Source organism: Symphalangus syndactylus, chromosome 18 (assembly GCF_028878055.3).
Source record: "Symphalangus syndactylus isolate Jambi chromosome 18, NHGRI_mSymSyn1-v2.1_pri, whole genome shotgun sequence".
NCBI classification, from domain to species: domain Eukaryota; kingdom Metazoa; phylum Chordata; class Mammalia; order Primates; family Hylobatidae; genus Symphalangus; species Symphalangus syndactylus.
The window spans coordinates 75,014,026-75,281,289 of NC_072440.2; the positions used below are offsets into that span (position 1 = coordinate 75,014,026).

The 267,264-nt window shown below is 46.6% G+C and overlaps 7 protein-coding genes, 2 long non-coding RNA genes and 2 pseudogenes across 39 annotated transcripts; 5 read left to right on the forward strand and 6 right to left on the reverse strand.

Moving 5' to 3' along the window:
* Positions 1–8,485: 8,485 nt before the first annotated feature.
* LOC129468213 (uncharacterized) lies at positions 8,486–14,189 on the reverse strand. The gene is made up of 3 exons (XR_008652563.2): positions 14,143–14,189; positions 8,644–8,769; positions 8,486–8,551 (listed from the first exon to the last, which is right to left on the reverse strand). It is a non-coding gene; the product is annotated as an uncharacterized lncRNA (long non-coding RNA).
* A 1,555-nt stretch (positions 14,190–15,744) lies between these two features.
* On the reverse strand, positions 15,745–18,023 carry LOC129468203 (ATP-binding cassette sub-family C member 6-like). The gene is made up of 2 exons (XM_055253440.2): positions 17,955–18,023; positions 15,745–16,380 (listed from the first exon to the last, which is right to left on the reverse strand). Exons 1-2 carry the CDS (start codon positions 17,988–17,990, stop codon positions 16,126–16,128), a joined length of 291 nt encoding a protein of 96 aa, XP_055109415.1. The 5' UTR covers positions 17,991–18,023; the 3' UTR covers positions 15,745–16,125.
* An 11,029-nt stretch (positions 18,024–29,052) lies between these two features.
* LOC129467540 (BOS complex subunit NOMO3-like) lies at positions 29,053–75,677 on the forward strand. Its single transcript, XM_063622378.1, is given in 24 exon segments — positions 29,053–29,337; positions 33,476–33,565; positions 36,413–36,458; positions 39,386–39,390; positions 40,455–40,607; positions 41,502–41,639; positions 41,973–42,062; positions 45,252–45,357; positions 45,536–45,686; positions 51,282–51,359; positions 51,361–51,451; positions 52,846–53,005; positions 53,583–53,714; positions 55,256–55,392; positions 57,263–57,350; positions 60,317–60,380; positions 60,928–61,023; positions 64,270–64,488; positions 64,574–64,656; positions 65,571–65,690; positions 65,693–65,729; positions 65,875–66,001; positions 67,926–68,039; positions 75,251–75,677. Coding segments are annotated over 24 exon segments (2,622 nt in total). The 5' UTR covers positions 29,053–29,172; the 3' UTR covers positions 75,383–75,677.
* Positions 75,678–80,762: 5,085 nt separating this feature from the next.
* On the forward strand, positions 80,763–116,831 carry LOC129468204 (multidrug resistance-associated protein 1-like). 14 transcript variants are annotated; one of them, XR_010117204.1, is made up of 8 exons: positions 80,763–80,795; positions 83,409–83,515; positions 95,174–95,350; positions 97,138–97,263; positions 101,913–102,050; positions 103,945–104,070; positions 110,164–110,347; positions 116,742–116,831. XR_010117204.1 is itself a non-coding variant. In XM_063623803.1 (7 exons), the coding sequence occupies exons 1-7, from the start codon at positions 80,768–80,770 to the stop codon at positions 116,772–116,774; spliced, it is 735 nt and encodes a 244-aa protein (XP_063479873.1). In that variant the 5' UTR covers positions 80,763–80,767. The 14 variants fall into 14 exon arrangements, 12 of the variants coding, with proteins under 12 accessions (XP_063479873.1, XP_063479875.1, XP_063479869.1 ...); XR_010117205.1 differs by lacking the exon at positions 116,742–116,831 and adding an exon at positions 114,122–114,219; XM_063623803.1 differs by lacking the exon at positions 110,164–110,347 and having other exon boundaries at positions 116,742–116,774.
* On the forward strand, positions 112,125–151,347 carry LOC129468189 (nuclear pore complex-interacting protein family member A2-like). Of its 5 annotated transcripts, none has more exons than XM_063623763.1 (9): positions 112,125–112,168; positions 116,753–116,841; positions 117,042–117,161; positions 143,828–143,927; positions 144,040–144,229; positions 147,183–147,284; positions 148,102–148,162; positions 148,272–148,307; positions 150,489–151,347. In XM_063623763.1, the coding sequence occupies exons 2-9, from the start codon at positions 116,785–116,787 to the stop codon at positions 151,227–151,229; spliced, it is 1,407 nt and encodes a 468-aa protein (XP_063479833.1). In that variant the 5' UTR covers positions 112,125–112,168; positions 116,753–116,784; the 3' UTR covers positions 151,230–151,347. The 5 variants fall into 5 exon arrangements, with proteins under 5 accessions (XP_063479833.1, XP_063479830.1, XP_063479831.1 ...); XM_063623764.1 differs by lacking the exons at positions 112,125–112,168; positions 116,753–116,841; positions 117,042–117,161 and adding exons at positions 142,640–142,727; positions 148,383–148,444; positions 148,562–148,656; XM_063623760.1 differs by lacking the exons at positions 143,828–143,927; positions 144,040–144,229; positions 147,183–147,284; ... (1 more) ...; positions 148,272–148,307; positions 150,489–151,347 and adding exons at positions 118,891–119,010; positions 119,172–119,271; positions 119,384–119,571; positions 124,898–126,229.
* LOC129468188 (nuclear pore complex-interacting protein family member B4-like) lies at positions 127,511–131,524 on the forward strand. Its single transcript, XM_063623793.1, has one exon. The coding sequence runs from the start codon at positions 129,262–129,264 to the stop codon at positions 130,306–130,308; it is 1,047 nt and encodes a 348-aa protein (XP_063479863.1). The 5' UTR covers positions 127,511–129,261; the 3' UTR covers positions 130,309–131,524.
* Positions 151,348–152,363: 1,016 nt separating the features above from the next.
* Positions 152,364–162,384, reverse strand: LOC129468198 (mpv17-like protein; annotated as a pseudogene).
* LOC129468193 (protein SET-like) lies at positions 154,844–157,115 on the reverse strand (annotated as a pseudogene).
* A 17,120-nt stretch (positions 162,385–179,504) lies between the features above and the next one.
* Positions 179,505–183,187, reverse strand: LOC134733589 (uncharacterized). Its single transcript, XR_010117217.1, has 2 exons — positions 182,946–183,187; positions 179,505–180,352 (listed from the first exon to the last, which is right to left on the reverse strand). It is a non-coding gene; the product is annotated as an uncharacterized lncRNA (long non-coding RNA).
* A 246-nt stretch (positions 183,188–183,433) lies between these two features.
* On the forward strand, positions 183,434–250,264 carry PDXDC1 (pyridoxal dependent decarboxylase domain containing 1). 12 transcript variants are annotated; one of them, XR_010117195.1, is made up of 26 exons: positions 183,853–184,095; positions 204,429–204,502; positions 205,016–205,078; positions 208,451–208,531; positions 210,867–211,013; positions 213,064–213,253; positions 215,451–215,519; positions 216,353–216,431; positions 224,863–224,947; positions 225,852–225,900; positions 226,053–226,154; positions 227,572–227,697; positions 231,414–231,464; positions 235,481–235,544; positions 237,703–237,791; positions 238,790–238,895; positions 240,556–240,727; positions 241,716–241,834; positions 242,133–242,254; positions 243,136–243,228; positions 243,307–243,403; positions 244,604–244,708; positions 245,154–245,386; positions 247,639–248,901; positions 249,052–249,377; positions 249,984–250,264. XR_010117195.1 is itself a non-coding variant. In XM_055252452.2 (24 exons), the coding sequence occupies exons 1-24, from the start codon at positions 183,663–183,665 to the stop codon at positions 247,696–247,698; spliced, it is 2,397 nt and encodes a 798-aa protein (XP_055108427.2). In that variant the 5' UTR covers positions 183,434–183,662; the 3' UTR covers positions 247,699–249,066. The 12 variants fall into 12 exon arrangements, 10 of the variants coding, with proteins under 10 accessions (XP_055108427.2, XP_055108428.2, XP_063479808.1 ...); XR_008652454.2 differs by having other exon boundaries at positions 249,052–250,264; XM_055252452.2 differs by lacking the exons at positions 183,853–184,095; positions 249,984–250,264 and adding an exon at positions 183,434–183,683 and having other exon boundaries at positions 247,639–249,066.
* On the reverse strand, positions 246,994–265,135 carry NTAN1 (N-terminal asparagine amidase). 3 transcript variants are annotated; one of them, XM_055252473.2, is made up of 10 exons: positions 264,911–265,105; positions 257,297–257,399; positions 257,155–257,220; positions 256,745–256,853; positions 253,723–253,796; positions 250,738–250,791; positions 250,171–250,224; positions 249,068–249,165; positions 247,693–247,806; positions 246,994–247,328 (listed from the first exon to the last, which is right to left on the reverse strand). In XM_055252473.2, exons 1-10 carry the CDS (start codon positions 264,989–264,991, stop codon positions 247,140–247,142), a joined length of 942 nt encoding a protein of 313 aa, XP_055108448.2. In that variant the 5' UTR covers positions 264,992–265,105; the 3' UTR covers positions 246,994–247,139. The 3 variants fall into 3 exon arrangements, with proteins under 3 accessions (XP_055108448.2, XP_055108450.2, XP_055108451.2); XM_055252475.2 differs by lacking the exon at positions 257,297–257,399 and having other exon boundaries at positions 264,911–265,093; XM_055252476.2 differs by lacking the exons at positions 257,155–257,220; positions 257,297–257,399 and having other exon boundaries at positions 264,911–265,135.
* Positions 265,136–267,264: the final 2,129 nt, after the last annotated feature.

Here is a 267,264-nt window from a genome sequence, read left to right on the forward strand (position 1 = left end):
TCACCGTGTTAGCCAGGATGGTCTGGATCTCCTGACCTCGTGATCCGCCCGCCTCGGCCTCCCAAAGTGCTGGGATTACAGGCGTGAGCCACCGCGCCCGGCCGCCTTTTCTCTATTAATCTGCCTTTGTCAGTTGATTTTTCAGCAGGGCCACTTGGTAGAGAAAGGAGGAATAACAAGAGGCGGTGATGGGTATCTGCTTCACAACTTTGCATGAAACTATAGTCATTTTCAGAGTGTGGTGATCATACTTATTAGAACAAAAAGTTGCATGGCTTGGCAAGGAGTGTTCAGTAGATCTAGTCAGGATAACAGAAAACTTAAAATCATGACTGTGCAGAAAATCTGAGCTATGTAGGGATCACATGGGCACTTTTGTTCCTGCACATAGTGGCTGTGTGGCATTGGGCAAATTACCACCTCAGTTTCCTTGTTGATGAAATAAAGCCAAAAACACACTGGGGGTAGTGGCTCACGCCTGAAATCCCAGTGCTTTGGGAAGCCTAGCCAGTCGTGTAACCACCCAAGGAATTCACCTTGCCCGCTGCCTAGACAGAGCCAATTCATCAAGACGGGAATTGCAACAGAGAAAGAGTAATTCATGCAGAGCCAGCTGTCTGGAAGACCAGAGTTTTATTATTACTCAAATCAGTCTCCTGGAGCATTCGGGGAGCAGAGTTTTTAAGGATAACCTGGTGGCGGCGGTCGGGGGGAAGCCAGTGAGCCAGGAGTGCTGATTGTTTGGTCAGAGATGAAATCCTAGGGAATCGGGGCTGTCTTCTTTTGCTGAGTCAGTTCCTGGGTGAGGGCCACAAGATCAGATGAGCCAGTTTATTGATCTGGGTGGTGCTAGCTGATCTATCAAGTGTAGGGTCTGAAAAATATCTCAAGCACTGATCTTTTTTTTCATTTTTTCACCAAGGCTGGAGTGCAATGGCGCTATCTCAGCTCACTGCAACCTCCGTCTCCCGGTTTCAAGCAATTCTCATGCCTCATCCTCTCGAGTAGCTGGGACTACAGGTGCCCGCCACCACGCCTGGCTAATTTTTGTATTATTATTGTTTTTTTCCAAGACGGAGTCCCACTTTGTTACCCAGGCTGGAGTGCAGTGGCGCAATCTTGGCTCACTGCAACCTCCGCCTCCCTGGCTCAAGCGATTCTTATGCCTCAGCCTCCTGAGTAGTTGAAATTACAAGCGTCCACCATCACGTCTGGCTGATTTTTGTGTTTTTAGTTGGGGTATCACCATGTTGGCCAGGCTGGTCTCGACGTACTGGCCTCAAGCAATTGTCCCACCTCAGCCTCCCAAAGTGCTAGGACTACAGGCGTAAGCCACCACACCTGGCTAATTTTTTTGTTTATAGTAGAGACGGGAGTTTGCCATGTTGGCCAGGCCAGTCTCGAACTCCTGGCTTCAAGTGATTGGTCGGGGTTGGCCTTCCAACGTGTTGGGATTATGGGTGTGAGCCACTGCACCTGGCCTCAGGTCTCTTTAATCTTTCTGATGACACCAGCCAGAAGGTCTTGCCTGGTTCTGGTCTCTGACTCTTCTCTAAGCCTTACCAAGTTCCCTTTTCTTTTTTATTTTTATTCTTTTTATTTTTATTTATTTTTTTTTAATATTTTACATAATTTTCTTTTTTTTTTTATTAATTTTTGCATACAAAAACAATAAACATTTTCTAAAAATACATACAAACAAAAAGATGCGTATCAAACATATTAGGAAAGTTGCACATGGGAAGTCGGGGAATAGAAATGGGGGGTGGGAGTTAAAATAAATGAGAGAGGGACTTTATATGGATCAGTGATAATAACTCAATCCTCTATTTCACAAAGAAGAGGGAGAAGGAAGAGGAAGAAAAAGAAAGTGGGATAAAGGATCAGAAAGGGAAGAAAATAGAAAAAATTAGAGTATGACTCCAGGGTAGACCTGTTTTGTTGTCACTGAGTTGGTTGGTTGGTTTGTCTGTTGTATTCTTCATGTTTCGCCAAGTTGGCCAGACTGGTCTCGAACTCCTAGCCCGAAGTGATCAACCCGCCTCGCCCCCAAGAGTGCCGGGACCACAGGCGTGAGCCACCACGTCCAGCCCCCACATTGCTTCTGGCCTCCGTGGTAGACCTCCCATACGGAGCGGCCAGGCAGAGGAGCTCCTCACTTCTACCCAGACACAGGGAGGCCGGGCAGAGGAGCTCCTCACTTCCCAGACGAAGCGGCCAGGCAGAGACGCTCCTCACTTCTTCCCAGACGATAGGTGGCCGGGCAGAGGCGCTCCTCACTTCCCAGACGATGGGTGGCCGGGCAGAGGCGCTCCTCACCTCCCAGACGATGGGTGGCCGGGCAGAGGCGCTCCTCACCTCCCAGACGATGGGTGGCCGGGCAGAGGCGCTCCTCACCTCCCAGACGATGGGTGGCCGGGCAGAGGCGCTCCTCACTTCTTCGCGGACGGGGCGCCCGGGCAGAGGCGCTCCTCACTTCTTCCCGGACGGGGCGGCCGGGCAGAGGCGCTCCTCACTTCTTCCCGGACGGGGCGGCCGGGCAGAGGCGCTCCTCACTTCTTCCCGGACGGGGCGGCCGGGCAGAGGCGCTCCTCACTTCTTCCCGGACGGGGCGGCCGGGCAGAGGCGCTCCTCACTTCTTCCCGGACGGGGCGGCCGGGCAGAGGCGCTCCTCACTTCTTCCCGGACGGGGCGGCCGGGCAGAGGCGCTCCTCACTTCTTCCCGGACGGGGCGGCCGGGCAGAGGCGCTCCTCACTTCTTCCCGGACGGGGTGGCCAGGCAGAGGCGCTCCTCACCTCCCAGACGATGGGTGGCCGGGCAGAGGCGCTGCTCACTTCCCAGATGATGGGTGGCCGGACAGAGGCACTCCTCACTTCCCAGACGGGGCGGCCGGGCAGAGGCGCTCCTCACTTCCCAGACGGGGCGGCCGGGCAGAGGCGCTCCTCACTTCCCAGACGGTGGGAGGCCGGGCAGAGGCGCTCCTCACTTCCCAGACGATGGGTGGCCGGGCAGAGGCGCTCCTCACCTCCCAGACAGGGCGGCCGGGCAGAGGCGCTCATTTCCCAGACGGGGTGGCCGGGCAGAGGCGCTCCTCACTTCCCAGACGATGGGTGGCCGGGCAGAGGCGCTCCTCACTTCCCAGACGATGGGTGGCCGGGCAGAGGCGCTCCTCACTTCCCAGACGGGGCGGCCGGGCAGAGGCGCTCCTCACTTCCCAGACGGGGCGGCCGGGCAGAGGCGCTCCTCACTTCCCAGACGGTGGGTGGCCGGGCAGAGGCGCTCCTCACTTCCCAGACGGGGCGGCCGGGCAGAGGCGCTCCTCACTTCTTCCCGGACGGGGCGCCCGGGCAGAGGCGCTCCTCATTTCTTCCCGGACGGGGCGGCCGGGCAGAGGCGCTCCTCACTTCCCAGACGGGGCAGCCGGGCAGAGGCGCTCCTCACTTCTTCCCGGACGGGGCGGCCGGGCAGAGGCGCTCCTCACTTCTTCCCGGACGGGGCGGCCGGGCAGAGGCGCTCCTCACTTCCTCCCGGACGGGGCGGCCGGGCAGAGGCGCTCCTCACCTCCCAGACGATGGGAGGCCGGGCAGAGGCGCTCCTCACTTCCCAGACGATGGGTGGCCGGGCAGAGGCGCTCCTCACCTCCCAGACGGGGCGGCTGGGCAGAGGCGCTCCTCAGTTCCCAGACAGGGTGGCCGGGCAGAGGCGCTCCTCACTTCCCAGACGATGGGTGGCCGGGCAGAGGCGCTCCTCACTTCCCAGACGGGGCGGCCGGGCAGAGGCGCTCCTCACTTCCCAGACGGTGGGTGGCCGGGCAGAGGCGCTCCTCACTTCCCAGACGGTGGGTGGCCGGGCAGAGGCGCTCCTCACTTCCCAGACGGTGGGTGGCCGGGCAGAGGCGCTCCTCACTTCCCAGACGGTGGGTGGCCGGGCAGAGGCGCTCCTCACTTCCCAGACGGTGGGTGGCCGGGCAGAGGCGCTCCTCACTTCCCAGACGGTGGGTGGCCGGGAAGAGGCGCTCCTCACTTCCCAGACGGGGCGGCCGGGCAGAGGCGCTCCCCCCCTCCCAGATGGGGCGGCGGCCGGTCAGGGGCTGCAATCCCAGCACCCTGGTAGGCCAAGGCAGGCGGCTGGGGGGCGGAGGCTGCCGCGAGGCCAGACCACGCCACCGCACTCCAGCCCGGGCAACACCGAGCACTGGGTGAGCGAGACTCCGTCTGTAGTTCCAGTAGCTCGGGAGGCTGAGGCGGGCAGAGCACTCGGCGTGAGGAGCTGGCGACCAGCGTGGCCAAGATGGCGAACGCGTGCCTGCAGTGAAAGGAGAAAAGGCAGGCAGCGGTGGCGCGCGCCGGCAGACCCAGGCAGTCCGCGGCGCGGGCAGCAGCAAGCCGAGTAGATTGCAGCGTAGGCCCGAGAGGGAAAAGAAGAAAGAAAGAAAGAAAGGAAGGAAGGAAGGAAGTAAGCTATTCTTTTTATTTTTTTGAGATGGAGTCTCACTCTGTTGCCCAGGCTGGATTGCACTGATGTGATCTTGGCTCACTGCAACCTCCACCTCCTGGGTTCAAGTGATTCTCCTGCCTCAGCCTCCCGAGTGGCTGGGATTACAGGCTCCCACCATCACACCTGGCTAATTTTTATATTTTTAGTAGAGATGAGGTTTCACCATTTGGTCAGGCTGGTCTCGAACTCCTGACCTTGGGTGATCCACCTGCCTCAGCCTTCCAAGGTGTTGGGACTATAGGCGTGAGCCACTGTGCCAGGCCACCAAGTTCCCTTTTCTAATGCAGAGCCAACTTGGGGAAGCAACTCTTCTGACATAGAAATTATTAACGTGGCTTGATTTTCTCTGAAATTATTTTTGGAGTTCTCTTATATGGCAAGTAATGCTATAGATTTTTCCTATTTTAGCAGTGATAGAGAGTTTCTTTTTAAAAACAGTTTATTAGAGTAAAAAAAGTGACTCAATTTAGTTTTTGCCCCAATAGGACAAAAAAGCATCAAGAGTGGTCCACAAATGCTTACGTTTGGGAAGCAGGGTCTGGACCCCCCAGTAGAGCCGTTTAGAAAACCTCTAAGCTCTTTCTACCAATTCCACACATTCAAAGCCCGGTATTTTTCATTTATTTAATAGCCATTTAGGCCGGGTGCGGTGGCTTATGCCTGTAATCCCACCACTTTGGGAGGTCGAGGGGGGTAGATCACTTGAGGTCAGGAGTTTGAGACCAGCCTGGCCAACATGGTGAAATCCGGTCTCTACAAAAAACTACAAAAATTAGCTGGGCATGATGGCAGGCACCTGTAATCCCAGCTACTTGGGAGGCTGAGGCAGGAGAATTGCTTGAACCTGGGAGGTGGAGGTTGCAGTGAGCTGAGATCGTGTCATTCATTGCACTGCAGCCTGGGCAACAAGAGTGAAACTCTGTCTCAAAAAAAAAAAAAAAAAAAGAAAAAGAATAGCCCGGGCACAGTGGCTCATGCCTGTAATCCCAGCACTTTGGGAGGCCGAGGCGGGCAGATCACCTGAGGTCGGGAGTTTGAGATCAGCCTCACCAACATGGAGAAACACTGTCTCTACTAAAAATACAAAATTGGCCGAGCGTAATGGTGCATGCCTGTAATCTCAGCTACTTGGGAGGCTGAGGCAGGAGAATTGCCTGAACCCGAGAGGCAGAGGTTGCAGTGAGCCGAGATCGTGCTATTGTACTCCAGCCTCGGCAACAAGAGTGGAACTCCATCTCAAAAGAAAAGAAAAATAATTACCACTTACACTCATTATTTGCCAGGCCCTGTTCTAAGTGCTTTACAGATCTGATCTTATTTAAACTTCCAACCCTATGAGGTAGGTGCTATTATTAATCCCATTTTGAAGGAGTGGAGATTGAGGCACAGAGAGGTTAAGTAACTTGTCCAAAGCTACACAGCTAGGAAGTGGTAGGGCCAGGATTCAAATCCACATGTCAGGTGCTACTGAGATCTGAATGCAGTGTGGTCAGGAGGGAGCACATCCTCAAGTGCCTTGTGAGCTGGCCCTGGAGAAGCAGCTGTTTTCTCAATCTGTCTGGAACCTTCTAGAAAGTAGACACTTGCTCCTTTATCTCCTCACCCCTGGGGCTTAGCACATAGAAGGTGCCTATTAAATGTTGGTGGAATGACTGAAATCAAGTATTGGAGACAATTCTATTACTATTAAGCACCTGCTGTGTGCAAGCAGTAAGCACTTTCTGTCTCATGCAGGTTGAGTCATCCCCATTTTACAGAGGGAAAACTGAGACTCCGGGGGTTTGTGACATGGCCTGCTAACAGGCAGAGGCAGGATTCAAATCCAGATCTCACTCCAGTGAGTGAATGGGAACAGGATGCAGATGGTGGACACTGAACACGAAGAAGAAAGCACTGAAGCTGGGATGGAGAAAGACTTGCTGGCCTTTGTAAGCATACTGGAAGGGCCACGGGTGGGAATCAGAGCAGCAAATGCAGGTGGGTGAGGTACCACCCCAACCCTTCCCTGCGACTTTACTTACCCAGAAACCCACCAGAACATGGCTTTGGAGGGGAAGGAGGCCCCAGCCTCTGGACAGGGGTTCTGCAACAGACAAAAATGGAGAAGGGAAATATGTGGCAAGGTAGGAAGACAGGACGAACTGTGTATTTTTTTTTTGAGACAGGGTTTCGCTCTGTTGCCCAGGCTAGAGTACAGTGGTGTGATCTTGGCTCACTACTACCTCTGCCTCCTGGGTTCAAGCGATTCTCCTGCCTCAGCCTTCCAAAGAGCTGGGATGACAGGTGTGTGCCACCACACACAGCTAATTTTTTGTATTTTTAGTAGAGACAGGGTTTCACCATGTTGGCCAGGCTGGTCTCAAACTCCTAACCTCAAGTGATCTGCCTATCTCGGCCTCCCAAAGTGCTGGGATTATAGGCATGAGCCACTACACCCAGCCCTGACGGTGTATTTTCTACTGAAAGTACACATCGAGGTGCCCAGCCTCCTTGCCAGAGGTGCACACCAGTGAGCTTGGTGCTTCCCAGCAGGCAAGGTAAAAAGAGGTTGGGCCACAGGCCTACAATGTCCACAACGTAAGAGCTAACAGTGGCTCAGAAGAATAACTATGATTATACTGAAACCAAAGCCTTGCCTTGCTTCTCAAAAGCAAGGACCCCGCATAACGAAGACAATGAGATCCTGGACAATATCCCTCGGCAAATGTTGTGAAGAGAGACCTGTCATGCGATTTTGTCAGGTGCGCCAGGAAGATTACAACAGTCTGTACTCTTTACCAATAAGGCGTGAAGGTGCCCATTTCACCACGTTTCTGCCATCACAGCTTATCAATTTTTAAATTTTGTTGCTACTCTGGTAGGTGCAAAAAAGATTCCTATGTTAGTTTTAACTATTCTCAAGCCTTCGAGCAATTTTTTTTTTTTTTTTTTTGAAAACAGGGTCTCGCTCTGTCACCCAGGCTGGAGTGCAATGGTGCAATCATAGCTCACTGTAGCCTTTATCTCTTGGATTCAAGCAATCCTCCTGCTTCAGTCTCCACAGAGCTACCCTGTAGTGGGACTACAGGCATGCACCACCACACTTGGCTATTTTTAAAAACCTTTTTGTAGAGATGGGGTCTCACTACATTGCCTAGTTTGATCTAGAACACTTGGGCACAAACAATCCTCCTTCCTCGGTCTCCCCAAGTGTTGAGATTACAGGCATGATCCACTGCATCTGGCCCCATTTGAACATCTATTTATATGATGTCAGATCAGTCTCTTCCACAAAAGAATTGTTTCTTGATTTCACAGACTGCTTCAGTGTTACCTATTGTAAATCTCTCAGTCTCTCATGAGCTTCCCCTGAGGAGCACTTACTCAGGGGTAATTTTCTTTTTCCTTCTTCTTTTTTTTTTTGGTGGAGTTTCGCTCTTGTTGCTCAGGCTGGAGTGCAATGGCACAGTCTCGGCTCCTTGCAACCTCCACATCCCGGATTCAAGCAATCTCCTGCCTCAACCTCCCGAGTAGCTGGGATTACAGGTGTGTACCACCATGCCTGGCTAATTTTTGTAATTTTAGAAGAGATGAGGCCTTACCATGTTGGCCCAGGCTGGCTTTGAACTCTCGACCTCAAGTGATCCACCTGCCTCGGCCTCCCAGAGTGTTGGGATTACAGGCATGAGCCACTGTGACCATCCAGTTTTCAACATATTTGTTTAATTATGTGACCAACGTCTGGTTCCCCTGCTTGACCAGTAGCTACATGAGAACGGAAACTGTGTCTGCTTGTTCACCATAGATCCTTATGCCCTTGCTAGGGCATGGCGGGGGGTTGGCAAGCTATGACCAAATCTGGCCCACTGCCTGTTTCTGCAAATAGTTTTATTGCAACACAGCCATGAAATTTGTTGACATATTCTGCTTTTGTGTTCAATGGCAGAGTTGAGTAGTTGCCACTGAGATCACTGTGTGGTTCACAGAGTCCAAAATATTTTCTCTTGGCCCATATAGAAAAAGTCTGCCAACTGTGGCGTCGAGTAGAAATGCAATGCACTTTTTGCTGAATGGCTAAATGAATAAAAAATTAAAGACTTTGGTCACCTGGGGGAGACTGAGACCTCAAAGTGGAACAGGAATGAGGTTGGAACTTGGTGACTTACAGACTGCTGGGGGTCTTCAGGGAAGAAGGGGGGTTGATCCGCCAGGCAGGACAGCACAAATTGTGCCACCACCAGAGACAGGCATAGGTAGGTGGACAGGTGGCGGACAGGGTCGCTCTGGAAGCCCTGTGGGAGGGAAAGCAGAAGGTAAGGAATGGAGGCAGAGGAGGGTGCTCAGAGGAGAGAAAGGTTTCTGATCTGGGGTCAGTGCCCATGCTGGGGACCAGGGCAAGAGTATTTGAAAGCCAGAGCCCTGGCTTTCCTAGTGGTTCTAATTTTCTTTTTTTTTTTTTTTTTTAAGACAAAGTCTCACTCTGTCAGCCATGCTGAAGTGCAGTGGCATGATCTCGGCTCCCTGCAACCTCTGCCTCTTGGGTTCAAGTGATTCTCCTGCTTCCACCTCCTGAGTAGTTGGGATTACAGGTGCCCACCACCATGCCTGGCTAATTTTTTTTATATATATATATTTTTTTTTTTTATTTTTTTTTTTATTTTTATTTATTTTTTTTTTTTTGAGACGGAGTCTCGCTCTGTCGCCCAGGCTGGAGTGCAGTGGCGCAATCTCGGCTCACTGCAAGCTCCGCCTCCCGGGTTCACGCCATTCTCCTGCCTCAGCCTCTCCGAGTAGCTGGGATTACAGGCGCCCGCCACCGCGCCCGGCTAATTTTTTGTATTTTTAGTAGAGACGGGGTTTCACCGTGGTCTCGATCTCCTGACCTCGTGATCCGCCCGCCTCGGCCTCCCAAAGTGCTGGGATTACAAGCGTGAGCCACCGCGCCCGGCCTTTTTTTTATATTTTTAGTAGAGATGGGGTTTTGCCATGTTGGCCAGGCTGGCCTCAAACTCCTGACCTAAAGTGATCTGCCTGCCTTGGCCTCCCAAAGTGTTGGGATTACAGGCATGAGCCACCACGCCCAGCAGGTCCTAATTTTCAAATACCCAATTTATAATATTATGTCTATACAAATGGTGGGCCAGGGCTGTGTCTGGGGTTTGTCCTTAGCCCCGTGATGATTGGCCACAGCTGCTGGGACAATGAGATGAAGAAACACTTTACCTTCTTCTTTGTGCCACAAAAGAAATCCTTTCTCCATTCCACCCTCTACCCCAATCTTCAACCCTGCTCCCCCTTGGCCAGGGTTCTCTGGTTTCCAGAGATGAGAGCTGGTTTTATTGAGCCCTGGCCCTGCCCTGGGCACATGCGGCATTCTTGCCATACACAGTCTCATCAGCTGGAGTTTACTTCCTTCCTTTGACTCATGGGGAAATCATGGCTCAGAGAAGTGACAGCACCTTGTTCAAGGACACGCAGATGATCTGGTCCAAATTGTGATGCTCCTGCTGCCACACCACGATGATTTTTGCATCTGCTGCCCTGTCATCTGGTCAGAAACACCCTAATTTTCTTTCTTTTTTTAATTTAAAAATTTTTTTATTTTTTAATTTTAGGGGTGTGTGTGTGTGTGTGTATAAGTATATATATACTTGGTTTGTTTTTTTTTTTTGAGACAGAGTCTTGCTTTGTCACCCAGGCTGGTGTGCAATGGTATGATCTCGGCTCACTGCACCTTCCGCCTCCTGGGTTCAAGCGATTCTTCTGCCTCAGCCTCCTGAGTAGCTGGGATTACAGGCATGTGCCATGACCCCTGGCTAATTTTTGTATTTTTAGAAGAGATGGAGTTTTATCATGTAGGCCAGGCTGGTCTTGAACTCCTGACCTCAGGTGATCCACCTGCCTTGGCCTCCCAAAGTGCTGGGATTACAAGCACGAGCCACCGCGCCCGGCCTGATATATATATTTCTGGGTGACGTGAGATATTTTGATACAGGCATGCAAAGCATAATAATCACATCAAGGTAAATGAGGTCTCCATCCCCTCCATCATTTATCATTTCTGTTACAAATGATCTATTTTATTCTTTTAGTTATTTTATTTTTTAGTTTATTATTGAGTTGGAGTCTCACTCTGTTGCTCAGGCTGGAGTGCAATGGCTTGATTTTGGCTCACTGCAACCTCCGTCTCCTGGGTTCAAGTGATTCTCCTGCCTCAGCCTCCTGAGTATCTGAGATTACAGGCGTGCACCACCATGCCTGGCTAATTTTTTTGTATTTTTAGTAGAGACGGGGTTTCACCATGTTGCCCAGGCTGGTCTTGAACTCCTGACCTCAGATGATCCTCCCGCCTTGGCCTCCCAAAGTGCTGGAATTACAGGTGTGAGCCACTGTGTCCAGCCTCTTTTAGTTATTTTAAAATGTACAATTGAATTATTATTGCCTATAGTCACCCTGTTGTGCTATCAAATAAGTATTATTCTTTCTATTTTTTTGTACCCATTAACCATCCCCATTTCCCCCATCCACTATCCTTCCTAGCCTCTAGTAACCTTCTGTCTACTCTGTATGTTCATAGGTTAAATTGTTTTAATTTTTAGCTTTCACAAATAAATGAGAACATGTAAAGTTTGTCTTTCTGTGCCTGGCTTATTTCACTTAACATCCATGTTGTTGAAAATGACAGTACCTCATTCTTTTTTATGGCTGCATTGTACTCCATTGTGTATATATACCACATTTTCTTTATCAGTTCATCTGTTGATGGACACTTAGGTTGCTTCCAAATCTTGTTTATTGTGAACAGTGCTGTAATAATCATGGGAGTGCAGAGATCTCTTCCATGTACTGATTTTCTTTCTTCCTAAGTCTTTTTGCTTGTGTTCAGGCATGTGATTTGTGTAGAACTGACTCTACTCCAAGGCTGGGTGGGTGATTGAGGCCTGGCCAATGAATATGTTCTCGTCTTTTGGCTACCATGGCAGGGTTAGGAATGCACATAGCACCCCATGCTGGGTACTTGAGAGCTGGAACCATCGGGAGATTCTGCTGGGTTTGCTACATGGTAGAACGTAAGTCTGAAGGTATTGGTGGCTCTTCTTGCCACTCCGTTGGAGAATCAAGCTAACATGGCAGAGCCAAGAGGCAGAAGTGGAGATCTGGTGATGGTACCTGGTCCCAGGCCTGGATCAGTCATGCCTGGGAGATCCCATGGGTGTGAGCTAATAAATGCATGAGCTAATGAACCCCCCTGACCTTCCCTTTTCCTTAAGCTAGTGTGAACTGAGTTTTTGTGGCTTTAAACCAGAGCCCTAGTTTTAAATCATGATTCCTCTACTGGATTTTATACTCTTCTAGTTTTGGGTTTTGTTTTTTTTTTTTTTTTTGGCAGATAGCAGACAATTGGATATTCCAATGACAATATGGCCCATCTTCCCTAAACTCCCACTGTTTTCACCACTGTTTCTCTCAGAAAGTTTGTTCTGAATTTTCCTGAGATGAACTCAGGCTCTGCACTCCCAAGCTCTGTGGCCCCGAGGCCGTCATTCCCTTCTCCTAGCCTTAGTCTCCCTCATCTTTAAAATGGGACATCTAGAATCCATCACTGGCTGAGCACATTGGCTCAAGCCTGTAATCCCAGCACTTTGGGAGGCTTAGGTGGAAAGATCACTTGAGCCCAGGAGTTTGAGACCAGCTTTGGGAACATAATGAGGCTTTGTTTCTATTTCTATTCAAAAAAATAAAAAAGAATCCATCACTGTGAACTCTTGTGAAAATCCAATGAGGAGAGGTGTGTGAGTGCCTGCCACAGTGCCTGGCACATGGTTGGAACCCCAGAGTGTATATGGTCCCAGTATTATTGTTTCTATGCTGTGTCCCAAAAAGCTGACTTGTGTCAACTGCGGGAGCCCACCATTTCAGAAATTACTGAATAACCTGTGGAATTTCCCCTTAGTTACAAAGGTTACTCTTTTAAAAACTCTGTCCTTGGTCAGGCGCTGTGGCTCACGCCTGTAATCCCAGCACTTTGGGAGGCCAAGGCAGGAGAGTCACTTGAGGTCACGCATTTGAGACGAGCCTGGCTAACATGTTGAAACCCTGTCTCTACTAAAAATACAAAAATTAGCTGGGCATGGTGGCACATGCCTGTAATCCCAGCTACTTGGGAGGCTGAGGTATGGGAATCGATTGAACCTGGGAGGTGGAGGTTGTAGTGAGCCCAGATCGTGCCACTGCACTCCAGCCTGGGCAATAGAGCAAGACTCTGTCTCAGAATGAACAAACAAAAAATAAAAACTCTGTCCTTAAGGACAGGGTGATGCTTCTCTACCTTCTCCTTTAGGGGCAGGATGGAGTAACTACTGGACTCAAGAAATGATCTGTGAGTCCAGACATGGTGGCTCATGCCTCTAATCCCAGCATTTTAGGAGGCTGAGGTCAGAGAATTGCTCAAGCCCAGGAGTTCAAGATCAGCCTGGGCAACAAAGCATGATGTTGTCTCCACAAAAATAAAATAATGAAGTAAAATATCTGAAATCTGCTGCAGCCTGTTCACTGGTGTTAAGATAACTCCCTCTCCCAGAAGCCTTGGCTAAGCACTCTGTCGAGGCCAGTGCCTCTCAGTAGGTGGGTGACTTTGTCCTCCTCACCCCCAGGGACACTTGGTGATATCTGGAGACATTTTGGGTTACTGCAATTGGATGGTATGCTACTGGCATCTATGGGCGGAAGCCAGCGATGCTGTTTCATACCCTATAGCAAACAGGACAGCCCTGTCCGCCCAACAAAGAATTATCTGGCCACAATGTTGCTAAAGCTGAGGCTGAGAGAAGTTGGTCTAGACTACATGTTTTTCTCTTTACCGAGAAAATGACTCATCACATCTCCTAGTATAGAAACCCTGCTTCCGGCCGGACGCAGTGGCTCATGCCTGTAATCCAACACTTTGGGAGGCCAAGACGGGCGGATCACTTGAGGTCAGGAGCTCGAGACCAGCCTGGCCAACATGGTGAAACCTCGTCTCTACTAAAAATACAAAAACTAGCCAGGTGTAGTGGCATGCACCTGTAATCGCAGCTACACAGGAAGCAGAGGCAGGAGAATCGCTTGAACCCGAGAGGCAGAAATTGCAGTGAGCCGAGATTGTGCCACTTCATTCCAGTCTGGGTGACAGAGCAAGCCTCTTAAAAAAAAAAAAAAAAAAGCTGCTTCCCAGATTGAGCAACAGAAATATGAGTGGGTGTGCAGAATGAATGTGTAAATATAGGTGCATAGGAACATGGGGAGGGTGAATCCATGAGATGAGGGGAGATGTGCACGTAGGGGTATGTGTGCACACAGGTGTGTCTGTGCCAGGTTGTGTGTGCATGCATGCATGTGCTTGTGTGATGTATGAATCAGTGCCTGTAAGTGTGTGCATCATGTGCAAGTGGCACGTGTGATGTGAGCATGTAAGACAGGAAATTGTGTTGATAAGAAATGTATGGGATGATGGGTACTTACAGGTGCGGGAGTGGATTTTGTGTCTCTAGAGTGTAAGTGACTGGCTTGTTGTGTGTGTCACTGTATAGAGAATAAGTCGTATGTGGAAACGGGAGGAGAAAGGAAGGGACCCAAGGCATGAGCCACCATTTTGGTATCCTGGGATGGCCCACGCCCCGACTTACCCCTCCGGAGGCTTGCTGGGCAGCGTTGGTAGCTGGCAAGACAAAGCAGAGAGGCCAGTAACCAAACAGCACTCCAGATGACTGGACTCCCTTTTTCCTCTCGGTGTGAATCAGGAACACTGCGAAGCTCTGGACAGGAAAGTCAGGGAGGCCCCTTAGGGGAGGGTGGGAGGCTGCAGGGAGCCTCTTCTCTTCCCCTTGTTCTCCACTGTGGCAGGCAAAGCAGCAGCTGGGAGGCAGCCAGGCTCATCGTGGTGAGCCACACGGTAGGATGAATGAGGAATTCTGGGGCCTCAGGCGTTCCCTGTTGGATTTTCCAAAGAGCGACAGCCACGCTAGAGGTACACAGGACTATGAGGGCGAATCCAAGCACCTGAGGATACAGGCTTAGATAAGCTTGGGGGGCAATAAGAGAGGTCACAGCAAACTGGTGGGCGACCCCATGTCCAACTGGGAGCTGGTTCTGCAACCTTCCGGCTGATACTGAGTATACCAGGGTCACCAGCTAGCAACGTGCCAAGGTGAACAATGTGTAAAGGGCATTGCAGATCAGCCCTGACCTGTAACTGTCATATAAATAATGCACAGCAAGGGCTGGAGCCAACCGAGTGTTTTCCAAAATGCAGGAAGTGCTCCAATCGTGCACATGTGAGATGACTTTGGCTGTGAAGAAACAGCAGGAAATGAAATGTACTCACCAGGTAAAAAACTGTCCTCTCTCCAAGTCATTTTTCAGTCCCTGCTATGAAATCAAGGAGCAACTCTCTGTTGGGCCAGTAAGTTTCTAGGGTCTCTCTAATATATATTGGTTTCTCTATTGAATAAAAGGAAGGAAGAAAATGAGAGAACATGGACACACCAGAGGGAAGGCCAGAGATAAGGCACATTGGAGGAACTGCTCAAAGAACCTCAGTTTAAAGCAGAAGTTGGCAAACTATCAATCATCAAAGAAAAATAAAAAGCGTATGTCACGACAGGTGAAAATTACACGAAATCCAAATTTCAGTGACTACAAATAAAGTTTTATTGAAACACAGTCAGCCGGGGGTGGTGGCTCACACCTGTAATCCCAGCGCTTTGGCAGGCCGAGGCAGGCAGATCACCTGAGGTCAGGAGTTGGAGACCAGCCTGGCCAACATGGCGAAACACCGTTTCTACTAAAAATACAAAAAAATAGTGAGGTGTGGTGGCGGGCACCTGTAATCCCAGCTACTGGGGAGACTGAGACAGGAGAACCACTTGAACCCAGGAGGCAGAGGTTGCAGAGAGCCGAGATTGCACCATTGCACTCCAGTACAAGAGCAAAACTGCATCTCAAAAAAGAAAAAAAAGTAACACAGTCATGACTGTTGTCTAGGGTTGTGACTATTGCGTTCATTCTGGAATGGCAGAGTTCAGTGTTCGGAAGGAAGATTACCTGGCTCACAAAGTCTCAAATACTATGTACTATTTGGCTCTTTAAGTTTGTCAACCTCTGGGATGGTGGTGGGTGATAATGCAAAAATTAACACAATGGCAGAAGAATGAATGAACTCTGAAGAACATTCTTTGGAAGCCTACAAGAATGGAGTAGAAGAGGATGGATGGGCAGAAAGGCTCACGCTTGGAATGCCAGTGTTTATTTAACACGCTAAAGTAAATATATATCACATATAAAAATTGTCCTATAATACAGCCAGTGGGGGAACATAAAAATAAATGCATAACTTTTTAAAAGGTTCATCCTAATATGGCCCTGAAATTACCTTGTGTATCCAAGAGTCTACATGGTATGTTTTGGAAAATGCCAGGTTATGGTAGCTATAACCTGTCCAGGAACATGGGAGTGTATGTGTGTGTTTGTGCATGCATGGATTTTCGGAATTACAAAATCTGTTTGGGAGAACCGTGTTCCATTGAATTGACCTCTGTAGCCTCTCTAATATTGCTCTGTTTGATTAACGGATTCCCTTTTACACCCTGATAGGAGTCTAATTTAAGACTTCACCAGGTTCCAGCCTGTCCCCTGCCTCCCCCACCATTGCCTGGTTCCAGGCTCCCAGGGATGGCAGCTACCATCTTGGCTTTGAAGAGTGGGGACATCCGGAGGTAGCCCCGGCCATGGTGGTGGATGAAGAGGAGGTAGATGGGACCAAGGACCCAGAGGTACATGGGGGGCACCCAGACCCCTGCTGTTCTCAGGAAGCACAGGCTCAGCAGGCTGGTGGCAGCAGGTTCAGGCTCTGTCTGGTTCCAGACCTGAGGGAACACCAGGAGGACCCTTAGGATGGTATAAGGCAGGGGTACCCAGCTCACCTGTCCCGGGGGGCCAGGCAACTTTTTGGATCTTTAACATTTACACAAAAATGTGCCAAGTACTCTTTGGAATACCTACTAATTCTCAACTCCTTTCATCCTGACATTAAGCCTAGGTAGATGCAATTATATTGATTTGCAGATGAAGAAGCCGAGGACCAGAGAGATTGAGTAACTTGGCTGACTTTACCCAGCAGAGGAGTGGAAGGGCTGGGATTTGAACCCAGGGAGCTGGGCCATGTGGTCTAGGAGACCTGGGCTCCATAATCATTGCTAGGCACAGACTGTCAGTTAATCCTTGTAACAACTCCAGGACATAGGCAGTACTGTCCCCATTTCAGAGACCAGCAGACTGAGGTACCGATTGGAGAACTGCCTCCCTCAGGGCCACACAAATGGGAAGTGGCAAAGCTGACTCTGACCCAGGCTTATCTGACCCCAGACCTTGTTCGACTGGTGGTCTTGATGTATGATTTATTTTTATTTTTTATTATTAATTAATTTATGTTTTAGAGACAGGGTCTCACTCTGTTGCCCAGGCTGAAGTGGCACAATCAAAGCTCACCAAAGCTTCAAATTTTCTGGGCTCAAGCAATCCTCCCACCTCAGCCTCTCAGAGTGCTGGGATTACAGGCATAAGCTGCCTCACCAGGCCTGGCTAATTTTTTTTTTCATGTTTTGTAGAGATGGGGGTCTCTCTGTGTTGCCCATGCTGGTCTCGAACTCCTGGCCTCAAGCAATCCTCCTGCCTCAGCCTCCTAGGTACTGGGATTACAGGCAAGAGCCACCGGCCCAGCTTGATCTGTTATTTTCATCTCGGCAGGTCTGCTGGTCCTATCTTACCCTAGAAGAAATCTGAAGTTTAGTGGATGTCGCCTCTTCAATTCTCTCTCCGCTGTCTTTTTACTCCCCCTGGTTTCACAACTCGCTGGCTGTGCAAACTTTAACCTCTCTGTGTCTCAGTTTCCTTCCCGGCAAAAGGGGGATAATGAGACTCTACCTCTATGAGTTGTATTAAATGGATTAATAGCAGCAAAGTTCATAGCCGCATGGCACAAGGTTGGGCACAAGGCTAGGCACAGAGGAAGCCCTCAGTTCATACCAGCTTATTGCTTCACCTCCCTGGCCCTCGAAATGCTGGCAGTTTGCAACCCCCACCTCCACCCCATGAACTCCATTCCCTGGAGTCCTTTGCTAAGAGCAATGGAAAAAGAAACCAGAGAGGTAAGGGCTCTCCAGGGTAGGAGGGCTTGGGGGACCCACTAGCTTTATGCAAATAAGGGTCAAAGCTCCTAGCAGCTGGGAGGTCTGGTGGCCCCTTAAACAGAGCTGGGCTCTCGGGGGCTGGCTTGGTGAAAGGAGTCCAGCCGGCTGCAGTGAGGGGGCCGGAGTAAGTCTCTTCGCTTCCTGGGTCCAGGAATTTGGGGGTCTCTCCTCTCCCCAGTATCGCAGCCCGAGCGATCTGCAGCCAAACCAAGCCTGGAAGAGGAGAGTGGGGCGCGATGGGGGGCACTCACCCCCTGCCCCGCGCAGGGCTCAGCAGGCGCGGCCATGGGCGCCTTCTGTCGTCGTGGATCCCAGCGTCTGTCTGTCGCTAAGTCTCTGGGCAGACTGCTGGGCTGCGATCCTGCCAGGGAAGAGGCGGGGCTGGTCTGGTCGGCCTGGGCTGGTCCGGCTGGGATTCGAGCTCCGGGATCGGGAGGCCCCGGGCAAGGTCCAGCTGCGCGGCAGGGGTGAGGCCACGGGAGGTGAAAACAGGCGAGGTGGGGGAGGGGGGAAGAGAGGCTCTCGGGGAGCTGGGACAGGCACCGGGTTGGGGGGTCCCGGAACCCCTGAAAGTTCAGTGACACCTCCATAGTTCCCTCTTCCCCCCGCAACAAGAATCACTCCAAACTTCCCAAACACTTTGGACCCAGCAATTTCCAGGAGTTCATCCTGATGAGAGAACTGAAAGGTGTGCACACGTTAGTAACAAGGAGGCCTGGTGACCGCCTAAGCGTCCAATCTCGGGGACCACCGGGTCAAGGCCGAGAGGATGGAGACCGCGTCACAGGCACCTCGCTGCTGAAATGGAGGGTGGTGGGGAGAATTTAGAAGATTATGCAATGGGCTGGCAGGGCTGTACCCAGCCGCCCTGGTAAGCAGAGACTCAAGAAACCTCTGGGGTCCTATTTTCTGGTCGTATGATCCCAGGAGTGCACATGGGCCCGTCGGGTATCTGAACAGAAGGGCACGGGAGGGAGGGCCGCACCCCTGCAGTCTTACTCTGCTGGTGTAGCGGTCACCTGCCAACTCCCACCCCAGCCTGCACCGCGGGCTCCTGAGTCGGCAGATTAAGCATTTGATAAATTCTATTTTAAATACATGTTTTAAACTTGTCAGATCTTTGTCTTCATTTCAGTCCCTGCGCCTCTACCTCCTGCTGTGGCCGCTTATTTAACACTGGGGGGTTACACTCTGCTAAGCCCCAGGGAGAGACTGTGCCTAATATCTGAGGGAGATATTATTCCTGATATCACGCTGGGTGAACACCACGTGTGTACAGCCTCTGATATGATTCGTAATAGCCAAGGGAGATATTATCCTAACATCCCAGTGGGCGAATACCATTCGAAATATCCGAGGGAGATATTACTCCTAATATCACAGTGGGTGTACATCCTGTGATATTATTCGCAATATCCGAAGGAGATTTTACTCCTAATATCACAGTGGGTGTACAGCCTGTGATATTATTCATAATATGCTAGAGATATATTACTCCAAATCTCACGGTGGGTGTACACTCTGCCATATAATTTGTAATATCCTAGGGAGTTATTACTGCTAATATCACAGTGAGAGTACACACTGTGATATTATTCACAATATCCTAGAAAGATATTACTTTTCATATCACAGAGGGTGTACACCCTGTGATATTATTCATAATATTCTATGAAGATATAACTCCTAATACAACAGTAGGTGTATACCCTGTGATATTATTTGTTACATCTTAGGGAGATACTACACCTAATACCACAGTGGGTGTACACCCTGTGATATAATTTGTAATATCCTAGGGAGATATAATTCCTAATATCACGGAGGGAGTACATCCTGTAATATTATTCGTGATATCCTAGAAAGATAATACTTTTAATATCACAGTGGGTGTACACCCTGTGATAATATTCGTAATTTCCTAGGGAGATACTACTCCCAATATCACCTTGAGTGTACACCACATGATATTATTCATAATATCGTAGGGAGCTATTACTTTTGATTTCACAGTGGGTGTATACCCTATGATATTATTCTTAATATCTTAAGAAGGTATTACTACTAAAATCACAGTGGCTGTACACACTGTGATATTATTCATAATATTCTAGGGAGATATTACTCCTAATCTCATAGTGGGTGTACACCTTGTGATACTATTTGTAATGTTCTAGAAAGATATTCGTTTTAATATCACAGTGGGTGTACACCCTGTGATATGATTCGAAATATCCTAGGGAGATATTACTCATAATATCACTGTGAGTGTATCCCTGTGATATGATTTATAATATTCTAGGGGAAAAAAAATCTCCATATATCACAGTAGGTGTAAACCCTGTGATATTATTTGTAATATCCAAGGGAGATATTACTCCTAAAATCACAGTGGGTGTATACCCTGTGATATTATTCCTTATATCCCAAGAAGATATTATTTTAACTAATATCACATTGATATTATTTGTTATATACTGGGGGGATATTATTATCCTTAATATCCCAGTAAACCTTGTATTATTATTCCTTGTTTCCTCAGGAGATATTGTTACTTCTAATATCAAAATGGATGTACACCCTGTGATATCACTCGTTATATTCTGGGGAGGTGTTATTAACCCTAATGTCACAGATGGTGTACACCCTGTGATATTATTCATAATATCCTGGGGGAGATATTATCCTTATTGTCACAGTGGGTGTAAACCCTGTGATATTATTTGATATATTAGGGGGGATATTATCCCTAATGTCACAGTGGGTGTACACACTTTGATATTATTAGTAATATCCTGGGTCAGATATTACCAACAACGTCAAAGTGTGTGTACACCCTGTGATATCGTTCCTAATATCCTGGGGTGACATTACCCCTAATGTCACAGTGTGTGTACAACCTGTGATATTTTTTATTATATCCTGGGGAGAAATTACCCCTAATATTACAGTAGGTGTACACACTGTGATATTATTTGTCATATCCTGGGAAGATATTATTACCCTGAGTGTCACCCTGTCATAGTATTCGTTATATCCTGGGGAGATATTATTACTTCTAACATCACAGTGGGGGTACTCCCTGTGATATTATTCATCATATCCTGGAAAGAAATAATTACCCGTGATATCACAGTCGGTGTACATCTTGTGATATTATTTGTTATATCCTGGGGAGGTATTATTACCTCTGATATCACACTGGGTGTACACCATGTGATATTGTCTGTTATATACTGGAAAGATATTATTACTTCTAATATCACAGTGGTGTACATCCTCTGATATTATTTGTTATATTGTGAAGAGATATTACTTCTGACATCACAGTCAGAGTACACCCTGTGATATTATTTCTAATATCCTTGGAAGATATTACCCCAATGTCACAGTGGGTGTACACCCTGTGAGATATTTCATAATATCCTAGAAAGATATTGCTCCTAATATTAGTGCATGTACACCCTGTGATGGTATTCCTAATATCCTAGAAAGACATTACTCTTAGTATCAGAGTATGTGTGCACCCTGTGATATTATTCCTAATACTTTAGGGAGATATTACCCCTAATATCACAGTGGGTGTACACCCTGTTACATTATTTCTAATATCCTAGGGAGCTATTACTCCTAATATCACGGTGAGTGTACACCCTGTGATATTATTACTAATATCCTAGGCCGATAGTACTTCTAATATCACAGTGGGTGTACACATTGTAATATTATTTGTAATATCCTAGGGAGACATTACTTTTAATATCACAGTGAGCATATACCCTCTGATGTTATTCTTAATATCCTAGGGGGCTATTACTTCTAATATCACAGTGGGTGTACACCCTGTGATATTATTTATAACATCTTAGGGAAATATTACTCCTAATATCACAGTGGGTGTACACTTTGTGATATTATTCTTAATATCCCAGGGAGATATTACTTCTAATATCACAGCAGGTGTATAACCTATGATATTTTTCTTAATATCCTAGGGAAATATTACCCCTAATAGGACAGTTGGTGTACACCATGTGTGTACTTCCTGTGATATTATTCATAATACCCCAGGGAGATATTGGTCCTAATATCCCAGTGAATTTACACCATGCATGTACACGCTGTTACCTCCCAGAAGGATATTACTCCTAATATCACAGTGGGGGTACACCCTGTGATATTATTTGTAATACCCTATGGATATCATAATATCACAATGAACGTACACCATTTTGTACATACTGTGATATTATTTGTAATATTTTTGGGTGATATTACCCCTAATGTCACAATGCGTGTACATCTTGTGATATTATTTGTAATATTCTGTGGAGATATTGCCCCTAATATCACAGTGGGTGTATACTCTTTGATACTATTCATAACATCCTGGAAGATATTATCCATATTGTCACGGTGGGTGTACACCCTGTGATATTTACTCGTTATATTCTAGGGATATAATATTACCCCTAATATACTGTGGGTGTACCCCCTGTGATATTATTCACTATATCTTGGAGATATAATATTACCCCTAATATCACAGTGGGTGTATACTTTGTGATATTATTCATTATATCCTGAAGAGATATTATTTCTTTTAATATCACAGTGCATGTACACCTTGTGATATTATTTGTTATATCCTGGGGAGATACTGTATTACTCCTAGTATCACAGTGGCTGTACACCTTGTGATACTATTCATTATATCCTGGGGAGATAGTATTACTCCTAATATCACAGTAAGTGTATACCCTGTGATATTATTCATAATGTCGTCGGAGATATTACCTGTATTGTCACAGTGGGTGTACATCCCGTAATATTATTTGTAATATCCTGGGGAGATATTATTGCTCCTAGTGTCACAGTGGGTGTACATCCTGCAATATTATTCATTATATCCTGGGGAGGTATTATTATTCCTAATATCACAGTGGGTGAACATTCTGTAATATTATTCATTACATTTTGGGGAGATATTATTTCCTCTAATATCACAGTGGGTGTACACCCTGTGATATTATTCATTATATCCTGGGAAGATATTATTACCTCTAATATCACAGTGGGTGTGCACCCTGTGATAATGTTATATCCTGGGGAGATATTATTACGTCTAATATCACAATGGGTGAACACCCTGTGATATTATTCGTTATATTTGGGGAAGATGTTATTACCCCTAATATCACAGTGGTGTACAATCTGTGATATTACTCGTTATGTAGTGGGGAGATATTATTACCTAAAATATCACAGTGGATATACACCCTGTCATATTATTTGTTATATCCCTGAGAAATATTATTATTCCTATTATCACAGTGGGTGTACACCCTGTGATATTATTCATTACATCCTAGGGAGATATTGTTACCCATAATATCACAGTGGATGTACACCCTGTCATATTATTTGTTATATCCTTGAGAGATGTTATTACCCCTAATATCACAGTGGGTGTACACCCTGTGATATTATTCGTCAAATTTTCTGGAGATATTATTACCCATAATATCAGTGTGTGTACCCACTGTGACAGTATTGATTACATCTTGGGGTGATATTACTCCTAATTTCATAGTGGCTGTATCCCTGTGTTTACACCCTGTGATGTTATTCATAATATTTTAGGGAGATATTACTCCTAATATCACAGTCGGTGTACACCATATTTGTAAAACCTATGATATTATTTGTAATATTTTAGGGAGATACTACTCCTAATATCATTGTGGGTGTACAGCATGTTTGTAAACACTGTGATATTATTCATAATATCTGAGGGAGATATTACTGCCAATAGCACAGTGGGTGTACACCCTGTACACCATGTAATACTATTCGTAATATCCAAGGGAGATATTACTCCCAGTATCACAGTGGGTTTACACCCTGTGGTATTATTCATAATATTCGAGGGAGATATTACTCTCAATATCACAGTGGATGTACACCCTGTGATATTATTTGCAATATCTGAGGGAGACATTACTGCTAATATCACAGTGGGAGTACACCCTGTGATATTGTTTTATCCTGGAGACATATTATTCCTATTATCACAATGAGTGTACACCCTGTGATATTATTCGTTATATTCATGGAAGATGTTATTACCCCTGATATCACAGTTGGTGTACACCCTGTGATATTATTCATTATATCCTGGGGAGATATTATTACCCCTAGTATCACAGTGGGTGTACTCCCTGTCATATTATTCATTACATCATGGGAAGATATTATTACATCAAATATCACTGTGGGTGTACACCCTGTGATATTATTTATTATATCCTGGTGAGATGTTATTACTGCTAATATCACACAGTGTGTCAAATTTTCTGGAGATATTATTACCCTTAATATCACCCTGTGTGTACACCCTGTAATATTATTCATAATAATTTAGGGAGATATTACTCCTAATATCACAGTGGGTGTACACCCTGTGGTATTATTCCTTATATCCCAAGAAGATATTACTATAACTAATATCACAGTGGGTGTACACCCTATGATATTATCTGTTATATACTGGGGAGATATTATTTGTAATATTTTAGGGAGATATGACTCCTAATATCATAGTGGGTGTACACCATGTTTGTAAACACTAGGATATTATTCATAATATCCGAGGGAGACATTACTCCCAACATCACAGTGGGTTTACATACTATGATATTATTTGTAATATCTGAGGGAGGTATTACTCTCCATATCACAGTGAGTGTACACCCTTCTGTATTATTCATAACATCTGTGCTAGATATTACTTCCAATATCAAAGTGGGTGTGATAATATCTGAGGGAGATATTATTCATAATATCCGTGGGAGATATTATTCCTAATATCTCAGTGGGTGTACCGCGTCACAGTGGGTATACCGTGTCACAGTGGGTGTACACTGTGTGATATTATTCATAATATCCGAGGGAGTTCTTACTCCTAATATCACAGTGAGTGTACACCCTGTGATATTATTCTAATACCTGAGGGAGAGCTTTCTCCTAATATCACAGTGGGTGCACACCCTGTGATATTATTCTAATACCCGAGGGAGAGCTTTCTCCTAATATCACAGTGGGTGTACACCCTGTGATATTATTCTAATACCCGAGGGAGAGCTTTCTCCTAATATCACAGTGGGTGTACACTCTGTGATATTTTTCATAATATCCGAGGGAGATAGGATGGAGACCACGTCACAGTCCCCTCACTGCTGGAATGGACACTGTCTACCTGTCGAGTGGTGGGGAGAACTTAGTGAGATTATGCAAGCGATTAGCACACTGCCAGATATGCATTACATGCTCAGAAGACTTAGCTTTTATTATTACTGTTATAATTTGGGCCATGGGTTACTAACCAGTGGTTTAAAATGCCATTGCAGCCGGGCACGGTGGCTCATGCCTGTAATCCCAGCACTTTGGGAGGCTGATGAGGGCGGATCACTTGAGGTCAGGAGATTGTGACCAGCCTGGCAAACATAGTGAAACCCTGTTTCTACTAAAAATACAAAAATTAGCTGGGTGTTTTGGCACGTGCCTGTAGTTTCAGCTTCTCAGGAGGTTGAGGCAGGAGAATCGCTTGAACCTGGGAGGCGAAGGTTGGAGTGAGCCAAGATTGTGCCACTGCACTCCAGCCTGGGTGACAGAGGGAGACTCTGTCTCAAAACAAACAAACAAAATGCCATTGAAGACATATATTAATATGAAAAGGTGGTTGCTAAATGATGATTGAATAAAAGAGATTATAATATAAAACAGGCTTTGGTTTTTTTAAAGAAAAAAGAAAAGGATATGCCCAAATTAGGGAACACGGAGAAGGCCAAGCATTTACCTTCCTCTCTTGAGTCTTTTTTTCTCTCTCTTTTTTTGAGTCAGGGTCTTGCTCTGTTACCCAGGCTGGAATGCAGTAGTGCCATCATGGCTCACTGCAGCCTTGACCTCCCGGGCTCAAGCGACCTTCCACCTCAGCCTCTCCCGAGTAGCTGGGATTACAGGCACACACCACCAATGCCTGGCTAGTTCTTAAATTTTATGTGGAGGCTGGTCTCACATTGTTGCCCAAGCTGCTTTGGAACTCCTGGCCTCAAGCCGTCCTCTTGCCTGGGCCTCCCAAAGTGCCGCAATTACAGGTGTGAGCCGCCATGCCCAGCCCTCTCTTGGGTCTTAAAGCAAAGTGTCAAAGACCCAGCCACCACTTCTTAGAAATGACTCGATGTCATACTAGCATAAATGCATTGATAAAAAGATGGAAATGTGGTAACGCAGTGATCTTGGGGAATCCTAGTTTTCTTTTCTAATTTCTTTGTTGTTGCAGTGAGCAAGTATTCATTTCAAGATAGGAATGAAATATTCAGCTCTTTTAGACAGACAAGCACAGGTGCTCAGTTTGGGAGAAGAATTAAAATCCTCTGCACTCTCCGTGCTGCCTTGCTAATTCTCAGGGTCCTGTCCTCATCTTCTACTCTTGCCTTCTGCAGGCACCCCACAGCGTGTTTTCCTCGATCTTTTTGTGTCTCTCTAAATCCAGTATTGGGCCCAGGGAGCACCCCCTCCCCTGCCCCCTTCAGCTGTCCTCCTGCCTGAGTCTTCTGGAAGCTTCAGGACAGAAAGAACCCAAGGATTTGTCATGAAGCTCAGTGTGGCAGGTCTACTGTTTCCATGTAAATCATGTCTGCTTATCTGAGCTGGTTTTGGTGGAAACTGATGGAAATTATGGGGAAGCTAAATCCCTGTCTCTCTGCAAGCCACTCCCCAATCCCACCCCCATGAATTGGCATTGTCACAGTCCTGGTGCTTCATTTCTTTCTATATTTGAAGATGAATTTGAGGGAAATAGAAAGTCAGGAACACAGCAGAAATCATTTGGGGTGAGTCCAGAACAAAACTTGGGGATCCCACTTCCTGCTCTTTTTTTGGTTTTTTTGAGACAGAGTCTCACTCTGTCGCCCAGGCTGGAGTGCAGTGGCAAGACCTCGGCTCACCGCAACCTGTGGCTCCCTGGTTCAAGTGATTCTCCTTCCTCAGCCTCCTGAGTAGCTGGGATTAGAGGCGTGCGCCACCACGTCTAGCTAATTTTTGTATTTTTAGTAGACATGGGGTTTCGCCATGTTGGCCAAGCTGGTCTCAAACTCCTGACCTCAAATGATCTGCCCACCTCGGACTCCCAACATGTTCATATTACAGTCGTGAGCCACGGCTCCCGGCCCCAATTCCTGCTCTCTAGCTCCTGGAAAACCTGTGGCTGCATGTAGAGAGTCTTAGACAACTTCCTTTTCCTCTCTGGGCCTCTGTTTCCCATTCTGTAAGATGAGAGGTTTCCATAGGCCAACACTTTCTAATTGGTGGTTTTCAATCCTCTGGTGATTTGCATAAAAGGCATCTATTTCAATTGTGATTATAAATAACAAACCCCAATAAATAGATGAATTATTTAAATGGTTTCTCATTATCACTAAATAGTTGAGAGTCTACTGTATTTGAATGAAAATGCAGCATGAGAAACTGAAATCAGATGCACTCATGATTATGACCCTGAGGTCAATGTGTCATTCCCTTCATTCCCTCCTTGCCCCCATGAAGGTTTGACTACTGTATAGTTCGAACCTGTGCTTCTTAGTTGTTTATTGCTTAAGTTTTAGCCACAATGGCAAATTGCAGCGGGAAATCCAGTCCTACTTTGTCATTTAGAAACAAAATACAAAACCTATCAAAATAAAAGCACTAGCTTTTTTTTTTTTTTGAGGCAAAATGGAAGAATTCCTAATATTAGGTTAGAAAAGCATTTTTTTTTTTTTTTTTTGAGACGGAGTCTTGCTCTGTCGCCCAGGCTGGAGTGCAGTGGCAGGATCTCGGCTCACTGCAAGCTCCGCCTCCTGGGTTCACGCCATTCTCCTGCCTCAGCCTCCCAAGTAGCTGGGACTACATGCGCCCGTCACCACGCCCGGCTAACTTTTTATATTTTTAGTAGAGACGGGGTTTCACTGTGTTAGCCAGGATGGTCTCGATCTCCTGACCTCATGATCTGCCCGCCTCGGCCTCCCAAAGTGCTGGGATTACAGGCGTGAGCCACCGTGCCTGGCCTCTGTTGTGTGTTTTGATATGGTGACTGCTAGTTAAATTCAGTGTACATATGAATTCACTCTTGGGACAAAATATGCCGTATTTGAACTTATTTTCAGGCAAATCATGTTTCATCTTGCAGAGCTAATTCAAAGTATACTGACCGCATGCACTTCTTGCTTAGGGGAAGAAAACTCATCAAAATTTGTTTTTAGGCATATGTTATTAGAGCTAGGATTAAAATGAATCTTACATACTTTCTTTTTTTTTTTTTTCGAGACGGAGTCTCGCTCTGTCGCCCAGGCTGGAGTGCAGTGGCGCGATCTCGGCTCACTGCAAGCTCCGCCTCCCGGTTTCACGCCATTCTCCTGCCTCAGCCTCCCGAGTAGCTGAGATTACAGGCGCCCGCCACGGCGCCCGGCTAATTTTTTGCATTTTTAGTAGAGACGGGGTTTCACCGTGTTAGCCAGGAGGGTCTCGATCTCCTGACCTCGTGATCCACCCGCCTCGGCCTCCCAAAGTACATACTTTCTTCAATATGCTAACATTAACATGTTTCGCTTAAAAAAGTATCGATCATTTATCATGGAAAAATACACCAGCTTACACAAATTCCTAAAGCGTTTTTCGTGTGTGTGTGTGTGTGTGTGTGTGTGTAGAGATGGGGTTTCGCCATATTGCCCAGGCTGGTCTCGAACTCCTGGGGTGAAGCGATCCACCCACCTCAGCCTCCCACAGAGCTGGGATTACAGGCGTGAGCCACACACCCGGCCCTAAAGCTTTTGGTGAGATTATATATTTTACCTGCGAAATATATGGGTCAGAAAGGTTTGAGAAAGTTGTTAGATAATTCTGCCAACAAAATCTCCCGTCCTTTCCAGCTGTGATGGTGAATTCTAAAGTAGCATTCATCTTTGGAGCTTCTCCCTGTAGGCATGCAGCTTGCGTTGCACCTGCCAGATGTTGCGCGGAGTCCTCCACGCCTCTAGAGGGCAGAGATGGCCTTGTTTCCTTGCCGAGCATCGCCTTAGTTCTCTCTTCTGGGGCTGTGAGCGTGGGGTCGAAGCGCGCATGCGCGGCGTCGGCTGGCGGTTGGCGGCGGCAGGCGGTTGGCGGTTGGCGGCGGTTGGCGGTTGGCGGCGGTTGGCGGCGGCGGGCGGCGGCGGGCGGCGGCGGGCGGCGGCGGGCGGCGGCGGGCGGCGGCGGCGGGCGGCGGGCGGCGGGCGGCGGGCGGCGGCGGCGGGCGGCGGGCGGCGGCGGCGGGCGGCGGGCGGCGGGGCCTGGGCTGTCGGCCGGCCTGAGAGGAGGAAAGAGTCTGCAGCGTGCGGTGTGAGGGGCGGGACCCGGCTGCCTGCGGAGGGTCTAGCTGGAGAAGGTCGGGCCATGCTGGTGGGCCAGGGCGCGGGGCCGCCGGGGCGCGCGGTGGTCGCCGCCGCGGTGGTGCTGCTGCTGAGCGGCGTGAGGCAGGCGCACGGCCCGGAGGACATCGTGGTGGACTGCGGTGGCTTCGTCAAGTCGGACGTTTAGATCAACTACTCGCTCATCGAGGTGAGTGCCCGCCCCACGGCCCCGGCGCCGAGTCGCCAGGCCAGTGGTTCAGCCTCTCTGGGCCGCGCTGGCCTCGTCTCTGACCCCGGGCGGTGTGGCGTCCTTGGAGCCCTTACCTCTTCCGAGGCTATGCTGTCCGCGGGCTCCCTGCAGTCCCTCCCAAGTCGCGCTGGAGGGGAGATTCTTATCATGGGGTCGTCTAAGGACTGAGGGGTGCCAGATCTCAGGTTCTTCAAAACCTAGACTCCAGATCCCCGGAACACAGACCCCAGATCCTCAAAACCCCGATCCCAAATTCCCTGGAGCCCAGACCCCATTTCTTTAAAACAGACCTGAGATTTCCTGGAATCAGACCCCCTGAAACTCCGATTTTCCCAAACCCATATTCCAGAACCTAGAGACCACGTCTTATCCCCCAAGCTCCACAGTCCAGAACCCCCCGAAGTTCTAATCCACTGCTCCTCCAAACCCCGCGGCATGATTTTAAAGAGCATCAATTCCCATCCCATAGATTCTGACCTAGTAGATCAGTATTGGAAACCCTGGGGCTTTCTGGAAAGCTATTTTTATTTCTCCCGCTCCCCTCTACCTCTGAAAATGGAGAGTTGTCAGCTGCCCTGATGGCCTTAATGAGTAGTTACTGGAATTACCCGAGAGATTTGTGCTGAAGGATTTTTTTTTTTTTTTCAATTGAGTTGTAAAGTCCTGTTAAATGTTTTTCAGCCCGGTGGGATTATGACCCAGAAAGGTTCCCGTGAAGAGGAAAGGGATGGATGGAGGTAGGGGCAGGATGTCATTTGTCGGGGTAGATGGGAGGGGACCAGAGCAAGGCTTGGGCCTCATTTTTGGGAGGGGATTTATGGTGGGGTAGGACAAGGAAGAGGAAAAGAGCAGGTGCCTTCGAGGTAATTTAGGAGAAAACGAAGGAAGAGGCTGAGAAATGCCAAATAAGACCCCAAAGGTCGTCTGAAAGCACCTTTGAGCTGTTCCAGGGCTGGCAGTGAAGGGTGAAGCACTGTGTTCGGCTGAGGATTGGGGGAGGGGTAGGGAGTCAGTTCCACACCCCACCAGCTCTGCGACCTGCCCTTGCTCTATGTCTCAGTTTTTGTACCTATAGGATGGTGTTGGGAGAGAAACAGTGGAACCCAGCAGATATATTTCGTTAAACAAGCGGATCCGTGATCTTCTGCAAGGCCCCTTTGTTTGCTGCTTTTTCAGTCTGAAGAGGTCAGAGGTCAGGCATTGAATGAATCTACCCACTGGCAGCGGCAGGGCTCCTAGGATTTCCTGGGTACATGTTTCTGGGTGCCCATGCCACCTCCTAGGTTTGCGTTGGGCACAGGGCACGTTCAGGGTGGTATGGTTGTAGACGGCACAGGGCATTTCAGAAGCTGCCCGGTAAGGCCTCTTGCAACTTGTAGTTTCCAGGGATTCTGGAAGGAAGGAAAAGACAAGCACCCCCTCCACCCTCAGCCTCATACTAATAGTGACCTTGAGAGCAGAGAGCAGGTTTTGTGACCCCTTATGAAGTGTGTTCCTTAAGCCCAAGGGCTGCCTGTCCAGATGGTCTGGGACACTCACTCTTTCGTAATTCCGATTCTGAAATCAGACATTTCATACTGGCCATCTTGATGTAGATTACATTGCCATCCTGTGTCTTGATTGTACTTTATGAAAGACGTAGAAATAATCAAGATACTTCATGGTCATGGTCATTTCTTGATGGTGTTTTTTGTGTTCCTATGCAACTGCCTTCATTCTTCTTCAGCTTTCTCCTATCCTGGGTGTTTTTACATCATGTTCATTGAGTCAACAACTATTTATTGAGCCCCAGCACATACTGAAGCCTTGTGCCCGGTGTGGATATAGCAGTACAGTGAAAAGAACAGACAAAACTCCATACTCTCATGAGACTGACATTTTGTTCTCTAACAGGGACCTTACTGTAAAAAAAAAAAAAAAAAAAAAATTATACTGGCTGGTAATACTTTAACAATCAGGAGGTTTCATAGTAAAGAGTGGGTTCTTTATTTCTCTGGAAAACCAGCGGATCTTTGGGCTGCCACACTTGGCTTGGGTTGTGTAGTGATCCGAATCCCTTTGGATGAATGTCCCTTGATGTTGCCTCCCTAACCCTTCTAGGCTGGTGAATTTCCAGTCCCTGCCTTAAATGCATGCATCTGAATCTCTTTGTCACCTGTAGCAAATTCACTGAGTACCTACAGTAAGCAAGACACTGTCTCAGGCACTGGGGAATGAAGTTGTGGTCACTGCCCTCAGAGACCTTTACATACAGGCTTAACCTTATTTCACATGACTCCTTTCCCAAATGTTCAAATGTTCCTGTTATGAGTTAGTCACTTTGTATATCTTAGCTGGTAAGATTCGACTGCTTCATTGCAGCTCGTGTCGTGGTTTGTTTCGTGGTCATAGAGCATTAGCATTTTGGAGGTGAGGCTTTTAGATGCATCAGACCCAACTGCTTCCTTTTACAGACATGGAAACTGAGCCTCAGAGTGGTTGAGCTGTGCAGGTACATTTAGGAAATTTTCCTTGAGCCCAGTATGTTCCCTACGTATTACACTGTGTTGCCTTTTTCTTCAGAGAGAGATATTAAATAGTAATACAAACTGCTTTTTCCATTTTATTTATTTTATTTTATTTTATTTTGAGGCAGGGTCTCACGCTGTTGCTCAGGCTGGAGTACAGTGGCACCATCATAGCTCACCAAAGCCTCTGACTCCTGGCCTCAAGCAATCCTCCTGCCCCAGCCTCCTGAGTAGCTGAGACTACAGGCACATGCCATCATGCCTAGCTAATTCTTTTTCTAGTAGGAATGAGGTCTGGCTATGTTGTCCAGGCTGGTCTTGAACTCCTGGGCTCAAGTGATCTTCCTTCTTTGGCCTCCTAAAGTGCTGGGATTACAGGCATGAGCCACCATGCCTGGCCGCAAACTGATTTTTCTTTGAATCCATATTCTGTAGCAAGAGCTTAATATGCGTTGATGTGAATCTGTACAACCACATGACAAGGAGTGGCTCTCTGTCTACACCTGAAGAAACCGAACATGAGCTTGCCCAAGGCCACGCAACACGTGCAAGACTCAGATGGTATTTGGGCATCTTACTGGGTTAACACTTTGTGTCTGGTAATGCTCAGAATGTAAGAGTTTGAGAGAGTCCTTGAAGAGAGGACAGATATTAAGTGTCTTTTTTTTTTTATTATTATACTTTAGGTTTTAGGGTACATGTGCACAATGTGCAGGTTTGTTACATATGTATCCATGTGCCATGTTGTTTTGCTGCACCCATTAACTCGTCATTCTGGGAATGAAAGTAATGAGAAAATTAAGTTTCTAAATGAATGTTGCTCCAGGTGTTTGAAATTATTCAGAGTTAGTAAGGAAGATTTCTGGCCCTCATTCCACACCTTTAGTTGAGAAATAGAGGTGGGCCCCAGGAATTTGCATTTTATTTTACTTTATTTTATTTTTTTATTATTATTTTTGAGACGGAGTCTTACTTTGTCTCCCAGGCTGGAGTGCTGTGGCATGATCTTGGCTCACTGCAACCTCCGCCTCCCCGGTTCAAACAATTTTCTTGCCTCAGCCTCCCAAGTAGCTGGGATTACCGGTGCCTGCCACCATGCCTGGGTAACTTTTTTTGTATTTTTAGTAGAGACAGCCTTTTACCTTGTTGGCCAGGCTGGTCTCAAATTCCTGACCTCAAGTGATCCGCCCACCTCAGCCTCCTGAAGTGCTGGGATTACAGGCATGAGCCACCATGCCCAGCCAGGAATTTGCATGTTAATAAGCACCTTACTAATGGCAAAGTTTGCAAATGTGTTTGAGACCCAGAAACTTACAGGAGCAACCTAGAGACAGCCACTAAAACAGAAAAGCATTGAAAAACAAGGCATTGTAATAGGCTGTAGGTGGTTTCTAATCTGAAAAACATTGAGTCACATGATTTGAGGAGAGTTTGTTGATTTCCCTCTGTCCCCAGTAATGCCCCGTGTTGAAAGCTGGCATACAGTAGGTCCTCAGTGAATGCATACTGACTGAGTGCATTCAGGTGCAACATGTAGTTAATTCCCAAAGGCAATGTTATGATTTCTGTTTTCCTTCCTTCCTTTCCAGATAAAGCTGTACACCAAGCATGGGACTTTGAAATACCAGACAGACTGTGCCCCTAATAATGGTTACTTTATGATCCCTTTGTATGATAAGGTAAGAGGGGACTGCTTGTCACTTCTGATGGGAAGTCACTAGTGTGCCTCACTAGGCTGCACTAACCATGCCCTTTCCTACACTAGCAAATGCTCATCTGTTTTGTAAATTATTAGTGCAATATGGTAATCCTAGCCACATTCGGAGGGAGACGACTTACAAACTGCCTTGACGAATACAGTGGCTCTCTGTGTCTTTAGGGCCATTTGGCAATGTCTAGAGACGTTTTTGTTGTGACATCCGTGGCTGTGCGCTACAGTTACCCAGTGAGTAGTGGCCAGGCGTGGAGCTAAATGTGCTACAGTGCTGCCCACGACAGCCTAGATGTCAGTAGTGCCAGGGTTGAGAAACTCTGATTTCATGGAACCCGTTACTTGCAAGCAGCTTAAAGTGTTGTTAAAACAATTGTACAAGTAATACATAAATTCATGAACTTTGTGAAAAAAAAGTCAAGGTCTTTAGAAGTATGGGAAATAAATTTGTATCCTTTTCCCTCCAATTTTACCTCCCTCTGTAGTGATAACGTCTGATACTCTGATAAAGGTTGTTTTTTTTTTTCTTCTTTTGAGATGGAGTCTCACTCTGTCGCCCAGGCTGGAGTGCAGTGGTGGGATCTTGGCTCACTCCACCCTCCACCTCCCAGGTTCAAGCCATTTTCCTTCCTCAGCCTCCCGAGTAGCTGGGATTACAGGCACCCGCCACCACGCCCAGCTAATGTTTTGTATTTTTAGTAGTGACAGGGTTTTGCCATGTTGGCCAGGATGGTCTCGAACTCCTGACCTCAGGTGAACCACCTGCCTCAGCCTCCCAAAGTGCTGGAATTACAGGTGTGAGCCACTGTTTCTGGCCCTCTTATAAAATTTTGATGTGCATCCTAACAGATTGCTTTCTATTTATAGTTATTCAGATATCCACGGATACACATGCATATGCATATATGCAAATACACACAAGCACACATGCACATAGATGCGTATCCACAAACACCTCTATCTATACAATCCCATCCTCCCACATACAAACCTTTTATTTGGAAATACAGATTCATAGGAAGTTGCAAAAATAGTCAGTATACATAGTTTTGATTTTGATATATTTTTTAATACAAATGGAATCAAACAATAGGATTTATTCTGCAGTTTCATTTTCTGCCCTGTGTTAATGCTTTCAATACCAGAGGAACATTTGGTTTTTTCCTCTTGCATGCTTTCAACATTAGCATGGATAGATCTACTGCCTTTTTTTTTTTTTAAGACAGAGTCTCACTCTGTCGCCAGGCTGGAGTGCAGTGGCGCGATCTCGGCTCACTGCAACCTCTGCCTCCTGGGTTCCAGTGATTCTTCTGCCTCAGCCTCCCAAGTAGCTGGGATTACAGGCACCCACCACCACGCCCAGCTAATTTTTTTTGTATTTTTAATAGAGATGGGGTTTCACCATGTTGCCCAGGCTGATTTTGAACTCCTGACCTCAGGTGATCTGCCCACCTCAGTCTCCCAGAGTGCTGGGATTACAGGCATGAGCCACCATGCTCGGCCTACTGCCTTCTTTTTAATCGCTGCGTAGTGTGTCAGAGTCAAACCCAAACTAATTTATTTAACTATTTGGACATATAGACTTTCCCCAATTTTAAAATAATGGTAATTTTAAAATAACACACCAGGAAATATTCTTGAACTTAACTCTTCATCCAGAATGCATAGGAGTGATTTCTAGAGATGGACTAGCTGGGTCTGTCCTGAAATCTATTTAATTAATTTTTAAGTAGTATCAGTGTCAGTCTCAAGAAACCAGGAGGCCGGATGTAGTAGCTCATGCCTGTAATCCTAGCACTTTGGGAGGTTGAGGCAGGTGGATCGCCTGAGCTCAGGAGTGCGAGACCACCCTGGGCAACATGGTGCAACCTCATCTCTACTAAAATACAAAAAAATTGGCCGGGTGTCATGTGCATGCCTGTAGTTCCAGCTACTCGGGAGGCTGAGTCAGGAGAATCGCTTGAACCTAGGAGACGGAGGTTGCAGTGAGCCAAGATTTCACCACTTCCCTCCAGCCTGGGCAACAGAGTGAGACTCCATCTCAAAAAAAAAAAAAGAAAAAAAAAGAAACCGGGGTTGATAAGTAAAATCCAGTTTTATTTATTGAATTAATGAGGTAGTGTATTGTTTAGAGACAGGATCTCCTTCTGCTGCACATGCTGGAGTGCGGTGGCATGATTATGGTTCACTGCAGCATTGACCTCCCGGGCTCAGGTGATCCTCCTGCCTCTGCCTCCTGAGTAGCTAAGACTGTAGGCGCCTGCCACCACACCCAGCTAATTTTTTAAGAACATTTTTTGTACAGATGGGGTCTTGCTATGTTGCTTAGGCTGGTCTTGAACTCCTGGCCTCGAGTGACCCTCCTGCCTTGGCCTCCCACAATGTTGGGATTATAGGTGTGAGGTACTATGCCTGGCCAAATCTAGTTGTAAGAGGTGACTATAGTTCCTGAAGATACATGCTAACTTGTGCAACTGCGGGCATGTGAGGGCTTAATGGGAGACTCAATTAATAGAATTATAGTATGTTTAGTATTAAAAGACAGTGAGTCTTTTAGAACCTAGTGTCTTTAGAACTCACGAATGGGCTTCAGCACTGTCTTCTGATTGCTTAGATGAAAACTTCTGGTGTTCAGCTTCAGCTTGTAGCATCTGAAGAGAATCACAGTGCTCAGTACCATTTAGAAGAACAAGGCTTACTCTTAGAATTTCATTTCTGTTGTAAAAATTTTAGATTAAATGATAACACTAAACTAAATTAAGCCAGAGTCACAATTCTCATTTCTTGAAATTACATTTTCTTTTTTTCCTTTTAGGGGGATTTCATTCTGAAGATTGAGCCTCCCCTAGGGTGGAGTTTTGGTAAGTTAACTGAATCACTAGACATTTTTTGTAAAAGGTTAGATGATACGCCGAATATTAATTTAGGCTAGCAGAGTGCATAAACTATTAAAATATTAAGTTTCAGTTTTAGGTGACAGTGTTGTCTTCCTTCTGTGAAATAGATCTGTCTTATTAACTAAAGCTATTTTAAACTAAATCAACAACAGAAGGCCCTGATGAGATTTATTTGTCGTTCTTTTTTCAGCCTGAAACAGAAATCTGTAAATATACTAAACATTCTAGAAACTGTGGTATGTGTGCCCAAGGAGAATGTATAAGAATGTTTATTGCAGCTTTGTTTGTAATAGCAAAATATTGTAAACAACCTAAATGCTTTTCAAGAGAAGAATGGATTGGTGTTCCTTCATACAATAGGCTGCTGTATGTCAGCAGTAATGAATGAACCAGAGCTACATATATCAATGTGACTACATTTAAAAACAGAGTTGAAGGAAATATGATTTTAAATACTTGTGATAACATCATTTATGGATACAGTCTTTTTTTTTTTTTTTTTTTTTTTTAAGACGGAGTCTCGCTCTGTTGCCAAGACTGGAGTGCAGTGGCGTGATCTTGGCTCATTGCAACCTCGGCCTCCTGTGTCCAAGCGAGTCTCCTGCTTCAGTCTCCTGAGCAGCTGAATTACAGGGATGCACCACCACGCCCAGCTAATTTTTGTATTTTTAGTATATATGGGATTTTGCCATGTTGGCCAGGCTGGTCTCGAACTCCTGGCCTCAAATGATCCACCAGCCTCAGGCTCTCAAAGTGGTGGGATTACAGGTGTAAACCAGTGCACTCAGCCAGATACAGTCTTTTTTTTTTTTTTTTTTTGCAACAGGGTCTTGCTCTGTTGCCAAGGCTAGAGTACAGTGACATATTCATGGCTCATTGTAGCATCTGGTTCCTGGCCTTAAGTGATCCTTCCGCCTTGGCCTCCCGAGGATCTGAAACTGCAGGCATGTGCCACTGCACCTAGCTAAGGATACAGTCTTTTTTTTTTTTTTTTTTTCTGAGATGAAGTCTTGCCCTTGTTGCCCAGGCTGGAGTGCAATGGCACGATCTTGGCTCATTGCAACCTCCGCCTCTTGGGTTCAAGCGATTCTCCTGCCTCAGCCTCCTGAGTAGCTGGGGTTACAGGCGCCTGCCACCAAGCCCAGTTAATTTTTGTATTTTTATTAGAGACAGGGAGGATATAGTCTTTTTTTTTTTTTTTTTTTTTTGAGACGGAGTCTCGCTCTGTCGCCCAGGCTGGAGTGCAGTGGCGCAGTCTCGGCTCACTGCAAGCTCCGCCTCCCGGGTTCATGCCATTCTCCCGTCTCAGCCTCTCCGAGTAGCTGGGACTACAGGCGCCCGCCACCACGCCCGGCTAATTTTTTGTAGTTTTAGTAGAGACGGGGTTTCACCGTGGTCTCGATCTCCTGACCTCATGATCCGCCCGCCTCGGCCTCCCAAAGTGCTGGGATTACAAGCGTGAGCCACCGCGCCCGGCCGGATATAGTCTTATGTAGAAAAATTATGAAGACATACATGGGAATAGCAGACACTGTTCAAAATGATACTGACTTCTAGAGAAAGGGAGGAGGGGGACTTGGGGGTATGCCAGCATCTTGAATTGTGTTTTTTAAAATTTCTTTAGTGGCCGGGTGCGGTGGCTCAAGCCTGTAATCCCAGCACTTTGGGAGGCCGAGGCGGGCGGATCACGAGGTCAGGAGATCGAGACCATCCTGGCTAACATGGTGAAACCCCGTCTCTACTAAAAATACAAAAAATTAGCTGGGCGTGTTGGCGGGCGCCTGTAGTCCCAGCTACTCGGTAGGCTGAGGCAGGAGAATGGCGTAAACCCGGGAGGCGGAGCTTGCAGTGAGCCGAGATCGCGCCACTGCACTCCAGCCTGGGGGACAGAGCAAGACTCCGTCTCAAAAAAAGAAAAAAAAAAAATTTCTTTAGCTGGTTAGAAGGTATGTAAGTGTTCTTTAGCGTATCTTTTTTCGTTTGACTGAAATAGTTTATAGTCAAAGATCAAAAAAGGAACTCCACCTAGTAGGTGAGGTTCTGTAATAGCCGTGAAAGACCAAATTAAAGTAAGACTTAAGGGACATCTTGACATGTTAGCTTCTGTGTTAGTATTGAAGCTGTATCTCATTTGTGCTAAAGAAGCTTTGGAATCAGTATCTCAGCTTCTACTCTATAGGTTTTGTTACTTTTTTTACTCTGTGGGTTTTATGCATTTATAATTGATGATAGTTTCACACCTAGATGTCTCACTGTTTATGACTTTTGGTTTTGGGGGTTTTTCTCTTCTGCAGCAACATTTAAAAATATTTTATTCGAGGCTGGGTGCAGTTGCTCATGCCTGTAATTCCAGCACTTTGGGAGGCTGAGGTGGGCGGATCACTTGAGGTCAGGAGTTGGAGACCAGCCTGGCCAACATGGTGAAACCGCATCTCTACTAAAAATACAAAAAAATTAGCCGGGAATGGTGGCATGCACCTGTAATCCCAGCTACTCGGGAGGCTGAGGCAGGAGAATCGCTTGAACCTGGGAGGTGGAGGTAGCAGTGAGCCAAGATTGCACCACTGCACTTCAGCTTGGGTGACAGAGTGAGACTCCGTCTCAAAAAAAAAAAAAAAAAAAAATTTATTGGAAATGAAACAGCTTACACATTTATAAATAGAAGAGATTTTAAGGTTTACATTATATGTTGTCTGCATAGAAGAATCTGAGTTTATTAATATGAGATTGGGATTTTCAAGTAAAGCATGTTGTTAGAAGTCAGGATAATGTTTATCCTCCTGAGGGGTTAGTGACCAGAAGCAAGTGTGAGGGGCGCTTCTGGCTTACTGGTGCTATTCTGTTGAGTAACCAGTACCCAATTTGTGACAAGCCCTGTGCTGTATGCTTAGAATATGTATACTTTTCTCTGTGTTTATTGTACCTTAACAAAAATGTTTAAAAATATACACATATTATGAAAAGAACAACTTAAGACAAATTAAACAGAGTTTAATTGAGCATAGAACAATTTGTCAGTTGGGCAGCCCCCTGAGCCAGAATAGGTTTACAGCGACTGTGGCACTGTTGTTGTGTGATTGGAAAGGGTTTATGGACAGAGAAAGAAAGTGATGGACAGAATGCAGAAGTGAGGTACAGAAACAGTTGGATCGGGTACAGCTGGACATTTGTCTTATTTGCACATTGTTTGAACAGTTGGCCGCCTGTGAGTAGTTGAAGGATGGCTGCTTGAATTGGCTGAGACTTGGGAATATGCACAGAGAAACCTTTAGGCCAAGCTTAAAATATGTAAGGAGGCAGCTTTAGGCTAATCTTCAGTTAACAGTATATATCATTAAAAATAGAAAAAAAAGCAAAATATGCTCATTAAAAAAATTGAAACATACAGAGGAATATAAAGCAGTGGAAAGAGAAATTTTGGAAGTTGGAAAAGTATACAAGTAAAATAGCACCGTAGAGACAAAATCACTATTATTTACATTTTGCCACATTTCCTTTCACTTCATTTTGGGCATTAAAAAATAATGATCAGCCAGGCGTGGTGGCTCATGCCTGTAATCCCAGCACTTTGGGAGGCTGAGGCGGGTGGATCACCTGAGGTCAGGGGTTCCAGACCAGCCTAGCCAACATGGTGAAACCCCATCTCTACTAAAAATACAAAAATTAGCCGGGCGTGGTGGCAAGCGCTTGTAATCCCCGCTACTTGGGAGGCTGAGGCAGGAGAATCTCTTGAACCCAGGAGGCAGAGGTTGGAGTGAGCCGAGGTTGTGCCATTGCACTCAAGCCTGTGTGACACAGTGAGGCTGTGTCTCAAAAAAAGAAAAAAAAGTGATCATACTGAATAAGCAGTTTTATAGATTACGTTTCCCAGTTAATATCTTAGCTTCAGCCTGTCCTCATGTTGTTAGACACTTTGCAAGTATTTATTTTTTCGCAAGTTAAAATCTTTTTCTGTTACAGGCAAGCACGACAGTGCGTGTAACCAACTCCAATGCCAATGCAGCCAGTCTCCTCATAGTTGCTGGCTACAATGTGTCTGGCTCTGTCTGAAGTGATGGGGAGCCCATGAAAAGGGTGAAGTTTCTTCTCTGTTCTTCTTTAGTAACTAAAGAGGTAAGCAAAGAAAAGAACAAAAGAGATGGTGTGAAGGGTAGGAGGGTGGGGGATTATAGACCAGAATGGACTGTTTTAAAAAATGCAGGTCTGGTTTGATTTATCATTTTAACACTTAAGAATATTGTGTGTCTCAGGCTGGGTGTGGTGGCTCATGCCTGTAATCCCGGCACTTTTGGAGGCCAAGGTGGGCGGATCACTTGAGGTCAGGAGTTTTAGACCAGCCTGGCCAACATTATGAAACCCCCGTCTCTACTAAAAATACAAAAAAATTAGCCAGTCGTGTTGGCACATGCCTGTAGTCCCAGCTGCGTGGGAGGCTGAGGCAGTAGAATTGCTTGAACCCGGGAGGTGGAGGTTGCAGTGAGCCGAGATCACGCCACTGCACTCCAGCCTGGGTGACAGAGTGAGACTGTCTCAAAAAAACAAAACAAAACAAAAAAATTCAAGAATATCATGTGTCTCTATTGACTCACAAGACATTGCACATCTACACTGGGAGGCAGTGGTATGTGATGGAAAGTACACGGGCTTTGAAATCAGACCTGGGTTTAAACAAATCTCAGGTTTAAACAAGTGCCTCTTCCTAGCTGTGCGACCCCGGGCCGGTCACATTACCTTCCTGAGCCTCCGTTTCCTTATTTGGAGAATGGTGGCCTATCATAAGGAAGGACAGTCATGTCATTTTTCCCGAGAAGACTGTGCCAGTTTTTAACTTTACAGCTTGAATGTCAGGATTTTTGTTCCTTTTATCTGTATTAATGTGTCTTAGATTTCAGAAATACGTATATTGACAGGAAACTTAGAAAAATTTTCCTATGATGTGGCTAATTGATGGTATTCAGAACATGTAAATGGAAAAGGAAGTCTTGTCTTTTTTCCCCTCTGGCATAGGATGTCCTGGGCTGCAATGTCTCACCAGTGCCTGGGTTCCAGCCCCAAGACGAGAGTCTGGTGTATTTGTGCTACACGGTCTCCAGAGAAGATGGCTCATTCTCCTTCTGTTCATTGCCAAGTGGGAGCTACACTGTGGTGAGTGAAGCAGATTTCCCTTCTGTTTATGTCTGGGACTCTCATGACACAGTAAAAGCCGATGCTGTTTGCGTGTTAAAGGAAAAGATGGTTGGCCTGCAGTTCTCTGAACACGCTGTTAAGCAGTAACTTACTTAAGATGAGACACTCACCCCTTAGTAATAGCTACAAAAAGGGCAAGGCTTTCTCTTTTCAAATCTGCAACAGTTATGATGAATGTTTCTCTTGGTCTGTCTTGAATCCCTTGTCATTTGTGGGCTGCTAGATCGATTATTAATATTGCTGATTGATCATGTTAGTGGTTCTTAGTGATTAACAGACTCTTCCTTCCAGATTCCGTTCTATCGAGGGGGGAGGATTACCTTTGATGTGGCACCTTCCAGACTTGACTTCACAGTGGAGCATGACAGCCTGAAAATCGAGGTAAGGCTTTCCTGTCTTCTGGAGGGACAAGTGTTTGAGTGCCCATCCCTAGGCACAGGTGTTGCAAACATGTTTAAAAAAAAATCAATTATTTTGTCTAGAAGGGCTGTTGGAAAAAGTGCAATCTGGTATTGTATTCTTACACATGATGTCCTTATTGTAGAGAGGTGGATTCCTAGTTAAATCTACTCATTCAGTGAAATATATTGAGTGCCAGTGACATACATTACAGGCACCATTCCAGGACTGGGGATACAGCAGTGACCAAAAGAGGCAAAAATTCTTGTCCCTGTGGACCTCTTTTTTTTTGTTTTTTTTTTTTTTTTTTAAGATAGGGTCTCACTGTGTGGCTCAGGCTGGAGTGCAGTGGTATGATCTCATTTCATTGCAACCATTGCCTCCAGGGCTGAAGTGATCCTCCCACCTCAGCCTCTTGAGTAGCTGGGACCACAGGCGCATGCCACCATGCCCAGCTAATTTTTGTATTTTTCGTAGAGATGGGGTTTCACCATGTTGCCCAGGCTGTTCTCTAACTCCTGGGTTCAAGTGATCTGCCTGTCTGAGCTTCCCAAAGTGTTGGGAGTACAGGTGTGAGCCACCGCACCTGGCTAGACCTCATGTTCTAATGACAGGAAGGGTCAACACGTGTATAGATGCATAAGTTAGAAAGTACAGTAGAAGGTGATAAGTGTTCTCTAGAAAAATAAAGGAAGAAATGAGATTGTACAGTATCAGGGTGGAGACAGGGGTTGCAGTTGTACATAGGGTATTTTTGGGAAGTCCTCCCTGTGAAGGTGAAGGTGACATTTGAGCAACAACCCGAAGGCAAAGAACGAGAGAACCATACCTCACTCCTGCAGGAAGAGTGTGTAAGACTGAGGGAATGGCACGTGCAAAAGTCCTGAGGCAGGAGTGTGCTGAAGGGTTTGGGGCACCCAAGGAGGCCAGGGTGGCTGGAGTGGAGGGAATGAGCAAGGAAGGAGGAGGCAGAAAGAGGTTCAGGGAGGTGACAGGACAGATTGTGCAGGGCCTGGTGGGCCACTTTGCCTATAACTCTGGGTGAGAATTAGTGCCCCTGGAGGGTTCCTAACAGAGGAGCAGTGTGATCCTTCTGGCAGCTGCGTTGAGGAGAGTTTTCAGGCTGTCAGGGTGGAAGTGGGAGACCAATTGGGATGCCATGGCCGTCACCCAGGTGAGAACTGGCAGAGCTTGGACCGCGGTGGTAGGAATGGGCAGTGTGATACGTGGCTTGATAAACTGCCTAGACCCTCACATAGATGGTAAATGTATTTTTCATCTCACTTATGTCTCCTCTAATTACAGAAGTAGAAAATGGTTACTGTAGAAAATTGGCTAGCTAGAGCAAATCCCAAAAGAAAATAACAGCCTCTCCTAAGTGGACCACCCAATGTTAGAGTTATTGAAGCAATTATACTTTAATCATTTTCTTTTAATACTACATTTGAAAGTACTGTGTTAAAATGGCTTAAACTGGCAGAAGCGGGCTTTTAGGTCATATGCACAGTGGGGTGCAGACTCTGCATTTTAAGATTCAGTGGAGTGTTTGACCGTTCTGCTGTACACTGGAGGGGAAAGAGGAGGGTAAGAAGATGAAGCCTTTACTTTGCTTCCTGTAGCTTGCAGAGAAGGATGGGGGCAGGTGAGCAGAGACAGCTATTCCCAGATTACAGCCAAATACATATTTTGAAAATGATGAATGGAATTTCAGGGAATGGGGTCCTATAAGTTCCCTGAGGTCAGGAACCGTGAGTGTCTTATTCTTTACTGTTTTCCTAACATGTGATTTAGTGCCTAGCACATAGTAGGTGCCCAGCAAAAATATTTGTTGAGTACATATGTGAATTAATAAGTAGGTAATGCATGGAATGAAACATGTCTTTTTGGAAAGATCAAGAAGGACTACCTGTCATGTGAGACCATCACTAAGAAACCATTTGCTGAAAAAAGTAAAAAAATAAAAAAGAAGGGCTACCTGCATAAAAAGGAAGTCATTTAATTATTTAAAGCTTCATCTCAAATGCTGTTGCACACATGCGTGCACACATTCAGGAGTCAGTTATTGAGTGCCTGCTGTGCACCAGGTGACTAAGACAGAAAAGGTCCCTGTCTTCATGAGGTAACATGCTAGTGGGAGGGAGACAACTAAGAAATCGAGCAAGGACATTTCAGATACTGGTAAGTTTGATGAAGATATTAAAATAGGTTAGCAGTGGTGACCTTGGGGATACACAGATCAGGGCTGGAACTCAGTAACTGCAGAGAAAGCACAGGTGTGCTGCTCACAGGCGAGTGGGGCAGAGACACATGGAGCATGGGACCACGTGTGAGTCAGTGATGGGAGTGGAGGAGGGTGGTCTAGGTGGATTTCTTTTTTTTTTTTTTTTTTGAGACAGACAGAGTCTTGCTGTGTCGCACAGGCTGGCACGATCTTGGCTCACTGCAACTTCCGCATCCCGAGTTCAGGCGATTCTCCTGCCTCAGCCTCCCGAGTAGCTGGGATTACAGGTGCCTGCCACCACACCTGGCTAATTTTTGTATTTTTAGTGGAGATAGGGCTTCACCATGTTGGCCAGGCTGGTCTTGAATTCCTGACCTCAAGTGATCCACCTGCCTTGGCCTCCCAAAGTGCTGGGATTACAGGCGTGAACCACTGCGCCCGGCCTAGGTGGATTTCATAAGGACCTGTGTTCAGGCCATGGTGGAAAGACAGGAGGGGGCACGTGAGACCTTGCAGAGGTGGAATCCACAGGACTGATCTATGCTGGAGGAGCAGGAGGGGGCGTCCAAAGTGATGCCGGGGTGTGCATGGGAGACTGGAGGAAGACGTGGTTCACCAAAATGGGGGCATCTGGAGGGGAGGAGATGGCACAGGGGTAAGGGTGGGGGGCTTTTAGAAGCTTGAGTCAGAGACCTTTTAACTAGGGAAGTAAGTCTCTAGACCTTTTCTGTTGTTTGACACTCAGTAGTGTGTTGGGAACACAACAGAGAAGACAGATGTGGGTAAGGTGAGAGGGAGCCCGACTGGCACACAGGACCGGGGCACTGAGTGTTGCGAGGTGGGCGGCAGGAGCAGAGATGGTAGGTGACGGCTGGCGCAGCAGAAGGAGGCTTTGTGACTCTGGCACAGGAGCACCTTTGAGCACCTTCTTCTTCTTCTTTGTTTTCTAGCCCGTGTTCCACGTCATGGGATTCTCCGTCACCGGGAGGGTCTTGAACGGACCCAAAGGAGATGGTGTTCCAGAAGCAGTAGTCACCCTGAATAACCAAATCAAAGGTGGGCTGACACAGCAGCCCCGGGCTGATGGCCAGTGCTCTTTTTGGATCACAGAGAGAAATGGAGAGGAACTGATGACTATATGAAAACATGGCAGCTTTTGGTCTCAAGTATTCTGGTGTACATGTAAGGATACACTGTTGTTTTTGGCTTATCTCCTGTTTGTGTGTTTTTGTTTTACAGTTAAAAGCTGATGGCTCATTCCGCCTTGAGAACATAACCACAGGGACATGCACCATCCATGCTCAGAAAGAGCACCTCTACTTTGAAACGGTCACCATCAAAATTGCACCGAACACACCTCAGCTGGCTGACATTATTGCAACAGGGTAAGCTTATGGTGTGGATTTGGAAGCGCCAGTGTTTATGCTGGCAGCCAGTGTAGAACAAAATGACCTGTGATCTGTGTGTCTTTGCTGAGCTTAAGAACTTAAGAAAGATTAGTACTTTTTTTTTTTTTTTGAGAGACAGAGTCTTGCCCTGTTGCCCAGGCCGTAGTGCAGTGGTGCCATCTCGACTCACTGCAACCTTTGCCTCCCAGGTTCAAGCGATTCTCCTGCCTCAGCTTCCCAAGTAGCTGGGACTACAGGCATGCCCCACCACACCTAGCTAATTTTTGTATTTTTTAATAGAGATGGGGTTTCACTATATGTTGGCCAGGCTAGTCTCAAACTCCTAACCTCAGGCTGTCTGCCTGCTTTGGCCTCCCAAAGTGCTGGGATTACAGGTGTGAGACACTGCACCCGGCCAAGAAAGATTAGTTCTAAATCTTACAAACTGAAGGTACCGACATGTCGGATGCTTAATGAAAAGTCCCTTGCTTCGAGTTAAAATGGGCTTGTGTAATTCAAAAATCCTTCATGTCTGACTTTCACGATCTTTCACAGGACGCCTCTTTGCTTAATCTTTGAGGGTTTTTGGAAGATGGTATCGTTGGTTGAGAAAGCTTATTGGAAGATGCTTCAGGTCATTGGCGTAGTTCTTCCTGCTTGTAGTTACTCATTATACTATAAGTACAGGCAGGGACATCTTGTGGTTGAATTCATGTGGTTTTACCATCATCTGAAGCAAGATTGTGTAGTGCCAAGAACTCAGGCTTTGGAGTCAGATCCCAGATCCACCTGCATGTAACCTGCAGGACAGCTTTAGACCTAACAGATGCTCACAAAACAGTAGCTTAGAAGGAGAGTGCAGGGTCTGCTTGGGAGAAGCACGGCATGAACAAAGTCAGGCAGTCTCATAGCAGCATGAGGTGGCTGCGGGTGTAAAGCTGGGTGCTACTGGAGCAGAATATACTGGCAGATGAAGGTGGTGATGAGGCCAACCCCAAAGCACCTCCTCACACCCCACTGGGGCATAGGGGCCTTCTCCCACTGGGGCCAACGGGCTATGAGTGGTTTTGAGTATTAAGATAACAAGCTTTGATCATTGTTTTCAATAGGGCATTCTGAAAACAATGGCATGGAGGAGAGTGGCTTTGAAGGGGACAGGAGTTGGGCACAGGAGGTCTGAAAGCAGAGATGACAAGGGCTTGCCTTGTAGGGAAGTCAGGGACAGACTGGTAAGATATTTAGGGTGCCCAGCTTGAGAGGTGTGATGGCTGGGGACAGAAAGAGAAGCCAGTTAGGTGATGAGGGTTCAGATTTGGCCACGTTGGTCTGTAGGACCACTAGGTGGAGCTCTTCAATAGGTGCTTTTGGATGGATGGTAAATCCTGAAGATTCGGCTGCAGGTGGTAGCCAGGACCTCAAATATGTATGTACAGGTAGAATTAGAAGACCAGTAGGCCAAAAACAGAGTGCCAGGTGGCCCAAGGGGGACCTAGGGAGCATGAGGTCTTAGGAGCTAAGAAAGTAAGTTTGGGGTAGGAGGTAGTGCCCAACAGGGAGGTCCAGGGAGCTGAGCCCTGGTGAACACAGTCCTCTGGCTTGATCACTGAGGAGGCCACAGTGACTCTTTTCTGTAGACAGATGTAGGTCGAGGTCAAGGAGTCCAGTGGTGAATGGAAGACAAGGAAGCAAATTACCCTCAGAAAGTAATTCTTGAATTTAAGTCTTTCCCACCTTCCATAAACACTTTGTGCAATTACTCTAGATGAGGCACTGAGAAATGTTTCATACCTAATAATTAATCAAACTAGTGTTCCAGAGATGGGGCTTTCACCCTACCAGGGAGACAGACTGAAGACAAATACATCTGTGGCCAGGCTTGATGCCTCATGCCTATAATCCATCCCAGCACTTTGGGAGGCGGAGGCGGGTGGATCGCTCGAGCCCAGGAGTTTGAGACCAGCCTGGGCAACTTGGCAAAACCCCATCTCTACCAAAAATGCAAAAATTAGCTAGTCTCATAAGCTGGTCTAAAAATAAATAGATAAAAGTTAAAAAATAAAATAAGATTTTAAAAAAAGACAAATACATTTATGCTGCTAAATTATGGCAAGTGTTGTGCAGGGAAGAGACCATGGTGCTGCAAGAAGAGCTAATTGAGATTGGGAGCTCTGCAAGGCTCTCTGGGTTGCAGAGACCTTAGTAAAGACTAAAAGTTAGCTAAAGAAAGATCTTCCCTAGTAGAGGAGCAGCATGCCCAGAGGCCTGCACAGGACAGGAAGGACCTGAAAGGCAGTCTGCATAGCTGGAGGAGGTGGCTAAGGTCAGGGAGCTCTGGGGCCTTGTAGCCTTGCTTTGGGATTGGGCTTTGCTCCCTAATGCAGTGGAAACCCGTTAGGAGTTGTCTGTTGGTTGACTGGGCACGGTGGCTCACGCCTGTGATCTCAGCACTTTGGGAGGCTGAGGCAGGCGGATCATGAGGTCAGGAGGTCAAGCCCAGCCTGGCCAGCATGGTGAAACCCGGTCTCTACTAAAGATACAAAAGGTTGGCGGGGCATGGTGGTGCGCACCTATAATCCCAGCAACTCGGGAGGCTGAGGCAGGAGAATCGCTTGAACCCGGGAGGCAGGGGTTGCAGTGAGCTGAGATTGCACCATTGCACTCCAGCCTGGGCGACAGGGTGAGATTCCATCTCAAAAAAAGAAAAGAGTTATCAGTTGGCAAGGGAGTGCAAGGGATCATGGTATTTAAAAAGTTTGTTTTTCTTCCTGGCTCCTGTGTGGAGAATGGATTGGAGGAAAGCCATGGTGTGAATGGAGGGGCCAGATATGAGGCGGTGGTGGTTGTCCAGAGGAGATATGGTGGTGGCTGGGCCCAGGCGGCTGGCAGGCGAGGGAGTGAGGAGTAGATGGATTTGGTAGGTCACATGGAGAACATACCCACAGGCCTGTGCTGTTGAGGTTTCAGGTTTCTTATTTGAGCCACTGGGTAGATGGAAGAGGCGCTATTCACAGAGATGGAGGAAATATATTTATTTTCTCCTTTAAAGTAGAGTATTTGGGTCAAAGAAAGAAAAATAGCATTTGTTGAACATTTTTGGAAAATCTCTTTTTTTTTGGCCAACATAGTACATTTGCCTCTTTAGCACACTGATACTTCTTACTATTTCTTTTCCTTTTTATTTATTTTATTTATTTATTTATTTATTTTTGAGACGGAGTCTTGCTCTTTCGCCCAGGCTGGAGTGCAGTGGCGCAATCTCGGCTCACTGCAAGCTCCGCCTCCCGGGTTCACGCCATTCTCCTGCCTCAGCCTCTCCGAGTAGCTGGGACTACAGGCGCCCGCCACCATGCCCGGCTAATTTTTTGTATTTTTTAGTAGAGACGGGGTTTCACCGTGGTCTCGATCTCCTGACCTTGTGATCCGCCCGCCTCGGCCTCCCAAAGTGCTGGGATTACAAGCGTGAGCCACCGCGCCCGGCCTATTTTTTTTTTTTGAGACAGGGTCTTACTCTGTTGCCCAGGCTGGAGTACAGTGGCGCCATCTTGGCTCACTGCAGCCTTCGCCTCTCGGGTTCGAGCAATTCTCCTGCCCCAGCCTCCTGAGTAGCTGGGATTACAGGCTAATTTTTATATTTTTTAGTAGAGATGGGGTTTTGCCGTGTTGGCTAGGCTGGTCTCGAACTCCTGACCTCAAGTGACCCACCCGCCTCAGCTTCCCAAAGTGCTGGGTATTACAGGCTGAGCCATGGTGCCTAGTCTTTCTTTAAAGTAAAATAAAAAAAATTACTCAATGTATTGTAAAAACAAACTCTTTGGCTTCTGTCCAAATGACTGTGAAAATAGAGTTATCTCAATATCCACCAGTATTACCTGTTTCTGTCTGTATGTATATTTAAGCCCTGTTGAAAGAATTTATTGATACAAATCAATTTTTAAGGGCTTCAGTATAACGGAACCTTTTTCTACCACCTTTTTGGTTTATTTTTCCAAACTAAGCCAGTATAGATTTGAGGTTTAGGGAAAATTGGCGCTTCTTTTTAATAAGAATATGAGCTAAAACAGATCTTATGGTTCAAATGTTTACAACTTAAGGAGGCAAAGAGATTTGATAGGAAATAGACAAGGTGATGTGTCCCCTGACAGGTACACAAATCAAGAGAATATGAAAGGTCCTTGGGAATGATTGCGTCAGTGTTCACTTCCCATCCTTTTATTCTGAAAGTTCACAGTAGGGGAATGTGAGAACCAAAATGCATATGCTAGGTCAGGGATTGGGACACTTTCTCTGTGGAGAGCCAGAGAATAACTATTTTAGGCTTCGTGAGCCATACGGTCTCTAGGACAACAGTTGAGATAGACAATTTGTAAATAAATGGGCAGGGTGCAACACAACTACATTTTTGGACATCACAATTTGCATTTCATATAGTTTTTACATGTCATGAAATATTATCTTCTTTTTTTTTTTTTTTTAATTTTAACCACTTAAGAGTGTAAAACCCTTTTTCTCGGCCTGCAGTTCATACACAAACAGGAAGGGGGCCCTGACTTGGTCCTTGGGTCGTAGTTTGTTGATCCATGCTGGAGATAGTGAGCTCATATAGCTGAGCAGTCCCTTCACTCTGAAGAAATGACTGTGTTTTTCATGGTTCCTAGATTTCACATACACAGTCTTCCACCATTTCCTTGTGTTTTCCACTGTTTTTTTATTTGAGGCAGAGCGGTGGTTCCAACATTTAATGTATCCCTAATTGTCAGAATCCAACATTCTTGATTATGTCAAAAGTAACTAATTTTTCATCTAAAATGATTCTTGAAGATTCTTTAAAATGAACAGTTGAAAAGACAACTGTGACCCCCAGCTAGGATGTACTATTACACTTTAACACACCAACTGCTTCAGAAATGAAGACTAGCACTCTTTGTAGAGGGGCCTTTCATGTGTTTTTCGAGGGATGCCTTGCAACACCTTACTCCTTATTTAGAATCTCAAATCGGAATCATTACCTTAATAGGGCTTTTCAGTTATAAGTTACGTTTGTGGCTCCTACCTCCCAAGGAGTTCAATTTTAGCTTTGCATTTTTTAACTTAATTACCTTTTCTGTTCCAATCTCCCAGTTTGCTGTATTATATATAATCACAAGCAAGGAAGGCGTCTTTGATAATCCTGACTTATTTGATGGCCTGGTTAATGCCACAGTTTCTTAGGCAGCTTAGAGCTCTTGCTTTTAAGGGCTAGCCCACATTCTTAGTCCAAGGCCGCTCCACTGTCAATGATCCAATTACCTGAAATGTTTTTATTATCTGCAGATTTTCTTAAAATTGCCTCTGCAGTAGGGGATTGCCAGATGTCACCCAGAACACACAAACAGCCCCACTACGGGCCCCTGTTCTGTAGAAAGAGGCCCAGTCTTCCTTCTGAAGGTTGCTTTTTAAAACCAGAATCATCTGGACTGCATTCTGTCTCTTCATTAAGATTAAACTATTCTCAAGAACAAGGGCTGGGAGAGGGCTGCGTCTTTTTTGGTGGGTAAGAACCTTTCCTGTTATAATTGAGTCCTCGTGCTGGAATGAATGGTGTTCTCTTTGCAGGTTCAGTGTCTGTGGTCAGATATCAATCATTCGCTTCCCCGACACCGTCAAGCAGATGAGTAAATACAAAGTTGTCCTGTCAAGACAAGGACAAGTCTTTGGTCACCGTGGAGACGGATGCTCATGGATCATTTTGTTTTAAAGCAAAACCAGGGACTTACAAAGTTCAGGTGCGATGCATTGTTTTAAATTTATAATGTTTTGAGAAAAAGCAGTGATTTTTAGAAGGGTTATTAGCTCGAATGGGGTTAGAAAAGGAGCATTCCAGTTTCCAACTTCTTGTTTCTAAGTCTTTACAATCCTGCACCAGTAGAGTAGAGCCAGATAGGCATCCAGCTAAAAAATAATGCCATCTGCCTCTTTTTTCTCCAGTCTTGGTGTTTGTTAGTATCAGGCCGCCAGTCACTCCTCTACCTTCAGGCTTCTGGCTGCCATAGAATATCGATGAGTCCAAGAGGACACCAAAAATGAACTCTACTAATGGCAGCTCAAAAATGGTCACAGTGCGTGGCTTCTGGGACCCCAGGCCAAAACGGAGCTTCCCATTTCCTGCTTTGCCCTGACTTCAAGATGGCTGGCAGGGACCATGCGACTTATCCATTTAAGCAGGCCGAGAAGGGGGAGACGCTCTGGTCTGTGGTCTCATCACCATGGTGAAGGCCCAAGCCACAGCTGGCCCAAGCAAGCAAGAGACAGGACAGAGCAGAGGTCAGCCCACCATGCCTTTCAGTGCAGTGGCCCTGCCCTTGGGGAGAGACAGTTTCCATGGGCTCTCACCCATCAAATCAGCAGCTGCCCTTCCTCCCTGTGGAAGAGCAAATAACACAAAGGGAGAGGGCCGGGAAGGTTCCCTGTTACACTCTGCTCTCCACTAGGGCAAAGTGGGGTCCCTCCTTCTGTGGGAAACAGGGTAGGAGATTGCGTTCTTGCTTCCACAGAACAGCGTGGTGTGTGGGTTGACAGCTGCCGTTATTAGATGGTAGCTGGCTTCCTGCGAAGATGTCCACATTGACAAGCCTTTGGAAGAAGCCCTTTCGGAAGCGTGATGGACTTTTCCAAGGAAGGGCAGTGTCATCTTTACAAGGGATGAAAACGTTGACCACTGCTACCTTCACCTGTTCCTCTTCTTAGCCCAAGAAAGGCACGCGGAACAACAGGAAGAAGAAAATGACAGTTCCACCAAAGTGTCATCCACATAGTGTTGACAGGTTCAGAGCTTATGCTACAAGTGATCCGAAGCTGGGAAACGGGACTGGGATGTAGTATGGTTTCTAGTATGTAAGTGAGGCATGTCTGCTTTGTATGCCTGCCGGGAATTAGGCCAGATAGACTTTTGTTCATACACATGGGTCTGTTGAGGCTAATTTTTCATCTGGGTAGAACTGTGTTTACTTCACACAAGTTATTCGTGGATTTGTTGTGATTGTAAAATCGGCCTGGAAATGAACCTTTGGCCTTCAAAATCTCTTTAGCCTTGGTCTCAGATGAATGTTCTAGTGCCTGGTAGGTCAGGGGAAAGATCTTCTCGAATGCAGCCTCTAACGTTCCATCCACGTTTCTGCAGGTGATGGTTCGTGAGGCAGAGACCAGAGCAGGGCTGACGTTGAAACCCCAGATGTTTCCTCTTACTGTGACCGACAGGCCCGTGATGGATGTGGCCTTTGTACAGTTCTTGGCATCAGTTTCTGGGAGAGTCTCTTGTTTGGATAAGATATCACTGGACAGTAAGAACACATAGTTTCAAAGAAGTCAGCTGGTAGGAGTGGGATTTGGGAAACTTTTCATTTTGCCTTTGTTGTTTGCTACTGATCACCTGCGTGCGAGGGAGGCTTCTTGGAGTCAAGTGGACGCATGTTTTTTTTTTTTTGAGACGGAGTCTTTGCTCTTTCACCCACGCTGGAGTGCAGTGGCGCAATCTCGGCTCACTGCAAGCTCCGCTTCCCGGGTTCACGCCATTCTCCTGCCTCAGCCTCTCCGAGTAGCTGGGACTACAGGCGCCTGCCACCACGCCCGGCTAATTTTTTGTATTTTTTAGTAGAGACGGGGTTTCACCGTGGTCTCGATCTCCTGACCTTGTGATCCGCCCGCCTCGGCCTCCCAAAGTGCTGGGATTACAAGCGTGAGCCACCGCGCCCAGCCAAGTGGACGCATGTTAGCTTGAAAGAAGCACCCCCTCCGCCTCTGGCCGCTGCCTCTTAGGAGCTCAGCAGTAGCAAGAAGCTATTACATAGGGCTAGGATTCGAACCTGTGCTGAAGCCTTGTGAGGGGTCACATGGGGCCCTCCCTTCTTTTTCCTGCAGACACCTGCGGTGACTTGCTGGTGACTCTACAGTCCCTGAGCCGCCAGGGTGAGAAGCGGAGCCTCCAGCTCTCCGGCAAGGTCAGCTCCATGACTTTCACCTTTGACAACGTGCTCCCTGGAAAATACAAAAGTAAGAATTGGAATGCAACATCCTGTGGCCCTCACACACTTCCTGTCTTTGTAAACTTTCTAAAACCCAGGTCTCAAATTGTATCACGACCATGTACCTTTCCTTGTTTTAAGTCGTTTTTGCCTCGTGACCTTGACTGCATTATTTAGCATTGGACAAGCATGGAGGAGTCCAGGCCCTGAGGTGACTGCCACCTTGTCCGCACAGCCCACTGGCTGCTTCTGTTAAGGGAGGGTGCCCCGACGTACGACATTTTATTTCTAAAGTCCAGAAAAAGGAGTGTGAAATAGTTCCACTGATGTGTTCTGCTAACTTAGCAGTACTGGTGCTGAGTACCGACCATGGCAAGGTACTTGACCTCCCCGAAACTCAGTTTTCCCATCTGTAAAATAGATGTAATAGAACCTTTCTGCAGAATATAAGACTAAAAGAAAGAAAGTTCCACTGATGTGTTCTACTAACTTAGCAGTACTGGTGCTGAGTACTGACTATGGCAAGGTACTTGACCTCCCCGAAACTCAGTTTTCCCATCTGTAAAATAGATGTAATAGAACCTTTCTGCAGAATATAGGACTAAAAGAAGTAAAGTTTATAAAGCCAGCTAAGTAGCTGGTGCCCACCAATGTTACTTCCCTTTTCCTTGCCCTTCTCAAGAAGCCACTTCTTGCCTGTATTTCTGCTTTTTCAGAAATCAGCTTGGAGCTGCTATCTGTGGATAGCTTATAAAACAGATGGCTTTTTCTGGAATTATATTAATATTTTCTGTTATGGCAGGGCTTGGCAGACTAAAAAACTGCCTATTTTTATAAGCATAGTTTCCTTTGAACACAGCCTTGCCCATTTGTTTATGGATTCTCTATGGCTGCTCATGTGTAACAGCGGCCAAGTCGAGTGGTTGAGACCGACAAAGCATGTGGGCTGCAAAGCAGAAAAGACTTACAGAAAAAGTTTGTGGATCCCCGAATACCTTACTTGCAGCCTGATCTTACAGGCCCCATTGGATTTGTTTCTTGATGTAATGGCGTTGGTTCCAGTTTTTCTTTCTGTTTTTTTTTTTTTTTTGAAATTTAGCCTTGCTCTGTCACCCAGGCTGGAGTACAGTGGCGTGACCTTGGCTCACTGCAACCTCTCCGCTTTCCGGGTGCAGGAGATTCTCTTACCTCAGCCTCCCAAGTAGCTGGGATTACAGGCATGCACCACCATGCCTGGATAACTTTTGTATTTTTAGTAGAGATGGGGTTTTGCTATGTTGGTCAGGCTGGTCTTTAACTCCTGGCCTCAAGCCATCCACCTGCCTCAGCCTCCCAAAGTGCTGGGATTATAGGCGTGAGCCACCATGCTCGGCTCCAGGTTTTCTTTAGCAGTAATTTATTCCAAATACTGCTAGTTATAAATATTTGTATGTGTATATTTCTATCTTTATGTCCACATACACACCTGCTTTTTAAAATTAGTTAATTCATGATTATTGTTTCTGGTCGTGTGCAGGGAGGTGGTGTGCTCCACGCCCATGTATCCGTTTTTGGTGTTTGCTTTTGCAGTAAGCATCATGCATGAGGATTGGTGCTGGAAGAACAAGAGTCTGGAGGTGGAAGTGCTAGAGGATGACGTGTCTGCAGTTGAGTTCAGGCAGACGGGCTACATGCTGAGATGTTCCCTGTCTCACGCCATCACTCTGGTATGTGCGGCTTACGGAGTCTCTTATTTGGAAAAACCCTCATCTTGTGGATATCAAGAAAGACTAACATGCCAGGAATCTTGTAAACGTAGTCAAGTCAGATTTCCTTTTCTGCCTCTCCACTCGCCCACCTGTTACGCAGCGCATAATCAGGAAGCATTTATAGTCTCTCAGTGGAAGGACCCCTGTATTTAGGAGGTTTCCTTGTCCTGGCTCTACACTAAATCTGACTGGTGATTCGGGGTGGCCTTTGGTACAGTGCAGAGCACACTGGCTTTATATTATTAGTAATAATAGCTTTGGGTAAATTCATTTACTGCTTCTCAGCCTCAGTTTTCACTGAAAATTGAGATCTTAATACCTACTTCTCAGGGTTATGGCAGGGCTTAAGTGAACCTCTTAGGTATCAAAGTGTCCTTGGTGTACCCCGCTCTTGTTTATTAAGATACTGCCAAGTGAGTTTCTCTGATATATATATATATTTATATATATATATATATATATGTGTTTTTTTTTTTTTTTTTTTTTTGAGATGGAGTCTTGCTCTGTTGACCAGGCTGGAGTGCAGTGGCGCAATCTCGGCTCACTGAAACCTCTGCCTCCTGGGTTCAAGTGATTCTCCTGCCTCAGCCTCCCGAGTAGCTGGGACTAGAGGTGCGTGCCACCATGCTCAGCTAATTTTTTTTTTTTGTATTTTCAGTAGAGACAGAGTTCCACCATGTTGGCCAGGCTGGTCTTAAACTCCTGACCTCAGGGGATCCACCCGCCTTGGCCTCCCAGAGTGCTAGAATTACAGGCGTGAGCCACTGTGCCCTACCTTCTCTGGTATATTTATTCCAGCGCAGACGACGAAGCTGTAAACAGGATCTTAGCTTCTTGTTGACTGTGGTCTCTGTGGCCTGAAAGGCAGTGTGAAATGGGTTTCAGGAGCACCTCTGTAGATCCCTTCGTGAATTTTCTATAATGTTTTGATGTCGTGCGGCAGCAGATGTCATTGTCAGGTCTTAGTTTCTCTGCAGAGAAACTAGAAGAATTCAAACTGGTGTTTCACGTGCCAGCTTACTCCCCTAACTGCTTAATTACAAAAACTCGACAGGCTGATTTGTTATAGGAGATCGATTAATATCCGGTTCATAATAAGTGATAGATACTTAGGAAACCTTTCCCTTCCAGCAGTGGAGTGGATTCCAGCTCCCTTGTAATAAGATCCTTTTTTTTTTTTTTTTTTTTGACACTTCCTTAACCCCTTCTTTATCTCCTCCCACTCTCCCCTCACTCGCCGGGCCCCAGCCGCAGTGGTCCTCTCCAGTCCCACACCAAGCTCACTCCCTCCTCGGGGCCTTTGCACATACTCTCCCCTCTGCCTGGAGTGCTGTGTCTTCTCCAGAAACACGTGTCGTTGGTTTTTCCCTCCTCATTCAGGCTGCAGCCCTATTGTTCAGGAGAGATGTGCCCTGGGACCAGCAAGCTAAAGACCCCTAGGTGGGGATTGTTCTTCTCTTGCTTTCCTGTTTGTTTTCATGGCTTTGTTACTGAGCAGTTGAGATCACTGATTGATTTGTTGACGCATTGATTTTGTCTTCCCGTATTAGAACATAAGCCCTGTGAGAGCAGGAGCCGTGGTCGTGACTCCCAAGGCCTAGCCTTGTGTCTGTCACATAGCAGGTGCTCAATAAATACTAGTTGATTGAATGAAAAATAGCACACTTTTGTTGGAAGTTTTGGGAGGTTTTTAATTTTCCTGTGGCACCCAACTGCTCCGATGATAAATGGGCAAAACAGATGACTGGTTTGGAAAGAGAAATATTATTAATCATCTTGCTGTCTCCATCTCTCCTAGTAAGTCATTGTATTGGCTTTGCTCCCTTAGGAATTTTATCAGGATGGAAGTGGACGTGAGAATGTGGGGATTTACAACCTCTCCAAAGGAGTCAACCGATTCTGCCTGTCCAAGCCTGGTAAGTTTGGAAGGATTGATGTGCCATGAATTAGAAGAATGGAAAGGCACCAGAGGATGGTTTTGAAGGCATTTTTTTCTACCTTGGTTCTGTTTGCACATCAAGCTTTCAATTTCAGTGTGTTCAACCTGCTCTTATTTTTCTGTCTCTGTTGGGTTTGAGTTGGGTAGAGACCACTGGGCCCTTTCACCTCCAAAAATATACCATTGGCCAATGACCTCTCTTTATAGTGCTGTTTTTAAATTGGAATCATTTCCCACTTTGCTTAAAATCTTTGAGTGGCTTCTCCCTCTTTCTCATTTTTTTTTCTCTCTTTTTTTTGAGATGGAGTCTTGCTCTGTCACCCAGGCTGGAGTGCAGTGGCTTGATCTTGGCTAACTGCAGCCTGCGCCTCCTGGGTTCAAGCGATTCTCCTGCCTCAGCCTCTCGAGTAGCTGGGATTACAGGCGCCTGCCACCACATCGGGCTAATTTTTGTATTTTTAGTAGGGATAGGTTTCACCACATTGCTCAGGCTGGTCTCAAACTCCTGACCTCAAGTGATCCGCCCACCTCAGCCTCCCAAAGTGCTGGGATTACAGGTGTGAGCCACTGCACCCAACCCTCTGTCTCTTTTATAATGGCTTTTTTTGGAGACAGAATTTGCATATCATAAAACTCACCTATTTAAGATGTACAATAAAATGATTTGTAGTAAATTTATCAAGTTGCACAACCATGGCCGGAATCCAGTTTTAGACCTGTTCATCACTCACAGGGTAAGATCCTCTGTGCCTGTTGACAGTTAATCCCTGTTTCCAGCCACTGATCTATTTTTTGTCCCCATGGATTGGCTTTTTTTGGACGTTTATCATACGATGCTGGTATTTTGTTTGGCTTCTTTGATTTAACATGTTTTTGTAGTTTATCTGTGTCATAGCACATATCAGTAGTTTGTTCTGTTACATTGCTGTGTAGTATTCTGGTGTGTGGTTAGATCATATTTTGTGTATCCATTTACCAGTTGGTGGATATTTGACTGGTTTCCAGTTTGGTGCTGTTATGACTAATGTTACGGATGTTCTGGTACAAGTCTTTTTGTGTCCATATGTTTTCATTTTTCTTGTTTCAATACCTAGGAATGGAATTGCTGCATTGTGTGATAAATTTATGTTTAACCTTTTAAGAAACTGTCAAATTGTTTTCCACAGAGGCTGTGTCATTTGATACTCCCACCAGCAATGCGCGAGGGTTCCTGTTTCTTCACCTCCTTCGCCAACATTTGTTATTGTCTGTTTTATTATAGTCATCTTGGTAGATGTGAAGTCGTGTCTCATTGTGGTTTTGTTTTGCATTTTCCTAATGAATAATTCAGTGGCTCCTCCTTTTGGTTCCCAAGAAAAATACAAACTCCTTAACCTGACCTTAGCTCCTGTGTAACCCAGCCCTGTCTGCCACTCCTTCTACTCCAGCCACTCTGTCCTTCCGGGTGTCAGTTCAGCTGCCTTTGGCTACATGTAACAAAATCCATACAGCAGTGCCGTCAGCAAGTGGTAGTTTATTTGGCTCAATAAAGAAGTGTGGCAGTGTGTGGCGGCCAGCATGGGTTCAGCAGCTGGTAGATGTTAGGGGTGGTGTCTTTGTGATTCTTTAGGCCTTTCCCTTGTATTTTTTGCCTTATATTTTCTAGATGGCTGTGGTTAGAAAACTTAGGTTTAAAGGAGGAAGTCAAGGAGGGGGCAGGCAAACATTTCCTTGTGCCCTCTCCTCCAGTAAGCTACTTGTCTGTATTATTGGTCAGAACCCTGTCACATGGTTACTTCTAGCTGCAAGGGAGGCTGGGACAGTTGGGTATGCTGCCTGAGGCTGAGCATGTTGCCACCCTCAACATAACCAGGGTTTGTTCTCAAGGCAGGAAGGATGCCTGTTGAGGAAACAATGAGCCAGCTGTGTGGCAGATGCTGTTCTCTGTGGACATGTCCTCCTGCCCCTCCTAGCTGGGGCCTTCTTACCCATCAGTTCAGTATTGCTTCCCTGGGGAAGGATGGCCTCCAGGGCCACTTAGGCCTGCCTCCTATGCTGTTGCCCTCAGCACTCACTTCTGTCCCCTTCTTGCATGTGCCACAATTGATATGTTTGTGGCTGTCAAATGCTTCCCCCTCTGTGGATGGTAAACTCCATGAAGACAGGGACCACTGCTCTGTCACTCCCCACTGTGTACTAGTACCTTGCACAATACCTGGCCAGGAAGAGGTGCTCTGTTGATATTTGTTGAATGAAAGACCAAACAAAACGAACAGAGAAACCTGATTTTTTTTTTGATGGTAACTACTCTGGGGCTTGTTGAGTGCAATGAAAACAGCAGGGTGGTTTTAACTAATTTCAGGTTTTTGTAGGAAGTGTGGCCAAAATATTGGTTAATGATGATTTGGGGGAAATACATTGTTATTCCTTGTATCTTCCTGAAATTGACTGTGTTCCTCTGGCAAGTGATGAAATGTACCCCTACTCAGAGTGTCCTCCCACACAGACTCACACTTTTCTGGGGCTTCCCTTACTCACCTCCTTTTTAGGAATATCTATAGGAAGAAATTGAGGCTGTGGTTATCTCTTGGATCCTTAATAGAATCTTTTAAGTAGAAAATTATCCTCAGCCCAATTTGCAGTAGAAATGTACTTTTCTGTTCCTTCTCGTGCATGGGTCTGTTCACTTGGTCTGTGCAGATTTAACTAGTGTGAGTTGCTACATTATGGAAAATGGTAACCGTGTGCCTGCGATTGGGCCGTTGCACGGATCGGGTCATTGGTAAGAAGCCTTCATAGGCAGTGAAAACGATGCCTGCCCAGTATTTCTGATCCCATTATTGCAGATCTGCAATACGTTTGAGTTTTCACATGCAAAGAGCTGCCACTCGATTTCAGATGTCGGAATTGCTCAGTGTAATAGGTGCCATTCTCTGAAAATTACTTTTGATTTCCTGTCTGTAGGTGTGTACAAAGTGACCCCTCGCTCCTGCCACCGGTTTGAGCAAGCGTTCTACACCTATGACACGTAAGCCTGGGAATTGAATGCTTTGTGGTGTTTGTGTGCATTCCATGGAGGATTCTTCATTTACTTCAGAGAACAAAAGGAGTTTTTCTATTTTTTTCTGAAAGAGGCAAGGTTAGGCCTTCAACCGCATTTCTAGATAAGGCTTTTAAGACCCTTGGATTAGTTACTGAGGAACCGAAGATAGGATCCCTTTCCCAAGAATTCTGTAACCCCAGGATAGAGGGCTGTGTTTTTGAAGTGCCTTAAAGAGAAGCTTTGTCAGATCTCCCAGCCCTCACCGATGGGCATCTGTCAAGCTCAAGTCTGCCATTTTTATATTTTTACAGACGTATGTGGGTTTCACTGGGAATTGAAAGCGTAAAGTTGTGGAGTGGAGAATTAGTTTACTCTTTAAAATACTTCTCTGGATCTCCAGAGTTATTTTACCCCAGACTAAGAGCAATTTTCTGTAGTGTATTTAGGGTGAGGAAGGATGCCCAAAAAGGGTATTGCTGATGATCTTCTGAGAATGAGTAGGTTCGAGTGTTTCCTCTCCTGTGATTTGTAGGTCTTCACCTAGTATCTTGACATTGACAGCCATTCGCCACCGTGTCGTTGGAACTATCACCACCGACAAAATGATGGATGTCACTGTGACTATCAAGTAAGATGAGCGATCTGCGGTGGGCTGAGAGTGGCGGGGGAGGGTGTGGATGAGGCCTGGGGAGTCTCTAATAGGCTCTCTGGAAATTAGTTTTGATTTCTTATCTCTAGATGTATATACAAATGGCCTTCCCTCTCTTATAGGACATCGCCATTGCCGTCAATTCCCAGCAGCCTTGATCCTTTCCTTTTCTGATTCAGAAAGTACCTGTGGGTGAGGAAGAGCATTGCGACAGCTTGTTTCAGGATCTTCAATTTCTGTTTGAACTCTTTGTACTTCTCATCTTTGCTAAGGAAAAAAAAATCTCTGGGGTTTGTGCGTTGTATTTCAAGTGTTTTAGCAAATTCAAATTGCCTGTTTTTCTTCAGACTTCTGCTTGAAGGCTTGGGACATAGAGATGGCACCTGGTATAAGAGAAGAGTCGTGAGAGAGGAAGTATTTGAAAGGCAAGTCCCTCACCGAAAGTCACGTTCATGTGAATGTCGCCTTTCAGGGAATTTTTGCAGTGTAGTGAGGTACCTGTGACACCCCAATTTTCTTGAGAAATGAAAGAGTTTTGGCAACATGACCGTCTTTGTCAAGTAGAATGAGAATCGCAGTCACTGTCTCCCTCCTGCGCGTGGTTGAAGTCACCTTTCCAGCTATGTTTCCATCTTTCTGTCCACCGTCTGTTTATCTATCCATCATCCCTGCAGAGTACATGATGACTGAATAACTGAGAGTCTTCAGTGTTTAGGCACTGGGCTTATGAGGCCACAGCCCCTATACTCATGGGATTGACAGTCTCATGGGGGGAACAGTGGTCAGAGACTCCCATGCAGAACTGTAAAATGATAACTGTTCTGAGTGTTTTGAGCTTGACCTTGGGGGCATGCAGGACAGGTAGGCTGCGGGGGGCCAGGCCATGTTAAGGTCCATAGTCTTTGTCCCATGACGCAATTGACGTGTTTTACATGGAGGAATGACTGTTTTCTTCCTGAAAGGCCCCCCTGTCGGCTGAGTGGAGAACAGACAGAAGAAGCCTGAGAGTGGGAGGTGGTGGAGGCAGCGGGAGGCAATGGGGGCCGCAGACTAGTGGCTGCGGAGATGGAGAGCGACGGACCAGTCAGAGTCGTTGAGGGACTGAGTTGATGAGACATGGCACTAAAGTGACCACTGGGTTAGGGCGGGAGAAACGTCAGGGCTGGCCCTGGTTTCTGGTGATGGGGAGCCAGGTTTTTAGCTGGGGGTGGATTTGCTGAAGGTCTGTTGCTGTCTTTTACTATCATTTACTGTCTCCCTGCTTGGAAAGTATGAATTACTGATAGGACTAGCAATCTACCTTCTTACCAGTAGTAACTGTGTATTACCTCCTTTCAGCTTGATTACATTCATTTTTGTAACTTCACAAGGGTGTTTGTGTTGCTTGCTTGTGCCGGAGGTTATATGGAATGCATCTTCCAGCTAGACAGAGCCACTCGGATCCCCCCTGGGGATCTTGTACTTAGCAGACCCAAAACCCGACTGCTGACAGTTGCCCTCCACGAGCCCCTGTGGTCTTTTCTGATTCAGATATGGCAGCTCCCGCTTTCTCCTTGTTTCTTGATTCTTCTTTCCCTTGCACCCTAGGCCCAGCCAATTCCCCAACAAAGCCTTGGCTTTCCCGTCAAACTACACCCGTCACCTAGTCCCTTCTTACCACGTGGCCCTCAGCCTTGGTCTGACCCCGCTCTGGGGTCACTGCAGCAGCTTCCCAGCTGGCCTTCCCTTCTTACCACGTGGCCCTCAGCCTTGGTCTGACCCCCCTCTGGGGTCACTGCAGCAGCTTCCCAGCTGGCCTTCCCTTCTTACCACGTGGCCCTCAGCCTTGGTCTGACCCCCCTCTGGGGTCACTGCAGCAGCTTCCCAGCTGGCCTTCCCTTCTTACCACGTGGCCCTCAGCCTTGGTCTGACCCCCCTCTGGGGTCATTGCAGCAGCTTCCCAGCTGGCCTTCCCTTCTTACCACGTGGCCCTCAGCCTTGGTCTGACCCCCCTCTGGGGTCCTTGCAGCAGCTTCCCAGCTGGCCTTCCCTTCTTACCACGTGGCCCTCAGCCTTGGTCTGACCCCCCTCTGGGGTCATTGCAGCAGCTTCCCAGCTGGCCTTCCCTTCTTACCACGTGGCCCTCAGCCTTGGTCTGACCCCCCTCTGGGGTCATTGCAGCAGCTTCCCAGCTGGCCTTCCCTTCTTACCACGTGGCCCTCAGCCTTGGTCTGACCCCCCTCTGGGGTCATTGCAGCAGCTTCCCAGCTGGCCTTCCCTTCTTACCACGTGGCCCTCAGCCTTGGTCTGACCCCCCTCTGAGATCATTGCAGCAGCTTCCCAGCTGGCCTTCCTGTTTCCGCCATTGCTTTGTGTGTTTTCCATGAAGCAGCGAGCGATTTCTTTTATCATACCATTCCTCGACTGAAAACTCCAGTGGCTCCAGGTTGGCACCAAGCCTGCAAAGCCTCAGTCTGACACCTGCTGCCCCATGGACCTCTCTGATGGATATGACTCTTCCTTGGGCCCCTGTGCCCCAGGCTGGTCTGGTCTTGCCATTGCTCGAACATCTGAGTGAGCTTTCTCTCCAAGGACTTTGCACTTGGCATCACTTCGCCCGAGCTACTGTTTACCCAGAGAGCTGCATGGCGCATTCTCTCCCTTCCTTCAGACCTTTTCTCAATGTCACCTTATCAGAAAGGCCTTGACTGTCCCTTTAAAGTAAAACAGTGCTCTGGGCTGTCTGTCTTCCCACACTGCTTTATTTTTCTTTATTGCACTTTTCCTCTGGTATTATTTTTCTCTTTTATTTCAGCCACTTCCCACTGAAATGTGGATTCCACAGGGATAGAAAGTGTGGTCTGTTTTGTCGATGCGGTATCCCTGGTGCCTAGTTCTCTATCATAGCAGTTCTCAGTGCAAGTAGAATGAAGGAACAGAGGATGGTGGCGTGGAGAAAACTCCATGTCCTACATGGAAACTGACAAGCTTATATCCAGTCACCATAAAATCAACCATATTTCATTCCAGCCCAGATCTACCAGATACTGCCACCATCACTGCGAAGCTCAGTTGTTATTTTTTGTGAAACTACTAGTTTATTTAAAACAGAAGACTCCGCCACTGTGGTGTCATGTAAGATGTCCAGTTTTTAACTTGCAAGTCCATACTTGTAGAAAGGTCAAATTCCCACTGACCACAAGGATACGCAACCACGTCCTAGGGGCTGCCATTTCTTTCTTCCAGGTCGTCCATCGACAGTGAACCCGCCTTGGTCTTAGGCCCTCTGAAGTCTGTGCAGGAGCTGCGGAGGGAGCAGCAGCTGGCGGAGATCGAGGCCCGCAGGCAGGAGAGGGAGAAGAACGGCAAAGAGGAAGACGAAGAAAGAATGACCAAGCCTCCCGTGCCGGAGATGGTAGATGAGTTACAAGGCCCCTTCTCATATGATTTCTCTTACTGGGCACGGTAAGCTCTCTTGTGCATTTCCCTACAGTGTCCTCTGTTCTGTGGGGACAGGACCCGCCAAACTGAAGTATATTAATTATTTTAGGTCTGGAGAGAAAATCACTGTTACACCATCATCTAAAGAGCTGCTCTTTTATCCCCCTTCAATGGAAGCCGTTGTCAGTGGAGGTAAATGTCAGCTCAGCGAGCAAATGTCACACACACCTTTGCAATTGTTCGCTTGCCTGCATTTACGAGTAGACTTGTGATGTTATAGTGAAGCCATCTTTGTAAGCCACCTTACATCCTCTCTGGCACACAGATGTTGGTTGGTTGGATGGATGGATGGATGGGTTGGTTGGTTGGATGGATGGATGGATGGATGGATGAATAAATGAATGATTTAGATAAATAAAAGTAACTTTTGCTGTTAGAATTGAGTTGATCTTTTTGGAAGAGGACTTGGTTTTCTTTGACATTATCAGGTCGACACCAGAAGGCAGATGAGGCGCAAAGCTGCCAGTGATGATCTTTGATGATGTTTCTGTTGTTTGGCAGAGCATGATGGGAGGGTCCTTTTTTGGGGAATGGATGACTGAAGTGATCACTTGTGGAGTATTTGTCTTTTGCTACTTATTATTTTTTTCCCAGCATTGTGGCTTCATTAAGTTGTGGGTGTTACGTGGTTCGTGTTTGGAAGTAGAGGGTGTTGAAGCCTGTGACTTCTAGCAGGCAGGCTGTTTGGGGCGGTCTTTCTCAGTGGGTCCTCTGGAGGTTGAGCAGCATGGCCTCCTGTCTGCTGTAAAGTGTTCCCTCCTGATCTGTGGCCTCCTGAGAACCTAGGAAGAGTAGTAGGAAAAACCCAGCCTTCAGCGTTTTCTGATTCTCTTGCTAAAGTCCTTCACACTGAGAAAGGCCTTTCAGGGATGGAAAGAGGCTTGGGCTGAATCTGATTATTGAGCTCCCTGGGGTATTAAATAACTGCATTTGGAACTAGCTTCTAAGGTCTGTTTTAGCCACTTTTGTCGTGGGAAACCCCCAACCAAGAAGCTCCTGTCTCTGCAGCCAAGCCCCATCCTTGTGTTTATTTCTTCCCCTCTTAGAAAGCTGCCCAGGGAAGCTGATCAAGATCCATGGGAAGGCAGGCCTGTTTTTAGAAGGCCAGATCCACCCCGAGTTGGAAGGAGTCGAGATTGTCATCAGTGAAAAGGGGGCAAGTTCACCCCGATCGCAGTCTTTACTGATGACAAAGGTGCCTACAGGTGAGCCCGGGATAGAGACACATTTGCCTGGGATCAGCGTGGGAGTCCTCTGAAGAAACTGGGGCCCACATTTCCTTGGGCTCGGTAAGGCTTCCTGTAGGGTGTGAACAAAGCCATTGGTAGCATTCTGCTTTCTTCTCTTCAGTGTCGGCCCCCTGCACAGTGACCTGGAGTACACGGTGACCTCACAGAAGGAGGGCTATGTTCTGACTGTGGTGGAAGGAACCATCGGAGACTTCAAGGCCTATGCCCTGGCAGGCGTAAGCTTTGAGGTAACTAACACTGTATTTTCAAAAGGCAGTTATATTGAGGCGTAATTAACATACAATAAACTGCACAAAAAGGGTACAGTGTGGTAGTCTGGACCTATGAATACACCCATGAAAACACCTCCACAATCAAAATAGTGAGCATATCTGTGGCCCTCAAGGTTTCCTCCTGCCCCTTGGTAATCCCTCCCTCCCACCCTTCCGCTGAGCTGAGGATCTGCTTTTCATCACCATTGGTTAGTTTGCATTTTCGAGTTTCATAGGTTGGTGCAAAAGTGATTGTGGTTTTTGCCATTGAGAATAATGGCAGAAACCGCAATCACTTCTGCACCAACTTGTATATAAATGGAGTCAAACGGGATATACTGTTTTTTTTTTTTTTTTTCAGTCTGACTTCTTTCACGCAGCATAATTTGGAGAGCTGTTGACTTTAGCATGTTTGTGTACCTTCTGGGAAGTAGTTAAAGCTATCATCCATAACTGTTCCATATTGAAGGACACAGAATGTTCTTACTGAGGCGTTTGCTACGTAGCTCCCTTCCACCAGTCCTTCCTGGGAAGAGGCGTGCTGCGATTGTACAGAGTGGGTCTGGAGATCGTTGAGAACGAACATTTATAAACTATAGGCCAAAGGAAAAGAGTGACAGATTACATCGTATAAAAATTTAAAATCTATATTGCTGAATACATTTGGAACCAAACTGAAAGATATTCAAACTCGAAAGAAATGTTTGTATCGTAAATAATATCCCCATTTTACAAGGAGCTCCTAAAATCGGTAAGAAAAAGACAACCCACTAGAAAAAAAATGAAGAAAGATTATGAAAAGGAAATGCATGGAAGTAACGCAGGTGATTAATAAACACGGAAACACAAAGCCTCCGTAGTTACTGAGGAAATGTGCTAAGGAAGTTACGGTTGAAACACTGTTTTGCGGGGATTAGATTTGCTGTAATTAAGACAATCTCTTATTTTTTGGTAAGCGTGGGTTTTCCCAAACATAAATAATTTATGGGACTGTAAGTGGTTACAGCCACTTTGGAATGCAATGTGATAGTATCTTTCTGAATTTAAAGTGCATGTATCCAACAATTCTACTTCTAGGAATTGATTGTTCAGGAAAAAAAAATAAAACTAAGTGCCTAGAGATATATATTTGGGGATATTCCGATTGTCTCTTGTGTACCACAAAAGTAGGTGCTGTGGTTTGTCAACCCCTGCCTTAGAATGCTATGCAGTAGTTAAGAAACAGGCAGATTTCTATTGGCTGGCAGAAGAGAACCCGGATAAATTGTTGAGGAAGAGAGCAAGTTGCAGAACTGTATACATAACATGCCATTTTTATTTCACCTCCTCCACCCACTCAATGAACTTGCCAGTCTGTGAACAATAATATGTAGTGTTTATAAAATTTGTGTGGGCATAGAAAGAGTTCTGGGCTGGGCACGTGGCTCATGCCTCTAATCCCAGCACGTTGGGAGGCCCAGGCATGTGGATTGCTTGAGCCCAGTAGTTTGACATCAGCCTGGGCAACATGGCAAGACCCGTCTCTATAAAAAATACAGAAATGTAGCTGGGCATGGTGGTGTGCGCCTATAGTCCCATCTCCTCAGGAGGTTAAAGCTGGAGGGTTGCTTGAGCTTGGGAGGCAAAGGTTGTAGTGAGCCCAGATTGTGCCACTGCACTCCAGCCTGGGTGACAGAGCAAGACCCTGTCTCAAAAAAAAAAAAAAGTTCTAGAAGGCTACACAGCAAACTTACAAAACTTACAACATTAATTACCTGTGGGGAGAAAGATTAGGTCCCCTGTCCTCCTTTGAGTAACAATAAAAGAAAAAAACCTTAAAGGAATGACCTCTTGACTTGTGGAATTGTAATATTCATAGTAGGAGTTTAACCTTGCTCTGGTCTCACCTTCTCATCCCCAGATAAAAGCTGAGGATGACCAGCCCCTCCCGGGAGTCCTCTTATCCCTGAGCGGTGGCCTGTTTCGTTCCAGCCTCTTGACCCAGGACAACGGCATTCTGACATTCTCAAACCTGGTAACGTGTTCTGCAATTTGCCGCCTGCCTGTCTTCCCTGAGAGAGAGCCAGGATGCAGCATGCGAGACTTACGTGTTGCTTGACAACGTGAGAAGAGAAAGCCAATGTGGAGTGGTTTCAGTTTCTTGGGGGCCCACAGTCATTAGAGTATTGCTCTTACTCGAACTTAATGCTGCTGATTCATGTTCCCTTCCACAGGCGCCTCTTGTTTTCTGATCACCCGCTTGTCACTAAGAGAGTGTAATTAATTTCCCTGGCCACAACGGCTGCTCTCTCAGGCGTCTTGTTTTGCCACGGAATCATGTTTATGATGCTGAGTCTTGTTTGGTGGTTAGCTTGCATTTCTTCTGAGAAGCACATTCCACTTGGTGGGAAGAGAGCAGCAGTTTTTCTTTGAAGATGCAGTCGGAGGCCCTGACTGGTGGGGATTCGGGAAGTGTGTGTTAGTTGGTCATCTTGTCAGTCACGGTAACAAAGTGTCTGTGGTGGGGCTGTTGGAGACTGGGCAGCGGGGGCATCTGAAGACACCACTTTTCAGTGATGCAGACTGCTCCTTACTTGCTGTGTCCTATCAGGCAAGTTACTTTGCCTCTCTGAGCCTCAGTTTCTTTATTCATTAAATTCAAATATGGGCCAGGTATGGGAGAAAGGGTGTGATACTGGAATCTAGTGGATAGAGGCCATGGATGCTGCTACAATTTTTATAGTGGGCTGGGCGTGGTGGCTCATGCCTGTAATCCCAATATTTTGGGAGGCGAAGGTGGGTGGATCACCTGAGGTCAGGAGTTTGAGACCACCCTGGCCAACATGGTGAAACCCTGTTTCTACTAAAAATACAAAAATTAGCCAGGCGTGGTGTTTGGTACCTGTAATCCCAGCTACTCGGGAGGCTGAGGCAGGAGAATCACTTGAACCCGGGAGACGGAGCTTGCAGTGAGCTGAGATAGTTCCACTACGCTCCAGCCTGGGCAACAGAGCGAGACTGTGTCTCAAAAAAAAAAAAAAATCATGGTACATAGGACAGCCCCACAACAAAGAATTATTCAGCCCACAATGGTGCCAAAGTTGAGAAACCCTATATACTACAACAAGCTCATGGAGGGCAGGGATCATGCTACCTTGTTCAATTCTGAATCCTCTATACCCTGCCTGTCCTGGCACATTGTAAGTGCTCAGTAAGTAATGACTGAGCAACTGAACAGATGTGCTACACCAGATTCCAGAGTCAAATAATCATAGACTTGGAGAAGTGTAGGGTTATGGGGGCTGCAGTATAACACTCTACCTCCCAGTGGGTGCATCCAAGCCACCAGCTTCCCCTGGATGCAGAAGGCCTGTTAGAGACATGTCTTGCATTTGCACTTGGTCCAACACAGCCCATGCCTCCCACTTGTGAAAAGAGGCTGACTGATTTGTGGTGATCAGGGTTGGCTGCCTTTTCATTTTTGAGATCATGGGAACAGAGAGACCAGATGAAGAAATGCTTTCTCTGAATCTACCCATTTCTAAATGGATGAATCACCAAGGAGGAAACTCAAAAGATTAATTTCTCACTGCCCTTTTTCCCTTGCTGTGCTCTTTGTAGACAGTTGCTGGTGCTCCAGGGCAAAAGATAATGAAAGTTCTAACTTGCATCAAACTATTTTCTTCAGGAGATAGAGCCAGCATTAGCCAAAGAGACGGTCTGGGCTCTGGGAGCTTGGCTTGGAGGCCCAGGACATCCAAACAGTCCTTCCCGGAGAACAGGCTGAACCTGCAGTGATGAATAATTATTTTGCAATTGACAGTTCAGTACTCACCAGATTCTTCATTGTATGTTTCTGTATCATGTCAAGTTATGAGAAAATGCAATATTCTTTAACAGCTAGGCAAGAACAGTGGTTTTTGCTCGTTTGTTTGTTTTCCACCCCCCAGAGGTCAGTTTTTGCAGTAAGAAAAGTCTCATTCTTTTTTATTTTATTTTTATTTTGGGACAGAGTCTCTCTCTGTCGCCCAGGCTAGCTGGACTGCAGCGATTGCAGCCTCCACCTCCCAGGTTCTAGCTGGGACTACAGGCATGCCACGCCCTGCTAATTTATTGTATTTTTAGTAGAGATAAGGTTTCAACATGTTGTCCAGGCTGGTCTTGAACTCCTGACCTCAAGTGATCCACCTGCCTCAACCTCCCAAAGTGCTGGGATTACAGGCATGGGCCACCATGCTCGTGACTCTTCAAGAAAAGAGTCTTGAATTTACTCTGAATGTGTCCTTGGGTTGGCACAGCCACAGGCAGAATATACATCCTGTCTATCCTCACAAACACTGGGTTTATTATCCCTAATTTGCATTTGAGGAAATGGAGGCTCAGAGAGGTTAAATAACTTGCTCAAGATCACATGGGCAATGAGTGGTGGAGTGGGGATTTGAACCCAGGACTGTCTGTGACCCTCCCAGCCCTGCAGTCTCCAAGTCTCCAGTACTATCTGGCTCTAAAATCCATACTATTCCCTCTGCTATTTTCTTGTGGTGACTTGAACTCTTCCTTCAAAGTCTTGGCTGCTGCTATGAAGTGAACATGTATGTACCTTGTGAAGTTGTCTTTTTTCCATATTGTAATTCCATCCTTCAAAAGTAAGTCTTGTTACTGCAAGATGGTGTTTCACCTGTCCTGGGGTAGCAGTGGCTAACAGGTTGGCTTGGGTCCCACAGTGAAATCTGTTCTGAGCCAGACCCTCCTGAGGGGACAGGGGACAAGCAGGAGAGATTGTAGCTGAAGTAGACATCTCCTGGGTTCCCAGAAATGTGAAAGAACCTGGTGCAAAAACAGTTTCCTGCAGAGCTGCAAGATGGGATCCAGGTTATTGGTATTTGAGCACCGTGTTTAGGGGCTATGAGAGAAACCTAACATGAACCAGCTGAGGGAAAAAAGTGGAGGATTTCATGAAAATGAATTCAGGGAGCTTGCAGGTGTACTAAAGGGAAGTGTGAACTCTAAAAGCTGGAAAAGGTCTCAACGTGTAGATTACAATAATACTGCAGCTTAGCATGGCAATGACGGATAAAGCATCAGATACGTGTTTGTCTTCCAGTTATCTATGCCTGTGCAACAAACCACCCTACATGTAGTAGCTTAAAACATGACAGTCATTCATTTTGCTCACACATCCACAATTTGGGCAGGATGTTGAGGGAACAGTTTGTTCCTGCTCCACGTGGCATCAGCTGGAGCTCAGCAGGGGGCTGCAGAATTCATTTCTGAGATGGCTCCACTAGCGGTTGCTAAGTTGGTGCTTTCTGGTTGGCTGGGAGCTCAGCTAGGCTGTGGTCCAGGGCCTTGGTTCCTTTGTTTGGGTCTGTCCTCTCTTCAGCTACTTGGGCTTCCTCACAGTATGGTGGCTGGGCTCTAAGACAAGGATAACCCAGTGGAAGCTCTGTCACATTTTATGATGTAGCCTTGGATGTCGCACAACGTCTCTTCTATATTCTGTTGGTCAAGCAGTCACGCAGTCTGGATTCAACGGTAGATGACATAGGTTCTACGTTTTGATGTATCAAAAAATTCTGGGATCATGGTTTGAAACTACCAAAAAGTAGCGTCTGTATTGTTTGTTATTATTAGAAAGTAGGCTGTGTGCAGTGGCTCACACCTGTAATCCTAGCACTTTGGGAGGCCAAGGTGAGAGGATCGCTTGATCCCAGGAGTTTGAGACCAGCCTGGGCAACAAATGAGACCCGGTCTCTTAAAAAAAAAAAAAAAAAAAAGGAGAGATTAGTGAAGTGTGGTGGTGTGTGCCTGTAGTCCCAGCTACGTGGGAGGCTGAGGTGGGAGGATCACTTAAGCCCAGGGGATCGAGGTGGCAGTGAGCCATGATCACACTAGGCTGGGAGACAGAGTGAGACCTTATCTCAAAAAAAATTAATGACAATTACTACAAAGCAAGACCAATAATACAAAAACAGTGATCTTTCACAGTCTATGATATAGCAGGACAGTGCTAGATGTTTCCCATCTGCTATGCCATTTATTCCTCCCCAAACCCTGGGAAGCTCAGGGAGGCATATAAACTGCCTAAACAGGGCCGTGAAGCTAGGAAGTGCTAAAGCCAGGATTTAAACCCAGGAGTCAAATGCTAAAGACTCTGCTAGACTGACCGCCTGATTCTAGAGGCTGGGGTGTGTGCTAGGTATCTGGGAGATTGGAGAGAAGCAGACAGAAATGTGTGAATGTGAGTGTGCGAATTTGCACAAGGCCGGTAGCACCTAAGGGGGCCCATGCGGGAGATGGGGAGGGGTCCCTGCCATCTGTTTCCTTCTCCTCATCCATTTCACCCTGGTCTTCTCAGCCCTCCTGTCTCCTCCATGCCCCTCCTTGGTCTCTTCCCACGGACCCTGTGAGAGCCCCTCTCCAGCTGTTTATGGGAGATGTTGAAGGAGAAGCAAGGGCTCCGCACGACCCTGTCTCTGCCTCTTTCCTGTGCTCTGGGACATCTGAACTGTCACATAGCCAGCTGGCAGGGAAGCCCAGTTTTCCTCTGGCTCTCCGAAGGGCCTGATTCATGGGTTAGGCTGAGATCAGATAGAGCCCTTGGGTCAGGTGGGTGGGATTCTGGCTCCCAGGGCTGCTGGCAGGCGCCATCTGGTGGTTCTGGAGGGAGCTGAGGGGAATGGTTCCCACCTGGACAGTGTCTGAGGGACGAGCTGGTGAAGCACTGGGTGGGTGGGGAGCTGGCAGGGACGGGACAGTTACAGAGAGTGCCAGGGAGGCGTAGACAGCTGCTCGCAGGGCTCTTGGTGACTTTGCCAGGAAACTATCTAGACAGCTTCTGTACCTATGGCATGGCATGCATCTGTATACGTGAAATTCCAGAATAAGCAAGCTAACCTATGATAAGAAAGAGACTGGCTGGGAAGAGTGAGAGTTCACTTTCTGGGATTTCATAATAGTGTAGATCTTGGCCGGGCACAGTGGTTTACGCCTGTAATCCCAACGCTTTGGGAGGCCGAGGCGGGCAGATCACCTGAGGTCGAGAGTTCAAAACCAGCCTGACCAACATGCAGAAACCCTATCTCTACTAAAAATACAAAATTAGCTGGGCGTGGTGGCACATGTCTGTAATCCCAGCTACTCGGGAGGCTCAGGCAGGAGAATCGCTTGAACCTGGGAAGCAGAGGCTGCGGTGAGCTGATGTTGTGCCATTGCACTCCAGCCTGGGCAACAAGGGAGAAACTGTCTCAAAAAAATAATAATAAAAATAAAATAATGTAGATCTTGAAAGGGGGTTGGGTTATGCTGGTGTATGTACTTTCCAAAGTTAGTAAACTTACACGTAAGTTTATATATTTTGGCCGGGCGTGGTGGCTCATGCCTGTAATCCCAGCACTTTGGGAGGCTGAGGCAGGAGAATCAGTTGAACTCGGGAGGCGGAGATTGCAGTGAGCCATGATCGTGCCATTGCACTTCAGCCTGGGTGACAGAAAGAAAGAAAGAGAAAGAGAAAGAAAGGAAGGAAGGAAGGAAAGGAGGGAGGGAGGGAGGGAGGAGAAAGAGAAAAAGAAAGAAAGCTGCTAACCCAAGCAGAACAAAAAATTAATTGAATACCAAAAAAATACTTTGCTAAATTTTCATGTTAAAACAGCCGATACCGAAATTGTTTAGATAAACAGTTTGGTTTTTGTTGTTGTTTGTTTTTGTTTTTGTTTTTTGCTTTTTGCTTTTCTGAGACGGAGTCTCAATCTGTCACCCAGGCTGGAGTGCAATGGCATGATTTTGGCTCACTGCAACCTCTGCCTCCCGGGTTCAAGTGATTCTCGTACCTCAGCCTTCAGAGTACTGGGATTACAGGCGCCCACTACTATGCCTGGCTAATTTTTTTGAATTTTTAGTAGAGACAGGGTTTCACCATGTTGGTCAGGCTGGTCTTGAACTCCCAACCTTGGGTGATCCACCCCCCTAGGCCTCCCAAAGCGCTGGGATTACAGGCATGAGCCACCACTCCCAGCTAATTTTGTATTTTTTAGTAGAGACAGGGTTTCTCCATGTTGGTCAGGCTGGTCTGGAAATCCCTACCTCAGGTGATCTGCCAGCCTCGGCCTCCCAAAGTGCTGGGATTACAGGCATGAGCCACCATGCCTTTTTTGTTGTTTTTGAAACAGGGTCTCACTCTGTCACCCAGGCTGGAGTGCAGTGGAGCAATCCCCCCTCATCGCAACCTCCTCCTCCTGGGTTCAAGGGATTCTCCCATATCCTCCCAAGTAGCTGGGATTACAGGCTTGTGCCACCATGCCCAGCTAATTTTTTGTGGGCTCGCCCAGCGTGGATATACAATTTGAATGAACTCCAAGGACTAAGTCAAATTATCTATGATAACCCATTAGGTATCAGTGCTATGCACGTAAACTGGAGAAACAACTGATATTCAAGAACATGTAAGTGTGATGTTAACCATGGACTCATGGGGAATCAAGATGGTCACCTTGGCCGGGCGCGGTGGCTCACGCTTGTAATCCCAGCACTTTGGGAGGCCGAGGCGGGTGGATCACGAGGTCAGGAGATCGAGACCACGGTGAAACCCCGTCTCTACTAAAAATACAAAAAAAATTAGCCGGGCGTGGTGGCGGGCGCCTGTAGTCCCAGCTACTCGGAGAGGCTGAGGCAGGAGAATGGCGTGAACCCGGGAGGCGGAGCTTGCAGTGAGCCGAGATAGAGCCACTGCACTCCAGCCTGGGCGACAGCGAGACTCTGTCTCAAAAAAAAAAAAAAGATGGTCACCTTGTCCTTCCCGACTCCTTAAAGCGTTGGTTATTAAAGGTTCTGCAGTTGGGTGCGGTGGCTCACACCTGTAATCCCAGCACTTTGGGAGGCCAAGGCGGGCAAATCGCCTGAGGTCCGGAGTTCCATATCAGCCTCACCAACATGGAGAAACCCCATCTCTACTAAAAATACAAAAAATTAGCCAGGCGTGGTGGCGCAAGCCTGTAATCCCAGCTACTCGGGAGGCTGAGGCAGGAGAGTCGCTTGAACCCAGGAGGCAGAGGTTGCGGTGAGCCGAGATAGCACCATTACACTCCAACCTGGGCAACAAGAACGAAACTCTGTCTAAAAACGAAAAATAAAAGGCTCTGCATTCCATGACTCATCATGGAAAAGATAAAATGATCTAAATTAAATATGTGTTTCTATGCTGACTTATAAATTGCTAAAATAGTTCATAACCAGTGTTTCATTTGTCAGATCCATGTTCCTGGGAAGACAATCAAAGCTTCAGGTGCATTTGGCTACCTCATGGGCCGTTTGAACATTTCAGTTGTCAATTGTCATTTTCAATGCATGTTTTCTGGTTGCTTTCCCATTCAAGAGGGCTGACATCACAACAGTAGATCATTATGGTACAGTGTATTTTCACCAGGTACTGAAAGCTTTTTATGGCTCACTGACTGGGGACAGTCAATTCGTTCACAATCTAGAACCTGAAGATTGGATCTTCTGAGAACATCAGAGAAAGAATGTCCTTGGCATCCACACTACAGCAAAACTTCAGGACCTTGAACTTTGGGTTCATAATCTCACAAGAGGGAAGTTGTTTGCTGGAAGAAGATGGCATCCTTGATGTGAACAGCTTTTCCCAAGATCACAGATCAAGACTTCTCTCTTTTTTTTTTTTTCAGACAGAGTCTTGGTCTTGTCGCTCAGGTTAGAGTGGAATAGCGCGATCTTGACTCACTGCAACCTCCGCCTCCTGGGTTCAAGTAATTCTCCTGACTCAGCCTCCCGAGTAGCTGGGATTACAGGCGCCCACCACCATGCCCGGCTAATTTTTTTGTATTTTTAGTGGAGACAGGGTTTCACCATGTTGGCCAGGCTGGTCTCGAACTCCTGACCTCAGGTGATCGCCAGCCTCGGCCTTCCAAAGTGCTGGGATTACAGGCGTGAGCCACCTCGCTCCTGGCCAAATGAAATAAAATGTTAAAGTAAATTTAGGACTACCCCTCCTCCACGTCTTCTGTCCCCTTTGGGTGCCCAGGTGAGCGGGAGAGGGGCTGGGGGAATAATAACATCAAAAGAGCCCCTTTTGCTCCCTTATTCTGAGGAGACTTCCCTGGGCCTGACTCCCGGTTCTGTCCCCAGCGCACCGCGGCCCCTCGAGCCCCTTCAGTGACCAAGATGCAGAAATCAGGACGCCATTGCACTGCCCCAGGTGCCCGCCCCTAGCTGGCTCTGCCTGGGCCCGAGGGAAGGTGAGGTCGGGGGCCGGGCCGGGGCGTGGCAGGGGGGTGTGTGTCCGCCTGGCTTGGTGCCTCCGGTGGCCTGGCAGCACCGTCCCACCTCTGCCACCCTCCGATGGGGCCGCTACCTGTGTGCCTGCCAGTCATGCTTCTGCTGCTGCCGTCGCTGCTGCTTCTGCTGCTGCCGTCGCTGCTGCTGCTGCTGCTGCTTGGACCTGGCCCCGGGTCCGGTGAGGGTGAGTGAGAAAGGGGCTTTCCCGGAACTCAGGCCTTCTGGGATTCCTCCAGCCCTTCCTAGGGACCCAGCAGCCCTGCCTCCCATCCCTCTCCAAGTTCCTAGTTGCCCTAGAGCCCCCAGCTCGCTCTTCTAATGCTCACCCACACTCTGGGTCCCAGCCCTCTGCAGGGCCCCCCCACTCACTCCTCCCAGGGACCCAGAACTAGCCCAGCGCTTCCCCAGAGGCGCAGAGTCCTCTCCTGGCTCCCTCCCCTAACCGGCTGTGACCCTCTCCCGCAGCCCGGGAAGCCTCCCGGTTGTCCTGATCTGGGGTCCTCGAACTTATCCTTCATTCCACCTGTCCCTGAGATGTGAGACACCAGAGGGTGGGAGGAGCAGGGGCAGAAAGGGCCCGGCTTGGGGGTGGGAGAAGAATATATTGTGCCCCTGTACAACAAACCCCTGTGACCGAAAAAAAAAAAAAAAAAGCATACTGTCCCTATCTCACTATCCATCCTTTGGGGTCACTGTAGAGAGGTCCCCTGGGTGACTGCCCATTTCTGGGGTACACAGACACATGTAGCCACAGAGTACTATGCAGACACCGCCAGCACACAGATGCGGAGGCACAGGACCAGCCACAGACTCACCTGGCCCTCAGGTGTGCAGCTCACAGTGTGAGGCTCCCACAGGCAAAAATACTGAGATACCGCTAGGGGGACACACGCACACCCAGCTCAAGGATACCCGAGACAGCACTCAGGACAATTCAGATGCGCCGTGTACACACACACACACACACACACGCGCAGAGAGCAGCACAGACACACACGTGCACATAGACCCTGGGGCTCACAGGATGCACAGACAACCCTGGCCCTCCCCGAGGAGGCTGCGGCGGGCAGACAGGGCAAACAGACCCCAACGTGACCTGCCCCGCCTATGCTGGCACAGAAGGAGTGTTTTGCTTGGTTATAAGCACAGTGCTCCATGCCCGCCCCATCCTAGAACCCTCCCTCTATAGGGCTGTTGCTAGGGCTCTGAGATACCAGAGAGTGGTCAGGGAGGGTGGCAGGGGAAACTTTCGGGACAGATTCAGGGTACCATGTTGGGACTGGGACATTGTCAGGGTGCTCAGAGAGGGCGTGTTCCCTGGGTCTTGATGGATTTAGAGGTCAAGGGACCATTTCTGGAAGCTCACGGTGTGCCAGGGCACCTTATATGAGAGCTCAGCTCTTTTTTTTTTTTTTTTTTGGAGACAGAGTCTCACTGTTGCCCAGGCTGGAGTGCAGTGGCACGATTTCGGCTCACTGCAACCTCCACCTCTCGGGTCCAAGAGATTCTTGTGCCTCAGCCTCTTGAGTAGCTGGGACTACAGGCGCGCACCACCACCACACCTGGCTAATTTTTGTATTTTTAGTAGAGACGGGGTTTCACCATGTTAGCAAGGCTGGTCTCGAACTCCTGACCTCAGGTGATCCATCTGCCTTGGCCTCCAAAAGTGCTGAGATTACAGGCATGAGCCACTGCGCTTGGCCAGAGATCTGCTCTGGAAGACCCCCCAGGCCGGAGGGCACTGCCACAAGCAGACAGTATGGCGAGGGTCCCTATGGCCACCTGGCAGGCAAGGTGGATTCTGGAGAGAGGTGGCCTGGGAGCAGGGTGAGGATGGGGTGAGGGCATTTGAGCAGCAGAGTGTCTGCGTGACTGGGTATAACTGGAGGGACAGTAAATGACTCTTGTGTGAGAGGATGAGGGCAGGGTGAGAGGAGCTGACTATCCCCAGGACTTGGGGTGCAGTGAGACTCCTTAGCTTTATCCAGACTCGTGGGAGCCATGGAGGTTTGAGGCAGAGGTGTGGGCTGCTGGGAGAGTGAGGACTCACCATCCAGAGAGGAAGACGAAGCTTTCAACTCTAAATGCGGTTTTATTTTCGTGTGTGTGTGTTTTTTTTTTTTTTTGAGACGGAGTTTCACTCTTGTTGCCCAGGCTGGAGTGCAATAGCATGATCTCGGCTCACTGCAACCTCTGCCTCCCGGGTTCAAGCGATTCTGCTGCCTCACCCTCCCAAGTAGCTGGGATTGCAGGCATGTGCCACCATGCGTGACTAATTTTGTATTTTTAGTAGAAACAGAGTTTATCCATGTTGGTCAGGCTAGTCTGGAACTCCTGACTTCAGATGATCTGCCCACCTTGGCCTCCCAAAGTGCTGGGATTACAGGCATGAGCCACTGTGCCCGGCCCCAAATGTGTTTTACATTTTCTTCCTATTTGATTCATCTTTGTCCTGCAACATAAATATGCTACTTTTCCACTGATAAAAAGAAAAAATGGAATTTAAATTTGGCTTGGACTTCTCAAAAAAGTTAGTGTGATTAAAACATGTTCTAGATAAAACAGAAATGAGACTGGGCATGGCGGCTCATGCCTGGAATCCCAGCACATTGGGAGGCCAAGGCAGGAGAATCACTTGAGGCCAGGAGTTTGTGACCAGCCTGGGCAACATAGTGAGACCCCAGATCTACTAAAAATTTAAAAATTAGCTGGGCATGGTGGTGCATGCCCGTATGTCTGGAGGCTGAGGCAGGAGGATCGCTTGAGGCCAGGATTTGGAGGCTGCAGTGAGCTATGATTGTGCCACTGCACTCCAGTGTGGGTGACAGAGTGAGACCCTGTCTCTAAAAAAAAAAAAGACAAGATGATCAGGATGAGCGCAGTGGCTCACGCCTATAATCCCAGCACTTTGGGAGGCCAAAGAAGGTGGATCATATGAGGTCAGGAGTTTGAGACCGGCCTGGCCTAGATGGTGAAACCCCGTTTGTACTAAAAATACAAAAATCAGCTGGGTGTGGTGGCGCACGCCTGTGATCCCAGCTACTAGGGAGGCTAAGGCTGGAGAATTGCTTGAACCTGGGAGGCAGAGGTTGCTGTGAGCAAGATTACACCACTGTGCTCCAGCCTGGGCAACAGGAATGAGACTCTGTCTCAAAAAAAAAAAGAGGGGTATGATCAAACACAATGCATCAACCTCCCAGAGCTGTATAAACCCTAACCCTAACCCAGGAAGCAGGCAAGCCTGTGTGTGTGTTTCCACTCTATTGCTGGTACCACTCGGCTCTGGCAACCCCGAAGGCCACCTTCCCCTGTTGTTACTGCGTAAGGAGGAAAGAGCACTGGTCTGCAAGTCAGAAGCCTGGGTTGAAGCCTCTGCTTGAGTTCCTGCTGGCTGTGGGAATGTGGGGTTACCTTTCCCAGCTGGCCTCCTTTCCTACATGTCCAATGCAGGGGTTCCAGTCACATGCATTGGGCACCATTACATGTCCAAGCTGTGGCAGGATCTAGAAAAATGGCTGGGCTCAGGCCAAGGGGCCTTCCTGTCTGGCAGTGAAAATAAGAGGAGATACCAAGGGCCCTGAGCCTGAGTCTGGAGGAAAAGTCATGAGCACAGGGCAGTGCCAGGGCCCGGGAGCTGCCACAGAGGAGCCCACCTTGGTGACAGACACCTGTAGGCTCATCCGTGATGCCCAGTGCCCAACACAGGGAACTGGACAAACGTTTCTTGAATGACTCTTTTCCCTTCTTGGCTACCTTGAGGACCCTGATTATAATAGTTAGCCGGTTTTTTTTTTTTTCTTTTTTTGAGTCTTGCTCTGTCGCCCAGATTGGAATGCAGTGGCAAAATCTTGGCTCACTGCAATCTTCGCCTCTCAGGTTCAAGTGACTCTCCTTCCTCAGCCTCCCTAGTAGCTGGGGTTACAGGCGTGCACTACTATGCTCGGCTAATTTTTGTATTTTTACTACAGACGGTGTTTCACCATGTTGGCCAGGCTGATCTTGAACTCCTGACCTAAGGTGACCTGCCCGCCTGGGCCTCCCAAAATGTTGGGATTACAGGTGTGAGCCACTGAGCCCAGCCGGATTATAATAGCCTTTTCATGCACCAGGGGCTTTATACTCATTATCTCATTTCATTCATATGAGTTGAAGTCAGCTTGTCTCCCATTTCACAGATGAGGAAACCAAGGCCCAGAGAGGTTAGGAATTTGTCCAAGGTCACACAGCTAGGAAGTAGGATTCAAACCTTGACAGCTAGGCTGTAACACCTAGGCTCTTCTCAGGCTAATGCCCTTCTCAGGGGTCTGGGAAGCCCTGACCTGCAGCCTGTCAACTTTGTTTACCCCCTAGCCTCCAGGACATTACATGTGCACTGGCGTGGGATCCTGGAACTGGCAGGAACTGTGGGTTGTGTTGGTCCCCGAACCCCCATCGCCTGTATGAAATATGGTTGCTTTTGTGGCTTGGGAGGCCATGGCCAGCCCCGCGATGCCATTGACTGGTGAGTGCATGCCTGGGACCAGGCTACAAAATCCCTCACACTGTGGGGTAGTCAAGGCTTATGAGGAAGTACCCAAAACCGAAGCTGGGGTTTGGTCCCAGGAGATCCCAGTGTGCAGCACTACTTTGCAGGGAGGCAGAGGCCTCTTGGATAACATGGCCAATGAGGCCAGATCTTGGTACCAGCTGCCCCTTACCCTGGCCGTGGGCTGATTACGTTGCCTTAAAAAATTGGCCAGGAGCGGTGGCTCACTCCTGTAATCCCAGCACTTTGGGAGGCCGAGGCGGGCAGATCACTTGAGGTCAGGAGTTCAAGACCAGCCTGGCCAATATGTTGAAACTCCATCTCTACTAAAAATGCGAAAATTAGCTGTGTGTGGTAGCAGGCATCTGTAATCCCAGCTACTTGGGAGACCGAGGCAGGAGAATTGCTTGAACCCGGGAGGCAGGGTTTGCAGTGAGTTGAGATTGCACCACTGCACTCCAACCTGGGCGACAGTGCGAGACCCTGTCTCAAAAGAAAAAAATAATAATAATATAAAGTGACTAGGTGTGGTGACTCACACCTGTAATCTCACCACTTTGGGTCGAAGCAGGAGGATCACTGGAGCCCAGGAGTTTGAAACCAGCCTGGGCAACGTAGTGAGACCCTGTCTCTGTATTAAACACGCACGCACACACGCACGCAGCCAGACTATGCACTAGGAGCTGCCCTGGGAATCCCTTTGCGTTCTCACAACAATCCCATTTCACAGATGAAGAAACCAAGGCACAGAAATATTAAGTAACGTGTCCCGGTGCGGTGGCTCACGCCTGTAATCCCAGTACTTTGGGAGGCTGAGGCAGGCAGATCATGAGGTCAGGAGTTCGAGACCATCCTGGCCAACATGGTGAAACCCTGTCTCTACTAAAAATACAAAAATTAGCTGGGTGTGGTGGCAGGCGCCTGTAGTCCCAGCTACTCAGGAAGCTGAGGCAGGAGAATCGCTTGAACCTGGGAGGCGGAGGTTGCAGTGACCCGAAACCATGCCATTGCACTCTAGCCTGGGGTCTCGCTTTTGCCCAGGTTAGAGTGTAGTGGCACAATCATAGTGGCTCACTGCAGCCTGAAATTCTTGGGCTGAAGGGAATCCTCCCACCTCAGCCTCCCAATTAGCTAGGACTATAGGCATGTGCCATCATGGCGAGATAATTTTTTGTGTGTTTTTATTTTCTGGAGACAGAGTCTTGCTCTGTTGCTCAGGCTGGAGTGCAATAGCGTGATCTTGGCTCACTGCAACCTCCACCTCCTGGGTTCAAGTGATTCTCCTGCCTCAGCCTCCCGAGTAGCTGGGATTACAGGCATGCACCACCACACCTGGCTAATTTTGTCTTTTTAGTAGAGACAGGGTTTCGCCGTGTTGGCCAGGCTGGTCTCGAACTCCTGACCTCGTGATCCACCTGCCTTGGCCTCTCAAAGTGTTGGGATTACAGGCATGAGCCACTGAGCCTGGCCTGGTGAGCTAGTTTTTAAATTTGTTATAGGGACAAGAGAGACAAGAGTCTCCTTATGTTGCCCAGGCCGGTCTCGACCCCCTGGCCTCAAGTGATTCTCCCAACTCAGCCTCCCAAAGTGGTGGGATTACAGATGGGTGCCACCGCACCTGCCCTCTAAGGAGGGTTTCATTATAAACCTACCCTGAAGGGAGGGAATCCGATTTTACGAGAGGGTGTAGCCTGGTGAGGCCTGGATGACCTCTGGAGGCAGGGGCTTGTGCCTGGTCTGAGACCTAAGGGACAAAGGGCAGACGTGAAGTTGCCCTACCCAGGCAGAGGGTACAGTGTGGGCAAAGTCAGGAAGTGGCAGGGCTTGGATCACTCCAGGAAGAGAGAGGAGTCGTGTCACAGGAGCTCGAGACCCAGAGAGTGAGGCAGGCAGGCAGGGACCAAGCTTGGGCACAGCCAGGGAGGCAGGACAGGGCATGGTGGGGCCAATGGAATCATTACCCAAGACGGGCATTTTTAGGGAAACAGCTTAGATAAGGTCAGGCGTACAGTAGCTCCCACCTGTAATCCTAGCATTTGGGGAGGCTGAGGTGGGAGGACTGCTTGAGCCTGGGAGTTCGAGACCCAGCCTAGGCAACATAGTGAGACCCCATATCCACAAAAAATTTAAAAAAGGAGTTTGTGTTCCTGTAGTAGCATACTTGGGAGGTTGAGGTGGCAGTATCATTTGAGCCCGAGAGTTCAAGACTAAAGTGAGCTGATTGAGCCATTGCACTCCAGCTGAGCGACAGAGAGATACGCTGTCTCAAAGGAAATACAAATTAAAAATCCAGCCGGGCAGGCTGGCATGTGCCTGTAGTCTCAGCTATTTGGGACACTGAGGTGGGAGGATCGCTTGAGCCCAGGAGTTCAAGGCTGCCGTGAGCTATGATTGTGCCACTGCACTCCAGCCTGGGTGGCAGAGAAAGACTCTGTCTCTTAAAAAAAAAAAAAAAAAAAAAAAAAAAAAACTTAGATAAGAGGATGTTGTGCCTCCCTGGGGGTCTTCAGTCACCCATGGTCCTGGCAAGAGAAGAGGGCCAGGAGAGAGCTTCACCCACCTGATGTCTTGCCCATGTGACATCTGCAGGTGCTGGCATCGCCACGACTGTTGTTACACTCGAGCTGAGGAGGCTGGCTGCAGCCCCAAGACAGAGCGCTACTCCTGGCAGTGCGTCAATCAGAGCTTCCTGTGCGGTGAGTCCCCAGCACCACTATGCCACCCACCCCGAGTATCCCCTGGGCATCCTGGCACAGCCAGATGACTTCCGTGCCCCTGTTGCAATAACCACTGCTTCCAACTCTCTGTAGACCACCCCTTGGGTATATCTAATGTAAGTGGTATTTATTTATTTTTTGAATCAGAGTCTCGCTGTGTCACCCAGGTTAGAGTGTGGTGGTGTGATCTTGGCTCACTACAACCTCTGCCCACTGTGTTCAAGCGATTCTCATGCCTCGGCCTCCCAAGTGGCTGGGACTACAGGCACGCACCACCACACCCAGCTAATTTTTGTATTATTTTCAGTTGAGGTGGGGTTTCACCAAGTTGGCCAGGCTGGTCTCAAACTCCCCACCTCAAGGGATCTGCCCGTCTCGGCCTCCCAAAGTGCTGGGATTACAGGCGTGAGGCATGGTGTCCAGCCCTAATGTGAGTGATCTTTTTTTTTTTTTTTGAGACAGAGTCTTTCTCTGTCCCTGAGGCTGGAGTGCAGTGGTGCGATCTCGGCTCACTGCAAGCTCCGCCTCCCGGGTTCATGCCATTCTCCTGCCTCAGCCTCCCAAGTAGCTGGGACTCAGGCCTGTGCCACCACGCCCGGCGAATTTTTTTGTATGTTTAGTAGAGACGAGGTTTCACCATGTTAGCCAGGATGGTCTTGATCTCCTGGCCTCGTGATCCACCTGCCTTGGCCTCCGAAAGTGCTGTGATTATAGGCGTGAGCCACTGCGCCCGGCCGACATGCCCTTTCTCTGTAAAGATTTCTGTGGGCAAGGTTCCCCAAAGGGCAGGGCCTGGGCCAGTGCAGTGACCGGTGACCACAGGACTCATCTCTTGTGGCTGAATTGCGTGTCTGGACAGTTGTGTCGTTCTGATTCTGCTCAGAGGGTGGTGGGCCTGACTGGATTTCCCTAGATGAGGAAGCAGCCTCGGGTAGCTGTGATTCTTTGAGTTGGGAACAGCAAGTGGCCTGCAGACTCCCAGGGAATCGTCCCTTCCTTGAGCCTTTAGGTATTGCCCAGTATTCACCGTTTTTCCCAGAAGCATCCAGTAGTGAGAGTCACAGTTCTTACCTCCTGGAGTTGTTAAAGTAAAGAAGGACACATTAGGGTCCCTGCCTGTAAGGAACACCCAGGAGGCCTCGATACTTTTTTTTTTTTTTTTTTTTGAAGACAGAGTCTTGCTCTTTCACCCAGGCTGGAGGACAATGACCTGATCTCGGCTCACTGCAACCTCCACCTCCTGGGTTCAAGCAATTCTTGGCCTCAGCCTCCCGACTAGCTGGGATTACAGACATTTGCCACCATGGCCGGCTAATTTTTTTGTATTTTTTAGTAGAGATGGAGTTTCACTATGTTGGCCAGGCTGGTCTTGAACTCCTGGCCTCAAGTGATCTGCCCTCCTCAGCCTCTCAAAGTGCTGGGATTTCAGGTGTGACCCTCTGCGCCCGGCCCTGATACTTTTTTTTTTTCTTTGAGACAGTCTCTTACTCTGTCACCCAGGCTGGAATGCAGTGGGACGATCAAAGCTCACTGCAGCCTCAACCCCCTAGGCTCAAAAGATCCTCCCACTTCAGCCTTCTGAGTAGGTGGGACTACAGGCCTGCACTACCATGCCTGGATAATTTTTAAATGGTCTTGAGATGTCTTCTCGTTAAGGAGATGGGCCGTTTGGAGGTAAAGGATAAAATGAATGAGTTCTGTCATGATTCACTGTTCTAGAACTTGCATGACCTTTACTGTGTTAGCTCTTTGAATGTTCTTGAAATTTTAGACTTTCTTTGTAAACAAATGATATGTCCTTAGCATTGTATAAAAGCTGTTATGTGCAACAATGTGGAGATTCCTTATCTGATTTAATAAAATACTTAAACACTGAAAAAAAATTTTTTGTGTGTGAAGACAGGGTCTTACTGTGTTGCCCAGGCTTTTCTTGAACTCCTGAGCTCAAGCAATCCTCCCGCCTCAGCTTCCCAAAGTGCTGGGTTTACAGGCGTGAGCCACTGTGCCCGGTCCCCAGATGATCTTAGCTTTGTGACCTGTGCTGTTGGCTGCTGTAGGGGCCGTGACGGAGGTGATGTGGGGGTGGATGGCCGGGGTGACCCGTGTTGGCTGCTTTCTGCAACAGTCAAAGTTCATGGTCAGACTCAGATTTCCTCTTGTCATGCCTTCCTTCCCTTCCTTCCGCTGCCTCCCACAGCCGCCCTTTGGGTCTGGGCTGGCCATCTGGCTCTGAGCAGGAAGCTAGCGTGTGCTCTTCAATTTGCTTTCTGCAGAGGAAACACCTTCCTTTGCTCAGCGTTTCCTGACCTCTCCTTCCCTGGAGTTCCGGTGTCCTTAAATGCTCTCTGGTTTCTTCTGTAGCTTACTTTCTTGCTTGAAAGGGCAACGTTTCTTTGTCCTTTAAGCTTCTTATTTCTGGGCAATACAGTGGTGGTGGCAGTGGTGATTATTATTAACTATTAGTATCTGCTACTACTGTTTATTGTCTCTAGACTGTATCAGCACTTGTCACACATTGTCCTGTTGAATCCTCTCCAGAACTCTTCCAAATGATGTGTTTTCCTGACTTTTAAACAAATTAAAAAAAATTTTTTTTTTTTTGAGACGGAGTCTCGCTCTGTCTCCCAGGCTGGAGTGCAGTGGCACGATCTCGGCTCACTGCAAGCCCCGCCTTCCGGGTTCATGCCATTCTCCTGCCTCAACCTCCTGAGCAGCTGGGACTACAGGCGTCTGCCACCACACCCGGCTAATATTTTTTTAAATATTTTTAGTAGAGATAGGTTTTCACCATGTTAGCCAGGATGGTCTCGATCTCCTGACCTCATGATCTGCATGCCTTGGCCTCCCAAAGTGCTGGGATTACAGGCGTGAGCCTCAGCGCCCGGCCAAAAATTTTTTTTTAAAGAAATGGGGTCTCGCTCGGTGCGATCGCTCATGCCTGTAATCCCAGCACTTTGGGAGGCTGAGGTAGGCGGATCACCTGAGGTTGGGAGATTCCAGGACAGCCTGACCAACATGGAGAAACCCCATCTCTACTAAAAATACAAGATTAGCCAGGCGTGGTGGCAGGTGCCTGTAGTCCCAGCTACTCGGGAAGCTGAGGCAGGAGAATCGTTTGAACCCTGGACGCAGAGGTTGCGGTGAGCTGAGATCTCTCCATTGCACTCCAGCCTGGGCAACAAGAGCGAAACTCAGTCTCAAAAAAAAAAAAAAAAAAGAAAAAGAAATGGGGTCTCACTGTGTTGCCCAGGCTGGTCTAGAATTCCTGGGCTCCAGCAGTCCTCCCATTTCAGTCTCCCAAATTGCTGGGATTAAATGTGTGAGCCTCTGTTCCCAGGCTTTTTCTTTCTTTCTTTCTTTCTTTCTTTGAGCCTGAGTCTCGCTTTGTCGCCAGGCTGGAGTGCAGTGGTACGATCTGGGCTCACTGCAACCTCCACTTCCCAGGTTCAAGTGATTCTTCTGCCTCAGCCTCCCAAGTAGCTGGGACTACAGGTGCATGCCACCATGCCTGTTTAATTTTTGAATTTTTAGTACAGACGGGGTTTCACCATATTGGCCAGGATGGTCTTGAACTCCTGATCTCGTGATCGGCCTGCCTCGGCCTCCCAAAGTGTTGGGATTACAGGCGTGAGCCACCGCGCCTGGCCTTCCTTTTTTTTTGAAACAGGTTCTCACTCTGTTGCCCAGGTTGGAGTGCAGTGGTGTGATTGTATCTCACTGCAGTGTCTACCTTCCAAGGCTCACGTGATCTCCTGCTTCAGCCCACTGAGTAGCTGGGATTATAGGCGAGTGTCACCATGCCTGGCTAATTTTTGCGTTTTTAGTAGCGACGGGCGTCGCCATATTGTCCAGGCCGGTTTTGAACTCCTGGGCTCAAGCGATCCACCCGCGTCGGCCTCCGAAAGTGCCGGGATTACAGGCGTGAGCCACCGTGCCCAGCTTTTCTGACTCTTTTTACTGATCAGGAGACTGAAGCTTGGAGAAATTAAGTGACTTGCCCAAGTTCACATGGGGTCAAGGCCTGAATTTGAATTTACATCTGCTCGATTAGGAAGTGAGTGGTCATAGCTCTACCTGGATGGATTGTTATTTAATTGTTAAAATTTTTCAAAATAATTTTAAATTATTTTATTAAAAAAGAGACAGGGTATCATTATGTTTCCCAGGCTGGTGTTGAACTCCTGGGCTCAAGTGATCCTCCTGCCTTGGCCTCCCAAAGTGCTGAGATTACAAGTGCAAACTACTGTGCCCAGCCAGATTATTACTTAATAACCAAAACAACAATAACAAAACCAAAACAAAGGAGGAAGTTGATGGTGGACAAGGAAGAAGATCATTGCAAAGGTTGGGGGCAGGTTGTTTGGGGAGTGTGGAGGAAGCTTTTTAAATGAGGTACCTGAGTTGGATTTTGAAGGATGAATAGGAGTTTATTAGGACAGAAAGACATTGCAGAGAGAGGATCTAGCAAGAGGTGACTGAAGAAACCATTTTTTTGACCAGCAGCTGGGGAATGCCTTGAAGGCAGGAACCACAGCCTTCCTGAATCTCCAGTGCCTGGAACACTGTCTGGAACATTATCTGACAACAAGCTTGGTATACTTCTTTAAGTAAATGCCTGAGTTGGCACATCTGGGGAACAGGGTGGGAGAAATTGTAGGAGAAGTAGATAGGACTTGAATGTAGAAGGAAGGCCTCATGGGTCACTGCAAGGGTTGGTTCTTTTTTTGTTTGTTTGTTTTTTGAGATGGAGTCTCGCTTTGTCGCCCAGGCTGGAGTGCAGTGGCGCGATCTCGGCTCACTGCAAGCTGCGCCTCCCGGGTGCACGCCCTTCTCCTGCCTCAGCCTCTCCGAGTAGCTGGGACTACAGGCGACCGCCACCACGCCCGGCTAATTTTTTGTATTTTTAGTAGAGATGGGGTTTCACCGTGGTCTCGATCTGCTGACCTCGTGATCCACTCGCCTCGGCCTCCCAAAGTGCTGGGATTACAAGTGTGAGCCACCGCGCCCAGCCAGGGTTGGTTCTTAAAAGCAATAGGGAGCCATGGGAAGTTGTTTGCCAGCAGAAGAGAGAAGGCCATTAGATCTGCCCTATTTATTAATGCAAATATCTAAGTCTGTGAATCTTCCTCTGAGCAGGAAAACGTGATTGCTTTTAAATCCATATGGAAAGACCCTCAGTTTTACTCATGATAAAGAGAAAAGGAACTTAAACTACAGAGAGATATTTTTCACCTCAGATTGGCAGAGGTCAGAAACTTGTTATCTGCTGTGCTTTGTGAAGTAATTGCCTTTGTACCTTATCAGCTGGACTATGAATTGATGTTCCCCATTTGGAGGGCAGTGTCTGTCTAAATGTTGCTGTAGGCACCCTTTGACCTGGCAGGTTCCTTTTTTGAAAATTTATATATATGTGAGACAGAGTCTCATTATGTTGCCCAGGGTGGTGTCAAACTCCTGGGCTCATGGGATCCTCCCACCTGGGCCTCCCAAAGTGCTGGAGTTACAGATGGGAGCCACCACACCTGGCCGAGAAAGTGATCTTATCAACACTCTCGCTTGAGTGTGAAATCAGGCTCCTACCAAGCTGTTTATTCAATGCTGCATTGTTTGTAAGAGCAACACCAATGCCAAGTCCCCAGGAGACCGATGGAAGTCAAGTTCGTCCCTACAATAGAACACAAAGCAGCCATAACAAAGAGTGAGGAAAGTGTTCATGTATAATGCGGGATGATCTTTAAAATCTGTGATTAAGAGAAAAAAGCAAAGTACAGAACATTATGTAATGTATGCTTCCTTCCATTTGATAACAGAAGATACATATTTACTTTTGTTATTTTTGTATAAAATATTTTCTGAAAGAAGACATAAGAAACCCATGATCATTGCCTCTAGAGAGAGGAACTGAGGGGAAGGGCTTAGGGAATGGAATGAGAAGACTTGTCCCTTTTACCTCTGTGTTCAAAAGGAGTATCAAGAATAAAACACATCTACGTTACTGATAAAGATCAGTTTCCAAAGGCTGTGTGCGGTGGTTCACACCTGTGATCCCGGCACTTTGGGAGGCCAAGGCGAGTGGATTGCTTGAGCTCAGGACTTTGAGACCAGCCTGGGCAACGTGGCAAAACCTCATTTCTACTAAAAATACAAAATTAGCTGGGCATGGTGGTGTGCGCCTGTGGTCCTAGCTACTCAGGAGGCTGAGGTGGGAGGATTGCTGGAGCCTGAGAGGTTGAGGCTGCAGTGAGCTATGATTGCGCCACTGCGTTCCAGCCTGGGCAAAAGAGACCTTGTCTCAAAAAAAAAAAAAAAAAAAAAGTTCAGTTTTTAATATTAGCTAAGTAAAAAAAAGCAAGGTATAGAATAGAGTATCGTGGTGGCTTTTGCGGCAACAAAATACGTCGTATTTGGAATATATCTGGAAGAACGTAGGATGTTAGCATTGGTAGCTTTCCTGTAGGATGGGATTGGGGGGCTGTTAGTTTGGGGAGAAAGACATTTTTCACTGTATACCTTTTTGAGTAATTTGGAAGAGTTTTAAGCACACAACTATATTACCTATTAAAAATAATTACAAAGAGGGAGACATGGGTGGATGCATGGATGGATGGTTGGGTGGGTAGATGGATTGATGGGTGAATGAATTGGTAGGTGGCTAGGGTGGATGGATGAATTGGTGGATGGGTAGGTGGAGGGATGAATGAATTGGTGGGTAGGTGGATGGATGAATGAATTGGTGGGTTGGTGGATGGGTGGATGAATTGGTAGGTGGGTGGATGGATGGATTGATGGGTGAATGAATTGGTAGGTGGGTAGGGTGGATGGGTGAATTGGTGGATGGGTAGGTGGATGGATGAATGAATTGGTGGGTAGGTGGATGGATGAATGAATTGGTGGGTTGGTGGATGGGTGGATGAATTGGTAGGTGGGTGGATGGATGGATTGATGGGTGAATGAATTGGTAGGTGGGTAGGGTGGATGGATGAATTGGTGGATGGGTAGGTGGATGGATGAATGAATTGGTGGGTTGGTGGATGGGTGGATGAATTGGTAGGTGGGTGGATGGATGGATTGATGGGTGAATGAATTGGTAGGTGGGTAGGGTGGATGGGTGAATTGGTAGATGGGTAGGTGGATGGATAAATTAATTGGTGGGTGGGTGGATGGATGGATGAACTGGTGGGTAGGTGGATGGATGGATGGGTGGGTGAATGAATTGGTAGGTGGGTAGGGTGGATGGGTGAATTGGATGGGTAGGTGGATGGATGAATGAATTGGTGGGTGGGTGGATGCATGGATGAACTGGCGGGTGGGTGGATGGATGGATTGATGGGTGAATGAATTGGTAGGTGGGTAGGGTGGATGGATGAATTGGTGGATGAGTAGGTGGATGGATGAATGAATTGGTGGGCTGGTGGATGGGTGGATGAATTGGTAGGTGGGTAGCTGAATGGATGAAGTGGTTGGGGGGTGGATGGATGAGTTGGTGAGTGAGTGGGTGGGTGGATGGATGGATGGATGGGTTCATGGTTGGGTGATAAATATATCCATGGGTATACATATGGATGTGTACATAGATAATTCTCTGGCTATGGTGGGGAGGACTGGCTGTGGTGGGGAGCACTGACTGTAGCGGGGAGGACTCAGTGGGACAAGGAGAGGCTGGAGGCAGGGAAGACTTAGGAAGCAATTGCAATAGTCCTGGCAAGGAATAATTTGGGGCTAGGATCAGGTCAATTCAATGTTTAACATTGGAACTATGTCTCTTGTGTACATAACTGCCTATGTCAAGTCTTGGTATTGTTTTCTTTCTAGCAGGGCACATTCCTTTGGAATGAGCTTTTACTGGCAACTGCTCAGAAGCTGTTCTGTATGTAATGACCACCAACAGTTTAATCCTTTTTTTAGCCATCACCTTAGGAATTAACAGTAGTATGAAATCCATTAAAATAATCAGTCTTTGAGATGTCATGCCTTCTCAACGATCAACTTCTTCTTTACAAGGCTGTATTCCCAATGTGCCAGGCCAAAAAGACGTGAACTTTGTCCTTTTTAGGGTTTGCGTCTTGATGTTTCCTAGCTAAATCTCTTTGTATGTGTTGGCCTTGTAAGGTTTACTTTTTTTTTTTTTTTTTGAGATGGAGACTCACTGTGTTGCCTAGGCTGGAGTGCAGTGGTGCAATCTCGGCTCCCTGCAACCTCTGCCTCCCGGGTTCAGGTGATTCTCCTGCCTGAGCCTCCCGAGTAGCTGGGATTACAGATGTGCACTAGCATGCCGGGCTAGTTTTTGTGTTTTTAGTAGAGATGGGAGTTTCGCCATGTTGGCCAGGCTTATCTCAGACTCCTGACTGCTTGCCTAGGCCTCCCAAAGTGCTAGGATTACAGGCATGAGCCACCGCGCCCAACCTAATAACTAGATCTCTTTAGTTATTGGAACATGTATGTTTTGATCAGATTGACACATTTTTTTTTGAAGTGAAGTGATCTTATTTCCCTCATTTCTCATTTTTAACATTTTTTTTTTTTTGACATGGCTTTAAAGCTGTGTGGAGCTGTAGGGGTCTGGGTTCCTTGACATTCCATGAGGGTCTCACATGATCATAGGAGGGCTGTTGGAATCAGAGCTATTTGGAGGACGCATAGGCCGGTAGGATGGGAAGGCTGGGGGAGAAGTGGGCTTTTTGGGGACCACAGCCAACTGGACAACTGGGCCTGATCTAAAGACCGGCCCCTCCCAGCTCCTACCGATGGTCATGTAGCAGGCCCAGCACCACCAGATTTTCTGTTTTTTTTTTTTGAGACACAGTCTTGCTCTGTTGCCAGGCTGGGGTGCAGTGGCACGATATCAGCTCACTGTAACCTCCGCCTCCCGGGTTCAAGTGATTCCCCTGCCTCAGCCTCCTGAGTAGCTGGGACTGCAGGCATGCACCACTGTGCCTGGCTAATTTTTTGTATTTTAGTAGAGATGAGGTTTTACCATGTTGGCCAGGATGGTCTCGATCCGATCTCCTGACCTTGTGATCCTCCTGCCTCGGCCTCCCAAAGTGCTGGGATGACAGGCATGAGCAACTGCACCCAGAAGATTTTCTGTTTTTTAAAGTTATGCCAGAGACCGGGCGCGGTGGCTCACACCTGTAATTCCAACACTTTGGGAGGCGGAGGTTGGCAAACCACCTGAGGTTTAGGACTTCGAGACCAGACTGGCCAATATGGTAAAACCTTGTCTCTACTGAAAATTCGAAAAAATTAGCCGAGCGGGGTGGCAAGTGACTGTAGTCCCAGCTACTTAGGAGGTTGAGGCAGGAGAATCACTTGAACCCGGGAAGCAGAGATTGCAGTGAGCTGAGATTGCTTGAAACTGGGAAGCGGAGATTGCAAGTGAGCTGAGATCACGCCACTGCATTCCAGTCTGGGTGAGAAAGCAAGACTGTCAAAAAAAAAATAAATAAATAAAAAGCCGGAAATCAAATTTTAAATGTTTGGAGCTAATCTAATTTTTTTTTTTAAATAAAAAGTATGCCTAAAACAACAGCAATAATGACAAGCCATCTATGGGCCAAACTGTGGGTGGGGAAACCTATTTTGTACTTCTTATTTTATCCAATCGAATTGTGGTGGAGATAGGAAATTGAGACCCAAAAGGGTAGTAAGTTTTCCCAAAGTTGTTTAGTCAGTTGCCAGATTATGGCTTGAATTAAATTTAAATTCTTCTGCTGGGCATGGTGGTACACACCTGTAGTACAGTGTTTGGGAGGCAGAGGTGGGAGGACTGTTTGAGCCCAAAAGTTCAAGGCACAGGAAGCTGTGATCTTACCACCACACTTCAGCCTGGGCAACGGAGCAAGACCTCATTTCCAAAAAAGAAAAAAAAGAAAAATTTAAATTCTTCATTACAGAACAGCTGATGGCGGAGGTTTATTCTTGGGCAGGTACATCTGATCTATTTATGTGTGTATCTATGAATTTATCTATTTGGTATGGCTCTTTAACAAAATACAGGCTTTTTTTTTTTTTTGTAAGTAAAAGTAATTGAAACAAAATTTGTTTCCAAGGCTGGACAGCTCAGTGGTAAAATGCAGACTTGAACCACATTGCCTGAGTTTGAATTCAGCTCCAGAGCTTACCAGCTGTGTGATACTGGACACTGTATTTAACCCTTCCGTGCCTGAGTTTCACATCTGAGAAAGGAAATGATAAAAATACTTAGAGAATGAGAGGAGATAATACACATGAGGTACTTAGAATAAAGTCTGGCACACAGAACTGCAATTTGGTTGTTATCCCTGGTGGTGGTGGTGGTGGTGGTGATGATGGTGACGGTGGTGGTGGTGGTGGCGGCGGTGGTGATAGCAGTGATGATTGTGGTGATTGTGGTGGCAATGATGGCCTGATGATGGTGGTGATTGTGGTGGCGGTGATGCTGGTGATGGTGGTGGTGATGATGGCGGCGGTGGTAGTGATGGCCATGGTGGTGGTGGTGGTGGTGATGATGGCAGTAGTAGTGATGGTGGTGGTGGTTGTGGTGGAGGTGATGGTGGTAGTGGTGGTGGTGATGGCAGTGGTGGTGATGGCATTGATGGTGGTGGCAGTGATATTGGTAATGGTGATGATGGCAGTGGTGGTGATGGTGGTGGCAGTGGTATTGGTGGTGGTGATGATGGTGGTGATGGTGATGATCACGATGGTGATGATGGTGGTGGTATGGTGTTGGCAGTGATACTGGTGGTGGTGATGATGGCGGTGATGATGCTGGTGGTGGTGATGGTGATGGCGGTGATGGCGTTGGCAGTGATATTGCTGGTGGTGATGGTCATAGTGGGGTAGGTGATGGTGATTAATGAAGATGATTAGAAAGTCCTCAGTTCACAAGGTCAGAGTGATATAGCTGACACAGGGTTCTTCGGTTACAAGAGAATATCCTGCAGGGTTCCTTTAAATGGCTGTCTCTGTCTTTTATACTACAGTGGGATTTGCCCATAGGTTCTGGGGACTGTTAATGTGAGATGAGATGCTACATACCTTTTTGTTGTTGGTGGGGTTTTTTTGTGTGTATGCACTGTTGTGTGTGTGAGACAGGGTCTCGCTCTGTTGCCCAGGGTGTAGTACAGTGGCATGATCTCAGCTCATTGCAACTTCTGCCTGCCAGGCTCAGGCAGTCCTCCCACTTCAGCCTCCTGAGTGGCTGGGAATACAGGCACGCTCCATGCTCAGCCACTTTCTGTGTTTTTCATAGAGGCAGCATCTCACTATGTTGCCTAGGCTGGTCTCCAACTCCCAGCCTAAAGTGGTCTGCCCACTTGGCCTCCCAAAGTGCTGGGATTACAGGCATGAGCCACCGCACCTGACCTGTATGCTCCTGTTAAGAGAGCTTTATTTTTATTTACTTATTTTGAGACAGGGTCTCTGTTGCTCAGGTGGGAGTGCAGAAGACACCACATACCTTTATCCCTCATTCCTCATTTCTTAGTCTTTCTGGCTACTGATCTTTTGAGTCTGCGTGTTCATCCTGAGAGGTCCTTGGATATATAGGAGGCTTGTCTGTTTCTTCAAACCCCGTGACAGCTGGTTTCATGCTCCAGGCAAGTTCCTGTCCTCTGGGGTGTGTCCTGCTGACCCCTTCGTCTGTGTTTGTGTTCGCAGGACTGGAATGTCACGTGGTATACCAGCAACCCCGACTTCACCAAGTGCTTTCAGAGCACGGTCCTCGTGTGGGTGCCTTGTTTTTACCTCTGGGCCTGTTTCCCCTTCTACTTCCTCTATCTCTCCCGACATGACCGGGGCTACATTCAGATGACACCTCTCAACAAAACCAAAGCTGTAAGTCACGGGGGGGGGGGTTTCGTTGTGGGGGGTGGGGAGGTGCACCTGGACGGGGAGTGGTGGTTGGTGAGAACTGACATTTTTCTTCTACTTAGTTGGCCCTAAGTTCCTTCTTCTAGAAGGCAGAAGAATAATGTGGGAGGTGAAAACTGGAGCTCTGGAGACAAATGTGGGTACAAATCTTGGCTCTGCCACTTAGTATTTGGCCTTGAGCCAATTTTTTTTAACCTCCCCAAGCCTCAGTTTCCCTGTTTATGCAACAGGAATGATAGGATTGTTCTCAAGGCATTACTGGGAGATTATCAGCTCTTCCCCTCTTACTGAGGCGATCTCCTTTTTATTTAATTAAATATATGTATATAGATTTTTTCTGGCTAATTTTTAATTTATTTTTTGTAGAGAGGGGGGTCTTGTTGTGTTGCCCAGGCTGGTCTTGAACACCTGGCCTCAAGCAGTCCTCCTTCCTTGGTCTCCCAAAGTACTGGGATTCCAGGTGTGAACCACCACGGCTGGCCCCTAATTTTTTTTTCTAAGTTGGCTTTTATTTTGAAATAATTTAAAGCTACAGGAAAATTGCAATAATGGGCCAGGTGTGGTGGCTCACGCCTTTAATCCCAGCACTTTGGGAGGCCAAGGCGGGCAGATCACAGGAGTTTGAGACCAGCCTGACCAACATGGTGAACCCTGTCTCTACTGAAAATACAAAAATGAGCTGGGTGTGGTGGCACGTGCCTGTAATTTTAGCTACTTGGGAGGCTGAGGTGGGAGGATCCCTTGAACCTAGGAGGCAGAGGTTGCAGCGAACTCAGATCGTGCCACTGCACTCTAGCCTATGCAACAGAGTGAGACTCCTTCTCAAAAAAAAAAAAAAAAAAGTTGCGATAATGATACCAGGAACTGCTGCCTGATTTTCTCTATCCATCACTCATAGTCACTGTTTCCTGTTTTTTTGTTGGTTTGTTTGTTTTTTTTTTTTGACACAGGGTCTTGCTGTTTTGCCCAGGCTAGAGTGCAATGGTATGATCACAGCATACTGCAACCTCGAACTCCTGGCTCAAGCCATCCTCCTGCCTCAGCTTTTTGAGTAGCTGGTAGCTGGGACTGCAGGCATACACCACCATGCCTGGCTAATTTAAAACAATTTTTTGTAGAGACAGGGTCTCGCCTTGTTGCCCAGGCTGTTGTCAAACTCCTAACTTCCAGTGATCCTCATGCCTCGGCCACCCAAAGTGCTGGTATTACAGGCATGAATCCGGCCTGTATTCACTGATTTTTTTAATCTTTTGTTACATTTGTTTTATCACGAGCTTTTGCTCTCTCTATATATATGCATGCTATAATTTATTTTTTCTGAATCATTTGAGAATGGATGCACCTTGAATCATATCCCACCCATAGAGGGCCCTCAGTAAATACTGGCTGAATGAATTGTTGTCGTGGAGGGCTTTCTTGTGCAATGTGCCGGAGTTGCAGCTAGAGATGAGCTGTGAGCTGAGCTCTTGAGCGTTCAGGCACCGAGGAGCATGGTGACCAGACAAACAGTCCTGTTGGAGGTAGTGGGGCGTAGCAAGCTGGTTATAGACCATCACGTGCCGGTCTGGATGCCAGCTCACCCTACCGAGGACTTGTCCTTATTCCAGAGGATATGTTCCATGTCCTAGGACTGTGGCTGATCATTTGAAGGCTGGCTGGTTCCCCTATCCCTGGGGCTGAGCTGTTTGTGCAGGCCCTGGGGGAGGTTCCAGGGCTGTCTGTTGTAGGAGATGTATGTGCTTCTCTTCCAGGCCTTGGGATTTTTGCTGTGGATCGTCTGCTGGGCAGACGTCTTCTACTCTTTCTGGGAAAGAAGTCGGGGCATATTCCTGGCCCCAGTGTTTCTGGTCAGCCCAACTCTCTTGGGCATCACCATGGTAAGTAGGAGCTGGCTGTGACCCCTGGGCCATCTGCTGGGCTCAGTGGAGACCAAAAGTAGTAGCTCGTAAGACTAGAATCATAGTTTTTTAAGGCAGTGATCAGCTGGAGCTGGGATAGAAATGTAGCCTTTTTTTTTTTTTTTTTTTTAAGAGATGAGATTTCGCTTTCATCCAGGCTGGAGTGCAGTGGTACCATCATAGTTCACTGCAGCCTCAAACTTCTGGCCTCAAGCAATCCTCCTACCTCAGACTTCTGAGTAGTTGGGACTACAGATGTGTGTCACCACGCCCAGCTTATTTTTGGCTAATTTTAAAATTTTCTGTAGAAATGGGATCTCACTGTGTTGTCTAGGCTGGTCTTAAACTCCTGGCCTCAAGTGATCCTTCCAGAGCACTGGCATTATAAACATGAGCCACTGTTTCCAGCCCCAGCTGCAGTCTTTGGATGGGGCGTATGTTGTCCAGTTTGCCACAGTCCCCACCATGCCCTATCGTCTTCCCTGCCAATGAATCTGAGTGGCAGATGCCACCTTTTGTTGTGTTTGCCATACTATGCTCTTGTATTGGCTACTTTTGTCACTTATATACTAACTACCTGGGGTCTAATGGCCTTGAATTTTCACTATCTGGCATAGGGGGTGGGTTGCTACGCTAAATAGGAAACCGCTGTGTCCCAGGGGGGATACACAACTTAGTGAGTGATAGAGACAAGGAAACGACTTTATTAATTACAGCTGACATGTATTGAGCACTTACTATGTATGTACCTGGCTATATTCTTGGTGTTTCACGTGTCTTGAAATTCATTGAATTTTCACAACAACCCTGTGAGATGGGTACTGCTTTGTTCCCATCTTACAGGTGAGGAAACAAGGCATAGAGAGGTTAAGTGTCCTGCCCAAGGTCACACTGCTAATGTGCAGCTGAGTCAGGGGTGGGACCCCAGACACCATGCTTTTAGCCCCTGCAACCTGCAACTTCTGAGCCCTGATCAGAGAGTTCTCGGAGAGTGTAGCCCTTGAGTATTGTAAAAAGAGGAGGGAGGCTGGGCACGGTGGCTCATGCCTGTAATCCCAGCACTTTGGGAGGCCGAGGCGGGAGAATCACTTGAGGTCGGGAGTTTGAGACCAGTGTAGCCAACATAGCAAAACCCCGTCTCTACTAAAAATAAAAAAAAATAGCCGGCGTGGTGGCAGACGCCTGTAGTCCTAGCTACTCAAGAGGCTGAGGCAGGAGAATTGCTTGAACCCAGGAAGTGGAGGCTGCAGTAAGCCGAGATCGCGCCACTCTGCTCCAGTCTGGGGGACAGAGCGAAACCTCATCTCAAAAAAGAAAAAAAAGGAGAGAACAAGTTTAAGGCAGGACATTCTGAGCAGGGTGAACAGTGTGTCCAGGGAGGGGTGGAAGGTTAAGGGGAATATGCAGGCAGGGAGGACAAGGTGTTTGGTGAAGGAACACAGTGTGAAGGTTGGGGGGATAGAGTGGATGTGACAGAGGGGTCAGGAAAGACAACGCGGAGCCAGATTGCCAAGGACCATGAATCTTTATTTTTCTAAATTAATTTTTCATTTTTTAAATTTTAGAGTCAGTCATACTCTGTTGCCCAGGCTGGACTTCACTGGTGTGAGATCACAGCTCACTGCATGCTTGAGCTCCTGGGCTCAAATGATCCTTCTGCCTCAGCCTCCCAAGTAGCTGGGAGTGTAGACATGCGCCAACATGCCCATCTAAATTTATTTTTTATTTTTTATTTTTTTTATGTTTCCCCCCGAGATGGAGTTTCGCTCTTGTTGCCCAGGCTGGAATGTAATGGCGTGATCTTGAGTTGCGGCAACCTCCACCTCCCGGATTCAAGCTATTCTCCTGCCTCAGCCTCCCGAGAAGCTGGGCTGACAGGCATGCGCCACCACGCCCATCTAATTTTGTATTTTTAGTAGAGATGAGATTTTACCATGTTGGCCAGGCTGGTCTCGAACTCTCGACCTCAGGTGATCCACCCACCTAGGCCCCCAAAGTGCTGGGATTACAGGCATGAGCCACCACCCCTGGCCAATTTGTTATTTTTGTAGAGACAGGGTCTCCCTTTGTTGCCCAGGCTGGCCTCAAACTCCTTGTCTCAAGTGATCCTCCTGCCTGGGCCTCCCAAAGTGCTAGGATTACAGGTGTGAGCCATCATGCCCGGCCCAGACCATGATTCTATATAGCACACATATGTGCTGTCCACTGTCTGCCAGGAACTGTCCTAATCTCTTTATTTATTAACCCTTTTACATTGTAAATAAGATAAGCAAACTGTGGTACAGAGAGGAGAAGGACTGGCCCAAGGTCACCTGGTCAGTAAGTGGTAGGGCCAGCTTCCAGTCTAGGCCCCAGTGTGTAGCCTGGCACCTGCGGGGCTCTCTCTACTTCACGCCTGGCTCTGCTGCTGGGTTTGATTCACCTTTGTGTCCTCAGAGCCTGGCACTGTGCCTGGCATGCAGTAAGCATTCCATAAATGCATGGAGGGAATGAGAGAGTAAAGGGTTTTGCATTTTCCTGAATTTGGGTCTTGGGCTCAGCGTTCTGGCAGTGGGGTATTAGAGTGGATATTTTTTTTATTTTTATTTTTTCAATTTCACTATAATAGAGACAGGGTCTTTCCATGTTGCCCTGGCTAGTCTTAAACTCCGGGCTCAAGTGATCCCCCTGCCTTGGCCTCCTAAAGTGGTGGGATTACAGGCATGAGCCACCATACGTGGTCAGCTGTTTTTGACTTGAGTAGGTCGTCCTCCCTTAACTTTCCTTGTTCCTGGTCTTTTTTTTTTTTTCCTTTGAGGCAGAGTTTCGCTCTTTTTTCCCAGGCTGGTGCGCAATGGCGCGATCTTGGCTCACTGCAACCTCTGCCTCCCGGGTTCAAGTGATTCTCCTGCCTCAGCCTCCCCAGTAACTGGGATTACAGGCACGTGCCACCACACCTGGCTAATTTTTGTATTTTTAGTACAGACAGGGTTTCACCATGTTGGCCAGGCTGGTTTCAAACTCCTGACCTCAGATGATCCACGTGCCTCGGCCTCCCAAAGTGCTGGTATTACAGGCGTGAGCCACCGTGCCCGGCCGTTCCTGGTCTTTGGATCGTTCATTTATGCCTCTGTCACCCTGGGGGAAACGGGGGTGATAGTCTGAGGTTTGGGGCTTTTGACCCCTCAGGGGACTCTGAGCTGGGCTGGCCAAGAGGTGAACTGGCCTATGAGATCCTCAGCCTCTCCTTATCCACCTGAGATCTCTGGGATAGAATGGAGGACCAGCTCAGCTGTGAATGCGTCAGAAACATTCTGACTATATCCCAGGGAACCAGAATATGCAGGCACTGGGAATATGGGACAGGATGCAGCCAGCACATTTTTTTTTTTTTTTTTTTTTTTTTTTTTTTTTGAGATGGAGTCTCACTCTGTCGCCCAGGCTGGAATGCAGTGGCACGATCTCAGCTCACTGTAGCCTCCGCCTCCCAGGTTCAAGTGATTCTCCTGCCTCAGCTTCCCAGCTAGCTGTGACTAAAGGCGCACGCCACCACGCCTGGCTGATTTTTGTATTTTTAGTAGAGATAGGGTTTCACCATGTTGGCCAGGCTGGTCTCAAACTCCTGACCTCAAGTGATCTGCCCGCCTTGGCCTCCCAAAGTGCTGGGATTATAGGCATGAGCCACTGCGCCCGGCTGATTTTTTTTTTTTTTTTAATTTTTTATCCCTAATCTGTATCAAGCGTTGGAGACACAAGCATATAGTCCAGCTGTGCAAACAGACATTAAACAAATGATTCCTCAGAAAGGCACAAAGTGTTTAAACGTCTGCAGAGTACTGTGTGAGGGTGAAGGTAGGGGAGCTTGCTTTGGTCTGGGGGATAGCCAGGCTTCCCTGAGGGAGGGTTGGTGGAGCTGAAGCCTGAGAATGAGCAGGTTGTTAAAAAGCTGATGAGGCTGAGGGCAGAGGACCAGCTAGGGAGAAAAGCACATATAAAGTCCTGGGGGTCACAGCGAAAACTTGAGAGTTCTGTGTGGCTGGAGCAGAGATGGCCGAGGTGGAGAGCAGGGGCGATGGGGCAGAGGCTGACCCCGGGAACGTTGAGCATCAGGGCAAGTGGGTTTTGTTTTTCATTCCGGGTACTCTGCCTGTTCTTTTAAATAAAGTTTTATTGGCATGAAGGCGGCATGTCCATTCATTTACATCTTTCCTCTTGCCACTTTCACACTGCAGTGGCAAAGCTGAGTAGTTTTGATGTGGAGTCTATGGCCCATGAAGTCCAAGATATTTATTACGTGGCCCATTAAGAAATAGTGTGGCTGGGAGCAGTGGCTCACACCTGTAATCCCAGCACCTTGGGAGGCCGACAAGTGGATCACCTGAGGTCAGGAGTTTGAGACCAGCCTGGCCAACATGGTGAAACCCTGTCTTTACTAAAAATACAAAAATTAGCTAGGCGTGGTGGTGGGCACCTGTAGTCCCAGCTACTTGGGAGGCTGAGGCAGGAGAATCACTTGAACCTGGGAGGCGGAGGTTGCAAGTGAGCTGAGATTGCCCCACTGCACTCCGGCCTGGGTAACAAGAGTGAAACTCTGTCTGAAAAAAAGAAAAAAATAACCAACAACTCCTGTCATGTGCTTCTCTCCTCAGCTGCTTGCTACCTTTTTAATTCAGCTGGAGAGGAGGAAGGGAGTTCAGTCTTCAGGGATCATGCTCACTTTCTGGCTGGTAGCCCTACTGTGTGCGCTAGCCATCCTGAGATCCAAAATTATGACTGCCTTAAAAGAGGTAAGTGGCGGTCTCGTTCCTCATCTTCCTTCAGTGGCCCTGGGGGGAGAGATGCTGGGTCCCTCTGGCTTGTGTAGAACTCATGCGTTGCCATGGGAACCAGGGGATGGGTACCACATGCACCTAGCTTCTCCCTTGGTGACTTCCCTACCCCCCCAAATCCTCATTAAGTCAGCCCTAGCCTTTTTTCTAGCACCTCCTTTCCCCAGGGCCTGATTTGTCTGTGTTGCTCCAAGGGGCTCCCATGGGACCTCCAAGGGCAGGAGTTGTGGGCCGATGCCAGGCTGGCCCCGTCAGCAGGAAACAGCAAGACAGGCAGCTCCAAATGCTGCCAGGCTGGGATGGAGCTGAGCCGGGAACGGTGTTTGCAGAGTGACTGTTCCCCTGGGGGACCCTAGGCTTGTCCTCACGTTACCCTTGTCCCATCAGTTGCTGCTCTCGCTGGAGAAGTTGTTTACATTGGCTGCCGTGTGCTGCTCCTAGGAATTTTGAGGAGTGTGCACTTTTTATTTTTTTATTTTTTTTGCTGCTGTGACTGAGACGGAGTCTCGCTGTGTCACCAGGCTGGAGTGCAGTGGCGCGATCTAGGCTCACTGTAACTTCTACCTCCTGTGTTCAAGCGATTCTCCTGCCTCAGCCTCCCAAGTACCTGGGACCACAGGCACACGCCACCACGCCCATCTAATTTTTGTATTTTTAGTAGAGACGGGGTTTCACCATGTTGGCCAGGATGGTCTACATCACTTGACCTTGTGATCCACCCGCCTCGGCCTCCCAAAGTGTTGGGATTACAGGCGTGAGCCACCGCGCCTGGCCTGGAGTGTGTGCTTTTAGAATAACCTGCTGTTCCTGCCATCTTGGAGCTAATTAGGGACTGGCGTGAGGCAAAGGAAGGAAAAGAAGCTGAACATTTTGACTATTGAGTGCCTACATATGATCATGAGTGATGGCAGCTGATGCTGATCGAGTTCATGTTTTCAAAGTGCCTCGCAGGGGACTGTGTATGTGTCACGAATAATCCTCCTGACCTCTTGCAGTGACTTGGACAGAATTTCTCAGCCTCAGCACTAATTGACATTTTGGATTGGAGACTCCTTTGTTGTAGGGGCTGTCCTGTGCTTTGTAGACATTTAGGGGCGTCCCTGGCTTCCCCTGACTGGGTGCCATAACACTCCCAAGTTATGACAAATGAGATGTCCCCAGACACTGCCAGATGTTTCCTGGGAGGCAGAATCACCCCTGGTTAAGAACCACTGGTGGTTTATAGGTGGGGAAACTGAGGCACAGAAAGGTTAAATAAGTTGACAAGATCCCACAGCCAGTGTGAGAGAGCCAGGCCTTGATACAGCTCTGTTTCACTCCCAAGCCCTGTCTTCCTCCCGTCAGGCAGCGGTGAGCAGTGAGACTACCTGTGATGGAGCCGGCTTTCTGCCATTACGTCCCTGGGGGAGCTGGGAGCCCCTGGGGAGCCTGCGATGTCCCTGCGGCTGAGTGGGTGCACCTTCCATGGTGCCGTCTGCCCTCTGGGTTTCTGCCACCTGCTCTCAGAATGCGATCTTTTTTTTTTTTTTTGAGATGGAGTTTCACTCTGTCACACAGGCTGGAATGCAGTGGTGCGATATCGGCTCACTGCAGCCTCCAGCTCCTGGGTTCAAGTGATTCTCCTGTCTCAGCCTCCCGAGTAGCTGGGATTACAGTCGCCTGCCACCACACCTGGCTAATTTTTTAATTTTTAGTAGAGACGGGGTTTCACCATGTTGACCAGGCTGGTCTCCAACTCTTGACCTCAGGTGTTCTGCCTGTCTCGGCCTCCAAACGTGCTAGGATTACAGGGGAGCCACCACACCCAGCCCCAGAATGTGATCTTTTTCGTCCTTCCTTCCCCACCATGCAGGATGCCCGGGTGGACCTGTTTCGTGACATCACTTTCTATGTCTGCTTTTCCCTCTTACTCATTCAGCTCGTCTTGTCCTGTTTCTCAGATCGCTCACCCCTGTTCTCGGAAACCATCCACGACCCTGTAAGTGTGACCACAGACAAGTGTGTGTGCATGTGTGTGTGTGAGTGAGATGCGTGACATAGTACCAGCTAATATTTCTTAGATCCATCCAGGATCTCGTTCCAGCCTCCCTCAACCCCGATACAGGGAATATCATCCCGCCTACTTTACAGATGGAAAAACTGAGGCTTAGATGTGACTGGGGGAGCTGAAGGAGAGAATCTGCTTTGTCCTTGATGAACTGCTCTGTCTTGCAGGCCTGTAGGTTTCTCACTTGGCATGGTGATTTTGGAAAATGTGAGCAGATAATTACAAATCAGGTATTTTTTATGAATACTAGCTGTCCAGATGTTCTGGAAAAGTGAAGTTCTGACAGATTAGGCCTATAATCCTACAGGGCAGAGCTGAGGAATTGCTGGAGCCCCCACCACTCCCTACTGTATTATACTAGCATGTTTTCCTCACTTGTGGCAAGTGCCTGGCCCCTGAGGGATTTGAGTTTGAGACCCTTGGTCTATTTTGTCAGTTTCAGAGAAATTCTGTAAATATGGAAACATCAGTGAGGAGAGTAGAGATGGCCACCGTTTCTGCTAGTAGAACAAAAGGGAACACTTTATTTATTTCCCTTAATTCTTTTCTTTCTTCTTTTTTTGAGACAGGGTTTTGCTCTGTTGCCTAGGCTGGAGTGCAGTGGTGTGATCTTGGCTCACTGTAGCCTTGACCTCCTGTGCTCAAGCAATCCTCCTACCTCAGCCTTCTGAGTAACTGGAATTGCAGGCACGCACCACCATGCCTGGCTAATTTTTTTTCTTTCTTCAACTTTTATTTTAAGTTCCAGTGTACATGTACAGGACGTGCAAGTTTGTTACATAGGTAGATGTGTGCCATGGTGATTTGCTGCACAGATCAACCCATCATCTAGGAATCAAGCCCAGGACCCATTAGCTATTCCTCCTGATGCTTTCCCTCCACCTGCTCCCCAACTTGGCTTACTTTTAATTACTTAATTAATAATTAAAGATGGGGAGATGGGGTCTTACTATGTTGCCCAGGCTGGTCTCAAACCCCTGGGCTCAAACGATCCTCTCGCCTTGGCCTCTCAACGTGCTGGGATTACAGGTGTGAGTCACCGCACCTGGCCTATTCTTTATTTTTTTAATAGGGATGGGATCTTGCTGTGTTGCCCAGGCTCATGTGCAGTTTTTGATAAGAGAGATCTGGGAAGGCCTGCCCAGAAAACTGCATGTGAGCAGAGACCTACAGGGGTGAGGTAGTGGGCGGAGCAAACACGTAGAGGAAGAGTGTTCCAGGCAGAGGGGAACAAGTGCAAGGGCCTTGGGGTGGGGAGGCATGGAGAGAACGGCAAGAAAAGCCAGCACAGCAGGAGAAGGCTAAGAGATGGTGGGTGCCTGAGAGGTGGGAGAGTCCCCATATGAGCCAGATGAGCCGTTTGGGTTTTATTGTGAGTATGGCAGGGAGGCCTTGGAGCACCTATTTAATGCTGATTCATGGCTAGTCAGCTGGTAATGGGCAGATTGCAGTGGGAGCACTTTTCACCTCTGTGGTTCTGTTGGGTTTGGCATAAACCTCTGTGAGGCGCAGAGGCTCGCCTTGTGGGTGACAAAAGGGCTTGGTGGGCATCAGTATGGAGGAGGAGGTTGATGATAACTAAGATTTTAGAAACCTGTGTCCCAGGCCGGGCGTGGTGGCTCACACCTGTAGTCCCAGCATTTTAGGAAGCCGAGGCAGGCAGATCAGTTGAGTTCAGGAGTTCGAGACCAGCCCAGCCAACATGGTGAAATACCATCTCTGCTAAAAATACAAAAATTAGCCAGGCGTGGTGGTGCATGCTTGTAATCCCAGCTAGTCGGGAGGCTGAGGCAGAAGAATCACTTGACCCTGGGAGGCGGAGGTTGCAGTGAGCAGAGATCGCACCACTGTGCTCCATCCTGGGTGACAGAATGAGACTCTGTCTCAAAAAAAAAAAAGAAGAAAAAAGAAATGCATGTCCCAGTGTATGTTCTGAGGAGTCCCGTGTTGGTATTTCCTTGCCCAAAGAGGAGCTAGGTTGGAGAAATGAGCAAGTGCAGGCGTCTGTGTATGTATTCCTGTGCATCTGTGTGTACGTATGTGTGTGCATGCATGTGCGTGCTTGTGTGTCTTGGTAGTCACAGGCATGTATACGCGTGAATGTGCTTATATGTGAATGTGTGCTTGTGAGTGTGTTTATGTTCATGTATGTGTGTGTTTGAATATGTGTGTGTGTGTCTTCATGTTGTATGTGCTTGCATATTTACAAAGTTCACAAAGGCAATGGTGACTCATGCCTGTAATCCCAGCACTTTGAAAGGCGAAGGCTAGAGGATTGCTTGAGCCCAGGGGTCACCCCATTTTGGATCTCTGGCTGGTGCCTGACACAGAAGAGAGAGGCTCATGAGTCAGTGGCTGTTGTATGCATTGTGTATCAGTTTGTGTAAGTGTGTGGCAGCCAAGTGTCCCTGTTTGTCAAATGTTGAGCTATTCTTTTTTGTCTTTTGTTTGTTTGTTTGTTTTAGACGGATTCTTGCTCTTGTTGCCCAGGCTAGAGTGCAGTGGCATAATCTCAGCCCGCTGCAACCCCACCTCCTGGGTTCAAGCGATTCTTCTGCTTTAGCCTCCTGCCTCCTGAGTAGCTGGGATTACAGGTGCTCATCACCATGCTTGACTAATTTTTGCATTTTTAGTAGAGACGGGGCTTCACCATCTTGGCCAGGCTGGTCTCGAACTCCTGACCTCGTAATCCACCCGCCTTGGCCTCTCAAAAGTGCTGTGATTACAGGCATGAGCCATTGTGTCTGACCCCTTACGTTTTTTAAAAACAACTTTATTGAAATAGAATTCACGTAGCATGCAACTTCCCCATTTAAGGCATACAATTCAATGGCTTTTAGTATATTCACAAATCCTTTCTTTTTGTGTATATGTACCACATTTTCTTTGTCCATTCATCTGTTGATGGATACTTAGGTTGATTTTGTATTTTGGCTGTTTTGAATAGTGCTGCAATAAACATAGGAGTGCAGATGTGTCTTTCATATACTGAGTTTCTTTCTTGTGGGCACATACCCAGCAGTGTGATTGTTGAATCATATGGTAGTTCTATTTTTAGCTTATTGAGGACCCTCCATGCAGTTTTCCATAGTGGATAAACAATTTTACATTCCCACCGGCCGGGCGCGGTGGCTCACACCGGTAATCCCAGCTCTTTGGGAGGCTGAGGCGGGAGGATAACGAGGTCAAGAGATCAAAAACATCCTGGACAAAATGGTGAAACCCCATCTCTACTAAAAACACAAAAAATAGCTGGGCATGGTGGCAAATGCCTGTAGTCCCAGCTACTTGGGAGGCTGAGGCAGGAGAATCACTTGAACCCAGGAGGCGGAGGTTGCAGTGAGCCGAGATCCGCGCCATTGAACTCCAGCCTGGGCTACAGAGAGAGACTCTGTCTCAAAAAAACAAACAAACAAACAAAAAACATTCCCAGCAAGAGTGTTTGAGTGCCCCTGTTTCTCTGCGTCCTTGTCAGCATTTGTTGTTTTCTGACTTTTTGATAGTCGCCATTTCAATTGAGGTTAGATGAAATTTTATTGTGGTTTTGATGTGCATTTCTGTGATGATTAGTGATGTTAAACAAGTTTGCATATACCTGTTGGCTATTTGTATGTCTTCTGTTGGAAAATAGGCATTGAGATCTTTTGCCTTTTTTTTTTTTTTTTTTTTTTTTGCCAATGCTGTCGTTTATTGCGTGGAGTGGGGGTGTGGGGGTTAGTGGGGCGTGGGGGCCGTGATGGGGGCACTGCTGCCTCGGTTGGTCAGTACATTAATCACGGCGGCGGGACCTCAGCCTTTGCAGCCTCGTCCCCGCGCCCTGCGCAGCCAGGATGACCAGCCCTTCGGCGCAGGTGCTCGAGGGAGCCGGGGTGCTGCTCCGGGAGGTCACCGTGGGATGCGCGTGGACGGTGCCTGGGCAGGTTATTGCGTGAGCGCGGTGGGGGCAGCGGGAAGCCGGCGGGCCAAGTATTGCACTTAGAATAACAATCCTCATCAGACAGCGGGCTACCTAGAGGGCAGGGGGCGGGCGGGGCTCCACGGCCGGCTCCTGTCCGCCACTGGGTCGCCCTTTCCCCATTTTACAGCTTGGGAAACTGAGGCACTGAGGTGAAGGGAGACCTCTCGCATGCGAGGCCGCCACCGGGGGCAGGGGCGATGGGGGTGGGCGCAGGGCGATGAGGGGGTACGGCCGGGGGCTCGGAGGGGGCTGCTCCCCAGCCAGGGTAGTCAGTCCGACTACGGCTAAGTCTCGTCTATAGCTTCTTGAGGGGCTGGCAGCCGGGGCAGCGCAATGACAGGGCTTTGGCCTGGATGACGCCCCACCCCGGCCAGCCTGGGCCCCGCAGGGCGGTTGGCGAGGGTCACAAGTTGGACGAGAGGCACGAGCGCGCAGAGTCCTGAGGGTCCAGGCCGCGGCTGCACCGCGCAAGGCGGAGTCCATGCTGTCCGGGCTGGGCGCCACGCTCGGGGCAGCGGGCGTGGGCCCCAGGCGAGGCATGGACCTGCTGCCCCGGCGCGCCGAGGCTTTTGCCCATTTTTTAATGGGATTATTTGGGATTTTTGAGTTCTTATATATTCTGGGTATTAATCCTTTGATGGATAGTTTGCAAAAATTTTCTCCCATTCTGTGGGTTGTCTCTTCACTTTGTTTGTATATTTATTTTAGACGGGAGTCTCTGTGGCCCAGGCTGGAGTGCAGTGGCGCAGTCTCGGCTCACTGCAACCTTCACCTCCCGGGTTCAAGCAATTGTCCTGCCTCAGCGTCCCTAGTAGCTGGGGATTACAGGCACCCACCACCATCCCCAGCTAATTATTTGTATTTTGGTAGAGACAGGGTTTCACTATGTTGGCCAGGCTGGTCTAGAACTCCTGACCTCAAGTGATCTGCCCGCCTTGGCCTCCCAAAGTGCTGGGATTACAGGTATGAGGTACCGTGCCTGGTCTACTTTATTTTTAATTTTAATTAAAAATTTTTTTTTTCTGTGCAGAAGCTTTTTAGCTTGATGCAATCCTGTTTATCAATGTTTGCTTTGGTTGTCTGTGTTTTTGAAGTCTTACTCAAGAAATCTTTGCCTAGACAAGTGTTATAAAGCATTTCCCCAATGTTTTCTTCTAGTAGTTTCATAGTTTCTTTTCTTTTCTTTTCTTTTTTTTTTTTTTGAGACAGAGTCTCACTCTGTCACCCAGGCTGGAGTGCAGTGGCGCAATCTCAGCTCACTGCAACCTCCACCCGCTGGGTTCAACAATTCTCCCGCCTCCCTCCCTAGTAGCTGGGATTACAGGTGTGCGCTACCACGCCTGCCTAATTTTTGTGTTTTTAGTAGAGACAGGGTTTCACCATGTTGGCCAGGCTGGTCTCAAACGCCTGAGCACGGGCAATCCTCCCGCCTTGGCCTGGGCTGGGATTACAGGTGTGAGTCACTGTGCTCAGACTGTAGTTTCTTACATACAAGTTTTTAATTAATTTTGATTTGATTTTTATATATGGTGAAGCATAGGGTTCTAGTTTCTTTTGTTTTTTTTTTGTTTGTTTTTTTTTTTGAGACGGAGTCTCGCTCTGTCCCCCAGGCTGGAGTGCAGTGGCGCGATCTCGGCTCACTGCAAGCTCCGCCTCCCAGGTTCACGCCATTCTCCTGCCTCAGCCTCCCCAGTAGCTGGGACTACAGGCGCCCGCCACCATGCCCGGCTAATTTCTTTTTGTATTTTTGGTAGAGATGGGGTTTCACCATGTTAGCCAGGATGGTCTCCATCTTCTGACCTCGTGATTCACCTGTCTCGGCCTCCCAAAGTGCTGGGATTACAGGCGTGAGCCACCTCGCCGAGCCAGGGGTCTAGTTTTATTCTTCACACATACATATATCTCATTTTCCCAGCACCACTTATTGAAGACACCATCTGTTTCCGCAAGGTATGTTTTTGGTACCTCGGTGCAAAATGAGCTGGCTGTAAATGCATGGATTTATTTCTGGGTTGTCTGTTGTGTTCCACTAGGCCATGAAATCCTTCCTTTCCAATATTATAAAGTCACCATTTTCCCGTTTCCCTCCTGTCACCCTTGCTGTGTTTGGGCCAAGCAGGGCAGGCAGGACCCAGAACTTGATGTCGACAGGTGAGGCCAGAGCCTCGCTAGGCTGCTCAAGAAATCTGTGCTGAGGTCCTTGGTCTGCAGGGAGAACCAAATCCCCATCGATCACCCCCACAAAAACAGGTAAACCACAGTGTGAAACAGCTTCAGAAATAGAATCTGTGTCATATCCAACATTTACTCACACTCATGATTGCATGACTGGGATACCTAAGCAGGAGGAATCAGAAGAACACCCTCTTCACCTGCATGTCCAGGTCCCCTTTAGGTCACCTAGGGCATGTGGCTAGAAGCAGGGGCTTCTGGGATAGGGGCAGGCTCTGGTCTGGGGCAGTGGGGGTGGTGGGCCTTGGGCAGTGGGGATGGTGGTGTTAGTGAAAGGTCTGAGGCAGGGCAGAGATTAGGAGGAACGGCATTTCAGCAGGATTCAGAGACAGGCCAGTAGGTCAGCAGACACAGGAGCAGGTGGCCTGGGACTCAGAGGAGCAGCTGGAGTTGGAGGAGAAGGGCCCTGTTTTCCTCCAGTCTTCTGCTGTTTGGGTACTGCATTAGCAACCCACTGCACCCCCAACCCCTGTCCCTCCCCTTCCCTCACTCCCTGAGTCTTAGAATCCATTCCTTCATCCCCAGCATGCACCTTCTTCTTTTTTTTTTTTTGAAACAGAATCTCACTCTTGCGGCCCAGGCTGCAAAGGAGTGGCACGATCTCAGCTCACTGCGACTCCCACCTCCCAGGTTGAAGCAATTCTTCCTGCCTCAGCCTCCCAAGTAGCTGGGATTATGGGTGCACACCACCACTCCTGGCTAATTTTTGTATTTTTAGTAGAGACGGGGTTTCGCCATGTTGGCCAGGCTGGTCTCAAACTCCTGACCTCAGGTGATCTGCCCACCTTGGCCTCCCAAGGTGTTGGGATTACAGGCGTGAGACACAGTACCCAGCCGCAGCATGCACCTTCTTAAGGACAGTTCCTTTCTGGATCCTTCCTAAGGTTCTGTTTCTAATCCTTCCTAACCCAGTTCACTGCCCCCCACCACCACCCTCCGTCCTCCCATTCTGCCTCAGTTTCTCCTTTCCTGATTCCCACAATTTCCAGCAATCAGTCGGCCTCAGATTCCTGTCCTTCAGGTTCCAGTGTTCCTTGGGTCCTCTCTCTCCCGTGATCCTCTCTGATTAGGGGTGGGGGGTGTGAGTTGGAATTAAAGCCAGCCTTTATTGGAGTCCTAGGGCTGGATTCTGCATTGTGCTCCGTGGTGTCATTGCACCTTCTCGTTTCCGCTCTTTCTGCCTTGCTTCATCCTCTTCATCCTCTAAGCTCCGCCAGCGCATGTTGACCCCACCGGTGGAGCGCCGCTCCTTCCCACCTGCTGCTTCTCCATCTCCATCTCCATCTCCACTTCTCCATCATCCGCTCCTGGCCTTTCCTGGCACGGGGGCCCGAGCTCTGAGCTCTTGCCTTCTTCTGGGGCACCGTCTTCTCCTTCTCGTCACCCCAGGCAGTGCCCCTGGGCTCCTCCGCTGCTGCGGGCTTGGGCCGCCTGGGTCTGCGCGGCCCGGCTGACAGCGCAGTTCACGCCCCGGGGCGGCCTCGGCAGGTGCAGTGCGAGCGGCGCCCACTGTAGGCTGGTGTGGGCGCTGCCTGGAGGTTGCTATGGCGCCGCCCGGAGGTTGCCGTGGCGCTCGTTGGCGCCCAGCGCCCCTCCCGGGGCTTCCTGGCTGTGTCGCTGCTGCCCGGGTTCCACTAGGCGGCGTCTTCTCGCGAGTCTCCTTCGCTGCTCCGAGAAGTCGGCGGTGCAGCAAGTGACGCCGCTGCTGCTCGGCTCGCTGCAGGTCGCCATATTCCCCGCGGGGGCCGTCCGGGCTCTCGCCTCAGGCCGCCCACCCTGCTCCGGCCGCGGCCGCCTCTCCGTTCCCGCAGCCAGATGAGGCGAGGGAGCGACCTCCAGGTACTGGGCGGCCGCCGCTTCCCCAGCAGCCGGCGGGGCGGTGGAGAAAGACGCCAGGAAACAGAAAGTCCCCGCCGGCCCGAGGGTCGCCCGGGGCTGCGTCCCATGGTTCCTGCCCGCGAGTAGTTGCCGGGACCCCCCTTGCCAAGTTGCTCCCCGAAAAGCTGTAAGGTTCTCAGGCCTGCCGGGAGTGATAGCTTCCCCCTGACTGTAACGTTAGGCTGCAAACTCGAAGCCAGGCATTTTCTGCATATTCTTAAATAGGATGTTTCAGTCAGAGCCTTGATAATATAACCAATCTTTCTGATTGTAGCCTGCTTATAAAGAGAACATATGTACATGAAAATAAGAATATTTATGAATAGTTTCCAAATTTTGGAGAGATCAAGTAGGGAGGAAAAACAAACGCTTCCACCCACCTTTGTTCACACAAGTGTGCTTTACCAAATCGGTGTAAATTCTAGATGACTTCTGAGAAAAACGTTTCTTCAATCTGGAAAACAAAACAAGGGCCGGGCGCGGCGGCTCACCCCTGTAATCCCAGCACTTTGGGAGGCCCAGGCAGAGGGTGATCACCTGAAATCGGGAGTTGGAGACCAGCCTGGCCAACATGGTGAAACCCCGGTCTCTGCTACAAATAAAAAAACTAGCTGGGCGTGGTGGCGGGTGCCTGTAATCCCAGCTACTTGGGAGGGTGAGGCAGGAGAATCGCTTGAACGGAGCGGAGATCTCGCCACTGCACTCCCGCCTGGGTGACAGAGTGAGACTCTGTCTCAAAATAAAAATAAAAATAAAGAGTGAATCAACAATGTTTTAAATACGAGTTATAAAAACATTATCTTAATAGATTTTTTGTTTTGCTTGATCTCGCTTAGCAGTTTTTTGAACCATTTTTTCCTTATCAGAAACCACTAGAAAGTGATTTTTAGTTCATTGATTTTTATTTTTTTATTTTTATTTTTATTTCTGAGACAGAGTCTCAGTCTGTCTCCCAGGCTGGAGTGCAGTGGCACAATTTTGGCTCACTGCAACCTCTGCCTCCCAGGTTCAAGCGATTCGCATGCCTCAGCCTCCCAAGTAGCTGGGATTACAGACATGCACCACCACGCCTGGCTAATTTTTGTATTTTTAGTAGAGGCGGGCTGGCCAGGCTGATCTGGAACTGACCGCAAGTGATCCGCCCGCCTTGGCCTCCCAGAGTGCTGAGATTACAGGCGTGAGCCACTGCGCCTGGCCCATTGATTTAAAAGAAAAAATTTAGTTTTAATGTATTGAGGGGGTATAAGTACGAGTTTCTCGCATAGTGGTGAAGCCTGGGTAGTTCGTTGATTTGGGTTATCGGAAAACTGTGTTCAAGAGGACTTGTTAGAGTTTTCTCCATGCAAAGCAAATTTGGGGGCAGGGCACAGTGGCTGACGGCTGTAGTCCCAGCGCTTTCGGAGGCTGAGGAGGGCGGATCACGAGGTCAGGAGTTGGAGACCAGCCTGGCCAACATGGTAAAACCCCGTCTCTACCACCACCAGTTAGCTGGGCGTGGTGGCGGGCGACTGTAGTCCTAGCTACTTGGGAGGCTGAGGCAGGAGAATCGCTTGAACCCAGGAGGCAGAGGTTGCAGAGAGCCAAGATGGCACACTGCACTCCAGCTTAGGCGACAGAGCCAGACTGTGTCTCAAAAACAGGAAAGAAAACAAAAGAAAATTTGAACTATTGCCAGTTACAAATATTTTTAGAGAAGAATTCAAAACAGTAACTGTGGATGATGGAAACAACAGTTATGATAAAAATCTGATGAAACTTCCCAGTTCACAAGGAAATTTAATTACTTATGTGCAGCATTTTAAGACAGTAATCAGAATCATGACTGACAGCATCACATCAGGACCACCAGACTTATAAATTTCATGTAATCTTCAGAAATAATTAATAACCTTTTGTTCTGTTTTGTTTTTTTAGATAGATTCTACCTGTGTCGCCCAGGTGGGATTGCAGTGGCATGATCTCGGCTCACTACAACCTCCGCCTCCTGGGTTCAAGCAATTCTCCTGTCTCAGCCTCCCGAGTTGCTGAGACTACAGGCATGTGCCACCAGGCATGGCTAATTTTTGTATTTTGAGTAGAGACAGGGTTTCACCCTATTAGGCTGGTCTCGAACTCCCGACCTCAGGTGATCCACCTGCCTTTGTCTCCCAAAGTGCTGGGATTACAGCCATGAGTGACGGTGCCCAGCCATTCATAACATGTTTATACAAATATAACTTTAGCAAATATTTAGCATAACTATCAAAATTACAAATCATAACTTTAAATTTGCATAAATGTATGTGATTTTTGGAACATGTATATCAACAACATAGCCATAAATATAACTGAGATGAGATCTAATGTCACCTCACTTGACAATACCCTTCCGTGCAGTATCACCACATTTGACAATGCCTGCCCATATAATCTACCAAAGAAATCGAATCACTTAATACCTCTACAAGATGAGAGATACATTCTTTAGACTCCCCAGGGGACCCAGCTGAAAAATTCCAAAGTTAATTTTAAGCCAAAAAGACTTGATTTAGGATTTTGACACTGGAGAAACCCATCAAAGATGTCAAGTTTGAAAACACTTGATCAAAACAGAATCACAGGTCACTATTAAAAGAGTATTCATTTAACCAGAGACTTCCAAAGCAATACAGAAACTTACGTGGGTATAAAAACCTTAACCCTTTTAAAAGTCAGTTTTGCTAAGTGATCAAAAAGGGTACTTGAATTGAATCAGACACTGGAAGAGCGTGTGCAGGGTTATAAGTGTAGGCAAATGGTTACTTTGGTTGTATCTCCATTTACCACCTGATAACGTGAGAATGACATCTTTACTCACCAGAAAGCCAGTATTATAGGAGGTGTAGGAGGCATTCTAGGACTTGAGACAAGAATGTTGTTGTGTAGAAATTTCACTGACTGTGTTAAAGTTCTTCTCCATGGGCTGGAGAACACATAACGGGGCCTTTAGAATGAGATGGGCATTGATTGGATGCAAGGTCTCCACACTTACTAGCTGTGTGACATTGGACAAAGTGCTTCATCATTCTGAGACTCAGTTTTTAAAGGAAAAACAACTAACTACCTTGCAAGTTTGCTAGCAATTTTAAGTGTAATAATGTGTGGGAATGACTGCATCGTGACTAACATGTAGTGACAGCTTAATTAATGTTAACCCTTATCATTATCGTATAAGAATGTGAGTTACATAAGAGAGGAACCCCATCAGTTTGTTCTCTGCTGTATCCTGAAGACCATGAATCATGGCTGGCACGTAGTAGGCATTTAATAATATTTGTTCAACAAGAATTTGGCAGTCTTGGAGGGCAGAAAGGAGGTGGGGAAGATTTTTAAATAACATTTTTTAAAAAGTCACGTTGTCCTACAGTACCAATTTTTCTTGCATATTTAGGAAATTGAGGTTTTTCCCTAAAACGTGCGGACATATGGGAAATAGGATGCAACATTTGCACTAATGTTTCAGACACAGTTAGAGGTTGCCAAGAGATTTTGTGCTGGGGAGGCTGCTTGCTACAAGCTCCCAAAGCTCTGGGAGGACATAGTATTCATTCCTCCCTCAGCAGAAGCGGTGAGGCAAGAAGCTCTGGGGAGCACCCCAGCCTTGGACTTCTAGCGTAGTGTGTTAGGTCTTCATAGTTTGGGCCCAGGGCACAGAGAAGTCACAGCTCTCTGGCATCCTGTGACCTTTACCCTCTTTGCCAAGGGAAAACGTGACCCTCCAAAGCAAGAAAACTTGAGGGCATGGGTCATCCCAGCCCTGGCATCTGCCCAGAGCCCGAGAAGGAAGGAACAATGATCCTCCAGCTACCTCACAGGGCTGGCACAGGTGGCCACTGCCCTGGCATCACCCAGCTGTGTCCGGCAGCCTGAACCCCATCTGCGGGGATGTGAGGAGGGAAATACAGAAGTCTTTAGGTGAGCACTGAGGAGGCAGATGCAGCAGAAACCTCCAGACCGTAACTACCCAGTCTTGGACCTATGGTGGAGACAGAGCATAGCTGGCGATCATGTGTACTTATACTCTAGGGTCACCGGGTTGCACTATGGCCTCATCTGTGGTTCTGAAAATGAAGATTTGGAAGGAGATCATCACAGCTAATGTTTAACAAGCCCCTCCTATGTGCCAAATCATTCACCCCTTGCAACAACCGAATGAGCTAAGGATTCTCATTATATATAGTTTATGGAGAAGGAAGTGCAGACATAAAGAGGTGAATTATCTTACCCAGATCACACAGCTAATAAGTGGTGGAGACAGAATAGAATCTAAACAGTGTGGCTCTGGAGCCCACATGCACTGATTTGACAAGTGTTTATTGAGCACCTGCCATGGACAAGGCCTTGTGTGATTAAATAGGGTTATAATTAATAATATAAAAATGACAAATCACTAATGCTTTTTAGACTTAACACTTTCTTTTTTTTGTAGGTTTCAGGCACAGAACTGTATATCCAATAATAGTGAAATGGATCCCACTAATTATGACACAAATGATGATACATTTAAATGACTTAGATGTTTTATAGGTATGATCTCGTGAATCCTTGAGAGAAACTGAATGACGAATGAAACTATTGTTCCTGTTCCACACAGAAGAAAACTGAGGTTAAAAGGGGTAAAGTAATTTTGCATGGCATGAAGTAGAAATTCAAAGTACGGGAATTTGAACTTGCTTCTGCCCTTTTCTGAAGCCCCCATGCTCTTGACCACTATAGACTCAAACATCACCTTGTTTTTCCACTCATTCAACAAACTTTTTTTTTAAATTGTCTAATAGATTGGCACTCATCATGAGCCCCTGTTCTCATTCTGCAGATGGTGAAGCTGTCTATTGTCCTGACCCCACAGTTCCTGTCCCATGACCAGGACCAGCTCACCAAGGAGCTGCAGCAGCACGTAAAGTCAGGGACGTGCCCATGCGAGTACCTGAGGAAGGTGAGTGAGTGCAAACAGATGGGGCCTGGTGCCCTTGTGCAGTTCCCGGGTCTCAGCTGCCACACATCTCATAGCGGGTGATGCTGGGGGAAGCTTACACAGTCACAGTACTGGCTTCTTCCTCTCTTTCCTTCCCTACAAGTGGCTTAGGGATGGGGTAGAGTAGTTGACTTATTTGGATGAAAACCACTATCTTCTGTCAGAAACTCAAAAGGAATCATTGTTGGCATGGTAACCTAAAGAAAAACAACCAGACAAGTGCCCAACGACACTTAAAAAGGTTATTTATTATCTTGCCAAATTTAGGCTGGGTGTGGTGGCTCATGCCTGTAATCCCAGCATTTTGGGAAGCTGAGGCAGGTGGATCACTTGAGGTCAGGAGTTCAAAACCAGATGGGCCAACGTGGTGAAACCTCGTCTCTGCTAAAAAGACAAAAATTAGTGTGGCATGGTAGCGGGCACCTGTAATCCCAGCTACTTGGGAGGCCGAGGCATGAGAATCACTTGAATCTGGGAGGTGGAGGTTGCCGTGAGCCAAGGTAGTGCCACTGCACTTCAGCGTGGGTGAGAGTGACACTCCGTGTCAAAAAAAAAAAAAAAAAAGTTATTTCAATGACTACCTCAGGAGATTCATAGGTATCTGACCCACATCTGAGACGGGATTTGCATTGCATCTTAGCTATGATGAGAACAAATATTTAATATCTTAGAAGATTAACAGCATACTGTGATAATATGGAAATCTTGGTGGGAATTCAGTTGTTAGAATATTTTGTGTTAGGTTCAAACCAGCCTCAATGAAGCTGATGTGAGGGAAGGGAAAGTGGACTCTGAGTAGAGCAGGGACAGAAGGAAGATGCTCCAGTGCAGATCAGGAAGGAGCAGGGGGTGAAATGTTACAAATTCTAGAACTCAGAGAGCTGAAGATAATTACTTCCTTTTCAAGTTGTGAAACATGTTAACCTGTGGTAAAATACTTATAACATGATAATTACCATCAAACCATGTTGAAGTGTACAGTTCAGTTGTGTGAAGTATATTCATGTCATTTTTTTTTTTTTTTTTTTTTTTGAGACGGAGTCTCACTCTGTCACCAGGCTGGAGTGCAGTGGTGCGATCTCAGCTCACTGCAACCTATGCCTCCTGGGTTCAAGCAGTTCTCCTGCCTCAGCCTCCTGAGTAGCTGGGACTACAGGCGTGTGCCACCATGCTCAGCTGATTTTTGTATTTTTAGTAGAGACGGGGTTTCACCATGTTGGCCAGGATGGTCTCCATCTCTTGACCTTGTGATCTGCCTGCCTTGGCCTCCCAAAGTGCTGGGATTACAGGCGTGAGCTACCGCACCTGGCCTATTTTTTCTTTTTTCTTTTTTTTGAGAAAGAGTTTCAATCTTGTTGCCCAGGTTGGAGTGCAATGGCACAATCTCAGCTCACCAAAACCTTTTCCTCCCGGGTTCAAGTGATTCTCCTGCCTCAGCCTCCCGACTAGTTGGGATTACAGGCATGCACCACCATGCCTGGCTAATTTTGTATTTTTAGCAGAAGAAGGGTTTCTCCATGTTGGTGAGGCTGGTCTCGAACTCCCAACTTCAGGTGATCTGCCCGCCTCGGCCTCCCAAATTGCTGGGATTACAGGAGTGACCGACTGCGCCCAGCCTCATGTCATTCTTTGTGTGTGTGTGTGTGTGTGTGTGTGTGTGTGTGTGACAGAGTCTCAGTCTATCACTCAGGCTGGAGTGCAGTGGTGGTGTGATCTCAGCTCACTGCAACCTGTGCCTCCCGAGTTCAAACGGTTCTCTGCCTCAGCCTCCCGAGGAACTTGGATTACAGGTGCCCGCTGCCATGCCCAGGTAATTTTTGTATTTTTAGTAGAGACGGGACTTCACCATCTTGGTCAGGCTGGTCTTGAACTCCTGACCCCGTGATCCGCCCGCCTCGGCCTCCCAAAGTGCTGGGATTACAGGCCTGAGCCACCACGCCCGGCCGTCATTCTTAAATTATTATTTCCTAGGTGTCTTTCCTCAAGACTGTCTTAAAGTCACGAAATGTACATGACAGATCCACGGATGTACAGCGGAGAGCCTGGAGGTCCAATAGCCGTGGCCAGGAAGGTATGGCTGTGTTGCGGTCCCCATAGTGTGGAAATGAGTTTGCCCTGGAAAGGGAAAGAACAGCTTCTTGCCCTCAGGTTTCTCACCTTCTCCTCTCCTCACCCTCACCAAGGGCAAAGGTCCACTCGTATGCACACAAAGAAAAGGGTTTCTTCCTTTCCAGGAAATAAAATTGGCATGGAAGACCTCTATACTTCACTGAGATATATGGAAGCCAAAGTTCTAGCTGAAGTCCACAAGGTGACGACGAAGGTCAAGTCATTACAAAATAAGTGGACAGAGGAAGACTCCCAAGGAAGAGTAAGATGTGCCTTGATACAAATACTGTTGTATGAACCATGTGCCAATCAAAGTAGACAACTGTAAAGTCCTTGAGAATATTTTCTACAATATTTGTGGCAAATTCAGTGGGTTCAAAATTGAGTTTGTCCTTTCTGCTTGATTAGTTGAATCTGCATAATTCTTTTCCCTTCCTACATTCTTGTTTGTAATTTTTTCGGGGGAAGAGGAGGTGCTAGTACTGGCATTGGTTTTCCTTTCTCTCTCTCTTTTTTTTTTTTTCCCTGAGAGGGAGCTTTGCTCTTGTTGTCCAGGCTGTAGTGCAATGGCACAATCTCGGCTCACTGCCTTTTGGATTCAAGCAATTCTCCTGCCTCAGCCTTTCAAGTAGCTGGGATTACAGGTGTCCACCACCATGCCCAGGTAATTTCTGTATTTTTACTAGAGATGGGGTTTCACCATATTGGCCAGGCTGGTCTACAACTCGTGACATCATGATCCACACACCTCGGCCTCCCAATGTGCTGGGATTACAGGCGTGAGCCCCCGCCCCCAGCCCAATTTTGGTATTTTTAGTAGAGACGGGTTCACCATGTTGGCCAGGCTAGTCTTGAACTCCTGACCTCAGGTAATCCGCCTGCCTCAGCCACCCAGCGTAAGCCACCACACCCAGCCTGGATTGTTGAATTCAATGCTTGGGTCACCTCCAGATTCATTTTCACAGTCTTTCACGTTTTGGTCATATTACATTGTATTTTGCTGCCATATGCCTGATCTTTTTTTGTTAAATGTGAGATACTTGTTAAAAAATATTTAGCAATGAATTGAGGCCTAGCAGCATGTTATCTTGTTGCAGAAGAGATGGGAGTCTACTTCTTGGGGATGGTCAGGGGTCCTCCATACAGGCTGCAATGGAGGTGGTCAGTGCAGGCTCAGTCCCTACAAAGGCCAGGGTATTTCCTGTCCACCTCTATTCTGATGTGTGACTCTTCTGGGTCTCAACCCGAGCCAGTGGACTTCAGTATGGGTCGCTTTCATTGGCAGACCCTCAATCCACTTGTTTTCCATGTAATCCCATGCATGTGTGCAAAAGCTGCTCTGCTTCTTTGCATCTCAGTAGTCCCTTCTGGAATTCAGCAATGAAACTCAGGAAAATGGGTTCCAAATGCGAGGCTGACTTCTGTCCTGGGTTTCCTTCTTCTCCGTCTTGACCTCATGTCTGTTTACTGCCATGTTAGCAATTTGATGTATTCAGTCATGGGTTTTATATTCTGTTTGGTGTCCCCCATTGTTCTCATCAGAGATCAGAAGCTTCAGATGCACTTATGTCAACTCAAGAGTAGAATGCTTCCTTAGCTTCCCTCCAGAGTCAGGGTTTGTGTTTCTAGTTCTCAATTGCACAGCAGGAGTAGTGATGTCCTCACTGGCTTCTCATTTGCGTTAAACTGTGAGCTCCTTTAGCGTGGGGACAGGACCCTGCTCCCATTGCATTCTCAGCACCTCACCACAGACTCCTTGTTTGAGGCCACTCCAGACAGCATGTGCTGAAGGATGCCCTCTGGTCAGAAACAAGTTCATTAACTTCTCTTTGAAGTGTTTTTGTCCCTGTTTCCTAGCGTTCTGGGAATTTTCACAGCCTTCCTGTAAAACCAAGTATCAGGTGAGATCCTTAGGATCAGGAGCATGAATCAAGTGGTGTGAGGGCAACACAGCAAACTTACCTTTTTAGGCCATTTTCTTTTTCTGCCCTCACTCTCTGTGAACTGAACCTTGTTAAAGTCAGTCAACACCAGGGTGGATGGTTTGCAGTTGTCATCTATTTTCAGGACATAACACCCTGACTTAGGAGCTATTCCAATCATTTCTCATTCAATAGATGCGCCCAGCATTCAGATTGCCTTTTCTCTCAACCAGGATCTTTAAAGTCGGTGACAAGGGTTCCAGTCCTGAATCACGTCAAAGTGCAGTAGTAAACTGCACGGTTAATGACACCATATTCTGGAAGGATCTCTCTATGGCTAATGGTCTCCATGCTGGCATCAGCCTGTGACTGAGAATCAGGTCTCCCACAGGGGGAGTCAGATAAGGAACAATCCTTTGCTTCCGATGGAGTTAGCTGTGATGAGTTGGTGAGGTCTGGTATTTCACACTGAACTAAAATGAGCTTTCGCTGTCTCAAGCACAAGACTGACCCCACAGACACACATAGTGCACCTCATAGAAGCTTTTAATAGTCTTTATTTACTGAAGAATAGGACTAACTATAGAACTATGAAGATGAGCTGGAAATGACAGGTGACTTGCCAGCAGGCCAGAGTGTGATTTTTCTTTGTCCCTCAATCGGAGATGTCAATTCTCCCTTCGTTTGTGAGAATCAGTTGGTTCGTTTACAGGAATGTTGCAGGGGGGATCTTTGAATCACAGCCTTCAGATGCCAGAGAGGGAATCCCACACAGGCTGGCGGATCATGTGTGGGCATTTCTCTCCCTTCTAATCTCAGGAAGCTAAGAATGAAAGAATGTGAGCAAGCAGAAAAGGACAGGCAGCTATCAGAGGCAGAGGAAAATGGGAAATCGGTTATGAAAGAAATAGACACCTACATGTGAGTTCAGAAACTGAACCCCACCCTCTTGGGAAACCCTATTGGAGACAGGGTATTGTTTTTAACGTTTGTACAATGTTTAGACCCAGTAAATGCAGAAATAGAAACAAATGGTCAGAAGACATATCGAGAGAGAGAGAGTTCACAAAACAGAAAACAAAGTACCTTAAGATTTACCAGTGACCAAAAGATGTGAAGTAGCAAAACGTCTCCTGACCCCATTGCCAGCTCGACTGTGTGGAAACTCGGTTCATACCAGCCATTCTAGGGGTGGGGTGGGTTGTTGTCATCCTCAGGAAAGTGTATTGTTGTAGGATCAAACACATCCTTCAAAAGGACTATGGCTGTTTATAAGCCCAGCTGTTTCTGCCCTGTGAAACATGGCAAGGATATTAATACAAAAAGAATAGAGGTTTGTGACAAAAGATGCTTAATGAAGGATGAATTAGGGATATACTGAGAATGGGGAAGGAAATTGTCAACTCAGAAGTCAGCAGGCAGTAAGCAAAAGAGGAGGAATCAATGTAGGAACAGTTTGGATCAGACTGTACTGATTTTTAGTTTTAGTTTTAGTTTTTTTTTCTGAGATGGAGTCTCGCTCTGTCACCCAGGCTGGGGTGCAATGACGTGATCTTGGCTCACTGCAACCTCCACCTCCCAGGTTCAAGTGATTCCCCTCCCTCAGCCTCCCGAGTAGCTGGGATTACAGGTGCCTGCCACCATGCCCAGCTGATTTTTTGTATTTTTAGTAGAGACGGGGTTTCACCGTATTAGCCAGGATGATCTCGATCTCCTGACGTCGTGATCTACCCGCCTCGGCCTCCCAAAGTGCTGGGATTACAGGCGTCAGCCACCGCGACCGACTCAGACTGTACTTTTATAGCCATCTGAAATTCGTTTTCTAGGTATAGATAGGTTGTGTAAGGGTACGGTTGTGAGGATAACAGAAACATGGCAGATTATTTAAAATCATCCTGAAAGTGGTGCTTTATCTGATGAAAGTGATTGTAATCCATAGGAAATTGTTTCACGCTGCGGAAAGGTTGTGGCGGCGGGCAGAGGACTACTACAGACGCAAAGTAAGGAGCTTCCTCCCCGCAGTTGCAGGATTGTTCAGTGCTGATGCAGGTGATGGCACGGCCCTTAGACTCTCTCAACATTCAATTTCTCATGTGTTGGCTTTTTCAGATCGCCCCTTCTGCAAGAAAGCCTCAGAAGGGCTTTACTGTTCTGTTTCCAGAAATAACACGAGGAGGCACCACTGACCTCCACTACTGTAGGTCTAATGGCGCAGTGAACTCTGACTGATCCACTTTACCCAAGATGGTGTGGGGTCTCATTTCCAAAATATGTAGGATTTTCTTTCTTTTCCTGTGATTTTGTTTGCATTCTGCTATGATGTAGGTGATTAACGTTTGAAATATCTGCCGTATTCCCAGAAGTGAAAATAGTGAAAACGCATTAGTCTAACATTAATTTGTGCTTTGTGCAATTTTGTATGCTCTTTGACAAGGCCAATTCCATAGTTCATCACAGTCCCATCCCTGTTGGTGACCGTGTTGTGCAAAAACACCTTCATCCCCACCCAGTGAGGCCCCTGATCTAATATTCTAAGTGTGAGAGGTTCCATATCTGTAATAGCAAATAGGCCCTGACTGTAAATTAGTGAAGAGTGAATGTAACTTATTACCCAGAGGGACAATTCCAAATGAAGGCCTTAAATGGTGCTCCGCTAAGCTGAGGTTCTTGTGTGGCCTCTCTACCTTCAAAAGCTGCCGAGTCCTATGATTACACATGATGGGACTTGTACACTTGAAGTAAAACACAGTTTTAAAACTTGCTTTGTTTAGAATTCCCACCTCATTTTTCCATGGACAAAAGTATTCTTTATGTCGTAGTGCACTTACAATTTGGTATTACCTGGGAGTGAAAAGAAATATTACAGCCATGCCTAACTGACTTCTTGAGGTCTCAAGATTGTTCTGTCAGAAAACCCTCTCCCAGTTCCCCTGCAGCTCTTCAGGAATCCACATCTCTCCAGAGCTCTTTGTTCTCATGGGTGGCACCTCCAGAGTGAAGAAGATCCTTTCACAAGAAGGGAAACAGAGGGGAAATGAGACAGTCCTGCAGGCAGAGCTGGAACCAAATTCCACTCTGCCTCTTGCAAGCTGTGTGACCCTGGGCACAATTTCTCTTTCCTCTGGAAACCTCTGTTTTCTTAGATTTAGAGCAGGGTGGTCACACTGACCTTGCAGAGTTCTGAGAATCAGAGACAGAACATGAAAGGCCTGGAAAACATTCTCCAAAAAGAAGCTGCAACGTGTGGACAATGGGCTTTTCATGCCTCTCTTACTCGCTGTTGACCTCGTGCAGGAAACATGCTCTGGTCATGGCTATGACGGAGGAATGAGGATAGACATAGACACTCCTGTGTCTCAAACATGCTTCTTTATTACTCTGTTATGACTCTGTCTTCCCTGGGGCAGGACCCCAGCCTGCCTACATTTGCAGAGAGACACAGTGGCATGTGGAGACAACGGTATGTCTTAATGATTTTACTCCCCAGCTGTGGGCAGTACTCAGTGGAAGGGTGATATTATGACAATGATAGTGCTATTTTGAAACCTGGAGGATGGAAAGGTGCAAAAATCTACCACCAGCAGCAGAAGGTGCAGCCTGTTGGTGATGGTAATTTTGTCCTTCAAATAAACATGTGTGAAAACATTTCCTCCTTCGGCCCCACAGGTCAGAATGGCTGCAGTGGAGCATCATCATTCCTCAGGATTGCCCTACTGGCCCTACCTCACAGCAGAAACTTTAAGAAAAAGGATGGGCCGCCAGGCACCTCTTCCAACTCAGTGTCATCTGGGAGGTCAACCACCTCCACCAGCTAAAGGTTGTCTGAGACCTCTGAATCTTTCTCGACTACAGTGTCGAGTAGGACCTCAACCACATTCTAGAACTGATGATTTTCTGAGAAGAGAGAAACCTCAAGTCGAGTGTGCCCTGGGACCTGTACCATTTCCACCAACTGGTGATTTTGTGAGCCTCAAAACACCTCCCGAGGGTCCTCTGGTACCTCTTCAACCTTCTCCAGTGGATGATTTTGTGACACCAGAGACACCACCCATTGAGTGTCTCCGGGGACCCGTACCATCTCCTCGAGGTGATGATTTTAGGAAACGCAAGAAACCTCCTGACTCTTTTCGTACTTCTTCCACGTTCTCTCCAGTTAATGATTCTCTGAGCCTCAAGACACCTCTCGAGTGTCTTCTGGTAGCTCTTCCACATTCTCCAGTAGACGATTTTCTAACACCAGAGACACCGACCATCAAGTCTCGCCGGGGACCTGTACCATCACCTCAAGGTGATGATTTTAGGAGACGCAGGACACCTCCCGACTCTTTTTTTGTATGTCTTCCACCTTCTCCGGTGGATGATTCTCTGAGCATCAAGACACCTCCTGAGTGTCTTGTGGCAAATCTTCCACCTTCTCCAGTGGATTATTTTGTGACACCAGAGACAACGCCTTTCGAGTGTCGCCAGGGACCTGTACCATCTCCTCAAGGTGATGATTTTAGGAGACTCAAGAAACCGCCTGACTCTTTTTTCCTACCTTCTACAGTGGATGATTTTCGGACACCAGAGACACCTACCGTCAGGCGTCGCCGGGGACCTGTACCATCTCCTCGAGGTGATGATTTTAGGAGATGCAAGAAACCTCCCGACTTTTTTCGTACCTCTTCCACCTCCTCCAGTTGATGATTCTCTGAGCCTCAAGACACCTCCCGAGTGTCTTCTGTTATCTCTTCCACCTTTTCCAGTGGATGATTTTGTGACACCAGAGACACTGCCCGTCGAGTGTTGCCGGGGACCTGTACCAGCTCCTTGAACTGATGATTTTAGGAGACGCAAGAAACCTCCCGACTCTTTTTTCATAGCTCTTCCACCTTCTCCAGTTGATGATTCTCTGAGCCTCAAGACACCTCCCGACTGTCTTCTGGTACCTCTTCCACCTTCTCCAGCGCACAATTTTCTGACAGCAGAGACACCGCCCGTCGAGTGTCGCCGGGGACCTGTATCGTCTCCTCTACGTGATGATTTTAGGAGACGCAAGACACCTCCCGACTCTTTTTGTACCTGTTCCACCTTCTCCAGTGGATGATTTTTGGATACCAGAGACACTTCCCGTCAAGCGTCACCGGGGACCTGTACCATTTCCTCGAGCTGATGATTTTAGGAGATGGAAGACATCTCCTCTTTTTTCATACCTCTACCACCTTCTCCAGTTGATGATTAAGCCTCAAGACACCTCCCGAGTGTCTTCTCGTACCTCTTCCACCTTCTCCAGTGGATGATTTTGTGACACAAGAGACACCGCCCGTCAAGTGTCACTGGGGACCTGTACCATCTCCTCGAGGTGACGATTTTAGGAGACGCAAGAAACCTCCCGACTCTTTCTCCGTATCTCTTCCACCTTCTTCAGTTGATGATTCTCTGAGCCACAAGGCACCTCCCGACTGTCTTCTGGTACCTCTTCCACCTTCTCCAGTGGATGATTTTCTGACACCAGAGACACCACCCGTCAAGTGTCACTGGGGACTTGTACCATCTCCTCGAGGTGATGATTTTAGGAGATGCAAGAAACCTGCCGAGTCTTTTTTCATACTTCTTCCACCTTCTCCAGTTGATGATTCTCTGAGCCGCAGGGCATCTCCCGAGTGTCTTCTGGTGCCTCTTCCACCTTCTCCAGTAGATGATTTTCTGACACCAGAGACACCGCCCGTTGAGTGTCGCTGGGGACCTGTACCATCTCCTCGAGGTGATGATTTTAGGAGACGCAAGACACCTCCCCACTCTTTTTTCGTACCTCTTCCACCTTCTGCAGTGGATGATTTTCGACACCAGAGACATCTTCCGTCAAGCGTCGCCGGGGACCCGTACCATTTCCTCGAGCGGATGATTTTAGGAGATGTAAGACATCTCCTCTTTTTTCGTACCTCTACCACCTTCTCCAGTTGATGATTAAGCCTCAAGACACCTCCCGACTGTCTTCTGGTACCTCTTCCACCCTCTCCAGTGGATGATTTTGTGACACCAGGGACACCACCCATCGAGTGTCACCGGGTACCCTTACCATGTCCTCGAGGTGATGATTTTAGGAGACGCAAGAAACCTCCCGACTCTTTTTTCATACCTCTTCCACCTTCTCCAGTTGATGATTCTCTGAGCCCCAAGACACCTCTGGAGTGTATTCTGGTACCTCTTCCACCTCAGGTGAACGATTTTGTGACACCAGAGACACCGCCCGTCCAGTGTCGCCGGGGACCTGTACCATCTCCTCGAGGTGATGATTTTAGGAGACGCAAGAAACCTCCCGACTCTTTTTCCATACCTCTTCCACTTTCTCCAGTTGATGATTCTCTGAGCCTCAAGACACCTCCCGACTGTCTTCCGGTACCTCTTCCACCTTCTCCATTGGATAATTTTCTGACACCAGAGACACCACCCGTCAAGTGTCACTGGGGACCTGTACCATCTCCTCGAGGTGATGATTTTAGGAGATGCAAGAAACCTCCCGAGTCTTTTTTCATACTTCTTCCACCTTCTCCAGTTGATGATTCTCTCAGCCTCAAGGCATCTCCCGAGTGGCTTCTGGTACCTCTTCCACATTCTCCAGTAGATGATTTTCTGACACGAGTGACGCCGCCTGTCGAGTGTCGCCAAGGACCTGTACCATCTCCTCGAGCGGATGATTTTAGGAAACGCAAGACAACTCCCGACTCTTTTTTCGTACCTCTTCCACCTTATCCAGTGGATGATTTTCGGATATCAGAGACACCTCCCGTCAAGTGTCGCCGGGGACCCGTACCATTTCCTTGAGTTGATGATTTCAGGAGATGGAAGACGCCTCCCGACTCTTTTTTCGTACCTGTTCCACCTTCTCCAGTGGATGATTTTCGGACACCAGAGACACCTTCCGTCAAGCGTCGCCGGGGACCTGAACCATTTCCTCGAGGTGATGATTTTAGGAGACGCAGGATATCTCTTTTTTCGTACCTCTACCACCTTCTCCAGTTGGTGATTCTCTAAGCTTCAAGACACCTCCCGAGTGTCTTCTGTTACCTCTTCCATCTTTTCCAGTGAATGATTTTGTGACACCAGAGACACCGCCCCTCGAGTGTCACCGGGTACTCTTACCATGCCCTCGAGGTGATGTTTTTAGGAGACGCAAGAAACCTCCCGACTCTTTTTTCATACCTCTTCCCCCTTCTCCAGTTGATGATTCTCTGAGCCCCAAGACACCTACCGAGTGTATTATGTTACCTCTTCCACCTTCTCCGGTGGACGATTTTGTGACAGCAGAGACACCGCCCGTCGAGTGTCCCCGGGGACCTGTACCATCTCCTCGAGGTGACGATTTTAGGAGACGCAAGAAACCTCCCGACTCTTTCTCCATATCTCTTCCACCTTCTTCAGTTGATGATTCTCTGAGCCACAAGGCACCTCCCGACTGTCTTCTGGTACCTCTTCCACGTTCTCCAGTGGATGATTTTCTGACACCAGAGACACCACCCGTCAAGTGTCACTGGGGACTTGTACCATCTCCTCGAGGTGATGATTTTAGGAGATGCAAGAAACCTGCCGAGTCTTTTTTCATACTTCTACCACCTTCTCCAGTTGATGATTCTCTGAGCCGCAGGGCATCTCCCGAGTGTCTTCTGGTGCCTCTTCCACCTTCTCCAGTAGATGATTTTCTGACACCAGAGACACCGCCCGTTGAGTGTCGCCGGGGACCTGTACCATCTCCTCGAGCTGATATTTTTAGGAACCGCAAGACACCTCCCGACTCTTTGTGGTAGCTCTTCCACCTTCTCCAGTGGATCATTTTCTGATATCAAAGACACCTCCCGTCAAGCGTCGCCGGGGACCCGTACTATTTCCTTTAGTTGATGATTTTAGGAGATGGAAGACGCCTCCCGACTCTTTTTTCGTACCTCTTCCTCCTTCTCCAGTGGATGATTTTCGGACACCAGAGACACCTTCCGTCAAGCGTCGCCGGGAACTGAACCATTTCCTCGAGATGATGATTTTAGGAGACCCAAGACATGTCCTCTTTTTTCGTTCCTCTGCCACCTTCTCCAGTTGATGATTCTCTAAGCCTCAAGACACCTCCCGAGTGTCTTCTGGTACCTATTCCACCTTCTCCAGTGGATGATTTTGTGACACCAGAGACACCACCCATCGAGTGTCACCGGCACCCTTACCATGTCCTTGAGGTGATGATTTTAGGGGACGCAAGAAACCTCCCGACTTTTTTCATACCTCTTCCACCTTCTCCAGTTGATGATTCTCTGAGCCCCAAGACACCTTCCGAGTGTATTCTTGTACCTCTTCCACCTTCTCCGGTGGACGATTTTGTGACACCAGTGACACCGCCCGGCGTGTGTCGCCGGGGCCCTGTTCCATCTCCTCGAGGTGATGATTTTAGGAGACGCAAGAAACTTCCCGACTCTTTTTCCATTCCTCTTCCACTTTCTCCAGTTGATGATTCTCTGAGCCTCAAGACACCTCCCGAGTGTGTTCTGGTACCTCTTCCACCTTCTCCATTGGATGATTTTCTGACACCAGAGACACCGCCCGTCGAGTGTCGCTGGGGACCTGTACCATCTCCTCGACCTGATGATATTAGGAGACGCAAGAAACCTCCCGAGTCTTTTTTCGTACCTCTTCCACCTTCTCCAGTTGATGATTCTCTGAGCCTCAGGGCATTTCCCGAGTGGCTTCTGGTACCTTTTCCACCTCCAGTAGATGATTTTCTGACACCAGTGACACCGCCCGGCGTGTGTCGCTGGGGACCTGTTCCATCTCCTCGAGGTGATGATTTTAGGAGACGCAAGAAACTTCCCGATTCTTTTTCCGTACCTCTTCCGCTTTCTCAAGTTGATGATTCTCTGAGCCTCAAGACACCTCCCGAGTGTCTTCTGGTACCTCTTCCACCTTCTCCATTGGATGATTTTCTGACACCAGAGACACCACCCGTCAAGTGTCACTGGGGACCTGTACCATCTCCTCGAGGTGATGATTTTAGGAGACCCAAGACGTGTCCTCTTTTTTCGTACCTCTGCCACCTTCTCCAGTTGATGATTCTCTAAGCCTCAAGACACCTCCCTAGTGTCTTCTGGTACCTCTTGCACCTTCTCCAGTGGATGATTTTGTGACACCAGAGACACCACCCATCGAGTGTCACCGGTACCCTTACCATGCCCTTGAGGTGATGATTTTAGGAGACGCAAGAATCCTTCCGACTCTTTTTTCATACCTCTTCCACCTTCTCCAGTTGATGATTCTCTGAGCCCCAAGACACCTACCGAGTGTATTCTGGTACCTCTTCCACCTTCTCCGGTGGACGTTTTTGTGACACCAGTGACACCACCTGCCGTGTGTCACCGGGGACCTGTTCCATCTCCTCGAGGTGATGATTTTAGGAGACGCAAGAAACCTCCCGACTCTTTTTCCGTACCTCTTCCACTTTCTCCAGTTGATGTTTCTCTGAGCCTCAAGACACCTCCCGAGTGTCTTCTGGTACCTCTTCCACCTTCTCCATTTTATGATTTCTGACACCAGAGACACCAGCGGTCAAGTGTCACTGGGGACCTGTGCCATCTCCTCGAGGTGATGATTTTAGGAAGTGCAAGAAACCTCCTAAGTCTTTTTTCATGCTTCTTCCACCTTTTCCAGTTGATGATTCTCTGAGCCTCAGGGCATCTCCCGAGTGGCTTCTGGTACCTCTTCCACCTTCTCCAGTAGATGATTTTCTGACACGAGTGACACCGCCTGTCGAGTGTCGCCAGGGACCTGTACCGTCTCCTCGAGCTGATAATTTTAGGAAACGCAAGACACCTCCCGACTCTTTTTTCGTACCTCTTCCACCTTCTCCAGTGGATGATTTTCGGATATCAGAGACACCTCCCGTCAAGCGTCGCCGGGGACCCGTACCATTTCCTTGTGTTGATTTTAGGAGATGGAAGACGCCTCCCATCTCTTTTTTCATACCTCTTCCACCTTCTCCAGTGGACGATTTTCGGACATCAGAGACACTTTCCATCCAGCGTCTCCGGGGACCTGAACCATTTCCTCGAGGTGATGATTTTAGGAGACGCAAGACATCTCTTTTTTCTTACCTCTACCACCTTCTCCAGTTGATGATTCTCTAAGCCTCTAGACACCTCCCAAGTGTCTTCTGGTACCTCTTCCCCCTTCTCCAGTGGGTGATTTTGTGACAGCAGAGACACCACCCATCGAGTGTCACCGGCACTCTTACCATGTCCTTGAGGTGATGATTTTAGGAGACGCAGGAAACCTCCCGACTTTTTTCATACCTCTTCCACCTTCTCCAGTTGATGATTCTCTGAGTCCCAAGACACCTCCCGAGTGTATTCTGGTAGCTCTTCCACCTTCTCTGGTGGACGGTTTTGTGACTCCAGAGACACTGCCCGACGTGTGTCGCCGGGGACCTGTACCATCTCCTCGAGGTGATGATTTTAGGAGACGCAAGAAACCTCCCGACTCTTTTTCCGTGCCTCTTCCACTTTCTCTAGTTGATGATTCTCTGAGCCTCAAGACACCTCCCGAGTGTCTTCTGGTACCTCTTCCACCTTCTCCATTGGATGATTTTCTGACACCAGAGACACCACCCATCAAGTGTCACTGGTGACCTGTACCATCTCCTCGAGGTGATGATTTTAGGAGATGCAAGAAACCTCCCGAGTCTTTTTTCATACTTCTTCCACCTTCTCCAGTTGATGATTCTCTCAGCCTCGGCATCTCCCGAGTGGCTTCTGGTAACTCTTCCACCTTCTCCAGTAGATGATTTTCTGACTCGAGTGTCACCGCCTGTCAAGTGTCACCAGGGACCTGTACCATCTCCTGGAGCTGATAATTTTAGGAAATGGAAGACACCTCCCGACTCTTTTTTCGTACCTCTTCCACCTTTTCCAGTGGATGATTTTGTGACACCAGAGACACCACCTGTCGAGTGTCACCGGGTACCCTTACCATGTCCTCGAGACGATGATTTTAGGAGACGCAAGAAACCTCCCGACTCTTTTTCCTTACCTCTTCCTCCATCTCCAGTTGATGATTCTCTGAGCCACAAGACACCTCCCGAGTGTCTTCTGATACCTTTTCCACCATCTCCAGTAGATGATATTCGGACACCAGAGACATCGCCTGTCGAGTGTCGCCTGGGTCCTGTACCATCTCCACGAGCTGATAATTTTAGGAAATGCAAGACACCTCCCGACTCTTTTTTTGTACCTCTTCCACCTTCTCCAGTGGATGATTTTCGGACACCACAGACACCTTCCGTCAAGCGTCGCCGGGAACTGAACCATTTCCTCGCGGTGATGATTTTAGGAGACCCAAGACATCTCCTCTTTTTTCGTACCTCTGCCACCTTCTCCAGTTGATGATACTCTAAGCCTCCAGACACCTCCCGAGTGTCTTCTGGTACCTCTTCCACCTTTTCCAGTGAATGATTTTGTGACACCAGAGACACCACCCGTCGGGTGTCACCGGGTACCCTTACCATGTGCTCGAGGTGATGATTTTAGGAGACGCAAGAAACCTCCCGATTCTTTTTTCATACCTCTTCCACCTTCTCCAGTTGATGATTCTCTGAGCCACAAGACACCTCCCGAGTGTCTTCTGGTACCTCTTCCACCATCTCCAGTAGATGATTTTCTGACACCAGAGACACCGCCTGTCGAGTGTCGCCAGGGACCTGTACCATCTCCTCGAGCTGATAATTTAAGGTAACGCAAGAAACCTCCCGACTCTTTTCCCATACCTCTTCCACCTTCTCCAGTGGATGATTTTCAGACATCAGAGACACCTCCCGTCAAGCATCGCCGGGGCCCCTTACCATTTCCTTGAGTTGATGATTTTAGGAGATGCAAGACACCTCCCGACTCTTTTTTTCTTACCTCTTCCACCTTCTCCAGTGGATGATTTTCGGACACTAGAGACATCTTCCATCCAGCGTCGCCGGGGACCTGAACGATTTCCTCGAGGTGATGATTTTAGGAGACGCAAGACATCTCCTCTTTTTTCGTACCTCTACCACCTTCTCCAGTTGATGATTCTCTAAGCTTCAAGACACCTCCTGAGTGTCTTCTGCTACCTCTTCCACCTTCTCTGGTGGACGATTTTGTGACACCAGAGATACCGCCCGGCGTGTGTCGCCAGGGACCTGTACCATCTCCTCGAGGTGATGATTTTAGGAGACGCAAGAAACCTCCCGACTCTTTTTCCGTACCTCTTCCACTTTCTCCAGTTGATGATTCTCTGAGCCTCAAGACACCTCCCGAGTGTCTTCTGGTACCTCTTCCACCTTCTCCATTGTATGATTTTCTGACACCAGAGACACCGCCCGTCAAGTGTCACTGGGGACCTGTACCATCTCCTCGAGGTGATGATTTTAGGAGATGCAAGAAACCTCCTAAGTCTTTTTTCATACTTCTTCCACCTTTGCCAGTTGGTGATTCTCTGACCCTCAGGGCATTTCCCGAGTGGCTTCTGGTACCTCTTCCACCTTCTCCAGTAGATGATTTTCTGACACGAGTTACACCGCCTGTCGAGTGTCGCCAGGGACCTGTACCGTCTCCTCGAGCTGATAATTTTAGGAAACGCAAGACACCTCCCGACTCTTTTTTCGTACCTCTTCCACCTTCTCCAGTGGATGATTTTCGGATATCAGAGACACCTCCCGTCAAGCGTCGCCGGGGACCCGTACCATTTCCTTGTGTTGATTTTAGGAGATGGAAGACGCCTCCCATCTCTTTTTTCATACCTCTTCCACCTTCTCCAGTGGACGATTTTCGGACATCAGAGACACTTTCCATCCAGCGTCTCCGGGGACCTGAACCATTTCCTCGAGGTGATGATTTTAGGAGACGCAAGACATCTCTTTTTTCTTACCTCTACCACCTTCTCCAGTTGATGATTCTCTAAGCCTCTAGACACCTCCCAAGTGTCTTCTGGTACCTCTTCCCCCTTCTCCAGTGGGTGATTTTGTGACAGCAGAGACACCACCCATCGAGTGTCACCGGCACTCTTACCATGTCCTTGAGGTGATGATTTTAGGAGACGCAGGAAACCTCCCGACTTTTTTCATACCTCTTCCACCTTCTCCAGTTGATGATTCTCTGAGTCCCAAGACACCTCCCGAGTGTATTCTGGTAGCTCTTCCACCTTCTCTGGTGGACGGTTTTGTGACTCCAGAGACACTGCCCGACGTGTGTCGCCGGGGACCTGTACCATCTCCTCGAGGTGATGATTTTAGGAGACGCAAGAAACCTCCCGACTCTTTTTCCGTGCCTCTTCCACTTTCTCTAGTTGATGATTCTCTGAGCCTCAAGACACCTCCCGAGTGTCTTCTGGTACCTCTTCCACCTTCTCCATTGGATGATTTTCTGACACCAGAGACACCACCCATCAAGTGTCACTGGTGACCTGTACCATCTCCTCGAGGTGATGATTTTAGGAGATGCAAGAAACCTCCCGAGTCTTTTTTCATACTTCTTCCACCTTCTCCAGTTGATGATTCTCTCAGCCTCGGCATCTCCCGAGTGGCTTCTGGTAACTCTTCCACCTTCTCCAGTAGATGATTTTCTGACTCGAGTGTCACCGCCTGTCAAGTGTCACCAGGGACCTGTACCATCTCCTGGAGCTGATAATTTTAGGAAATGGAAGACACCTCCCGACTCTTTTTTCGTACCTCTTCCACCTTCTCCAGTGGATGATTTTCGGACATCAGAGACACCTCCCGTCAAGCATCGCCGGGGACCCGTACCATTTCCTTGAGTTGATGATTTTAGGAGATGTAAGATGCCTCCCTACTCTTTTTTCATACCTCTTCCACCTTTTCCAGTGGATGATTTTGTGACACCAGAGACACCACCCGTCGAGTGTCACCGGGTACCCTTACCATGTCCTCGAGACGATGATTTTAGGAGACGCAAGAAACCTCCCGACTCTTTTTCCTTACCTCTTCCTCCATCTCCAGTTGATGATTCTCTGAGCCACAAGACACCTCCCGAGTGTCTTCTGATACCTTTTCCACCATCTCCAGTAGATGATATTCGGACACCAGAGACATCGCCTGTCGAGTGTCGCCTGGGTCCTGTACCATCTCCACGAGCTGATAATTTTAGGAAATGCAAGACACCTCCCGACTCTTTTTTTGTACCTCTTCCACCTTCTCCAGTGGATGATTTTCGGACACCACAGACACCTTCCGTCAAGCGTCGCCGGGAACTGAACCATTTCCTCGCGGTGATGATTTTAGGAGACCCAAGACATCTCCTCTTTTTTCGTACCTCTGCCACCTTCTCCAGTTGATGATACTCTAAGCCTCCAGACACCTCCCGAGTGTCTTCTGGTACCTCTTCCACCTTTTCCAGTGAATGATTTTGTGACACCAGAGACACCACCCGTCGGGTGTCACCGGGTACCCTTACCATGTGCTCGAGGTGATGATTTTAGGAGACGCAAGAAACCTCCCGATTCTTTTTTCATACCTCTTCCACCTTCTCCAGTTGATGATTCTCTGAGCCACAAGACACCTCCCGAGTGTCTTCTGGTACCTCTTCCACCATCTCCAGTAGATGATTTTCTGACACCAGAGACACCGCCTGTCGAGTGTCGCCAGGGACCTGTACCATCTCCTCGAGCTGATAATTTAAGGTAACGCAAGAAACCTCCCGACTCTTTTCCCATACCTCTTCCACCTTCTCCAGTGGATGATTTTCAGACATCAGAGACACCTCCCGTCAAGCATCGCCGGGGCCCCTTACCATTTCCTTGAGTTGATGATTTTAGGAGATGCAAGACACCTCCCGACTCTTTTTTCTTATCTCTTCCACCTTCTCCAGTGGATGATTTTCGGACACTAGAGACATCTTCCATCCAGCGTCGCCGGGGACCTGAACGATTTCCTCGAGGTGATGATTTTAGGAGACGCAAGACATCTCCTCTTTTTTCGTACCTCTACCACCTTCTCCAGTTGATGATTCTCTAAGCTTCAAGACACCTCCTGAGTGTCTTCTGCTACCTCTTCCACCTTCTCTGGTGGACGATTTTGTGACACCAGAGATACCGCCCGGCGTGTGTCGCCGGGGACCTGTACCATCTCCTCGAGGTGATGATTTTAGGAGACGTAAGAAACCTCCCGACTCTTTTTCCGTACCTCTTCCACTTTCTCCAGTTGATGATTCTCTGAGCCTCAAGACACCTCCCGAGTGTCTTCTGGTACCTCTTCCACCTTCTCCATTGTATGATTTTCTGACACCAGAGACACCGCCCGTCAAGTGTCACTGGGGACCTGTACCATCTCCTCGAGGTGATGATTTTAGGAGATGCAAGAAACCTCCTAAGTCTTTTTTCATACTTCTTCCACCTTTGCCAGTTGGTGATTCTCTGACCCTCAGGGCATTTCCCGAGTGGCTTCTGGTACCTCTTCCACCTTCTCCAGTAGATGATTTTCTGACACGAGTTACACCGCCTGTCGAGTGTCGCCAGGGACCTGTACCGTCTCCTCGAGCTGATAATTTTAGGAAACGCAAGACACCTCTTGACTCTTTTTTCGTACCTCTTCCACCTTCTCCAGTGGATGATTTTCGGACACCAGAGACACTTTCCGTGAAGCGTCGTCGGGGACCTGTACCATTTCCTTGAGCTGATGATTTTAGGAAACGCAAGACATCTCCTCTTTTTTCGTACCTCTACTACCTTCTCCATTTGATGATTAAGCCTCAAGACACCTTCTGTGTGTCTTCTGGTACCTCTTCCACCTTTTCCAGTGGATGATTTTGTGACACCAGAGACAACTCCCATTGAGTGTCACCAAGTACCCTTACAGTGTCCTCGAGGTTTTGATTTTCGGAGATGCAAGAAACCTCCTGACTCTTTTTTGATACCTCTTCCACCTTCTCCAGTCGATGATTTTCTGACACCAGAGACACCCCAGTCGAGTTTCGCCAGGGACCTGTACCATCTCCTCGAGCTGACAATTTTAGGAAACGCAAGAGACCTCCCGACTCTTTTGTCATACTTCTTCCACCTTCTCCAGTTGATGATTCTCTGAGCCCCAGCACACCTCCTGAGTGTATTCTGGTAGCTCTGCCACTGCACTCCAGCCTGGGTGACAGGGTGAGTCTCTGTCTCAAAAAAAAAAAAAAGATAAAAAGAAAAAAGGTCGGTTGCAGTGGCTCACGCCTGTAATCCCAGCACCTTGGGAGGGGAGGCGGGTGGATTACAAGGTCAAGAGATTGAGACCATCCTGGCCAACATGGTGAAATCTCCTCTCTACTAAAAATGCAAAAATTAGGCCGGGCGCAGTGGCTCACACCTGTAATCCCAGCACTTTGGGAGGCTGAGGTGGGCAGATCACAAGGTCAGAAGATCGAGACCATCCTGGCTAACACAGGGAAACCCCGTCTCTACTAAAAATACAAAAAATTAGCCAGGGTGGTGGCAGACGCCTGTGGTCCCAGCTACTCGGGAGGCTGAGGCAGGAGCATGGCGTGAACCCGGGAGGCAGAGCTTGCAGTGAGCTGAGATCCCACCACTGCACTCCAGCCTGGGTGACAGAGCCAGACTCCATCTCAAAAAAAAGAAGGTATTTCCGAAATTTTAGTATCAAAATATCAAATTATGTATGTTTTATGGAAAGAAATCTGGTTATGAAATCTTCATTTAGTTTGAGTTCTACGTAAATTAAAATTCACTCTAAGAACTATTTTTTGGTATAAAAGTTCATCCGCCTAGATGTGTTGAGGAGATAACTTGAGATTTTAGAATGGAAATGTAAACAATCAAATCCACGTTTCCTGAAACTTGCATTAAAATATTAGATATATTAATAAGTCTAAAATGCCATTTTGCCAATGTTATTCATATTAACCAATATATTAGAGAAGTAATATTTCAGACTATATCAGGAAAAAATGAGTAGAATTCGAATATAATCATTGATAATTTTTTAAAAAGTGGGTCTATAAATCGTAGTAATTCCTCAAAATGAAGTGCATAATTGGCACATCAGATATTTTGTCTGCAGGCAGTTCTGTGCATTTTAGGTTAAAAATGTGGTCCCTTTAAGAGAATCCTTGACTTCTCATTTCTCCGGGGACCCTTCTATGGCCCTTTGTATATAAAATGGTGAAAGCTGACTTGAATGTGCCATCACCACTCTGCTGGGAAAAACAGATGAAGGTGGCCCAGAGAAAACCACAGTCTCCAGTGTAAGCTTTTCTCCATTGAACAGGAACAAGGCTGAAGTTGGTCAGCTGGAATAGAGAGAGAGAGTCCCTTCGAGCCACATGGAAACCAAAGCCCTGAGTTCATGTTACTGAGTAGGCGGAACTCACTTCTACCAAGGGCCAGTAGATCAGTTCGCTCTGGAATTAAAAAAAAAAAAAAAAGCAACAACTTAATTAGAATGCCTTTTATTTCTTATTTATTTATTTATTTTGTTTTTTACTTTTTGAGACAGGGTCTCACTGTGTTGCCCAGACTGGAGTGCAGTGGTACAGTCTTAGCTCACTGCAACCTCTGCCTCCTGGGTTCAAGCAATTGTCATGCCTCTGCCTCCTGAGTATCTGCGATGACAGACGCACACCACCTCACCTGGCTAAATTTTGTATTTTTGGTAGAGACGGGTTTTCACCATGTTGGCCAGGCTGGTCTTGAACTCCCTACCTCAGGTGATTCATCCACCTCGGCATCCCAAAGTGCTGGGATTACAGGTGTGAGCCACTATACCCGGCCTAGAATACCTTTTAGCCACACGAAACAATTGCACAGTTCATTCCATAAAAAAGAAAAAATACTACGCCATCAAGATGACCAGGTAGTATTATGTTTCAGACTAAGCTGATTAAATTAGACTACTAAGGCCTCTAGAGTGAGGGGGTTGGGGAGTTGTGGGGAAAAAAGGTATTAGGTACAAGACATTTCTATTAATTATATATTTAACATCAGAATGAAAAGTCTACTAGAATCAGTACCAGTTCTGGAAGACAGTCGCTTTGGAAATGACAACATGTATTTATGCATTGCAATTTCCTGGTTACCATGAACAAATGATGCAGGAATATATTTGTAAATACAAAATCATCAATGAATTCTCTTTTTTAAAATTAATTATTATTTCTTTTTCTGAGACATTGTATCTCTATGTTGCACAGGCTGGTCATGAACTCCTAGGAAGAGCAACAGTCCCACCGCATCCTCCCAAAGTGCTGGGGTTACAGGTATGAGCCACCTCACCCTGCTGAATTATTTTATTTATTTATTTTGTTTGAGATGAAGTCTCATTCTGTCGCCTAGGCTGGAGTGCAGTGGCAAGATCTCGGCTCACTGCAACCTCTGCCTCCTAGGTTCAAGCGATTCTCCTCCCTCAGCCTCCTGATTAGCTTGGATCACAGGCGCCTGCCACCATGCTCGGCTAATTTTTGTATTTTCAGTAGAGACAGGGTTTCACCATGTTGGCCACGCTGGTCTTGAAGTCCTGACCTCAGGTGATCTGCGTGCCTCGGCCTTCCAAAGTGGTGGGATTACAGGTGTGAGCCACTGTGCCCAGCCTTGAATTGCTAAAACTATATACGAAACCATTGTTTATGGAATGATATTGAATAATATATTGAAACTATGTGATGCTATAGCACAAGTTTAGCTGAAATTTTCATATATTACAAAATATCTTAGACATTTTAACAAGCTTTATCCTATACAGTCCGATTAAAAAGTCACCATTATCAATTTTTTTTTTTTAAAGTCTTGGTATGTAAATTCTATCTCAAAAAAAACCTAGAGGTTTTTAAAATAGTTCTTAAAAGTGGTATTACAGACTTATCTTCTTCTTTTTACTAATTTGTAGTTTCTGAAGTTTCTAAAATGAACAATTGCAATAAAAGCTTTATAATATTTATGTTTATATTTAAAAGTAGATACTACATACTATGTGTGCATATATATGTTTTTCTTTTGTTTTGTTTTTGAGGCGGAGCTTTGCTCTTGTTGCCGAGGCTGGAGTGCAATGGTGTGATCTCGGCTCACTGCAACCTCCACCTCCCAGGTTCAAGCAATTTTCCTGCCTCAGCCTCCAAGTAGCTGGGATTACAGGTGCACAGGACCACGCCCGGCTAATTTTTTGTGTTTTTAGTAGAGACTGGGTTTCACGATATTGGCCAGGCTGGTCTCGAACTCCTGACCTCATGATCTGCCTGCCTCAGCCTCTCAAAGTGCTGGGATTACAGGCGTGAGCCACCGTGCCCAGCCAAATCTAGGGCTGCAGCATGGCAGCAGCATACAAATAGAATTGAATTCCATAGTTTTGTTATCCCTGTTGTTTGTTTGTTTGTTGTTGTTGCTGTTTTTGAGACAGAGTCTCACTCTGTCGCCTAAGCTGGAGTGCAGTGGTGCGATCTCGGCTCACTGCAACCCCTGCCTTCCAGGTTCAAACTATTCTCCTGCCTCAGCCTCCCGAGTAGCTGGGACTACAGGCGCCCACTATCACACCCAGCTAAGTTTTGTATTTTATTAGAGACAGGATTTCACCATATTGGCCAGGCTGGTCTGGAACTCCTGACCTTGTGATCCACCCACCTCGGCCTCCCAAAGTGCTGGGATTACAGGCGTGAGCCACCACACCCAGCCCCTGTTTTGTTTTTGTTTTGCTTGTTTCTTAGGGTTGTTTTTCTATTTATGGTAAAGGCATTGGCTTTCCATTTGTAGCATCAATAGAATATTTCCTGTTTACAATAACCTTATGTCATAGTAAATGGTAAAGGGATTTAAAGCAGTGGTTTTCAGCCGCCAGAGGCCTGAGTGAGTTTGGGCACACTCTGTGTGATCGGGCAGAAGAAGGCCTTTGGGAAGTTTAGCTGAGGACTGGGCCAGGAAAGATGATGGACAGTGGGGGTCTGTCCTGGTCAACAGGCCCCTGGGTCCTGCCCACCTGCTTGGCACTCCCCACCCATCACTCATTATGCTGCCAAGCCCTCTGGGTATTGTGGCCAAATACCCTAGGAGAGAAGCTGATGAACTTTGTTTCTTGAAATGCACAGATTCCTTGGACATCCCTGGGAGGTCAATCATGAAAGTCAACTTGGTTTTCTCCCCCTCATTTGGGTTCAGAATTTAAAGCCCACATGCACAGGCAGTAGGATGATATAGATAAGTGACATCATCCCTCTGTTTCGGAGGTTAAAATGTCTAAGTGGGTTAGGGGTGATTTGAGATCACACACCCTTGTGCCACAAAGTGGAATTCCCAGGCCACAGGGAGACATTTTATTGCCATGTTATGATCTTATCATTGAGTTTAAAAGCAATCTTGTTTCATTTTGGATTCTTTCTTATGTTTATATCTTATAAGGGCACTTTGAATTTCCAAGCAAATAATAATTTTGAGTTAGCTTTTAATCATTGACTTCCAGCACAGTTATATGATCAGAAACATGTTGTGTGATTTGATTGCTCTAAAATATATTGAGATTTGCTGGAACAAAATAAGTCAGGTTAACTTTTGTAAATGTACCGTGCATGCTTAAAATGAATGTATCTACAACATTTGTTCCTGAGATACAGGTTGATGGACGCATGGCTACAAGGATGTGATGGAGATGGTTTACTATTGAGACCTTCCACATCCCGCTGATGTTTTGCTGCTTAGGATAAGAACGGCTGAGCGGGGGCTGTAAAACCTCGCACTCTGCTTGGGTATGAGGTTCTTCCTGCCGTCCTGCCATCATTTGTTTTTTAGGTTTTGTCGCCAAGAGTGACCTTGAGGAACCCTGGGAGCTCAGGAAGGAAGGAGCGCCCAGAAGCAGGGAGAGAGAGCTGGTTGGGGAGGACAAGAAATCAGGTTTGTGAAGGTTCCAGAGAGGACCTGTCCTTGGGAAGAGTGTGGGGGGCTGAGATGGGGGAGGGGGCATTGGAATGACGCCAGGTAGAAGCACTGTGAGCTCACAGGTGGTCCACTGTGAGGCACCACCGGGGTCACCGATTGGTGGAGAGGGAGTATAAAGCCCCAGGGTAGCTAAGATAGGGCCCAGACCGAAGAAGGTTTGCTGGAAAGCAGATCCCTGGTCTCCATCTAATTGCTCCTAAGCCTCACGCTCCCTTGCCCCTCGCGTCCTGTTGCTTCCCTGATTGACCTTCTCCCTGACCTGTAGCTAAACCTTCTACCAGCGCTTCAGAACTTAATTTGAACCGGATCCTTTCCCAGACCCCTTTCTTATTCTCCTCCTCCTCCTCCTCCTTCTCCTCCAAGTGCCCAACAGCCCCCTTCTCCTCCTTTCCCTTCCCTTCCCTTCCCTCCCCTTCTCCTCCTCCTCCCCAACTCAGATCCGGGCCCCGTCTCCATCCCCTTCCCTCCCCCTGCCCTAAGCCACCCCCATCTCTGTCCTGGCCGCCTCAGGGCACCCTGAGAGGACCAGGACATGCGGGTGCAGTGGCTGCTCTTTTGGCTCCTCCCGCTGGGATTTATCAGCCATCAGTCCACCCATGTGAGTAGACGCTGGACCCGCGGGGTTTCTTCCTTGTTACTGGGCTGTGTCACGCGGCATGAAATTACACAACTCAGGCCTGTAATCCCAGCACTTTAGGGGGCCAAGGTGGGCAGATCAGTTGAGTCCAGGAGTTGAAGGCTAGCCAGGGCATCATAGCGAAACCCCATCTCCACAAAAAATTCCAAAAAAGATTAGTCGGGCCTGGTGGTGCATACCTGTTATCTCAGTTACTGGAGAGGCTGAGGTGGGAGGATCGCTTGGGCCCAGGAGCTGGAAGTTGCAGTGAGCCGAGATGGCCCCGCTGCACTCTTGTCTGAAACAAACAAAATGGACCAAAACAGTGAAATGTCATTTGATTTGTGTCACCTGGTTTGATGACTTTTTTTTTTTTTTTTTTTTTTAGACAGAGTCTCACTCTGTCGCCCAGGCAGGAGTGCAGTGGCAAGATCTGGGCTCACTGCAACCTCCGCTTCTGGGGTTCAAGCAGTTGTCCTGCCTCAGCCTCCTGAGTAGCTGGGATTACAAACGCAGACCACCACGCCTGGCTAATTTTTGTGTTTTTAGTAGAGAAGGGGTTTCACCATGTTCACCAGGATAGTCTCCATCTCTTGATCTCATGATCCGCCTGCCTCAGCCTCCCAAAGTGCTGGGATTACAGGCGTGAGCCACTGTGCGCGGCCAAAATATATAACCTTAAGTGTAAGTTTACTAACTTTGGAAAGTACGTACACCAGCATAACCCAACCCCCTTTCAAGACCTACATTATTTTATTTTTATTATTTTTTTTTGAGACAGAGTTTCTCCCTTGTTGCCCAGGCTGGAGTGCAATGGAAAAGCATCAGCTCACCGCAACCTCTGCTTCCCAGGTTCAAGTGATTCTCCTGCCTCAGCCTCCCAAGTAGCTGGGATTACAGGCATGTGCCACCACGCCCAGCTAATTTTGTATTTTTAGTAGAGATAGGGTTTCTCCATGTTGGTCAGTCTGGTTTTGAACTCCCGGCCTCAGGTGATCTGCCCGCCTTGGCCTCCCAAAGTGCTGGGATTACAGGCATGAGCCACCACACCCGGCCGTCATTCTTAAATTATTATTTCCTAGGTGTCTTTCCTGAAGACTGTCTTAAAGTCACGAAATGTACATGACAGATCCATGGATGTACATCGGAGAGCCTGGAGGTCCAATAGCCGTAGCCAGGAAGGTAAGGCTCTGTTGCAGTCCCCATAGTGTGGAAATGAGTTTGCCCTGGAAAGGGAAAGAACAGCTTCTTGCCCTCAGGTTTCTCACCTTCTCCTCTCTTCACCCTCACCAAGGGCAAAGGTCCACTCGTATGCACACAAAGAAAAGGGTTTCTTCCTTTCCGGGAATTAAAATTGGCATGGAAGACCTCTATACTTCACTGAGATATATGGAAGCCAAAGTTCAAACTGAAGTCCATAAGGTGACGACGAAGGTCAACAGTCATTACAAAATCAGTGGACAGAGGAAGACTCCCAAGGAAGAGTAAGATGTGCCTTGACACAAATACTGTTGTATGAACCATGTGCCCGTCAAAGTAGACAACTGTAAAGTCCTTGAGAATATTTTCTATAATATTTGTGGCAAATTCAGTGGGTTCAAAATTGAGTTTGTCCTTTCTGCTTGATTAGTTTAATCTGCATAATTCCTTTCCCTGCCTACATTCTTGTTTGTAATTTTTTCGGGGGAAGAGGAGGTGCTACTGCTGGCATTGGTTTTCCTTTCTCTCTCTCTTTTTTTTTTTTCCCTGAGACGGAGCTTTGCTCTTGTTGCCCAGGCTGCAGTGCAATGGCACAATCTCGGCTCACTGCCTTTTGGGTTCAGGCAATTCTCCTGCCTCAGCCTCCCAAGTAGCTGGGATTACAGGTGCCCACCAACACGCCCAGCTAATTTCTGTATTTTTACTAGAGATGGGGTTTCGCCATGTTGTCCAGGCTGGTCTCGAACTTCCAACCTCAGGTGATCCACCCGCCTCAGCCTCCCAAAGTGCTGGGATTAGAGGCATGAGCCACCACACCCAGCCTTTTTTTTTTTTTTTAATTTTGAGATAGAGGCTCGCTCTGTTGCCCAGGCTGGAGTGCTATGGCGCAATCTTGGCTCACTGCAACCTCTGCCTCCCAGGTTGAAGCAGTTCTGCTAAGCCTCCCGAGTAGCTTGGATTACAGGTGTGTGCCACCACACTTGGCCAATTTTTTTTTTTTTTTTTTTTTTTTTTTGAGACAGAGTCTCACTCTGTTACCCAGGCTACAGTGCAGTGGCGTGATCTTGGCTCACTGCAACCTCCACCTCCCAGGTTCAAGTGATTCTTATTCCTCACCCTCTTGAGTAGCTGGGACTACAGGCATATGCCACCATGCCCGGATAATTTTTGTATTTTTAGTAGAGGCGGGGTTTCACCATATTGGCCAGGCTGGTCTACAACTCCTGACATCATGATCCACACACCTCGGCCTCCCAATATGCTGGGATTACAGGCGTGAGCCACCGCGCCCAGCCCAATTTTTGTATTTTTAGTAGAGACGGGTTCACCATGTTGGCCAGGCTAGTCTTGAATTCCTGACCTCAGGTAATCCACCTGCCTCAGCCACCCAGCGCGAGCCACAGCGCCCAGCCTGGATTGTTGAATTCAATGCTTGGGTCACCTCCAGATTCATTTTCAGTCTTTCACGTTTTGGTCATATTACATTGTATTTTGCTGCCATATGCCTGATCTTTTTTTGTTAAATATGAGATACTTGTTAAAAAATATTTAGCAATGAATTGAGGCCTAGCAGCATGTTATCTTGTTGCAGAAGAGATGGGAGTCTACTTCTTGGGGATGGTCAGGGGTCCTCCGTACAGGCTGCAATGGAGGTGGTCAGTGCAGTCTCAGTCCCTACAAAGGCCAGGGTATTTCCTGTCCACCTCTATTCTGATGTGTGACTCTTCTGGGTCTCAACCAGAGCCAGTGGACTTCAGTACGGGTCGCTTTCATTGGCAGACCCTCAATCCACTTGTTTTCCATGTAATCCCATGCATGTGTGCAAAAGCTGCTCTGCTTCTTTGCATCTCAGTAGTCCCTTCTGGAATTCAGCAATGAAACTCAGGAAAATGGTTTCCAAATGCGAGGCTGACTTTCGTCCTGGGTTTCCTTCTTGTGCGTCTTGACCTCATGTCTGTTTACTGCCATGTTAGCAATTTGATGTATTCAATCATGGGTTTTATTCTGTTTGGTGTCCCCCATTGTTCTCATCAGAGATCAGAAGCTTCAGGTGCACTTATGTCAACTCAAGAGTAGAATGCTTCCTTAGCTTCCCTCCAGAGTCAGGGTTTGTGTTTCTAGTTCCCAAGTGCACAGCAGGAGTAGTGATGTCCTCACTGGCTTCTCATTTGCATTAAACTGTGAGCTCCTTTAGCGTGGAGACAGGACCCTGCTCCCATTGCATTCTCAGCACCTCACCACATACTCCTTGTTTGAGGCCACTCCAGAGAGCATGTGCTGAAGGATGCCCTGTGGTCAGAAACAAGCTCATTAACTTTCTCTTTGAAGTGTTTTTGTCCCTGTTTCCTAGTGTTCTGGGAATTTTCACAGCCTTCCTATAAAACCAAGTATCAGGTGAGATCCTTAGGATCAGGAGCATGAATCAAGTGGTGTGAGGGCAACGCAGCAAAGTTAGCTTTTTAGGCCATTTTCTTTTTCTGCCCACACTCTCTGTGAACTGAACCTTGCTAAAGTCAGTCAACACCAGGGTGGATGGTTTGCAGTTGTCACCTATTTTCAGCACATAACACCCTGACTTAGGAGCCATTCCGATCATTTCTCATTCAATAGATGCGCCCAGCATTCAGATTGCCTTTTCTCTCAACCAGGATCTTCAAAGTCAATGACAAGGGTTCCAGTCCTGAATCATGGCAAAGTGCAGTCGTGAACTGCAGGGTTAATGACACCATATTCTGGAAAGATCTCTATGGCTGATGGTCTCCGTCCTGGCATCAGCCTGTGACTGAGAATCAGGTCTCCCACAGGAGGAGTCAGAGGAGGAGCAATCCTCTGCTTCCGATGGAGTTAGTTGTGATGAGTTGGTGAGGTCTGGTTTTTCGCACTGAACTAAAATGAGCTTTCACTGTGTCAAGCACAAGACTGACCCCAGAGACACACATAGTGCACCTCATAGAAGCTTTTAATAGTCTTTATTTACTAAAGAATAGGACTAACTATAGAACTATGAAGATGAGCTGGAAATGACAGGTGACTTGCCAGCAGGCCAGAGTGTGATTTTTCTTTGCCCCTCAATGGGAGGTGTGAATTCTCCCTTGGTTGTGAGAATCAGTTGGTTCATTTATGGGAAGGTTGCAGGGGGGATCTTTGAATCACAGCCTTCAGATGCCAGCAGGGCAGAGGGAATCCCACACGGGCTGGCGGATCATGTGTGTGCATTTCTCTCCCTTCTAATCTCAGGAAGCTAAGAATGAAAGAATGTGAGCAAGCAGAAAAGGACAGGCAGCTATCAGAGGCAGAGGAAAATGGGAAATCGATTATGAAAGAAATAGACACCGACATGTGAGTTCAGAAACTGAACCCCACCCTCTTGGGAAACCCCCATTGGAGACGGGGTTGTTTTTAACCTTTGTACAATGTTTAGACCCAGTAAATGCAGAAATAGAAACAAACGGCCAGAAGACATATCGAGAGAGAGAGAGAGAGTTCACAAAACAGAAAACAAAGTACCTTAAGATTTACCAGTGACCAAAAGATGTGAAGTAGCAAAACGTCTCCTGATCCCATTGCCAGCTAGACTGTGTGGAAACTCGGTTCATACCAGCCATTCTAGGGGTGGGGTGGGTTGTTGTCATCCTCAGGAAAGTGTGTTGTTGTAGGATCAAACACATCCTTCAAAAGGACTATGCCTGTTTATAAGCCCAGCTGTTTCTGCCCTGTGAATGTGTTTTTTTTCTGAGATGGAGTCTCGCTCTGTCACCCAGGCTGGAGTGCAATGACGTGATCTTGGCTCACTGCAACCTCCACCTCCCAGGTTCAAGTGATTCCCCTCCCTCAGCCTCCCGAGTAGCTGGGATTACAGGTGCCTGCCACCATGCCCGGCTAATTTTTTGTATTTTTAGTAGAGACGGGGTTTCACCGTGGTCGCGATCTCCTGACCTCGTGATCCGCCCACCTCGGCCTCCCAAAGTGCTGGGATTACAGGCGTGAGCCACCGCGACCGGCTCAGACTGTGCTTTTATAGCCATCTGAAATTCGTTTTCTAGGTATAGATAGATTGTGTAAGGGTACAGTTGTGAGGATAACAGAAACATGGCAGTTCATTTAAAATCATCCTGAAAGTGGTGCTTTATCTGATGAAAGTGATTGTAATCCATAGGAAATTGTTTCACGCTGCGGAAAGGTTGCGGCGGCGGGCAGAGGACTACTACAGACGCAAAGTAAGGAGCTTCCTCCCCGCAGTTGCAGGATTGTTCAGTGCTGATGCAGGTGATGGCACGGCCCTTAGACTCTCTCAACATTCAATTTCTCATGTGTTGGCTTTTTCAGATTGCCCCTTCTGCAAGAAAGCCTCATGCCAACTGGGTAAGTTTGTTTGTTTTCCTTGCTTTTGGACATAGTCTGCCAGGTCAGGACATGGATGTGTTTTTCTGCCCACAGCTCTGTGCTCGAGCCTTGCAGAGGAAGATGGCAGAGAGGAAGGCTGCCTCCAAGCAGCAAAGGTAGGTCATTGTGATGGACATTTTAAAGGATGTTTTTGTTTTAAGATAAAGCTTTGACTGTCTAGTAAAGAACTTGGTGTTTTAATTCTTCAAGTCAATTCTTTCTATGTCTTCTAGGTGTGAAATGAGGGAAAAGCAGAGAGTGCCACAGAGACTCATGAGTCGGGAGCCAGTCCAGGGACGACCGGGCCTAGAGAACCCTTTCTGGAGGGGTAGGAGCTCGCTGTGAAGGCAGCCGCTGAATTTCTGCTGCACAATCCGCACACCCTGCTTCTCCTTTTGGGGATGAGGGCTCGGGTGGGGTAATGGTTATGTTTCCTGGACACAATTCCAAGCACTTATAAAGAGAACAGTTGTCTCGCTGGGTAGCAGGACCCTATTTTTCTCAGGTGCCCTGGCTAATGGCTCTTGGCTAGTCCCCTGGGCCATGGCTTCATGGATCAATATTGTAGCATGAGATCTGCTTTAAGAAAAGAAGCATTTATTTACACTTTGTGGAACTTTCTTCATTATTTTTGTTTAAGTTGTTTATTGTCAACTATATAACTCCATTAGTAAGTTAAATTTCTATGTAATCTTACTCCTCTAACATTTGAAGTGTAACCCTAAAACTTTCCAGTTAATTTCTGTAGCTCTTACCTTTTCTCATGACTGTTCATCTCTTTATGTCCATTTCTGTTTGTAAGTATTGATAATACCTGGCCAGGTATGAAAGTTAGATTAACTACGAATCCACAGAATTTTAAATGTCCCTATGGCTTGAAGAAGAGGAGCAGTGCTGTTCCTGTCCAGGGTTTATTGATATTCTTCCAACCATGGCTGTTCCTATTTTAATTTTGAGTCTGTGCTCACATGATGAGTGATTTCCTGTGATGTGTACTGATTTAGAGCTCATTTCCAGCTGGTTAGAGCCCACCCTGTTCACAGCCTGTTGAGAGTTAAGAATACCCCTGGACCAGGGCTCTGTGGTATCTTCCTCAAGGATGAGGGTCCAGAGGGCTCCAGAGTCCTCTGAGGCATGTGGTCAATAAACCCTGTGCCTCTGGTAAGGGACCTGTGTGGCAGAGAGTGAGATGGCAGCGGAGGGTGTGGAGGGTTTCTTATTCTGCACAGCAGATGCAAGCCAGATTTAGCCCCATTCCCTTCTCTGGCCCTTAGCAGATTCAGGACCTCATTCGGTTCCCATGAGGAAAAGCAGCTGCGTCCCAGCTGAAAACAGAAGAAAAAGGTAGACGCTGGGGACATTTTCACTCTTCCTATATCAGGACACTTTGGTCTTTTCCGACAACGCCCTCTCCTGGCCTGGCCTCTGCTCTGTGGGTTCTGTGGTGCCTTTTCTGTCTCGACTTCTTGAGAAGCAAAATCTTCCCCATGAGCCTTCAGGCTTCTCCATTCCCAGCTGATCATCGTTGGTGGCACCTCCAGAATCCAGAAAAGCTCAGAGGCCGAGGGCTGAAGGGCTTTTACTGTTCTGTTTCCAGAAATAACACGAGGAGGCACCACTGACCTCCACTACTCTAGGTCTCATGGCGCAGTGAACTCTGACTGATCCACTTTACCCAAGATGTTGTGGGGTCTCATTTCCAAAATATGTAGGATTTTCTTTCTTTTCCTGTGATTTTGTTTGCATTCTGCTATAATGTAGGTGATTAACATTTGGTGCAATTTTCAATGCTCTTTCACATGCTGGCTGTGAGGGAGGAATGAGGATAGACATAGGCATTCCCATGTCTCAAACATGCTTCTTTATTACTCTGTTACGACTCTGTCTTCCCTGGGGCAGGACCCCAGCCTGCCTACATTTGCAGACAGTCACAGTGGCATGTGGAGACAACGGTGTGTCCCAATGATTTTACTCCCCAGCTCTGGGCAGTACTCCGTGGAAGGGTGATATTATGACCCTGATACTGCTGTTTTGAAACCTGGAGGCTGGAAAGGTGCAAAAATCTATCACCAGCAACAGAAGGTGCAGCCTTTGTTGGTGGTGGTAATTTTGTCCTTCAAATGAATATGTGTGAAAACATTTCCTCCTTTGGCCCCACAGGTCAGAATGGCTGCAGTGGAGCATCATCATTCCTCAGGATTGCCCTACTGGCCCTACCTCACAGCGGAAACTTTAAGAAAAAGGAAGGGCCGCCAGGCACCTCCTCCAACTCAGTGTCATCTGGGAGGTCAACCACCTCCATCAGCTAAAGGTTGTCTGAGACCTCTGAATCTTTCTCGACTACAGTGTCAACTGGGACCTCAACCACATTCTACAACTGATGATTATCTGAGAAGAGATAAACTTCAAGTCGAGTGTCCCCTGGGACCTGTACCATTTCCTCCAGCTGAAGATTTTGTGAGCCTCAAAACACCTCCCGAGTGTCTTCTGGTACCTCTTCCACCCTCTCCAGTTGACGACTTTCTGACACCAGAGAAACCGCCCGTTGAGTGTTGCCGGGGACCTGTACCATCTCCTCGAGCTGATAATGTTAGGAAATGCAAGACACCACCCGACTCTTTTTTTGTACCTCTTCCACCTTCTCCAGTGGATGATTTTCAGACCACGGAGACACCTCCCGTCAAGCGTCGCCGGGTACCTGTACCATTTCCTCAAGCTGATAATGTTAGGAGACGCAAGACACCTCCCGACTCTTTTTTCTTACCTCTTCCACCTTATCCAGTTGGTGATTCTCTTGGCCTCAAGACACCTCCCGAGTGTCTTCTGGTACCTCTTCCGCCTTCTCCGGTTGATGACTCTCTTAGCCTCAAGTCACCTCCCGAGTGTCTTCTGGCACCTTAAAGCACTGAGGTGCTTTAGTCAACTGAGTCTGCCCAAAACCAAAAAGCATCCATTCAAAAGTACTTCACTCAGAAATTATAAAAATAGTAGACCTCAATAAAATACATTCTATACAGAATACGGCAGTCTTACACTACTCTTTTTTGATAATAAAAAATGTACTTACTGAGCTAGGTGTGCTGGCTCATGCCTATAATCCCAGCACTTTGGAAGGCCAATGAGAGTGGATCAGTTGAGGCCAGGAGTTTGAGACCAGCCTGGCCAACATGGCGATACACTGTCTCTACTAAAATACAAAAATAAGCCGGGCATGGTGGCACGCATCTGTAATCCCAGGTAGTCTGAACGATGAGGCAGGATAATTGTTTGAACCTAGGAGGAGGTTGCAGTGATCCGAAATCATGCCACCGCACTCCATCCTGGGTGACAGAGTGAGTCTCTGTCTCAAAAAAAAAAAAAAAAAGAAAAGTCGGTTGCAGTGGCTTACGCCTGTAATCCCAGTACTGTGGGAGGCCGAGGCGGGTGGATTACGAGGTCGGGAGATCAAGACCATCCTGGCCAACATGGTGAAACCTCCACTCTACTAAAAATGCAAAAATTAGGCCAGGCGCGGTGGCTCACACCTGTAATCCCAGCACTTTGGGAGGCCGAGGTGGGCGGATCACGAGTTCAGAAGATCGAGACCATCCTGGCTAACACAGTGAAACCCCGTCTCTACTAAAAATACAAAAAATTAGCCGGGTGTGGTGGCAGCTGCCTGTAGTCCCAGCTACTCAGGAGGCTGAGGCAGGAGAATGGCGTGAACCCCGGAGGCGGAGCTTGCAGTGAGCCGAGATTCCACCACTGCACTCCAGCCTGGGCGACAGAGCCAGACTCTATCTCAAAAAAAAAAAAAAAAAACAAAAAAAACCGTATTTACTAAATTTTAGTATCAAAATAACAAATTATGTATGTTTTGGGGAAAAAAATCTGGTTATTAAATCTTCATTTCGATTGAGTTCTATGTAAATTAAAGTTCACTCTAAGAACTATTTTTTGGTATAAAACTTCATGTGCCCAAATGTGTTCAGGAGACAACCTGCGATTTTAGAATGGAAATGTAAACAATCAAAACCAAGTTTCCTGAAACTTGCATTAAAATATTAGAAATATTAATAAGTCTAAAATGCCATTTTGCCACTGTTATTCATATTAACCAAAATATTAGAGAAGTAATATTCCAGACTAGATCAGGAAAAAATGTCTGAACACAATTCAAAAATAATCATTGATAATTTTTTAAAAAGTGGGTCTATAAATCGTAGTAATTCCTGAGATTGAAGTGCATAATTGGCACATCAAATATTTTGTCTGCAGGCAATTCTGTGCATTTTAGGTCAAAAATATGGTCCCTTTAAGAGAGTCCTTGACTTCTCATTTCTCTGGGGACCCTTCTATGGCCCTTTGTATATAAAATGGTGAAAGCTGACTTGAATGTGCCATCACCACTCTGCTGGGAAAAACAGATGAAGATGGCCCAGAGAAAACCACAGACTCCAGTGTAAGCTGTTCTCCATTGAACAGGAACAAGGCTGAAGTTGGTCAGCTGGAACAGAGAGAGAGAGTCCCTTAGAGCCACATGGAAACCAAAGCCCTGAGTTCATATTACTGAGTAGGCAGAACTCACTTGTACAAACGGCCAGTACACCAGTCCGCTCTGGAATTAAAAAAAAAAAAAAAGCAACAACTTAATTAGAATGCCTTTTATTTTTTATTCATTTATTTTGTTTTTTATTTTTTGAGACAGGGTCTCACTCTGTTGCCCAGACTGGAGTGCAGTGGTGCAATCTTAGCTCACTGCAACCTCTGCCTCCTGGGTTCAAGCAATTGTCGTGACTCTGCCTCCTGAGTATCTGCGATGACAGGCGCACACCACCTCACCTGGCTAAATTTTGTATTTTCAGTAGAGATGGTACAATCACAGCTCACTGCAGCCTCAACCCCCCAGGCTTGCAATCCTCCCATCTCAGCTTCCTGAGCAGCTGGGACCACAGACGCTTCCCACTATGCCCAGCTAATTTATTTGATTTTCGTAGAGATGGGGTCTCACTGTGTTGCGCAGGCTGGTCTCAAACTGCTGAGCTCTAGCGATCCTCCTGCCTCAGCCTCCCAAAATGCTGGGATTACAAGTGTGAGCCGGCTACTTCTTGCCCTTTTTTTTGTGTGTGTGACAGTCTTGCTCTGTCGCCCAGGCTGGAGTGCAGTGGCGTGATCTCGGCTTAGTGCAACCTCCGCCTCCTGGGTTCAAGTGATTCTCCTTCCTCAGCCTCCCAAGTAGTTGAGACTACAGGCTCGTACCACCATGCCCTGCTAATTTTTTTTATGTTTAGTGGAGACAGGGTTTCACCATGTTAGCCAGGATTGTCTCCAACTCCTGACCTTGTGATCCACCCGCCTCCACCTCCCAAAGTGTTGAGATTACAGGTGTGAGCCACCGCCCCTGGCCCTTGCTATTTAAAAAAAAAAAAAAAAGTTAGATGTACCTGTCTCCATAGACTTTACAACATAATGGAAAAACTTGTTCCTTTTCCCAAAGTAAAACAGAAGATGTGGCTGGGCATGGTGGTTCACACCTGTAATCCCAGAACTTTGGGGGGCTGAGGCAAGCGGATCACCTGAGGTCAGGAGTTCAAGACCAACCTGGCCAACATCGCGAAACTGCATCTCTACTGAAAAATACAAAAAATTACCTGGATGTGGTGGTGCAAGACTGTAATTCCAGCTACTTAGGAGGCTGAGGCAGGAGAATTGCTTGAACCCGGGAGGCAGAGGTTGCAGAGAGCCAAGATGGTGCCACTGCACTCCAGCCTGGGCAACAGAGTGAGACTCCGTCTCAAAAAAAAAAAAAAAAAAAAAATTAAAAACGCAAACAAGCAAACAAAACCAAAAAACAAAAAAAAAAAAGAAAATCACATTTGGTTTTCACCACGGGGTCCTCAATTTCTGCCCTAAGAGAAATCACAAGAGTTCTGAACACATTTCTTGTAGTTACTGTTCCTGAGTATAGAGGCTCAGGGGAACCCTCTGACTTCAAACCTCTCCATCCTCTGCCTCTAGCCATCAAGTAATGCTGCCTCAGGGGTTTGGTACCATCCAACAGATGATGCTAGAAGCTGTGGAGGTAATAGCTGGGTGTGGCTCAACACTGCTTTTGATAGGGAATGAAGAACGTGTGACGCCCTAGGCCGGTCTGTGAACATTCTGCAATCCCAAAGATTTACCTCCTTGTGATGAATGCAATCAAACATGCTCTAGGGCAGAGATGAAAACCATCCCTGATTTTGCCAGGCCTAAAGCACATTGTTCAATAAATATTAACTGAATCAATGAATAAATATGTATTGGACTGGATTGTATATATTTGTGCTGAGCAAACAGTAAAATCGCTGATTTGCTTCAAACCTTGGAACAACCCTAGGAAACCTTCTCCTTCGCTATCAATACCTTTGTGATGTTAAAGTTCTTTTCACCAGGACTCCGCAGGATGCTCAACTGAAAACATTGGCTCTGAATGTGGGAATGATTCCATGAAGCCACTCACAGTCTACAACCCCTATTTTGCAAATCGAATCTCAAATTTACAAAATAAATTGTTGTCCCTTTGGCTGCAAAATTTACAAAATAAATTGTGATCATTAATAAGAGTTAATATAATAAAGTCAGAAATCATTGAGAACATGGACTAAAATTCAGAGATATTCTTTTCTTTTTTTTTTTCTTTTTGAGATGGAGTCTTGCTCTGTTGCCCAGGCTGGAGTGCAGTGGTGCAATCTCGGTTCACTGCAACCTGTCTCCAGGTTCAAGTGATTCTCCTGCCTCAGCCTACTGAGTACCTGGGATTACAGACATGCACCACCGTGCCCAGCTAATTTTTGTATTTTTAGTAGAGACAGCGTTTCACCATATTGGCCAGGCTGGTTTCAAACTCCTGACATCAAGTGATCCGCCTGCCTCAGCCTCCCAAGTGTTGGGATTACAGGCGTGAGCCACCGTGCCTGGCCCAGAGAAAGTATTTCTTTCCAATTCATGAGAGGTATAGACACTGTGTGTGTGTGTGTGTGTGTGTGTGTACACATTTAGTTTTATTGTAACAAAGCAACTTGTACACTTTTAACGTTTAAAACTGAGCATCATTTTTCCAGTGAAACAAAAAGAAAATTTAAAAATAAACAGGAACAAAATTACAATAGAGTATGTCAATTCCAAATAAGATCCTACAGGTTCTGCTGATTCTCCCATTGAGTGGCAGGGCTCAAGTCATCATTAGGAGAGAATTTATTTTAAAAGTGTCATCTTAAACTGCAAGGATGTCTGTCAAATATCACAATTAAACATGCCGATGGAGAAGCTATGTTGTCAAAATGCCCACTTAACCCACCCAAACATCTCAAACCCACCCTTTGCTGACCTTCTATAACCCCATTTTTTAAAGTTTTTTTTTTTCTTTTTTTAAACGAGAAAGTAGACAGATACATGTTGGTAAATGCTAACTGTCCATATTCACATAGAGACACAGTGTACTCTCTGAGCCCAATATACAGAGAAAGGAGGAAAAAAGCTAGAATTCTATGCACTACTACACAGGGGCCTAGCACCCTCCAGCTTCCAGCAGAGCGAAGGGAGCAGGTTTTCCTTTTTTCCCACAGAGCTCGGTGGTGTTGATTCCATACAGTTTTTGTTCAGACAGAAAGGGATAAAAATGAACGTCGAACAGAAAGGGGTAGAGACTCTTTTCCCATTGTATTCTGCTCAAGGTATTTCCCCCCAAATAAGTTGAGAACCATGGAGTAGAGAAGAGAGACCTCAAGAACAGGGCGACTGAGCACAAGAGGAAAAAAAAAAAAAAAGACTGCAACTTGCTCCCAGGGACTGGAGAAAATTTTTAAAAAGGAAGGTTGGAATCCATCAGTGTTCTATTTAGTCATCTTCTCCTTCATCCTCTCTCCTTCCTCCCCTTCATCATCATCTTCATCTTCTTCACCTTCATCCTCATCCCCTTCTTCATCAATATCTTCTAATCCTTCCTCCTCTTCATCATCATCATCTTCTCCTTCTCCTTCATCATCCATATCGGGAACCAAGCAGTACTGTAATGGGTTTGGCCAAATATCATCTTTGATGACCTCTCCTAACTCATCAGCACCTGCATCAGGATGGTCAGTAAACCAAGTAAAGAAGCTCTCTGGTTCCTCATGCTGCCTCTTCCTGCTGGCTTTATTCTGCGTTTGACTTGAACGTTTCGTCAAATCCTTTCCAGATTTCCATTTGATTTTGGTGGACTTTGAAGATGGATCACCACTCTCATTCAGATGAAATTCTTTGGAGAGAACTTTATTTTCAAAGTAAGGATTTTCATCAAAATAAAAATCTATTCTATAACCTCATTTAATATCTTCAAATTCTGTCACTTCAACTCTGGTCAAATAATGCAGTGTCTCTTTGTCTTCCTCCCCAAGCAGTGCAGACACTTGTGGATGGTTGACAAATGTTGTTACCCAAAAATTTGGGATTTTGGCGATCAATTCTGACCTCTTCTGAAAAAATGGTTGGCAGAGTTTGTTATATTTCTGTTCTACTTCAAAATCTCCTCACTGGCTTGTTCATTAAGCCTGTCTATTTCATTTTGTACTTCATCAATGTGTTCAATCGCTTCTTGCTGTTCTTTTTCTCCCTTCTGCGGCAAGCCTGCAGAGGCCGGTATCTCCTGCGGTCCCAGAGCAGGAGATGGTCTTGGTTTCTTCTTTTGAGGTGGGAGTGGAGCCTGGCGTTTAGGGGCCATGCTGTTAGGGAAGTCCCAGAACCAGACCACGAGTCTCCTCGCTCGTCCGGAAGCAAGCTGAACCTACAGACACTCTTAAAGTCTCTCCTCATACATCTATCAAAGTAACTTTAAGATTTCTCTGTCAAAATATTGGACCCTTCTGCCAACCAAACTGGAGCTCTAATTTAGGAATAGTTTAATAAAAATGTACTTAATGTTGAGGTGGGAGAATCACTGGAGCACAGGAGTTCGAGGCCAGCCTGGGCTACATAGTGAGACTCTGTCTCTACCTAAAATTTAAAAATAATTAGCTGAGTGTGGTGGCACATGCTGTAGTCTCAGCTACTCAGGAGGCTGAGGTGGGAGGATCGCTTGAGCTCAGGAGGTCCAGGCTGCAGTGAGCCATGATCATGCCACTGCATTCCAGCCTGGGTGACAGAATGAGAGCCTGTCTCAAAAAAAGTTTTTTTAATTAAAAATATATATATATATATCCATATATATACACACACACACACAAAGAATACTGATATGATTATACAAATGTATCAAATCACATGTATTCTAAAAATACATATATGTGTCAATTAAAACATTTTTAATCTTTATAAATACGTACACAAAAAGTATATATTTTTGTGGATCTATGTACATATATACATATCTATATATACATGTATGTATATATACACATATATACACAAAAAGTTACTGATTGTATATGTATATATATTGTATTGAATATTGTATATTCAATACACACACAAAGATACTGATTACATTTTCAAACGCCTGTCTTACCATATAGGTGTTCCAGAATTTCTGTTTCAGGTCCAAAAATATGTCATCCTTTCCCTGGAGAATGCTCATACCTATTTGCAAAAACACCAAAAGAATTTTAAAATATTCAGTAGAGTACCATATAACAGTTCATGTTTAAGTTTCCCATTCCAAAATGCAAAGTAACCATCACTATCATCCATCAATATGACCCTCTGACCCAAGAGTGAAAAGAGAACATAGACCGGCCCCGTGGCTCAAGCCTGTAATCTCAGCACTTTGGGAGGCCGAGGCAGGCAGATTGCCTGAGTCCAGGAGTTAAGAGACCAGCCTGGGCAAAGGGCAAAACCTCATCTCTACAAAAAATACAAAAATTAGCCAGGTGTGGTGGCGTGGCTGTAGTCATAGCTACTCAGGAGGCTGAGGTGGGAGGATTGCTTGAGCCTAGGAGGTGGAGGCTGCAGTGAGCTGTGATCATGCCACTGCACTCCAGACTGGACAACACAGCGAGAGCCTGTCTCAAAAAAAATAAAATAAAACATAGTCTCCACTCTAAAACTAGAAAATTTTAAAGGAATGATAAATATGAAGTGAGAATAGAGTATAAAAGTGATAGCAGAACAATTATTTTTTCAAAAACTATAACAATTCACAAAAACAATCAAGTTACAATAGTGGGTCTACTGGTTACTTTTCTCTACCTTCCAAACATTGTGTGAAAAGTTGAACATTTGGACATTTTGAAATTTTAATTTCTTTTAAAAAAAGCTAGTGGGCTGGGCGTGGTGGCTCATGCCTGTAATCCCAGCACTTTGGGAGGCTGATCTGGCGGATCACCTGAGGTTGGGTGTTCGAGACCAGCCTGACCAACACGGAGAAACTCCGTCTCTACTAAAAATACCAAATTAGCTGAGCATGGTGGCACATGCCTGTAATTCCAGCTTCTCCAGAAGCTGAGGCAGAAGGATCGCTTGAACCCAGGAAGTAGAGGTTGCAGTGAGCTGAGATCGGGCCAACACACACTCCAGCCAGGATGATAAAGCGAGACTCTGTCTCCAAAAAAAAAATAAGAAAAGAAAAAGAGAACAATTTCACTAATTTCACTAGTTGTTTCCTCATTTGTAATATGAGAGTAATAAGAACAATATCAGGTGCAAGAGCTCACGTCTGTAATCCCAGCACTTTGGGAGGCAGATATGGGCAGATCACTTGAGTTCAGGAGTTCAAGATCAGCCTGGCAAACATGGCGAAACCTTGTCTCCATTAAAAATGCAAAAATTAGCCGGGCATGGTGGTGTGCATCTGTAATGCCAGCTACTTGATAGGCTGAGGCAGGAGAATCGCTTGAACCTGGAGATGGAGGTTTCAGTGAGTTGAGATCAGGCCACTGCACACTCCAGGCTGGGCAATAAAGCAAGACTCTGTCTCAAAAAAAAAAAAAAAAAAAAAGAAGAAAAGAAAAAGAGAACAATCTCACTAGTTGTTTGAGGATTAAATAGCATTCTGGTCCCCCACCCCTTCACCGGTGTACAAGGCTTCTGTAACAGGTGCTAGGAAGCTGTTTGCAAATCTAGACTGGAAATCGCACGCCGGGACAAGGCACAGACCTTCTGAGAAAACAGGAGGCCCTAGCTCTCAGGCTGTCTGTTCTCCCGACCCACTGACCCCATCAGCCATGTAGCTGGCCGCAATGGCAACAGGCAACCAGGTGATTTGTGTTTCTGGTGGGGTCTGTGGGGAAAGGAAGTGAATCCAACTCTTAAAAATAAGGCGCAGGCTCTGCCCGGCCGCCCCGTCCGGGAAGAAGTGAGGAGCGCCTCTGCCCGGCCGCCCCGTCCGGGAAGAAGTGAGGAGCGCCTCTGCCCGGCCACCCATCGTCTGGGAGGTGAGGAGCGCCTCTGCCCGGCCACCCATCGTCTGGGAAGTGAGGAGCGCCTCTGCCCGGCTGCCCCATCTGGGAAGTGAGGAGTGCCTCTGCCCGGCCACCCATCGTATGGGAGGTGAGGAGCGCCTCTGCCCAGCCACCCATCGTCTGGGAAGTGAGGAGCGCCTCTGCCCGGCCACCCATCGTCTGGGAAGTGAGGAGCGCCTCTGCCCGGCCACCTATCGTCTGGGAAGAAGTGAGGAGCGTCTCTGCCTGGCCGCTCCGTCTGGGAGGTCTACCACGGAGGCCAGAAGCAATGTGGGGGCTGGACGTGGTGGCTCACGCCTGTGTTCCTGGCACTCTGGGGGGCGAGGGGGGTTGATCACTTCGGGCTAGGAGTTTGAGACCAGTCTGGCCAACTTGGCGAAGCATGAAGAATACAACAGATAAACCAACCAACCAACTCAGTGACAACAAAACAGGTCTACCCTGGAGTCATACTCTAATTTTTTCTATTTTCTTCCCTTTCTGATCCTTTATCCCACTTTCTTTTTCTTCCTCTTCCTTCTCCCTCTTCTTTGTCAAATAGAGGATTGAGTTATTATCACTGATCCATATAAAGTCCCTCTCTCATTTATTTTAACTCCCACCCCCCATTTCTATTCCCCGACTTCCCATGTGCAACCTTCCTAATATGTTTGATACGCATCTTTTTGTTTGTATGTATTTTTAGAGAATGTTTATTGTTTTTGTATGCAAAAATTAATAAAAAAAATAAAATAAAATAAAAATAAAGTTAGGGAATGGGTAAAAAAAAAAAAAAAAATAAGGCGCAGGGGGCAGGGTAGGTTTCTTCAAGATGGTGGCTTGTCTGACCTCAATCTGGTTTAGAAAGCACCAACAGCCCTTAGGAGAAGTTCCCTCCCATTTGAGGGGAAATCTGTGATCCCCAATCCCAAGGTCAGGCTTAAGACTCATGGAGATTTTCTCCCCAGTTACCCACCCCATCCCTTTCAAGGCTATAGAATTTGCAGTGATGATAGAGGCCACAGGGCCCCTTCTGTGAGCAGACGGAGGATCTCCAAAGATTACAAGAATTAAAACAACTTGAGCAATCAGCCTGTTTTACAGCCTCCTGACCTCAACCTGTTCTTCCCCAACCCTGGGTGGAATGAGGTCACCCTGTTTGTTTAAATCAGCTCCTAAATGACCCCAGGTTACTTATAGATGAACCCAAGTTAACTCTCCTCATTACCATACTAAAGTCTTCACCCCGGGAGAAGCTATAGCTTCATGACTATAACCTATGTAACCTATGCAGCCTATGTGCTAGTATCATGACTCACTGGGATCCCTACTCTACATGCAATCATGCACCCTCTCCTTTCTCCACCACCCCATAAAACCCTCCTGTCTCTTTCTCTGGTGGACACACTACTTGGGAGAATATGCCCAGTGTCTTCCTTACTTGTGCTAAGTAAAACTATCATTGACCAAAACCTGCCTCTTGGTGGAGTCATTTGTGACTCGTTAGGGGAATGAACCCCGGTATTTTTCAGGTAACATTTCCATTGTTCTTATTGTAGGCAGTAGAGAAGGTTTCCACAGTCAAACCCCTGTCCCCCACACCCCAGGCCCGGGTTGGATTTTCTAAGGAGAGGGTTCCCTGCACCCTCACAGATATATAGTCCTCCATGGCAAGGATCCAAGGTCCCTTGATGTTTCCCGTGGGACCCCAGGGGAAAATCTTGTTACCAAAGCAGGACTGGGCCCCTGGGCATGAATTTGCTGAAGATCCAGGCCCAACATCAGATTCCACCTGCTGTGCCCCCCAGGGTCACGGATCGCCTTGCATTTTGTTCCTGTGTTGGCCCCGGGGCCCCAGGCGGGGATTTTCTGAACAGCAGGTCGGTTCCTTCCCTGCCCCACGACTGGTTCACGGTCATTGCAGCTGCTATGGCCTTGAACTGGAATCTCCTTTATTTTCCTGTGGGCCTTTTTCAAGGGGCAAAGACCTCCGCAGCCCTGCCTACCTCCAGCCTTGGCCTACACCCAACCCCAGAGTCTGAGCCCCGACCCTAGTCCTCTAAATTCCTGACCTCGTGGACCTCTGGCTCCCCAATTTCTCGGCTCCCCAGCCAGTGCCTCCCGCAACTTCTCGCAATCAAACACCCCAGCCTCCAGCCTTTGCCCTGGCCCTCCAGGCCTCTGAAGCAGCACAGGTCTCAGAGCCCCGGCTCCTGCCCGGGTCCCCAGGCTCCTGCAGCGCCCTCCTTCCAGCCGCTTGATCCCCGAGTCCCTGCCTCTAGTCACTCAATACCGCATCCTACCCCCCAGGTCCCCTCCCTGCCCCTCACCAACATAGAAGGCCGAGACCACGATGGGCGCATCGACCACCTGGTGGCACAGCAACTTGGCCTGCATGGCGCGCGGCGCGGCCGGGGAGCGCGCGCTCCAGCAGGCCCATCCACACGTAGTTGAAGTTGGCGTGGAAGGTCACCACCAACGTGGCCACGCGCCGCGTCTGGCGCCAGTCGGCCTCACCGCCCCGCAGCCGCTGCTGCAGCGCGTCGCCAGCCGAGAGGAGCGAGCCGTAGAGCAGCACGTTGGTGGGCCACGGGTGGCGCCGGGCCGCGCGCGACAACGCCGGCCACCAGCCCGCCATGTCCGTGCTGTGGGCGCCCGCGATCAGGAGCCGGCGTGGTCGGCGGCTTCCTGCACCACGTCCGGGCCTCCAGAGCCTCCCGGGCCTCCAGCAGCCCCTCAGTCGCCGCTGCCTGCACCTGCCCCCTGCAGACGCTCCGGGGCGATTGGGCGCCCCTCGCACACCCAGCTCGCGCCGTCCATTCCGGAGGCCACGGGCCATCGTGAGAGCTGAACGTTTGAAAGGTGCCCGGCCCACCCCCATGCATGGGTCCATTCCCACAAAATACCCAGAACAGGCAAAGCCACAGAGGCAGTAGGCATGGGGTTATTTATTTATATTTATTTTTACTATTAGTTAGATTTTTTTAGACAGAGTCTCTCTCTGTCGCCTATGTTGCACTGCAATGGCATGATCTGGGCTCACTGCGACCTCCGCCTCCCGGGTTCAAGCGATTCTCCTGCCTCAGCCTCCCAGTAGCTGGGACCACACACGTGCGCCATCACGCCTGACTAATTTTTGTATTTTTAGTGGAGACGCGGTTTCAGTGTGTTGGCCAGGCTGGTCTCGAGTGATCTGCCCGCCTCGGCCTCCCATATGGGATTATTTTTTGGAGTGACGAAAACATTTTGAAATTGGACAGGTGTGACGGTTCCATGAATTTGTGAATACATTAAAAACCACTGAATTGTACACTAAAAAAAAGGGTGCATTTGGCCGGGCACAGTGGCACATGCCTGTAATCCCAGCACTTTGGGAGAATTAGGCAGGAGGATCCTTTGAGGGCAGGAGTTCTAGACCAGCCTGGATAAAATAGGAAGACCCCATCTCTACCAAAAAAATAAAGAAAAAAGTATTGTAATTAGCTTGCAATGAGCCGAGATGACACCACTGCACTCCAGCCTGGGCAACAGAGCGAGACTCTGTCTCAAAAACAAAAAAAAAAAGGGAAAAAGAAATGAAGGGATAGCAAAACTCAGTTACCAAAATGGCAGTGTGTTTTAACTGTTTACAGGCCAAGAATTCACATTTGCAACACACGCAATACACTGTACTGATTGTGTGACTTCCTCTAGAGAGAATGTCAAAAGTTACAATGCGAGGGCTTTTATGAATGCGAGATGAGGCCCAGTGTGCCTTCTCCTCTTCAGTTTGTGCCTCAACGATCATCACCTCCCAAAACATATGCTGAGCTCCCAGCTTCCAGTCACTGTCCTAAAAGTGGGGTGTCAGTGGGAACCCAAGCAACAGACACTGCAGAGTCTCTCACGTCGTGTAACTCATTTTCTTATTGCTTCTTTTTTTCTTCACCTTTTTTTTTTTTTTTTTTTGAGATAGGGTCTTACCTTGTTTCCCAGGCTGGAGTGCAGTGGCGCAGTCATAGCTCACTGCAACCTTAAACTCCTGGGCTCAACGGTGCTTCCTGCCTCAGCCTCCGGAGTAGCTGGGACTACAGGCACCTGCCACCATGTCCGGCTAATTTTTCTTTTTTTTTTTTTTTGTATTTTTAGTAGAGATGGCGTTTCATCGTGTTAGCCAAGATGGTCTTGATCTCCTGACTTCGTGATCCGCCCGCCTTGGCCTCCCAAAGTGCTGGGATTACAGGCATGATCCGCCGCGCCTGGCCCTGATTTTTAACTTTTCTTTTCTTTTCTTTTTTTTTTTTTTTTTGAGACAGACTCCTGTTGCCCAGGCTGGAGTACAGTGGTGCGATCTCACTGCAACTTCTTCCTCCCAAGTTCAAGTGATTCTCCTGCCTTGGCATCCCGAGTAGCTGGGACTACATGCATGCACCACCATGTACGGATCATTTTGGTATTCTTAGTAGAGATGGGGTTTCGCCATGTGTGCCAGGCTGGTCCCCAACTCCTGTCTCAGGTGATCCGCTGGCCTTGGCCTCCGAAAATGCTGGGATTACAGGCATGAGCCACTGCACCTGGCCTTGATTTTTAATTTTTAATTTTGAAATAACTACAGACTTTGAAAGAAGTTGCAAAAATAGTACAAAGAGTTACCACATACTCTTCACCCAAGCTTCCTGAAATATTGATATCTTACATGACCATAGTACAATGATCAAAACAAGGAAATAAGCACGGAAATCATGCACTTATCTAATCTACAGATCTTATTCAAATGATCGCCAATCGTCACCCTAAGGTTCTTTGTTCCCAGTCTGGCCTCCAATCCCGGATTGCTTCACATTGTGTTGAACTGTCAAATGGCCTTAGTCTCCAAGCGAGACCACTAACCAGCTATTCTGTAGGCTGTCCCTCAATTCATCAACCCAGTTGTTATGGGCTAAATGATGCCCTCCAAAATTCCAGTACCTCGGAAGGCAACTGTGTTTGAAGCTAGGGCCTTTAAAATGGTAATTAAGTTAAAGTGAGACCTTTAGGATGGGCTCTAATCCAATCTGTCTGGTGTCCTTATAAGAAGAGAAAATTTGGGGCCATGCTCGGTGGCTCACACCTGTAATCCAAGCACTTTAGGAGGCTAAAGTAGGGGGATCACTTGAGGTAGGAAGATCACTTGAGACCAGCCCGGCCAACATGGTGAAACCCCATCTCTACTAAAAATACAAAAATTAGCTGGGTGTGGTGGCACATGTCTGTAATCCCAACTACTTGGGAGGCTGAGGCAGGAGAATCCCTCGAACCTGGGAGGGGGAGGTTGCAGTGAGCCAAGATCGAGCCACCGCACTGTAGCCTGGGTGACAGAGCAAGATTCTGTCTTTAAAAAAAAAAAAAAAGAAAAGAAAAAGAAAATTTGCACACACAAAGAGGCACCAGGGGCCGGGCGTGGTGGCTCATTCCTGTAATCCCAGCCCTTCGGGAGGCCAAGGCAGGAGGATTGCTTGAGCTCAGGAGTTCGAAACCAGCCTGGGCAACATAGTGAGATCCTGTCGCTCTCTCTCTTTTTTTTATTTAAAAAATAAATAAATAAAACGAGGCACCAGGGATGTTTTCACACCAAGGAAAGACCATGTGAAGACACAGCAAGAAGGCAGCCGTGCGAAACCAACCCAGCAGGCATCCTGGTCTTGGACTTCTTGCCTCCAGAACTGTGAGAAAATAAATTTCTGTTGTCTAAGCCACTCTGTGTGCGCTATTTTGTTATGGCAGCACCAGCAAACTAATATATCCATTCTCTTCAGTTCTTGGAAATTTGCCCATTTCTATGTTCTCTGACCCTTTTTATCTGCCCATTTATTGATTTATAGCCTTCTCCGGCTCCTTATCCTTCTTACTGGTCCCAAGTAAATTTCTGTTAGATTTCTCCCAGCTGGGCAAGCTTCCAGCTCACCAAAACATCTCTTTCTTTGCTTTTTACTTATATCCCCCTTGTATCATTTTTCCATTGCTGAGGGAACAAATTACCACGAATTTAATGGCTTAAAAGAACACAAATTTCTTGTCTTAGAATTTGGGGGAGTCAGAGTCTTAAATGGGTCTGCAGGACTGCATTCCTCCTGGAGGTCCTAAAGGAGAGTCCATTTTCTTGCCTCTTCCAAGCTTCTAGATGCTCCCTGCACTCCTTGGCTCCCCATCCAACATCTTCAAAGTCAGCAGCATAAATCTTCTCATCTCCCTTTCTCTCTCTTTTTTTAGACAAAGTCTTACTCTGTCACCCAGGCTGGAATGCAGTGGTACAGTCATAGCTCACTGCAGTCTCAAACCCCGAAGCTGAAGTGATCCTCCCGCTTCACCCTCACGAGTAGCTGGGACCACAGGCATGCGCCACCATGCCTTGCTAGTTTTTAATTTTTTATAGAGACAGGCTCTTGCTATGTCACCAGGGCTGTCTTGAATTTGGGCGCCCGCAATCGGAAGCCGGCATGGTCGACAGCTCCCTGCACCACGTCCGGGCTTCCCTTGCCTCCAGCTGCCCCCTGCGCCGCCGCCGCCCGCACCTGCACGTGGCCACTCCAGATGCTCCGGAGGGATTGGGCACCCCGCGCCATCCAATCTGGAGGCCATGGGCCGACAAGGGGGCTAAGCGTTTGAAATGTGCCCAGACCACCAGATGCATGGGTCCATTCACACGAAATACCCAGAACAGGCAAAGCCACAGAGGCAGAAAGTATGGGGTTATTTATTTATTTATTTTAATTAATTAATTGTTTTGAGACGTAGTCTCCTCTGTCGTCCAGGCTAGAGTGCTGATCGCTATGTTGGCTTGATGTGGTGGCTCATATCTGTAATCACAGCACTTTGGGAAGCTGAGGCGGGAGGATCCCTTGTCAGGCCAAGAGTTCAAGACCAGTCTGGGCAAAATAGTGAGACCCCCTGCTATGGTTTGGATTTGTGTCCCTGCCCAAATCTCATGCTGAATTATAATCCCCAGTGTTAGGGGAGGGACCTGGTGGGAGGTGATTGGATCATGCAAGGAGAGTGCCTCCTTGCTGTTCTCGTGATAGCGAGTGAGTTCTCATGAGATCTGGTTGGTTTAAAAGCCTGTAGCACTTCCCCCTTCTCTCCCTTTCTCCTGCTCCAGCCATGTAAGATGTGCCTGCTTCCCCTTTGCCTTCTGCCATGATTGAAAGTTTCCTGAGGCCTCCCGGCCATGCCTCCTGCACAGCCTGTGGAACTGTGAGTCAATTAAACCTCTTTTCTTTATAAATTACCGAGTCTCAGGTAGTTCTTTATAGCAATGCAAGAACGGACTGATACAACCTCCATCTCTACCAAAAAAAAAAAAGTTTTAATTACCTGGGCATGGTGGTGCACACCTGTAGTCCCAGCTACTCTGGAGGCCAAGACAGGAGGATCACTCCAGCCTGGGCAACAAGGCGAAACTCCGTCTTGGAAAACAAAAAAATTTAAAAAAGTAAAGAAATAAATTATTTTGCTAAATCTGTCAATGCCAAAGGGATGAAACTGACATTTACTGGGTGCCTTCTGCACATGTCAGTTCTCCTAGGAACCCAGAGAGGCGAGGGATTGGTAGCAATCTCTAGAGGCAAATATCCTCTAATATCCACGGTGTTCTTTGTGGAGCAGCTCAATGGATTTACTTAATGGGAACTGAAAGAAGGAAAAATGAAGACTTAGAAGGCTTCAGTGATTTCCAATGCATTACTGTATACTTGTCTCTTCTTAGAAGCAATAGAAAAAAAAATCAGGAACTAAAGACAATCTATTACTCAAGCAAATGCTAAAGGCCTCCCATGGTCTTCAAACAAGAAGAGATGCTCTAAGATAAATTAATTCATTATGTTGATGCTTCATCATCTGTGGAAGCTGTGACTCAGAGCCCTCCAGCAATAATGAGGCAGCGCGTTCATGTCCCATTAATATCCCCAAACAGTGGGAGATGAATGGAGAACATATGGCTGTGTTCAAATGAAAAAAAGTTTTGTTTGGCTCTCTTTCAGCATGGAACAAGTACTGATGTGGGAACTGAGCTTCAATTTACAACTAAGGATCACATTAAAAATACATCAAGATGACTACAATGAAGCTTATTGTAGCTATTATTATTTCATTTAAATGAATCCCAGTTTAATAAGAACCACCAAGGGGGCTACCATGTCTAAAATGTAACTTCTCTTGCGAATCTTGAAATTTCTCCTGACAAAAGACTATAATGCGCAATTAATTAATTAATTAATTAATTTGAGATGGAGTCCCACTCTGTCACCCAGGCTGGAGTGCAGTGACACAATCTTAGCTCACTGCAACCTTTGCCTCCTGGGTTCAAACGATTCTCTTGCCTCAGCCTCCTGAGTAGCTGGGATTACAGGCATGCGCCACCACGCCCAGCTAAATTTTTTTGTAGTTTTAGTAGAGATGGGGTTTCGCCGCCATGTTGGCCAGGCTGGTCTAGAACTCCTGACCTCAGGTGATCTGCCTGCCTCAGCTTCTCAAAGTGCTGGGATTACAGGCGTGAGCCAACATGCCCGGCCAATATGCAACGTGTTTAAAACCAAAAGGAACTGTGAAGAGTATACAGGCAGGTGCGGGGGCTCACGTCTGTAATCCCAGCACTTTGGGAGGCTGAGGCAGGTGAGTAGCTTGAGCTCAGGATTTGGAGACCAACCTGGGCAATATAGCAAGACTCCCATTTCTAAAAAAAAAAAAAAAAAAAAATTTTTAAATTAGCTAGGCATGGGGGCTCATGTCTGTAGTCCCAGCTACTCGGGAGGCTAAGGTGGGAGGATTGCTTGAGTCCAGGAGGCAGATTAATGGAGCAGATGAATCAACCAGTAAGGTCAACCCCTCAAAAAATGTAGTACTGAAGTTTCTTCAACATCTGCCTCTGAGACTTGTTCATATGTGCAGACACACAGCAGGAAACTAAAGCAACTGCCTTCCTCTTTGTCACCTCAAATGAGAATGGAGAGAGGCTGGCAAGGAAATGATATGTAATCTTCCCTCCTTCCTGATTTCCTTTTCTTTCCTTTTATTTTGAGTCGGAGTCTCACTCTGTCACCCAGGCTGGAGTGCAGTGGCACAATCCCAGCACTTTGGGAGGCTAACGGGGGTAGATTGCTTGAGGCCAGGAGTTTGATGCCAGCTTGGCCAACATGGTGAAACCCCATCTCTACTAAAAATACAAAAAATTAGCCAGGCGAGGTGGCATGCACCTGTAATCCCAGCTACTTGGGAGGCTGAGCACGAGAACTGCTTGAGCCCAGGAGGCAGATATTGCAGCGAGCTGAGATCGCATCACTGCACTCCAGCCTGGGTGATAAGAGCGAGACTACGTCTCAAAAAAAAAAAAAAAAAAGAAAAAGAAAAGAAGAGAAACATTTACAATCTATTCATTCTGAAATTTGCAATCTATTTACTCTGAAGCCTGCTACCTAAATGCTTCATCTGCGAGATAAAACTTTAGTCTCTGCAACCTCTTATTGTAACCCAGATATTCCTTTCTATTAATAATAACTCAACCAATTGCCCATCAGATTTTTTTTTTTTTTTTTTTTTTTTTGAGACACAGTCTTGCTCTGTCTCCCAGGCTGGAGTGCAGTGGCGCAATCTTGGCTCACTGCAAGCTCTGCCTCGCGGGTTCACGCCATTCTCCTGCTTCAGCCTCCTGAGTAGCTGAGACTACACGTGCCCGCCACCACGCCCGGCTAATTTTTTGTATTTTTAGTAGAGATGGAGTTTCAATGTGTTACCCAGGATGGTCTCGATCTCCTGACCCCGTGACCCACCCGCCTTGGCGTCCCAAAGTGCTGGGATTACAGACGTGAGCCACCGCGCCCAGCCCAGAAAATTTTTAATCTACCTATAACCCAGACTGAACCAATGTAAATCTTTAAATGTATTTGATTGATGTTTCATGCTTCCCTAAAATGTATAAAATCAAGCTGCGCCCGGACCACCTTCGGGACGTGTTCCGAGAATCTCCTGAGGGCTGTGTCGTAGCCATGGTCACTCTTATTTGGCTCAGAATAAATCTCTTCAAATATTTTACAGACTTTGACTCTTTTTGTTGATGATTTTGGCTCAAAATATGGCTACAGACTAATAAAAAATAGCTACGCTTTCTGCAAAGTTTCCATACAATGTTTCTTTTTGTTTTGTTTTTTTTTGAGACAGAGTCTCACTACATTGCCCAGGCTGGAGTGGGGTGGCACCGTCTTGGCTCACTGCAACCTCTGCTTCCCAGGCTCAAGTGATTCTCCCACATCTGCCTCCAAAGTAGCTGGGACTACAGATGAGTGCTACCACGCCCAGCTAATTTTTGTGTTTTTTGTAGACAGGGTTTCGCCATGTTGCCCAGACTAAACTCCCGGACTCAAGCAATCCGCCCTCCTCAGCCTCCCAAAGTGCTGGAATTACAGGCAGGAGCCACTGTACCCAGCTAGAAGAGGGAAAGTTTAATATAGTTGATTCTCATTATTCAAGATAGTTATGTTCAAAAAAGTCACCAAGGACACTGAATTGGTGAATATTGAATCATTTGCTCTAAAGGAAATGCAGGATTGGGTTTCTCCAAGCCTCTGGTCACGACATTTTTATAAAGCAATCAATGCATAATCTTTTATGTGTGTGTGTTGAAGGATGCCTTATCTAATACATATTGTTGATTCATTGACATTGAACTCACGGCCAACAGCACTGTAACTCATGTCTGAACAATGCTTATCTGACAAATGTACTCTCTCCATTAGGCACTTCACAGCCTTCTTGCACTCAGAGACACTGGATAGCACTTCAGGAGGACACTTAGGGGCCTGTTGTTGTTGTTGTTGTTGAGATGAAGTCTCGCTCTGTTCCCCAGTCTGGAGTGCAGTGGCGTGATCTCAGCTCACAACCTCCACCTCCCAGACTCAATTGATTCTCCTGCCTCAGCCTTCAGAGTAGCTGGGATTACAGGCATGTGCCACCATGCCCAGCTAATTTTTTTTTTATTTTTAGTAGAGACAGAGTTTCACTATATTGGCCAGGCTGGTTTCTAACTCCTGACCTCAGGCGATCCACCTGCCTTGGCTTCCCAAAATGCTGGGATTACAGGCAAGGGCCACCGCACCTGGCTAGGGGCCATTTTAAGCAGCAAAGTCACAAAAAGCACAGAACTGTGAAAGATGTGACACTAAATACACTGCAGAAAGCACACTTGTTTGCAGCCTGAAAGCCGAGACAAGAAGGTAGAGTGTGGCCAGGTGCGGTGGCTCATGCTTGTAACCCTAGCATTTTGGGATACCGAGGCAGGAGGATCACTTGAGGTCAGGAGTTCAAGACCAGCCTGGCCAACATGGTGAAGCCCTGTCTCTAATAAAAATACAGAAATTGGCCGGGCGCGGTGGCTCATGCCTGTAATCCCAGCACTTTGGGAGACCGAGGTGGGTGGATCACCAGGTCAAGAGATCGAGACCATCCTGGCCGACATGGTGAAACCCTGTGTCTACTAAAAATACAAAAATTAGCCAGGCATGGTGGCGCACGCCTGTAATCCCAGCTACTCAGCTGGGAATGGGTGCATTATGTGACTTAAATATTTTGCTGCTTTCTGCATGTACATGTCTTCAGATAATGGCAAAAGCACCAGAGGTATTGATTTGGGGTCCACATACGTTTTAGCAAGGTAGACAGATTTATAAATATGGAACCCATGAATAATGAGGATGGACTGTATGAAGAATTGTTAATAGGAGACTGGAATCATGAGGGTTCGAGTAATAGGAAGGGAACTGTGAAGAGTATACAGGCAGGTGCGGGGGCTCACGTCTGTAATCCCAGCACTTTGGGAGGCTGAGGCAGGTGATTAGCTTGAGCTCAGGATTTGGAGACCAGCCTGGGCAATATAGCAAGACTCCCGTTTCTAAAAAAAAAAAAAAAAAATTTTTTTTTTAAATTAGCTAGGCATGGGGGCTCATGTCTGTAGTCCCAGCTACTTGGGAGGCTAAGGTGGGAGGATCACTTGAGCCCAGGAGGCAGAGGTTGCAGTCAGCTGAGATTGTACCACTGCACTCCAGTCTGGGCAACAGAGGGAGACCCTGTCTCAAAAAAAAAAAAAAGAAAAAGAAAAGTATACAAGTAGTAGATACAAGGAACAGCCACTACCCCTAGGACTGAGATATGACACTCATGGAAACAGTCACCCCTGGAGGGCTGAGATCCTGACCAGGTAGAGAGGGTACAGCCCTGGATCACTGAATAGCAAAGAAGACAGTTGACATGATGGCCTGCTGGCTGGTGGAACTTGCTGGAAATCTACCCTCAGGGTAAACTTTTCATGGCAAGCTGTCTCTCACTGAAGGTACTCTGCTGCAAGACCACCAGAGGGGAGTGCCAGGGGAAGCTGCCTGCCAACAGGTGGTACAGGAGCTGGGCACTGGAGAAGCCATCAGCAGGAACCAATAAGCAAAACCCTTTCCTCCTGCAGTGTCTCTCCAGCGCCCTCTATCGACAAAACTTTAAAAACTTCAAATAACATTGTGCCTCCTGGCAAAGGAAAGCAATTTAAAGGGCCCAGATCCATTTTTACCCAGAAGGCAAAAAGGATGGATTTGGAGCTGGAAGGCAATAGATCAAAAACTGACTGTTTTGATGTTTTTTATTTTCTTTTTTTAGAGATGGGGTCTTGCTGTGTTGCCCAGGCTGGCCTCAAACTCCTGGGTTCAAGTGATCCTCCCACCTCGATCTCCTGAGTAGCTGGGACCACAGGCTCCTGGCATTGTGCCTGGCTGTTTAGTGATTTTAAAAAATAATTCTACAAGTATGAAAAACAAAAAAGTGTAATTAAGAAAATTGACATCTTGGCTGGGTGCGGTGGCTCACACCTGTAATCTCAGCACTTTGGGAGGCCAAGGTGGATCACCTGAGGCCAGGAGTTCAAGACCAGCCTGGCCAACATGGCACAACCCCATCTCTACTAAAAATACAAAATTAGCCAGGCGTGATGGCAGGCGCCTGTAATCCCAGCTATTTGGGAGGCTGAGGCAGGAGAATCCTTTGCGCCCAGGAGGTGTAGGCTGCAATGAGCCGAGATTGTACCACTGCACTCCAGCCTGGGCAACAGAGCCAGACTCCATCTCCAAAAAACAAACAAAATTAACATCTCTAGTGTTAACCATTCTTTTCATTTTTTATGAATTTTTATAGTCTTTTCCATGTATGTAGTTTTTCATTAAAAAAATTAAATTAGGTTCATATTACACATGCTGTGTTCTTACCAGCCCTTTTAGCAATGTCATCTTTCCATGTTAATAACTGTGTACCTGCATCACTTTTTTTTTTTTTTTTTGAGTAGTCTCACTCTGTCTCCCAGGCTAGAGTGCAGTGGCATGATGTCAGCTCACTGCAACCTCTGCCTCCCAGGTTCAAATGATTCTCCTGCCTCAGCCTCCCAAGTAGCTGGGATTGCAGGTGTCCACCACCATGCCTGGCTAATTTTTTTGTACTTTTGTTAGAGACGGGGTTTCACCATGTCAGCCAGGCTGGTCTCAAACTCCTGACCTTAAGTGATCCTCCCACATCGGCATCCCAAAATGCTAGGATTACAAGCGAGAGCCACCGCAACTGGCACTTTTTTTTTTTGCAGGTTGTGTCTTAGCCAGTTTTATGGAAGTACCACTATTTAGCCAATTCCCTGTTATTTTATTGTCTATATAGTTTGTTTTCAATTTAGTTTCATTATAAGCAGCGCTGCTGTGGACAGTCTTATAGTTAAATCTCTAACATATTTATGTATTTAGTTTACACTTTGGGAGTTGAATTTTAAGTATAAAAGATAGGTATATTTTAAGTGTTTTTGTTACTGAATGCCCAGTTCCATTCAGCTCAACTCAGTTGAAATACATCAAAGGTTTTATAACAATCTGAAATTCTACCAGCAATCCAGGAGAATACTTATTTTCTTCTTTTTTTTTGAGATGGAGTTTCGCTCTTATTGCCCAGGCTGGAGTGCAATGGCAGTATCTCGGCTCACCACAACCTCTGCCTCCTGGGTTCAAGCGATTCTCCTGCCTCAGCCTCCCAAGTAGCTGGGATTACAGGCATGCACCACCACTCCTGGCTAATTTTTTATTTTTAGTAGAGACGGGAGTTTCTTCATGTTGGTCAGGCTGGTCTCAAACTCCCAACCTCAGGTGACCGACCCGCCTGGGCCTCCCAAATTGCTGAGATTACAGGCATGAGTCACCATGCCTGGCCGAGAATACTTAGTTCCTTCTACACTAACATGGGATGTTATTTTATTTTATTTTTTGAGACAAAGTCTCGCTCTGTCACCCAGGCTGGAGTTCATTGGCACTATCTCCACTCACTGCAACTTCCGCCTCCCAGCTCAAGCAATTCTCCTGCCTCAGCTTCCTGAGTAGCTGGGACTACAAGGTATGTGTCACCATGCCCGGCCAATTTTTGTATTTTTAGTAGAGATGGGGTTTCACTATGTTGGTCAGGCTGGTCTCGAACTTCTGACCTCAGGTGATCCACCTGCCTCAGCTTCCCAAAGTGCTGGGATTACAGGTGTGAGCTACCATGCCCAGCCGGATGTTATTATTTTTTTAAAAACTTTGCTAATTATAGGCAAAAATGCTATTTGATCCATTTCTGCATTTTTTTGGTTACTAGTAATGATGAACTTTTTGTCATGTTGACTATTTGCATATTTTTCCTTTTTATATCGTCTGTTAATGTCTTTGGCCATTTGCCTTCTGGGCACACTGTTTTAGAGAAGCCTGTGCACTTTCATGAAATGTAAATAAATCTGAAACAAATTGAACATCAATTATAGTTTAAAATGCTAATAAAAATTCTTATTTTCAGCCAGGTGTGGAGGCTTATGCCTGTAATCCCAGCACTTTGGGAGGCCAAGGTGAATGGATGCTTGAGCTCAGGAGTTTGAGACCAGCCTAGACAACATGGTGAAACCCCATCTCTACCAGAAATACAAAAATTAGCCAGGGGTGGTTGTGTCCTAGCCACTGTGGAGGCTGAGGTGGGAGGATGGCTTGAGCCCACGAGGCAGAGGTTGCAGTGAGCCAAAACACCACTGCACTCCAGCCTGAGAGGCAGGAGTGAGAACCTAGCTCAAAAAAAACAAAAACAAAAAGGTCCTTTGAGTACCAGAAAAATTATCAATAGGAATAGTTTCCTCAAGGTCTTGAAAATTAATAATAAATCAACAAATCATTGATGGTAGTGGCTGGTTTTGCTTTCTTCTATATCTAGCTAGTTATCACTGAACAAACATTTTCTAAAACATTTTCGATGTTTCAGAGCACAGATTTCAAATTGACAGCCAAGGGATGGATTCATGAATAATTTACTCTCTTTTATTTTGCTTTATTTTTCTTATGGTATTTACAAGTAATTAACATACATTATGTAGCTACTTATCTCTCTATTACAATAGGATATAAGATCCACAAAAATAGCCAGGCACAATGGCTCATGCCTGTAATCCCAGCACTTTGGGAGGCCAAGACAGGAGGATCACTTGAACCCAGGTGCTCAAAGACCAGCCAGAGCAACGTAGAGAGACCCCACCTCTTTAAAAATTAAAAATTAGCTGGGCGTGGTGGTGCATGCCTGTAGTCCCAGCAGTTTGGGAGGCTGAGGTAGAAGGATCACTTGAACCCAGGAGGTTGAGGCTGTAGTGAGCCAGGATCATGCCACTGCATTCCAGCCTGGGGGACAAAGTGAGACCTACCTCAAGTTAAAAAAAAAAATCCACAAAAGGCAAAGACTTAATCTCTTTTAATTATTGTTGTATCTCCAATTTCTAAAATACTGTATGGTATATAATGCACCTTCAGAAAATATTTGTTGAAGTCATGCATTTAGTAATTATTCATTGAACTCCCACTGCATCCTAGGCACTGGACTAGCTAGACTTGGGAAGTAAATGCCTCTGCCTCCATGAAGTGTCTTTAAAATATGATTCTTGGCCGGGCATGGTGGCGCACACCTGTAATCCCAGAGCTTTCGCAGGCTGAGGCAGGCAAATCACCTGAGGTCACAAGTTCGAGACCAGCCTGGCCAACATGGTTAAACCCTGTCTCTAATAAAACTCCAAAAATTAGCCAGGCATGGTGGTGGGCACCTGTAATCCCAGCTACTCAGGAGGCTGAGGCAGGAGAATCACTGAAGCCCAGGAGGCAGAGGTTGCAGTGAGCTGAGATCAAGCCACTGCACTCCAGCCTGGGTGACAGAACAAGACTCTGTCTCAAAAAATAAATAAATAAAATAAAATATGATGCTCATTAAAACCAGATTGAAAACAACGGAAATGTTTTGGAAATAAAATATACACACTGTGCCAGTAGGTGGATTCATTACTCATTAGTTCTATGACTATTTTTTGAGAGCCTATCTGCAGTCACTTGGGGACACAATAATATTAAAGACAGATTCTGTCCCTACAGATATGGCCTTGAAAATCTATCAAGGGAGGCAGACATTAAGCAACTAATTAATTGTTATTGTGCTAAGTACATAAAGGAGAAAGACAGGTGCCTATAAGCACTCATGAGATTTCCCTGAGAAAATGATACTTACACTTCTACCAAAGGGATTAGAAGTTACACAAGACAAAAGGGAAGGGAAAAAAAGAACAGTCTCATCAAGGAAAACAGCTTGTCAGGAAAGATCTTGCTGTACAGAAAGACCAAGGGGGCACTGTGGCTCGTGCCTGTAATCCCAGCACTTTGGGAGGCCGAGGCAGGTGGATCATTTGCACTCAGGAGTTGGAGACCAGCCTAGGCAACATGGTGAAACCCACAAAAATACAAAAAAATTAGCCAGGCATGATGGTGTACACCTGTGGTCCCAGCTACTCGGGAGGCTGAGTTGGGAGGATCACTTGAGCCTGGGAAGTGGAGGCTGCAGTGAGCTGTGTTCATGCCACTGTGCTCCAGCCTGGGTGACCAAGTGAGACCCTGTCTCAAAACAAAAACAAAAAGACAACAACATCAACAACAACAAAGACCAAGAGAATAATCAAGGGAATAATGACAGCCAGAGACCAAAGAGGTAGGCAGGGGCCATATTATATACTCACGGGCCAAGTGAAGGATGCTCGCTTTATTCCATGAACAGCTGAAGGCTTGTAAGCAGATGATCTGATTTCTACACTTAACAGATGACTCTGTTTTCTGTGTTAAGAATGGTTTGGCTACAGAGACTGCTTAGATATGGCAGTAGTCAAGGCGGTAGCCACAGAAATAGAGATGCAGACAGCTTTGAGGGATATTTAGGAGGTGGAAGTGGCAACACTGATTGGAAGGGGTTAGGGAAGGGAAAGTGTGAGAGAGAGGAAGACACCCTGTTTCCTGGCGTGAACAGCTGGGTGGATGATGGGGAGCTTTTATGGGATGTGGAGTGTGTGAGAATCCCTGGTTTAGGGTGGAAGAGGAGTTCAGTGCAATCAAGGCACAGCTATAAATGTGTATAACTGAGGCAGAAGTTTCAGAAGCAATGAGTACCCTTACTACCATAGAAGATGCTCTGATTTTTTTTTCTTTTTTCTAAGAATTTTTTGGCTAGGTGTGGTGGCTCACACCTGTAATCCCAGCACTCTGGCAGGCTGAGTTGGATAGATCATTTGAGGTCAGGAGCTTGAGACCAGCCTGGCCAACATGGTGAAACCCTATCTCTACTAAAAATACAAAAATTAGTTGGGCATGGTGGCTCACACCTGTAGTCCCAGCTACTTGGGAGGCTGAGGCACAAGAATCACTTGAACCTGGGAAGCAGACATTGCAGTGAGCTGAGATCACACCACTGCACTCCAGCCTGGGCAACAGAGTGAGACTCGGTCTCAAAAAAATAAGAAAAGAATTTTTTTACCCAATAGTAAATAACCAACCAATGCTCTGATATTTTTTAATCAACTTTGTTGAAGTATGTTTTACATAATAGATTTTCATGTTTTACATCATATAATAAAATTCACCCATATTACATGTACAGTTCAACAGGTTTTGACAAATGTATATACCTGTGTAACCACCACGATTAAAATACAGAGCTCTTCTGTCATTTCCAAAAATTCCCCAGCACCCCTTGGCAGTCAATTCCCCCTCCATCTCAGCCCCAGGCTGTCATTATAGTTTGCATTTTCTAGAATTCCATATAAATGAAACCAGAGTATATATACAGTATACATATGAAATAGGTATTCACTTGTATCTGGCTTTTTTATTTCCTTGGAGACAGGGTCTTGCTGTGTCACCCAGGCTAGAGTGCAGTGGTGCAATCACAGCTCACTGCAGCCTCAACCTCCCAGGCTTGAGAAATCCTCCACTCCCAGCTATTTTTTTTTTTTTGGTAGAGACTGGGTCTTTCTATGTTGCCTAGGCTGGCCTCAAATTCCTGGGCTCAAGTGAACCTCCCACCTCGGCCTCCCAAAGTGCTGGGATTACAGGCTCCAGGCCATGTATCTGGCTTCTTTCACTCAGCATAATGTTTTTAAGATTCGTCTATGACAGGGATCAGCAAACTAGGGCTTGTGGGCCAAATCTGGCCCAGTACCTGATTATGCAAAGGCCTAAGAGCTCAGCATGACTTCATATTTTTAAGTGATTGAAAAAAAATTCAAAGAAGAAGATTTTGTAACACATGTAAATTAAATGAAATCCAAAATTCAATGTCTATAAATAAAACTTTATTGGAACACAGCAACACTCATTTGTTTACACACTGTCTATGGCTGTTTTCATGCTACAGAATTAAATACTTGAGACCGAGATCGCAAGAACCTAAACTAAGGCTTGCAAAGCCTGAAATATTTACAACCAGGCCCTTTACAGAAAAAGTCTGCCAACTCCTAATCTGTGGTGTCCCATGGATCAATAATTTAGTCCCTTTTATTACAGTACAGGACTCCATTCCATTGTCGGGATAGGCCACAATTTGTTTATCTGTTTATCTGTTGATGGACATTTGGGTTACTGCCTAATTATCCTTAATCCACATGATGTGCTGTGATGTTTTGCATCCTATTTCATTTTTTAAAAAATTGCTACTCATGACCCAATGGTTGATATCACAACCCATTGATGAAGTACTCTCAGTTTGACATAGATGTTAATTGAAATAATGGAGGATGAAATTATGTAGAAGAAGAAATCAAAAGGACTTCCCAGGCCGGGCACGGTGGCTCACGCCTGTAATCCCAGCACTTTGGGAGGCTGAGGCGGGTAGATCACCTAAGGTCAGGAGTTTGAGACCAGCCTGACCAATATGGTGAAACCCTGTCTCTACTAAAAATACAAAAATTAGCTGGGCATGGTGGCATGTGCCTGTAATCCCAGCTACTCAGGAATCTGAGGCAGGAAAATTGCTTGAACCTGGGAGGTAGAGGTTGCACTGAGTCAAGATCATGCCACTGCACTCCAGCCTGGGCAACAGAGCGAGACTCTGTCTCAAAAAAAAAAAAAAAAAAAAAAAAAAAAAAAAAGGGCTTGCCAGCTGAGTGCTGAGGAAATCCAACAATTAAACATTGGGTGGAGGAGGAAGAAACTCCAAAAGACATTGAGAAGGAACAGGCAGAAAGGGAAGGTGACGATCCGGAGAATTTGACATTGTGGGAAGCATGGAAAGTCAGTTTCAAGAAGAAAGTGATCATCTGGTTCTAGGGCTGCTGAGAGGTCAGGTGTGATGGACTGAGATGGTCTTAGTGAGACTCGTTTGGGTGGAGGGAACAAAGCGGAAGCTAGATTGAGATGAGTTGGTGGTGCTTGTGTGATGAGAAAATTGAGACCATTAGGTGTAACCAGAAGGGGAGGTGGATGAAGATAAGGAGTTTTTATTTGCTTGTTTTTTGATCATAAGAATGTTTAACAAACACTAAACGGCAAGTATAACCAGAATTTTACAGATGAGGAAACTAATATACCAAGAGGTTAAGTAACTTGCCCAAGTAGTTTTCACTTATACAGCTTAAAAAAAAAAAAAAAGAGTCCAGTTCTACTTGTAGCCACAATCTGAACTCTAACCAATGGGCTATGCTATCCACAAGGGAAAAAGCTGGCCCAGACATAATCCAATTTTTGTACCTTTGAGTTAAAAGTCTACAGTTGAGGCTGGGCCCAGTGTCTCATGCCTGTAATCCCAGCACTTTGGGAGTCTGAGGTGGGTGGATCACCTGAGGTCAGGAGTTGGAGACTAGCCTGTCCAACTAGTGAAACCCCATCTCTACTAAAAATACAAAAATTAGCCAGGCTTGGTGGAACGCAACTGTAATCCCAGCTACTCAGGAGGCTGAGGCAGGAGAATTGCTTGAACCCGGGAGGTGGAGCTTGCAGTGAGCAGAGATGGTGCCACTGCACTCCAGCCTGGCGACAGAGCGAGACTCCATCTCAAAAAAAAAGAAGTGTTTGAGGCCTGTAATCCAAACACTTTGGGAGGCCGAGGCAGGAGGATCACTTGAGGTTGGGAGTTTGAGACCAGCCTGGCCAACATGGTAAAACCCTGTCTCTATTAAAAATACAGTGTGTGCGATGGTGCACGCCTGTAGTTGCAGCTACTCGGGGAGGCTGAGGCAGGAGAATCGCTTGAACCAGGGAGGTGGAGGTTGCAGTGAGCCGAGTTTGCACCACTACACTTCAGCCCGGACAACAGAGTGAGACTCGTCTGGAAAAAAAAAAAAAAGAAAGAAAAAGAAAGGTCTGTTAGCAGCACATAAAGCCATATGTCAGTAGAGCTTAAACCTCCCCACAGTGGATGGCTTCATGCTCCAAACTGTACAATATTCTGCTTATCTCTCTTCACTAGTCCATAGAATGTTGCATTATAACTTATCAGTTTTCCTATCTGTGCATCCACAAGCCAAATGGTTTCAACTTTTTTTTTTTTTTTCTGGGGATGGGGGGAATCACAGACTTGAGTATATAATGAAGACAAGGGATGTTTTCCCCAGAAAAATGCACTCACTCACACACAAAATTTTGAGTATAGTTTCAGAGACCTCCATCTGCATCCCAAAGTAAAAACTTCTACCCAAAATAGTGTGTTTCTTCAGGGCAGAGAGCTTGTCTTTGTTGTGTGTGTGTGTGTTCAGGGCAGAGAGCTTGTCTTTGTGGTGTGTGTGTGTGTGTGTGTGTGTGTGTGTGTGTGTAGACGGAATCTTGCTCTTGTCGCCCAGGCTGGAATGCAGTGGTGCAATCTTGGCTCACTGCAACCTCCGCCTCCCAGGTTGAAGCGATTCTGCTGCCTCAGCCTCCCGAGTAGCTGGGATTACAGGCGCACGCCACCACACCCGCTAATTTTTCTATTTTTAGTACAGATGGGGGGGTTTCACCATGTTGGCCATACTGTTCTCGAACTCCTGACCTCAGGTGATCTGCCCACTTTGGCCTCCGAAAGTGCTGGGATTACAGGCATGAGATGCCGCGCCCAGCCTTTTTAAAATTTTTAAATTTTTTATTTTATTTTGTTTTTGAGACAGAGTCTCGCTTTGTCGCCCAGGCTGGAGTGCAGTGGTGCGATCTCTGCTCACTGCAAGCTCCGCCTCCCAGCTTCACGCCATTCTCCTGCCTCAGCCTCCAGAATAGCTGGGATTACAGGCCCCCACCACCATGCCAGGCTAATTTCTTTTTGTATTTTTGGTAGAGACGGGGTTTCACCATGTTAGCCAGGATGGTCTCAATCTCCTGACCCCGTGATCCGCCCGCCTCGGCCTCCCAAAGTGCTGGGATTACAGGCGTGAGCCACTTCACCCGGCCCAGCCTCTTATTTGTATTTTTATTGTTTTTTGAGATGGAGTCTCGCCTTATTGCCCAGGCTGGAGTGCAGTGGCACAATCTCAGCTCACTGCAACCTCTGCCCCCCGGGTTCAAGTGATTCCCCTGCCTCAGCCTCCCAGGTAGCTGGGATTACAGGTGTTTGCCACCACGCCCAGCTAATTTTTTGTATTTTTAGTAGAGATGGAGTTTCACTATTTGGCCAGGCTGGTCTTGAACCAGCCTCTTATTCTTTTACATACTATTTCCAGCACAACTGTCCAAGATGGCAGTCAATAAATGTTTGGCTAAATATAATAAATAATCCGGTTGATTATTTCCACTTTTTCATGTTGGGTTTTCAAAGTCTACTTTTCAAACAGTAAGGTTAACTTTTCTCTCTAGTATTTGTTTTGTAGAATCTGTTATACTTTGTAATGTAATCCACAGAAACTTGGAGGTGACTTTAAAATTTACTAGTTTTGAATGATACCCACGCTGAGGTGCTCAGAGGTGAAATGTACTAACATATATCGATGGATGGATACATGGATGCGTATGTGATAAAGCAAATATAGGGAAAATTAACTGTAGAATCTAGGTAGTGGGTACATGGGTGCTCACTGTACAATTGTTTAAACTTTTCTACGTTTGAAAAATTTCATAACACGTTGGAAAAGTGACTTGTTTTGCTCAAGCGGGGGTACATTCAATCTTCAATTCTAGAAAGACATAAATCTATCATTCCTTCTGTTTGGAAAGCTCTTTAGAGAGTCAGAATAATTCCCACAGTACAGTCTAAACCAGCACACAAGGGTTTTTTGGTAGAAAATAATTTCATTAACATAACCAGGCAATTTACCAAATACAACGTAGATAGCTCAAAACATGGAGTTACTGCGCTGAAAATGTGACCTTGTTTACACAGATTGCGGGAGGAAGAGTATAAAACAGGAGAGAAAAGGAGTAAGACTGTGGTTGTAGCGTCATCGCAGAGGTGAAGTGTTCCATTGATTGCAACCGTGGTAGTCTATATCAGTTTCCCACATTAAGGTAGGAAGAATCTACTAAGCAAATGTACGCCCTCCCCATTCGTTTGAAACACATTGCAGTAAAATTGCAAAAGTGGCCAGGCGTGGTAGCTCACGCCCTTAATCCCAGCACTTGGGGAGGCTGAGACGGGAAGATCGCCTGAGGCCAGGAGTTTGAAGCCAGCTTGGGTAACATAGTGAGACACCCCCACCTTCTGTATTAAAATGAGATTTTAATTTTTTTTCTCTTCAGTTCATCGGTTAACAAGATAAAAAAATTAATAAAAAATTAACTTTTTAAAACATTTAAAGTAGGAGTGGAAGCAGTATGTAGACTCATCGGGCTTGGGTCTGAATCCTACCTAGATAGGCACTGTGAAATGGGGATAATGATCTCCTAGAGCTGCTGAAATAGGAAAATGGAAGAGCAGCAGCTGATGTATTAATATTACCATTATTACTATGACCCATTACCTGACAAGTCATAATTGTGATATGAAGGAGGCTGGACCAGTTGTTTCAACAATTTTTTCCGACTAGAATTCAGCGGTAAGGTCTGAGACAACACCTCAGCTTAGATCAGTGCCTTCTCTGAACAGAGTTCACCAAGTAGCCCCCAACCCCAAAACCCTTAAGTCCACGGGCGCCGAGGAAGCTGCAAGTCCTACGCATGCGCAAGGTTGCCCGCTCGCTCACCGCCTCCGTGGCTAATGGCCTGTTCCATTCTCGAGGGATGCCGGCGGGAGGTGAGGCGGGAGACTTGGAAGCCTGGGCCCGGCAGTGAAGGCGCGTCACTAGTATTTCCAGCCTTTCACTCTATGAATAGTACTTTGTGATTATTATACTTCTACCTTGATGATTGCAACAGGCTGCTGGAAAGAGTTTGGTAAACAATCCACCAGGCATCCTCCCCCCTTCACCTGCGCACGTTAGGGAGGGCCGGCGTGGCGCCCAGGTACGGAAGCCTAGAGGGCTCCGCCCACCGCCACGGGGCCCCGCCCTGCATCGCCCCACCGCCCCTCAACCCTCAGGTTCTCCAGCCCGCGGCGCCGCGGGGCAGCTCCTCCTCCTCTCCGCCCCGCCGGCCGCGGGCGCGGGGGACGTCAGCGCTGCCAGCGTGGAAAGAGCGGCGGGGCGCGGGAGGAGGAAGTAGAGCCCAGGACCGCCGGGCCACCACCGTCCGCCTCAGCCATGGACGCGTCCCTGGAGAAGGTCCGTACCGGGAGGGGGCGATGGGGACGGTGCTGCGGCCCGGGGCTCCCGCCTCCGAGGCGACTGTTTCCCAGTCTCGAGCTGCCATTGTGACCCAGACAGGGGGATGCGGGCTGACGGGCCCCGCCTGAGGAGGCCTCGCCCGGAGGGCGGCTGGGGCCCGGGCGCGTCACGGGGCCGGGTGTCTCTCGGGTCCCCGTGGGCCGAAGAGGCTGGGCGGGGTTCCGTGGCGGCCGCGAGGGGCCCGGAGCCCAGGACTGGGACCGCGGGGCCGACCTTCGGCCCTGCCGAGGTTCCGCGAGTGGCCGGCCTGAGCTCGGCTGGCCCTTTCGGAGGACCGGGAGTTCTCCGTTGGCGGCCCCAGATGCTCCCGGAAAGAAGCCGCAGTTATTTCAGAGCCAGCTGCAAACCTGTAGGTTTTTCTTGGTCTCCGAGTTAGGAATAAAAATTGTTAAAGCAGTGGTTTTCAAACTTCAGCCTGAGTGGGAATCACCTGGGGCCTTTGGTAAAATGCAGAGGTTCATTCCCGGGGTCAGAACCTCTGGGGGCGGGACGGGGATCTGCGTGTTTAACCGCCACCTCCCCCCCTCCCACAACGCCCCACGCAGGTGATTCTGATGCTGAGCCTGCGATCACCGGGCGAGAACCTCTGAGTTCCAGAAAGGGGTGGGTATTGCGTAGATTGCGAATTGAGTTTCGGGGATCGCAGCTGCTCCACAACTTCCTGGCTCCCCCATTCCAGTGGCGAGGAGGGATCCCCGAGTCAACTCGAAATACACTGGTAACAGAGCTACCTCTGGTTTCCCCCTGGGGGAACGGCAGCGTGGTGTACCTTGCTGACTGCTCTACCATGTGAAACGGATTCTCGTTGTCTCAGTGTTAGAGCTTGTAAATGGTTTGGGTTTCTTCACGGATTCCTGCTTTCGGTACCTGACGTTCTGCTCTCCCTCAAAGCCTTTCTCTCTGTTCCAGCTTGGGAGTCTGCTTGTCCAATCCAGTGCATACAGGGTTTTTCATGCATGTGGCATTCAGGAGCAATGCTAGTGTTTTAAGACGGCTACATTTTAATTTTGAGCTGGTAGGAATAATATATTTTGTCTTTTTTCAAGGCAGCAGCTGCTTTAGATTTTGTTCACTTGTCACTGGAGAGTTGAAGGCAATAATTGTAAAAGTTGGGCCAGATGTCTTCATGTGCTCACAGTGGTATAGCCTACTCCTCGGTTGCTTAGCATAAATTGGGTGGAAGACAAGAAAAAGATAATATGGTTTTCTTGTGCCATCTCTGGGGTGAATATTACGTGTTTTCCTGGCTGGGAATAAAGTCTTTCCGGTCTTCTGATTAGCAGGATGCCTACCTTTTGGTACTTTGAGTTTGTCCAGATGAGTGATTCTTAAAGCAGGGGGCAATTTATTTCCCCAGGGGACATTTGGCTATCTCTGGACATATTTTTGATTGTCACAATGGGGGCAGGGAGGTGCTGCCGGTACCTAGTGGTTAGAGGCCAGGGACGCCTCTAAACATCCTACGTTGCACAGGACAGCCCCCCACGGCGGAGAATTCTCTGGCCCAAAATGTCAGCAGTGTTGAGGCTGAGAAATCCTTGTCAAGATCATGTTTATAACACCAGCAATTGAGTACAAAATGATGCAAAGTGGTGTTTTCAATTTCCTAAGAAAGTGGGTGGGTTTCATGTGATTGTAATTGGAATCCTAAAGAACTGGGGTGATCTTTCCACCAGGAATGATTAGCCTTTATAGGAAAATCTGCAGAGTGGGTCAGAATCCTCCTTTAAATATTACTTTTCTGGCATTTGATCAGTAGGTTACAGTGGTTGCTCCCTAAGTGTTAATTGATGATAAAAGATCTTAAACTCTCTCAATGAGGATCTCAAGAGGGACTGAAATCCCACTGTGTTTAATATTGGATTATTCACAAAAAATTGTAGTGATCTTTTAGGAATTCAGAACATGTGGGCTGGAGGTTTCTGCCTTAGGTCAGTGTGAAAATTCTGAGTGTAAGTTTTTCAGAACTATGGGACTTACTTTTTTTTTTTTTTTTTTTTTTTTTTTTTTTTGAGACGGAGTCTCGCTCTCTTGCCCAGGCTGGAGTGCAGTGAGGTGATCTCGGCAGCTGTGACTACAGGCGTGTGCCACCACACCCGACTAATTTTTGTATTCCCAGTAGAGACGGGGTTTCACCATGTTGGTCAGGATGGTCTCAAACTCCTGACCTTGTGATCTGCCCGCCTCACTAATTTTTGTATTCCCAGTAGAGACGGGGTTTCACCATGTTGGTCAGGATGGTCTGAAACTCCTGACCTTGTGATCTGCCCGCCTCAGCCTCCCACAGTGCTGGGATTGCAGGCGTGAGCCACTGCGCCTGGCCGGTACTTACATTTATATTCCCTGAAGTAATACAGGGCCTTAGATGGAATGAACGATTTATGTTGGTGCTAATTGGGCAGAAAAGAAAAAGCATTGCTGTAATATGAGTGTTGATGACTTTATGTTCTGAAAAATAGTCTGAGTCAAAGTGAAACATTTAATTGTGTTCATTATTCCTGTTTCTTTGAGGAATAGACTATGCTGCGTTAAATTCTACGTTGTTAATATAAACTCGAGAGCTGTGTGAGCAGTTATGAATGACTCCGTTTAAACTGATTCTTGCGTAATTTATACTGATTACAGAAACCACAATGTTATTTGATACTCACCCTCTAAAATTTAAAATAATATCTCTCACTTTAAAATGTATGTGAAAAAACAAAAACAAAATATGCGATCATCATTTAGTAGAATCACTCAATGATTTGGATTTGGTCCAAATATAATTCTGTCCCTTGGGCTGGGCGCGGTGGCTCACGCTTGTAATCCCAGCACTTTGGAAGGCCGAGGCGGGCGGATCACGAGGTCAGATCGAGAGCACGGTGAAACCCCGTCTCTACTAAAAATACAAAAAATTAGCGAGGCGTGGTGGCGGGCGCCTGTAGTCCCAGCTACTCGGAGAGGCTGAGGCGGGAGAATGGTGTGAACCCGGGAGGCGGAGCTTGCAGTGAGCCGAGATTGCGCCACTGCACTCCAGCCTGGGCGACAGAGCGAGACTCCGTCTCAAAAAAAAAAAAAAAAATTCTGTCCCTTGCTTTTTCTGTTATGTAAACGTGCAGACCTGTGATAACAGAGCCATTTTCTTGTCACGATTTGCTTTTCTTCCACAACAGTATCAGTTTTCTTGTATCTGAGATTAGTGATGTCCCAATAAATCAGATGGGTTAATGGAGGAGGCAAAGGAAATTCAAACTTAGGAGAGTAGGAGTAGGGGCTTTGCCCCTGCCCCCCATGTCCAAGGCATAAGGAACAAGGCCCTGTAGCAGAGTCTCACAGTGTGTACTTATGTTAATATTCAATAAGGAAAATGCCACAGGAAGTAATGACTATAATGATGAAGATTTTACGTTATTAAACACACCTTTCAGTAAAAACCTGTTATATTATTATTATTATTGAGACAGGATCTGTCTCTGTCACCTAGGCTGGAGAGCCGTGGTACAATCTCGGCTCACTGCAACATCCGTCTCCAGGGCTCAAGTGATCCTCGTGCCTCAGCCTCCTGAGTAGCTGGGACTACAGGCACTCACCCCCACACTGAGCTAATTCAAACAATTTTTTTTTTCTCGAGACAAGGTCTCACTATATTTCCCAGGCTGGTCCCAAACTCCTGGGCTCAAGCCATCCTCTTGCCTTAGCCTCCCAGAGTGCTGGGATTATAAGCGTGAGCCACCATGCCAGGCCAAAACGTGCTACTCTAAACTTGTAGAATAGCCCAGACCTTTTTCTGTTGGTTAAAAAATCTCATTCTTCCTGGGTATTATGTTTAGACAAGGTATACTACAGTTTGTTTGCATTTACTTTAATTCTGTCCTTGAGCAAACTTAAAGCAGTTTCTCAGCGTCAGCACTACTGATATTTCGGGTCAGATAATTTGCTGTTATGGGGGGCTGGCCTGTGCATGGCAGCATGTTTAGCAGTGTTCCTGACCTCTGCTCAGTAGATGCTAGTCGCACTCCCTACCCCTAGTTGTAACAATAAGAAATGTCTCAGGATGGGGGCAGTTGTCCCCCAAGCGGTGGAGGGAATTGCCTGTCATTGAAAGTCCCTAATTTAGGGAATCTAGAGCTACAGTTCCGGTTTGGTCGCCACTAGCCATATTTGGCAGTTTACATTGAGATTAAAATTAAACACAATTTAAAATTCCTTTCCTCAGTCATGCTAGCCACATTTCAAGTGCTCAACAGCCACATGTGGCTGATGTCTGCTACACTGGGCAGCACAGACGTGGAACATTTCCATCGCAAAGAAGGTTCCACTGGACAATGCTAAGAGCTGGCAATTACTTTTTTTTTTTTGAGTTGGAGTCTCCCTCCATCGCCCAGGCTAGAGTGCAGTGGCACAGTCTCGGCTCACTACAACCTCTGCTCTCCAGATTCAAGCAATTCTCCGGCCTCAGCCTCTCAAGTAGCTGGTATTACAGGCACCCACCACCACACCTGGCTAATTTTTGTATTTTTAGTAGACATGGGATTTCACCATATTGACCAGGCTGGTCTCAAGCTCCTGACCTCAAGTGATCCATGCGCCTTGGCCTCCCAAAGTGCTGGGGTTACAGGCATGAACTACCGTGCCCAGCCAATTACTTGCTATATCTAATTCTCATCTCTGAAAGAGGCAACTTTGACCCTGTTTCTGACCGAAATCAGCACAACTCAGCCCATTTTTGGTTCTTGAACTCTTCCTGAGCTAAGTGTTTCTTTCCTCCTATTTGGGCCTGATTTTAGAAAATTCTTTGTCACCTTGCTGTTATGCTAGAGGTTTATAGCAGCATCAATGGAACATTCCTGATCATTACTTACTGATAAGGACTCCGAGAATTTCTATTCCTGCTCCTTCCTTAAAAAGCATGAGAAAAGAACCCCTGTTAGGCAAGGTTGAAATGACCAGTTTCCGTGTATGGCTTTGTAGATCCCACTCTTTTATATAGAATGAGAGGAGATGAGAGGCTGTAATTGTAGCTTTCATATAAAGCCAATTCCAATGTTATAATGTGAGGGTTTTGCATACAGATGCATGGTGGCTGTGGCTGTAAATGATTATCTAATACTGGCTGTCAGAGAAAACTGATGGGACTCGGCCTTAGTACAAAGTTCCTGATCCTAGATATTTATGGCTTTGTTCATTCTTGATTTATTCAAGATTGCAGGGGAAGTCAGTGGCAGAGCTATTGATGGTCCCATATCCGTCTTTGCTCCACTATATCTAGGATTATGAGTTATAGGTAGAAGTTGCTTGAGCTTGATTTCATCTGTTGTCACCTAAAGCAGAAACCTGTTTTGATTTATAATTTTTATTTTTTTTGAGACGGAATCTTGCTCTGTCACCCAGGCTGGAGTGCAGTGGCGCGATCTCGCCTCGATGCGACCTCTGCCTCACTGCAACCTCTGCCCTCTGGGTTCAAGCAATTCTCCTGCCTCAGCTTCCCAAGTAGTTGGGATTATTTTTGCGCCATGCCGGGCTAATTTTTGTGTTTTTTTTATTTTTTATTTTTTTGAGATAGAGTCTCGACCTATGGCCTAGGCTGGAATGCAGTGGCGCAATCTCGGCTCACTGCAAGCCCCGCCTCCCAGATTCACGCCATTCTCCTGCCTCAGCTGGGACTACAGGCGCCCACCACCACGCCCAGCTAATTTTTTGTATTTTTAGTAGAGACGTGGTTTCACCAAGTGTTAGCCAGGATGGTCTCGACCTCCTGACCTCTGCCTCAGCCTCCCAAAGTGCTGGGGTTACAGGCATGAGCCACCGTGCCTGGCCAATTTTTGTATTTTTAATAGAGATGGGGTTTCGCCATGTTGGCCAGGCTGGTCTCGAACTCCTGACCTCAAGTAATCTGCCCGCCTTGGCCTTCCAAAGTGCTGGGATTACAGGTGTGAGCCACTGCACCCAGCCTTGGTTTATAATTTTTATGAATGGAAGGTGAGCTGTGGTCAAAGCCCAGTGCTGAGTGCTGACAGAGACACAAGGTGAGTAAGATGTGACCCCTGTAGGAGGTCGCGTTCTGGTAAGGGGTATACTTTTTTTGGACAAATCCTTGTATAGAAAGGAGGGATAAAAAGCTTAGGAATTAAGAAACAAATTATGAGTGCAAGGAGCAAGTGACCAGGAAAGACTGTGTGGAAGAGATTCTTCAGGCAGAATATTTAGCTCAGAATTATGCTTTTCTAGAGTCTAATTGTAAATGTAATGCAGATCTTTACGAGGGTGCCTCATATTATTGCTGGTAGATAAAAATCAAGAAACAGGAAAACCATTTCATCTTTACCTTTCTGATTTGATTGCTCACTAACAATCCCTGAACAAGGTAAATCCTGAATGGTGATAATCATTCAACTTTCATCTCTGCAAAAAGCATTTCCTTTCCTCCCAGGCAAAAACAGACACTGCCTGCTGTCTAGCACTAGTTAAACATTGCCTGTAAAGAAGCTTATCTTAAGGAAGAGTTATAACAGTATCTGCTTCTGTTTAGCAATTTTCTTTTTGTTCCAGAATAAAGGTGTGATTCCAGGTAAACAGTAAAGTTTTTAGGAGTAGAGCTTTCCTATTGTATGCTGTTTTTCCGTCAGTGTCATTATCTGGAAGCGTTTACTCATGTTATAAGATCTGTGTGAATCGACACTGCAGGAGTGGTCTCTGGGAACACAGGTTTTTGGAACATGGAGTTGGATCTCTAGCATCTCCAACGTATATCTGAGTCAAGTGATTAGAGGCTTTTTCCCTCCTTCACGTACTGCTCTCTGTGACTGAGATGTGATCTGTGCAGTTAACTTTGCTGCCTCCTTTCCACTGTTGGGTATTTTTGGCCTTTCCCTTTCCCTTTTCCCTTTTCCCTTTTCCCTTTCCCTTTCCCTTTCCCAGATGGAGTTTTGCTCTTGTTGCCCAGGCTGGAGTGCAGTGGTGCGATCTTGGTTCACTATAACCTCTGCCTCCTGGGTTCAAGCGATTCTCCTGTCTCAGCCTCCCGAGTAGCTGGGATTACAGGCGCACACCACCACGCCTGGCTAATTTTTTGTATTTTTAGTAGAGACAGGGTTTCATCATGTTGGCCAGGCTGGTCTCGAACTCCGTATACCTCAGGTGGGCCGCTGCACCCGGCCTATTTTTGCCCTTTTCTTTCCTATTTTATGCCTATCTTCCTGAGGAATTTGTAAGGTTAAATACTCATAGTTACACTTTATACAGTACCTGGCTAACCCTTTGCAACTAGGAAGATTATGATGCTTAATGAGCCAGTAATTACAGTATGTCTTCATATTCTCACAGACACTCAAGCGTAGAGACCATGATGGTTAAAAATAAGACTTTCAAATGACAGTATCCAGTTCTTAGAGGATGAGAGGAGACGGCTGGGCGTGGTGACTCATGCCTGTACTCCCAGCACTTTGGGAGGCCGAGGTGGGTGGATCACCTGAGGTCAGGAGTTCGAGACCAGCCTGGCCAACATGGTGAAACCCCATCTCTACTAAAAATACAAAAATTAGCCAGGTGTGGTGGCTCATGCCTGTAGTCCCAGCTACTCAGGAGATTGCACTACTGCAACAGAGTGAGACTCCGTCTCAAAAAAAAAAAGAGAAGATGGGAGGAGACAAAAGTTCTGGTTCTTAATTAAATACTGTACTGTTGAATCAGGCAAAAATACTTACAAATGTAGAAACTGAGACTCCAGTAAGATAAACCAGGTTTACAAGTCACTGTATCAACTTGGAGGATTCCTGTCCTCTTCTCTCATCCTTGGCCCATAAGGAACATTGTGTTCTTGCTGTGGCTTCTCAGAGGTATGTATTATAATAGACGTGTGTGGTGTTTGGGGAACTTGTTTAACTAGTGCTAGACAGCAGGCACTGTTTGTTTTCGCCTGGGAGGAAAAGAAATGCCTTCTGCAGAGATGAAGGTTGAATGATGATCACTATTCAGGATTTACCTTGTTCAGAAAGCTGTGGGAGGCAAGAGTAGTTAAGTTAGGAACAGCTGTCTGGAGCTTTACCTCTTGCTTTTTATCTCAGCCGAAGGTAGGTAGTGATTTTTTATATGTCTAATGCATATGGTATAAACTAGCATTTGATAACTCCAAGGTCTTCTAATATGAGCAGCTGGTTTGTCTTTAGTTAGCCCTAAGAGACCTCCGAAATAAGCCCTAAAAGTCCCCCAAATAAGAACATTCCTTTCCTGAAAAAAAAACTTTGTTGAAACAGAAGTGTTATATACTTCTAGCATTGATGAATGTTACAATTAATATACTTGTAAGAATAAATGTTAGACTTTCTTTTTTATAGAGGCTGCTTCTCTTAAAAGCCTTCTCTTGGCCAAGTGCAGTGGCTCACGCCTGTAATCCTATCACTTTGCGAGGCCAAGGCGGGCAGATCATGAGATCAGGAGATCAAGACCATCATGGCTAACACGGTGAAACCCCGTCTCTACTAAAAATACAAAAAAACTAGCGGGTGTCGTGGCATGTGCCTGTGGTCCCAGCTACTTGGGAGGCTGAGGCAGGAGAATTGCTTGAACCCGGGAGGTGGAGGTTGCAGTGAGCTGAGATCACACCACTGCACTCCAGCCTAGGCGACAGAGCAAGACTCCATCTCAAAAAAAAAAAAAAAAAAGCCTTCTCTTTAAAGGCTTAGCTCTGTATGTCCCAAACAGCAGTTATTCATGTACCATCTATGAATTTGGCCACATCACTGTACCACCTATACTATTATTTGCTTAGTATTTTCTTTTAAATCTACTTTACATCAGTTTACTCCCCCTTTATGAAAAATTGGGGGACAGTTTACATACAACAAATATACCCATTTTAATTATACAGTTTGTGTTTTGGAAGTTGGGTATAGTGATATTACCACCAGCATGATCAAGATACAAAGCATTGACCTGGTGCAGTGGCTCACAGCTGTAATTTCAATACTTTGGGAGGCCAAGAAAGGAGGATCTCTTGAGCTCAGGAGTTTGAGGGCAGCCAGGGCAACACAGTGAGACCTCTATCTCTATAAAAAATAAAAACTTAGCCAGGCTTGGTGGCATGCACCTGTAGTCCCAGCGACTTGGGAGGCTGAGGTGAGAGGATCGCTTGAGCCCAGGAGGGTGAGGCTGCAGTGAGCCACAATAGTGCCGCTGCACTTGGCCTGGGTGACAGAGTGAGACCCTGTCTCAAAAAATAAGCCCCCTACCACCCACCCCAAAAAAGGCACAGAGCATTTCCGTCTCCCTGAAAATGTCCCTGTGTCCTTTTGCAGTGGATCCCTGCCCTGCTTTCTGTCACTCTAGCCCTCTTTACCCACCCATCCCATCCCTGCACCCCCCCCTTTTTTTTTTAACTTAGATTTGTGCTCAACTGTAATGTCTCTAAATTCTGGGATTTGAGGTGTGTGTTTGTGTGAGTTTTTTTTTTTTTCCAAATCACATAAAAGTAAGTGTGTGTGTGTGTGTGTGTGTGTGTATATATATATATATATATATTTTTTTTTTTTCTGAGATGGACTCTCACCCTGTCGCCCAGGCTGGAGTGCAATGGTGCCATCTTGGTTCACAGCAACCTCTGCCTCCCAGGTTCAAATGATTCTCCTGCCTCAGCCTCCTGAGTAGCTGAGGTTACAGGCACACCACCACGCCTAGCTAATTTTTTGAATCTTTAGTAGAGACAGGGTTTCACCATGTTGGACAGGCTGGTCTCAAACTCCTGTCGTGATCCGCCCACCTCTGCCTCCCAAAGTGCTGGAATTACAGGCATGAGCCACCACTGCTGGCCCAAATGTATAATTTTTTAAATTCACACTTTGGTGAACTGGTTTAAGTGAGGAAAAGTGTTGATTAGTGTGTTTTCAAAAGATGACATTTTTTTTTTCCCCTGAAACACAGTCTTGCTCTGTCACCTAGGCTGGAGTGCAGTGGTATATTCTTGGCTCACTGCAACCTCTGCCTCCTGGGTTCAAGCGATTCTCCTGCCTCAGGTTCCCGAATAGCTGGGATTACAGGTGCCCACCATTGCGCCCGACTAATTTTTGTATTTTTAGTAGAGATGGGGTTTCACCATCTTGGCCAGGCTGGTCTCGATCTCCTGACCTCGTGATCTGCCCACCCTGGCCTCCCAAAGTGCTGGGATTACAGGTGTGAGCCACTGTGCCCAGCCTAAGATGAAAAAATTTTTAAAGTGACTAGTTCATTAATTCCCAAATCTTAGGCTCTAAAGACACCTTTTATTTCTATTGTAGTTACCAGTTTTGGAAGATATGATAAACAACTTTTTTTTCTTTTTCTTTTTTTTTTTTTTTTTTTTGAGATGGAGTCTTGGTCTGTCGCCCAGGCTGGAGTGCAGTGGCGCAATCTCGGCTTACTGCAAGCTCCACCTCCCAGGTTCACGCCATTCTCCTGCCTCAGCCTCCCTAGTAGCTGGGACTACAGGCGCCCGCCACCACGCCCGGCTAATTTTTTGTATGTCTAGTAGAGACGGGGTTTCTACTGTGTTAGCCAGGATGGTCTCGATCTGACCTCGTGATCCACCCGCCTCGGCCGCCCAAAGTGCTGGGATTACAGGTGTGAGCCACCATGCGCGGCCTTGCCAATTTATAATTTTCCGTTAGATTTTTTCAAAAATTGAGAGTTGCTCCCTGGCCTCCTTTACCATCTTACCTTGCATTTGATTCTTGACTTTTCCTCCAACATTTAAATTGTCAGAACTTCTAAGCAATTTTAACATTACATATGTAATATTTCTTCTGATATTGAGGGAGTATTTTAATATCCCATACTGTCTGAAAGTGATAAAAATCCCTTGGCATAATTGCGCCACTGCACTCCAGCCTGGGCGACAGAGCGAGACTCCGTCTCAAAAAAAAAAAAAAAAAAAAAAAACGATTCTTGGCCAGGCACTATGGCCCACATTTCTAATCTCAGCACTTTGGGAGGCCAAGGCAAGAAGATTGCTCGTGAAGCCAGGAGTTTGAGATCGGCCTGGGCAACATAGTAGGACTATGTCTCTCCAAAAAAATTTTTAAAAATTAGCTAAGCATGGTGACATGTGCCTATAGTCATGTCTGCTCAGGGGGCTGAGGTTAGAGGATCACTTGAGCCTGGGAATTCAAGGCTGCAGCCAGCTATGATCCCGCCACTGTGACAGCCTGGTCAATAAAGCAAGGTTGTGTCTCAAAAAAAAAAAAAAAAGTTTGTAAAAAGTGCTCATGAAGGTATGAATAGTAGGGCTTGTTTTATAAAATGAGCTACCTATTAAAGTCTCAGTTCTGGCTGGGTGCAGTGGCTCATGCCTGTAATCCCAGCACTTTGGGAGGCCGAGACAGGCAGACGATCTGAGGGCGGGAGTTTGACCTGGCCAACATGGTAAGACCCCATCTCTACTAAAAATACAAAAAATTAGCTGGGCGTGATGGCGGGCGCCTGTAATCCCAGCTACTCAGGAGGCTGAGGCAGGAGAATCACTTGAACTCGGGAGGTGGAGGTTGCAGTGAGCCGAGATCAAGCCACTGCACTCCAGCCTGGAAGACAGAATGAGACTCCATCTCAAAAAAAAGTCTCAGTTCTGTGACAGTGAGCATGCAATTGAATGGTTCTTCTTAGGAAAGGAGAATTAAATCATACCTATCATGCTACTGTGTTAGATAAAATTGTAGCAAAAATATTGAACCCACTTCATTTATACAACAGAATTAACTGTACTTGAAATATAATTTATGAATTTGTAGAGAAATATAACTGTGTCTAAATTCTCAGCAGTTAGTATCTATCAGAAAATGTGCATGTAGATATACCCACTCTGTAAATGCTTTGTTGCACTTTTTTTGGTTTTGGGATTTTTGTTTGAGACAGAGACTTGCTCTGCTGCCCAGGCTAGAGTGCAGTGGCACGATCTTGGCAAACTGCAACCTCTGCCTCCCAGGTTCAAGTGATTCTTGCGCCTCAGCCTCTTGAGTAGCTGGGACTACAGGCGCACACCGCCACGCCCAGCTAATATTTGTATTGTTAGTAGAGACAGGGTTTCACCATTTTGGCCAGGCTGGTCTCAAACTCTTGACATCAGGTGATCTGCCCCCCCCCCGCCTTGGCCTCCCAAAGTGCTGGTTTTACAGGTGTGAGCCACCATGCCTGGCCACTCTTTCACTCTTAAAAATGCTCGGGTTTAAGGGTTGGTGGAAAAAGGAAAAAAAAAAAAGGCCCTGATCTGGATGATGAGTTTACAGCCATCTAGTTGAGACTGTTGTAAAGTAGAAATTTTCCCTGTAAAGAGTCACTTTCTTCCCAGGTGAAAACATTAATCAAGCAAGGATAATCTTTAAAATTAAACTTTAGTTCTAAATATGATTTTTGAGTACGAGCTTTTTTAAAGTGTTGAGTTGCTTCATTTACTTACTTGATAAAATTGAGAAGCAGTATTGCCCAGTGGTTAAGAGCACTGGTCCTAGAATTTTACTTAGTTGTAAATTCTGGCTCTAAAACGTACTATGATTTGGGGCTTGTGAGGAAGTAATGTGTGTAGAGGCATTAATTATTAGCACAAGCCTGGAATATAGTAAGCAACCCAGTAAGTATTAGTAATTATAAGGATCATAAATCTGATTGAATACTTACTCTATGTCTGACCCTGCACTCAGTGCTAAGGGATTCAGAAATTATTTGACATTCTTCCCAGGAACCTGACGTGGAATACTGTTTTTCCTTTGTTTTTTGTTTTTGTTTTTTGAGATGGAATTTTGCTGTCGCTTAGGCTGGAGTGTAGTGGCACCATCTCTGCTCACTGCAGCCTCCGCCTCCGCCTCCCAGGTTCAAGCAGTTCTCCTACCTCAGTCTCCCGAATAACTGGGATTACAGGCAACCCCCACCACGCCTGGCTAATTTCTGTATTTTTAGTAGAGATGGGGTTTTGCCGTGTTGGCCAGGTTGGTCTCAAGCACCTGGCCTCAGGTGATCTCCACCCACCTCGGCCTCCCAAAGTGCTGGGATTACAGGTGTGAACCACTGTGCTGGCCTGTTTATTTTTTTTCTGCCAACATTATCAAACAGTCTCCTTCTATATACTAACTAATAGACATCTTTATACATCTTTATACAATTTAATTCTTCATTTAGGTTTGTGTCTGGCTGTTGCCCTGCTGTTGTTTATTAATGTTGATCATACAGCTATTTTGGCATTGCCCACAGCTATTGAGGATAAGAAAAGTGATGAAGAAAGTGGTAGCTGCCCTCAGTAGAAGCTTATGAAGACGCTGTTTTTAGTTTTAAGGGATCAGTTAATCTACAGCTTTTCATAGAGCATTCATTGGTTTAGATCTTAATATTATCCTGAAACTGGATAATACTTCATATTTTGGATTATCCAATTAATGCAACAAACACATGAGGGTCTACGGCATTGGAGTCATTGTTCACATTTATTCACCCAAACTTAACTATCAGTGCTGCTTTTCCTACCCACCCACTCTCCCCTGGGCTTACCCCCTGAAGAGCAAGAACGATTTATTTATTTTTATTTAATTTTTCGAGACAGTCTTGCTCTGGCGCCCAGGCTGAAGTGTAGTGTCGCAATTTCAGCTCACTGCAACCTTCACCTCCTGGGTTCAAGCGATTCTCCTGCTTCAGCCTTCCGAGTACCTAGGACTACAGGCACACGTGACCATGCCCAGCTAATTTTTGTATTTTTAGTAGAGATGGGATTTTGCCATGTTGGCCAAGCTGGTCTCGAACTCCTGGGCCTCAGGTGATCCGTCCACCTCGGCCTCCCAACGTGCTGGGATTATAGGCATGAGCCACCGCTCCCGGCCAGCAAGAACAATTTAAACATAAGCCAGTTTACGCTTACGTAAACTGCATGTGCACTCCAGAGTCAGAGATTCACCTGGGGATTGTGAATCTGCATTTCCCTCCTGCCTTTCAGTTTAAGCATCTTGTCATTACATGGGATTTTAGTGTTTATAAATGCATATTCACACAATATGGCTTCTAAACTATTTTGTGTGTATATATATGTATTATATATGTATATAGATATGTATATGTGTGTGTGTATATATATATATTTGTTGTTGTCGAGACAGGGTCTCACTCTGTTGTCCAGGCTGGAGTGCAGTAGTGTGATCATGGCTCACCACCAGAGCCTCAACCTCCCAGGCTCAAGTGATCATCCCACCTAAACCTCCCAAGTAGTTGGGACTACAAGCATGCACCACCACGCCTGGCTGATTTTTGTATTTTTTGCAGACATGGGGTTTTGCCATATTGCCTAAGCTGTATTTTGTCTATTTTTTTTTTTTTTTTTGAGATAGGTTGTTGTTCTGTCACCCAGACAGTGGCACAATCTTGTCTCACTGTAGCCTTGACCTCCTGGGCTCAAGCAATCCTCTTGCCTCAGCCTCCTGAGTAGCTGAGACCACAGGCATGCACTATCATGCCCGGCTTACTTTTTTTGTATTTTTTGTAGAGACAAGGTTTTGCCATGTTGCCCAGGCTCATCTCAAACTCCCGGTCTCAGCTGATCCTCCTGCCTTGACCTCTCAAGGTACTGGGATTACAGGCATGAGCTACCACACCTGGCATATTTTATCTATTCTTAACGGAAATATTCATTATAATTCTATTGAAAGAAATAGCTGTGTTGCACTTAGAGAACAGTATGTTGATATCCACTCTGGCATGCCTTCCTAAGGGATTTTCAGGGGAATATGACAATTGGAGAATTGAGCCAACTTTAGACCCTTGGTCTAAAGAGAAGTCAAAATTAGTAGGAGTCTGAATCCCTGCCTTCAAGAAGCTTGTAATCTAATTGGGGAGCACATTTATACTGGAAAGCACATCTGTGAAACAATTCACAGTAAAGGCTGTAAGGAATCATGAGGATAAATGGCAGCCACAACAACTGCAAGCATTCTGTCCCATTGTCCCCATAAATACAACCAACGTTGTCAAGCAACAAGTCTAGATTTTTGGTTTAGGAAAAAAGGCGTCAGTATCATCAGAGGGGATGGGAAAGAGCAAAAGTGGCTTTATCTGTAAAGGCTTCCTGGAATTGTTGACTTGTAATTGAATAGGTGCTAGGCGAGAGATAGATAAAAGTCATGAGGATGTTTCAGACAGGACGGTTGTTGGGAGCATGATGGTGTGAATCAAGCCAAACTGTTTATCTTTTCATTTGGCCAGATGGTAGGGGACACACGGGAGTGTCACAGGAGTGAGGATTGTCAGGAGCATCACCAGCTGACTCGGGTGAAGATAAATTCTCTTGACCATCATATTCCTCATTCTCCTCACTGTCAGCACTGAGGCCTTTTTCGAGTGCTTTCTGAGCCTTCTCATAGTTAAAGTGGTGAATTTTATGGAAAATACTTGTTTTAAAATTTGTCTATTTTATCTAAAAATTTGGTTGTGGCTAAATGATTACCTTGTAAGCCCTTGTGGGAGACAGTGTGATATAATAGAGGTCAGCAACAGGAGTCAGGGACCCCAGGTTTTGGCACCTGACTGTCATTTATTAGCTCCATGACCATAGGCAAGTTGCTTAAGCTCTCTGCATCTTAGTTTCCTCACTTCCAAAATGTTAGACCAGAATCAGACGTTTTTATGCTATACAATTTTTTTTTTTTTTTTTTGAGACAGGATTTTACTCTGTTCCAGGCTGGAGTGCAGTGGCACAATCATAGCTTACTGTAGCCTCAAACTCCCAGGCTCCAGCAATCCTCCTACCTCTGCCTCCCAAGTAGCTAGGACTACAGGTGTGCACCACCACACCCAGCTAATTTATTTCTCACTATGTTGCCCAAGCTGATCTGAAACTCCTGGCCTCAAGTGATTCTTCTGCCTTGGCCTCCCAAAGAATTTTTTTTTTCTTTTCAATGACACTTTATTTTTTATTTTTATTTTTATTTTTTTAAAATTATACTTTTAAGTTTTAGGGTACATGTGCACAACATGCAGGTTTGTTATGTATGTATACATGTGCCATATTGGTGTGCTGCACCCATTAACTCTTCATTTAACATTAGGTGTATCTCCTAATGCTATCCCCCCTGCCTCCTCCTACCCCACAACAAGCCCCACTGTATGATGTTCCCCTTCCTGTGTGCATGTATTCTCATTGTTCAATTCCCACCTATGAGTGAGAACATGCAGTGTTTGGTTTTTTTGTCCTTGAGATAGTTTGCTGAGAATGATGGTTTCAAGCTTCATCCATGTCCCTACAAAGGACATGAACTCATCATTTTTTATGGCTGCATAGTATTCCATGGTGTATATGTGCCACTTTTTTTTTTTTTTTTTTGACGGAGTCTTTCTCTGTCCCCCAGGCTGGAGTGCAGTGGCGCGATCTCGGCTCACTGCAAGCTCCGCCTCCCGGGTTCACACCATTCTCCTGCCTCAGCCTCCCGAGTAGCTGGGACTACAGGCGCCCGCCACCACGCCCTGCTAACACGGGGTTTCACCGTGTTAGCCAGGATGGTCTCGATCTCCTGACCTCGTGATCCGCCCACCTTGGCCTCCCAAAGTGCTGCGATTACAGGCTTGAGCCACCACGCCCAGCCTATGTGCCACATTTTCTTAATCCAGTCTATCATTGATGGACATTTGGGTTGGTTCCAAGTCTCTGCTATTGTGAATAGTGCCACAATAAACATACGTGTGCATGTGTCTTTATAGAAGCATGTTTTATAATCCTTTGGGTATATACCCAGTAATGGGATGGCTGGATCAAATGATATTTCTGGTTCTAGATCCCTGAGGAATCGCCACACTGACTTCCACAATGGTTGAACTAGTTTAGAGTCCCGCCAACAGTGTAAAAGTGTTCCTATTCCTCCACATCCTCTCCAGCACCTGTTGTTTCCTGACTATTTAATGATTGCCATTCTAACTGGTGTGAGATGGTATCTCATTGTGGTTTTGATTTGCATTTCTCTGATGGCCAGTGATGATGAGCATTTTTTCATGTGTCTTTTGGCTGCGTAAATGTCTTCTTTTGAGAAGTGTCTGTTCATATCCTTCACTCACTTTTTGATGGGGTTGTTTGTTTTTTTCTTGTAAATTTGTTTGAGTTCATTGTAGATTCTGGATATTAGCCCTTTGTCAGATGAGTAGACTGCAAAAATTTTCTCCCATTCTGTAGGTTGCCTGTTCACTCTGATGGTAGTTTCTTTTGCTGTGCAGAAGCTCTTTAGTTTCATTAGATCCTATTTGTCAATTTTGGCTTTTGTTGCCATTGCTTTTGGTGTTTTAGACGTGAAGTCCTTGCCCATGCCTATGTCCTGAATGGTATTGCCTAGGTTTTCTTCTAGTGTTTTTATGGTTTTAGTCTAACATTTAAGTCTTTAATCCATCTTGAATTAATTTTTGTATAAGGTGTAAGGAAGGGATCCAATTTCAGCTTTCTACATATGGCTAGCCAGTTTTCCCAGCACCATTTATTAAATAGGGAATCCTTTCCCCATTGCTTGTTTTTTTCAGGTTTGTGGAAGATCAGATAGTTGTAGATATGTGGCATTATTTCTGAGGGCTCTCTTCTGTTCCATTGGTCTATATCTCTGTTTTGTTACCAGTACCATGCTGTTTTGGTTACTGTAGCCTTGTAGTATAGCTTGAAGTCAGGCAGTGTGATGCCTCCAGCTTTGTTGTTTTGGCTTAGGAGTGACTCGGCAACGTGGGCTCTTTTTTGGTTCCATATGAACTTTAAAGTAGTTTTTTTCCAATTCTGTGAAGAAAGTCATTGGTAGCTTGATGGGGATGGCATTGAATCTATAAATTACCTTGGGCAGTATGGCCGTTTTCACGATATTGATTCTTCCTACCCATGAGCATGGAATGTTCTTCCATTTGTTTGTATCCTCTTTTATTTCATTGAGCAGTGGTTTGTAGTTCTCCTTGAAGAGGTCCTTCACATCCCTTGTAAGTTGGATTCCTAGGTTTTTTATTCTCTTTGAAGCAATTGTGAATGGGAGTTCACTCATGATTTGGCTCTCTGTTTGTCTGTTATTGGCGTATAAGAATGCTTGTGATTTTTGCACATTGATTTTGTATCCTGAGACTTGGCTGAAGTTGCCTGTCAGTTTAAGGAGATTTTGGGCTGAGACGATGGGGTTTTCTAGATATACAATCATGTCATCTGCAAACAGGGACAATTTGACTTTCCTCTTTTCCTAATTGAATACTCTTCATTTCCTTCTCCTGCCTGATTGCCCTGGCCAGAACTTCCAACACTATGTTGAATAGGAGTGGTGAGAGAAGGCATCCCTGTCTTGTGCCAGTTTTCAAAGGGAATGCTTCCAGTTTTTGCCCATTCAGTATGATATTGGCTGTGGGTTTGTCATAGATAGCTCTTATTATTTTGAGATACATCCCATCAATACCCAATTTATTGAGAGTTTTTAGCATGAAGTGTTGTTGAATTTTGTCAAAGGCCTTTCTCCATCTATTGAGATAATCGTGGTTTTTGTCGTTGGTTACGTTTATATGCTGGATTACATTGATTGATTTGTGTATGTTGAACCAGCCTTGCATCCCAGGGATGAAGCCCACTTGATCATGGTGGATAAGCTTTTTGATGTGCTGCTGGATTCGGTTTGCCAGTATTTTATTGAGGATTTTTGCATCGATGTTCATCAGGGATATTGGTCTAAAATCTCTTTTTTGGTTGTGTCTCTGCCAGGCTTTGGTATCAGGATGATGCTGGCCTCATAAAATGAGTTAGGGAGGATTTCCTCTTTTTCTATTGATTGGGATAGTTTCAGAAGGAATGGTACCAGTTCCTCCTTGTACCTCTGGTAGAATTCAGCTATGAATCCATCTGGTCCTGGACTTTTTTTGGTTGGTAAGCTATTAATTATTGCCTCAATTTCAGAGCCTGTTATTGGTCTATTCAGAGACTCAACTTCTTCCTGGTTTAGTCTTGGGAGGGTGTATGTGTTGAGGAATTTATCCATTTCTTCTAGATTTTCTGGTTTATTTGCGTAGAGGTGTTTATAGTATTCTGTGATGGTAGTTTGTATTTCTGTGGGATCGGTGGTGATAGCCCCTTTATCATTCAATGAAACTTTTTACAGATAAAAACTTTACTCAAAACCCTGTTATATAAAACAGAGCTGATCTGCTAGGCAGCTAGAAGCTCCAACTGCTTACCTAACGCTTCCTTCTCAGAGTTCTCCCAGGGACCTTAAGGCTCAGGAGAACACAGCTGGAAAATCCCTGGACTAGATCCCTTAGGTCCCTTCTAGAATGTAACAATTTCTGAATCTTATATTGATAAATGGAGTGGAATTTCTTAAAAACAATTTTGAGGAGGCAATGCAGTTTTAAATACGTACGTATTGTATGCCACGCTGTAAGATATTGCAGATACAGTGAGCAACAAGAAAAGGTAAACACAGCTCTTCCTTCAAGCAGCACAGTTAGAAGAGTAAGAGGGGAACAAAAGAGCTATAACTTATATATGATATTATATGTATTATATGTAATATAATATATATTATATGATTTATTGTTATAACACAACTCATACTACATGGAGATTTTCTCCCTAAAAATAATTACAGAGATTAAGAATAGAGAAAGGAAAATGAATGTGTATGTTTTAATTCTGCAAAAAGGTCGGGCACGGTGGCTCAGCCTGTAATCCCAGCAGAAGGATAACTTGAGCTCAGGAGTTGGAGACCAGCCTGTGCCGCATAATGAGACCTTGTATCTGCAAAAAAATTTTGAAAATTAGCCAGGCATGGTGGCGAGCGCTTGTATTCCCAGGTACTCAGGAGGCTGAGGTGGGAGGATCACTTGACCCCTGGAGGTCAAGGCTGCAGTGAGCCACGATCAAACCACTGTACCCTAGCCTATGTAACAGAGTGACTGTCTCAAAAATAATAATATTTGTCAAAATAGCATGTCTTTGTATCACTGCCACATTGCTTGTCTGAAGCAAAGTGGACTCACTTTGTTATCAGAAGTGATCTCACCAAAGACCAAGTTGTCCAGTTGCCTTGGAGTGTAGGTCATGCGTTGCCAGTACCCTGGGGCTGTGTACAAAGGCCAGGCTGAGGAGACCTTGTGGTTACCCCCATGGGACTTGTAACTTGTCAAGTGGGAAGGTGGCACCAAGTGAAGAAGGGTGGGCTCCTTGGTTTTGGCCTCACGTGGTCCTTCCCAGAATGAATGGTGAAGAAATAATAATTCCGTAGAAAAATTTAAATTCTATTTTGTTTACTTTTTGGATGGGAGATAGGTGTACACATGGCACTAAAGTTCAAAAAGAGCTTAAGGAGGCCAGGCACGGTGGCTCACACCTGCAATCCCAGCACTTTGGGAAGCCGAGGCGGGCATAGTGTGCCTGTAATCCCAGCTACTTGGGAGGCTGAGGCAAGAGAATCACTTGAACCCAGGAGGCAGAGGTTGCAGTGAGCAAGGTTGTGCCATCGCACTCTAGCCTGGGCAGCAGAGTGAGATTCCATCTCAAAAAATAAAAGTGAAAACAGCAGCTTCCTCTGGGAGGTGGGGCTGGAAGACTTACTTTTTCTGTTATACTTTTGTACTATTGCAAGTTTTAAAATCATGCATGTATTTTACAGTAAATCCAGGAGAAATTATGCACTTAATTTTTCTGGGTAAATTGTGTTGTAGAGGTAATGGAGGATTATTAAAATTTCTTTTTTTTTTTTTTTTGTTTCCCAGATAGCAGACCCCACGTTAGCTGAAATGGGAAAAAACTTGAAGGAGGCAATGAAGATGCTGGAGGACAGTCAGAGGTGAGTAGGACAGAGATGACCCTGTTCAACGAGTTCAGCCTGCTGTGAAGCTAGTGGCTCCGGTTTCCTTCTGTTAAAGGTGCCTCTTGGCTTCACAGTGTCACACACAGCTTCGGCTGACTTCAAAATTGGTATTTGTCCTGGGTAAAAGGTGCCTTGTAGTTAAAGGATTTCGAAATTGAGAGGAAAGACTTATACTATTTAATTCTGTCTATTAAGAGTTTCATTTACTTAATATATTGATTTGACTGTATAAATACTTATTATATATTCAGGTCATATAGAGCACCAAGTAAACAAGAAGTGGGTGGAACTTTTTTGTTGCATATTCTTGTCTTTTCCAGAAACTCAAACGATACCTGAAACTGGAGGCAGGGAGATGTGATAAATGTGTTTGAAATCCTGCCTCAGTCACTGGGAGGTTATAGGCAACATGGTCATATTTGCATGTTCAAGAGTTAGAAATTTGGTATGATGAAACACATAAACAGCTTTTTCTTTTCTTTAAATTAGAAGAACAGAAGAGGAAAATGGAAAGCTCATATCTGGAGATATTCCAGGCCCACTCCAGGGCAGGTAGGTGGCAATGAGGATCCATACCTTTAGTTAATGTGTAAATTTTTGTTTGTTTGTTTCTGAGACGGAGTCGTGCTCTGTTGCCCTGGCTGGGGTGCAGTGGTGCGATCTGGGCTCACTGCAACCTCCGCCTCCCGGGTTCAAGCAGTTCTTTCTGGTGCCTCAGCCTCCTGAGTAGCTGGGATTACAGGCATGCACCACCGTATCTGGCTGATTTTTGTATTTTCCATAGAGGCGGGATTTTGCCATGTTGGCCAGGCTGATTTCTAACTCCTGACCTTGACCTCAGGTGATCTGCCCACCTCGGCCTCCCAAAGTGCTGGCATTGCAGGTGTGAGCCACTGTGCCCGGCCTACATTTTTCTTAAACCGGTGTCTTATCATCATTGATTTACGGTTTTAGTTTTAATGAACACATAGCAAATTTTTAAATAGACTTACATGCAGTATAACATTAGAAAACTGAAGTGCCGTTGGCTGGTTGGTGACATTGCTGCACCTACTGGCTTCTCTCCATCTCTCATTTGGAATTTAATAGAGGCTGAGTACAGTGGGTCACACCTGTAATCCCAGCCCTTTGGGAGGCCAAGGAGGGAGGATCACTTGAGCCCAGGAGTTCAAGGTTACAGCGATCTGTGATTGTACCACTGCACTCCAGCCTGAGTGATAGAGACACTCTGTAATTTTGAGACGGAGTCTCGCTCTGTCACCAGGCTGGAGTGCAGTGGCATGATCTCTGCTCACTGCAACCTCTGCCTCCCAGGTTCAAGCGATTCTCCTGCCTCAGCCTCCTGAGTGGCTGGGATTACAGGCACCCACCACCACGCCCAGCTACCTTTTGTGTTTTTAGTAGAGACGGGGTTTCACCATGTTGGTCAGGACGGTCTCCATCTCCTGACCTCAGGTGATCCGCCTGCCTCAGCCTCCTAAAGTGCTGGGACTACAGGCATGAGCCACTGCACCTGGCCAAAAATTTTTTGAAAAACCAACAATTTAATACAACCTCATGACTCAAAAGTGATACGTGGAGCTAGGCACCATGGTGCACACCTGTAGTCCCAGCTGCTTGGGAGCCTGAGGCAGGAGGATCGCTTGAGTCAAGGAGGTCGAGGCCACCCTGAACAACGTGGCGAGACCGTATCAAATAAAAGTGATATACAAATTCATCATTGTAACTGGTATATCATACTTAGTTCACTCTTGAAGTCTGTAATCTATTGGTAGACTGAGTTTTATTCTGAGAGGTGTTTTAATTTGATAAGATTTATTGTTTTCATAATGTAAATGAAAGGAAAATGTCAAATTACTTATTTTTTGGCAACTGAAGCAAATCTTTCACGTCTTCATGGTTTGAATAGCAGGAAAAATAGCAAAAAAGTAAGTAGCTGATTAAAATTTTCACAAGACATTAGCAGTTAATCTGGGATTAGTATCCCAGCCCAGCTTCCCTGAGACAAACTTATTTTTTTTTCCTATTATAACCAGGAAACAGCACATAAGTAAACAGTACACCTCCCTTAAATATTCTTTGACCTGAATATAAATTGAACCAGGTTGCAAAAGAAAAGTGTGGAGGAAGGATCACAGTGTGCCAGTAACACGCCGAGATACTAATACTTTAAAACAGTCACTCCTATTCGTAGCATGAATAATGCTGATGTGAAGCTAGGTGTGACGTGCATTCGCAGCTCAGAACAGGAGGCAGGTCCTATAAAATCTCCTCATTCCAGGCCTACTGAGGGAAACCAAAAGTTTTAAGGTTTAGTCTCCTAATTCCACGGACGTTTTCCCAGGAGAGATACTCCCAGCAGCAACTGTAATTCTCAGCCTTAAGCCACTGACTAGGAGGATTCACACTTAGGAGTGCTGCTACCCAGCATTCAAGACTAGTAACGTGCCAGGCACAGCTAAGTGCCATACCTTCACTGTCTGAAGCCTCCCAAATCCATAACGTCTGGCTTGGCAAGTTGGAATAGCTTGCTCAAGGTCATGTGGCAGGCAGCCAAGTGTGCCTCAAGGGCCCCTGCCTGCTCTAATCTCTACAGTGTCCAAGGCCCAGAGCCCCTCTCTTGAAGGGCAGCACCTTGGGGACAATTGGTTTGGGGACATTGTTTTGATGGCGCTTCCTTTTTTGAAAGAGGAAACATCTTTTTAATCTATGCTTATTCACAGAGGAATAGCTTTATGTTATTCCTGTTGCAAGTTGCCTTGCCATTGCTTGCTACTTCAGCCATTCAAATTCTTTTCTAACCTTCCATCTCCTCATGTAATGAGCATTTCATAGCAACATATGTTGGATAGAAGTAAAATATTTTTACACTCTAAGCAGATCTCAAGGTTCCCAGCTTGGGGAAGAGCTGGTAATAAATGAAGCTTGCATTGTTAAAGGCTGTTAGTCCGAACGGACAAGATCCCTAAGGAGGAAAATTAGATATACCAGTGGCATTGGAGTATTCTGTGACTGTCTAGCATTATAATATACTAAGGATGATTATATGTTTTATTTTATATAATTTATATTTTATATTTTGTATAATGTATAGTATATAATATACTTATATAAGTACATATTATAAGGACTTTTGGCTCCTATTACATGCTTATTAAATATTCTCTGTCTTGTACTCCAAGATTCAAATGAAATGTGTAGAAATATTGCTAGAGCAAGACTGGTGGATGGGCAAGGTGGCTCAGGCCTGTAATCCCAGCACTTTTGGAGGCTGAGGCAGGAGGATTGGTTGAGCTCAGTGGTTTGAGACCAGCCTGGGCAACATGGCAAAACCCTGTTTCTACCAAAAATAAAAAAACGGCTGGGCATGGTGGCTCACGCCTGTAATCCCAGCACTTTGGGAGGCCGAGGATGGTGGATCACTTGAATCCAGGAGTTGAAGACCAGTCTGGCCAACATGGTGAAACCCCATCTCTACTAAAAATACAAAAATTAGCCGAGCTTGGTGGCGCACGCTTGTAATCTCAGCTACTCAGGAGGCTGAGGCAGGAGGATCGCTTAAACCCGGGAGGTGGAGGTTGCAGTGAGCCCAGATTATGCCACTTCCCTCCAGCTTGGGTGACAAAGTGAGACCCTGTCTCAAAAAAATAAATAAATAAAAATAAAAAGACTGGTGACATTTATTAAAATGAAACTCATAGTTAGGTAGAAGATTTATTTAACCACAAGTAAGTTTATATCAGAATTCAGTTTATAATTTGAGCTTTGTTTTTTAAAAAGCATAAACTATGTACCACGTTCTTTCTCTTATAGTTGCTTAAGAAAAAAACTTGAAGCAACGCTAGTTGGATGAGGGAAGTAGTGGGAGAGTTGTGGGGGATGTGTGCTGTTCCCATCAGCCCATCAACTCTTTTTATTCTGCAGTGGACAAGATATGGTGAGCATCCTCCAGTTAGTTCAGAATCTGATGCATGGAGATGAAGATGAGGAGCCCCAGAGCCCCAGGTAATGAACCTGGCAGCTTCTCTTTTCAAGTGTATGTGTTCTTGATTTCAGTAGTGATTGCGCTCTGACAAGTTGCTCCAGTAAGAAGCTGTATTTCATTGAGTTACATATGATATTAAAATAATTCTTTTTATTCTCAGAAAGACATTTATATGTAATATGTATTTTGTGAAATGAAGGCATTTATTGAAATTAGATCGCATGGTTTTTATGGTATCATGCCTTAGAGAGGCGCTGGCAGAAGGACTGAAGAGTGAGTGTCGTATGTCTTTCTGCTGCTGTGCTTCTGCTTCCTAAGAATTGCTGTACTTGTATTCATTAGGTATTTAGTTAGTTTTCTCTTTAATTATTTTAAATTTAATGTTTTGAAATAAGTAAAATTGTTCTCTTGGTTCAAAATTCAGACAGTAAAAAACGATGTACAAAGGGAAATTTCCTTCCTACCTCTATCTCCCTACCGTGTTTTCTTCTCTAGAGGCAGACATTACCAGTGTCTTGTGTATTCTTCCAGAGAGATTTTATATGTATTATACACCAGCAAAATGTCCATGCCCACCCTCTCTAATACATAATTACTATGCACATGCTCTGCGCCTTGCACTTTTTCATTTATGTCTTGGAGTTCACTGCATATTAATGCACAGGAACTTTCTACTTTGTCAGAGGTATGTATTTTACTTTGAACGGATGTACCATGTTTTATTTTATTGGTCCCCTGTCATGTTCTTCTGTTACAAACATTGCTGCAGCAAACAACTTTCGACATGTGTCACTTCTCATAGAAGCAAGTGTCTGGAGGACAAAGTCCTGAAAGTGGAGTTGCTGTCTCAGACAGTGTGTGCTTTTGTAATTTTGATCGATCCTGCCAAATTTCCCTCCATGGAGTTGCGACATTTAGCAGTCCCACCAGCAATGTATGAGAGTACTTTATTTCCACACTTTCACCTGCAAAGGCGTTATCAGACTGAAGGATCGTTGATAAGTGATATTCTGATGAGAAATCTGATAAGTGAGAAATGGTATTTCAGCATAATTTGAATTTGCGGGGTTTTTTTATTATGAACCAAGTGACGTGTCTTTCTGTATGTTTTAAGACCCATTTATGTTTCTAGGAACTGTCTGTTGCCCATGATCATATTAGGTTATTTGTCTTTTTCTTATTATTCACAGTTAACAATTGTAAACTTATTCCTTCTTTTTTACAGTTATTCTTTATAAGGGAAATTAGTTTTAATTCTGTATAAAACATTTTACATAATCAATTCTAATTATATATAAAATAATACCTAGTCCCCCATGAATTTGCTGTATTTTTGCAATAAATAATTCTTATTTGATGCATAGACTTGAGATTTAGTTCTTTTTTTTTTTTTTTGAGTTGAAGTCTTACTCTGTCCCCCAGGCTGGAGTGCAGTGGTGCCATTTCGGCTCACTTCAAGCTCCGCCTCCCAGGTTCACTCCATTCTCCTGCCTCAGCCTCCTGAGTAGCTGGGATTACAGGTGCCTGCCACCACGCGCGGCTAATTTTTTGTATTTTTAGTAGAGATGGGGTTTCACTGTGTTAGCCAGGATGGTCTCAATCTCCTGACCTCGTGATCCGCCCGCCTCGGCCTCCCAAAGTGCTGGGATTACAGGCATGAGCCACTGCTCCTGGCCAGGATTTAGTTCTTTAAAAAATGCTTTCAGCTCATTTTACCTTAGCTCTACCCTCCACAATTCTTAAGGCTGGTATTTAATTTTTAAAATACTTTAACAGGAAATTATTTTAAAACTGTTTGTAGGTACTCAATTTACAAAGGGATATTTACCTCCTGGAACTCAAATGATAAAAATATTTTTCTGGCCAGGCGCAGTGACTCATGCCTGTAATCCCAGCACTTTGGGAGGCCGAGGCAGGTGGATCACCTGAAGTCAGGAGCTCAAGAGCAGCCTGGCCAACATGGTGAAACCCCATCTCTACTAAAAATACAAAAAATTAGCCGGGCTTGGTGGTGGGCGCCTGTAATTCCAGCTACTCAGGAGGCTGAGACAGGAGAATCACGTGAACTCAGGAGGTGGAGGTTGTAGTGAGCCGAGATCGCACCTCTGCACCACAGCCTGGGCATCAAGAGGGAGACTCCATCTCAGAAAAAATATATATATATATTTTTCTCCATCTCAAAAAAGAGAAAAAATTCTCACCAAACTATCACTACCATTTGTACATTGGTTTGCCTTCTGGGCCATTAAGTAGATTTCGAGTCTGACAGATATTTCTGTGGAATTCTGTGTCTCTAAGTTCTATGTCCTTTTTTATGGTTTGACCCTAATACTTTAAACTAATTTTGCTTAACAGAATCCAAAATATTGGAGAACAAGGTCATATGGCTTTGTTGGGACATAGTCTGGGAGCTTATATTTCAACTCTGGACAAAGAGAAGCTGAGAAAACTTACAACTAGGATACTTTCAGATACCACCTTATGGCTGTGCAGAATTTTCAGGTAAAGACATGATGAGTTTCTAGTGAAGACTTTTATGACTCGGGTAGAGACTGAAAGATCTTTTTTCTGGAGCTGTACTAATTGGGTTCAGATTTCCTTCTCCTGGAAAGGGGTGTTTAACCTCTCAATGCCTGTTTCATCATCTGTTAGATGGGGATAGTATTAATACCTATTTCATAGAAGCGTTGTGAGGATTAAATGAGCTAATGGACTAATACATGTGAAGGGTGGAGAATAGAAGCACATATGTGTTTGATAGGGTCAGCAGTTATTTATTTGTGGGGTATCTAATTGGCACATGTCAGTAGAAGATAGAGCAATGATCTAGATTCAAATACAGTTGTTCCCTTATCCTTGGGTGTCCTTTGGGGATTGGTTCTTGACCTCTCATCCTCACCCTATGGATAAAAAAATTCATGGATGCTCAAATCGCTTATATAAAATAGCACAGTATTTGCATATAACTGAGGCACATCTTCCCATATACTTTATTGATTACATATAATACCTAATACGATGTAAATGCTGTGTAAATAGTTGTTACACTGTACTGTTTAGGGAATAATGACAAGGAAAAAAGTCTGTAGATATTCAGTACAGAGGCACCTACCTTTTTAAATTTCTGAAGATTTTTTACTGGTGCTTGGTTGAACCCACAGATGCAGAACCCACAGGTTCGGAGGGCCAGCTGTGCTTTGAAAATATTAGCTTGTGTTTTATTAGAAAGAAAACCCTGAGGCCAGGCGCGGTGGCTCACGCCTGTAATCCCAGCACTTTGGGAGCCTGAGGTGGGCAGATCACAAGGTGAGGAGATCGAGACCATTCTGGCTAACATGGTGAAACCCCATCTCTACTAAAAATACAAAAAAATTAGCCAGGCGTGGTAGTGGGCACCTGTAGTCCCAGCTACTTGGGAGGCTGAGGCACTGCACTCCAGCCTGGACGACAGAGCAAGACTCTGTCTCAAAAAAAAAAAAAAAAAAAAAGAAAGAAAACTCTGTCATAAGGAAGATGAATATGTGGTATAAAATTGAAATTTGTTTTATTCTGTGATAATCCTGGCAGTACTAAGGAATTACAGCAGATGAAGGATTCAGTAGGAGTCCTATGACTAGTGGTATTGGGTTTATGCTTTTACTTTTATGGGGAAGGAATGTTTGCCTAACTTGAGACATTTGTCACTTTCACTGTTGGGAAAGAACTTGGCCAAGCAAGAGTATAAATTTGCCCAACTTTGTTAAAGGAGCAGTGTTTGTTGTTCTAGTAAAAATCTAATGCCTGTAGTTGAAATTGTCCCTCTTCCTCTAGGAGATGGAGCCTCAGCAGATTATAGTAAAACCAAAAGTTAGCCTGACTAGCTTTTTTATTTTTTTGAAATGGAGTCTTGCTCTGTTGCCCAGGCTGGAGTGCAATGGCACGATCTCAGTTCAGTGCACCCTCCACCTCCTGGGTTCAAGCGATTCTCCTGCCTCAGTCTCCCGAGTAGCTGGGACTACAGGCACTCACCACCACACCTGGCAATTAGTAGAGATGGGGTTTCACCATGTTAGCCAGGCTAGTCTCAAAACTCCTGACGTCAGGTGATCTGCCTGCCTTGGCCTTCCAAATTGCTGAGATTACTGGCATGAGCCACCACACGCAGCCTCTGACTAGCATTTTTGACAGTTTTATTTACTTTGGAAGTTTTAGGGCTGAAACTCTGCTATGAGCTATGCCTGTGTTATCCAGTGCTGGCCTTAGTTCATAATAAGCCAGAACCATGATCTTCAGGCTTTTTATATCTGGGAATTCCTGGTCTCTACTTGTTTTCATAGTTTCTGCTCTTTATGGAATTGGGTATGGACGGAGGGTTATTGTCTCGCTGCTTGGTAACCCCAGCTGTAATGAGGTGTCAGCCATCTATGATGAGGATGTTTCACATTCCCGTCCTCTCTGCCTGATAGAAGTGACAATTCCTAGCTTGAGAAAATAATTGTCTCCACGATTATAAGGTTGACTTCTACAGTCCTTAACCAGAAATAAGAGCATATTAATATGTATCTCTTAACAGATATGAAAATGGCTGTGCTTATTTCCACGAAGAGGAAAGAGAAGGACTTGCAAAGATATGTAGGCTTGCCATTCATTCTCGATATGAAGACTTCGTAGTGGATGGCTTCAGTGTGTTATATAACAAGAAGCCTGTCATATATCTTAGTGCTGCTGCTAGACCTGACCTGGGCCAATACCTTTGTAATCAGGTAATGTGGTATCAGGTGGCTATTTTAAAGAAATAATGTCTTGTTTTGTCCTGGAAGTTTTAAAGTTGACCCGTTTCTCTAGTTGCTGTTCTTGTTGAGTGAAAAGAAAGATGGTCTTATATGCTTTTGTCATATTTGTAAAAATTACTGAATTTAGAAATAAGGAATATGTGATAGATTACCCAAGGGCATCCACAGTCAACATTTTTTCTTTTTTCCCAGACTTTAATCGAAGGGGGTGTGTTTGTGTTTATATGGTTGTATCTGGCTCTTTTCACTTACTGTTGAAACAGGAATATATCATTTTAATAATAATTTTTCAAAGTATAGTTTACTTTTAATGCCTTCATGGTATTTCTTCAAGTGAATATATAGGAATTAACTGTTGCCTTTTTGGACAATTAAGAGTGTTTGCATTCGCTTGCTTTCTGTGACCATTTTCAGGTAATGTTCTTTGTGTAGTGCTGTTAAGGACTTCTCTGTGCATAAAGCTCTTTCTGTATTTTATTTAGGGTTATGGTCCTCAGATGGATTTTCAGAGTCAGTCTAGAATTGCTGGATCAAAGAGTATGACTATTTTTTGTTTGTTTGTTTGTTTGTTTTTTGAGACGGAGTCTTGCTCTGTCACCCAGGCTGGAGTGCAGTGGCGCGATCTTGGCTCACTGCAAGCTCTGCCTCCCAGGTTCATGCTATTGTCCTGCCTCAGCCTCCCAAGTAGCTGGGACTACAGGCGCCTGCCACTACGCCCAGCTAATTTTTTTGTATTTTTTTTAGTAGAGATGGGGTTTCACCGTGTTAGCCAGGATGGTGTTGATCTCCAGACCTCATGATCTGCCCACCTCAGCCTCCCAAAGTGCTGGGATTACAGGCGTGAGCCACCGCGCCCAGCCGAGCATGACTGTTTTTAAAGTTCGTGGTGCTTCTAGCCCAACTGGGGGGACTACATCGAGATAAGACACTGTTAACCGTCTTTGCCAAGAACGTTTGAAAGCAAAACCCGTAGGGTTGGAGGGTTCCTCTTTTGTAAGCTGTAGGAGTCCCAGGGGGATGTATGGGAGACACTTAGTGACTTTTAAATTGATTCTGAGCTGTGATCACTTGTGTTAAGAAATTATGTCCTCTTCTTGAGGGTGTACAAAATGGGGAGTTTAATAATAATCCTCTGAAATGTGAAATGAAATTACTTAGTGTCTACTGCAAGCCAGGCTGTTGCGGACACAAGGCTGTCTGGAGACAACAGTGTAACCTTCAAAAGATGTGTGAGAGTGTTCTGTTGAGAATGGCAGCTGGCAGAGAGCATATATAAGATGGTTATGTTCATGTTTTTTGAAGTGTGTGTATCCTTTATACCTATGTTTTTGTACCTAGAAAAATACATAAATTTATACCTAGAAAATATCTGAAAGATTATGTATTAAACTGTTAACGGAGTGGATTGGTGGCTTATAGGGTAGGGGGCTAGGCATTTTCACTTTTAATACCTGTATGTTTTTGAGAATTTGTTTTATTTGGGTGTCATATTCATAATTTTTAATCCTTTAAGGAGAAAAATGTGCTTATTAAATTTTTGGTCTCTGAATGCTACCAAGTCTTAGTCATACAGAACAATATGCTGCAACTGTTTACAATTCCTAAAACTGTAAACTCCTCAAGAACTTGGAAGTTAAACATGAAGAATATAAAATTAAGTTGACAATCAGTGTCTCTGTGCATAACACTGACTTCACTTCTCTTGAGAAATGTGCATCTGCTAATCCATATTTATTACTTTTTAGGGGTGGGTGGACCCATAAATAAGATACTGTTCTTTGAATGCCTTTAGCTGGTGTTATTTACCAGTAATGCTTGGAGAAAGAATCCAAAATTACCCCCACTAAAATGCTCATGACGCAGTTGTTTCTGTGTTTGCCAAAGTGTTTCTGGTGTATTCTAGAATATACCAAAGATAGTTACTTGACTCATTTAGAAAATTTTACATTACATCCTCTTATAAGGCACTTGGAAATTCACCTTTTTTTTTTTTTTTTGGCTTGGCTTTCTAAATGTACTTTAACATCAATTTATAATATTAAGAGTTCCTAAGGAGAGAGATTTCTTAGAAGAATAATCGTGGCTTGTCTTAGAGCCACAACCTTTCACAATCTGAAGTGAATGGTGCAGAGAGCTTTCTTGTCAAGTCGTGTGTTTCTTCCTGCAGCTCGGCTTGCCCTTCCCCTGCTTGTGCCGTGTACCCTGTAACACTATGTTTGGATCCCAGCATCAGATGGTGAGTTCTACTTTTGGTTTGTAAAATCATGTGGGATTGTGTTTTGAAACTGCCTTTCAAATGAAGTTCTGTTTGCTGGCCTCCAGATAATTAGTAGCTTACTCACGTATTGCTTGGATCCTTGCCTTGTGTAATATATGCTTCTGTTAATATGTGAATGTCCACGAAGGTTGGTTGGTATATAGGTCAGGAGCACCTGGCTTTTAAGGAGTCTTGTAATTACTGTATCACCTGCTTTAAGTAGAAACATGGCAGCTCAATTAAGCACCAGAAATTTCTTCTGAAGCTCCTACTTTTAATGAGTTAGCACTGTTGCCTGGATTTATGAGTGGGCAGATTTTGAAAATGAGGTTCTTCATTGTCATCGTGGGATTGAGTTCTGCTTATTTTCAGACATGCAGGTGATAAATCTCTCCTTAATGATTCCAGAAGGAAAAGGAAAGGATGGATTTTAGAGTTTTTTATTTCTTTTGTCAAGGTAGTTTTATTTTCTAGTTTAGGTACATCAGTGAGTAATAGTAGAGATACATTCTTGGCTGTTTTAGGGTAGTTGAGAGAACATTTCATTTAAATGTAAATGTTTAAAATCAAAGAAATGTTCCTGCATATGTACAGTTTTTACCTTTAATCTTGTTTAACTGATTTTTCTAGTCTTCAAGGAAAACTATTTGATTTTCACATCTATGATGAGAGAAAACAGAAAAGTTGTCAAGAGTAAGAATTGATTTGACATTACTTTTGAGAGTTATATGCTTCTTTTGTAAGTCATAATTTTTCATTTTATAGCTTTTATACTGGGCACCTCATTTTTTAATGGTTTGTTTTGGTTCCAGGATGTTGCCTTCCTGGAGAAACTGATTAAAGATGATATAGAGCGAGGAAGACTGCCTCTGTTGCTTGTCGCAAATGCAGGTAGGTAGCATGATGCTGAATCTACCATTTTGAATATATAGGAGCGAGGCTACGTCCTCAGTCTATAAAAGATAAAGTCTTAAGAAATGTGTGTGTACCACATGTTTAAGATAGTCTGTATCCACATTGTTGCAAAAATTGTAATAGTAAGGTTGGCTCGTTAGATTTTTCTTTAATCGTTGGTTTGTTTTGGAAGTTATTTTGTGTGTGTGTATATTTTTTCATTTAGATTGTAAATGCTTCTCTATCTTCTCCTTCATGTACTTCCTTTCTCTGTTCTAAACTGAATTTTATTTTATTTTTTTGAGACAGAGTCTCACTGTGTTGCCCAGGCTAGAGTGTAGTAGCACAATCTTACCTCACTGCAATCTCTGCCTCCTGGGTTCAAGTGTTTCTCCTGCCTCAATCTCCTGAATTGCTGGGATTACAGGTGCGTGCCACCACATCTGGCTAATTTCTTGTAATTTTAGTAGAGACAGGGTTTCACTATGTTGGCCAGGCTGGTCTCGAACTCCTGACCTCAGGTGATCCACCTGGTTCAGCCTCCCAAATTGCTGGGATTACAGGCATGAGCCACTGTGCCTGGCCTGAATTTTTAAATGACACATTTAAGCCAGGTGTGGTGGCACATGCCTACAGTCCCCCTACTCAGGAGACAAGATGTTGGCTTAAGCCCAGAAGTTCAATACGAGCCTGGTAACATAACAAGACCCCCATCTCAATAAATAAATAAAAATAATTGTACTGACATTGTAAGATTGTTGTAAAAATTAAACAAGAAAATTCATAAAATGTCACACTTAAATATCTACCTTATAGGCGGCAGAGCAACTACCACTTGCTGCTCCATTTATCTCATTCAGCATCATACTTGAAATCTAAGACAGTGCAATAAGGCAAAAAAAAAAACTGACATACAGATTAGAAAGGAAGAAGTAAAACTTTATTTGCAGGCATGATTGTATAGATAGAAAACTAAAGAAAAGCTACTGGAACTAATGATCAAATCTAAACCATTTTCTGGATTTTTATATACTAGCAAAGAAGAATTGGAAATTGAATTTTAAATGTCATTTATAATAGGATCAAAAAACATGAAAAATTTATGGATAAATTTAACAAAATATATGCAAGATCCGTACATTGAAAACTAAGAATGTTACTGAGAGAAATTCAAGAAGACCCAAGAACGATACGCCATACACATGGGTTGGAAGACTAAGTACTAAGTCAGTTCTTCCCAAACTAATCTATAGATTCAACTCAATCCCTCTTAAAATCTTAACAGGCTACAATTTCTTATAGAAATTGATGAGCTAATTCTAAAGTTTATGTAGAAATACAAGGCATCTAGGAATAACCCAAAGAATTTTGAAAAAGAACAAAATTGGAAGACTTATCTTGTCATACTTCAAGACTTCTATAAAGCTGCAAGTAAGACTGTGTGAGATTAACCAAAGAAAATAGAGAATTCAGAAATAGACTCATGTGAAGTATATGGTCACTTCAGGTTTTTACAGATGCTCAGGTAATTAAAGGGAGAAAGGACAATCTTTTTCCATCAGTGGTCTTAGAGCGTGGATATCCATATGGAAAAAAACTGAATCTTAACCCTTATCTTATTCTCTCTGTATATAAAGATTAACTATAAATGGTTCATCAGCCTAAGCATAGATCTAAGACAATAAAATGCCTCGAAGAAAATACAGGAGATCTTTGTGACCTTAGGTTGCATTTCTTAGGATATAAAATATGTGAACCATAAATTGTACTTTATCAAAAATTAAAAGCATTAGCTGTTTGAAAGCCCCTATTAAGAAGATGAAAGGCAAGTTACAGACTGGGAGAAATATTTGCAAAACATTTTTTTCTTTTCTTTTTTTATTTTTTGTCTTTTTTTATTTTTATTTTTTATTGTTTTGAGATGGAGTTTTGCTCTGCTGCCAGGCTGGAGTGCAGTGGTGCGACCTTGGTTCACTGCAACCTCCGCCTCCCAGGTTCAAGCAATTCGCCTGCCTCAGCCTCCCGAGTAGCTGGGATTACAGGCGCACACCACCATGCCCAGCTAATTTTTGTATTTTTGGTAGAGACAGGATTTTGCCATGTTGGCCATGCTGGTCTCAAACTCCTGACCTCAGGTGGTCCACCTGCCTTGGCCTCCCAAAGTGATGGGATTACAGGCATGAGCCACCACACCCAGCCAGCCACTGTCCCAGGCCTGTCTTCTTTTTTTTTTTTTTTGAGACGGAGTCTCGCTCTGTCACCCAGGCTGGAGTGCAGTGGCGTGATCTCGGCTCACTCCGCCTCTCGGGTTCACGCCATTCTCCTGCCTCAGCCTCTCCCAGTAGCTGGGACTACAGGCGCCCGCCACCACGCCTGGCTAATTTTTTTGTATTTTTAGTAGAAATGGGGTTTCACCGTGGTCTCAATCTCCTGACCTCGTGATCCGCCCGCCTCGGCCTCCCAAAGTGCTGGGATTACAAGCATGAGCCACCGCGCCCGGCCTGCCTGTCTTCTTTTAAAATTTCTTTTTCATTCTTTTCCCCAGAAGCTACAGAACATTTGTTTGACAAAGAACTTGTATCTAAAATATATAAAGAACCGTTACAACTCAATAAGGAGACGAGCAGTACAATTTTTTTTTTTTTTGAGATGGAGTCTCATTCTGTTGCCCAGACTAGAGTGCAGTGGTGTGATCTTGGCTCACTGCAACCTGCACCTCCTGGGTTCCAGTGATTCTTCTGCCTTAGCCGCCTGAGTAGCTGGGATTACAGGCATGCGCCACCACACCTAGCTAGTTTTTTTTGTATTTTTAGTAGAGATGGGGTTTCACCATGTTGGCCAGGCTGGTCTTGAACTCCTGACCTCAGGTGATCTGCCTGCCTTGGCCTCCCAAAGTGCCGGGATTACAGGTGTGAGCCACTGTGCCCGGCCCACAATACAATTTTTTAAATGAACAACAGATTTGAGCAGATACTTCATCAAAGAAAATGAAAATGTATAGCACTTGAAAAGATGTTTAACATCATTAGTCGTTAGTGAAATGCAAATTAAGATCAGTAAGGAGACATTACTACATGTCTGTTAGAATGGAGAAATTACAGGTGGCTCACACTTGTAATCCCAACACTTGGGAAGGCTGAGACGGCAAGATCAATTGCCCTCAGGTTTTCGAGACCAGCCTGGGCAACATGGCAAAACCCCTAGGAAATCTCTACAAAAAATACTAAACATTAGCCAGGTGTGGTGGTGTGTACCTGTAGTCCCAGCCACTCCAGAGGCTTCGGTGGGAGGTTGGCTTGAGCCCAGGAGAGAGAGGTTGCAGTGAGCCAAGATTGTGCTACCATACCCCAGCCTGGGTGACAGAGTGAGACCCTTTCTTAAAAAAAAAAAAAATTCTTTAAAATACAATGTCAGGCCAGGCACAGTGACTCAAGCCTGTAATCCCAGTACTTTGGGAGGCCGAGGCGGGTGGATTACGAGGTCAGGAGATCCAGACATCCTGGCTAACACGATGAAACCCCGTTTCCACTAAAAATACAAAAAAATAGCTGGGCGTGGTGGTGGGCACCTGTAGTCCCAGCTACCTGGGACGCTGAGGCAGGAGAATGGCATGAACTCGGGAGGCGGTGGTTGCAGTGAGGTGAGATCGCACCACTGCACTCCAGCCTTGGTGACAGAGTGAGACTCTTATCTGTATAAAAAAATAAATAAATAAAATTTGCTGGGCATGGTGGCAGGCGCCTGTAGTCCCAGCTACTCGGGAGGCTGAGGCAGGGGAATGGCGTGAACTCAGGAGGCAGAGGTTGCAGTGAGGTGAGATTGCACCACTGCACTCCAGCCTTGGTGACAGAGTGAGACTCCAGCTCTATAAAAAATTAAATAAATAAAATTTGCTGGGCGTGGTGGTGGGCGCCTGTAGTCCCAGCTACTCGGGAGGCTGAGGCAGGAGAATGGCATGAACCCAGGAGGCGGAGCTTGCAATGAGCCGAGACTGTGCCATTGCACTTCAGCCTGGGTGACAGAGTGAGACCCTATCTCAAAAAAAAAAAAAAAAAAGAAGGCAAAAAGCTACAGTGACAGAAGCAGATCAGGATTTTCCAGGGCCAGTGAGAAGTCAGGGGAGGGGTAATTATATTGGGGTTGATGGGATTTGGGGGTTGATGGAAGTATTCTGAATGTTGATTGTGTTGGTGGTTACATGCTCTATATATTTGTCAAAACTAATTGGACTGTATACTTACATGAGTGAGTTTTGTTGCATTTAAATCATACTACAGTAGGCCGGGCATGGCAGCTCGTGCTTGTAGTCCTAGCACTTTGGGAGGCTGAGGCAGGTAGATCACAAGGTCAGGAGTTCAAGACCAGCCTGACCAATATGGTGAAACCCCATCTCTACTAAAAATACAAAAATTAGCCAGGTGTGGTGGCATGCACCTGTAGTCCCAGCTACTTGGGAGGCTGAGGCAGGAGAATCGCTTGAGCCTGGGAGGCGGACTTTGCAGTGAGCCAAAATCGCACCACTGCACTCTAGCCTGGGCGACAGAGAGGGACTCTGTCTCAAAAAAAAAAAGCTAGCTTCCTTCCTTCCATCCTTCCATCCTTCCTTCCTTCCTTCCTCTCTTTCTTTGTCTTTCTTTTCTTCCCTCTGTTGCCCAGGCTGCAGTGTACTCGGCTTGCTGCAGACTTCCTGCCTCCGGCTCCCGTGATTCTCCTGCCTCGGCCTGCAGCCTGCCTGGGATAGCGGGCGCGCGCCACCACCCCTCCCTGGTTTTTCTCCTTTGGCTGGAGGCGCGGTTTCGCCATGTTGGCCAGGCTGGTTTCCAGCTCCTGACCTTCAGTGGTCTGCCCGCCTCGGCCTCCCGAGGTGCTGGGACTGCAGACGCGGTCTCGCTCACTCGGTGCTCGGTGTTGCCCGGGCTGGAGTGCAGTGGCGTGATCTTGGCTCGCTACAGCCTCCGCCTCCCAGCCGCCTGCCTTGGCCTCCCAGGGTGCTGGGATTGCAACCTCTGCCCGGCCGCCACCCCGTAAGGGAGGTGGGGAGCGTCTCTGCCTGGCCGCCCATCGTCTGGGATGTGAGGAGCGCCTCTGCCCGGCCACCACCCCGTCTAGGAAGTGAGGAGTGTCTCTCCCTGGCCGCCCATCGTCTGGGATGTGGGGAGCGCCTCTGCCTGGCCGCTGCCCCGTCTGCGAGGTGAGGAGCGCCTCTGCCCGGCCACCCCGTCTGGGAAGAAGTGAGGAGCGTCTCTGCCCGGCCGCCCCGTCTGGGAAGAAGTGAGGGGCACCTCTGCCCGGCCGCCCCGTCTGGGAAGAAGTGAGGGGCACCTCTGCCCGGCCGCCCCGTCTGGGAAGAAGTGAGGGGCACCTCTGCCCGGCCGCCCCATCTGGGAAGAAGTGAGGGGCACCTCTACCCGGCCGCCCCGTCTGGGAAGAAGTGAGGGGCGTCTCTGCCCAGCCGCCCCGTCTGGGAAGAAGTGAGGGGCGTCTCTGCCCGGCCGCCCCGTCTGGGAAGTGAGAAGTGCCTCTGCCCGGCCACTCCATCTGGGAAGAAGTGAGGAGCGTCTCTGCCTAGCCGCCCCGTCTGGGAAGTGAGGAGCGCCTCTGCCCGGCTGCCCTGTCCAGGAAGTGAGGAGCGCCTCTGCCCGGCCGCCCCGTCTGGGAAGTGAGGAGCCCCTCTGCCCGGCCGCCCCATCTGGGATGTGGGGAGCGCCTCTGCCCGGCCGCCCCGTCTGGGAGGTCTACCACAGAGGCCAGACCCAATGTGGGGGCTTGACATGGTGGCTCACGCCTGTGGTCCTAGCACTCTGGGAGGCCGAGGTGGGTCGATCACTTGAGGCTAGGAGTTCGACACCAGCCTGGCCAACATGGTGAAACATATTAAAAATACAACAGACAAACCAACCAACCAACCCAGTGACAACAAAACAGATCTACCCTGGAGTCATACTCTAATTTTTTCTATTTTCCTCCCTTTCTGATCCTTTATCCCGCTTTCTTTTTCTTCTTCTTCCTTCTCCTTCTTCTTTGTCAAATAGAGGATTTGAGTTATCATTGATCCATACAAAGTCCCTCTCTCATTTATTTTCTTTAATTCCCACCCCCCCATTTCTATACCCCGTCTTCCCATGTGCAACCTTCCTAATATGTTTGATATGCATCTTTTTGTTTGTATGTATTTTTAGAAAATGTTAATTGTTTTGTGTGCAAAAAAATTAATTATTAAAAAAATCATACTACAGTAAAACTGCTTATTTAGGCCTGGTGTGGTGACTTATGCCTGTAATCCCAGCACTTTGAGAGGCCAAGGCGGGAAGATCACCTGAGGTCAGGAGTTTGAGACCAGCCTGGCCAAAATGGCGAAACCCTTTTTCTACTAAAAATACAAAAATTAGCTGGTTGTGGTGGCAGGCGCCTGTAATCCCAGCTACTTAGGAGGCTGAGGCAGGAGAATAGCTTGAACCCAGGAGGCTGAGACTGCAGTGAGCCAAGATTGCGCCACTGCACTCCAGCATGGGCAACAGGGCAAGACTCTGTCTCAAAAAAAAAAAAAAGACAAATTAGAAAAACCACATAAATATTCACTTTGCCAACAGGAAAACCATCACTTCCTGCCTTATTGTTTAAAAACACAAATTCACCCATATTCAATCACATGATAAACTGGAGGGGCTGCAGTTTGCATGTGACTGAGTGACTTGCCAGTGTGATTATGTTGCAGATGTCAGAAGACATAGGTCAAGGATTAGTCACCGGACGTTGCCAAGAAATATGAAAAGAGAATCTGAATGCGGTCCAGGCACTAACACAGCAGTACGCTTTTATTTTGCTGGAAGAGACTGTGGCACAGCCGATGCATTGACATTTGATCTTGTTTCAGCTAAACTAAATGTGTCTGTTAAGATTTTTTTTTTTTAATTTGAGGTAGATTTAGGTATGAGGGGAAAAAGTTTTCAGCCCTTTTCCTGCCATAGACCTTACAAAAGAACTACTTTCTTTAGCTGTGTTTGTTGAGGCCGTTGGTGAGGGTTGGAAATCTTATTAGTTGGCTTGCTGCTAACTGGACATTTAGGACGGTTGGGGGAATGCCTGACTCCACGTTTTAACTAAGCTCTCTCTGAAAAGGGATCTCCCCAGCAAAATCTGTGGTGCAATCAATGACCAAGGGAGCGGCTGAAAGTGCTTAATATGCTTACGCTGGCTTCAGAATGCATGTTCTGTATTACAAAGAACCTGGGTGGAAAAAAAACAAATTCGTCTATATGTTTTGTTTGTTTGTTTTTTGAGATGGAGTCTCGCTCTGTCTCCCAGGCTGGAGTGCAGTGGCACAATCTCCACTCACTACAAGCTGTGCCTCCCGGGTTCAGGCCATTCTCCCGCATCAGCCTCCCAAGTAGCTGGGACTATAGGCGCCTGCCACTACACCCGGCTAATTTTGTTTTCGTATTTTTAGTAGAGACGGGATTTTACCGTGTTAGCCAGGATGGTCTTCATCTCCTGACCTCGTGATCCACCCACCTGGGCCTCTCAGAGTGCTGGGATTACAGGTGTGAGCCACTGTACCCAGCCCACCTATACGATTTTTATAAAGGGCATATCTAAATCAAAATAATCCAGGAAGTGACAATAAAAAGGTGGAAAAGTTTATCTTGGACAAATGCTGACAAAATGAAAGTACCATAGCAATATTAGTGTGGGATAAAATAGACTTCATATTGATGAAAGATGTAATCTCCTGAAAGAAATAACAGTTATACTTGCTGGGCACGGTGGCTCATGCTTATAATCCCAGCACTTTGGAAGGCCAAGGCAGATGGATCACGAGGTCAGGAGTTCGAGACCAGCCTGGCCAACATAGTGAAACCCTGTCTCTACTAAAAATACAAAAAAATTAGCCAGGCGTGGTGGCGGGTGCCTGTAATCCCAGCTACTTGGGAGGCTGAGGCGAGGAGAATTGCTTGAACCTGGGAGGTGGAGGTTGCAGAGTTGAGATCATACCACTGCACTCCAGCCTGGGCGACAGTGTGAGACTCCTCTCAAAAAAAAAAAAAACACAGTTATAAATGCTTGTGAACATAACTTTAAAATATATAAAGGAAAAGTCTGATATCACACAAGTATATATTGACAAACCACAATCTTGGTGGGAGATTTGAATATATTTCTCATGAGTCAGCAGATCAAGTAGATAGAAAATAAGTATATAAAATATTTCAATGACACAATTAGATACATGTAATAGAGTTTACATACTCTTCAAAGCTTATAATAAATCAACTCACAAACACTGATTTTAAGTCCTTCCACAAAAAAATAAAATAGGGATATAATAAGTCACTTCCCTCCTAGGGCGATAATGTGTATAAAAGTGCTTAAGGTATAAAGCCTTAGAAAACATTTGTTCCTTTTAATGCCCTGCTTTATTTTATCCTAGGAACGGCAGCAGTAGGACACACAGACAAGATTGGGAGATTGAAAGAACTCTGTGAGCAGTATGGCATATGGCTTCATGTGGAGGGGTAAGCTGGGGGTGAGGCTGGTGGCTCCATTCGGGCCTGCACAGAGTCCTCATGAGGACTGGACATCCAGGCTCTCACTTCGGTGACATTTATCATGACAGGCTCTTTGGGTCACAGATCACAAAACAACCCAAATTGGCTTAAGCCCAAAGAGATCTTACTCTGGCTCACATAATTACAAAAAGCAGTGTTAAGACTGCCTCAGGCACGACATCAACCAGGATTCAGTGTCTTACTCCCACCTCTGCTCCCTCAGTCACAGGCACTGGGCTTGGTTTCCTCTATCTATGGACAGATCTTCATGTTACAGTGCAAAGTAGCTGCAGAAATCCAGCCTTCTTTCCAGCTTCGTGGTCATCTGGAAGTCCTAATAGAAGTCTCATATTGAACCAGCCACTGTGGCCAGGGAGAAATAATCCTCTGATAGTTCAGGTTCTTTGCCCTCCTCTGGAGCTGGTAGTGGTGTCTCCTCCCCACAAAGCTCATGTTCTGCTGGAGGAAATGGGGGTGGTGCCCCAGAAGGCTGTTGGAGGGCCATTAAGAGAAGCAGGGGGGACGGACATGGGCAGCCAGAGTAGCCCATATCCACCACATCATACAGGGAGTTTTCTTTTTGATCCCTAAGTAAAGAATGATAACTGGAAAATAAGATCCATGAAAGAGAATAATACTCCCATTATATTAAATGAGTGGGGATAGTTCCTGAGACACATTTTTATTAAAGTGCATTTTCAAGATTTTCCTTCATCTGTATAAAGCACATCTTCTGTTGCTGTTATAAAAGCTAATAACACATGAAAAATATACTTAAGTGTCAACTTGCAACAGCACAGCCTTGATTTTTTTAAGTAGATAGTAAGCAACATTAAATAATTAGTTCTTAGACTGGTGTTTTTTCTTCCAGTGTGAATCTGGCAACATTGGCTCTGGGTTATGTCTCCTCATCAGTGCTGGTATGTTGTTGATTTACTGAATATTGGTGTTTTTAAGAAGGAATTTAAAATCACTCAATCCCTCATGGCTCTTCACAGTTTTTATGAATGGAGGAGGGTGTTAGGTTTGTGTATTCTAATAATCTAACAAAGAGTTGTTCTTGTTTTGGTAGGCTGCAACCAAATGTGATAGCATGACGATGACTCCTGGTCCGTGGCTGGGTTTGCCAGCTGTTCCTGCGGTGACACTGTATAAACACGATGACCCTGCCTTGGTAAGTTTCCCCTCACTGGGGAAGGAGTGGGTGTGGCTAATACACATTATTGGCTTTGGGGGCCAAATCCAGAAAAATACAGGAAAAAGTGAAAAATACCCATAATTTCACTTCTATTTCATTTTTTTAAAGAGAAACTTGTAAGGTGAGACTTTTTTTAATGACATTTTATGATTGCATAATATTCTGTCAAAATTTAATTATTCTCCATTTATGAACTTACAGGATGTTTTCAGATTTTTGTTACTAAAATAATGAAGCAGTGAACGTCTTTCTGTGTTTCTAATTATTTCCTTAGAATAGGTTCCCAGATGTGGAATGACTGAGTGGGGGAGTTTTAAGCCTCCTGATCCACGTTGTCCGATAGGTTGTAACTTTTTTTTTTTTTTTTTTTTTGATATGGAGTCTCGCTCTGTCACCTAGGCTGGAGTGCAGTGGTGAGATGATCTTGGCTAACTGCAACCTCCACCTCCTGGGTTCAAGTGATTCTCTAGCCTCAGCCTCCCTAGTAGCTGGGATTACAGGCATGCGCCACCATGCCCGGCTTATTTTGTATTTTTAGTAGAGATAGGATTTCACCATGTTGGTCAGGCTGGTCTTGAACTCCCGATCACAGGTGATCTGCCTGCCTCGGCCTCCCAAAGTGCTGGGATTACAGGCATGAGCCATCTGGCCACATTTTTTTTTTTAATCGTAGTTGTGGGCCAGGCATGGTGGCTCATGCCTGTAATCCCAGCACTTTGGAAGGCCGAGGCAGGCAGATCGCTTGAGCCTGGGAGTTTGAGATCAGCCTGGGCAACATGGTGAAACCCTATCTCTATAAAAAACAACAAAGAATTAGCTAGGCATGGTGGTATAAGCCTGTAGTCCCAGCTACTCATGAGGCTAACGTGGGAGGGCTGATCGAGCCCTGGCGATCAAGGCTGCAGTGAGCTATGATCACACCACTGCACTCCAGCCTGGGTGACAGAATGAAAATGAAACCTGTCACAAAAAAAAAAAAAAAATAGGGTGGTTCTTGATAATATAGGTCAGCGTGCAAAATAAGGTTTAAGTGATTTTGCTAAAACACTGCTGTCTTGCTCAGCTAATAATGGCCAGGTGTTTGAGGATGCTCAGAGCTACCTTCAAAGTGGGGAGTCTCCTAGGTTCTGGGATGTGACCCATCTGGGTTGTCCACTGGCTTTTCCTGGCTTTGCCACTCCTGAGCTGTGAACCCTTGGACAAACTGAGGTCTCTGAGTGAAGTTACCGAGAATACTTAGCTCACAGAGTTGTTGGAAGATCACATGGATAATGCAAGCCTAGTGACTAGTATGGCATCTAGCCCACACTAAGTGGGTAGCAAATGGTAGCTGGTTAGTTGTATTATGAGATTGCAATGGCTTTGATTAATAAACGTCTTTTGGCTTTTTTAGACTTTAGTTGCTGGTCTTACATCAAATAAGCCTGCAGACAAACTCCGTGCCCTGCCTCTGTGGTTGTCTTTACAATACTTGGGACTTGATGGGATTGTGGAGAGGATCAAGCATGCCTGTCAACTGGTGAGTAGAAGCCTGACATTTAAATGAAAGACTCCTTGGCCACAGCAGAGACAGAAAAACATCTCATTTCTGTACCTTCCATCCAGAGTGTTGTTGTCTGGATTGACTGTCTCGTGAGCCAGTGACTAATCGCCCTGCATGTAAATATTTCTTGTTCAAAGTTCTGGGAGAAAGTGCTGGGTTGTCTGTCCCAGCATTTGTGTGCAGATGAAATCAGATGAAAAGGAACACCATTGTCAGCATGGGATCAGAAAAGAAGTCACAGATGACTTTCAAGGGGTGGAGAAGGGTACAAAAGGTGGAGGGGTGGGGAGTGAGTGTTCCCCTTGATTGACTGACTGCGGTGAGGGAATAGGAAGGTTACAGGGTGGTTATGGAGGGCATGGATATTTTAAAAACCAGCTGGCTTGGGTTTCCAAATTGCAGGGCTCTTGGGGACAATTCTAATTCTCTCTCCATTTTAGGTGTGTTCTAATTGTGAAAAATACATAATTATGCTATATTTCAGTGTTTTAGAGCATTCAGGCTTCTATAACAAAATGCCTTAGAGTGGGTAATTTATAAACAGCAGACATTTATTGCTTACAGTTCTGGACGTGAGAAGTCTCAGATCAAGGTGCCAGGAGATTCCGTGTCTGGTGAGGGCCCGTTCCTCATAGATAGTACCTTGCATGTGGCCTCACATGGCAGAAGGGGTGAACACACTCCCTTGAGCCTCTTTCAGAAGGTCACTAATCCTGTTCTTGAGGGTTCCATCCTCATGCCCTAATCACCTCCCAAAGGCCTCAACTCATTTGGGATTAGGTTTCAACATAGGAATTTTGTGGGGACATAAATATTCAGATCACAGCATTTAGAAAGCAAAAAAACAGGCTGGGCACAGTGGCTCACGCCTGTAATTCCAGCACTTTGGGAGGCTGAAGGGGGCGGATCACAAGGTCGTGAGATTGAGACCATCCTGGCTAACTTGGTGAAACCCCATCTCTACTTAAAAAAACAAACAATTAGCCGGGCATGGTGGCGGGCGCCTGTAGTCCCAGCTGCTCAGGAGGCTGAGGCCAGAGAATGGTGTGAAGCCGGGAGGCGGAGCTTGCAGTGAGCCGAGATCACACCACTGCACTCCAGCCTGGGTGACAGACTGAGGCTCTGTCTCAAAAAAATAAAAAGGCCAAAAAACAAGGTCATATTTACTCAGGGTTAGAGCTGAGCCCTACCTAAGCTCAGAAGTGCATCACCTCCATTTTCTTACCTGTGAAATATAAATTATATGACAAGGATTGCTAGGATGGCTCGAGGAACGAATACAGGTAGAGCTCTTGCAGTAGTGTCTGTTCATATAGTAAGTTATGCACGTGGGTTGAAATCTTTGTTTTAAATATATTCTTGGGAAGTTGGCACTTCCTCAAGTATCATTTCTATATTTAAGAAACATAGGTGGCCAGGTGCGGTGGCTCACGCCTGTAATCTCAGCACTTTGGGAGGCTGAGGTGGGCAGATCATGAGGTCAGGAGATCAAGATCATCCTGGCTAACACGGTGAAACCCTGTCTCTAAGAAAAATACAAAAATTAGCCGGGCATGGTGATGGGTGCCTGTAGTCCCAGCTACTTGGGAGGCTGAGGCAGGAGAATGGCGTGAACCCAGAAGGCGGAGCTTGCAGTGAGCCGAGATCGTGCCACTGCACTCCAGCCTGGGCGACAGAGCGAAACCCAGTCTCTTTAAAAAAAAAAAAAGAAAGAAAGAAAAATAGGCCGGGCGTGGTGGCTCATGCCTGTAATCCCAGCACTTTGGGAGCCCGAGGCGGGCGGATCACCTGAGGTCAGGAGTTTGAGACCGGCCTGGCCAACATGGTGAGATCCCGTCTCTACTAAATATACAAAAATTAGCCAGGCATGGTGGCAGGTGCCTGTAGTCCCAGCTACTCAGAAGGCTGAGGCAGGGAGAATTGCTTGAACTTGGGAGGCGTAGTTTGCAGTAAGCCAAGATTGTGCCACTGCACTACAGCCTGGGTGACTCCATCTAAAAAACAACACACACACACACAAGAAAAGTATTTTCATAGTGCTCCAGCAGTAGTCCCTTCGTTCATCATATGTTAGGGTAGTTCAGTAGTTTTAAGATTTATGCTCTGGGCTGGGTGCAGTGGCTCATGCCTATAATCCCAGCACTTTGGGAGGCCAAGGCAGGTGGATCACTTAAACCCCAGAGTTCAACACCAGCCTGGGCAATGTGGTGAAACCCTGTCTCTACAAAAAATACAAAAATTAGCCGGGTGTAGTGGCGCACACCTATGATCCCAGCTACTCAGGAGGCTGAGGTGGGAAGATCACTTGAGCCCAGGAGGTCAAGGTTGCAGTGAGCCCAAATAGCACTACTGCACTACTCCACTCCAGCCTGGGCAACAGAGTAGGACCCTGTCTCAAAAAAGAATTGATGCTCATTATGTTTACAAAAGCACTACATTTTTTGAAAAGTGTCTCGCTCTGCTGTTAGCTCACTTCTTGAGATGTGGTTCTTAGAAAAGAGAAGCCTTAGTAACTTAGAGATGGTTTGGGCACTCAGGAGATTTTTTCAATTTCCCTTGGCTATGGAGTGCAGGAGAATGATGCCATTAACTACCAGACCCTTGAGGTCAGCACAGCTCTGGCATCTTCCTGCAGGCAGAACCATATACTCCTGAGGATTTGAATGCTGTCCTGTTGCTGACTCACAGGCTAAATGCATGTGTTAAACTGCATGGACATTTAGCAGACATGGTGATATGTATATAGCCATGCCTTATAGTCCACAGTGGAGCATACATTTCCTGAGAGCGGAAATCAGCATTCTCCTCCTCTTCCTTCTCGTCTCCCTCTCTTCTTTCCTGTCTTCAGTAGTTCTTGATCATTCACCTCAGTGTCAGGCACCATGAAGTACTTTCATGCATCATCTCATTTGATCCCTGCAACTTCACTAGAATGTAAGTTCCGCTGATGACAGTGTATTCAGAATTAATTTTCTTTAAGAAAAAAAAGAATTTCTTGAGGGGCTTTCTATTGTCCAGTACTCAGTGAATATCTGTTGAATTAATGTACTCCAATCCCATGAGTTAGATATGATTAGTGATGAGGGACCTGGGATTGAGACGTTAGTCTAGTGACACTACATTCTAGACCCTGTTTCTAAGCACTTGTTGTATTGCCTATCAACTCATTTAATCCTCACAGCAGTGTGAGATACATACTGTCCTCCCCATTTTATAATTGAGGGAACTGAAGCACAGACAGGTTACATAGCTGGTGACTAGCAGATGAAGTGACTTATCCATGGTCCTGCAGGTGATAAGTGGCAGCACTGTGCTCTTATCACCAGCTCTTGAGTGTGCTGCGTCCTCTCATTTGTCATTGGTCTCCCCTAGTGTTCAGTACTGTGCCTTGCACATGTTTATACTCAGTAGCTTTTGAATGAAAGACAGACTTACATTGCAAATACAACAGATTTCTGTGTCTTATTAGAAACTGCTTTTCTTGAATTACTACATGTAACTTTTAAATGAAAGATTGGTGAATATTTACAGATGTTGAAATACAAAAACAGGTGGCTGAACTTAGAAACCACCAAGTTGCAGGTGACTTTGCCTGACATCCGTGTTCACAGACCTCAACAGCCCCTGGTGAAAACCACTTCTTCATATCCCGTGTCCGTCTAATTACATGTGTTATTTTTTGTCATTTGCAGAGTCAACGGTTGCAGGGAAGTTTGAAGAAAGTGAATTACATCAAAATCTTGGTATAGTATATAATTTCATCTGTTTTCAAAACAAAACTTTTTTTGAACTTCAGCAACTTAGAATGATTTTAGAACTTTAGAATGATTTTCTCCACATTTCAGTGGAATTGTGGCAGCTCCAGTAAAACAAAACAAAACAAAACAAAAAACACAAAACTGCCTATATTTATACAGTGAGCCTGAAGCGAAGAAATTTGAACCATACAATGTTTAATTCCTATGGTGCTTTTCATGTACTTCATTTATTGTGTTGAAGTTCAAAATTGCACAAAGATAAACACCATTGACTTCAGCTGCCCAAGGCCTTGGGCACGCTCATCTTCCCAAAATGAAAACTCACTTTGTGCCTCAGAATGCTTTGGGCTTCTCTTTCTGCAGCCTTCTGCCATCAGTTTTCATTTGCGTGAAGTGGGAGAAAGACAAAAGCAAATGGCCCTGCTCTTGTCTTCTCCTGATACCTTCCTGAAGTGAATCCAACAGAGATTGTTCCCTAGGCATAACTAGATAAGGAAATAAGGACTTAGGAGAGAATGAGGATCCGTTCAGGTTTGAATGTTTTTGTTTTTGCTTCATTGTATTTTAGAACTTCAGGAAATACATGTCAAATTCTAATTTAAATAGGTTCACTGAGTGTTTCTTTGACAATTCTGCAAGGTATGCTTAAGTTTAAAACTAACATTTGAGTGTATTTGGGGTTCAAGTCAGTAGAGTTTATTTTCCTTTTAGAACATGGTTTGGTTTAAATATAAAAAGTAGCCGAGCATGGTGGCACACGCCTGTAGTCCTAGCTACTGGGGAGGCTGAGGTGAAAGAATTGCTTGAACCTGGGAGGCGGAGGTTGCAGTGAGCCAAGATTGCGCCACTGCACTCCAGCCTGGGTGACAGAGACCCTGTCTCAAGGAAGAAAAAAAAATACATGGTTTGGTTGAAGGGGGTGTGGCTACTCTGCCTTCTGAGTGGGAGTCTGGAACCAGTTGACCCGAGTTCTAGCTCTGTGGGGGTTCTACCCTTGGACGAGGAAGTGGACCACTGGAGAAGCAGAAGGGATGAATCTAAGTTCAGAGGCCTGGGCTCTGCTCAGAGTAGTGCCACAGGGTGGCCCTGTGACATTGAGTCATTTTCTTTCCAAGCCTGACTGTCAAATGAAAGTATGTTGGTTGGACTCCTCTGATTGCAAACAGAGAAGCAAATTATGGCCTAGATTGAGCAAGCTGTTAGGAATCCAGGCAGTGCTGGGCCTGTTTGCTTTCCTGCCCCTGCCATGTTGAGTGCACTTGGCTTTTCCTCCCTCATTCTGCTCCCTCATTCTCAAATTGGGGGACCCAGTGGTGCTAGTTAATCACCAGTTGTTTTGGAGCATCTCTGTAGGCCACATTGGCCCAGGCAGAAAGCCTGCTCTGTCCCTTCTTCCAGTGGCTGTTTTTTCAGTAGAGGATACGATAATTGGCTAACACCATGAGGCATTATGGCCTGTGAGTTGTCATCATCATCATCACCACCATCACCACCACCACCATCATCACCATCCCAGCTGCTGCTTGTGAAATTCATGTGTGGTACTGAGTACCTTACATACATTATTTCATTTAACCCTCCCAACAGTCTCCTTTGTACATGCTGTTCTCTCTGCCTGGAAACACTTTTCCCGACCCCCACCCCCAATTCTTCTGTTTATTTTTTTTGAGACGGAGTCTCACTCTGTAGCCCAGACTGGAGTGCAGTGGCGCAATCTCGGCTCACTGCAACCTCCGCCTCCTGGGTCCCTGTTCAAGCAGTTCTCCTGCCTCAGCCTCCCAAGTAGCTGGGATTACAGGCACATGCCACCATGCCCAGCTAATTTCTGTATTTTTAGTAGAGATGGGGTTTCACCATGTTGGGCAGGCTGGTCTTGAACTCTTGACCTTGTGATCCGCCCGCCTCAGCCTCCCAAAGTGCTGGGATTACAGGCGTGAGCCAAAGCGCCCGGCCTCCCCAGCCCCAATTCTTCTAATGACTGGTTTCTTATCTTTCAGATCTTAATTCAAATCTCACCTCTTCAGAAAGGCCTTTCCTGACCACCCTAAGATCACCTCCCACTGTCAGACATCACTCCATCCCCTGGGTCGTCTTCATCACTCTTACTACTATCTGAAATCAAATCTGTTTGTTTTTTCCTATAGAAGCTTTGTAAAGGCCTCATACAGACTCAACCACTGTCCCTCACCTGGGCATTAACACCCAAGACCCTAGCCCTGAAAGCCCAGTGCCAGGCCCCAGACATGCTCCCATCCCCTGCCACTCAGTTTACAGTCGTCTTTCTGTTTCCTCTTCTTTGTGGATTCACCATTTTTTGTGTGTGAGCCCAGCCATGGTTTAACCTTTTTTTGGTTCTTGGTTATATTTAATCCAGTATTTCAGATACTCAGAATTGACAACTTCAGTATTCACTCAGTCTGTCACGTTACTAGAACCAGAAGTGTCTCTAACCCTGTATACTATTTCTTACACACACTGACATTTGAGACCACTGAGTTCAAAGAAAGAAAAGATGATCATAATATTCATAGCAGTCTTGGCACTCACCTCATTCTGCCGTCTCCTAGCTGAGGATGGGAGAATGGGCGGATTATTTTGTTGCCTTTTTGTTCCTCCCTGCTTATTGGGCTTGCTCCCCTATTTAAATATCAAGCACCCCTCCTCCCCCCGCCCACCGCCATACCTTTAAAAGTATCACGTTTTATTTGTCGCTGTGAAAGTTAAAGATGGTAGATGTGAAGGCACTTAGCACAGGACTGGCCCCGTAAATAACTGGCAGATTTGAATTCACATCCTGCTTGGTCTGAATCCTGTCCACACGGTCCTTTGAAAAGTTAGTAGAAAAGATCTTGGGCCACTGCTTCTTGTTTCCAAGTTAGCATTTCCTGTTGTGGCCCTACCAGTGAGTCATCACACTCAGAGCCTTGGAACATAAGTTTTATGACTAGAGCTATAGTACTGGGATTGTTGGATGCTTAGAGATCTTCCCCACCAGGGCCGCCCACACGCCCCTACAGTACCACAGAGCCTGCCAAGGACATGGATGCTTATGGTACCCTGACCCCATGGCTTGACCAGGTCAGGGAATACTGTTTGATGCAGAACAGGAAGTCGTTGCTGGATTATCATAATACATAACGCAGTGGATGTTTTCAACTGTTAGGAAACCCACTAATGAAGTTAGTCGTCTGCAGCCTGTCTTTAATAATAAGTAAATATATTAGAAAATACACAGATCCAGTTCTCAGCTGTGCTTGTCTACATCACCAGCAGGACTTGTATCTTGTTCTGAAAGTTTTACAAAGGGGAAGAAAGTACTTGTTCCCCCCTCTTTTTTTCTATGAGTATAAAAAATTCTAGTTGGCCAGGCACAGTGTCTCATGTCTGTAATCCCAACACTTGGAAAGCCAAAGTAGGAGGATTAATTGAGGCCAAGAGTTCAAGACCAGCCTGGGCAACATAGCAAGACTCCATCTCTAAAAAAAAAAAAAAAAAAAAAAAAAATGTTTAAGTTTCAATAAATCCTGCATAATTTCTGGGATTCTTGAAAGCATGGGCTGTCTCAGCACTGAGTCTAATTTCACTGCTTCTTACTGGTTTTAATCTTTAATGTTACTGGTTTTAATCTTACTGGTTAATCTAATTTAATCTTTAAATCTAATTTAATCTTTAATGTTACTGGTTTAAATCTTACTGGTTTTAATCTTTAATGTTAGACCTATGTTTATCCCTTATTAAAATTTCCCCCTGCTTTAATTTCAATGTACCAGTGTCAAATATCTTACAATTCACAGTGTACTCTCAGGGCTGGCTCGTAGTTATTTTTTAAAATTTTACTAAACATTTGATTTTTCTCTAGCAGCTGAAATTAATCTCTGAACTTTTTAGTGTGTTTATTTACAAATAGAGCATCTCTAAGTGAGTTTTTGAACTCAGCATTTCATTTTGAAGGTGTCTGGAGTTTAATGTTACTTGGTGATATGAGACTTCCGTTCTTCCAGGTGGAAGATGAGCTCAGCTCCCCAGTGGTGGTGTTCAGATTTTTCCAGGAATTACCAGGCTCAGGTCAGTGAATTTTAAAAGAGGGTTGTTTTCATATCTGTGTTAAAGGCTTTGAATTTGATACCATTTCAAGTTAAATAGTTCAAAATATTTTTATTGCTGAAAATCTTCAGTCAGCATTTCAGAATAATGTAATAATTTTCATGAAAACTTCAGTCCGAAATGCCTTAGCAATTTGCTGATAGTTTGTGGTGATTAAACCAGGGGTCCCTGGACCAGTGCTGGAATGGCTGAGAAAGAGTTGCTTGAACATAAAGATTTGTGGGTCTTACTTCTCACATATTTTGAGTCAGTAGGTTGTACCCAGGAATCTGTATCTTTAAAGAATGTTCCAAGTGCCACCAGTCTAGTCCAGGGCACCACTGTTTTTTTACCTGGATGGCTATTGTCCCCTCTCAAATGACCTCTGACTTTCATGCATTCTACACAGCCCATTCCAGACCATTCTTCACCTGGCAGAGTGAGGGTTATAAGTGGAAGTCACATGGTGTTGAAACGGGAAAGAATCCCTTGTCCCCCTCCAAGGGCATGTGATGGGGGTGTGGCTCGCTTCTTCAGTGCCCTGCTGCTGCTCAGACCTCTAGGAGAGCATACAGACGGGAGGCTGTGGGGCTCCGACCCCATGGCAGCATCTAGGGGTGAATGTTTTACAGCTCCTAAGCCCCAGTGGGCATGTGTTACAGTGTGCTCTTTTAATTTAGCTGTCTGTAGGCAGCTTGTTTTAGCTCACTTAGACCCCCTTCCTTATCACAAGGACAGAGGGACTAATGTATCCCAGGTTCTTGCCTTGGTGTACCAGAAGAATGGGATCACACGTGGGCTTGGAGAATGAGTGCAAGGTTTTATTGAATGGAAGTAGCTCTCTGCTGATGGGGGAGCCAGAAGGGAGATAGATTTCCCTTGGAGTTGGGCTGCTTAGTGTCCCTGGCCAAACTCCGCCTCGTCTCCGTGGTCGATGGCCTGCTGGCTTGCCGGTGCCTGTCGGGGTGCTCTTCTGCCGGCCTGCTCTCGATGACCAGCCACTTGTGTCTTTTTCCACCAATGTGTTCCTCTTGCCATCCAGCCACTTCTGTCTGCCCACTAGGGTCTCAGGTTTTTATAGGCCCAGGATGGTGGTGTGGTGGGCCAGCGTGGTCTTGGGAAATGCAACATTTGGGGGAAGGCAGCAGTGCTTGTCCTCACCTAGGTCCGTGGGGGTAGAGCCCTAGCCAGGGACCCGCCTTTCTCTCCCCAGCACTTCCCTTCCCCGCTTCTGTGTCATTTAAAGGGACCACGCTCTTCCCTTCCCAGCACTCCCGTTATCAGTGTCACTTCCCTGCCCAGAGCCCCTGGGTGTCTTACCATTTTGGTCGAACAAATGCCAGGCTCTCCCATTAGGCCTGCGCACTCTGCCCCGACTTCGCCTCTTCCTTCCCCTCTTCCACTCTCCCTCTTGTTCATTGTGACTCAGCCACACCAGTCTTCTCCGCGCTCCAGGAACACTCTGCCCTTTCCTACTGCAAGGGCTTAATGCTCGGCGTTCCCTCTGCCTCACACACATTTCTCTCTTCTGGTGCCAGCTCCTCCTCACCATTTCGGTCTCCACTAAGTATGCACATCCTCAGAGAGCCTTCCCTGCCTATCCTGCCTGAGGGGACTCCATCATTTTCTATCAGAGCCCCCAGCTTCTCTTGTGACACTAACAACCACATGGAGTGATTTTCTTTCTTTATGGTCTGTTTCCTCAACTAAAATGTAAGCTCCAAGATGACAGAAACCTTACCTGGCTTCTATCCCAAGTGTCGGGCTGTGTGCCTGGCATGGGTTGGCACCCACTGTGAGGCCTGGTTGGATGATCGTGGCACTCAGAGACCTCACACGGTGCTTGGTAAACTAGTTAGTAACTTATAACAATTGCTGTTTCCTCTTGAAATCCCTCGAAACAAACCTTTTCAAAAATGAAATTAATAATTCTGTTTTATGTGAATGTATTCAAATGTTACATAGATCACGAGGAAAAAGAAATGTAGCCCTTCTGTCAGATAATACATGAGAATTCAGTAATAACAGTCAATGCCCTCGCGCTAACATTGGGATGGGAATGATGTGGGGTTTGGAGGGTGTTTTTTTTTTGGTCAGCCATGTTTCTGGGAGTGACTCCCTTGCTCTGTTTTGGTGTCAGATCCGGTGTTTAAAGCCGTCCCAGTGCCCAACATGACACCTTCAGCAGTCGGCCGGGAGAGGCACTCATGTGATGCGCTGAATCGCTGGGTGAGAATGGCAGTCGCCCGCCCTTCCTTTCAGTTCCCCATCCATCACCATCCCACCTGCTAGTGAGGTGACTTGTGCTCATGTATGGGAACTGAGGCCCACAGGAGGAGCCGCCCTGCCGGTGCCGGGCCTGCTCTGGAGTTCTGTTCCCCATTATGTTACCGCCTCATGAGCTGGGTCACCTCTGGCAAGTCCTTCCAGCATTGCTCCCTCGCTTTCCTTGCTGCCGTATAAGGCTGTGAGACAACAGGCAAAATGTGGGCTGCAGGGCAGCTGTGGTGGGTTCTGGTGAGCCCAGGCAGCACAGCCGGGAGCCCCAGGCAGAGTCTGCTGAGCATCTGCACCTGGCAGTGTGGAGCCAGGCCTGCGCTTCGGTAGCTTTTTGGGCACTGAATAGCAGCTCTAGGATTTGAGTCTGAAGGGTCTTGTGAACAGTGTGGGACGGCGGCGGCAGCAGCAGTGGTTCTAGCCAATGCTGGACACGCCCAGCCTAGCAGGGTTGGCGGATAAGTCCTGGTACATCCATGCTGGGGCTCAGCACAGCTGTGAGAGACCACGGAGCTGAATGTCTCAAGCAGAAGGGAACTGGTCATCATAAATGAAATGAATCAATGCAGGTTACTAAGTAGTGTCGAGTAGCATGTTTTATGACAACAACAACTACAACCCCCTGCCCGCCACTCAGAGAAAAGACGCTGGGGGCAGATCACATGTCAGCAGTGGGTGTCGCTTAGTAATGTATTGTGGGTCATTGTTACTTTCTTCTTTTTGTTTACCTGTATTTCCTAAATTTTTCTACAATGAACTTGTATTAATAAGAAAAAACATAAAATTTACTGTTTTTAAAAAGCTGCTCTAAGTAATCAGAGACAGTCAAAAGATGAGCAGGAACCAGCTCTCCGGAGCCTCTTTGGTCTGGGGCCGAGGGGATGAGGGTGGGTCCTGAAGACGCCTGCGTCCCTCCTTACGGGAGGGTGTTCATTGTGTCCTCCTCACAGCTGGGAGAACAGCTGAAGCAGCTGGTGCCTGCAAGCGGCCTCACGGTCATGGATCTGGAAGCTGAGGGCACGTGTTTGCGGTTCAGCCCTTTGATGACGGCAGCAGGTAACCAGGCTCGGTGGACATCCCTTGCTTTTGTTCTGGGGCTGCTGGGTAGATTAGCTTGCACTTATGATATTCCATTCTCCTAAAGTTATTAGCATCTCTTTTTGGAGGGGCATTTTCTTTTCTTTTGGGCTAAATTTAGGTAGATTAACATTCCCATGTAACTTACCAGAATCAGAATGAGAATTTAGAAGTCACCTGAATTGGCCGGGCATGGTGGCTCACACCTGTAATCTCAGCACTTTGGGAGGCCAAGGCAGGCAGATCATCTGAGGTCAGGAGTTCGAGACCAGCCTGGCCAACATGGTGAAACCCTGCCCCTACTAAAAGTACAAAAAATTAGCCGGGCATGGTGGTACACGCCTGCAGTCCCAGCTACTTGGGAGGCTGAGGCAGGAGAATCACTTGAACCCGGGAGGCCGAGGTTGCAGTGAGCTGAGATTACACCACTACATTCCAGCCCGGGGGACAGAGGAGACTCCGTCTCAAAAAAAAAAAAGTCATCACTTGAATTCCTTTTTTGGTGTTGAGACAGGGTCTTGCTCTGTCACCCAGGCTGGAGTGCAGTGGTGCAATCATGGCTCACTGCAGCCTTGACCTCCTGGGCTCAAGTGATCTTCCCACCTCAGCCCCCGAGGAGTTGGGACCACAGGCATGAGCCACCACACTGGACTAATTTTTGCATTTTTTGCAGAAATGGGGTTTTGCCACGTTGGCCAGGCTAGAATTCCTGTATTTTGATGTCTTGTGACTCTCGGTTTTCCACTGCAAGGCCTTGTTCTCACTCCCCACTGCACATTAGAGTCACCTGGGAGTTTTACACACAACCAGTGGCCGCCCACCCCTAGAGATTCTAGAATGGAGCCTGGGGATCTGTGTTTTGGTTTTTATTTTTATTGTTAGAAACAGTGTCTCATTTGTCACCCAGGCTGGAATGTAGTGTCTTGACCATAGCTCATTGCAACCTCGACCTCCTGGGCTCAAGCAATCCCCTGCCTCAGCCTCCCAAGGAGCTGGGACTATAGGCGAACACCATCACATCTATTTTTTTTTTTTTTTATTTTTCATAGAGACGTGGTCTCACTATGTCACCCAGGCTGCTCTTGAACTCCTGGCCTTAAGTGATCCTCCTGCCTCAGATTCCCAAAACACTGGCCACTATAAGGATTGCCTGGCCACAGCTCTAGAGACTTAGTCTCTAAAACTGCAAAAGTAAGCCAGTGAGCCCTGAGGCCCGGCGCTGTCACCATCTCCCTGCCCTTCCTGTTTGGGGACAGCAGCCCACCACAGTACTTCCTTTCTCTCAGTCATAGGAATGTGCAGAATCTGTGGTTGCCTTTTTGTGCTGAACCAATGGTGTGATGTCTCCAGCCTGCCTGAAGTAGGCTTGCTGTGGGAAGAGTGATTTCTAACACTGGAATATGTCACTGTGGGCCACATCTGTGAGAGAAACACTCCACACCTGCTACAGCCAGCTGTGTCCGTTTCTGACCCTAATTGTTCCATGTCTGGGTTGAGTGCCTTTTTTTTAAAATCTCCATGGCTCCCGGTAACTGGAGTACCTCGAGCTTTTGACCTTCCCAGTAGTGGAAGAGGGAGCCCTGCCCTGTTGTCATTGGCCATCTCGTGAGCATTTCTCTGACATTGTGAACATCTTCAGTTTTAGGAACTCGGGGAGAGGATGTGGATCAGCTCGTAGCCTGCATAGAAAGCAAACTGCCAGTGCTGTGCTGTACGCTCCAGTTGCGTGAAGAGTTCAAGCAGGAAGTGGAAGCAACAGCAGGTCTCCTATATGTCGATGACCCTAACTGGCCTGGAATAGGGGTTGTCAGGTAAAGTCTTGGCCTGCCACTTGATGTTGGAGACTCTTCTGTATAAAGAACACGGGTGGGTCATTTTCTGAACCATCTTAGAAATCCAAGATGAATGTGTAGTCACAATATGCTTAACGAAAATTCAACTCGGTTTTCTGCGCATTTACAAAACCACAGTGCAAGCAGGCGATTTGGCCAGCATGGCACTCAGGGAGGGGAGTTGCTGAATGTTCTGTCTGTAGGTGCCGACTTTCAGCTACCTAGGAGAAGATGCCAACAGCTATATATCACTCACTGACAATGGTTGCTATCCAGGGCATATAGAGAGTTGCAAATCAGTAAGAAAAAGAACCCAGCTCTCGGGGAGAGAACTCCCCTGTCCTTTCAGTGGGTGCAGTCCTGTGGCTGCTTTCTCGCCTTCAGAGGTGAGGCAAACCTCTTTTTGTATTGCACATGAGACTTCCAGACCTCGCATGGAACTAAAGACTTAGGCTTTCGGCTGGGCATGGTGGCTCATGCCTGTAATTCCAGCACTTTGGGAGGCCAACAGGAGCATAGGTCACTTGAGGCCAGGAGCTTGAGTCCAGCCTGGACAACATGGTGAAACCCCATCTCTACAAAATACAAAAATTAGCCAGAGGTGGTGGTGCACACCTGTAGTCCCAGCTACTCGGGAAGCTTAGATGGAAGGATCAACTGAGCCCAGGAGGTGGAGGTTGCAGTAAGCCAAGATCATGCCACTGCACTCCAGCCTGGGCCACCGAGTGAGACCCTGCCTCAAAAAAAAAAAAAAAAAAAAAAAAAGAGGCTTTCCTGTGACTTTCTCTTTACTCCTGGCAAACTTCCTGAAAGTTTGTGGTCTGGAGACACTCGCAGTAGCTCTTTTGCCCATTAGTTCCACTGCATTGTCTTGCTAATATTTAGTTTTCTACTCCACCTCTAATCCTGTATCAGAAGAGACATTTGATCTTTTAGGCTGAAATGCTGTGGTTTGATGTTGTTTTAGGTATGAACATGCTAATGATGATAAGAGCAATTTGAAATCAGATCCCGAAGGGGAAAAAATCCATGCTGGACTCCTGAAAAAGTTAAATGAACTGGAATCTGACCTAACCTTTAAAATAGGTAATTACTTACTTTTATAAGTCAACTGTGAGGTTTGGAAGGACACTTGCTAACTGGCTTTAAAGAAGATGGCTCATCTCTTGGAGGGTTAGCGTCTCTCTGGCTGAGTTCCAGGCAAAAGTGCAGTTCTGAGACCTCCCTCCCTTTCTGCAGCCTTGCAGACCCTTCTCTCCGCCCCTAGAATCTCCATGGAGGAGACCCCTTTGTGTGTGGTCAGGACACTGAACAGGAGAGCAGGTCCACGTCTCACCCATGACAGAGGACTTGGAAACCCAAGTTTGTCTCGTTTCCTTTGCAGGCCCTGAGTATAAGAGCATGAAGAGCTGCCTTTATGTCGGCATGGCGAGCGATGACGTCGACGCTGCTGAGCTCGTGGAGACCATTGCGGCCACAGCCCGGGAGATAGAGGAGAACTCGAGGGTCCGTAGCACCCATCAGTGTTTATTCCTTTTCTCAGTTTTGTCCCACCAAACAGCGGGGGCCACTAGGAAAGGAGCTGCCCTTGGGATGTCTGTCCGTTGTCTCTCAAAGTCTGTCAGTGTTTCCTGTAAGCTGGGCCTTGTGCCAGGTGTCAGGGATGCCAAGTGGATTTGACACATGCCCCAGTGATCTCACAAGCTCAGGGGGAAAGATCCACATAGCCATGCTGTGTAGTAACCCTGCCTTGGAGAAGAGGGCGGGTAGCTGGACACACAGGCAGACACACCCCTGTCACCAAGGTCAGGGAGGACTTCCGCTCTGGAGCTGTGTCCTGAGGGTGAATGAAACGGGCTGCTTTATGTGTGGTTCCCCCTACCCCCCTTCCCTACAGCACTTCCCACCAGGAATAGACCTACTGCTGTGGGTCACTTAGCATGGAGGACCAGGATACAAGGCTGATAAGGTATCCTCCAAACAGATGATTACTTCCCTAAAAATCACTCAAAAGGAGAGAAGAGGGACCAAGGTAAGACTGCTCTAAAAGGAGAGAGACACGTGCCATTGGACATGCGGCCGAGGAGCCAGCTTCATTCCTTGCTGGGTGGACTCCTTAAGGTTTCTTTCCAGCCTGACTTTATGACTTCTAACTCTGTTTTCAAGAATGCATAGCAAATGAGGCAGGTCACCAAGGTGTGTCTGCCTAGGCCTGTGACCATTTTATCCGCTTGTCTTTGATTTTCTGTTTTCTTTTTACGTCGGCGTTTCAATGCAGGATGTCATTGACCTGCTTTTGAAAAATTCCCTCAGTGCTGTGTTACTAGCTCTTCTGGGCCCCAGCTGAGAAGCTTAAACAAGTAATGCGTTTCTTGGTCTTGCCACAGCTTTTGGAAAACATGACAGAAGTGGTTCGGAAAGGCATTCAGGAAGCTCAGGTGGAGCTGCAGAAGGCAAATGAAGAACGGCTTCTGGAAGAGGTGAGGCCCCCGACGGGCAGCAGGCTGGGGGAGCCGCCGCGAGGCCAGGCGGCCCTGAGCGCTGGTCCTGTCTTGCAGGGGGTGTTGCGGCAGATCCCTGTAGTGGGCTCCGTGCTGAATTGGTTTTCTCCAGTACAGGCTTTACAGAAGGGAAGAACTTTTAACTTGACAGCAGGTAAGACGGCAGAGCCTCTTCCTGGGTCTTTTTGACCTTGGGAGGTTTCACCAAATGCCGTTGGGTCCCAGCACTCTTCCCACTGAGAAGCCTGGCCTGGTTCCCGTTCTTCGTCACTGGGTGTGGGCCGGGCATCTGAGGAGACAAGGTCTAGTGTGCCCTGTCCTCCTCCCCCCGCACCCTGGTGGCTGAAACAGCAAGAAAGCAGCTACCCGCTCTCCACAGCTGTCGCCACCGCGAGGCCATGACAGCCGTGCAGACTCTCAGGGTGCTGTGTCTTGGGCATTTTGGTTCAGGGTTAATAGTTCTTGTCTTCATGTGTGTTCTGCCCCAGCAGAGGACGGCTTTTGCAAGTGGCAATGCAGAGACTGAAGCATGGAGCGCTGGCACGGTTTATTTTGAACCAGGCAGCCAGCAAGCGTTTCAGCCGCTGGAATGTGGGGAGGGTGTTAACAGTCCGTGACTCCTCCTTTCCTGTTCTACCGAGGAAATAATTTCCTACACTTGAGCCCCTTCCTTCATTCTTCCCCAGGAAACGATGACTCTATTGTCATGAAAGCAAAAGATAATCTGATTTCTAATCTGCCAAGCCTTAGCCTTCAGCAAAGAGGCACCCACTTTTTTTTTTTTTTTTTTTTTTTTTTTGAGATGGAGTCTTGCTCTGTCGCCCAGGCTGGAGTGCAGTGGCGCAATCTCGGCTCACTGCAAGCTCCGCCTCCCGGGTTCAGGCCATTCTCCTGTGTCAGCCTCTCCGAGTAGCTGGGACTACAGGCGCCTGCCACTACCCGCGGCTAATTTTTTGTATTTTTTAGTAGAGACGGGGTTTCACCGTGGTCTCAATCTCCTGACCTCGTGATCCGCCCGCCTCGGCCTCCCAAAGTGCTGGGATTACAAGCGTGAGCCACCGCGCCCGGCCGACAAGAGGCACCCACTTCTTGTGGCTACAGTACGTTTCCCTGTTGGGCCTGGCTCCCTGGGTGCGCTTATGCCGCACTGCTGGCGAGTGCTGGCGGTAATGGCCCTGTGAGGCGGCTTTCTCTAGCTCATGGCACATTCATAAGTGCCCTCCTCTCCACCAGTCTGTGGCAGGCTCAATGGCTGGAAGGAGGTTACTGGGGAGCAAGGCTGTGTGAGGGCAGGTGGTGTCTTCAAGGGCAGCCTGTGCCTGTGGCCTCCACCCAGCCCTCTCCTCTCCCGCAGGCTCTCTGGAGTCCACAGAACCCATATATGTCTACAAAGCACAAGGTGCCGGAGTCACACCGCCTCCAACGCCCTCGGGCAGTCGCACCAAGCAGAGGCTTCCAGGTAAGTGATGCCTCTGCGCAGAATTCAGGTAACAGGTTTCCCCTGCTGGCTGTTACTTGCGTTCCTTTGTTTTCTGGGTTCTTGAACTTCAGAGGTCTATTTCTCTTCACTTAAGACCAACTACTACCATCTCTTTAACCATTTTGGTAGCCGTGGGATTCAGCCTTGATTAAGTTGGGGTCTTGAAAGATGACATTGTCACTGTGGTGTTTACCCTCCTGGGCGTTTCCTAATGAAGATGACCTTAGAGTTCCCTGGCCTGGGGAGCATGTTGGTGTCACACTAGCAGCTCTCGGTTTTCTCATCTCCTAAAACACCTCAGAGCCAGTAAAGGTTTCTGCTGAAGCTGTGTTGTGAAATAAAGCAATTATCTGTTGCACAGACAGCCTGTGTTGCAGAAGTATCCTCACTGAGCTTCAGTGCAGTCTGTCTGCCCTTTCTGTAGGCCAGAAGCCTTTTAAAAGGTCCCTGCGAGGTTCAGATGCTTTGAGTGAGACCAGCTCAGTCAGTCACATTGAAGACTTAGAAAAGGTGGAGCGCCTGTCCTGTGGGCCGGAGCAGATCACTCTCGAGGCTAGCAGCACTGAGGGACACCCAGGGGCTCCCAGCCCTCAGCACGCCGACCAGTCCGAGGTCTTCCAGAAAGGGGTCCCACACCCAGAAGATGACCACCCACAGGTAGAAGGACCGGAGAGCTTAAGATAAGACTCACTGTGTGGTTTGAGACTGTGCTGAGTATTGTTTCAGGGAAGATGAAGTTCTGTTGGAAATGTGAACTGTGCCACATACTACTATAAATTACTGTTGTTTGTGCTTCACTGGGATTTTCACACAAATATGTGCCTGAAAGGTAGGCTTTCTAGGAGGGCAGTCACCTTGTCTAACTTCATGTATATGTAGAACCACCAGGAACTGTTTGCTGTCCTAATACCACTTTTCCCTAAGTTACCATAAACACTTTTTATTCACAAAAAACACTTCAAATTTCAAGTGTCTACCACTTGCACCCTTGCTCTTTCTAAACATAAGCGTAAGTACATGAGGTTGCACGTGGCAACTTTTTGGTAAAACAGCTTTTTATCAGCACTCTCCAGGTTCTCTGCAACACTTCACAGAGGCGAGACTGGCTGTATCCTTTGCTGTCTTTAGTACGATCAATTTGCAGTATACAACAGGACTGCTAGGCTTGAAGGAGAGCAGTGATTGTGGGATTGTAAATAAGAGCATCAGAAGCCCTCCCCAGCTACTGCTCTTCCTGGAGACTTAGTAAGGACTGTGTCCACTTGAGCCGTGGCAAGGTTGCTGTCTGGGACTGTCCTCTGCCACAAGCCCGTTTCTCCCTTTATACTGTTTGTAAAGAGAAACTGTAGTCTCCTCCCGACCATGTATTTTTAAATACTGGTAAAGCTTTTAAATTGGCACACAAGTACAGACTGTGCTCATTTCTGTTTAGTATCTGAAAACCTGATAGATGCTACCCTGAAGAGCCTGCTCTTCCGTGTGCTACGTAGCACCCACCTGGTTAAAATCTGAAAACAAGTACCCCTTTGACCTTTCTCCACTGAAGCTTCCACTGCCCTGGCAGCTCACCTGGGCCCAACTCAGAAACACTAGCCAGCAGAGCTCTCTCTCACGCTGAACCAGCCAGGCGCCCTGCTTAAGTCAGTAGAAGCTTGCTCGCACTGCCCGTTCCTACTTTTCCGAAGTACTGCGTCACTTCGTCGTAAGTAATGGCCCCTGTGCCTTCTTAGTCCAGCAGTCAAGCTTTTGGGAGACCTGAAAATGGGGAATTCACACTGGGTTTCTGGACTGTAGTATTGGAAGCCTTAGTTATATTAATAAGCCTATAATTATACTCTGATTTGATGGGATTTTTGACATTTACACTTGTCAAAATGCAGGGGTTTTTTTTTTGGTGCAGATGATTAAACAGTCTTCCCTATTTGGTGCAATGAAGTATAGCAGATAAAATGGGGGAGGGGTAAATTATTACCTTTAACAAAATTACATGTTTTTATATATATTTGGAATTGTTAAATTGGTTTTGCTGAAACATTTCACCCTTGAGATATTATTTGAATGTTGGTTTCAATAAAGGTTCTTGAAATTGTTACCAGTGAATTCAGTTTATAAATCTTATTACAAAAGACTTACCCAAGTACCTGAAATAGCTGCTGATAGACCAGTGAGAGATAGATAGGTTCTCCTCTGCCCCTTATTACTGACCAAAAAAAAGCTGGACATCAATTTTTTAGTAAACCAAAAAATAAGTAAGTCTCAACAAATGCCTTTGCCAAAATAAGGTTTTATTTTGAAAGACACTGAGGAGGGAAGGAGGCCTAAGACCCAACGGATGTAGGATCCAAATCTGGATTCGTGCCAGCCCCACCAATGGTCTCTGTCAGGCCAAGAAGGTGCTTTCTTTGGTAATTCATGTTTTTTGGCTTCCTGGAGAAGAGATCTTTTCCCACAAGCCATCTTCATTTTTTTTGTAGAGTAGGGCTTTATTTCCAGGAAACAGTGTATTAGCTGGAGATGGGTGTTTTTTTAAAAACATCAAGGTAGATCTAATATGTTCAACGAAGTGGGGCGGCTCAGCCAGAGGCGAAGTAGAAAGATTCTGAAAACACAAGATGGTGGGGATGAGAGAAGTCAACCTTACTGTCCCCTGCTTTGATAAAGATGTCAAAGTATCTTTGTTCTTGGACACAAATATATATAGTAAAATATGTAAGAAATGAGGTGGCCTGGATTAGTAAGAAAAAAGTTGATTGCTTACTGCTTTACCCACACACGTTTCCATCCAGGACTTGACATATCCCCATTTGATATACAAGTTAAATGGGGTCTGTCAATGGCATCCAAAAAGTTACCACCCGCAGAAGGGAAAGCAGCTATGACCTGGTCTAAACCTTTTTTTTTTCTTACAGATGGGGAAACCAAGGTCCAGAGATTTAAGACTTACCCAGCCTGTAAACTCTCACCTCTAGTATTTGCTTGTCATCTTGCTGCAACCAGAAATCCACATGTGGAAATGCTGTCCAGGAGTACGGTCCTATACAAAGTTGTTCTGTCTCTGCATCGTAAATGCTAATCATCTAAAAAAGAACATGTCAAGGATAGAATTTCAGGAATGTCACCCACTTTTCAAACCCTCCCAGTAACGAAAGCTCCAGTGTAGTCCTTTCATGCATTTATCCGCATAAGCTTCTTAAAAACTGTCTCAAATAACAAAAGCTGCCAGCTAGTGAACACGTCCAGTGTGTCTGCTGCTGCACACCGTGAGGCACACACGACTGTGGAGCGCCAACAGCAGTCCCACAGGATGAGGGTGTTTGAGGCTCAGAGAAACGGGGCCCATTTCTCAGGTCATGTGTCCAGTAAGCCTCAGAGCTGGGCCTCAAACCCAGGCACATCTAACTAAAGTCTGTGTTCCTCATTGCCTCATTATTTATACCCCAAACAACTGATCACCTTGCCATTTAAAAGCATACAGTGCCTGCTGCCCCATCAAAAGACGCAGCTAATTTACCAAATGATCCAGTCCTTGAATTCCCAAATTTGCCAGTGGCAGCCTCAGCTTACCCAGCAATATTCACTTTGGTAACTGACACTGAAATATGTTCTGAATATCAACTAAACTAGGCCTGTTAATGCTCCTTGAGAAGTCCTAAAAATGTTAAAAGGGTTGGCTCTGAATCCAAACACATTTTCCAGTGAAAACATCAGCATTTCATAAATGATTTCTTTGGGGTGGCCTGAATGTGATTTGTTTTTTCACATTTTGAGCATTTTTAAAGAATTCTTTAACCCATTCCTCAAATGGCATATAAACCTTGGATTTTCAGTTTTCTAACTTTTAAAATTACAGTGTAATTTAATTAAGCACCCTAAGGGAATCAGACTTTAAATTAATTTGATCATTATTTTGGGTTAATTAAATTGTTCCAGCAAATTACTCTTCAGTGACCCGGTCCAAAAGAATGCATAGTCCCGAGTGTAGAGGGAAGAAACCTCTCTCCTGCATCCCAGGTCTCCTTTCTTTGTAGGAACTTTATGGGAAAAGCTCTTACAAAGTAACAAAAGTTTGTTCTCTTTGAATTCGGATGCTTGGATTCACACATACCTCCCACACCTTTTAGGCAGAGAACTGGAGCTGATGATGTAAAGATGTTCATTACTATTTTGAGACAGTGAGTGTGGGGAGGGGTGTATGTATGTGCTGGTCCCTGATAATTTACAGCTATAAAGAAGCTGACAGCATAAACTTTTCTAAGATCCTGAAAACTTAAGGCCTTGACATTTGATGCCTTTTTTTTTTTTTTTTTAACCCCTTAACAAAGATGATTTGAAACTCACTGGTCCTCCTGCTAAAGTTCGTGCAGCACGCAGCTGCTCCTCTGGACCCCGATCTTGAAAGGAGGCTCTGTAAATCTCTGCAGTCTTAATGTTGACAGCTGTGAGGGACAACAGGATGACTCTGAATTGACAAAAGACCAAAGCGGAAAGTCTGCACAGTCTTACATTTCTACCACCACTCCTAAGAGAAAGATAGGAAAGTGAACAGAATGGCTCCTAAGTGTCTGGAGTTCTCCCTCCCTGGAGGGGGAAAATGCAACCTTTACCCCAAGCATCTCGGTGAAAATCGCTGAGGCCCAAGCTGGACTCGGTGAGATTTTGTTCTAAACCAAGAGGTGCTTTCCACGTGGGAGGCAGCCATTCCTTCAGTCGGACATGTAGCAAAACCTCTGGTCAGCCCTACTGGTGTATGGCCAGGGGTAGGTGGATGAACTGTGATCCTTCTGTTTGAATCTTCACAATTTAGTATTTTATACATACACGAAGTTACAGAGAATAGAACAGTGAACACTGTGTACCTACCACCCAGCTAAATCAATTAAGTATCACCCCTACAGCAGAAGCCCTCTGAAATAGAGCCGATTCCATGATGCCTTTTCCATGGGAATCCTGGGGCTGCCAAGCAGGGGGGAGGATGGTTCTAGGTTTTCTCTAGCCTGAGAGTTTTACACTTTGGAGGATTTCTGTTCTCAAGCAAAACCTTCCTCAGTTCCTGATGTATAAAAGGATTCCAGTGCCTGCCCTTCCCCCCCCAGAGCACTGGCAGGAGAAAAGCACGCCGGGCCTGGGGTGCTGGGGAGACAGACAGGGAAACAAAACCAGGCACTCTCCCAGCTCCTGGGAAGGGTGGGCATGGCCTGTGCTATTTGCTACCACGTTGCTTCTTCAAAGTCTTAAAAAGTGAATGCTATCTCAGTTTTACAGGTAAAGCTTAGAGAAGTTAAGCTACTTGCCCAAGGCCTCACAGCAGATGTTCGGAGGAGCTGGGATCTGAACCTAAGGCTGTCCCATCCTGACAACAGTGGGGTCACTGGTTTGCTTAATTAGACTTTAACCACACATGTGACCAGGCCTCCAACCCACAAAAGATGCACACTACTTACCAATGCCATATATTATTGGAAAGTGGTTTTCGTTTTCTTCCCGGTCATTTAATTCTACAAAATAAAAATGTTTGAGATATACTTTTTAAAGAAATACCAAAAGATTATTTTTACTTTGTATAATAAAGGCGGAGGAGGAGCTCCTCAAAGCAGAAAGGGAGGAAAATTCCAGAAAATGAAAGGCATTGTGGCCCTGTTTCCCTACCCTGTCCCAAGGCAGGGGGGTTTATACTGAACAAACTGGCAGCTGCAGAATCGGTCTCCACTCCCACCCCACCTTCTCCGTGCACCCTGTCTGCCACATGGGTGGCAGCTCCTCTGAGATCCAGTGCCCTCCTTCCTGGGAGACGAGGGGGCCGCATCAGAACTGAGGCCGGGCAGATGGTGGACGAGGGGAAGGGGAAAGGCGAGGGGAAGGGGAAGGCCATCCCATCACAGGAAGAGCTGGAACAGATGGTGGCCAAGCAGTGACAGCAGTGTGTGCCGGTGCTTGGGCCCACTGCAAGACTGGGGACAAAACAGTCCCGAGACCCACATCTTCGCTTTGGGGCAAGTGGCAGAACTTACCTGTCACACATAATGTCACTAAGTGAATGTCATCTTCTTGCCTGTCAAATTCACCTACGATGAGAATTTTAAGACCAGATGTCAGAAAAGTTCCTCTAGTTACCAAAACAAACTGTTGAGCAAGCCAAGGACATGGAGGGACGGCAGCCAGCTGAGTGTACTCCGCCCTACACCCCGCGCCCACACTGCCACAGCCTGGCCTGTAGGGCCAGACGCTAGGGAGCTGACACCACAGAACCCTGACTGCTAGGAGACGGCCACATTCTCAGCCTCAGGCCCAAAGGAGCCTGGGCTGAGCCTTCCCATTTTTCTCTTCATTCTGAGTTTTGCGGGGACCCATGGATTCATAAGATTTTTACTTTTCTCCTAAGTAAACTGTTTTCCTGATTATCAGAGTTACAGAAACAAAAATCTGGCCACTGTAACAGATTTGAAAAATACAGGAGAACATAAGGAAGTCGGTTTTTAACGTCCATAATCCTAGCACTGGTAATAATTAGTGTATTCCATATTTTTCTATGCTCAGCAGAGCTGACCATAAAGACAATTTTATATCTTTTTTTTTTTTTTTTTGAGACAGAGTCTTGCTCTGTCACCCAGGCTGGAGTGCAGTGGAGCAATCTCTGCTCATTGCAATTTCCACCTCCCAGGTTCAAGCGATTTTCCTGCCTCAGCCTCCCAAGTAGCTGGGATTACAGGCGTGCGCCACCATGCCTGGCTAATTTTTGTATTTTCAGTAGAGACAGACGGGGTTTCTCCATGTTGGCCAGGCTGGTCTTGAACTCCTGACCTCAAGTGATCCACCTGCCTCAGCAACACAAAGTTCTGGGATTACAGGAATGAGCCACTGCGCCCAGCTGACAATTTTATATCCTGATTTGCTTGTGCGTAGGTATCTTCCCATGTAATTCTCACCCTTATATGTTATTTTTTAGCGACTACATTATTCTTCTGATAACATCAGATTTCCTGTTATAAGTAATGTTCTACCGCTCATCTTCAGGCTCAAATCTCTATGCACATTTCAGATTATTTTCTTAGCATGTATTTCCACAAGGGGAATTACTGGGTCAAAGCATATGAACTATTTATTTATTTGTTTATTGAGAGGAAGTCTTGCTCTGTCACCTAGGCTGGAGTGCAGTGGTGTGATCTCAGCTCACTGCAACCTCCACCTCCTAGGTTCAAGCGATTCTCCTGCCTCAGCCTCCTGAATAGCTGGGATTACAGGCGTGCACCACCATGCCCAGCTAATTTTTTTTTTTTTTTTTTTTTGAGATGGAGTTTCGCTCTTGATGCCCATGCTGGAATGCAATGGCGTGATCTCAGCTCGCTGCAACCTACACCTCCTGGGTTCAAACGATTCTCCTGCCTCAGCCTCCCAAGTAGCTGGGATTACAGGCATGCACCACCATGCCCGGCTAATTTTGTATTTTTAGTAGAGACGGGGTTTCTCTATGTTGGTCAGGCTGGTCTCGAACTTCTGACCTCAGATGATTGGCCTGCCTTGAACTCCCAAAGTGCTGGGATTACAGGCATGAGCCACCGCATCTGGCCTAATTTTTGTAATTTTCGTAGAGACACGGTTTCACCATGTTACCCAGGCTGGTCTTGAACTCCTGACCTTAGGTGATCCACCTGCCTTGGCCTCCCAAAGTGCTGGGATTACAGGCATGAGCCACCGTGCCCAGCCAGATATGTACCTTTTTTAAGAGTTAAGTCATGGCAAGACCCTGTCTCTGCAAAAAATTTAAAAATCAGGCCGGGCGTGGTGGCTCACACTTGTAATCCCAGCACTTTGGGAGGCTGAGGCGGGCAGATCACGAGGTCAGGAGATCGAGACCACGGTGAAACCCCGTCTCTACTAAAAATACAAAAAAATTAGCCGGGCGTGGTGGCGGGCGCCTGTAGTCCCAGCTACTCGGAGAGGCTGAGGCAGGAGAATGGCGTGAACCTGGGAGGCGGAGCTTGCAGTGAGCCGAGATTGTGCCACTGCACTCCAGCCTGGGTGACAGAGCGAGACTCCGCCTCAAAAAAAAAAAAATTTAAAAATCAGCTGGGCATGGTGGCATACACCTAGTCACAGCTACTTGGGAGGCTGAGGAGGGAGGATCACTTGAGCCTAGTAGATTGAGGCTGCAGTGAGCCATGATGGCACCACCGCACTACAGCCTGGGCGGCAGAGTGAGGCCTTCAGTCATGATGCCAAATTGCTTCCCAGACAGGCTGTACCATCATATGAGTAAGCTTACCTCATGGCCTGGTGGTTAGTCAACAGACAACAATGTCATCTTTATTTCTTTCTTTTTTGAAAATATTTGCTAATTTAGGCCAGGTGTGGTGACTCACACCTGTAATCCCAGCACTTTGAGAGGCCGAGGCATGTGCATCTCAAGGTCGGGAGTTCACGACCAGCCTGGCCAACATGGTGAAACCCCATTTCTACTAAAAATACAAAAATTAGGTGGGTGTGGTGGCGCACGCCTGTGATCCCAGCTACTCAGGAGGGTGAGACAAGAGAATTGCTTGAACCCAGGAGGCAGAGCTTGCAGTGAGCCGAGATTGTGCTACTGCACTCCAGCCTGGGCAATAGAGCAAGACTCCATCTCAAAAAGAAGAAAAAAATTTGCTAATAGGGAAAAAATGGTATCATCAGTGTTTTAATTTTCTGCAGATTAATTAAAATGGACATTTTTGCCAGGAGGGAGGGTGGCTCTGTTTTCACACAATTCAGAGCACTTACTATTTTGGAATGTGTTCACTGCTGTCTTAGTAGAAAATCTTGTCCCCAGCCCTGCTACCCCTACACATGAGCTCCACGCATTCAGTCTTTCTGTGCAATTCCAAGCTGGGCAGTCTGTTTCTCTGTGCTGCTCCAAGTGGGTGTGCCCTTCTTAGGTTTTGTACCAGTTGGGATTTTTAACCCAAGCAAATACGGGTACATATTTATGTCCAATTTGGGGGAAAGAAAAACAATGAACTTACTAAGAAGTTGATGAGTGAGTTTTTGTGACAACTGCCTGTCATCGCTGAAGCCTCCAACGAGGTGCACTTCCAGCCTGGCAAAGAGATGAGACGGGTCAGAGGCCAGAAGAAGACACCGGTGCGTGCGCTGGTCTCATTTTAAACTTTCATTCTCAGTTTCCATGAACCCTTGCTCTACAGCACAGCTTCAGGTCATCTTCGTGCCACCACAAAAGAAAGTATCGGCAGCACGCTGCCAAGGCCAGTGGCAAGCATCTGGGGACCCTGCCCAGGGGCCCTGATGACTGAGGGGATCCGTATCTGAACACAAATGTGATGCCGCCTCCATGCACCAGTGGGGAGCTCTGCTCTAGAAGAGCACAGGCACAGGACAGGCGCAGTGGCCCACACCTGTAATCCCAGCACTTTGGGAAGCTGAGGTGGGCGGATCACTTGAGGTTAGGAGTTCAAGACCAGCCTGGCCAACATGGTAAAACCCCATCTCTACTAAAAATACAAAAATTAGGCTGGGTGCAGTGGCCCATGCCTGTAATCCCAGCACTTTGGGAGGCTGAGGCGGGCAGATTGCTTGAGCTCAGGAGTTCGCAACCAGCCTGGGCAACAAGGTAAAACTCCATCTCTACTAAAATACAAAAAAAATTTAGCTGGGCATTATGGCATGCGCCTGTAGTCCCAGCTACTTGGGAGGCTGAGGCAGGAGAACTGCTTGACCCTGGGAGGCAGAGGTTGCAGTGACTCAAGATCATGCCACTGCACTCCAGCTTAGGCTACAGAGTAAGACTCCATCTCAAAAAAAAAAAAAAAAAAAAAGCCGGGCGTGGTGGCACACCTGTGATCCCAGCTACTCCAGAGGCTGAGGCAGGAGAATTGCTTGAACCTGCGAGGCGGAGGTTACAGTGAGCCGAGATCGCGCCACTGCACTCCAGCTCTGGGCAATTGAGCAAGACTCTGTCTCGGGGGGAAAAAAAATAAGTAAGTTGGGCGTAGTGGTGGGCATCTGTAATCCCAGCTACTTGGGAGGCTGAGGCAGGAGAATCACTTGAACCCAGGAGGCAGAGGTTGCAGTGAGCCAAGATTGCGTCACTGCATGCCAGCCTGGGCGACAGAGCTAGACTCTGTCTCAAAAAAAAAAAAAAAAGGTTTGGGGCCAGGTGTGCTGGCATATGACCTCTATTCCCAGCTACTCGGGAGGCAGAGGTGGAAGGATTGCTTGAGCCCAGAAGTTTGAGACTAGCTTGGGTGACACGGTGAAACCCTGGCTCTAAAACAAATTAAAAAAAAAAAAAAAAACACTGGGCAACTGCCTGTTGAAAGCCCTCCTTAGGAGTCACACTGCGCATTAGCACAGTGAAGCTCTTGAGAAGTCCTGCGATTGAAAAAATCCAACTAACTTTCTTGAACCCAGTGTTTCCCACACTCACCTACTAACCCCCTTTTCCACAGCCTGTCAACCGGGCGAATTCATGCTTGGCAAAGTGTTGCCAGACTTCACGCTGCCTTCTCAGACACAGAATCTTCCTAAGGGATGAACCAGAACCTTGGATGTACCCAACATAGGGCACAGCCTCAAGGGGCCTCATAATAAACTCCAAGTAGTAGTAGTAAGAAGAGCTGTGACCACCATGGCTTTGCTTGCCATTGGGCCACCAGGTTTGCCTCTGACTCCGCAAGCGATCACAGTTCTACAACAGATCAGGAAGAGCTGACAAGCATGTTCTGAGAACCATGGGGCGGAGTGTGTGGCAACATAATGGCAATGATTATGTCCCCCTGCGGGCGCCAAGATAATAGGAAAATGAAAATACCATTTTGGGCCTGCATGGGTCACATGTCCATGAAGCCAGCCTAGCCTTGGAGCAGACCGCAGAGGTAGAATTTAGAATCGATCAGTATTGACTAGCAAAACTCTCCCAGAGAACTCTCTCTTTCCTTTTTTGACTTCTAGGATTGTAAGCCTTTGTATATGATGGGAATAGTTCACTCAATGGCTGCCTTACACTTCAAATAAAATGATAACAATGCCTGCCAGGTCTACACAAAGACAAAGCAAGGAGAGGGGACAGGTGTGTGAACAGTGGTCTTGACAGCAGGCCTGTGTCATCAGCCTCCACGTAGCTCCTGTGTGCTCCAGCACATTGAGCCTCAGTGCCTGTCTCTGTCAAACGGAGGCAGCGGATACTTTACTGCAGTGAGAGAGGATGAGGTGCTGTGGGGGCAGCTGGGCTAGAGGCCGCTTCTTATCCAGCAATCCTTGTGGAAACTACCAATCTGCTGGAATTTAAAACTGTACCCCTCAGCTGGGAGGATCACTTGAGCCCAAGAGTTTAAGACCAGCCTGGGCAACTTGGCAAAACCCTGTCTCTACAAAAAAAAACAAAACTAGTTGGGTATGGTGGTGTACACCTGTGGTCCCAGCTACTTGGGAGGCTGAGGTGGGAGAATCACCTGAGTCCGCAAAGTCAAGGCTGCAGTGAGCTGAGATCACACAACTGCGCTCCAGACAGGGTGACACAGCAAGACCCTATCTCAACAACAAAAAGAGAACAAGAAAAAAAACTACATGCCTCGCCCCCTAGCGGTCCCCACATCTTCCTGCCTCGTTTTCTCCACAGCCCCGCCTCACCAGCCAACACCCCATCTTGTGTACAGAAACTACAAGGTGTAGGTGAGAGGAAGCATTTAACAAGCAACTGCGGGAGGAATGACTGCATGAAGAGCTACCACACCCGGAGGGAGAGCAAAACAATGTGAAAATCGCAAACTCGACATTCCTGAGACATCAAGTTCAAAGTCAAGACTTCCATCTCAAATCCAGCATGGACTCCCTGCCTGTGCCCAGCACCCACTCATTCACTCAACCACTGCTGACACAGTGCCCATGTCGTGCCAGGTTCTGTTCCAGGGGAATGAGGCAGACATGACGTGGCAGCATCCTGTGTTCCCCTAACAGCTTCCACGGCCACGTCCTGTACGCGACGGTTCCAAGATCTCAATTCACCTATGAGAGCAGCGTGGATCTCACCTTCCACATTGAGCGTGGTCAGAAAAGGATTTTATGGAGTTCATGATCAAGGGGACCTCAGCCTTGGTGTCGGTTCCATCACAATGTGTCAAGCAGGTGGCCCCATTACCTGAAGAACAAGGGTGAAAGGACTCAAGTTATTCCTGATGCGAGTGCAGTGCGCAGGCCGAGACTCCGCCTGACCCTCCGGACCGCCTTGTCTTTGAATATCCTGTAGGGGAAAAACGGAAAGGTCTGCTGCCCAGCCAACCCATTCTGACCAGGACACCAGGGAGACACCATGCAGACCAGAGAAAAGGTCAGCGGAGTCCGCTTCCAACAAGACACCAGGAAACTCAACGCGAGAAATTCAATGGTCCCAAAGGTTGGGTCAGTTTAAGTAATGGTTTCCTTCACCTCTCTCATCATACCTGTGTGCCTCAGGACCACAATGTGACAAGTAGTGGCATCATCAGAACCCAGAATGGAGATGGAGCCTGTTTAAAAAAGAAATAAAATAAAATATCCAATAGCCTTTTGGGATAACGCCCAATTCACTGCTTCCTAACCTACCATCCTTTGGGGAGGTCACTGCAAGCTCTCTTTGCTGAACATACAGAAGGCCCTGGGGTCCCACTTGTTGAACAGACTGACCTCTGAGAAGTCTGGCTCTTTCCTGTTTAATTAAAAAAAAAAATAAAATAGTGATGTAAATTAGTGAGGATGGAAAAACTAAAGACGTGGAGAGAGCCAAAGCGGGCTCTGTGTGGGCAGCACGCTAGTGTGTGGGGAGTGTGTTAGCGGACAGAGAGGCTCAAAGAAAAAGGCAGCAGCCACGGTCATTCAGAACAATGCAGAGAAAACGATGCGGTTCTGCGCGGTGGTTTTTTTAACCTATGAAATCAGATGTCATAGTAACCTATGAAATGAGATGCAAAAATCCTTTATTATAGTTTTTTTTTTTTTTTTTAAAGAGATAGGGCCTCACTATGTTGCCCAGGCTGGTCTTGAACTCCTGGGCTCAAGCAATCTTCCTGCCTTGGCCTCCCAAAATGCTGGGATTGCAGGCATGACCCACCACACCCAGCTATCACAGTTCTTTACTAAAGAGTGTGAGACTCTTAACAATTTTACCATTGTAAAGAGAATCAGATTACACAGGAATAGTGGATGGATGGCTCTGAAATCACATCCCCTCTTTTTTTTTGAGACAGTCTCTCACTCTGTCACCCAAGCTGGAGTATAGTCGTACAATTTCAACTCACTGCAGCCTCCACATCCCAGGCTCAAGCGATCCTACCACCTTAGCCTCCCAAATAGCTGGGACCACAGGCTTGCACCACCACACCCAGCTGATTTTTATACTTTTTGTAGCGACGGGGTCTCCCTATGCTCCCCAGGCTGGTCTCAAACTCCTGGGCTCAAGCAATCCACCCACCCAGGCCTCCCAAAGTGCTGGGAGTACAGGCGCACACGGCCACACCTGGCTGATTTTTATACTTTTTGTAGAGATGGGGCCTCCCTATGCTGCCCAGGCTGGTCTCAAACTCTTGGACTCAAGTGATCCACCCACCTTGGCCTTCTACAGTGCTGGGATTACAGGAATAAGCCACCATACCTGGCCTCTGCTTTTTTACCTTAGTCCCTAACCTAGTAATTTCACTTCTGGAAATCTGTCCTAAGGAAATAACTCAAAATATGTTCATCCCTGTGTTATTTCTTTTATCTTTTTTTTTTTTTGAGACAGAGTCTCACTCTGTTGCCCAGGCTGGAGTGCAGTGGCGTGATCTCAGTTCACTGCAATCTCCACCTCCCAGGTTCAAGCGATTCTCGTGCCTCAGCCTCCCCAGTAGCTGGGATTACAGGCGTGCGCCACCATGCCCGGCTTTTCGTGTTTTCAGTAGAAACTGGGTTTTGCCATGTTGGCCACACTGGTATCAAACTCCTGGCCTCAAGTGATCTGCCTGCCTTGGCCTCCCAAGGTGCTGGGATTATAGCATGAGCCACCGTGCCCAGCCCCCTGTGTAATTTGTAATGGCAAAAAGCTGGGGGCAACAATGGAAAAGGTAAGTAAATTATGCACAGAACCAAGTCACAACCACTAACTGCACAGTCATGAGAAATGAAAACTACGGGAAAAAGTTTTGAAATGCTAATTGAAAAGCAAGATACAAAAGTATAAAAAATGTTTTAAAGAGCTATAAATGTGCCGTTAATACAACGATTAAACGCTTATACCCATAGAGAAAAACACTGGAAGGAAATATCACCAATACAACCATGGCTGTGCCAAAAGGGCAAACATGAGTGATTTCCTGTTGCTGTTGTCCTCTCTTCTCTCAATGTTCTATCACATAGTTATTATTAGAATACAAAAACAAAATGGATAAGGCAAATTTACGAAAGGTATGTTAATACTAAGTGTCAATAATCTGAGTATTTGTACAAACTTACTTCGGAAGCTTGTAAAAAAAATTAAGTGGTTAAAAATTCAAGTGGTTATTTAATGAAAACTTTTTCAAAAATGTTAAATTGATAACAACACTACAATGTATCATAATTTCCTTCTTACTTGCAACAAACTCCTGGATGAACAAAATCTTCCTCAAATGTCTAGACAACGTATGTATGTATTGCCTACACGGGAAGACAGTTGTGCAGTCTTAGTCTTCTATCAGCTTCTTGCCATTTCGCATGACTGGTGCTAATTTAGGTTACTGTTCACTTAATAAAACATAAAGCAGCTGGGTGTGATGGCTCCCAACTGTAATTCCAACACTTTGGGAGGCTGAGGAGGGAGGACTGCTTGGGCCTCAGAGTTCAAAACCAGCCTGGGCAACAAGGAAGATCCTGTCTCTACAAAAATTACACAAATTAGCTGGGTGTGGTGGCATGTGCCTGTAGTCCCAGCTACTCTGGAGGCTCAGGTAGGAGGATCACTTGCAGCCAGGAGGTGGAGGCTGCAGTGAGCCATGACTGCACCACTGCACTCCAGCCTGGGTGACAGACCAAGACCCTGCCTCCAAAAAAAAAAAAAATTAAGATTAAACTAAAAGAAGACATGTAATAAACATAATGATCAGCTTGATTACTTACATGGCATTTTCTTCTGTTTATAAACTTCCATTAACTGGAAGCAAGGTGTCAATGAAAATGAGACAAGCCCCTCAATTTAAGAAACAAACTAAGGATTAAATGAACTGCAGTGTAAAATTAGATCGGCAAGACAGCCTTGCTTGCTCCAGAAGTCAATGAGAAACAGGTGTGACTGACTGCTAACACTCGGAACACCTCTACAGGTGAAAGCCTCTCATTTTCATTCCACTTCTTACCTCACCTTAATTCAGAATAACAGGGGAGAGAATTCAGAATTCCCTCTTGATTACTCTTGAGATACTTACCTTCTGCTTTTTTCTTTGAGGGAAGGGAAGAGAAGGGAGGGCGCAAAGGCGAATTTTTAACACTCATGTTCACAATTGGGTCACCACTCAAAAGCAAAGCTATTTGTGAGAAATTAATTACTACTTTCACAAAGACCAAAAATCATGCCTCTCTTCAACACAGCTCCTACGATTTCCCAAAGAAATAAAAGCAAAAATTATCGGAAGAGAGAATGCCAGAAAACTAAAACAGTAGACTGCTTTGCTCTATTTTATTTTTTAATTTCTTTTTTTACACAGGGTCTTACTGTCTCCCAGGCTGGAGTGCAGCGGTGAGATCATGGCTCACTGCAGCCTCTGGCCTCAAGCAATCCTCCCACCTCAGCCTCCCAAGGAGCTGGGAACTACAGGCGTGAGCCAACACACCTGGCTAATTTTTGTACTGTTTGTAAAGATGGGGTCTCCCTGTGTTGCCCAGGCTGGTCTCGAACTCCTGGCCTCAGGTGATCCTCCTGCTTCAGCCTCCTTTGCAGTAGCTGGAACCACAGGCGCACGCCACCACACTTATGCTAGGATTATAGGCATGAGCCACTGTGCCCAGCCTCTACTTTATTTTTAATTTTTTTTTTTTTTAGAGACAAGGCCTCACTCTGTTGCCCAGGCTGAAGTGCTGTGGCCAGATCATAGCTCACTGCAACCTCAAACTCCTGGGCTCAAGCAATCCTCCCACCTCAGCATCCTTTGCAGTAGCTGGAACCACAAGCGCATGCCATCACGCTTGGCTAATTTTTGCTCTTTTAAGTAGTGAAAAGAGTTTAGCCAAACTTCTCTTCTTTGGAAAAATACACAGTCCTACTTTATAAATTCATATGCAAGTAGTCCCAGTTTTCTTAACCTCTAATATTCTCTAGATACTAATATTTGCTTAAAAAAAAAAAAACTTTTCCCTCAGTCCCTCATCCCTAGTTCCCAATTCCTATTCAATGGCAGTATTCTCTTAACCCAGTGACCAGCAGATTTTCTGAAAAAGGCCAGACAGTAAATATTTGGGGTTCTGCAAGGCCGCAGTCTTTGTCACAACTGCTCAACTCTGCTGTTATGAAGTGAAAGCAGCCACAGACAATACAGATGTGGCTGAACCCTATTAAAACTTTATTTATAGGTGACACTGAAGTTTTAATTTCAATACGATTTCCATGTTACAAAATATTATTTTGATTTTTCTCAACCTTTGAGAAATATAAAGACCATTCTTGGCCTACAGGCTATACATAAGCAGTGTCCGGCCCATGAGCTGTGGCTTGTTGACCTGTGTCTTGGCCAATCACCTAGCTGTGACCTGGGGGATGATCATGTGACCCTCACCCCTGCTGTCCTGTTTGTCAATTCTTCCTTTATAAACAGGAGAGGGGCATGAAAGTGATTTGTGAACTGTAAAGCACAATGCTATATAAGAAATTACGAGGCCCAACACAGTGGCTCATGCCTGTAATCCCAGCACTTTGGAGGCCAAGGCGGGAGGATCACTTGAGGTCAGGAGTTTCAGACCAGCCTGGCCAACATGTTGAAGCCCCGTCTCTACTAAAAATACAAAAATTAGCCAGGCATGGTAGCGGATGTCTGTAATCCCAGATACTCGGGAGGCTGAGGCAGGAGAATCGCATGAACCTGGGAGGCAGAGGTTGCAGTGAGCCAAGATCGCGCCATTGCATTCCAGCCTGGGTGACAGAGCAAGGCTCTGTCTCTCAAAAAATAAATAAATAAATAATAAAAGCAGGAACTAAGCTACACTGCGAGCATCTTGTAGACTCTGTGGAACTATATTACCCAAGATGTTGCAGTAGCCAGTGACTGGTTAAGAGTGACTAAGGGAGGGCTCTACACAGCTCTGGCCAAAGGAACTTTATGCAGGCATGGCCACCGTCTGTATTCACACTGTCTCATTAGTAGCCATGTTGTCTGCTCAGCACTTGAAATGTGGCTACTGCAACTGAGGAACTGAGTTTTCAATTTTATCTAATTTTAATTGATTTTTAATTTAAATCCTAAATAACCACATAGCTCGTGGCTACTGTACTGAATAGCGCAGCTCCAGAGTTAAGGGCAGGCTGCCAGGGTTCCAATCCTGGCTTCACCAGTCCCAGGATATGGGGCCTGTGTCCAGTTTCCCAGCCTCTCTGTGCCTCACAGTCCTCATCTGTAAAATGGAAATAGCAGTAACTCTTGCTGCGGTGCTTTGCAGCTTCCACTGTATTACTGTTATTGTTGTTATTTGCTAGTCATACCTACACACAGGCTTCTAACTGTTGGTACTCCATACTCAGAACACATCGTTACATGAAAAAGACACATTATAAAACAACATATAGTAAGCTATCATTTTTTTAAAAAAAGTAAATTATATACAAAGAAAAACCTTCATTAGGACTTTCACCAAACTGAAGAATGGTTGTAGTCATACATTATTTTTTTCTTTTCTGTATTATTATATTTTGCTTTCCTACAAAGAGGACACCCTGCTTTATTATATAAAAATAATCCAGGCCAGGCGGAGTGGCTCACACCAGTAATCCCAGCACTTTGGGAGACCAAGACAGGCAGATCACTTGAGGTCAGGAGTTCAAGACCAGCCTGGCCAACATGGTGAAACCCTGTCTCTACCAAAAATAAAAAAAATTAGCTGGGCGTGGTGGCAGGCGCCTGTAATCCCAGCTACTTGGGAGCCTGAGGCATGAGAATCGCTTGAACCTTGGGAGGCGGAGGTTGCAGTGAGCCCAGATTGCGCCACAGCACTCCAGCCTGGGCCACAGAGCAAAACTAAGTCTCAAAAAAAAAAAAACAAAACACCAACCCTTTAATGTCTCCCTGTTGCTAAGTAAGAGGGTGAAAGGTCCATCTAAGCCCCTTGGTCATTTGGTCATCTGGGTACAACCCACCTCTGTAGGTTTACTTTCCATGCTTCCCCTCCTCACCCTGGCTGCTCCGGAGAAACTGGCCAGGCCACCCACCCACTGGGCCCTTCCCCTCCTGCCCGCTGTGCCCCAGGCGGCTTGCCCAGCTGCGATGCCCTCACCCTTCTTCTCCTTTTCAAATCTCTCTCGTGCCTGCATCCTTCTTCACTTACACTGCCGCAAATCAAAGTGATCGCCCCTTCCAAAGTTCCTGTAACACAAACTGGTCCCCAGTACATAGCCTTTCTAGGACACGCCTTCTTAAATAGGCCAAAACTTTGCTTCCTTCGAGAGGAGCAGCCCCGGTATGTCACCAAATCCCCCTCTACACTTAAGTGTGCAGCCCGGGACGCCCACCTAACTTTCTATCACCGACATTTTCAAACAGACATAAAAGTAGAGGGTCCCCTAAATTCTTCAGGCGGCTGAAATTATTTTTCCTTGGTGAGTCCTACTCTTGACTTCGCTAGTTAACAGGACAGTAACACAATGCAAGGATAAAGTGACACGCCACCACGCCTAGCTCGGTGCATGGTGGCTAACAGACGATGGTCGGTCCTGAAATGCAAGCTGAGGATCACACAGAGCTGTCTGCCTTCTCCCCGTCAGTAAGTCCTTGTCACCCTTCAGAACACGTTCAGGGGGCATTTTGTGCCCTCATTTATGCAACAAATCTTTACTGAGCGCCAATTCTATGCCATGGACCGTCCTACGCTCTGAGGATACAAAAGTGAGGACACTACTCTTATCTGCCTTCAGGAGGCTTACCTTCTGGGACAGATCAGATAGAGAACAAACAAGCAAACAAAATAATCACAAACTGTACAGCTGTGACAGATGAAACCTCTAAATGCCTTCCCCAACCCAACACACTTGGTCAGGTTCCTGTGCTTCGCATCTCAGAGTGAAAGGGGACGCTTGTTCTTTATGGCACTTAACAGTTTATAGTATCCGAGCCTTCTTCCATCAGAAATCATTCTCCCTTCTAGACCATAAACACTCCGAGGGCAGGGACAGTGATCACTACGGTGCCCAACAGATATTAGGGGCTCGATATTTGACTCTCAAATCAACGAACTGATTGATTCCCCTTTAACAGGATCTATGGCAAGTAGGACGTTTGCCCCCGCCGCCACGCCCCGCTCTTTTTAAAAACTAAGAACCCCCTTGCCAACAGTCCCTGCAGAAGCGTGAACAAGAGTTCAGAGATCTATTTGAGCATAAAAGCAGAAAAAAACAAAAACAAAAACAAAACCCGTGCATCAGGGCGTGGTCCTACGGCCCAGCTGCGGAAAGCAGGGCTCTCTCTTCCGGCTAAAAATAACTCGGTGCCCTACGCCCCGGGGGTTGGGGAGAGAGAGGAGGAAGGACTGGGGATCCCCGCCAAGATCCCCCAGCCCAAACGCTCTCCGAAGCCCACCCTGGAATAACCTCCTGCTTCACGGGGACGCCAGGACGAGGCAACGTTCACCGCAGGCTGCGGGTCCCCGAAGGCGGGCGGCCGGATTTGCCTAAACGGACCGAGCCCTCTGGGGGCTGCAGCGGGGTCCCGGCGTGTCCCCGAGCAGCAGTGCTGTGCGACCTTGGGCAAGTCACCTAACCTCTCTGGGACCCCGTCCCCTCCCCTGTCAGAGAGTGGCCTCCGCGGCAGCTCGCTGAAGTCTAAAGAAGGCAAAAGCTCCCGAACCCCTCAAGGGGAAGACGCGAGCCAACGGCCGGGGCTCCGGATGTGCCAACAGCGCCAAGTTTCAAGTCTGTGTCGCTTGAGGCGGGCGGCGGTGGGGTGAGGAAGGCGCTCGCCCGCCCTGCAGCTTCCCCTCGGGCCCGCCCCGAGCCCCGCGCCGCGCCCCACTCACCTCCAAAGGCGGGTGGGCTCGGACGAGGTCCCCAGCTGACTGCGGCAGCCTCACTCGCCGCCCCTCGACTAGCAGCGGCATCGCGGAGGCGGCCGCCCAGGCAGACCCAGGGAGGCGGTGGCCCCCGCCCGCAGCCCCGGGCCGCCCGCCGCCCCCGCCCCTCGGGCCGCACGTCCCGCCTCGTCCTGCCCTGCCCCACCGCCGGCGCTGCCGGGAAGTGGAGTCCAGGCGGAGGCGGCGCCGGCCGAAGAGACTGGAGAAATCCAGGACAGGACCGCAAGGCCTCACGGGAAATGTAGTCCAAAGCCGGGAAGCGGCCCCGGAAGCAGCCCGGGGCCCGCCTCCTCCGCAAGGGGAGCTGGGAAGTGTAGTCCCAAAAGCGTGGGAGTGAAAGAGAGGGGAAAGGGGAGCTGCCAGGGAGCAGCTGCACCAGCCAAGAGAGCCTCCGGGAGAGTTCCCGGGGCGGGTTCTGGCTCCGACTGCTGCGCTTTAGGTCATTGCTCCACGCTTCCCAGGTGTGTGACCTTCCACAAGCTTGAGTTTGGGACCCTGCTGTGCAGCTCCGTAGGATTGCATTCAATGAGTAATAATAAACCTAATCAGGCGGGCACGGTGGCTCATGCCTGTAATCCAGTCACTTTGGGGGGCCGAGGCGGGAGGATCGCTTGAGGCCAGGAGTTCGAGATCAGCCTGGGCAACATAGTGAGACCCACCCTCCCCCATACCCGCGTCTCTGCCAAAAATTTAAAAATTAACTGGGCATGGTGGCATGCACCTGTAATCCCAGCCACTCTGTAGGCTGAGGCGGGTGGATCTCTTGACCCCAGAGTGGGATGCTGCAATGAGCTATGTTTGGGCACTGCAGAGGGAGGCTCTGTTTCTAAAAATCATAATAAAAATAAATGTAAACGGTCTTAAACTGAGAAAATATATCCTGAACTGCGCTAGCCCCACGTATTAAAGAGATCATCGATTAACACGTCGTGATTGGAATCCAATAGGCCACTCACAGGTGGGCTGGGAACCGTGGGGTAAGGATTTGCGGATACTGACTGCAGAGCCTAATCTGAGAACAGGTCCCCAAGGTGAGAGGTGTCTCACCGTGGAGCTCTCTTCTAAAACTTGGAAATATTGCTCAAATTCATCCGACTCTGCAGCACATTAACAAAAAGTAATTTTACAAAAGATACAGTGGTGAGTTTACAAAAGATACAGAGGAGCCACATGATAGAGCAGAAATTTTATTAGAATTTTATCATTTGTATTCATCGTCTTCTTTCATAAATCTCCCCCTCAGCTTACACACCCCATTCAACAAAAATACCAGGAAATTTTTTTTGTTTGTTTGTTTTGTTTTTTTTTTGTTTTTTTTTTTGTTTTTTTTTTTTTTGAGACGGAGTCTTGCTCTGTCGCCCAGGCTGGAGTGCAGTGGCACGATCTCGGCTCACTGCAAGCTCCACCTCCCGGGTTCACGCCATTCTCCTGCCTCAGCCTCCCGCGTAGCTGGGACTACAGGCGCCCGCCATCACGCCTGGCTAATTTTTTGTATTTTTAGTAGAGACGGGGTTTCAACATGTTAGCCAGGATGGTCTCGATCTCCTGACCTTGTGATCCGCCCGCCTCGGCCTCCCAAAGTGCTGGGATTACAGGCTTGAGCCACCGCGCCCGGCAAAAATACCAGGAAATTTACTGCAGTAAAGAAGTGACTGTAGAAGATGGTGTTCCCATCGCCAGGTTACCCAGCTTCTCACCCAAAATAACTCTATTTCTAGCTACCAGGAAATTATTTCTCTGTATTATTACACCTACATTTCTCACTTGTCCTCACAAATGTAGGAGCTACTATCAACACCTCCATTATAACAGATACAGTAACTTGCTCAAAGTAGTAGAAATAAGTAGTAGAACGAAGACTGAACCTAGCTTTGCCTGATTCCAAAGGCAGTGCTCTCCATCACTGTAAGATGCTCCTAGACTGTAAACAACTCATTCTAACGCAGGTGACATTAAGTTAAGTCCCAACTAGGAAGCTCGGAGCTAAAAACGGTTTGAATCCGGGGTGATCAATGACCAGCAGGCTGGCCTGGAGCAAGTTACTCAACTTCCCTGAACTGGTTTTGTAGAATAGCATGTTTGTTTCACCTGGTACATACTAAACACTCTAAAGATAGCTATTATTGGAATTGCAGAGCAAAGAGTAGTCAATCAAAGTGAGGCATTTGGAAGTGCAAAGGTGAAGAACAAAGTTCTGTGGGTTCTGCCTGGGGCTGGCACAGTTTGCCTAACTGGTTTTTCATTTTTGGGTGATCTTTTTTCAAGTAATCTCAGGTTATCAGTCTCCTAGGCTGAGTCCT

Coding starts and splice junctions, on each gene's coding strand:
- LOC129468203 (XM_055253440.2), bottom strand. CDS start 17,990: ATGGCCGCGCCTGCTGAGCCCTGCGCGGGGCAGGGG. Junction 16,381..17,954: donor AGCCCTGCGCGGGGCAGGGG/GTGAGTGCCCCC, acceptor GTGTTCCCTCAG/GTCTGGAACCAGACAGAGCC.
- LOC129468204 (XM_063623798.1), top strand. CDS start 80,768: ATGGCCAGCCCCGCGATGCCATTGACTG. Junction 97,264..101,912: donor CTCTCTTGGGCATCACCATG/GTAAGTAGGAGC, acceptor TTCTCTCCTCAG/CTGCTTGCTACCTTTTTAAT. Junction 104,071..107,932: donor CGGAAACCATCCACGACCCT/GTAAGTGTGACC, acceptor GCGGGACCTCAG/CCTTTGCAGCCTCGTCCCCG.
- LOC129468189 (XM_063623760.1), top strand. CDS start 116,785: ATGACGAATGAAACTATTGTTCCTGTTCCACACAGAAGAAAACTGAGG. Junction 119,272..119,383: donor CAATAGCCGTGGCCAGGAAG/GTATGGCTGTGT, acceptor ACCCTCACCAAG/GGCAAAGGTCCACTCGTATG. Junction 119,572..124,897: donor AGGAAGACTCCCAAGGAAGA/GTAAGATGTGCC, acceptor TCGGCCCCACAG/GTCAGAATGGCTGCAGTGGA.
- LOC129468188 (XM_063623793.1), top strand. CDS start 129,262: ATGTCCTCTTTTTTCGTTCCTCTGCCACCTTCTCCAGTTGATGATTCT.
- PDXDC1 (XM_063623737.1), top strand. CDS start 184,048: ATGCTCCCGGAAAGAAGCCGCAGTTATTTCAGAGCCAGCTGCAAACCT. Junction 227,698..231,413: donor TCAAGCATGCCTGTCAACTG/GTGAGTAGAAGC, acceptor TGTCATTTGCAG/AGTCAACGGTTGCAGGGAAG. Junction 237,792..238,789: donor GTGATGCGCTGAATCGCTGG/GTGAGAATGGCA, acceptor TCCTCCTCACAG/CTGGGAGAACAGCTGAAGCA.
- NTAN1 (XM_055252473.2), bottom strand. CDS start 264,991: ATGCCGCTGCTAGTCGAGGGGCGGCGAGTGAGGCTGCCGCAGTCAGCT. Junction 253,797..256,744: donor GACCACGCTCAATGTGGAAG/GTGAGATCCACG, acceptor TCTCTTTGCCAG/GCTGGAAGTGCACCTCGTTG. Junction 250,792..253,722: donor ACTCACTCATCAACTTCTTA/GTAAGTTCATTG, acceptor TTCTCATCGTAG/GTGAATTTGACAGGCAAGAA.